Below are 288,358 nucleotides of genomic sequence, written 5' to 3'. Positions count from 1 at the left end.
TGGGTGTTTCGGGTGTGTTAGTAGAGATGGTCACGGTGGGTGTCTCACGTGTGTAGTAGAGATGGTCATGGTGGGTGTCTCGGGTGTGTAGTGGAGATGATCACGATGGGTGTCTCGGGTGTGCAGTAGGGATGGTCACGGTGGGTGTCTCGGGGGTGCAGCAGAGATGGTCACGATGGGTGTCTCGGGTGTGTTGTAGAGATGGTCACTGTGGGTGTCTCGGGTGTGTAGTAGAGATGGTCACGGTGGGTGTTTCGGGTGTGTTAGTAGAGATGGTCACGGTGGGTGTTTCGGGTGTATGGTAGAGATGGTCACTGTGGGTGTCTCGGGTGTGCAGTAGGGATGATCACTGTGGGTGTCTCGGGGGTGCAGCAGAGATGGTCACGATGGGTGTCTCGGGTGTGCAGTCTGGATGGTCACGGGGTGTGTTTCGGGTGTGTAGTAGAGATGGTCATGGTGGGTGTCTCTGGTGTGAAGTGGAGATGGTCACTGTGGGTGTCTTGGGTGTGCAGGAGGGATGGTCACGGTGGGTGTTTCGGGTGTGCAGTAGGGATGGTCACGGTGGGTGTTTCGGGTGTGCAGTAGGGATGGTCACGGTGGGTGTTTCGGGTGTGTAGTGGAGATGATCACGATGGGTGTCTCGGGTGTGCAGTAGGGATGGTCACGGTGGGTGTCTCGGGGGTGCAGCAGAGATGGTCACGATGTGTGTCTCGGGTGTGTAATAGAGATGGTCACTGTGGGTGTCTCGGGTGTGTAGTAGAGATGGTCACGGTGGGTGTTTCGGGTGTGTTAGTAGAGATGGTCACGGTGGGTGTCTCGGGTGTGCTGTAGAGATGGTCACGGTGGGTGTCTCGGGTGTGCAGTAGGGATGGTCACGGTGGGTGTCTCGGGTGTGCTGTCGAGATGGTCATGGTGGGTGTCTCGGGTGTGCAGTAGGGATGGTCACGGTGGGGACTTGGGTGTTCCGTAGGGATGGACACGATGGGTGTCTTGGGTGAGCAGTAGGGATGGTCACGGTGGGTGCCTCGGGTGTGCAGTAGGGATGGTCACTGTGGGTGTCTCGGGTGTGCAGTAGAGATCGTCACGGTGGGTGTCTGGGGTGTGCACTAGGGATGGTCACTGTGGGTGTCTCGGGTGTGCAGTAGGGATGGTCACTGTGGGTGTCTCGGGTGTGCAGTAGGGATGGTCACTGTGGGTGTCTCGGGTGTGCAGTAGAGATCGTCACGGTGGGTGTCTGGGGTGTGCACTAGGGATGGTCACTGTGGGTGTCTCGGGTGTGCAGTAGGGATGGTCACTGTGGGTGTCTCGGGTGTGCAGTAGGGATGGTCACTGTGGGTGTCTCGGGGGTGCTGTAGAGATGGTCACGATGGGTGTCTCGGGTGTGTGTAGTAGAGATGGTCATGGTGGGTGTCTCGGGTGTGCAGTTGGGATGGTCATGGTGGGTGTCTCAGGGGTGCAGCAGAGATGGTCACGATGGGTGTCTCGGGTGTGCAGTAGGGATGGTCGAGGTGGGTGTCTCGGGTGTGCTGTAGAGATGGTCACCATGGGTGTTTCGGGTGTGTTAGTAGAGATGGTCACGGTGGGTGTTTCGGGTGTGTTAGTAGAGATGGTCACGGTGGGTGTCTCACGTGTGTAGTAGAGATGGTCATGGTGGGTGTCTCGGGTGTGTAGTGGAGATGATCACGATGGGTGTCTCGGGTGTGCAGTAGGGATGGTCACGGTGGGTGTCTCGGGGGTGCAGCAGAGATGGTCACGATGGGTGTCTCGGGTGTGTTGTAGAGATGGTCACTGTGGGTGTCTCGGGTGTGTAGTAGAGATGGTCACGGTGGGTGTTTCGGGTGTGTTAGTAGAGATGGTCACGGTGGGTGTCTCGGGTGTGCTGTAGAGATGGTCACGGTGGGTGTTTCGGGTTTGTAGTAGAGATGGTCACGGTGGGTGTCTCGGGTGTGCAGTAGGGATGGTCACGATGGGTGACTTGGGTGTGCAGTAGGGATGGTCACGATGGGTGTCTCGGGGGTGCAGTAGAGATGGTCACGATGGGTGTCTCGGGTGTGCTGTAGAGATGGTCACCATGGGTGTTTCGGGTGTGTTAGTAGAGATGGTCACGGTGGGTGTTTCGGGTGTGTTAGTAGAGATGGTCACGGTGGGTGTCTCATGTGTGTAGTAGAGATGGTCATGGTGGGTGTCTCGGGTGTGTAGTGGAGATGATCACGATGGGTGTCTCGGGTGTGCAGTAGGGATGGTCACGGTGGGTGTCTCGGGGGTGCAGCAGAGATGGTCACGATGGGTGTCTCGGGTGTGTTGTAGAGATGGTCACTGTGGGTGTCTCGGGTGTGTAGTAGAGATGGTCACGGTGGGTGTTTCGGGTGTGTTAGTAGAGATGGTCACGGTGGGTGTCTTGGGTGTGCTGTAGAGATGGTCACGGTGGGTGTTTCGGGTTTGTAGTAGAGATGGTCACGGTGGGTGTCTCGGGTGTGCAGTAGGGATGGTCACGATGGGTGACTTGGGTGTGCAGTAGGGATGGTCACGATGGGTGTCTCGGGGGTGCAGTAGAGATGGTCACGATGGGTGTCTCGGGTGTGCAGTAGAAATGGTCACTGTGGGTGTCTCGGGTGTGCAGTAGGGATGGTCACGATGGGTGTCTTGGGTGTGCAGTAGGGATGGTCACGATGGGTGTCTCGGGGGTGCAGTAGAGATGGTCACGATGGGTGTCTCGGGTGTGCAATAGGGATGGTCACGGTGGGTGTCTCGGGTGTGCAGTAGGGATGGCCACGGTGGGTGTTTCGGGTGTGTAGTAGAGATGGTCACTGTGGTGTCTCGGGTGTGCAGTAGGGATGGTCACTGTGGGTGTCTCGGGTGTGCAGTAGGGATGATCACTGTGGGTGTCTCGGGGGTGCAGCAGAGATGGTCACGATGGGTGTCTCGGGTGTGCAGTCTGGATGGTCACGGTGTGTGTTTCGGGTGTGTAGTAGAGATGGTCATGGTGGGTGTCTCGGGTGTGTAGTGGAGATGATCACGATGAGTGTCTTGGGTGTGCAGTAGGGATGGTCATGGTGGGTGTTTCGGGTGTGCAGTAGGGATGGTCATGGTGGGTGTCTCAGGGGTGCAGCAGAGATGGTCACGATGGGTGTCTCGGGTGTGCAGTAGGGATGGTCACTGTGGGTGTCTCGGGTGTGCAGTAGGGATGGTCACTGTGGGTGTCTCGGGGGTGCAGCAGAGATGGTCACGATGGGTGTCTCGGGTGTGTTGTAGAGATGGTCACTGTGGGTGTCTCGGGTGTGTAGTAGAGATGGTCACGGTGGGTGTCTCGGGTGTGCTGTAGAGATGGTCACGGTGGGTGTTTCGGGTTTGTAGTAGAGATGGTCACGGTGGGTGTCTCGGGTGTGCAGTAGGGATGGTCACGATGGGTGGCTTGGGTGTGCAGTAGGGATGGTCACGATGGGTGTCTTGGGTGTGCAGTAGGGATGGTCACGATGGGTGTCTCGGGGGTGCAGTAGAGATGGTCACGATGGGTGTCTCGGGTGTGCAATAGGGATGGTCACGGTGGGTGTCTCGGGTGTGCAGTAGGGATGGCCACGGTGGGTGTTTCGGGTGTGTAGTAGAGATGGTCACTGTGGGTGTCTCGGGTGTGCAGTAGGGATGGTCACTGTGGGAGTCTCGGGTGTGCAGTAGGGATGATCACTGTGGGTGTCTCGGGGGTGCAGCAGAGATGGTCACGATGGGTGTCTCGGGTGTGCAGTCTGGATGGTCACGGTGTGTGTTTCGGGTGTGTAGTAGAGATGGTCATGGTGGGGGTCTCGGGTGTGTAGTGGAGATGATCACGATGGGTGTCTTGGGTGTGCAGTAGGGATGGTCATGGTGGCTGTTTCGGGTGTGCAGTAGGGATGGTCACGGTGGGTGTTTCGGGTGTGTAGTAGAGATGGTCATGGTGGGTGTCTCGGGTGTGTAGTGGAGATGATCACGATGGGTGTCTCGGGTGTGCAGTAGGGATGGTCACGGTGGGTGTCTCGGGGGTGCAGCAGAGATGGTCACGGTGGGTGTCTCGGTTGTGGAGTCGGGATGATCAAGGTGGGTGTCTCGGGTGTGCAGTAGAAATGGTCACTGTGGGTGTCTCGGGTGTGCAGTAGGGATGGTCACGGTGGGTGTCTCGGGGGTGCAGTAGAGATGGTCACGATGGGTGTCTCGGGTGTGCAGTAGAAATGGTCACTGTGGGTGTCTCGGGTGTGCAGTAGGGATGGTCACGATGGGTATCTTAGGTGTGTAGTCGGGATGATCACTGTGGGTGTCTCGGCTGTGCAGTAGGGATGGTCACGATGGGTGTCTCGGGGGTGCAGTAGAGATGGTCACGATGGGTGTCTTGGGTGTCTAGTAGAGATGGTCACGGTGGGTGTCTCGGTTGTGCAGTCGAGATGGTCACTGTGGGTGTCTTGGGTGTGCAGTAGGGAGAAACATGGTGGGTGACTCGGGTGTGCAGTAGGGATGGTCACTGTGGGTGTCTCGGGGGTGCAGTAGAGATGGTCACGATGGGTGACTCGGGTGTGCAGTAGGGATGGTCACGATGGGTGTTTCGGGTGTGTAGTAGGGATGGTCACGATGGGTGTCTCGGGGGTGCAGTAGAGACGTTCATGGTGGGTGTTTCGGGTGTGTAGTAGGGATGGTCACGATGGGTGTCTCGGGGGTGCAGTAGAGATGGTCATAATGGGTGTCTTGGGTGTCTAGTAGAGATGGTCATGGTGGGAGTCTCGGGTGTGTAGGGGAGATGATCAAGATGGGTGTCTCAGATGTGCAGTAGGGATGGTCATGGTGGGTGTCTCGGGGGTGCAGCAGAGATGGTCACGATGGGTGTCTCGGGTGTGCAGTAGGGATGGTCACGGTGGGTGTTTCGGGTGTGTAGTTGAGATGGTCACGATGGGTGTCTCGGGTGTGCAGTAGGGATGGTCACGGTGGGTGTTTCGGGTGTGTTAGTAGAGATGGTCACGATGGGTGTCTTGGGTGTGCAGAAGGGATGGTCACGGTGGATGTTTCGGGTGTGTTAGTAGAGATGATCACGATGGGTGTTTCGGGTGTGTAGTAGAGATGGTCACGGTGGGTGTTTCGGGTGTGTTATTAGAGATGGTCACGGAGGGTGTCTCGGGTGTGCAGTAGAGATGGTCACGGGGGTGTTTCGGGTGTGCTGTAGAGATGGTCACGGGGGTGTCTCGGGTGTGCTGTAGAGATGGTCACGGTGGGTGTTTCGGGTGTGTTAGTAGAGATGGTCACGGTGGGTGTTTTGGGTGTGCTGTAGAGATGGTCACGGTGGGTGTTTCGGGTGTGTAGTAGAGATGGTCACGGGGGTGTTTCGGGTGTGTCGTAGAGATGGTCACGGTGGGTGTTTCGGGTGTGTTAGTAGACATGGTCACGGTGGGTGTCTCGGGTTTGCTGTAGAGATGGTCACGGTGGGTGTTTCGGGTGTGTAGTAGGGATGGTCACGGTGGGTGTCTCGGGTGTGCAGTAGAGATGGTCACGGGGGTGTTTCGCGTGTGTAGTAGGGACGGTCACGGTGGGTGTCTCGGGTGTGTAGTAGAGATGATCAAGATGGGTGTCTTGGGTGCGCAGTAGGGATGGTCACGATGGGTGTCTCGGGTGTGCAGTAGAGATGGTCACTGTGGGTGTCTCGGTTGTGCAGTAGAGATGGTCACGATGGGTGTCTCGGGTGTGCTGTAGTGATGGTCACTGTGGATGTCTCGGGTGGGTAGTGGAGATGATCACGATGGGTGTCCCGGGTGTGCAGTAGGGATGGTCACGATGGGTGTCTCGGGTGTGCAGTAGGGATGGTCACTGTGGGTGTCTCGGGTGTGCAGTAGGGATGATCACTGTGGCTGTCTCGGGTGTGCAGTAGAGATGGTCACGATGGATGTCTCGGGTGTGCAGTAGAAATGGTCACTGTGGGTGTCTCGGGTATGCAGTAGGGATGGTCACGATGGGTGTCTCGGTTGTTCAGTAGGGATGGTCACGGTGGGTGACTCAGTTGTGCAGTAGAGATGGTCATGGTGGGTGTCTCGGGTGTGTAGTGGAGATGATCAAGATGGGTGTCTTGGGTGTGTAGTAGGGATGGTCACAATGGGTGTCTTGGGTGTGCAGTAGGGATGGTCACGATGGGTGTCTCGGGTGTGCAGTAGGTATGGTCACGATGGGTGTCTTGGGTGTGCAGTAGGGATGGTCATGGTGGGTTTTTCGGGTGTGCAGTAGGGATGGTCATGGTGGGTGTCTCAGGGGTGCAGCAGAGATGGTCACGATGGGTGTCTCGGGTGTGCAGTAGGGATGGTCACTGTGGGTGTCTCGGGGGTGCTGTAGAGATGGTCACGATGGGTGTCTCGGGTGTGTGTAGTAGAGATGGTCATGGTGGGTGTCTCGGGTGTGCAGTAGGGATGGTCATGGTGGGTGTCTCAGGGGTGCAGCAGAGATGGTCACGATGGGTGTCTCGGGTGTGCAGTAGGGATGGTCACGGTGGGTGTCTCGGGTGTGCTGTAGAGATGGTCACCGTGGGTGTTTCGGGTGTGTTAGTAGAGATGGTCACGGTGGGTGTCTCGCGTGTGTAGTAGAGATGGTCATGGTGGGTGTCTCGGGTGCGTAGTGGAGATGATCACGATGGGTGTCTCGGGTGTGCAGTAGGGATGGTCACAGTGGGTGTCTCGGGGGTGCAGCAGAGATGGTCACGATGGGTGTCTCGGGTGTGTTGTAGAGATGGTCACTGTGGGTGTCTCGGTGTGTAGTAGAGATGGTCACGGTGGGTGTTTCGGGTGTGTTAGTAGAGATGGTCACGGTGGGTGTCTCGGGTGTGCAGTAGAGATGGTCACGATGGGTGTCTCGGGTGTGCAATAGGGATGGTCACGGTGGGTGTCTCGGGTGTGCAGTAGGGATGGCCACGGTGGGTGTTTCGGGTGTGTAGTAGAGATGGTCACTGTGGGTGTCTTGGGTGTGCAGTAGGGATGGTCACTGTGGGTGTCTCGGGTGTGCAGTAGGGATGATCACTGTGGGTGTCTCGGGGGTGCAGCAGAGATGGTCACGATGGGTGTCTCGGGTGTGCAGTCTGGATGGTCACGGTATGTGTTTCGGGTGTGTAGTAGAGATGGTCATGGTGGGTGTCTCGGATGTGTAGTGGAGATTATCACGATGGGTGTCTCGGGTGTGCAATAGGGATGGTCACGGTGGGTGTCTCGGGTGTGCAGTCGGGATGGCCACGGTGGGTGTTTCGGGTGTGTAGTAGAGATGGTCACTGTGGGTGTCTCGGGTGTGCAGTAGGGATGGTCACTGTGGGTGTCTCGGGTGTGCAGTAGGGATGATCACTGTGGGTGTCTCGGGGGTGCAGCAGAGATGGTCACGATGGGTGTCTCGGGTGTGCAGTCTGGATGGTCACGGTGTGTGTTTCGGGTGTGTAGTAGAGATGGTCATGGTGGGTGTCTCGGGTGTGTAGTGGAGATGATCACGATGGGTGTCTTGGGTGTGCAGTAGGGATGGTCACGATGTGTGTCTCGGGTGTGCAGTAGGGATGGTCACTGTGGGTGTCTCGGGTGTGCAGTAGGAATAGTCACTGTGGGTGTTTCGGGTGTGTTAGGAGAGATGGTCACAGTGGGTGTTTTGGGTGTGTTAGTAGAGATGGTCACGGTGGGTGTCTCGCGTGTGTAGTAGAAATGGTCATGGTGGGTGTCTCGGGTGTGTAGTGGAGATGATCACGATGGGTGTCTCGGGTGTGCAGTAGGGATGGTCACGGTGGGTGTCTCGGGGGTACACCAGAGATGGTCACGATGGGTGTCTCGGGTGTGTTGTAGAGATGGTCACTGTGGGTGTCTCGGGTGTGTAGTAGAGATGGTCACGGTGGGTGTTTCGGGTGTGTTAGTAGAGATGGTCACGGTGGGTGTCTCGGGTGTGCTGTAGAGATGGTTACGGTGGGTGTTTCGGGTTTGTAGTAGAGATGGTCACGGTGGGTGTCTCGGGTGTGCAGTAGGGATGGTCACGATGGGTGACTTGGGTGTGCAGTAGGGATGGTCACGATGGGTGTCTTGGGTGTGCAGTAGGGATGGTCACGATGGGTGTCTCGGGGTGCAGTAGAGATGGTCACGATGGGTGTCTCGGGTGTGCAATAGGGATGGTCACGGTGGGTGTCTCGGGTGTGCAGTAGGGGTGGCCACGGTGGGTGTTTCGGGTGTGTAGTAGAGATGGTCACGGGGGTGTTTCTGGTGTGCTGTAGAGATGGTCACGGGGGTGTCTCGGGTGTGCTGTAGAGATGGTCACGGTGGGTGTTTCGGGTGTGTTAGTAGAGATGGTCACGGTGGGTGTTTCGGGTGTGCTGTAGAGATGGTCACGGTGGGTGTTTCGGGTGTGTAGTAGAGATGGTCACGGGGGTGTTTCGGGTGTGTAGTAGGGATGGTCACGATGGGTGACTTGGGTGTGCAATAGGGATGGTCACGATGGGTGTCTTGGGTGTGCAGTAGGGATGGTCACGATGGGTGTCTCGGGGTGCAGTAGAGATGGTCACGATGGGTGTCTCGGGTGTGCAATAGGAATGGTCACGGTGGGTGTCTCGGGTGTGCAGTAGGGATGGCCACGGTGGGTGTTTCGGGTGTGTAGTAGAGATGGTCACGGGGATGTTTCGGGTGTGCTGTAGAGATGGTCACGGGGGTGTCTCGGGTGTGCTGTAGAGATGGTCACGGTGGGTGTTTCGGGTGTGTTAGTAGAGATGGTCACGGTGGGTGTTTCGGGTGTGCTGTAGAGATGGTCACGGTGGGTGTTTCGGGTGTGTAGTAGAGATGGTCACGGCGGTGTTTCGGGTGTGTAGTAGAGATGGTCACGGTGGGTGTTTCGGGTGTGTTAGTAGAGATGGTCACGGTGGGTGTCTCGGGTTTGCTGTAGAGATGGTCACGGTGGGTGTCTCGGGTTTGCTGTAGAGATGGTCACGGTGGGTGTTTCGGGTGTGTAGTAGGAATGGTCACGGTGGGTGTCTCGGGTGTGCAGTAGAGATGGTCACGGGGTGTTTCGCGTGTGTAGTAGGGACGGTCACGGTGGGTGTCTCGGGTGTGTAGTAGAGATGATCAAGATGGGTGTCTTGGGTGCGCAGTAGGGATGGTCACGATGGGTGTCTCGGGTGTGCAGTAGAGATGGTCACTGTGGGTGTCTCGGTTGTGCAGTAGAGATGGTCACGATGGGTGTCTCGGGTGTGCTGTAGGGATGGTCACGATGGGTGTCTCGGGTGTGCAGTAGGGATGGTCACTGTGGGTGTCTCGGGTGTGCAGTAGGGATGATCACTGTGGCTGTCTCGGGTGTGCAGTAGAGATGGTCACGATGGATGTCTCGGGTGTGCAGTAGAAATGGTCACTGTGGGTGTCTCGGGTATGCAGTAGGGATGGTCACGATGGGTGTCTCGGTTGTTCAGTAGGGATGGTCACGGTGGGTGACTCAGTTGTGCAGTAGAGATGGTCATGGTGGGTGTCTCGGGTGTGTAGTGGAGATGATCACGATGGGTGTCTTGGGTGTGTAGTAGGGATGGTCACAATGGGTGTCTTGGGTGTGCAGTAGGGATGGTCACGATGGGTGTCTCTGGTGTGCAGTAGGTATGGTCACGATGGGTGTCTCGGGTGTGCAGTAGGGATGGTCACGGTGGGTGTTTCTGGTGTGTAGTAGAGATGGTCATGGTGGGTGTCTCGGGTGTGGAGTGGAGATGATCACGATGGGTGTCTTGGGTGTGCAGTAGGGATGGTCATGGTGGGTTTTTCGGGTGTGCAGTAGGGATGGTCATGGTGGGTGTCTCAGGGGTGCAGCAGAGATGGTCACGATGGGTGTCTCGGGTGTGCAGTAGGGATGGTCACTGTGGGTGTCTCGGGGGTGCTGTAGAGATGGTCACGATGGGTGTCTCGGGTGTGTGTAGTAGAGATGGTCATGGTGGGTGTCTCGGGTGTGCAGTAGGGATGGTCATGGTGGGTGTCTCAGGGGTGCAGCAGAGATGGTCACGATGGGTGTCTCGGGTGTGCAGTAGGGATGGTCATGGTGGGTGTCTCAGGGGTGCAGCAGAGATGGTCACGATGGGTGTCTCGGGTGTGCAGTAGGGATGGTCACGGTGGGTGTTTCTGGTGTGTAGTAGAGATGGTCATGGTGGGTGTCTCGGGTGTGTAGTGGAGATGATCACGATGGGTGTCTTGGGTGTGCAGTAGGGATGGTCATGGTGGGTTTTTCAGGTGTGCAGTAGGGATGGTCATGGTGGGTGTCTCAGGGGTGCAGCAGAGATGGTCACGATGGGTGTCTCGGGTGTGCAGTAGGGATGGTCACGGTGGGTGTCTCGGGTGTGCTGTAGAGATGGTCACCGTGGGTGTTTCGGGTGTGTTAGTAGAGATGGTCACGGTGGGTGTCTCGCGTGTGTAGTAGAGATGGTCATGGTGGGTGTCTCGGGTGTGTAGTGGAGATGATCACGATGGGTGTCTCGGGTGTGCAGTAGGGATGGTCACAGTGGGTGTCTCGGGGGTGCAGCAGAGATGGTCACGATGGGTGTCTCGGGTGTGTTGTAGAGATGGTCACTGTGGGTGTCTCGGGTGTGTAGTAGAGATGGTCACGGTGGGTGTTTCGGGTGTGTTAGTAGAGATGGTCACGGTGGGTGTCTCGGGTGTGCAGTAGAGATGGTCACGATGGGTGTCTCGGGTGTGCAATAGGGATGGTCACGGTGGGTGTCTCGGGTGTGCAGTAGGGATGGCCACGGTGGGTGTTTCGGGTGTGTAGTAGAGATGGTCACTGTGGGTGTCTCGGGTGTGCAGTAGGGATGGTCACTGTGGGTGTCTCGGGTGTGCAGTAGGGATGATCACTGTGGGTGTCTCGGGGGTGCAGCAGAGATGGTCACGATGGGTGTCTCGGGTGTGCAGTCTGGATGGTCACGGTGTGTGTTTCGGGTGTGTAGTAGAGATGGTCATGATGGGTGTCTCGGGTGTGTAGTGGAGATGATCACGATGGGTGTCTTGGGTGTGCAGTAGGGATGGTCATGGTGGGTGTTTCGGGTGTGCAGTAGGGATGGTCATGGTGGGTGTCTCAGGGGTGCAGCAGAGATGGTCACGATGGGTGTCTCGGGTGTGCAGTAGGGATGGTCACTCTGGGTGTCTCGGGTGTGCAGTAGGGATGGTCACTGTGGGTGTTTCGGGTGTGTTAGGAGAGATGGTCACAGTGGGTGTTTTGGGTGTGTTAGTAGAGATGGTCACGGTGGGTGTCTCGCGTGTGTAGTAGAGATGGTCATGGTGGGTGTCTCGGGTGTGTAGTGGAGATGATCACGATGGGTGTCTCGGGTGTGCAGTAGGGATGGTCACGGTGGGTGTCTCGGGGGTACAGCAGAGATGGTCACGATGGGTGTCTCGGGTGTGTTGTAGAGATGGTCACTGTGGGTGTCTCGGGTGTGTAGTAGAGATGGTCACGGTGGGTGTTTCGGGTGTGTTAGTAGAGATGGTCACGGTGGGTGTCTCGGGTGTGCTGTAGAGATGGTCACGGTGGGTGTTTCGGGTTTGTAGTAGAGATGGTCACGGTGGGTGTCTCGGGTGTGCAGTAGGGATGGTCACGATGGGTGACTTGGGTGTGCAGTAGGGATGGTCACGATGGGTGTCTTGGGTGTGCAGTAGGGATGGTCACGATGGGTGTCTCGGGGTGCAGTAGAGATGGTCACGATGGGTGTCTCGGGTGTGCAATAGGGATGGTCACGGTGGGTGTCTCGGGTGTGCAGTAGGGATGGCCACGGTGGGTGTTTCGGGTGTGTAGTAGAGATGGTCACGGGGGTGTATCGGGTGTGCAGTAGAGATGGTCACGGGGGTGTCTCGGGTGTGCTGTAGAGATGGTCACGGTGGGTGTTTCGGGTGTGTTAGTAGAGATGGTCACGGTGGGTGTTTCGGGTGTGCTGTAGGGATGGTCACGTGGGTGTTTCGGTTGTGTAGTAGAGATGGTCACGGGGGTGTTTCGGGTGTGTAGTAGAGATGGTCACGGGGGTGTTTCGGGTGTGTAGTAGAGATGGTCACGGTGGGTGTTTCGGGTGTGTAGTAGAGATGGTCACGGTGGGTGTTTCGGGTGTGTAGTAGAGATGGTCACGGGGGTGTTTCGGGTGTGTAGTAGAGATGGTCACGGTGGGTGTTTCGGGTGTGTTAGTAGAGATGGTCACGGTGGGTGTCTCGGGTTTGCTGTAGAGATGGCCACGGTGGGTGTTTCGGGTGTGTAGTAGGGATGGTCACGGTGGGTGTCTCGGGTGTGCAGTAGAGATGGTCACGGGGGTGTTTCGCGTGTGTAGTAGGGACGGTCACGGTGGGTGTCTCGGGTGTGTAGTAGAGATGATCAAGATGGGTGTCTTGGGTGCGCAGTAGGGATGGTCACGATGGGTGTCTCGGGTGTGCAGTAGAGATGGTCACTGTGGGTGTCTCGGTTGTGCAGTAGAGATGGTCACGATGGGTGTCTCGGGTGTGCTGTAGTGATGGTCACTGTGGATGTCTCGGGTGTGTAGTGGAGATGATCACGATGGGTGTCCCGGGTGTGCAGTAGGGATGGTCACGATGGGTGTCTCGGGTGTGCAGTAGGGATGGTCACTGTGGGTGTCTCGGGTGTGCAGTAGGGATGATCACTGTGGCTGTCTCGGGTGTGCAGTAGAGATGGTCACGATGGATGTCTCGGGTGTGCAGTAGAAATGGTCACTGTGGGTGTCTCGGGTATGCAGTAGGGATGGTCACGATGGGTGTCTCGGTTGTTCAGTAGGGATGGTCACGGTGGGTGACTCAGTTGTGCAGTAGAGATGGTCATGGTGGGTGTCTCGGGTGTGTAGTGGAGATGATCACGATGGGTGTCTTGGGTGTGTAGTAGGGATGGTCACAATGGGTGTCTTGGGTGTGCAGTAGGGATGGTCACGATGGGTGTCTCGGGTGTGCAGTAGGGATGGTCACGATGGGTGTCTCGGGTGTGCAGTAGGGATGGTCACGGTGGGTGTTTCTGGTGTGTAGTAGAGATGGTCATGGTGGGTGTCTCAGGTGTGTAGTGGAGATGATCACGATGGGTGTCTTGGGTGTGCAGTAGGGATGGTCATGGTGGGTTTTTCGGGTGTGCAGTAGGGATGGTCATGGTGGGTGTCTCAGGGGTGCAGCAGAGATGGTCACGATGGGTGTCTCGGGTGTGCAGTAGGGATGGTCACTGTGGGTGTCTCGGGGGTGCTGTAGAGATGGTCACGATGGGTGTCTCGGGTGTGTGTAGTAGAGATGGTCATGGTGGGTGTCTCGGGTGTGCAGTAGGGATGGTCATGGTGGGTGTCTCAGGGGTGCAGCAGAGATGGTCACGATGGGTGTCTCGGGTGTGCATTAGGGATGGTCACGATGGGCGTCTTGGGTGTGCAGTAGGAATGGTCACAATGGGTGTCTCGGGGGTGCAGTAGAGATGGTCACGATGGGTGTCTCGGGTGTGCAATAGGGATGGTCACGGTGGGTGTCTCGGGTGTGCAGTAGGGATGGCCACGGTGGGTGTTTCGGGTGTGTAGTAGAGATGGTCACTGTGGGTGTCTTGGGTGTGCAGTAGGGATGGTCACTGTGGGTGTCTCGGGTGTGCAGTAGGGATGATCACTGTGGGTGTCTCGGGGGTGCAGCAGAGATGGTCACGATGGGTGTCTCGGGTGTGCAGTCTGGATGGTCATGGTGGGTGTCTCGGGTGTGTAGTGGAGATGATCACGATGGGTGTCTCGCGTGTGTAGTAGAGATGGTCATGGTGGGTGTCTCGGGTGTGTAGTGGAGATGATCACGATGGGTGTCTCGGGTGTGCAGTAGGGATGGTCACGGTGGGTGTCTCGGGGGTACAGCAGAGATGGTCACGATGCGTGTCTCGGGTGTGTTGTAGAGATGGTCACTGTGGGTGTCTCGGGTGTGTAGTAGAGATGGTCACGGTGGGTGTTTCGGGTGTGTTAGTAGAGATGGTCACGGTGGGTGTCTCGGGTGTGCTGTAGAGATGGTCACGGTGGGTGTTTCGGGTTTGTAGTAGAGATGGTCACGGTGGGTGTCTCGGGTGTGCAGTAGGGATGGTCACGATGGGTGACTTGGGTGTGCAGTAGGGATGGTCACGATGGGTGTCTTGGGTGTGCAGTAGGGATGGTCACGATGGGTGTCTCGGGGTGCAGTAGAGATGGTCACGATGGGTGTCTCGGGTGTGCAATAGGGATGGTCACGGTGGGTGTCTCGGGTGTGCAGTAGGGATGGCCACGGTGGGTGTTTCGGGTGTGTAGTAGAGATGGTCACGGGGGTGTTTCGGGTGTGTTGTAGAGATGGTCACGGGGGTGTCTCGGGTGTGCTGTAGAGATGGTCACGGTGGGTGTTTCGGGTGTGTTAGTAGAGATGGTCACGGTGGGTGTTTCGGGTGTGCTGTAGAGATGGTCACGGTGGGTGTTTCGGGTGTGTAGTAGAGATGGTCACGGGGGTGTTTCGGGTGTGTAGTAGAGATGGTAACGGTGGGTGTTTCGGGTGTGTTAGTAGAGATGGTCACGGTGGGTGTCTCGGGTTTGCTGTAGAGATGGTCACGCTGGGTGTTTCGGGTGTGTAGTAGGGATGGTCACGGTGGGTGTCTCGGGTGTGCAGTAGAGATGGTCACGGGGGTGATTCGCGTGTGTAGTAGGGATGGTCACGGTGGGTGTCTCGGGTGTGTAGGGGAGATGATCAAGATGGGTGTCTCAGATGTGCAGTAGGGATGGTCATGGTGGGTGTCTCGGGGGTGCAGCAGAGATGGTCACGATGGGTGTCTCGGGTGTGCAGTAGGAATGGTCACGGTGGGTGTTTCGGGTGTGTAGTAGAGATGGTCACGATGGGTGTCTCGGGTGTGCAGGAGGGATGGTCACGGTGGGTGTTTCGGGTGTGTTAGTAGAGATGGTCACGATGGGTGTCTTGGGTGTGCAGAAGGGATGGTCACTGTGGGTGTCTCGGGTGTGCTGTAGAGATGGTCACGGTGGGTGTTTCGGGTGTGTTAGTAGAGATGGTCATGGTGGGTGTCTCGGTTGTGCAGAAGAGATGGTCACGGTGGGTGTTTCGGGTGTGTTAGTAGAGATGGTCACGATGGGTGTCTCGGGTGTGTAGTAGAGATGGTCACGGTGGATGTTTCGGGTGTGTTAGTAGAGATGATCACGATGGGTGTTTCGGGTGTGTAGTAGAGATGGTCACGGTGGGTGTTTCGGGTGTGTTATTAGAGATGGTCACGGTGGGTGTCTCGGGTGTGCAGTAGAGATGGTCACGGGGGTGTTTCGGGTGTGCTGTAGAGATGGTCACGGGGGTGTCTCGGGTGTGCTGTAGAGATGGTCACGGTGGGTGTTTCGGGTGTGTTAGTAGAGATGGTCACGGTGGGTGTTTCGGGTGTGCTGTAGAGATGGTCACGGTGGGTGTTTCGGGTGTGTAGTAGGGATGGTCACGGGGGTGTTTCGGGTGTGTAGTAGAGATGGTCACGGTGGGTGTTTCGGGTGTGTAGTAGAGATGGTCATGGTGGGTGTCTCGGGTGTGTTGTGGAGATGATCACGATGGGTGTCTCGGGTGTGCAGTAGGGATGGTCACGGTGGGTGTCTCGGGGGTACAGCAGAGATGGTCACGATGGGTGTCTCGGGTGTGTTGTAGAGATGGTAACTGTGGGTGTCTCGGGTGTGTAGTAGAGATGGTCACGGTGGGTGTTTCGGGTGTGTTAGTAGAGATGGTCACGGTGGGTGTCTCGGGTGTGCTGTAGAGATGGTCACGGTGGGTGTTTCGGGTTTGTAGTAGAGATGGTCACGGTGGGTGTCTCGGGTGTGCAGTAGGGATGGTCACGATGGGTGACTTGGGTGTGCAGTAGGGATGGTCACGATGGGTGTCTTGGGTGTGCAGTAGGGATGGTCACGATGGGTGTCTCGGGGTGCAGTAGAGATGGTCACGATGGGTGTCTCGGGTGTGCAATAGGGATGGTCACGGTGGGTGTCTCGGGTGTGCAGTAGGGATGGCCACGGTGGGTGTTTCGGGTGTGTAGTAGAGATGGTCACTGAGGGTGTCTCGGGTGTGCAGTAGGGATGGTCACTGTGGGTGTCTCGGGTGTGCTGTAGGGATGATCACTGTGGGTGTCTCGGGGGTGCAGCAGAGATGGTCACGATGGGTGTCTCGGGTGTGCAGTCTGGATGGTCACGGTGTGTGTTTCGGGTGTGTAGTAGAGATGGTCATGGTGGGGGTCTCGGGTGAGTAGTGGAGATGATCACGATGGGTGTCTTGGGTGTGCAGTAGGGATGGTCATGGTGGCTGTTTCGGGTGTGCAGTAGGGATGGTCACGGTGGGTGTTTCGGGTGTGTAGTGGTATTGATCACGATGGGTGTCTCGGGTGTGCAGTAGGGATGGTCACGGTGGGTGTCTCGGGGGTGCAGCAGAGATGGTCACGGTGGGTGTCTCGGTTGTGCAGTCGGGATGATCAAGGTGGGTGTCTCGGGTGTGCAGTAGAGATGGTCACTGTGGGTGTCTCGGGTGTGCAGTAGGGATGGTCACGGTGGGTGTCTCGGGGGTGCAGTAGAGATGGTCACGATGGGTGTCTCGGGTGTGCAGTAGAAATGGTCACTGTGGGTGTCTCGGGTGTGCAGTAGGGATGGTCACGATGGGTATCTTAGGTGTGTAGTCGGGATGATCACTGTGGGTGTCTCGGCTGTGCAGTAGGGATGGTCACGATGGGTGTCTCGGGGGTGCAGTAGAGATGGTCACGATGGGTGTCTTGGGTGTCTAGTAGAGATGGTCACGATGGGTGTCTCGGTTGTGCAGTCGTGATGGGCACTGTGGGTGTCTTGGGTGTGCAGTAGGGAGAAACATGGTGGGTGACTCGGGTGTGCAGTAGGGATGGTCACTGTGGGTGTCTCGGGGGTGCAGTAGAGATGGTCACGATGGGTGACTCGGGTGTGCAGTAGGGATGGTCACGATGGGTGTTTCGGGTGTGTAGTAGAGACGTTGATGGTGGGTGTTTCGGGTGTGTAGTAGGGATGGTCACGATGGGTGTCTCGGGGGTGCAGTAGAGATGGTCATAATGGGTGTCTTGGGTGTCTAGTAGAGATGGTCATGGTGGGTGTCTCGGGTGTGTAGGGGAGATGATCAAGATGGGTATCTCAGATGTGCAGTAGGGATGGTCATGGTGGGTGTCTCGGGGGTGCAGCAGAGATGGTCACGATGGGTGTCTCGGGTGTGAGGTAGGGATGGTCACGGTGGGTGTTTCGGGTGTGTAGTAGAGATGGTCACGATGGGTGTCTCGGGTGTGCAGTAGGGATGGTCACGGTGGGTGTTTCGGGTGTGTTAGTAGAGATGGTCACGATGGGTGTCTTGGGTGTGCAGAAGGGATGGTCACTGTGGGTGTCTCGGTTGTGCAGTAGAGATGGTCACGGTGGGTGTTTCGGGTGTGTTAGTAGAGATGGTCACGATGGGTGTCTCGGGTGTGTAGTAGAGATGGTCACGGTGGATGTTTCGGGTGTGTTAGTAGAGATGATCACGATGGGTGTTTCGGGTGTGTAGTAGAGATGGTCACGGTGGGTGTTTCGGGTGTGTTATTAGAGATGGTCACGGTGGGTGTCTCGGGTGTGCAGTAGAGATGGTCACGGGGGTGTTTCGGGTGTGCTGTAGAGATGGTCACGGGGGTGTCTCGGGTGTGCTGTAGAGATGGTCACGGTGGGTGTTTCGGGTGTGTTAGTAGAGATGGTCACGGGGGTGTTTCGGGTGTGTAGTAGGGATGGTCACGATGGGTGACTTGGGTGTGCAGTAGGGATGGTCACGATGGGTGTCTTGGGTGTGCAGTAGGGATGGTCACGATGGGTGTCTCGGGGTGCAGTAGAGATGGTCACGATGGGTGTCTCGGGTGTGCAATAGGGATGGTCACGGTGGGTGTCTCGGGTGTGCAGTAGGGATGGCCACGGTGGGTGTTTCGGGTGTGTAGTAGAGATGGTCACGGGGGTGTTTCGGGTGTGCTGTAGAGATGGTCACGGGGGTGTCTCGGGTGTGCTGTAGAGATGGTCACGGTGGGTGTTTCGGGTGTGTTAGTAGAGATGGTCACGGTGGGTGTTTCGGGTGTGCTGTAGAGATGGTCACGGTGGGTGTTTCGGGTGTGTAGTAGAGATGGTCACGGCGGTGTTTCGGGTGTGTAGTAGAGATGGTCACGGTGGGTGTTTCGGGTGTGTTAGTAGAGATGGTCACGGTGGGTGTCTCGGGTTTGCTGTAGAGATGGTCACGGTGGGTGTCTCGGGTGTGCTGTAGAGATGGTCACGGTGGGTGTCTCGGGTGTGCAGTAGGGATGGTCACGGTGGGTGTCTCGGGTGTGCTGTCGAGATGGTCATGGTGGGTGTCTCGGGTGTGCAGTAGGGATGGTCACGGTGGGGACTTGGGTGTTCCGTAGGGATGGACACGATGGGTGTCTTGGGTGAGCAGTAGGGATGGTCACGGTGGGTGCCTCGGGTGTGCAGTAGGGATGGTCACTGTGGGTGTCTCGGGTGTGCAGTAGAGATCGTCACGGTGGGTGTCTGGGGTGTGCACTAGGGATGGTCACTGTGGGTGTCTCGGGTGTGCAGTAGGGATGGTCACTGTGGGTGTCTCGGGTGTGCAGTAGGGATGGTCACTGTGGGTGTCTCGGGTGTGCAGTAGAGATCGTCACGGTGGGTGTCTGGGGTGTGCACTAGGGATGGTCACTGTGGGTGTCTCGGGTGTGCAGTAGGGATGGTCACTGTGGGTGTCTCGGGTGTGCAGTAGGGATGGTCACTGTGGGTGTCTCGGGGGTGCTGTAGAGATGGTCACGATGGGTGTCTCGGGTGTGTGTAGTAGAGATGGTCATGGTGGGTGTCTCGGGTGTGCAGTTGGGATGGTCATGGTGGGTGTCTCAGGGGTGCAGCAGAGATGGTCACGATGGGTGTCTCGGGTGTGCAGTAGGGATGGTCGAGGTGGGTGTCTCGGGTGTGCTGTAGAGATGGTCACCATGGGTGTTTCGGGTGTGTTAGTAGAGATGGTCACGGTGGGTGTTTCGGGTGTGTTAGTAGAGATGGTCACGGTGGGTGTCTCACGTGTGTAGTAGAGATGGTCATGGTGGGTGTCTCGGGTGTGTAGTGGAGATGATCACGATGGGTGTCTCGGGTGTGCAGTAGGGATGGTCACGGTGGGTGTCTCGGGGGTGCAGCAGAGATGGTCACGATGGGTGTCTCGGGTGTGTTGTAGAGATGGTCACTGTGGGTGTCTCGGGTGTGTAGTAGAGATGGTCACGGTGGGTGTTTCGGGTGTGTTAGTAGAGATGGTCACGGTGGGTGTCTCGGGTGTGCTGTAGAGATGGTCACGGTGGGTGTTTCGGGTTTGTAGTAGAGATGGTCACGGTGGGTGTCTCGGGTGTGCAGTAGGGATGGTCACGATGGGTGACTTGGGTGTGCAGTAGGGATGGTCACGATGGGTGTCTCGGGGGTGCAGTAGAGATGGTCACGATGGGTGTCTCGGGTGTGCTGTAGAGATGGTCACCATGGGTGTTTCGGGTGTGTTAGTAGAGATGGTCACGGTGGGTGTTTCGGGTGTGTTAGTAGAGATGGTCACGGTGGGTGTCTCATGTGTGTAGTAGAGATGGTCATGGTGGGTGTCTCGGGTGTGTAGTGGAGATGATCACGATGGGTGTCTCGGGTGTGCAGTAGGGATGGTCACGGTGGGTGTCTCGGGGGTGCAGCAGAGATGGTCACGATGGGTGTCTCGGGTGTGTTGTAGAGATGGTCACTGTGGGTGTCTCGGGTGTGTAGTAGAGATGGTCACGGTGGGTGTTTCGGGTGTGTTAGTAGAGATGGTCACGGTGGGTGTCTTGGGTGTGCTGTAGAGATGGTCACGGTGGGTGTTTCGGGTTTGTAGTAGAGATGGTCACGGTGGGTGTCTCGGGTGTGCAGTAGGGATGGTCACGATGGGTGACTTGGGTGTGCAGTAGGGATGGTCACGATGGGTGTCTCGGGGGTGCAGTAGAGATGGTCACGATGGGTGTCTCGGGTGTGCAGTAGAAATGGTCACTGTGGGTGTCTCGGGTGTGCAGTAGGGATGGTCACGATGGGTGTCTTGGGTGTGCAGTAGGGATGGTCACGATGGGTGTCTCGGGGGTGCAGTAGAGATGGTCACGATGGGTGTCTCGGGTGTGCAATAGGGATGGTCACGGTGGGTGTCTCGGGTGTGCAGTAGGGATGGCCACGGTGGGTGTTTCGGGTGTGTAGTAGAGATGGTCACTGTGGTGTCTCGGGTGTGCAGTAGGGATGGTCACTGTGGGTGTCTCGGGTGTGCAGTAGGGATGATCACTGTGGGTGTCTCGGGGGTGCAGCAGAGATGGTCACGATGGGTGTCTCGGGTGTGCAGTCTGGATGGTCACGGTGTGTGTTTCGGGTGTGTAGTAGAGATGGTCATGGTGGGTGTCTCGGGTGTGTAGTGGAGATGATCACGATGAGTGTCTTGGGTGTGCAGTAGGGATGGTCATGGTGGGTGTTTCGGGTGTGCAGTAGGGATGGTCATGGTGGGTGTCTCAGGGGTGCAGCAGAGATGGTCACGATGGGTGTCTCGGGTGTGCAGTAGGGATGGTCACTGTGGGTGTCTCGGGTGTGCAGTAGGGATGGTCACTGTGGGTGTCTCGGGGGTGCAGCAGAGATGGTCACGATGGGTGTCTCGGGTGTGTTGTAGAGATGGTCACTGTGGGTGTCTCGGGTGTGTAGTAGAGATGGTCACGGTGGGTGTCTCGGGTGTGCTGTAGAGATGGTCACGGTGGGTGTTTCGGGTTTGTAGTAGAGATGGTCACGGTGGGTGTCTCGGGTGTGCAGTAGGGATGGTCACGATGGGTGGCTTGGGTGTGCAGTAGGGATGGTCACGATGGGTGTCTTGGGTGTGCAGTAGGGATGGTCACGATGGGTGTCTCGGGGGTGCAGTAGAGATGGTCACGATGGGTGTCTCGGGTGTGCAATAGGGATGGTCACGGTGGGTGTCTCGGGTGTGCAGTAGGGATGGCCACGGTGGGTGTTTCGGGTGTGTAGTAGAGATGGTCACTGTGGGTGTCTCGGGTGTGCAGTAGGGATGGTCACTGTGGGAGTCTCGGGTGTGCAGTAGGGATGATCACTGTGGGTGTCTCGGGGGTGCAGCAGAGATGGTCACGATGGGTGTCTCGGGTGTGCAGTCTGGATGGTCACGGTGTGTGTTTCGGGTGTGTAGTAGAGATGGTCATGGTGGGGGTCTCGGGTGTGTAGTGGAGATGATCACGATGGGTGTCTTGGGTGTGCAGTAGGGATGGTCATGGTGGCTGTTTCGGGTGTGCAGTAGGGATGGTCACGGTGGGTGTTTCGGGTGTGTAGTAGAGATGGTCATGGTGGGTGTCTCGGGTGTGTAGTGGAGATGATCACGATGGGTGTCTCGGGTGTGCAGTAGGGATGGTCACGGTGGGTGTCTCGGGGGTGCAGCAGAGATGGTCACGGTGGGTGTCTCGGTTGTGGAGTCGGGATGATCAAGGTGGGTGTCTCGGGTGTGCAGTAGAAATGGTCACTGTGGGTGTCTCGGGTGTGCAGTAGGGATGGTCACGGTGGGTGTCTCGGGGGTGCAGTAGAGATGGTCACGATGGGTGTCTCGGGTGTGCAGTAGAAATGGTCACTGTGGGTGTCTCGGGTGTGCAGTAGGGATGGTCACGATGGGTATCTTAGGTGTGTAGTCGGGATGATCACTGTGGGTGTCTCGGCTGTGCAGTAGGGATGGTCACGATGGGTGTCTCGGGGGTGCAGTAGAGATGGTCACGATGGGTGTCTTGGGTGTCTAGTAGAGATGGTCACGGTGGGTGTCTCGGTTGTGCAGTCGAGATGGTCACTGTGGGTGTCTTGGGTGTGCAGTAGGGAGAAACATGGTGGGTGACTCGGGTGTGCAGTAGGGATGGTCACTGTGGGTGTCTCGGGGGTGCAGTAGAGATGGTCACGATGGGTGACTCGGGTGTGCAGTCGGGATGGTCACGATGGGTGTTTCGGGTGTGTAGTAGGGATGGTCACGATGGGTGTCTCGGGGGTGCAGTAGGGACGTTCATGGTGGGTGTTTCGGGTGTGTAGTAGGGATGGTCACGATGGGTGTCTCGGGGGTGCAGTAGAGATGGTCATAATGGGTGTCTTGGGTGTCTAGTAGAGATGGTCATGGTGGGAGTCTCGGGTGTGTAGGGGAGATGATCAAGATGGGTGTCTCAGATGTGCAGTAGGGATGGTCATGGTGGGTGTCTCGGGGGTGCAGCAGAGATGGTCACGATGGGTGTCTCGGGTGTGCAGTAGGGATGGTCACGGTGGGTGTTTCGGGTGTGTAGTTGAGATGGTCACGATGGGTGTCTCGGGTGTGCAGTAGGGATGGTCACGGTGGGTGTTTCGGGTGTGTTAGTAGAGATGGTCACGATGGGTGTCTTGGGTGTGCAGAAGGGATGGTCACGGTGGATGTTTCGGGTGTGTTAGTAGAGATGATCACGATGGGTGTTTCGGGTGTGTAGTAGAGATGGTCACGGTGGGTGTTTCGGGTGTGTTATTAGAGATGGTCACGGAGGGTGTCTCGGGTGTGCAGTAGAGATGGTCACGGGGGTGTTTCGGGTGTGCTGTAGAGATGGTCACGGGGGTGTCTCGGGTGTGCTGTAGAGATGGTCACGGTGGGTGTTTCGGGTGTGTTAGTAGAGATGGTCACGGTGGGTGTTTTGGGTGTGCTGTAGAGATGGTCACGGTGGGTGTTTCGGGTGTGTAGTAGAGATGGTCACGGGGGTGTTTCGGGTGTGTCGTAGAGATGGTCACGGTGGGTGTTTCGGGTGTGTTAGTAGACATGGTCACGGTGGGTGTCTCGGGTTTGCTGTAGAGATGGTCACGGTGGGTGTTTCGGGTGTGTAGTAGGGATGGTCACGGTGGGTGTCTCGGGTGTGCAGTAGAGATGGTCACGGGGGTGTTTCGCGTGTGTAGTAGGGACGGTCACGGTGGGTGTCTCGGGTGTGTAGTAGAGATGATCAAGATGGGTGTCTTGGGTGCGCAGTAGGGATGGTCACGATGGGTGTCTCGGGTGTGCAGTAGAGATGGTCACTGTGGGTGTCTCGGTTGTGCAGTAGAGATGGTCACGATGGGTGTCTCGGGTGTGCTGTAGTGATGGTCACTGTGGATGTCTCGGGTGGGTAGTGGAGATGATCACGATGGGTGTCCCGGGTGTGCAGTAGGGATGGTCACGATGGGTGTCTCGGGTGTGCAGTAGGGATGGTCACTGTGGGTGTCTCGGGTGTGCAGTAGGGATGATCACTGTGGCTGTCTCGGGTGTGCAGTAGAGATGGTCACGATGGATGTCTCGGGTGTGCAGTCGAAATGGTCACTGTGGGTGTCTCGGGTATGCAGTAGGGATGGTCACGATGGGTGTCTCGGTTGTTCAGTAGGGATGGTCACGGTGGGTGACTCAGTTGTGCAGTAGAGATGGTCATGGTGGGTGTCTCGGGTGTGTAGTGGAGATGATCAAGATGGGTGTCTTGGGTGTGTAGTAGGGATGGTCACAATGGGTGTCTTGGGTGTGCAGTAGGGATGGTCACGATGGGTGTCTCGGGTGTGCAGTAGGTATGGTCACGATGGGTGTCTTGGGTGTGCAGTAGGGATGGTCATGGTGGGTTTTTCGGGTGTGCAGTAGGGATGGTCATGGTGGGTGTCTCAGGGGTGCAGCAGAGATGGTCACGATGGGTGTCTCGGGTGTGCAGTAGGGATGGTCACTGTGGGTGTCTCGGGGGTGCTGTAGAGATGGTCACGATGGGTGTCTCGGGTGTGTGTAGTAGAGATGGTCATGGTGGGTGTCTCGGGTGTGCAGTAGGGATGGTCATGGTGGGTGTCTCAGGGGTGCAGCAGAGATGGTCACGATGGGTGTCTCGGGTGTGCAGTAGGGATGGTCACTGTGGGTGTCTCGGGGGTGCTGTAGAGATGGTCACGATGGGTGTCTCGGGTGTGTGTAGTAGAGATGGTCATGGTGGGTGTCTCGGGTGTGCAGTAGGGATGGTCATGGTGGGTGTCTCAGGGGTGCAGCAGAGATGGTCACGATGGGTGTCTCGGGTGTGCAGTAGGGATGGTCACGGTGGGTGTCTCGGGTGTGCTGTAGAGATGGTCACCGTGGGTGTTTCGGGTGTGTTAGTAGAGATGGTCACGGTGGGTGTCTCGCGTGTGTAGTAGAGATGGTCATGGTGGGTGTCTCGGGTGCGTAGTGGAGATGATCACGATGGGTGTCTCGGGTGTGCAGTAGGGATGGTCACAGTGGGTGTCTCGGGGGTGCAGCAGAGATGGTCACGATGGGTGTCTCGGGTGTGTTGTAGAGATGGTCACTGTGGGTGTCTCGGTGTGTAGTAGAGATGGTCACGGTGGGTGTTTCGGGTGTGTTAGTAGAGATGGTCACGGTGGGTGTCTCGGGTGTGCAGTAGAGATGGTCACGATGGGTGTCTCGGGTGTGCAATAGGGATGGTCACGGTGGGTGTCTCGGGTGTGCAGTAGGGATGGCCACGGTGGGTGTTTCGGGTGTGTAGTAGAGATGGTCACTGTGGGTGTCTTGGGTGTGCAGTAGGGATGGTCACTGTGGGTGTCTCGGGTGTGCAGTAGGGATGATCACTGTGGGTGTCTCGGGGGTGCAGCAGAGATGGTCACGATGGGTGTCTCGGGTGTGCAGTCTGGATGGTCACGGTATGTGTTTCGGGTGTGTAGTAGAGATGGTCATGGTGGGTGTCTCGGATGTGTAGTGGAGATTATCACGATGGGTGTCTCGGGTGTGCAATAGGGATGGTCACGGTGGGTGTCTCGGGTGTGCAGTCGGGATGGCCACGGTGGGTGTTTCGGGTGTGTAGTAGAGATGGTCACTGTGGGTGTCTCGGGTGTGCAGTAGGGATGGTCACTGTGGGTGTCTCGGGTGTGCAGTAGGGATGATCACTGTGGGTGTCTCGGGGGTGCAGCAGAGATGGTCACGATGGGTGTCTCGGGTGTGCAGTCTGGATGGTCACGGTGTGTGTTTCGGGTGTGTAGTGGTATTGATCACGATGGGTGTCTCGGGTGTGCAGTAGGGATGGTCACGGTGGGTGTCTCGGGGGTGCAGCAGAGATGGTCACGGTGGGTGTCTCGGTTGTGCAGTCGGGATGATCAAGGTGGGTGTCTCGGGTGTGCAGTAGAGATGGTCACTGTGGGTGTCTCGGGTGTGCAGTAGGGATGGTCACGGTGGGTGTCTCGGGGGTGCAGTAGAGATGGTCACGATGGGTGTCTCGGGTGTGCAGTAGAAATGGTCACTGTGGGTGTCTCGGGTGTGCAGTAGGGATGGTCACGATGGGTATCTTAGGTGTGTAGTCGGGATGATCACTGTGGGTGTCTCGGCTGTGCAGTAGGGATGGTCACGATGGGTGTCTCGGGGGTGCAGTAGAGATGGTCACGATGGGTGTCTTGGGTGTCTAGTAGAGATGGTCACGATGGGTGTCTCGGTTGTGCAGTCGTGATGGGCACTGTGGGTGTCTTGGGTGTGCAGTAGGGAGAAACATGGTGGGTGACTCGGGTGTGCAGTAGGGATGGTCACTGTGGGTGTCTCGGGGGTGCAGTAGAGATGGTCACGATGGGTGACTCGGGTGTGCAGTAGGGATGGTCACGATGGGTGTTTCGGGTGTGTAGTAGAGACGTTGATGGTGGGTGTTTCGGGTGTGTAGTAGGGATGGTCACGATGGGTGTCTCGGGGGTGCAGTAGAGATGGTCATAATGGGTGTCTTGGGTGTCTAGTAGAGATGGTCATGGTGGGTGTCTCGGGTGTGTAGGGGAGATGATCAAGATGGGTATCTCAGATGTGCAGTAGGGATGGTCATGGTGGGTGTCTCGGGGGTGCAGCAGAGATGGTCACGATGGGTGTCTCGGGTGTGAGGTAGGGATGGTCACGGTGGGTGTTTCGGGTGTGTAGTAGAGATGGTCACGATGGGTGTCTCGGGTGTGCAGTAGGGATGGTCACGGTGGGTGTTTCGGGTGTGTTAGTAGAGATGGTCACGATGGGTGTCTTGGGTGTGCAGAAGGGATGGTCACTGTGGGTGTCTCGGTTGTGCAGTAGAGATGGTCACGGTGGGTGTTTCGGGTGTGTTAGTAGAGATGGTCACGATGGGTGTCTCGGGTGTGTAGTAGAGATGGTCACGGTGGATGTTTCGGGTGTGTTAGTAGAGATGATCACGATGGGTGTTTCGGGTGTGTAGTAGAGATGGTCACGGTGGGTGTTTCGGGTGTGTTATTAGAGATGGTCACGGTGGGTGTCTCGGGTGTGCAGTAGAGATGGTCACGGGGGTGTTTCGGGTGTGCTGTAGAGATGGTCACGGGGGTGTCTCGGGTGTGCTGTAGAGATGGTCACGGTGGGTGTTTCGGGTGTGTTAGTAGAGATGGTCACGGGGGTGTTTCGGGTGTGTAGTAGGGATGGTCACGATGGGTGACTTGGGTGTGCAGTAGGGATGGTCACGATGGGTGTCTTGGGTGTGCAGTAGGGATGGTCACGATGGGTGTCTCGGGGTGCAGTAGAGATGGTCACGATGGGTGTCTCGGGTGTGCAATAGGGATGGTCACGGTGGGTGTCTCGGGTGTGCAGTAGGGATGGCCACGGTGGGTGTTTCGGGTGTGTAGTAGAGATGGTCACGGGGGTGTTTCGGGTGTGCTGTAGAGATGGTCACGGGGGTGTCTCGGGTGTGCTGTAGAGATGGTCACGGTGGGTGTTTCGGGTGTGTTAGTAGAGATGGTCACGGTGGGTGTTTCGGGTGTGCTGTAGAGATGGTCACGGTGGGTGTTTCGGGTGTGTAGTAGAGATGGTCACGGCGGTGTTTCGGGTGTGTAGTAGAGATGGTCACGGTGGGTGTTTCGGGTGTGTTAGTAGAGATGGTCACGGTGGGTGTCTCGGGTTTGCTGTAGAGATGGTCACGGTGGGTGTCTCGGGTGTGCTGTAGAGATGGTCACGGTGGGTGTCTCGGGTGTGCAGTAGGGATGGTCACGGTGGGTGTCTCGGGTGTGCTGTCGAGATGGTCATGGTGGGTGTCTCGGGTGTGCAGTAGGGATGGTCACGGTGGGGACTTGGGTGTTCCGTAGGGATGGACACGATGGGTGTCTTGGGTGAGCAGTAGGGATGGTCACGGTGGGTGCCTCGGGTGTGCAGTAGGGATGGTCACTGTGGGTGTCTCGGGTGTGCAGTAGAGATCGTCACGGTGGGTGTCTGGGGTGTGCACTAGGGATGGTCACTGTGGGTGTCTCGGGTGTGCAGTAGGGATGGTCACTGTGGGTGTCTCGGGTGTGCAGTAGGGATGGTCACTGTGGGTGTCTCGGGTGTGCAGTAGAGATCGTCACGGTGGGTGTCTGGGGTGTGCACTAGGGATGGTCACTGTGGGTGTCTCGGGTGTGCAGTAGGGATGGTCACTGTGGGTGTCTCGGGTGTGCAGTAGGGATGGTCACTGTGGGTGTCTCGGGGGTGCTGTAGAGATGGTCACGATGGGTGTCTCGGGTGTGTGTAGTAGAGATGGTCATGGTGGGTGTCTCGGGTGTGCAGTTGGGATGGTCATGGTGGGTGTCTCAGGGGTGCAGCAGAGATGGTCACGATGGGTGTCTCGGGTGTGCAGTAGGGATGGTCGAGGTGGGTGTCTCGGGTGTGCTGTAGAGATGGTCACCATGGGTGTTTCGGGTGTGTTAGTAGAGATGGTCACGGTGGGTGTTTCGGGTGTGTTAGTAGAGATGGTCACGGTGGGTGTCTCACGTGTGTAGTAGAGATGGTCATGGTGGGTGTCTCGGGTGTGTAGTGGAGATGATCACGATGGGTGTCTCGGGTGTGCAGTAGGGATGGTCACGGTGGGTGTCTCGGGGGTGCAGCAGAGATGGTCACGATGGGTGTCTCGGGTGTGTTGTAGAGATGGTCACTGTGGGTGTCTCGGGTGTGTAGTAGAGATGGTCACGGTGGGTGTTTCGGGTGTGTTAGTAGAGATGGTCACGGTGGGTGTCTCGGGTGTGCTGTAGAGATGGTCACGGTGGGTGTTTCGGGTTTGTAGTAGAGATGGTCACGGTGGGTGTCTCGGGTGTGCAGTAGGGATGGTCACGATGGGTGACTTGGGTGTGCAGTAGGGATGGTCACGATGGGTGTCTCGGGGGTGCAGTAGAGATGGTCACGATGGGTGTCTCGGGTGTGCTGTAGAGATGGTCACCATGGGTGTTTCGGGTGTGTTAGTAGAGATGGTCACGGTGGGTGTTTCGGGTGTGTTAGTAGAGATGGTCACGGTGGGTGTCTCATGTGTGTAGTAGAGATGGTCATGGTGGGTGTCTCGGGTGTGTAGTGGAGATGATCACGATGGGTGTCTCGGGTGTGCAGTAGGGATGGTCACGGTGGGTGTCTCGGGGGTGCAGCAGAGATGGTCACGATGGGTGTCTCGGGTGTGTTGTAGAGATGGTCACTGTGGGTGTCTCGGGTGTGTAGTAGAGATGGTCACGGTGGGTGTTTCGGGTGTGTTAGTAGAGATGGTCACGGTGGGTGTCTTGGGTGTGCTGTAGAGATGGTCACGGTGGGTGTTTCGGGTTTGTAGTAGAGATGGTCACGGTGGGTGTCTCGGGTGTGCAGTAGGGATGGTCACGATGGGTGACTTGGGTGTGCAGTAGGGATGGTCACGATGGGTGTCTCGGGGGTGCAGTAGAGATGGTCACGATGGGTGTCTCGGGTGTGCAGTAGAAATGGTCACTGTGGGTGTCTCGGGTGTGCAGTAGGGATGGTCACGATGGGTGTCTTGGGTGTGCAGTAGGGATGGTCACGATGGGTGTCTCGGGGGTGCAGTAGAGATGGTCACGATGGGTGTCTCGGGTGTGCAATAGGGATGGTCACGGTGGGTGTCTCGGGTGTGCAGTAGGGATGGCCACGGTGGGTGTTTCGGGTGTGTAGTAGAGATGGTCACTGTGGTGTCTCGGGTGTGCAGTAGGGATGGTCACTGTGGGTGTCTCGGGTGTGCAGTAGGGATGATCACTGTGGGTGTCTCGGGGGTGCAGCAGAGATGGTCACGATGGGTGTCTCGGGTGTGCAGTCTGGATGGTCACGGTGTGTGTTTCGGGTGTGTAGTAGAGATGGTCATGGTGGGTGTCTCGGGTGTGTAGTGGAGATGATCACGATGAGTGTCTTGGGTGTGCAGTAGGGATGGTCATGGTGGGTGTTTCGGGTGTGCAGTAGGGATGGTCATGGTGGGTGTCTCAGGGGTGCAGCAGAGATGGTCACGATGGGTGTCTCGGGTGTGCAGTAGGGATGGTCACTGTGGGTGTCTCGGGTGTGCAGTAGGGATGGTCACTGTGGGTGTCTCGGGGGTGCAGCAGAGATGGTCACGATGGGTGTCTCGGGTGTGTTGTAGAGATGGTCACTGTGGGTGTCTCGGGTGTGTAGTAGAGATGGTCACGGTGGGTGTCTCGGGTGTGCTGTAGAGATGGTCACGGTGGGTGTTTCGGGTTTGTAGTAGAGATGGTCACGGTGGGTGTCTCGGGTGTGCAGTAGGGATGGTCACGATGGGTGGCTTGGGTGTGCAGTAGGGATGGTCACGATGGGTGTCTTGGGTGTGCAGTAGGGATGGTCACGATGGGTGTCTCGGGGGTGCAGTAGAGATGGTCACGATGGGTGTCTCGGGTGTGCAATAGGGATGGTCACGGTGGGTGTCTCGGGTGTGCAGTAGGGATGGCCACGGTGGGTGTTTCGGGTGTGTAGTAGAGATGGTCACTGTGGGTGTCTCGGGTGTGCAGTAGGGATGGTCACTGTGGGAGTCTCGGGTGTGCAGTAGGGATGATCACTGTGGGTGTCTCGGGGGTGCAGCAGAGATGGTCACGATGGGTGTCTCGGGTGTGCAGTCTGGATGGTCACGGTGTGTGTTTCGGGTGTGTAGTAGAGATGGTCATGGTGGGGGTCTCGGGTGTGTAGTGGAGATGATCACGATGGGTGTCTTGGGTGTGCAGTAGGGATGGTCATGGTGGCTGTTTCGGGTGTGCAGTAGGGATGGTCACGGTGGGTGTTTCGGGTGTGTAGTAGAGATGGTCATGGTGGGTGTCTCGGGTGTGTAGTGGAGATGATCACGATGGGTGTCTCGGGTGTGCAGTAGGGATGGTCACGGTGGGTGTCTCGGGGGTGCAGCAGAGATGGTCACGGTGGGTGTCTCGGTTGTGGAGTCGGGATGATCAAGGTGGGTGTCTCGGGTGTGCAGTAGAAATGGTCACTGTGGGTGTCTCGGGTGTGCAGTAGGGATGGTCACGGTGGGTGTCTCGGGGGTGCAGTAGAGATGGTCACGATGGGTGTCTCGGGTGTGCAGTAGAAATGGTCACTGTGGGTGTCTCGGGTGTGCAGTAGGGATGGTCACGATGGGTATCTTAGGTGTGTAGTCGGGATGATCACTGTGGGTGTCTCGGCTGTGCAGTAGGGATGGTCACGATGGGTGTCTCGGGGGTGCAGTAGAGATGGTCACGATGGGTGTCTTGGGTGTCTAGTAGAGATGGTCACGGTGGGTGTCTCGGTTGTGCAGTCGAGATGGTCACTGTGGGTGTCTTGGGTGTGCAGTAGGGAGAAACATGGTGGGTGACTCGGGTGTGCAGTAGGGATGGTCACTGTGGGTGTCTCGGGGGTGCAGTAGAGATGGTCACGATGGGTGACTCGGGTGTGCAGTAGGGATGGTCACGATGGGTGTTTCGGGTGTGTAGTAGGGATGGTCACGATGGGTGTCTCGGGGGTGCAGTAGGGACGTTCATGGTGGGTGTTTCGGGTGTGTAGTAGGGATGGTCACGATGGGTGTCTCGGGGGTGCAGTAGAGATGGTCATAATGGGTGTCTTGGGTGTCTAGTAGAGATGGTCATGGTGGGAGTCTCGGGTGTGTAGGGGAGATGATCAAGATGGGTGTCTCAGATGTGCAGTAGGGATGGTCATGGTGGGTGTCTCGGGGGTGCAGCAGAGATGGTCACGATGGGTGTCTCGGGTGTGCAGTAGGGATGGTCACGGTGGGTGTTTCGGGTGTGTAGTTGAGATGGTCACGATGGGTGTCTCGGGTGTGCAGTAGGGATGGTCACGGTGGGTGTTTCGGGTGTGTTAGTAGAGATGGTCACGATGGGTGTCTTGGGTGTGCAGAAGGGATGGTCACGGTGGATGTTTCGGGTGTGTTAGTAGAGATGATCACGATGGGTGTTTCGGGTGTGTAGTAGAGATGGTCACGGTGGGTGTTTCGGGTGTGTTATTAGAGATGGTCACGGAGGGTGTCTCGGGTGTGCAGTAGAGATGGTCACGGGGGTGTTTCGGGTGTGCTGTAGAGATGGTCACGGGGGTGTCTCGGGTGTGCTGTAGAGATGGTCACGGTGGGTGTTTCGGGTGTGTTAGTAGAGATGGTCACGGTGGGTGTTTTGGGTGTGCTGTAGAGATGGTCACGGTGGGTGTTTCGGGTGTGTAGTAGAGATGGTCACGGGGGTGTTTCGGGTGTGTCGTAGAGATGGTCACGGTGGGTGTTTCGGGTGTGTTAGTAGACATGGTCACGGTGGGTGTCTCGGGTTTGCTGTAGAGATGGTCACGGTGGGTGTTTCGGGTGTGTAGTAGGGATGGTCACGGTGGGTGTCTCGGGTGTGCAGTAGAGATGGTCACGGGGGTGTTTCGCGTGTGTAGTAGGGACGGTCACGGTGGGTGTCTCGGGTGTGTAGTAGAGATGATCAAGATGGGTGTCTTGGGTGCGCAGTAGGGATGGTCACGATGGGTGTCTCGGGTGTGCAGTAGAGATGGTCACTGTGGGTGTCTCGGTTGTGCAGTAGAGATGGTCACGATGGGTGTCTCGGGTGTGCTGTAGTGATGGTCACTGTGGATGTCTCGGGTGGGTAGTGGAGATGATCACGATGGGTGTCCCGGGTGTGCAGTAGGGATGGTCACGATGGGTGTCTCGGGTGTGCAGTAGGGATGGTCACTGTGGGTGTCTCGGGTGTGCAGTAGGGATGATCACTGTGGCTGTCTCGGGTGTGCAGTAGAGATGGTCACGATGGATGTCTCGGGTGTGCAGTAGAAATGGTCACTGTGGGTGTCTCGGGTATGCAGTAGGGATGGTCACGATGGGTGTCTCGGTTGTTCAGTAGGGATGGTCACGGTGGGTGACTCAGTTGTGCAGTAGAGATGGTCATGGTGGGTGTCTCGGGTGTGTAGTGGAGATGATCAAGATGGGTGTCTTGGGTGTGTAGTAGGGATGGTCACAATGGGTGTCTTGGGTGTGCAGTAGGGATGGTCACGATGGGTGTCTCGGGTGTGCAGTAGGTATGGTCACGATGGGTGTCTTGGGTGTGCAGTAGGGATGGTCATGGTGGGTTTTTCGGGTGTGCAGTAGGGATGGTCATGGTGGGTGTCTCAGGGGTGCAGCAGAGATGGTCACGATGGGTGTCTCGGGTGTGCAGTAGGGATGGTCACTGTGGGTGTCTCGGGGGTGCTGTAGAGATGGTCACGATGGGTGTCTCGGGTGTGTGTAGTAGAGATGGTCATGGTGGGTGTCTCGGGTGTGCAGTAGGGATGGTCATGGTGGGTGTCTCAGGGGTGCAGCAGAGATGGTCACGATGGGTGTCTCGGGTGTGCAGTAGGGATGGTCACGGTGGGTGTCTCGGGTGTGCTGTAGAGATGGTCACCGTGGGTGTTTCGGGTGTGTTAGTAGAGATGGTCACGGTGGGTGTCTCGCGTGTGTAGTAGAGATGGTCATGGTGGGTGTCTCGGGTGCGTAGTGGAGATGATCACGATGGGTGTCTCGGGTGTGCAGTAGGGATGGTCACAGTGGGTGTCTCGGGGGTGCAGCAGAGATGGTCACGATGGGTGTCTCGGGTGTGTTGTAGAGATGGTCACTGTGGGTGTCTCGGTGTGTAGTAGAGATGGTCACGGTGGGTGTTTCGGGTGTGTTAGTAGAGATGGTCACGGTGGGTGTCTCGGGTGTGCAGTAGAGATGGTCACGATGGGTGTCTCGGGTGTGCAATAGGGATGGTCACGGTGGGTGTCTCGGGTGTGCAGTAGGGATGGCCACGGTGGGTGTTTCGGGTGTGTAGTAGAGATGGTCACTGTGGGTGTCTTGGGTGTGCAGTAGGGATGGTCACTGTGGGTGTCTCGGGTGTGCAGTAGGGATGATCACTGTGGGTGTCTCGGGGGTGCAGCAGAGATGGTCACGATGGGTGTCTCGGGTGTGCAGTCTGGATGGTCACGGTATGTGTTTCGGGTGTGTAGTAGAGATGGTCATGGTGGGTGTCTCGGATGTGTAGTGGAGATTATCACGATGGGTGTCTCGGGTGTGCAATAGGGATGGTCACGGTGGGTGTCTCGGGTGTGCAGTCGGGATGGCCACGGTGGGTGTTTCGGGTGTGTAGTAGAGATGGTCACTGTGGGTGTCTCGGGTGTGCAGTAGGGATGGTCACTGTGGGTGTCTCGGGTGTGCAGTAGGGATGATCACTGTGGGTGTCTCGGGGGTGCAGCAGAGATGGTCACGATGGGTGTCTCGGGTGTGCAGTCTGGATGGTCACGGTGTGTGTTTCGGGTGTGTAGTAGAGATGGTCATGGTGGGTGTCTCGGGTGTGTAGTGGAGATGATCACGATGGGTGTCTTGGGTGTGCAGTAGGGATGGTCACGATGTGTGTCTCGGGTGTGCAGTAGGGATGGTCACTGTGGGTGTCTCGGGTGTGCAGTAGGAATAGTCACTGTGGGTGTTTCGGGTGTGTTAGGAGAGATGGTCACAGTGGGTGTTTTGGGTGTGTTAGTAGAGATGGTCACGGTGGGTGTCTCGCGTGTGTAGTAGAAATGGTCATGGTGGGTGTCTCGGGTGTGTAGTGGAGATGATCACGATGGGTGTCTCGGGTGTGCAGTAGGGATGGTCACGGTGGGTGTCTCGGGGGTACACCAGAGATGGTCACGATGGGTGTCTCGGGTGTGTTGTAGAGATGGTCACTGTGGGTGTCTCGGGTGTGTAGTAGAGATGGTCACGGTGGGTGTTTCGGGTGTGTTAGTAGAGATGGTCACGGTGGGTGTCTCGGGTGTGCTGTAGAGATGGTTACGGTGGGTGTTTCGGGTTTGTAGTAGAGATGGTCACGGTGGGTGTCTCGGGTGTGCAGTAGGGATGGTCACGATGGGTGACTTGGGTGTGCAGTAGGGATGGTCACGATGGGTGTCTTGGGTGTGCAGTAGGGATGGTCACGATGGGTGTCTCGGGGTGCAGTAGAGATGGTCACGATGGGTGTCTCGGGTGTGCAATAGGGATGGTCACGGTGGGTGTCTCGGGTGTGCAGTAGGGGTGGCCACGGTGGGTGTTTCGGGTGTGTAGTAGAGATGGTCACGGGGGTGTTTCTGGTGTGCTGTAGAGATGGTCACGGGGGTGTCTCGGGTGTGCTGTAGAGATGGTCACGGTGGGTGTTTCGGGTGTGTTAGTAGAGATGGTCACGGTGGGTGTTTCGGGTGTGCTGTAGAGATGGTCACGGTGGGTGTTTCGGGTGTGTAGTAGAGATGGTCACGGGGGTGTTTCGGGTGTGTAGTAGGGATGGTCACGATGGGTGACTTGGGTGTGCAGTAGGGATGGTCACGATGGGTGTCTTGGGTGTGCAGTAGGGATGGTCACGATGGGTGTCTCGGGGTGCAGTAGAGATGGTCACGATGGGTGTCTCGGGTGTGCAATAGGAATGGTCACGGTGGGTGTCTCGGGTGTGCAGTAGGGATGGCCACGGTGGGTGTTTCGGGTGTGTAGTAGAGATGGTCACGGGGATGTTTCGGGTGTGCTGTAGAGATGGTCACGGGGGTGTCTCGGGTGTGCTGTAGAGATGGTCACGGTGGGTGTTTCGGGTGTGTTAGTAGAGATGGTCACGGTGGGTGTTTCGGGTGTGCTGTAGAGATGGTCACGGTGGGTGTTTCGGGTGTGTAGTAGAGATGGTCACGGCGGTGTTTCGGGTGTGTAGTAGAGATGGTCACGGTGGGTGTTTCGGGTGTGTTAGTAGAGATGGTCACGGTGGGTGTCTCGGGTTTGCTGTAGAGATGGTCACGGTGGGTGTCTCGGGTTTGCTGTAGAGATGGTCACGGTGGGTGTTTCGGGTGTGTAGTAGGAATGGTCACGGTGGGTGTCTCGGGTGTGCAGTAGAGATGGTCACGGGGTGTTTCGCGTGTGTAGTAGGGACGGTCACGGTGGGTGTCTCGGGTGTGTAGTAGAGATGATCAAGATGGGTGTCTTGGGTGCGCAGTAGGGATGGTCACGATGGGTGTCTCGGGTGTGCAGTAGAGATGGTCACTGTGGGTGTCTCGGTTGTGCAGTAGAGATGGTCACGATGGGTGTCTCGGGTGTGCTGTAGGGATGGTCACGATGGGTGTCTCGGGTGTGCAGTAGGGATGGTCACTGTGGGTGTCTCGGGTGTGCAGTAGGGATGATCACTGTGGCTGTCTCGGGTGTGCAGTAGAGATGGTCACGATGGATGTCTCGGGTGTGCAGTAGAAATGGTCACTGTGGGTGTCTCGGGTATGCAGTAGGGATGGTCACGATGGGTGTCTCGGTTGTTCAGTAGGGATGGTCACGGTGGGTGACTCAGTTGTGCAGTAGAGATGGTCATGGTGGGTGTCTCGGGTGTGTAGTGGAGATGATCACGATGGGTGTCTTGGGTGTGTAGTAGGGATGGTCACAATGGGTGTCTTGGGTGTGCAGTAGGGATGGTCACGATGGGTGTCTCTGGTGTGCAGTAGGTATGGTCACGATGGGTGTCTCGGGTGTGCAGTAGGGATGGTCACGGTGGGTGTTTCTGGTGTGTAGTAGAGATGGTCATGGTGGGTGTCTCGGGTGTGGAGTGGAGATGATCACGATGGGTGTCTTGGGTGTGCAGTAGGGATGGTCATGGTGGGTTTTTCGGGTGTGCAGTAGGGATGGTCATGGTGGGTGTCTCAGGGGTGCAGCAGAGATGGTCACGATGGGTGTCTCGGGTGTGCAGTAGGGATGGTCACTGTGGGTGTCTCGGGGGTGCTGTAGAGATGGTCACGATGGGTGTCTCGGGTGTGTGTAGTAGAGATGGTCATGGTGGGTGTCTCGGGTGTGCAGTAGGGATGGTCATGGTGGGTGTCTCAGGGGTGCAGCAGAGATGGTCACGATGGGTGTCTCGGGTGTGCAGTAGGGATGGTCATGGTGGGTGTCTCAGGGGTGCAGCAGAGATGGTCACGATGGGTGTCTCGGGTGTGCAGTAGGGATGGTCACGGTGGGTGTTTCTGGTGTGTAGTAGAGATGGTCATGGTGGGTGTCTCGGGTGTGTAGTGGAGATGATCACGATGGGTGTCTTGGGTGTGCAGTAGGGATGGTCATGGTGGGTTTTTCAGGTGTGCAGTAGGGATGGTCATGGTGGGTGTCTCAGGGGTGCAGCAGAGATGGTCACGATGGGTGTCTCGGGTGTGCAGTAGGGATGGTCACGGTGGGTGTCTCGGGTGTGCTGTAGAGATGGTCACCGTGGGTGTTTCGGGTGTGTTAGTAGAGATGGTCACGGTGGGTGTCTCGCGTGTGTAGTAGAGATGGTCATGGTGGGTGTCTCGGGTGTGTAGTGGAGATGATCACGATGGGTGTCTCGGGTGTGCAGTAGGGATGGTCACAGTGGGTGTCTCGGGGGTGCAGCAGAGATGGTCACGATGGGTGTCTCGGGTGTGTTGTAGAGATGGTCACTGTGGGTGTCTCGGGTGTGTAGTAGAGATGGTCACGGTGGGTGTTTCGGGTGTGTTAGTAGAGATGGTCACGGTGGGTGTCTCGGGTGTGCAGTAGAGATGGTCACGATGGGTGTCTCGGGTGTGCAATAGGGATGGTCACGGTGGGTGTCTCGGGTGTGCAGTAGGGATGGCCACGGTGGGTGTTTCGGGTGTGTAGTAGAGATGGTCACTGTGGGTGTCTCGGGTGTGCAGTAGGGATGGTCACTGTGGGTGTCTCGGGTGTGCAGTAGGGATGATCACTGTGGGTGTCTCGGGGGTGCAGCAGAGATGGTCACGATGGGTGTCTCGGGTGTGCAGTCTGGATGGTCACGGTGTGTGTTTCGGGTGTGTAGTAGAGATGGTCATGATGGGTGTCTCGGGTGTGTAGTGGAGATGATCACGATGGGTGTCTTGGGTGTGCAGTAGGGATGGTCATGGTGGGTGTTTCGGGTGTGCAGTAGGGATGGTCATGGTGGGTGTCTCAGGGGTGCAGCAGAGATGGTCACGATGGGTGTCTCGGGTGTGCAGTAGGGATGGTCACTCTGGGTGTCTCGGGTGTGCAGTAGGGATGGTCACTGTGGGTGTTTCGGGTGTGTTAGGAGAGATGGTCACAGTGGGTGTTTTGGGTGTGTTAGTAGAGATGGTCACGGTGGGTGTCTCGCGTGTGTAGTAGAGATGGTCATGGTGGGTGTCTCGGGTGTGTAGTGGAGATGATCACGATGGGTGTCTCGGGTGTGCAGTAGGGATGGTCACGGTGGGTGTCTCGGGGGTACAGCAGAGATGGTCACGATGGGTGTCTCGGGTGTGTTGTAGAGATGGTCACTGTGGGTGTCTCGGGTGTGTAGTAGAGATGGTCACGGTGGGTGTTTCGGGTGTGTTAGTAGAGATGGTCACGGTGGGTGTCTCGGGTGTGCTGTAGAGATGGTCACGGTGGGTGTTTCGGGTTTGTAGTAGAGATGGTCACGGTGGGTGTCTCGGGTGTGCAGTAGGGATGGTCACGATGGGTGACTTGGGTGTGCAGTAGGGATGGTCACGATGGGTGTCTTGGGTGTGCAGTAGGGATGGTCACGATGGGTGTCTCGGGGTGCAGTAGAGATGGTCACGATGGGTGTCTCGGGTGTGCAATAGGGATGGTCACGGTGGGTGTCTCGGGTGTGCAGTAGGGATGGCCACGGTGGGTGTTTCGGGTGTGTAGTAGAGATGGTCACGGGGGTGTATCGGGTGTGCAGTAGAGATGGTCACGGGGGTGTCTCGGGTGTGCTGTAGAGATGGTCACGGTGGGTGTTTCGGGTGTGTTAGTAGAGATGGTCACGGTGGGTGTTTCGGGTGTGCTGTAGGGATGGTCACGGTGGGTGTTTCGGTTGTGTAGTAGAGATGGTCACGGGGGTGTTTCGGGTGTGTAGTAGAGATGGTCACGGGGGTGTTTCGGGTGTGTAGTAGAGATGGTCACGGTGGGTGTTTCGGGTGTGTAGTAGAGATGGTCACGGTGGGTGTTTCGGGTGTGTAGTAGAGATGGTCACGGGGGTGTTTCGGGTGTGTAGTAGAGATGGTCACGGTGGGTGTTTCGGGTGTGTTAGTAGAGATGGTCACGGTGGGTGTCTCGGGTTTGCTGTAGAGATGGCCACGGTGGGTGTTTCGGGTGTGTAGTAGGGATGGTCACGGTGGGTGTCTCGGGTGTGCAGTAGAGATGGTCACTGTGGGTGTCTCGGTTGTGCAGTAGAGATGGTCACGATGGGTGTCTCGGGTGTGCTGTAGTGATGGTCACTGTGGATGTCTCGGGTGTGTAGTGGAGATGATCACGATGGGTGTCCCGGGTGTGCAGTAGGGATGGTCACGATGGGTGTCTCGGGTGTGCAGTAGGGATGGTCACTGTGGGTGTCTCGGGTGTGCAGTAGGGATGATCACTGTGGCTGTCTCGGGTGTGCAGTAGAGATGGTCACGATGGATGTCTCGGGTGTGCAGTAGAAATGGTCACTGTGGGTGTCTCGGGTATGCAGTAGGGATGGTCACGATGGGTGTCTCGGTTGTTCAGTAGGGATGGTCACGGTGGGTGACTCAGTTGTGCAGTAGAGATGGTCATGGTGGGTGTCTCGGGTGTGTAGTGGAGATGATCACGATGGGTGTCTTGGGTGTGTAGTAGGGATGGTCACAATGGGTGTCTTGGGTGTGCAGTAGGGATGGTCACGATGGGTGTCTCGGGTGTGCAGTAGGGATGGTCACGATGGGTGTCTCGGGTGTGCAGTAGGGATGGTCACGGTGGGTGTTTCTGGTGTGTAGTAGAGATGGTCATGGTGGGTGTCTCAGGTGTGTAGTGGAGATGATCACGATGGGTGTCTTGGGTGTGCAGTAGGGATGGTCATGGTGGGTTTTTCGGGTGTGCAGTAGGGATGGTCATGGTGGGTGTCTCAGGGGTGCAGCAGAGATGGTCACGATGGGTGTCTCGGGTGTGCAGTAGGGATGGTCACTGTGGGTGTCTCGGGGGTGCTGTAGAGATGGTCACGATGGGTGTCTCGGGTGTGTGTAGTAGAGATGGTCATGGTGGGTGTCTCGGGTGTGCAGTAGGGATGGTCATGGTGGGTGTCTCAGGGGTGCAGCAGAGATGGTCACGATGGGTGTCTCGGGTGTGCAGTAGGGATGGTCACGATGGGCGTCTTGGGTGTGCAGTAGGAATGGTCACAATGGGTGTCTCGGGGGTGCAGTAGAGATGGTCACGATGGGTGTCTCGGGTGTGCAATAGGGATGGTCACGGTGGGTGTCTCGGGTGTGCAGTAGGGATGGCCACGGTGGGTGTTTCGGGTGTGTAGTAGAGATGGTCACTGTGGGTGTCTTGGGTGTGCAGTAGGGATGGTCACTGTGGGTGTCTCGGGTGTGCAGTAGGGATGATCACTGTGGGTGTCTCGGGGGTGCAGCAGAGATGGTCACGATGGGTGTCTCGGGTGTGCAGTCTGGATGGTCATGGTGGGTGTCTCGGGTGTGTAGTGGAGATGATCACGATGGGTGTCTCGCGTGTGTAGTAGAGATGGTCATGGTGGGTGTCTCGGGTGTGTAGTGGAGATGATCACGATGGGTGTCTCGGGTGTGCAGTAGGGATGGTCACGGTGGGTGTCTCGGGGGTACAGCAGAGATGGTCACGATGCGTGTCTCGGGTGTGTTGTAGAGATGGTCACTGTGGGTGTCTCGGGTGTGTAGTAGAGATGGTCACGGTGGGTGTTTCGGGTGTGTTAGTAGAGATGGTCACGGTGGGTGTCTCGGGTGTGCTGTAGAGATGGTCACGGTGGGTGTTTCGGGTTTGTAGTAGAGATGGTCACGGTGGGTGTCTCGGGTGTGCAGTAGGGATGGTCACGATGGGTGACTTGGGTGTGCAGTAGGGATGGTCACGATGGGTGTCTTGGGTGTGCAGTAGGGATGGTCACGATGGGTGTCTCGGGGTGCAGTAGAGATGGTCACGATGGGTGTCTCGGGTGTGCAATAGGGATGGTCACGGTGGGTGTCTCGGGTGTGCAGTAGGGATGGCCACGGTGGGTGTTTCGGGTGTGTAGTAGAGATGGTCACGGGGGTGTTTCGGGTGTGTTGTAGAGATGGTCACGGGGGTGTCTCGGGTGTGCTGTAGAGATGGTCACGGTGGGTGTTTCGGGTGTGTTAGTAGAGATGGTCACGGTGGGTGTTTCGGGTGTGCTGTAGAGATGGTCACGGTGGGTGTTTCGGGTGTGTAGTAGAGATGGTCACGGGGGTGTTTCGGGTGTGTAGTAGAGATGGTAACGGTGGGTGTTTCGGGTGTGTTAGTAGAGATGGTCACGGTGGGTGTCTCGGGTTTGCTGTAGAGATGGTCACGCTGGGTGTTTCGGGTGTGTAGTAGGGATGGTCACGGTGGGTGTCTCGGGTGTGCAGTAGAGATGGTCACGGGGGTGTTTCGCGTGTGTAGTAGGGATGGTCACGGTGGGTGTCTCGGGTGTGTAGGGGAGATGATCAAGATGGGTGTCTCAGATGTGCAGTAGGGATGGTCATGGTGGGTGTCTCGGGGGTGCAGCAGAGATGGTCACGATGGGTGTCTCGGGTGTGCAGTAGGAATGGTCACGGTGGGTGTTTCGGGTGTGTAGTAGAGATGGTCACGATGGGTGTCTCGGGTGTGCAGGAGGGATGGTCACGGTGGGTGTTTCGGGTGTGTTAGTAGAGATGGTCACGATGGGTGTCTTGGGTGTGCAGAAGGGATGGTCACTGTGGGTGTCTCGGGTGTGCTGTAGAGATGGTCACGGTGGGTGTTTCGGGTGTGTTAGTAGAGATGGTCATGGTGGGTGTCTCGGTTGTGCAGAAGAGATGGTCACGGTGGGTGTTTCGGGTGTGTTAGTAGAGATGGTCACGATGGGTGTCTCGGGTGTGTAGTAGAGATGGTCACGGTGGATGTTTCGGGTGTGTTAGTAGAGATGATCACGATGGGTGTTTCGGGTGTGTAGTAGAGATGGTCACGGTGGGTGTTTCGGGTGTGTTATTAGAGATGGTCACGGTGGGTGTCTCGGGTGTGCAGTAGAGATGGTCACGGGGGTGTTTCGGGTGTGCTGTAGAGATGGTCACGGGGGTGTCTCGGGTGTGCTGTAGAGATGGTCACGGTGGGTGTTTCGGGTGTGTTAGTAGAGATGGTCACGGTGGGTGTTTCGGGTGTGCTGTAGAGATGGTCACGGTGGGTGTTTCGGGTGTGTAGTAGGGATGGTCACGGGGGTGTTTCGGGTGTGTAGTAGAGATGGTCACGGTGGGTGTTTCGGGTGTGTAGTAGAGATGGTCATGGTGGGTGTCTCGGGTGTGTTGTGGAGATGATCACGATGGGTGTCTCGGGTGTGCAGTAGGGATGGTCACGGTGGGTGTCTCGGGGGTACAGCAGAGATGGTCACGATGGGTGTCTCGGGTGTGTTGTAGAGATGGTAACTGTGGGTGTCTCGGGTGTGTAGTAGAGATGGTCACGGTGGGTGTTTCGGGTGTGTTAGTAGAGATGGTCACGGTGGGTGTCTCGGGTGTGCTGTAGAGATGGTCACGGTGGGTGTTTCGGGTTTGTAGTAGAGATGGTCACGGTGGGTGTCTCGGGTGTGCAGTAGGGATGGTCACGATGGGTGACTTGGGTGTGCAGTAGGGATGGTCACGATGGGTGACTTGGGTGTGCAGTAGGGATGGTCACGATGGGTGTCTTGGGTGTGCAGTAGGGATGGTCACGATGGGTGACTTGGGTGTGCAGTAGGGATGGTCACGATGGGTGACTTGGGTGTGCAGTAGGGATGGTCACGATGGGTGTCTTGGGTGTGCAGTAGGGATGGTCACGATGGGTGTCTCGGGGTGCAGTAGAGATGGTCACGATGGGTGTCTCGGGTGTGCAATAGGGATGGTCACGGTGGGTGTCTCGGGTGTGCAGTAGGGATGGCCACGGTGGGTGTTTCGGGTGTGTAGTAGAGATGGTCACTGAGGGTGTCTCGGGTGTGCAGTAGGGATGGTCACTGTGGGTGTCTCGGGTGTGCTGTAGGGATGATCACTGTGGGTGTCTCGGGGGTGCAGCAGAGATGGTCACGATGGGTGTCTCGGGTGTGCAGTCTGGATGGTCACGGTGTGTGTTTCGGGTGTGTAGTAGAGATGGTCATGGTGGGGGTCTCGGGTGAGTAGTGGAGATGATCACGATGGGTGTCTTGGGTGTGCAGTAGGGATGGTCATGGTGGCTGTTTCGGGTGTGCAGTAGGGATGGTCACGGTGGGTGTTTCGGGTGTGTAGTGGTATTGATCACGATGGGTGTCTCGGGTGTGCAGTAGGGATGGTCACGGTGGGTGTCTCGGGGGTGCAGCAGAGATGGTCACGGTGGGTGTCTCGGTTGTGCAGTCGGGATGATCAAGGTGGGTGTCTCGGGTGTGCAGTAGAGATGGTCACTGTGGGTGTCTCGGGTGTGCAGTAGGGATGGTCACGGTGGGTGTCTCGGGGGTGCAGTAGAGATGGTCACGATGGGTGTCTCGGGTGTGCAGTAGAAATGGTCACTGTGGGTGTCTCGGGTGTGCAGTAGGGATGGTCACGATGGGTATCTTAGGTGTGTAGTCGGGATGATCACTGTGGGTGTCTCGGCTGTGCAGTAGGGATGGTCACGATGGGTGTCTCGGGGGTGCAGTAGAGATGGTCACGATGGGTGTCTTGGGTGTCTAGTAGAGATGGTCACGGTGGGTGTCTCGGTTGTGCAGTAGAGATGGGCACTGTGGGTGTCTTGGGTGTGCAGTAGGGAGAAACATGGTGGGTGACTCGGGTGTGCAGTAGGGATGGTCACTGTGGGTGTCTCGGGGGTGCAGTAGAGATGGTCACGATGGGTGACTCGGGTGTGCAGTAGGGATGGTCACGATGGGTGTTTCGGGTGTGTAGTAGAGACGTTGATGGTGGGTGTTTCGGGTGTGTAGTAGGGATGGTCACGATGGGTGTCTCGGGGGTGCAGTAGAGATGGTCATAATGGGTGTCTTGGGTGTCTAGTAGAGATGGTCATGGTGGGTGTCTCGGGTGTGTAGGGGAGATGATCAAGATGGGTATCTCAGATGTGCAGTAGGGATGGTCATGGTGGGTGTCTCGGGGGTGCAGCAGAGATGGTCACGATGGGTGTCTCGGGTGTGAGGTAGGGATGGTCACGGTGGGTGTTTCGGGTGTGTAGTAGAGATGGTCACGATGGGTGTCTCGGGTGTGCAGTAGGGATGGTCACGGTGGGTGTTTCGGGTGTGTTAGTAGAGATGGTCACGATGGGTGTCTTGGGTGTGCAGAAGGGATGGTCACTGTGGGTGTCTCGGTTGTGCAGTAGAGATGGTCACGGTGGGTGTTTCGGGTGTGTTAGTAGAGATGGTCACGATGGGTGTCTCGGGTGTGTAGTAGAGATGGTCACGGTGGATGTTTCGGGTGTGTTAGTAGAGATGATCACGATGGGTGTTTCGGGTGTGTAGTAGAGATGGTCACGGTGGGTGTTTCGGGTGTGTTATTAGAGATGGTCACGGTGGGTGTCTCGGGTGTGCAGTAGAGATGGTCACGGGGGTGTTTCGGGTGTGCTGTAGAGATGGTCACGGGGGTGTCTCGGGTGTGCTGTAGAGATGGTCACGGTGGGTGTTTCGGGTGTGTTAGTAGAGATGGTCACGGTGGGTGTTTCGGGTGTGTAGTAGGGATGGTCACGGTGGGTGTTTCGGGTGTGCTGTAGAGATGGTCACGGTGGGTGTTTCGGGTGTGTAGTAGGGATGGTCACGGGGGTGTTTCGGGTGTGTAGTAGAGATGGTCACGGTGGGTGTTTCGGGTGTGTTAGTAGAGATGGTCACGGTGGGTGTCTCGGGTTTGCTGTAGAGATCGTCACGGTGGGTGTTTCGGGTGTGTAGTAGGGATGGTCACGGTGGGTGTCTCGGGTGTGCAGTAGAGATGGTCACGGGGGTGTTTCGCGTGTGTAGTAGGGATGGTCACGGTGGGTGTCTCGGGTGTGTAGTAGAGATGATCAAGATGGGTGTCTTGGGTGCGCAGTAGGGATGGTCACGATGGGTGTCTCGGGTGTGCAGTAGAGATGGTCACTGTGGGTGTCTCGGTTGTGCAGTAGAGATGGTCACGATGGGTGTCTCGGGTGTGCTGTAGTGATGGTCACGGTGGGTGTCTCGGGTGTGCAGTAGGGATGGCCACGGTGGATGTTTCGGGTGTGTAGTAGAGATGGTCACTGTGGGTGTCTCGGGTGTGCAGTAGGGATGGTCACTGTGGGTGTCTCGGGTGTGCAGTAGGGATGATCACTGTGGGTGTCTCGGGGGTGCAGCAGAGATGGTCACGATGGGTGTCTCGGGTGTGCAGTCTGGATGGTCACGGTGTGTGTTTCGGGTGTGTAGTAGAGATGGTCATGGTGGGGGTCTCGGGTGTGCAGTAGAGATGATCACGATGGGTGTCTTGGGTGTGCAGTAGGGATGGTCATGGTGGCTGTTTCGGGTGTGCTGTAGGGATGGTCACGGTGGGTGTTTCGGGTGTGTAGTAGAGATGGTCATGGTGGGTGTCTCGGGTGTGTAGTGGAGATGATCACGATGGGTGTCTCGGGTGTGCAGTCGGGATGGTCACGGTGGGTGTCTCGGGGGTGCAGCAGAGATGGTCACGGTGGGTGTCTCGGTTGTGCAGTCGGGATGATCAAGGTGGGTGTCTCGGGTGTGCAGTAGAGATGGTCACTGTGGGTGTCTCGGGTGTGCAGTAGGGATGGTCACGGTGGGTGTCTCGGGGGTGCAGTAGAGATGGTCACGATGGGTGTCTCGGGTGTGCAGTAGAAATGGTCACTGTGGGTGTCTCGGGTGTGCAGTAGGGATGGTCACGATGGGTATCTTAGGTGTGTAGTCGGGATGATCACTGTGGGTGTCTCGGCTGTGCAGTAGGGATGGTCACGATGGGTGTCTCGGGGGTGCAGTAGAGATGGTCACGATGGGTGTCTTGGGTGTCTAGTAGAGATGGTCACGGTGGGTGTCTCGGTTGTGCAGTCGAGATGGTCACTGTGGGTGTCTTGGGTGTGCAGTATGGAGAAACATGGTGGGTGACTAGGGTGTGCAGTAGGGATGGTCACTGTGGGTGTCTCGGGTGTGTAGTAGAGACGTTCATGGTGGGTGTTTCGGGTGTGTAGTAGGGATGGTCACGATGGGTGTCTCGGGGGTGCAGTAGAGATGGTCACGATGTGTGACTCGGGTGTGCAGTAGGGATGGTCACGATGGGTGTTTCGGGTGTGTAGTAGAGACGTTCATGGTGGGTGTTTCGGGTGTGTAGTAGGGATGGTCACGATGGGTGTCTCGGGGGTGCAGTAGAGATGGTCATAATGGGTGTCTTGGGTGTCTAGTAGAGATGGTCATGGTGGGTGTCTCGGGTGTGTAGGGGGGATGATCAAGATGGGTGTCTCAGATGTGCAGTAGGGATGGTCATGGTGGGTGTCTCGGGGGTGCAGCAGAGATGGTCACGATGGGTGTCTCGGGTGTGCAGTAGGGATGGTCACGGTGGGTGTTTCTGGTGTGTAGTAGAGATGGTCACGATGGGTGTCTCGGGTGTGCAGTAGGGATGGTCACGGTGGGTGTTTCGGGTGTGTTAGTAGAGATGGTCACGATGGGTGTCTTGGGTGTGCAGAAGGGATGGTCACTGAGGGTGTCTCGGGTGTGCTGTAGAGATGGTCACGGTGGGTGTTTCGGGTGTGTTAGTAGAGATGGTCATGGTGGGTGTCTCGGTTGTGCAGTAGAGATGGTCACGGTGGGTGTTTCGGGTGTGTTAGTAGAGATGGTCACGATGGGTGTCTCGGGTGTGTAGTAGAGATGGTCACGGTGGATGTTTCGGGTGTGTTAGTAGAGATGATCACGATGGGTGTTTCGGGTGTGTAGTAGAGATGGTCACGGTGGGTGTTTCGGGTGTGTTATTAGAGATGGTCACGGTGGGTGTCTCGGGTGTGCAGTAGAGATGGTCACGGGGGTGTTTCGGGTGTGCTGTAGAGATGGTCACGGGGGTGTCTCGGGTGTGCTGTAGAGATGGTCACGGTGGGTGTTTCGGGTGTGTTAGTAGAGATGGTCACGGTGGGTGTTTCGGGTGTGCTGTAGAGATGGTCACGGTGGGTGTTTCGGGTGTGTAGTAGAGATGGTCACGGGGGTGTTTCGGGTGTGTAGTAGAGATGGTCACGGTGGGTGTTTCGGGTGTGTTAGTAGAGATGGTCACGGTGGGTGTCTCGGGTTTGCTGTAGAGATGGTCACGGTGGGTGTTTCGGGTGTGTAGTAGGGATGGTCACGGTGGGTGTCTCGGGTGTGCAGTAGAGATGGTCACGGGGGTGTTTCGCGTGTGTAGTAGGGACGGTCACGGTGGGTGTCTCGGGTGTGTAGTAGAGATGATCAAGATGGGTGTCTTGGGTGCGCAGTAGGGATGGTCACGATGGGTGTCTCGGGTGTGCAGTAGAGATGGTCACTGTGGGTGTCTCGGTTGTGCGGTAGAGATGGTCACGATGGGTGACTCAGTCGTGCAGTAGAGATGGTCATGGTGGGTGTCTCGGGTGTGTAGTGGAGATGATCACGATGGGTGTCTTGGGTGTGTAGTAGGGATGGTCACAATGGGTGTCTTGGGTGTGCAGTCGGGATGGTCACGATGGGTGTCTCGGGTGTGCAGTAGGTATGGTCACGATGGGTGTCTCGGGTGTGCAGTAGGGATGGTCACGGTGGGTGTTTCTGGTGTGTAGTAGAGATGGTCATGGTGGGTGTCTCGGGTGTGTAGTGGAGATGATCACGATGGGTGTCTTGGGTGTGCAGTAGGGATGGTCATGGTGGGTTTTTCGGGTGTGCAGTAGGGATGGTCATGGTGGGTGTCTCAGGGGTGCAGCAGAGATGGTCACGATGGGTGTCTCGGGTGTGCAGTAGGGATGGTCACTGTGGGTGTCTCGGGGGTGCTGTAGAGATGGTCACGATGGGTGTCTCGGGTGTGTGTAGTAGAGATGGTCATGGTGGGTGTCTCGGGTGTGCAGTAGGGATGGTCATGGTGGGTGTCTAAGGGGTGCAGCAGAGATGGTCACGTTGGGTGTCTCGGGTGTGCAGTAGGGATGGTCACGGTGGGTGTCTCGGGTGTGCTGTAGAGATGGTCACCGTGGGTGTTTCGGGTGTGTTAGTAGAGATGGTCACGGTGGGTGTCTCGCGTGTGTAGTAGAGATGGTCATGGTGGGTGTCTCGGGGGTGCAGCAGAGATGATCACGATGGGTGTCTCGGGTGTGTTGTAGAGATGGTCACTGTGGCTGTCTCGGGTGTGTAGTAGAGATGGTCACGGTGGGTGTTTCGGGTGTGTTAGTAGAGATGGTCACGGTGGGTGTTTCGGGTGTGCTGTAGAGATGGTCACGGTGGGTGTTTCGGGTTTGTAGTAGAGATGGTCACGGTGGGTGTCTCGGGTGTGCAGTAGGGATGGTCACGATGGGTGACTTGGGTGTGCAGTAGGGATGGTCACGATGGGTGTCTCGGGGGTGCAGTAGAGATGGTCACGATGGGTGTCTCGGGTGTGCAGTAGAAATGGTCACTGTGGGTGTCTCGGGTGTGCAGTAGGGATGGTCACGATGGGTGTCTTGGGTGTGCAGTAGGAATGGTCACGATGGGTGTCTCGGGGGTGCAGTAGAGATGGTCACGATGGGTGTCTCGGGTGTGCAATAGGGATGGTCACGGTGGGTGTCTCGGGTGTGCAGTAGGGATGGCCACGGTGGGTGTTTCGGGTGTGTAGTAGAGATGGTCACTGTGGGTGTCTTGGGTGTGCAGTAGGGATGGTCACTGTGGGTGTCTCGGGTGTGCAGTAGGGATGATCACTGTGGGTGTCTCGGGGGTGCAGCAGAGATGGTCACGATGGGTGTCTCGGGTGTGCAGTCTGGATGGTCACGGTGTGTGTTTCGGGTGTGTAGTAGAGATGGTCATGGTGGGTGTCTCGGGTGTGTAGTGGAGATGATCACGATGGGTGTCTCGGGTGTGCAATAGGGATGGTCACGGTGGGTGTCTCGGGTGTGCAGTAGGGATGGCCACGGTGGGTGTTTCGGATGTGTAGTAGAGATGGTCATGGTGGGTGTCTCGGGTGTGCAGTAGAGATGGTCACGGGGGTGTTTCGGGTGTGCTGTAGAGATGGTCACGGGGGTGTCTCGTGTGTGTAGTAGAGATGGTCACGGTGGGTGTTTCGGGTGTGTTATTAGAGATGGTCACAGTGGGTGTCTCGGGTGTGCAGTAGAGATGGTCACGGGGGTGTTTCGGGTGTGCTGTAGAGATGGTCACGGGGGTGTCTCGTGTGTGTAGTAGAGATGGTCACGGTGGGTGTTTCGGGTGTGTTATTAGAGATGGTCACGGTGGGTGTCTCGGGTGTGCAGTAGAGATGGTCACGGGGGTGTTTCGGGTGTGCTGTAGAGATGGTCACGGGGGTGTCTCGGGTGTGCTGTAGAGATGGTCACGGTGGGTGTTTCAGGTGTGTTAGTAGAGATGGTCACGGTGGGTGTTTCGGGTGTGCTGTAGAGATGGTCACGGTGGGTGTTTCGGGTGTGTAGTAGAGATGGTCACGGGGGTGTTTCGGGTGTGTAGTAGAGATGGTCACGGTGGGTGTTTCGGGTGTGTTAGTAGAGATGATCACGGTGGGTGTCTCGGGTTTGCTGTAGAGATGGTCACGGTGGGTGTTTCGGGTGTGTAGTAGGGATGGTCACGGTGGGTGTCTCGGGTGTGCAGTCGAGATGGTCACGGTGGGTGTTTCGGGTGTGTAGTAGGGATGGTCACGGTGGGTGTCTCGGGTGTGTAGTAGAGATGGTCACGGGGGTGTTTCGCGTGTGTAGTAGGGACGGTCACGGTGGGTGTCTCGGGTGTGTAGTAGAGATGATCAAGATGGGTGTCTTGGGTGCGCAGTAGGGATGGTCACGATGGGTGTCTCGGGTGTGCAGTAGAGATGGTCACTGTGGGTGTCTCGGTTGTGCAGTAGAGATGGTCACGATGGGTGTCTCGGGTGTGCTGTAGTGATGGTCACTGTGGATGTCTCGGGTGTGTAGTGGAGATGATCACGATGGGTGTCCCGGGTGTGCAGTAGGGATGGTCACGATGGGTGTCTCGGGTGTGCAGTAGGGATGGTCACTGTGGGTGTCTCGGGTGTGCAGTAGGGATGATCACTGTGGCTGTCTCGGGTGTGCAGTAGAGATGGTCACGATGGATGTCTCGGGTGTGCAGTAGAAATGGTCACTGTGGGTGTCTCGGGTATGCAGTAGGGATGGTCACGATGGGTGTCTCGGTTGTTCAGTAGGGATGGTCACGGTGGGTGACTCAGTTGTGCAGTAGAGATGGTCATGGTGGGTGTCTCGGGTGTGTAGTGGAGATGATCACGATGGGTGTCTTGGGTGTGTAGTAGGGATGGTCACAATGGGTGTCTTGGGTGTGCAGTAGGGATGGTCACGATGGGTGTCTCGGGTGTGCAGTAGGTATGGTCACGATGGGTGTCTCGGGTGTGCAGTAGGGATGGTCACGGTGGGTGTTTCTGGTGTGTAGTAGAGATGGTCATGGTGGATGTCTCGGGTGTGTAGTGGAGATGATCACGATGGGTGTCTTGGGTGTGCAGTAGGGATGGTCATGGTGGGTTTTTCGGGTGTGCAGTAGGGATGGTCATGGTGGGTGTCTCAGGGGTGCAGCAGAGATGGTCACGATGGGTGTCTCGGTTGTGCAGTAGGGATGGTCACTGTGGGTGTCTCGGGGGTGCTGTAGAGATGGTCACGATGGGTGTCTCGGGTGTGTGTAGTAGAGATGGTCATGGTGGGTGTCTCGGGTGTGCAGTAGGGATGGTCATGGTGGGTGTCTCAGGGGTGCAGCAGAGATGGTCACGATGGGTGTCTCGGGTGTGCAGTAGGGATGGTCACCCTGGGTGTCTCGGGTGTGCTGTAGAGATGGTCACCGTGGGTGTTTCGGGTGTGTTAGTAGAGATGGTCACGGTGGGTGTCTCGCGTGTGTAGTAGAGATGGTCATGGTGGGTGTCTCGGGTGTGTAGTGGAGATGATCACGATGGGTGTCTCGGGTGTGCAGTAGGGATGGTCACGGTGGGTGTCTCGGGGGTGCAGCAGAGATGGTCACGATGGGTGTCTCTGGTGTGTTGTAGAGATGGTCACTGGGTGTCTCGGGTGTGTAGTAGAGATGGTCACGGTGGGTGTTTCGGGTGTGTTAGTAGAGATGGTCACGGTGGGTGTTTCGGGTGTGCTGTAGAGATGGTCACGGTGGGTGTTTCGGGTTTGTAGTAGAGATGGTCACGGTGGGTGTCTCGGGTGTGCAGTAGGGATGGTCACGATGGGTGACTTGGGTGTGCAGTAGGGATGGTCACGATGGGTGTCTCTGGGGTGCAGTAGAGATGGTCACGATGGGTGTCTCGGGTGTGCAGTAGAAATGGTCACTGTGGGTGTCTCGGGTGTGCAGTAGGGATGGTCACGATGGGTGTCTTGGGTGTGCAGTAGGAATGGTCACGATGGGTGTCTCGGGGGTGCAGTAGAGATGGTCACGATGGGTGTCTCGGGTGTGCAATAGGGATGGTCACGGTGGGTGTCTCGGGTGTGCAGTAGGGATGGCCACGGTGGGTGTTTCGGGTGTGTAGTAGAGATGGTCACTGTGGGTGTCTTGGGTGTGCAGTAGGGATGGTCACTGTGGGTGTCTCGGGTGTGCAGTAGGGATGATCACTGTGGGTGTCTCGGGGGTGCAGCAGAGATGGTCACGATGGGTGTCTCGGGTGTGCAGTCTGGATGGTCACGGTGTGTGTTTCGGGTGTGTAGTAGAGATGGTCATGGTGGGTGTCTCGGGTGTGTAGTGGAGATGATCACGATGGGTGTCTCGGATGTGCAATAGGGATGGTCACGGTGGGTGTCTCGGGTGTGCAGTAGGGATGGCCACGGTGGGTGTTTCGGGTGTGTAGTAGAGATGGTCACTGTGGGTGTCTCGGGTGTGCAGTAGGGATCGTCACTGTGGGTGTCTCGGGTGTGCAGTAGGGATGATCACTGTGGGTGTCTCGGGGGTGCAGCAGAGATGGTCACGATGGGTGTCTCGGGTGTGCAGTCTGGATGGTCACGGTGTGTGTTTCGGGTGTGTAGTAGAGATGGTCATGGTGGGTGTCTCGGGTGTGTAGTGGAGATGATCACGATGGGTGTCTTGGGTGTGCAGTAGGGATGGTCATGGTGGGTGTCTCAGGGGTGCAGCAGAGATGGTCACGATGGGTGTTTCGGGTGTGCAGTAGGGATGGTCATGGTGGGTGTCTCAGGGGTGCAGCAGAGATGGTCACGATGGGTGTCTCGGGTGTGCAGTAGGGATGGTCACTGTGGGTGTCTCGGGTGTGCAGTAGGGATGGTCACTGTGGGTGTTTCGGGTGTGTTAGTCGAGATGGTCACAGTGGGTGTTTCGGGTGTGTTAGTAGAGATGGTCACGGTGGGTGTCTCGCGTGTGTAGTAGAGATGGTCATGGTGGGTGTCTCGGGTGTGTAGTGGAGATGATCACGATGGGTGTCTCGGGTGTGCAGTAGGGATGGTCACGGTGGGTGTCTCGGGGGTACAGCAGAGATGGTCACGATGGGTGTCTCGGGTGTGTTGTAGAGATGGTCACTGTGGGTGTCTCGGGTGTGTAGTAGAGATGGTCACGGTGGGTGTTTCGGGTGTGTTAGTAGAGATGGTCACGGTGGGTGTCTCGGGTGTGCTGTAGAGATGGTCACGGTGGGTGTTTCGGGTTTGTAGTAGAGATGGTCACGGTGGGTGTCTCGGGTGTGCAGTCGGGATGGTCACGATGGGTGACTTCGGTGTGCAGTAGGGATGGTCACGATGGGTGTCTTGGGTGTGCAGTAGGGATGGTCACGATGGGTGTCTCGGGGTGCAGTAGAGATGGTCACGATGGGTATCTCGGGTGTGCAATAGGGATGGTCACGGTGGGTGTCTCGGGTGTGCAGTAGGGATGGTCACTGTGGGTGTCTCAGGGGTGCAGCAGAGATGGTCACGATGGGTGTCTCGGGTGTGCAGTCTGGATGGTCACGGTGTGTGTTTCGGGTGTGTAGTAGAGATGGTCACTGTGGGTGTTTCTGGTGTGTAGTAGAGATGGTCACGGTGGGTGTCTCGCGTGTGTAGTAGAGATGGTCATGGTGGGTGTCTCGGGGGTGCAGCAGAGATGATCACGATGGGTGTCTCGGGTGTGTTGTAGAGATGGTCACTGTGGCTGTCTCGGGTGTGTAGTAGAGATGGTCACGGTGGGTGTTTCGGGTGTGTTAGTAGCGATGGTCACGGTGGGTGTTTCGGGTGTGCTGTAGAGATGGTCACGGTGGGTGTTTCGGGTTTGTAGTAGAGATGGTCACGGTGGGTGTCTCGGGTGTGCAGTAGGGATGGTCACGATGGGTGACTTGGGTGTGCAGTAGGGATGGTCACGATGGGTGTCTCGGGGGTGCAGTAGAGATGGTCACGATGGGTGTCTCGGGTGTGCAGTAGAAATGGTCACTGTGGGTGTCTCGGGTGTGCAGTAGGGATGGTCACGATGGGTGTCTTGGGTGTGCAGTAGGAATGGTCACGATGGGTGTCTCGGGGGTGCAGTAGAGATGGTCACGATGGGTGTCTCGGGTGTGCAATAGGGATGGTCACGGTGGGTGTCTCGGGTGTGCAGTAGGGCTGGCCACGGTGGGTGTTTCGGGTGTGTAGTAGAGATGGTCACTGTGGGTGTCTTGGGTGTGCAGTAGGGATGGTCACTGTGGGTGTCTCGGGTGTGCAGTAGGGATGATCACTGTGGGTGTCTCGGGGGTGCAGCAGAGATGGTCACGATGGGTGTCTCGGGTGTGCAGTCTGGATGGTCACGGTGTGTGTTTCGGGTGTGTAGTAGAGATGGTCATGGTGGGTGTCTCGGGTGTGTAGTGGAGATGATCACGATGGGTGTCTCGGGTGTGCAATAGGGATGGTCACGGTGGGTGTCTCGGGTGTGCAGTAGGGATGGCCACGGTGGGTGTTTCGGGTGTGTAGTAGAGATGGTCATGGTGGGTGTCTCGGGTGTGCAGTAGAGATGGTCACGGGGGTGTTTCGGGTGTGCTGTAGAGATGGTCACGGGGGTGTCTCGTGTGTGTAGTAGAGATGGTCACGGTGGGTGTTTCGGGTGTGTTATTAGAGATGGTCACGGTGGGTGTCTCGGGTGTGCAGTAGAGATGGTCACGGGGGTGTTTCGGGTGTGCTGTAGAGATGGTCACGGGGGTGTCTCGTGTGTGTAGTAGAGATGGTCACGGTGGGTGTTTCGGGTGTGTTATTAGAGATGGTCACGGTGGGTGTCTCGGGTGTGCAGTAGAGATGGTCACGGGGGTGTTTCGGGTGTGCTGTAGAGATGGTCACGGGGGTGTCTCGGGTGTGCTGTAGAGATGGTCACGGTGGGTGTTTCGGGTGTGTTAGTAGAGATGGTCACGGTGGGTGTTTCGGGTGTGCTGTAGAGATGGTCACGGTGGGTGTTTCGGGTGTGTAGTACAGATGGTCACGGGGGTGTTTCGGGTGTGTAGTAGAGATGGTCACGGTGGGTGTTTCGGGTGTGTTAGTAGAGATGATCACGGTGGGTGTCTCGGGTTTGCTGTAGAGATGGTCACGGTGGGTGTTTCGGGTGTGTAGTAGGGATGGTCACGGTCGGTGTCTCGGGTGTGCAGTAGAGATGGTCACGGTGGGTGTTTCGGGTGTGTAGTAGGGATGGTCACGGTGGGTGTCTCGGGTGTGTAGTAGAGATGGTCACGGGGGTGTTTCGCGTGTGTAGTAGGGATGGTCACGATGGGTGTCTCGGGTGTGCAGTAGGGATGATCACTGTGGCTGTCTCGGGTGTGCAGTAGAGATGGTCACGATGGATGTCTCGGGTGTGCAGTAGAAATGGTCACTGTGGGTGTCTCGGGTATGCAGTAGGGATGGTCACGATGGGTGTCTCGGTTGTTCAGTAGGGATGGTCACGGTGGGTGACTCAGTTGTGCAGTAGAGATGGTCATGGTGGGTGTCTCGGGTGTGTAGTGGAGATGATCACGATGGGTGTCTTGGGTGTGTAGTAGGGATGGTCACAATGGGTGTCTTGGGTGTGCAGTAGGGATGGTCACGATGGGTGTCTCGGGTGTGCAGTAGGTATGGTCACGATGGGTGTCTCGGGTGTGCAGTAGGGATGGTCACGGTGGGTGTTTCTGGTGTGTAGTAGAGATGGTCATGGTGGGTGTCTCGGGTGTGTAGTGGAGATGATCACGATGGGTGTCTTGGGTGTGCAGTAGGGATGGTCATGGTGGGTTTTTCGGGTGTGCAGTAGGGATGGTCATGGTGGGTGTCTCAGGGGTGCAGCAGAGATGGTCACGATGGGTGTCTCGGTTGTGCAGTAGGGATGGTCACTGTGGGTGTCTCGGGGGTGCTGTAGAGATGGTCACGATGGGTGTCTCGGGTGTGTGTAGTAGAGATGGTCATGGTGGGTGTCTCGGGTGTGCAGTAGGGATGGTCATGGTGGGTGTCTCAGGGGTGCAGCAGAGATGGTCACGATGGGTGTCTCGGGTGTGCAGTAGGGATGGTCACGGTGGGTGTCTCGGGTGTGCTGTAGAGATGGTCACCGTGGGTGTTTCGGGTGTGTTAGTAGAGATGGTCACGGTGGGTGTCTCGCGTGTGTAGTAGAGATGGTCATGGTGGGTGTCTCGGGTGTGTAGTGGAGATGATCACGATGGGTGTCTCGGGTGTGCAGTAGGGATGGTCACGGTGGGTGTCTCGGGGGTGCAGCAGAGATGGTCACGATGGGTGTCTCTGGTGTGTTGTAGAGATGGTCACTGGGTGTCTCGGGTGTGTAGTAGAGATGGTCACGGTGGGTGTTTCGGGTGTGTTAGTAGAGATGGTCACGGTGGGTGTTTCGGGTGTGCTGTAGAGATGGTCACGGTGGGTGTTTCGGGTTTGTAGTAGAGATGGTCACGGTGGGTGTCTCGGGTGTGCAGTAGGGATGGTCACGATGGGTGTCTCTGGGGTGCAGTAGAGATGGTCACGATGGGTGTCTCGGGTGTGCAGTAGAAATGGTCACTGTGGGTGTCTCGGGTGTGCAGTAGGGATGGTCACGATGGGTGTCTTGGGTGTGCAGTAGGAATGGTCACGATGGGTGTCTCGGGGGTGCAGTAGAGATGGTCACGATGGGTGTCTCGGGTGTGCAATAGGGATGGTCACGGTGGGTGTCTCGGGTGTGCAGTAGGGATGGCCACGGTGGGTGTTTCGGGTGTGTAGTAGAGATGGTCACTGTGGGTGTCTTGGGTGTGCAGTAGGGATGGTCACTGTGGGTGTCTCGGGTGTGCAGTAGGGATGATCACTGTGGGTGTCTCGGGGGTGCAGCAGAGATGGTCACGATGGGTGTCTCGGGTGTGCAGTCTGGATGGTCACGGTGTGTGTTTCGGGTGTGTAGTAGAGATGGTCATGGTGGGTGTCTCGGGTGTGTAGTGGAGATGATCACGATGGGTGTCTCGGGTGTGCAATAGGGATGGTCACGGTGGGTGTCTCGGGTGTGCAGTAGGGATGGCCACGGTGGGTGTTTCGGGTGTGTAGTAGAGATGGTCACTGTGGGTGTCTCGGGTGTGCAGTAGGGATGGTCACTGTGGGTGTCTCGGGTGTGCAGTAGGGATGATCACTGTGGGTGTCTCGGGGGTGCAGCAGAGATGGTCACGATGGGTGTCTCGGGTGTGCAGTCTGGATGGTCACGGTGTGTGTTTCGGGTGTGTAGTAGAGATGGTCATGGTGGGTGTCTCGGGTGTGTAGTGGAGATGATCACGATGGGTGTCTTGGGTGTGCAGTAGGGATGGTCATGGTGGGTGTCTCAGGGGTGCAGCAGAGATGGTCACGATGGGTGTTTCGGGTGTGCAGTAGGGATGGTCATGGTGGGTGTCTCAGGGGTGCAGCAGAGATGGTCACGATGGGTGTCTCGGGTGTGCAGTAGGGATGGTCACTGTGGGTGTCTCGGGTGTGCAGTAGGGATGGTCACTGTGGGTGTTTCGGGTGTGTTAGTCGAGATGGTCACAGTGGGTGTTTCGGGTGTGTTAGTAGAGATGGTCACGGTGGGTGTCTCGCGTGTGTAGTAGAGATGGTCATGGTGGGTGTCTCGGGTGTGTAGTGGAGATGATCACGATGGGTGTCTCGGGTGTGCAGTAGGGATGGTCACGGTGGGTGTCTCGGGGGTACAGCAGAGATGGTCACGATGGGTGTCTCGGGTGTGTTGTAGAGATGGTCACTGTGGGTGTCTCGGGTGTGTAGTAGAGATGGTCACGGTGGGTGTTTCGGGTGTGTTAGTAGAGATGGTCACGGTGGGTGTCTCGGGTGTGCTGTAGAGTTGGTCACGGTGGGTGTTTCGGGTTTGTAGTAGAGATGGTCACGGTGGGTGTCTCGGGTGTGCAGTAGGGATGGTCACGATGGGTGACTTCGGTGTGCAGTAGGGATGGTCACGATGGGTGTCTTGGGTGTGCAGTAGGGATGGTCACGATGGGTGTCTCGGGGTGCAGTAGAGATGGTCACGATGGGTGTCTCGGGTGTGCAATAGGGATGGTCACGGTGGGTGTCTCGGGTGTGCAGTAGGGATGGTCACTGTGGGTGTCTCGGGTGTGCAGTAGGGATGATCACTGTGGGTGTCTCGGGGGTGCAGCAGAGATGGTCACGATGGGTGTCTCGGGTGTGCAGTCTGGATGGTCACGGTGTGTGTTTCGGGTGTGTAGTAGAGATGGTCATGGTGGGGGTCTCGGGTGTGTAGTGGAGATGATCATGATGGGTGTCTTGGGTGTGCAGTAGGGATGGTCATGGTGGGTGTCTCGGGTGTGCAGTAGGGATGGTCACGATGGGTGTCTCGGGTGTGCAGTAGAGATGGTCACTGTGGGTGTCTCGGTTGTGCGGTAGAGATGGTCACGATGGGTGACTCAGTCGTGCAGTAGAGATGGTCATGGTGGGTGTCTCGGGTGTGTAGTGGAGATGATCACGATGGGTGTCTTGGGTGTGTAGTAGGGATGGTCACAATGGGTGTCTTGGGTGTGCAGTCGGGATGGTCACGATGGGTGTCTCGGGTGTGCAGTAGGTATGGTCACGATGGGTGTCTCGGGTGTGCAGTAGGGATGGTCACGGTGGGTGTTTCTGGTGTGTAGTAGAGATGGTCATGGTGGGTGTCTCGGGTGTGTAGTGGAGATGATCACGATGGGTGTCTTGGGTGTGCAGTAGGGATGGTCATGGTGGGTTTTTCGGGTGTGCAGTAGGGATGGTCATGGTGGGTGTCTCAGGGGTGCAGCAGAGATGGTCACGATGGGTGTCTCGGGTGTGCAGTAGGGATGGTCACTGTGGGTGTCTCGGGGGTGCTGTAGAGATGGTCACGATGGGTGTCTCGGGTGTGTGTAGTAGAGATGGTCATGGTGGGTGTCTCGGGTGTGCAGTAGGGATGGTCATGGTGGGTGTCTAAGGGGTGCAGCAGAGATGGTCACGTTGGGTGTCTCGGGTGTGCAGTAGGGATGGTCACGGTGGGTGTCTCGGGTGTGCTGTAGAGATGGTCACCGTGGGTGTTTCGGGTGTGTTAGTAGAGATGGTCACGGTGGGTGTCTCGCGTGTGTAGTAGAGATGGTCATGGTGGGTGTCTCGGGGGTGCAGCAGAGATGATCACGATGGGTGTCTCGGGTGTGTTGTAGAGATGGTCACTGTGGCTGTCTCGGGTGTGTAGTAGAGATGGTCACGGTGGGTGTTTCGGGTGTGTTAGTAGAGATGGTCACGGTGGGTGTTTCGGGTGTGCTGTAGAGATGGTCACGGTGGGTGTTTCGGGTTTGTAGTAGAGATGGTCACGGTGGGTGTCTCGGGTGTGCAGTAGGGATGGTCACGATGGGTGACTTGGGTGTGCAGTAGGGATGGTCACGATGGGTGTCTCGGGGGTGCAGTAGAGATGGTCACGATGGGTGTCTCGGGTGTGCAGTAGAAATGGTCACTGTGGGTGTCTCGGGTGTGCAGTAGGGATGGTCACGATGGGTGTCTTGGGTGTGCAGTAGGAATGGTCACGATGGGTGTCTCGGGGGTGCAGTAGAGATGGTCACGATGGGTGTCTCGGGTGTGCAATAGGGATGGTCACGGTGGGTGTCTCGGGTGTGCAGTAGGGATGGCCACGGTGGGTGTTTCGGGTGTGTAGTAGAGATGGTCACTGTGGGTGTCTTGGGTGTGCAGTAGGGATGGTCACTGTGGGTGTCTCGGGTGTGCAGTAGGGATGATCACTGTGGGTGTCTCGGGGGTGCAGCAGAGATGGTCACGATGGGTGTCTCGGGTGTGCAGTCTGGATGGTCACGGTGTGTGTTTCGGGTGTGTAGTAGAGATGGTCATGGTGGGTGTCTCGGGTGTGTAGTGGAGATGATCACGATGGGTGTCTCGGGTGTGCAATAGGGATGGTCACGGTGGGTGTCTCGGGTGTGCAGTAGGGATGGCCACGGTGGGTGTTTCGGATGTGTAGTAGAGATGGTCATGGTGGGTGTCTCGGGTGTGCAGTAGAGATGGTCACGGGGGTGTTTCGGGTGTGCTGTAGAGATGGTCACGGGGGTGTCTCGTGTGTGTAGTAGAGATGGTCACGGTGGGTGTTTCGGGTGTGTTATTAGAGATGGTCACAGTGGGTGTCTCGGGTGTGCAGTAGAGATGGTCACGGGGGTGTTTCGGGTGTGCTGTAGAGATGGTCACGGGGGTGTCTCGTGTGTGTAGTAGAGATGGTCACGGTGGGTGTTTCGGGTGTGTTATTAGAGATGGTCACGGTGGGTGTCTCGGGTGTGCAGTAGAGATGGTCACGGGGGTGTTTCGGGTGTGCTGTAGAGATGGTCACGGGGGTGTCTCGGGTGTGCTGTAGAGATGGTCACGGTGGGTGTTTCAGGTGTGTTAGTAGAGATGGTCACGGTGGGTGTTTCGGGTGTGCTGTAGAGATGGTCACGGTGGGTGTTTCGGGTGTGTAGTAGAGATGGTCACGGGGGTGTTTCGGGTGTGTAGTAGAGATGGTCACGGTGGGTGTTTCGGGTGTGTTAGTAGAGATGATCACGGTGGGTGTCTCGGGTTTGCTGTAGAGATGGTCACGGTGGGTGTTTCGGGTGTGTAGTAGGGATGGTCACGGTGGGTGTCTCGGGTGTGCAGTCGAGATGGTCACGGTGGGTGTTTCGGGTGTGTAGTAGGGATGGTCACGGTGGGTGTCTCGGGTGTGTAGTAGAGATGGTCACGGGGGTGTTTCGCGTGTGTAGTAGGGACGGTCACGGTGGGTGTCTCGGGTGTGTAGTAGAGATGATCAAGATGGGTGTCTTGGGTGCGCAGTAGGGATGGTCACGATGGGTGTCTCGGGTGTGCAGTAGAGATGGTCACTGTGGGTGTCTCGGTTGTGCAGTAGAGATGGTCACGATGGGTGTCTCGGGTGTGCTGTAGTGATGGTCACTGTGGATGTCTCGGGTGTGTAGTGGAGATGATCACGATGGGTGTCCCGGGTGTGCAGTAGGGATGGTCACGATGGGTGTCTCGGGTGTGCAGTAGGGATGGTCACTGTGGGTGTCTCGGGTGTGCAGTAGGGATGATCACTGTGGCTGTCTCGGGTGTGCAGTAGAGATGGTCACGATGGATGTCTCGGGTGTGCAGTAGAAATGGTCACTGTGGGTGTCTCGGGTATGCAGTAGGGATGGTCACGATGGGTGTCTCGGTTGTTCAGTAGGGATGGTCACGGTGGGTGACTCAGTTGTGCAGTAGAGATGGTCATGGTGGGTGTCTCGGGTGTGTAGTGGAGATGATCACGATGGGTGTCTTGGGTGTGTAGTAGGGATGGTCACAATGGGTGTCTTGGGTGTGCAGTAGGGATGGTCACGATGGGTGTCTCGGGTGTGCAGTAGGTATGGTCACGATGGGTGTCTCGGGTGTGCAGTAGGGATGGTCACGGTGGGTGTTTCTGGTGTGTAGTAGAGATGGTCATGGTGGATGTCTCGGGTGTGTAGTGGAGATGATCACGATGGGTGTCTTGGGTGTGCAGTAGGGATGGTCATGGTGGGTTTTTCGGGTGTGCAGTAGGGATGGTCATGGTGGGTGTCTCAGGGGTGCAGCAGAGATGGTCACGATGGGTGTCTCGGTTGTGCAGTAGGGATGGTCACTGTGGGTGTCTCGGGGGTGCTGTAGAGATGGTCACGATGGGTGTCTCGGGTGTGTGTAGTAGAGATGGTCATGGTGGGTGTCTCGGGTGTGCAGTAGGGATGGTCATGGTGGGTGTCTCAGGGGTGCAGCAGAGATGGTCACGATGGGTGTCTCGGGTGTGCAGTAGGGATGGTCACCCTGGGTGTCTCGGGTGTGCTGTAGAGATGGTCACCGTGGGTGTTTCGGGTGTGTTAGTAGAGATGGTCACGGTGGGTGTCTCGCGTGTGTAGTAGAGATGGTCATGGTGGGTGTCTCGGGTGTGTAGTGGAGATGATCACGATGGGTGTCTCGGGTGTGCAGTAGGGATGGTCACGGTGGGTGTCTCGGGGGTGCAGCAGAGATGGTCACGATGGGTGTCTCTGGTGTGTTGTAGAGATGGTCACTGGGTGTCTCGGGTGTGTAGTAGAGATGGTCACGGTGGGTGTTTCGGGTGTGTTAGTAGAGATGGTCACGGTGGGTGTTTCGGGTGTGCTGTAGAGATGGTCACGGTGGGTGTTTCGGGTTTGTAGTAGAGATGGTCACGGTGGGTGTCTCGGGTGTGCAGTAGGGATGGTCACGATGGGTGACTTGGGTGTGCAGTAGGGATGGTCACGATGGGTGTCTCTGGGGTGCAGTAGAGATGGTCACGATGGGTGTCTCGGGTGTGCAGTAGAAATGGTCACTGTGGGTGTCTCGGGTGTGCAGTAGGGATGGTCACGATGGGTGTCTTGGGTGTGCAGTAGGAATGGTCACGATGGGTGTCTCGGGGGTGCAGTAGAGATGGTCACGATGGGTGTCTCGGGTGTGCAATAGGGATGGTCACGGTGGGTGTCTCGGGTGTGCAGTAGGGATGGCCACGGTGGGTGTTTCGGGTGTGTAGTAGAGATGGTCACTGTGGGTGTCTTGGGTGTGCAGTAGGGATGGTCACTGTGGGTGTCTCGGGTGTGCAGTAGGGATGATCACTGTGGGTGTCTCGGGGGTGCAGCAGAGATGGTCACGATGGGTGTCTCGGGTGTGCAGTCTGGATGGTCACGGTGTGTGTTTCGGGTGTGTAGTAGAGATGGTCATGGTGGGTGTCTCGGGTGTGTAGTGGAGATGATCACGATGGGTGTCTCGGATGTGCAATAGGGATGGTCACGGTGGGTGTCTCGGGTGTGCAGTAGGGATGGCCACGGTGGGTGTTTCGGGTGTGTAGTAGAGATGGTCACTGTGGGTGTCTCGGGTGTGCAGTAGGGATCGTCACTGTGGGTGTCTCGGGTGTGCAGTAGGGATGATCACTGTGGGTGTCTCGGGGGTGCAGCAGAGATGGTCACGATGGGTGTCTCGGGTGTGCAGTCTGGATGGTCACGGTGTGTGTTTCGGGTGTGTAGTAGAGATGGTCATGGTGGGTGTCTCGGGTGTGTAGTGGAGATGATCACGATGGGTGTCTTGGGTGTGCAGTAGGGATGGTCATGGTGGGTGTCTCAGGGGTGCAGCAGAGATGGTCACGATGGGTGTTTCGGGTGTGCAGTAGGGATGGTCATGGTGGGTGTCTCAGGGGTGCAGCAGAGATGGTCACGATGGGTGTCTCGGGTGTGCAGTAGGGATGGTCACTGTGGGTGTCTCGGGTGTGCAGTAGGGATGGTCACTGTGGGTGTTTCGGGTGTGTTAGTCGAGATGGTCACAGTGGGTGTTTCGGGTGTGTTAGTAGAGATGGTCACGGTGGGTGTCTCGCGTGTGTAGTAGAGATGGTCATGGTGGGTGTCTCGGGTGTGTAGTGGAGATGATCACGATGGGTGTCTCGGGTGTGCAGTAGGGATGGTCACGGTGGGTGTCTCGGGGGTACAGCAGAGATGGTCACGATGGGTGTCTCGGGTGTGTTGTAGAGATGGTCACTGTGGGTGTCTCGGGTGTGTAGTAGAGATGGTCACGGTGGGTGTTTCGGGTGTGTTAGTAGAGATGGTCACGGTGGGTGTCTCGGGTGTGCTGTAGAGATGGTCACGGTGGGTGTTTCGGGTTTGTAGTAGAGATGGTCACGGTGGGTGTCTCGGGTGTGCAGTCGGGATGGTCACGATGGGTGACTTCGGTGTGCAGTAGGGATGGTCACGATGGGTGTCTTGGGTGTGCAGTAGGGATGGTCACGATGGGTGTCTCGGGGTGCAGTAGAGATGGTCACGATGGGTATCTCGGGTGTGCAATAGGGATGGTCACGGTGGGTGTCTCGGGTGTGCAGTAGGGATGGTCACTGTGGGTGTCTCAGGGGTGCAGCAGAGATGGTCACGATGGGTGTCTCGGGTGTGCAGTCTGGATGGTCACGGTGTGTGTTTCGGGTGTGTAGTAGAGATGGTCACTGTGGGTGTTTCTGGTGTGTAGTAGAGATGGTCACGGTGGGTGTCTCGCGTGTGTAGTAGAGATGGTCATGGTGGGTGTCTCGGGGGTGCAGCAGAGATGATCACGATGGGTGTCTCGGGTGTGTTGTAGAGATGGTCACTGTGGCTGTCTCGGGTGTGTAGTAGAGATGGTCACGGTGGGTGTTTCGGGTGTGTTAGTAGCGATGGTCACGGTGGGTGTTTCGGGTGTGCTGTAGAGATGGTCACGGTGGGTGTTTCGGGTTTGTAGTAGAGATGGTCACGGTGGGTGTCTCGGGTGTGCAGTAGGGATGGTCACGATGGGTGACTTGGGTGTGCAGTAGGGATGGTCACGATGGGTGTCTCGGGGGTGCAGTAGAGATGGTCACGATGGGTGTCTCGGGTGTGCAGTAGAAATGGTCACTGTGGGTGTCTCGGGTGTGCAGTAGGGATGGTCACGATGGGTGTCTTGGGTGTGCAGTAGGAATGGTCACGATGGGTGTCTCGGGGGTGCAGTAGAGATGGTCACGATGGGTGTCTCGGGTGTGCAATAGGGATGGTCACGGTGGGTGTCTCGGGTGTGCAGTAGGGCTGGCCACGGTGGGTGTTTCGGGTGTGTAGTAGAGATGGTCACTGTGGGTGTCTTGGGTGTGCAGTAGGGATGGTCACTGTGGGTGTCTCGGGTGTGCAGTAGGGATGATCACTGTGGGTGTCTCGGGGGTGCAGCAGAGATGGTCACGATGGGTGTCTCGGGTGTGCAGTCTGGATGGTCACGGTGTGTGTTTCGGGTGTGTAGTAGAGATGGTCATGGTGGGTGTCTCGGGTGTGTAGTGGAGATGATCACGATGGGTGTCTCGGGTGTGCAATAGGGATGGTCACGGTGGGTGTCTCGGGTGTGCAGTAGGGATGGCCACGGTGGGTGTTTCGGGTGTGTAGTAGAGATGGTCATGGTGGGTGTCTCGGGTGTGCAGTAGAGATGGTCACGGGGGTGTTTCGGGTGTGCTGTAGAGATGGTCACGGGGGTGTCTCGTGTGTGTAGTAGAGATGGTCACGGTGGGTGTTTCGGGTGTGTTATTAGAGATGGTCACGGTGGGTGTCTCGGGTGTGCAGTAGAGATGGTCACGGGGGTGTTTCGGGTGTGCTGTAGAGATGGTCACGGGGGTGTCTCGTGTGTGTAGTAGAGATGGTCACGGTGGGTGTTTCGGGTGTGTTATTAGAGATGGTCACGGTGGGTGTCTCGGGTGTGCAGTAGAGATGGTCACGGGGGTGTTTCGGGTGTGCTGTAGAGATGGTCACGGGGGTGTCTCGGGTGTGCTGTAGAGATGGTCACGGTGGGTGTTTCGGGTGTGTTAGTAGAGATGGTCACGGTGGGTGTTTCGGGTGTGCTGTAGAGATGGTCACGGTGGGTGTTTCGGGTGTGTAGTACAGATGGTCATGGGGGTGTTTCGGGTGTGTAGTAGAGATGGTCACGGTGGGTGTTTCGGGTGTGTTAGTAGAGATGATCACGGTGGGTGTCTCGGGTTTGCTGTAGAGATGGTCACGGTGGGTGTTTCGGGTGTGTAGTAGGGATGGTCACGGTCGGTGTCTCGGGTGTGCAGTAGAGATGGTCACGGTGGGTGTTTCGGGTGTGTAGTAGGGATGGTCACGGTGGGTGTCTCGGGTGTGTAGTAGAGATGGTCACGGGGGTGTTTCGCGTGTGTAGTAGGGATGGTCACGATGGGTGTCTCGGGTGTGCAGTAGAGATGGTCACTGTGGGTGTCTCGGTTGTGCAGTAGAGATGGTCACGATGGGTGTCTCGGGTGTGCTGTAGTGATGGTCACTGTGGATGTCTCGGGTGTGTAGTGGAGATGATCACGATGGGTGTCCCGGGTGTGCAGTAGGGATGGTCACGATGGGTGTCTCGGGTGTGCAGTAGGGATGGTCACTGTGGGTGTCTCGGGTGTGCAGTAGGGATGATCACTGTGGCTGTCTCGGGTGTGCAGTAGAGATGGTCACGATGGATGTCTCGGGTGTGCAGTAGAAATGGTCACTGTGGGTGTCTCGGGTATGCAGTAGGGATGGTCACGATGGGTGTCTCGGTTGTTCAGTAGGGATGGTCACGGTGGGTGACTCAGTTGTGCAGTAGAGATGGTCATGGTGGGTGTCTCGGGTGTGTAGTGGAGATGATCACGATGGGTGTCTTGGGTGTGTAGTAGGGATGGTCACAATGGGTGTCTTGGGTGTGCAGTAGGGATGGTCACGATGGGTGTCTCGGGTGTGCAGTAGGTATGGTCACGATGGGTGTCTCGGGTGTGCAGTAGGGATGGTCACGGTGGGTGTTTCTGGTGTGTAGTAGAGATGGTCATGGTGGGTGTCTCGGGTGTGTAGTGGAGATGATCACGATGGGTGTCTTGGGTGTGCAGTAGGGATGGTCATGGTGGGTTTTTCGGGTGTGCAGTAGGGATGGTCATGGTGGGTGTTTCAGGGGTGCAGCAGAGATGGTCACGATGGGTGTCTCGGTTGTGCAGTAGGGATGGTCACTGTGGGTGTCTCGGGGGTGCTGTAGAGATGGTCACGATGGGTGTCTCGGGTGTGTGTAGTAGAGATGGTCATGGTGGGTGTCTCGGGTGTGCAGTAGGGATGGTCATGGTGGGTGTCTCAGGGGTGCAGCAGAGATGGTCACGATGGGTGTCTCGGGTGTGCAGTAGGGATGGTCACGGTGGGTGTCTCGGGTGTGCTGTAGAGATGGTCACCGTGGGTGTTTCGGGTGTGTTAGTAGAGATGGTCACGGTGGGTGTCTCGCGTGTGTAGTAGAGATGGTCATGGTGGGTGTCTCGGGTGTGTAGTGGAGATGATCACGATGGGTGTCTCGGGTGTGCAGTAGGGATGGTCACGGTGGGTGTCTCGGGGGTGCAGCAGAGATGGTCACGATGGGTGTCTCTGGTGTGTTGTAGAGATGGTCACTGGGTGTCTCGGGTGTGTAGTAGAGATGGTCACGGTGGGTGTTTCGGGTGTGTTAGTAGAGATGGTCACGGTGGGTGTTTCGGGTGTGCTGTAGAGATGGTCACGGTGGGTGTTTCGGGTTTGTAGTAGAGATGGTCACGGTGGGTGTCTCGGGTGTGCAGTAGGGATGGTCACGATGGGTGTCTCTGGGGTGCAGTAGAGATGGTCACGATGGGTGTCTCGGGTGTGCAGTAGAAATGGTCACTGTGGGTGTCTCGGGTGTGCAGTAGGGATGGTCACGATGGGTGTCTTGGGTGTGCAGTAGGAATGGTCACGATGGGTGTCTCGGGGGTGCAGTAGAGATGGTCACGATGGGTGTCTCGGGTGTGCAATAGGGATGGTCACGGTGGGTGTCTCGGGTGTGCAGTAGGGATGGCCACGGTGGGTGTTTCGGGTGTGTAGTAGAGATGGTCACTGTGGGTGTCTTGGGTGTGCAGTAGGGATGGTCACTGTGGGTGTCTCGGGTGTGCAGTAGGGATGATCACTGTGGGTGTCTCGGGGGTGCAGCAGAGATGGTCACGATGGGTGTCTCGGGTGTGCAGTCTGGATGGTCACGGTGTGTGTTTCGGGTGTGTAGTAGAGATGGTCATGGTGGGTGTCTCGGGTGTGTAGTGGAGATGATCACGATGGGTGTCTCGGGTGTGCAATAGGGATGGTCACGGTGGGTGTCTCGGGTGTGCAGTAGGGATGGCCACGGTGGGTGTTTCGGGTGTGTAGTAGAGATGGTCACTGTGGGTGTCTCGGGTGTGCAGTAGGGATGGTCACTGTGGGTGTCTCGGGTGTGCAGTAGGGATGATCACTGTGGGTGTCTCGGGGGTGCAGCAGAGATGGTCACGATGGGTGTCTCGGGTGTGCAGTCTGGATGGTCACGGTGTGTGTTTCGGGTGTGTAGTAGAGATGGTCATGGTGGGTGTCTCGGGTGTGTAGTGGAGATGATCACGATGGGTGTCTTGGGTGTGCAGTAGGGATGGTCATGGTGGGTGTCTCAGGGGTGCAGCAGAGATGGTCACGATGGGTGTTTCGGGTGTGCAGTAGGGATGGTCATGGTGGGTGTCTCAGGGGTGCAGCAGAGATGGTCACGATGGGTGTCTCGGGTGTGCAGTAGGGATGGTCACTGTGGGTGTCTCGGGTGTGCAGTAGGGATGGTCACTGTGGGTGTTTCGGGTGTGTTAGTCGAGATGGTCACAGTGGGTGTTTCGGGTGTGTTAGTAGAGATGGTCACGGTGGGTGTCTCGCGTGTGTAGTAGAGATGGTCATGGTGGGTGTCTCGGGTGTGTAGTGGAGATGATCACGATGGGTGTCTCGGGTGTGCAGTAGGGATGGTCACGGTGGGTGTCTCGGGGGTACAGCAGAGATGGTCACGATGGGTGTCTCGGGTGTGTTGTAGAGATGGTCACTGTGGGTGTCTCGGGTGTGTAGTAGAGATGGTCACGGTGGGTGTTTCGGGTGTGTTAGTAGAGATGGTCACGGTGGGTGTCTCGGGTGTGCTGTAGAGTTGGTCACGGTGGGTGTTTCGGGTTTGTAGTAGAGATGGTCACGGTGGGTGTCTCGGGTGTGCAGTAGGGATGGTCACGATGGGTGACTTCGGTGTGCAGTAGGGATGGTCACGATGGGTGTCTTGGGTGTGCAGTAGGGATGGTCACGATGGGTGTCTCGGGGTGCAGTAGAGATGGTCACGATGGGTGTCTCGGGTGTGCAATAGGGATGGTCACGGTGGGTGTCTCGGGTGTGCAGTAGGGATGGTCACTGTGGGTGTCTCGGGTGTGCAGTAGGGATGATCACTGTGGGTGTCTCGGGGGTGCAGCAGAGATGGTCACGATGGGTGTCTCGGGTGTGCAGTCTGGATGGTCACGGTGTGTGTTTCGGGTGTGTAGTAGAGATGGTCATGGTGGGGGTCTCGGGTGTGTAGTGGAGATGATCATGATGGGTGTCTTGGGTGTGCAGTAGGGATGGTCATGGTGGGTGTCTCGGGTGTGCAGTAGGGATGGTCACGGTGGGTATTTCGGGTGTGCAGTCGGGATGGTCACGATGGGTGTCTCGGGGGTGCAGTAGAGATGGTCACGATGGGTGTCTTGGGTGTCGAGTAGAGATGGTCATGGTGGGTGTCTCGGGTGTGCAGTAGGGATGGTCACGATGGGTGTCACGGGGGTGCAGTAGGGATGGTCACGTTGGGTGTTTCGGGTGTGTAGTAGGTATGGTCATGGTGGGTGTCTCGGGTGTGTAGTGGAGATGATCACGATGGGTGTCTTGGGTGTGCAGTAGGGATGGTCACGGTGGGTGTCTCGGGGGTGCAGCAGAGATGGTCACGATGGGTGTCTCGGGTGTGCAGTATGGATGGTCACGGTAGGTGTTTCGGGTGTGCAGTAGGGATGGTCATGGTGGGTGTCTCGGGTGTGTAGTGGAGATGATCACGATGGGTGTCTCGGGTGTGCAGTAGGGATGGTCACGATGGGTGTCTCGGGTGTGTCGTAGAGATGGTCACGGTGGGTGTTTCGGGTGCGTAGTAGAGATGGTCACGGTGGGTGTCTCGGGTGTGCTGTAGAGATGGTCACGGTGGGTGTTTCGGGTGTGTAGTAGAGATGGTCACGGTGGGTGTCTCGGGTGTGCTGTAGAGATGGTCACGGTCGGTCTTTCGGGTGTGTAGTCGAGATGGTCACGGTGGGTGTCTCGGGTGTGCTATAGAGATGGTCACGGTGGGTGTTTCGGGTGTGCAGTAGGGATGGTCACGGTGGGTGTCTCGGGGGTGCAGTAGAGATGGTCACGATGGGTGTCTCGGGTGTGCAGTAGTAATGGTCACTGTGGGTGTCTCGGGTGTGCAGTAGGGATGGTCACGATGGGTATCTTAGGTGTGTAGTCGGGATGATCACTGTGGGTGTCTCGGCTGTGCAGTTGAGATGGTCACTGTGGGTGTCTTGGGTGTGCAGTAGGGAGAAACATGGTGGGTGACTCGGGTGTGCAGTAGGGATGGTCACTGTGGGTGTCTCGGGGGTGCAGTAGAGATGGTCACGATGGGTGACTCGGGTGTGCAGTAGGGATGGTCACGATGGGTGTTTCGGGTGTGTAGTAGACTCATTCATGGTGGGTGTTTCGGGTGTGTGGTAGAGATGGTCACGGTGGGTGACTCGGGTGTGTAGTAGGGATGGTCACGATGGGTGTCTTGGGTGTGCAGTAGGGATGGTCATGGTGGGTGTCTCGGGTGTGCAGTAGGGATGGTCACGGTGGGTATTTCGGGTGTGCAGTCGGGATGGTCACGATGGGTGTCTCGGGGGTGCAGTAGAGATGGTCACGATGGGTGTCTTGGGTGTCGAGTAGAGATGGTCATGGTGGGTGTCTCGGGTGTGCAGTAGGGATGGTCACGATGGGTGTCACGGGGGTGCAGTAGGGATGGTCACGTTGGGTGTTTCGGGTGTGTAGTAGGTATGGTCATGGTGGGTGTCTCGGGTGTGTAGTGGAGATGATCACGATGGGTGTCTTGGGTGTGCAGTAGGGATGGTCACGGTGGGTGTCTCGGGGGTGCAGCAGAGATGGTCACGATGGGTGTCTCGGGTGTGCAGTATGGATGGTCACGGTAGGTGTTTCGGGTGTGCAGTAGGGATGGTCATGGTGGGTGTCTCGGGTGTGTAGTGGAGATGATCACGATGGGTGTCTCGGGTGTGCAGTAGGGATGGTCACGATGGGTGTCTCGGGTGTGTCGTAGAGATGGTCACGGTGGGTGTTTCGGGTGCGTAGTAGAGATGGTCACGGTGGGTGTCTCGGGTGTGCTGTAGAGATGGTCACGGTGGGTGTTTCGGGTGTGTAGTAGAGATGGTCACGGTGGGTGTCTCGGGTGTGCTGTAGAGATGGTCACGGTCGGTCTTTCGGGTGTGTAGTCGAGATGGTCACGGTGGGTGTCTCGGGTGTGCTATAGAGATGGTCACGGTGGGTGTTTCGGGTGTGCAGTAGGGATGGTCACGGTGGGTGTCTCGGGGGTGCAGTAGAGATGGTCACGATGGGTGTCTCGGGTGTGCAGTAGTAATGGTCACTGTGGGTGTCTCGGGTGTGCAGTAGGGATGGTCACGATGGGTATCTTAGGTGTGTAGTCGGGATGATCACTGTGGGTGTCTCGGCTGTGCAGTTGAGATGGTCACTGTGGGTGTCTTGGGTGTGCAGTAGGGAGAAACATGGTGGGTGACTCGGGTGTGCAGTAGGGATGGTCACTGTGGGTGTCTCGGGGGTGCAGTAGAGATGGTCACGATGGGTGACTCGGGTGTGCAGTAGGGATGGTCACGATGGGTGTTTCGGGTGTGTAGTAGACTCATTCATGGTGGGTGTTTCGGGTGTGTGGTAGAGATGGTCACGGTGGGTGACTCGGGTGTGTAGTAGGGATGGTCACGATGGGTATCTCGGGGGTGCAGTAGAGATGGTCATAATGGGTGTCTTGGGTGTCTAGTAGAGATGGTCATGGTGGGTGTCTCGGGTGTGTAGGGGAGATGATCACGATGGGTGTCTCGGGTGTGCAGTAGGGATCGTCATGGTGGGTGTCTCGGGGGTGCAGCAGAGATGGTCACGATGGGTGTTTCGGGTGTGTAGTAGAGATGGTCACGATGGGTGTCTCGGGTGTGCAGTAGGGATGGTCACGGTGGGTGTTTCGGGTGTGTTAGTAGAGATGGTCACGATGGGTGTCTTGGGTGTGCAGAAGGGATGGTCACTGTGGGTGTCTCGGGTGTGCTGTAGAGATGGTCACGGTGGGTGTTTCGGGTGTGTTAGTAGAGATGGTCATGGTGGGTGTCTCTGGTGTGTAGTAGAGATGGTCACGGTGGGTGTTTCAGGTGTGTTAGTAGAGATGGTCACGATGGGTGTTTCGGGTGTGTTAGTAGAGATGATCACGATGGGTGTTTCGGGTGTGTTCGTAGAGATGGTCACGGTGGGTGTCTCAGGTGTGCAGTAGAGATGGTCACGGGGGTGTTTCGGGTGTGCTGTAGAGATGGTCACGGGGGTGTCTCGGGTGTGCTGTAGAGATGGTCACGGTGGGTGTTTCGGGTGTGTTAGTAGAGATGGTCACGGTGGGTGTTTCGGGTGTGTTTGTAGAGATGGTCACGGTGGGTGTCTCGGGTGTGCTGTAGAGATGGTCACGGTGGGTGTTTCGGGTGTGTAGTAGAGATGGTCACGGGGGTGTTTCGCGTGTGTCGTTGGGATGGTCACGGTGGGTGTCTCGGGTGTGTAGTAGAGATGGTCACGGGGGTGTTTCGCGTGTGTCGTTGGGATGGTCACGGTGGGTGTCTCGGGTGTGTAGTAGAGATGATCAAGATGGGTGTCTTGGGTGTGCAGTAGGGATGGTCACGATGGGTGTCTCGGGTGTGCAGTAGAGATGGTCACTGTGGGTGTCTCGGTTGTGCAGTAGGGATGGTCACGATGGGTGTCTCGGGTGTGCTGTAGTGATGGTCACTGTGGATGTCTCGGGTGTGTAGTGGAGATGATCACGATGGGTGTCCCGGGTGTGCAGTAGGGATGGTCACGATGGGTGTCTCGGGTGTGCAGTAGGGATGGTCACTGTGGGTGTCTCGGGTGTGCAGTAGGGATGGTCACTGTGGCTGTCTCGGGTGTGCAGTAGAGATGGTAACGATGGGTGTCTCGGGTGTGCAGTAGAAATTGTCACTGTGGGTGTCTCGGGTATGCAGTAGGGATGGTCACGATGGGTGTCTCGGTTGTGCAGTAGGGATGGTCACGGTGGGTGTCTCGGGTGTGCAGTAGGGATGGTCACAGTGGGTGTCTTAGGTGTGCAGTAGGGATGGTCACGGTTGGTGACTCGGTTGCACAGTAGAGATGGTCACGGTGTGTGGCTCGGTTGCACAATAGTGCGATCACGGTGGGTGTCTCGGGTGTGCAGTAGGGATGGTCATGGTGGATGTCTCGGATGTGCAGAAAGGCGGTCACGGTGGGTGCCTCCGGTGTGCAGTAGGGCAGTCACGGTGGGTGACCCGGGTTGCAGTAGTGCGGTCACGGTTGGTGCCTCGGGTGTGCAGTAGGGAGGTTACCGTGGGTGCCTCGGGTGTGAAGTATGGCGGTCACGGTGGGTGACCCGGGTGTGCAGTATGGCGGTCACAGTGGGTGCCTCCGGTGGGCAGTAGGGCAGTCACAGTGGGTGACCCGGGTTGCAGCAGTGCGGTCACGGTGGGTGCCTCGGGTGTGCAGTATGCCGGTCACGGTGGGTGCCTCGGGTGTGCAGTAGTGCGGTCATGGTGGGCGCCTCGGGTGTGCAGTCTGGCGGTCACGGTGGGTGACTCGGGTGTGCAGTAGGGCGGTCACGGTGGGTGACTCGGGTGTGCAGTAGTGCGGTCACGATGGGAGACTCGGGTGTGCGGTAGCGCGGTCACGGTGTGTGACCCGGGTGTGCAGTCTGGCGGTCACGGTGGGTGACTCGGGTGTGCAGTAGGGCAGTCACGGTGGGAGACTAGGGTGTGCGATAGTGCGGTCACGGTGGGTGACCCGGGTGTGCAGTAGGGATGATCAGGGTGGCTGACTCTCATGTGCAGTAGGTATGATCATGGTGGGTGCCTTTGGTGTGCAGTCGGGATGCGGATATGACAGAGACATGAGAGTGAGGGGTGCAGGGGTGTCTAGTCTTGGTTGGATCGATGGATTGGTGGGGAACGATGGCAGGCAGAAAATATGAAGTCCAACATGGAAGACTAGCACACAGGCACAGAAGGGAGATTGGTCAGATTTGATTTGCAGGAATAGAAGGGGATGAACGTGGACTCTAGAGTAGGGCAGATGGCCGGGGGGGGGGGGGGGGGGGGGGGGGTGTCAGGGTGTCAGAAGAGGGAAGTGTTGCAAAGAGACTTACAAGTGGAGCTGTGGGGGGGAGGCATATACATGAGGGAGGAGTTGCACAGAGACGTATGGAGAGGGGGGAGGGAGACGGTGTTGTGGTCAGTCCTGAAGAAACCATGGAGCTGAGTGACAGACAGTAATAGTCCAGGGACTGAGGTCAAATGATCAGGTTGAGAGATTAAAGACAGTTCTGGGCTTCATGGGCCATACTACAAGACTAAACATGGCATGGACTTCATGGTCCAGGGGAAAAGTTAGTGTCATCAGTGGGGATCAGGCACAGCTTGGTGGGCAGGGTCATTGTCTCACACTCAGTGGTGATGGGGATGCCTACTCGGTACTGGGCTGAAGATGAGATGGTCATGGTCAGCGAAGGCATTTGTAGCCTGTGAAAGGGGAAAAGTTAATGAGGAGGAGTGTCCCCGAAAATCTCTAGGTGTGGGGGGGTGTCACCTGTGTATATCACTGTGCACACAGTCTCATGAAGGCATGAGGACATAAACAGTAAAGGACTCAGCGGGGAGGACAGGAATGTCCACAACATAACTATGGGATTCACGGGTGGCACGGTGGCATAGTGCTTAGCACTGCTACCTCACGGCGCCGAGAACCCGGGTTCGATCCCGGCTCCGGGTCACTGTCTATGTGGAGTTTGCACATTTTCACCGCATTTGCATGGATCTCACCCCTACAACCAAAAAGATGTGCAGGTTAGGTGAATTGCCCACTCTAAATTGCCCCTTAATTGGAAAAAAAAATAAGTGGGTACTTTAAATTAAAACAAAATATAACAAGGGATCCAGGGTTACCCATGGAGACTGGAGGGGGGTGGGGCGTTGAAGCTAGTCTCGAAGTAGAAATGCTGTACCACCAACTTGAGATGCCAAAGTAAGGAGACAGTTCAAAAATGAAACCGGAAGGGCGGCACAGTGGCGCAGCGGTTAGCTCTGCTGCCTCACGGTGCCGAGGACCCGGGTTCGATCCCGGCTCCGGGTCACTGTCTATGTGGAGTTTGCACATTTTCACCGCATTTGCATGGATCTCACCCCTACAACCAAAAAGATGTGCAGGTTAGGTGAATTGCCCACTCTAAATTGCCCCTTAATTGGAAAAAAAAATAAGTGGGTACTTTAAATTAAAACAAAATATAACAAGGGATCCAGGGTTACCCATGGAGACTGGAGGGGGGTGGGGCGTTGAAGCTAGTCTCGAAGTAGAAATGCTGTACCACCAACTTGAGATGCCAAAGTAAGGAGACAGTTCAAAAATGAAACCGGAAGGGCGGCACAGTGGCGCAGCGGTTAGCTCTGCTGCCTCACGGTGCCGAGGACCCGGGTTCAATCCGGGCTCCGGGTTACCGTCCGTGTGGAGTTTGCACATTCTCCCTGTGTCTGCATGGGTCTCACCCCCAACTCAAAAATATGAGCAGAATAGTATAAATTACCGCTAAATTGGCTGTTAATTGGAAAAAAAACAATTGGATACTCTAAATTTATTTTTAAAAATGAAACCGGAAAAATAATCCTCAGAAGGAGCCTGAAGCAGTGTGAGAGGAACCCACTGTTGGACTCAGGGACCCTTGCAGGGGGCACCCACTTCCTTCTTAGATTCCCAATATGGAGTTGAAGTCTTACATGATAAAAGTCATGAACACTTCATTGAGGATGTAGATGGAACGACTGACATATGGTGCACTTTAACATAAGACTGCATGAGCCATTGGAGTCACATTTAAGGGGATTGATGTGATAATGTAAAGAGAGGAATGTGAGAAGAGAAGGTATAGCCAGCTGTTAATGGAACACAGCTGCTGAATGCATGTAAAATGATCACTGAAACCCTGTATACTGCATTGTCCAATTGGCCTGGTTCACAGACCAAAGGGTATCCCACTCATTCTCAAAGTGCAAATTGGCATCATCAGTATACCAAATCAGGCATCATGTGAGTGCTTTAAGTGAGGGTGAGCAGGGCATTGCTGCGCTCAAACCGTACCTACCTCAATGGAATTGAGATGTGTTGTTGCTGGGTGGCTTCTTGTGCATCTAGATCTGTGAGGTTGCATCTCAGCTACAAAGCTGGATACCCCTCTGAGGTGGCCTGGGAGCTGGGACTTATGTTAGATGTTCTGGTCTGTCTGGACCTGCTGCTGGCTGTGAGATAAAAGATAGATTTAGTTCATGAACAGGCCAAACATAACATTGCCTCTCACTCACTGTGAATGTCAGGATGTGATCAACTCATGCAGGGCTCATCCGTACAGGCATACTGGGAGAGGCAGATCTTGCCGACAGCACAGGAGCAATCATCTCTGTCCTCCCCTGCCAACCTGATGGAATCATCCTCCAATTTGGAGTGTTCCTGGATGTTGGCTGTCCTTCCTCCAGTCTGGGATCTCTCCCGCTTGTTGTGGGCATGCTTGGCCTGCATGAAGACAGATGGATGGGATGTGATGAGAAGGGATGGAGCAGAGGTTGGGAAGCATGCATGCCGACTGCGTGCGCTGAGCCTTCCCCAGTAAGAGCTGAAGATGCTGTTTGTGCAGGATGACAGATGAGATGCTGGTAATTAGGCTTTCTGTGTTGATACCTCCCCCACTAATATGTGTGAGATACCTGAACTGTGTGACACTTTGAATGTGTAATGCCATCAGGAGAGTGTGACTTTGGAGTGAGCTGAAATTTGACTTACCCTGGCGGTGCGAATGACATAATTCATCCTCCCTGCACTGGATGGCTCAACTCTGGTGGTTGCCCACAGAGTTGACCTCCTTCTCCACCACCTCCCAAGTAGGTGGACCTCCTGGATCCATCCCTGGGAAAAATAACCTCTTGGGTGCTGGCGTACACCTCGAATTAAAGTCCCCAGGTGCCATGACTAAACATTGGCATGCTCTTCTTGTTCCTTGAGGCCATTTTTGGAACTTCCAACCACACAGCTGGGCTGCAGAGTGTAATGAGCGTGTTTGGTGGTGTTTAAATATGGTGCCAGGAACCACAACCCCATGAGGGGATAAATGTCATGAACACTTCAATGAGGATGTAGATGGCACGACTGACATATGGTGCACTTTAACGTAAGACTGCATGAGTCATTGGAGTCACATTTAAGGGGATTGATGTGAGAATGTAAAGAGAGGAATGTGAGAAGAGAAGGCAGGCAGAGGAATCAATGTGGGATTTGGCGTACCGGCCTCCCCGAACAGGCGCCGGAATGTGGCGACTAGGGGCTTTTCACAGTAACTCATTGAAGTCTACTTGTGACAATAAGCGATTATTATTATGAGTATTATTAGTGAGCGGCAAGTCTATGCATAATTAGTGAGGTTTCAAGGGGAAGATCGGATGTGGGAACCAGACCCACCGATCAGCAGGAAACTTATCATCAATTCCACTCATTATCATGCTTCACTCTCAGAGTGAAAAATTCCACCCTTAATCTCCAAACATAAATTGAGTGTACAATTGCTTGGCATAATATCAAAAAGGCAGGCAAATTTTCCTTCCAAAACTAAAAATCAATATATACACTGTGCTCCCCTCGACCCTCTGGGCGGAATTCTCCGTCAGCAAGATCCTCCAGTCTGCTGGCAGCGCACTCATGCCCGCGGGTTTCCCTATGGTGTGGGGTGGCCACAATGGAAAAACCCATTGGCCGGCTGCTGGAACGGAAGATCCCGCTGCCAGCGAGGGTGTGCTGCGCTGGAAAATGCAAGAATCCCGCCCTCAATATATAAAGTAACTCACAATAACACCCGATCTGCACAATACTCCACTATATCATTCAATATGCAGAGTACCCCACAATAACACTCATAACACACAATATCCCACAATAATACTCAAAATACACAATACCCCACAATAACACTCAAAGTACAAATATATGAATTAGGAATAGGAATAGGCCACTTGGCCTCTTGAACCTGCTCTGCCATTCAATAAGATCGTGGATGATCTGATTGTATCCTCAACTCCATATTCCCGCCTACCCCCTGTAACCTTTCACCCCCCTTCTTATCATGAATCTATCGAGTTCTGCCTTTAAAAATATTCAAAGACTCTGCTTCCACCATCTTTTGAGAAAAAGAGTTCCAATGATTCATGACCCTCTGAAAGAAAACATTCTCCTCATCTCTGTCTTAAATGTGCCACCCCTTATTTGTAAACAATGACACCTTGTTCTCGATTCTCCCACAAGAGGAAACATCCTATTCACCCTGCCAAGACCACTCAGGATCTTAAAGATTTCAATCAAGTCACCTGTTATTCTTCTAATCACCAGTAGATACAAGCATTTCCTCATAAGATAATCCACCTGGCGGGCATCCTCTGGGGGCTCTGGGACTGGAGGGCCCTGGCACACATGTCGGTGGCTCATGCACAGCCGTACCGCACTGTCCCATGTCCTGACTGTGAGACGTGGCCTCATCAGAGGGGTGGAACTTTGGGGAGCTGGTAGCCACTGTCGCCTCTCCATTGGACGGGTCCAGGTTGGCACCAAGAGCCCCCTCCTCCTGGTCGCTGCCCATAGGTTCACCTAAGGATGGAGGGGCAGCTGGTTCGAGCCTCAGCTGCCCCTGTATCATCTGGCTCTGCCAGCCCTGGTGGCTCCCTGATCCCTGCACCATCATTTCAATGCCCTCACCGATTCTCCTGTGACCGGGCCATGCTCTGCAGCACCTGGGCAATGCCCACCCGTGACTGGGTCAAGCCCCGCTCTGCCTTGGCCATTCCTATCTGAAAGCGGGACATATTCCACAGCACCTCATCAAGGTCAGCCTGGTACTGGGCAACATCCCCCAGCGAGTTGGACATTCTGCCAAGACCCTTAGCCATGGCCTTCACTGACTGTGCAACGCTTTGTACACCTCCACTAGTGGTGCTGACATTGGGCACCAGGCTCTCCACTGCAGTCACCCTCTAGCAGTGTTGGCCTCGGTGCCACGCATTAAAAAAAAAAAAATCTTTATTGTCACAAGTAGGCTTAAATTAACACTGCAATGAAGTTACTGTGAAAAGCCCCTAATCGCCACATTCCGGCGCCTGTTCGGGCACACAGAGGGAGAATTCAGAATTCTCAGCTGGTACAGGAATTCAACCCAAGCTGCTGGCCTTGTTCCGCATCACAAACCAGCTGTCTGGCCCACTGATTTCCGGCAACATCTCCATAGTGTCTGGGACGCCTCCAAGCGGCTATGCACCTGCTGAAGTGTTGCTGACAACTCCCTCTGAATGTTCCGTCGCATCCAAATGTCTCTATCAGCTCCGGGTAATCCTGTACCAGAGGCTCAGCATCAGGCTGGGACCCAGTTGGGTGCTGGGATCCAGCAGACCTCCAACTGCTGTCTTGCCTGGGGGTTCCTGCCTTCTCTTCATGTACATTAGAGCTGTGTGGTGCTCACCAGATTGTGCCCCAGAAGCCTGACCATTAACGTTCCCCACCAAGGTGTGTGCAGCTGCGCTGGTGGAGGGTGGGGATGACAGCTGTGATGCCTCGAACGTGTCTTCCTCAGAGTACCACTCCGAGGTGGTCTCCTGGATGGGCCGGCGCTGTTGGCTGGAGGATCTGTGGGAGAATGGACATGTGGTCAGTGGGAGGGATGGGTCAGTCAATAAGACAATAACAATTCACATTTGACAGGTCCTCCGGGTGGGGCCCAGTGTTCTTCACCTGTGTGGCTTCCGTCAACCTCTGCGTGGGTGACCGCCCTGTTATCGACCACCCCCGGGGTCACCTCCAGGGCCCGCTCCACGAAGGAGGTGAGTATTCTTATGTCCGGCACACCTCCGCCAGTCCCGTCCCGATGGTTGTGGGAGAGCTTTTCCTGAGGACACACAGAGAGAGCATCATTAGTTACACCCATATTTCAGTAGTGGAGGGGGGTGAGGGAAGGGTTTGGGGGGTTGAAGAGGGGGGGGGGGTTGAAGGGGGGATGGTAGGATTGGGGTCCATATGGAGATTTGGGGAGGTGGATGCTCGTATCGGTGTGCAAAGGTCTCGGTGGGGGGTGGGGGGGGCATCGGTGTCTGCCCACTCGTGCTGCCTGGTGTATGATGTTGACCTCTTTTCGGCACTGGAGGCCAGTCCCCCTGATCACACTCCCCGAGTTTCCAGCCGCCGCCACTTCATCCCAGACAGCACTGGCTGCTCTGTGGCTCACCCTCCGGGATTCTTGGGGGAACAGGACATCTCTCCTGGCCGCCACTGTGTCTAGGTACCTCCCCAGGTCTGCATCACCGAATCTTGGGGCTGGTCTCCTCGGCGCCATTGTTGTGAGCTGACTGGGGTTGGCTGAGCAAGTGCCTTTTACGTGCTGCTTGACCTTGTTAGCGGGGGGCTGGCGAGCCTTCATTTGAGGTGAAAAGCCCGTGGGGACTCGTTAAGTGGACCAATTAATGTTGAATAGTGTTGCAGGCCTCATTGGGCCGAATGTCGGGAAGCTCGCAGCAGTTCCTGCTTGCTAACACACTGAGAAATCTTTCTGGAGAATCTCGTCCTTTATCATTTGTTCTTCCTGCCCCTTTCCTCCTTTAAAGCACTTACATTTCTATCTTTCTTCAGTTCTAATCGAGGTCATGTCAACCTGAAATGTTAACTGTTTCTCTCCATGGCTGCTGCCTGATCTGCTGAATACTTCCAGCATATTGTTTTTATATATTATTGTGATAACCCTCATTGTTGTTTGTAATAACCCTCGTTGTTGTTTGTAATAAACATATGTTTAATAAGTATAACAAGTTTATAATTAAGTTTAATTAATTTTTTTTAAAAATCCAATTAAGGGGCAATTTAGCGTGGCCGTGGACCTACCGTGCACATCCTTTTGGGTTGTGGAGGTGAAACATGGGGAAGAATGTACAAACTCCACATGGACAGTGACCCAGGGTCGGCCTTAATCAGTGGCTAAATGGTGTACTTTGAGCCCACCTCCAAGTTAGGAGGTCTTGTGGCACAATGGTAATGTCACTGGACCAGAAGCTCCGGGTTCGAGTCCATTGGCAGTAACTTGTTGGCCACAGAAGGAGCGTTCAATGGGGTTCAGCGGGAATCCTTTCACCACTTCCTCCCACTATTCCTTCCACTATAAGGCAAAAAATGGCATGGATGCGAAGATACGCTAAAAAAAAAACCTTGATTTTTAGTCAGCAGATATTCCAGCAGTTATTGTTTGGATTGCACCACAGCTGCAGCCTGGATGGTCAGTGTGACCTGACTAATGTTGAGTGCCTACATAATGGCTCTGGTCAGTCTGGAAATGGTTTTAAAGGGTTCAAGGTCACCCTGGGTGATCATATTGGGTGGAGGAGCAGAGCGGTCTGCAATGAGATCATGGCTTCTGGTGAATGGTTTCTCAGGCCAAACATCCTCAACTGTTATTCCTTGGAATGGTTAGTTTAACCATATAGGGTGGTACGAGGGAAGGTGTACTGCTAGCGGGTTGAGGAGGTCATTAAGGGCAGGCTTGGATTGGAGTTAAAAACAGAAAATACTGGATAAACTCAGCAGGCCTGGCAACATCATACTATAAGACCATAAGACATAGGAGCGGAAGTAAGGCCATTCGGCCCATCGAGTCCACTCCGCCATTCAATCATGGCTGATTTCAACTCCATTTACCCGCTCTCTCTCCAAAGCCCTTAATTCCTCGAGAAATCAAGAATTTATCAACTTCTGTCTTAAAGACACTCAACGTCCCGGCCTCCACCGCCCTCTGTGGCAATGAATTCCACAGACCCACCACTCTCTGGCTGAAGAAATTTCTCCTCATCTCTGTTCTAAAGTGACTCCCTTTTATTCTAAGGCTGTGCCCCCGGGTCCTAGTCTCCCCTGCTAATGGAAACAACTTCCCTACATCCACCCTATCTAAGCCATTCATTATCTTGTAAGTTTCTATTAGATCTCCCCTCAACCTCCTAAACTCCAATGAATATAATCCCAGGATTCTCAGACGTTCATCATATGTTAGGCCTAGCATTCCTGGGATCATCCGTGTGAATCTCCGCTGGACCCGCTCCAGTGCCAGTATGTCATTCCTGAGGTGTGGGGCCCAAAATTGCTCACAGTATTCTAAATGGGGCCTAACTAATGCTTTATAAAGCTTCAGAAGTACATCCCTGCTTTTATATTCCAAGCCTCTTGAGATGAATGACAACATTGTATTTGCTTTCTTAATTACGGACTCAACCTGCAAGTTTACCTTTAGAGAATCCTGGACTAGGACTCCCAAGTCCCTTTGCACTTCAGCATTATGAATTTTGTCACCGTTTAGAAAATAGTCCATGCCTCTATTCTTTTTTCCAAAGTGCAAGACCTCGCACTTGCCCACGTTGAATTTCATCAGCCATTTCTTGGACCACTCTCCTAAACTGTCTCAATCTTTCTGCAGCCTCCCCACCTCCTCCATACTACCTGCCCCTCCACCTATCTTTGTATCATCGGCAAACGTAGCCAGAATGCCCCCAGTCCCGTCATCTAGATTGTTAATATATAAAGAGAACAGCTGTGGCCCCAACACTGAACCCTGCGGGACACCACTCGTCACCGGTTGCCATTCCGAAAAAGAACCTTTTATCCCAACTCTCTGCCTTCTGCCTGACAGCCAATCGTCAATCCATGTTAGTACCTTGCCTCGAATACCATGGGCCCTTATTTTACTCAGCAGTCTCCCGTGAGGCACCTTATCAAAGGCCTTTTGGAAGTCAAGATAGATAACATCCATTGGCTCTCCTTGGTCTAACCTATTTGTTATCTCTTCAAAGAACTCTAACAGGTTTGTCAGGCACGACCTCCCCTTACTAAATTCATGCTGACTTGTCCTAATCTGACCCTGCACTTCCAAGAATTTAGAAATCTCATCCTTAACAATGGATTCTAGAATCTTGCCAACAACCGAGGTTAGGCTAATTGGCCTATAATTTTCCATCTTTTTCCTTGTTCCCTTCTTGAACAGGGGAGTTACAACAGCGATTTTCCAATCCTCTGGGACCTTCCCGGACTCCAGTGACTTTTGAAAGATCATAACTAACGCCTCCACTATTTCTTCAGCTATCTCCTTTAGAACTCTAGGATGTAGTCCATCTGGGCCCGGAGATTTATCAATTTTTAGACCTCTTAGTTTCTCTAGCACTTTCTCCTTTGTGATGGCTACCATATTCAACTCTGCCCCCTGACTCTCCGGAATTGTTGGGATATTACTCATGTCTTCTACTGTGAAGACTGACGCAAAGTACTTATTTAGTTCCTCAGCTATTTCCTTGTCTCCCATCACAAAATTACCAGCGTCATTTTGGAGCGGCCCAATGTCAACTTTTGCCTCCAGTTTGTTTTTAATGTATTTAAAGAAACTTTTACTATCATTCCTAATGTTACTGGCTAGCCTACCTTCATATTTGATCCTCTCTTTCCTTATTTCTCTCTTTGTTATCCTCTGTTTGTTTTTGTAGCCTTCCCAATCTTCTGACTTCCCACTACTCTTTGCCACATTATAGGCTTTCTCTTTTGCTTTGGTGCATTCCCTAACTTCCTTTGTCAGCCATGGCTGCCTAATCCTCCCTCTGATAACCTTTCTTTTCTTTGGGATGAACCTCTGCACTGTGTCCTCAATTACTCCCAGAAACTCCTGCCATTGCTGTTCTACTGTCTTTCCCACTAGGCTCTGCTCCCAGCCGATTTTCGTCAGTTCCTCCCTCATGCCCCTGTAGTTACCTTTACTTAACTGTAACATTTTACATCTGATTCTACCTTCTTTCTTTCAAATTGGAGATTGAATTCTACCATATTATGATCACTGCCTCCTAAGTGCTCCCTTACTTTAAGATCTTTAATCAAGTCTGGCTCATTACATAACACTAAGTCCAGAATGGCCTGTTCCCTCGTGGGCTCCATCACAAGCTGTTCCAAAAAGCCGTCCTGTAAACATTCAATGAATTCCCTTTCCTTGGGTCCACTGGCAGCATTGTTTACCCAGTCCACCTGCATATTGAAGTCCCCCATGATCACTGTGACCTTGCCTTTCTGACATGCACTTTCTATTTCGTGGTGCATTTTGTGCCCCCGGTCCTGACCATTGTTAGGAGGCCTGTACATAACTCCCATTATGTTTTTTTTGCCTTTGTGGTTCCTCAACTCTACCCACACAGACTCCACATCATCTGTCCCTATGTCATTTAGTGCTATTGATTTAATTTCATTCCTAATTAACAAGGCAACCCCGCCCCCTCTGCCCACCTCCCTGTCTTTTCGATAGGTTGTGAATCCCTGGATGTTTAAATGCCAGTCCTGAACCACCTGCAACCATGTCTCTGTGATGCCTACCACATCATACCTGCCAGTCACAATCTGGGCCACAAGCTCATCTACCTTGTTCCGTACACTGCGCGCATTTAAATATAGCACCTTTAATTCTCTATTGACCGTCCCTTTTTGTTTTGCTTAGTGTGGTGGACCTTGGTTTACTGAGCCTTTCCATACACTGTGTCATATTTTGTGGGATGGGGACTGAGTTTTGTCTTTTCGTGCTTTTTTGTATTCCTAAGCAGCTACGCTTCCCACTGATTACTTCACCTCTTGGTTCCCTGACTTTCCCTTCCCCCCCAATCTTTAGTTTAAAGTCCTATTGACCACCCTATTTATTCTTTTCGCCAGAACACTGGTCCCAGCTCGGTTCAGGTGGAGACCATCCCAACGGTATAGGTCCCCCCTGTCCCAAAACTGATGCCAGTGTCCCATGAAAAGGAACCCCTCTTTCCCACACCACTCTTTCAGCCACGTGTTAACTTCCCTTATTCTTGCCTCCCTATGCCAATTTGCACGTGGCTCGGGCAGTAATCCGGAGATTATGACCCTTGAGGACCTGTTTTTTAATTTGAGCAGCAATTGGATGCACTTAGGAGCATGCAGGTGGCGGAAAGCGTCATAGATCGCAGTTATGTAAGTGTGGTCACACCCAAGGTGCAGGCAGAGAAATGGGTGACCACCAGAAAGGGCAGGCAGTCAGTGCAGGAATCCCCTGTGGTTGTCCCCCTCTCGAACAGATATACCCCTTTGGATACTGTCGGGGGGGATAGCCTATCAGGGGAAAACAGCAGCAGCCAGAGCAGTGGCACCACGGCTGGCTCTGATGTTCAGAAGGGAGGGTCAAAGCGCAGAAGAGTAATAGTTATAGGGGACTCTATAGTCAGGGGAACAGATAGGCGCTTCTGTGGACGTGAAAGAGACTCCAGGATGGTATGTTGCCTCCCTGGTGCCAGGGTCCAGGATGTCTCCGAACGGGTAGAGGGAATCCTGAAGGGGGAGGGCAAACAGGTAGAGGTCGTTGTACATATTGGTACTAACGACATAGGCAGGAAGAGGCATGAGGTCCTGCAGCAGGAGTTCAGGGAGCTAGGCAGAAAGTTAAAAGACAGGACCTCGAGGGTTGTAATCTCGGGATTACTCCCTGTGCCACGTGCCAGTGAGGCTAGAAATAGGAAGATAGAGCAGACAAACACGTGGCTAAACAGCTGGTGTAGGAGGGAGGGTTTCGGTTATCTGGACCACTGGGAGCTCTTCCGGGGCAGGTGTGACCTGTATAAGATGGACGGGTTGCATCTAAACCGGAGAGGCATAAATATCCTGGCCGCGAGATTTGCTAGTGTCACACGGGAGGGTTTAAACTAGTATGGCAGGGGGGTGGGCACGGGAGCAATAGGTCAGAAGGTGAGAGCGTTGAGGGAGAACTAGGGAATATGGACAGTGTGGCTCTGAGGCAGAGCAGACGGGGAGAAGTTGCTGAACACAGCGGGTCTGGTGGCCTGAAGTGCATATGTTTTAATGCAAGGAGCATTACGGGTAAGGCAGATGAACTTAGAGCTTGGATTACTACTTGGAACTATGATGTTGTTGCCATTACAGAGACCTGGTTGAGGGAAGGGCAGGATTGGCAGCTAAACGTTCCAGGTTTTAGATGTTTCAGGCGGGATAGAGGGGGATGTAAAAGGGGAGGCGGAGTTGCGCTACTTGTTCAGGAGAGTATCACAGCTATACAGCGAGAGGACACCTCAGAGGGCAGTGAGGCTATATGGGTAGAGATCAGGAATAAGAAGGGTGCAGTCACAATGTTGGGGGTATACTACAGGCCTCCCAACAGCCAGCGGGAGATAGAGGAGCAGATAGGTAGACAGATTTTGGAAAAGAGTAAAAACAACAGGGTTGTGGTGATGGGAGACTTCAACTTCCCCAATATTGACTGGGACTCACTTAGTGCCAGGGGCTTAGACGGGGCAGAGTTTGTAAGGAGCATCCAGGAGGGCTTCTTAAAACAATATGTAAACAGTCCAACTAGGGAAGAGGCGGTACTGGACCTGGTATTGGGGAATGAGCCCGGCCAGGTGGTAGATGTTTCAGTAGGGGAGCATTTCGGTAACAGTGACCACAATTCAGTAAGTTTTAAAGTACTGGTGGACAAGGATAAGAGTGGTCCGAGGATGAATGTGCTAAATTGGGGGAAGGCTAATTATAACAATATTAGGCGGGAACTGAAGAGCATAGATTGGGGGCGGATGTTTGAGGGCAAATCAACATCTGACATGTGGGAGGCTTTCAAGTGTCAGTTGATAGGAATACAGGACAGGCATGTTCCTGTGAGGAAGAAAGACAAATACGGCAATTTTCGGGAACCTTGGATGACGAATGATATTGTAGGCCTCGTCAAAAAGAAAAAGGAGGCATTTGTCAGGGCTAAAAGGCTGGGAACAGACGAAGCCTGTGTGGCATATAAGGAAAGTAGGAAGGAACTTAAGCAGGGAGTCAGGAGGGCTAGAAGGGGTCATGAAAAGTCATTGGCAAATAGGGTTAAGGAAAATCCCAAGGCTTTTTACACTTACATAAAAAGCAAGAGGGTAGCCAGGGAAAGGGTTGGCCCACTGAAGGATAGGCAAGGGAATCTATGTGTGGAGCCAGAGGAAATGGGCGAGGTACTAAATGAATACTTTGCATCAGTATTCACCAAAGAGAAGGAATTGGTAGATGTTGAGTCTGGAGAAGGGGGTGTAGATAGCCTGGGTCACATTGTGATCCAAAAAGACGAGGTGTTGGGTGTCTTAAAAAATATTAAGGTAGATAAGTCCCCAGGGCCGGATGGGATCTACCCCAGAATACTGAAGGAGGCTGGAGAGGAAATTGCTGAGGCCTTGACAGAAATCTTTGGATCCTCGCTGTCTTCAGGGGATGTCCCGGAGGACTGGAGAATAGCCAATGTTGTTCCTCTGTTTAAGAAGGGTGGCAGGGATAATCCCGGGAACTACAGGCCGGTGAGCCTTACTTCAGTGGTAGGGAAATTACTGGAGAGAATTCTTCGAGACAGGATCTACTCCCATTTGGAAGCAAATGGACGTATTAGTGAGAGGCAGCACGGTTTTGTGAAGGGGAGGTCGTGTCTCACTAACTTGATAGAGTTTTTCGAGGAGGTCACTAAGATGATTGATGCAGGTAGGGCAGTAGATGTTGTCTATATGGACTTCAGTAAGGCCTTTGACAAGGTCCCTCATGGTAGACTAGTACAAAAGGTGAAGTCACACGGGATCAGGGGTGAACTGGCAAGGTGGATACAGAACTGGCTAGGCCATAGAAGGCAGAGGGTAGCAATGGAGGGATGCTTTTCTAATTGGAGGGCTGTGACCAGTGGTGTTCCACAGGGATCAGTGCTGGGACCTTTGCTCTTTGTAGTATATATAAATGATTTGGAGGAAAATGTAACTGGTCTGATTAGTAAGTTTGCAGACGACACAAAGGTTGGTGGAATTGCGGATAGCGATGAGGACTGTCTGAGGATACAGCAGGATTTAGATTGTCTGGAGACTTGGGCGGAGAGATGGCAGATGGAGTTTAACCTGGACAAATGTGAGGTAATGCATTTTGGAAGGGCTAATGCAGGTAGGGAATATACAGTGAATGGTAGAACCCTCAAGAGTATTGAAAGTCAAAGAGATCTAGGAGTACAGGTCCACAGATCACTGAAAGGGGCTACACAGGTGGAGAAGGTAGTCAAGAAGGCATACGGCATGCTTGCCTTCATTGGCCGGGGCATTGAGTATAAGAATTGGCAAGTCATGTTGCAGCTGTATAGAACCTTAGTTAGGCCACACTTGGAGTATAGTGTTCAATTCTGGTCGCCACACTACCAGAAGGATGTGGAGGCTTTAGAGAGGGTGCAGAAGAGATTTACCAGAATGTTGCCTGGTATGGAGGGCATAAGCTATGAGGAGCGATTGAATAAACTCGGTTTGTTCTCACTGGAACGAAGGAGGTTGAGGGGCGACCTGATAGAGGTATACAAAATTATGAGGGGCATAGACAGAGTGGATAGTCAGAGGCTTTTCCCCAGGGTAGAGGGGTCAATTACTAGGGGGCATAGGTTTAAGGTGAGAGGGGCAAAGTTTAGAGTAGATGTACGAGGCAAGTTTTTTACGCAGAGGGTAGTGGGTGCCTGGAACTCACTACCGGAGGAGGTAGTGGAGGCAGGGACGATAGGGACATTTAAGGGGCATCTTGACAAATATATGAATAGGATGGGAATAGAAGGATACGGACCCAGGAAGTGTAGAAGATTGTAGTTTAGTCGGGCAGTATGGTCGGCACGGGCTTGGAGGGCCGAAGGGCCTGTTCCTGTGCTGTACATTTCTTTGTTCTTTGTTCTTTGTTGAATCCTAGCTCTTTATAATCTCTAAACAGGTCCTCTTTCCTAGACTTGCCTATGTTGTTGGTACCGACATGGACCACAACAACTGGATCCTCCCCCTCCCTCTCCAGTATCCTTTCAAGCCGGTCAGAGATGTCCCACACCCTAGCACCGGGCAGGCAACATACCATGCGGGACTCTTTATCCTGCTCACAAAGGATACTATCTATCCCCCCGATAATAGAATCCCCTACAACTACAACTTGCCTATTTACTCCCTCCCCTTGAATGGCCTGCTGAACCATGGTGCCTTGGTCAGCTGACTCATCCTTCCTGCAGCCCTGTTCGCCATCCACACAGGGAGCAAGTGCCTCATACCTGTTGGACAGAGTCAAGGGCTGAGGCTCCTGAGTTCCTGACTGCTGGTTCCCTTTACCTGCCTGACTTGCAGTCACACCCTGCTGTCCCTGGCCACTGGCAGGATTTAAACTACTTACTCTGACAGGTGTGACTGCCTCCTGAAACACAGTGTCCAGGTAAGTCTCCCCCTCCCGGATGGGCCTCAGTGTTTGAAGCTCAGACTCCAGCTCATCAACTCTGAGCCGGAGCTCTTCGAGCAGCCAACACTTACTGCAGATGTGGTCGCTGCAGCTCGCAATGGGATCTGCCAGCTCCCACATCAAGCAGGTCAAGCACATCACCTGACCAGCCATCACTAATTAATTAATTAGTTTAATTTAAGTTTATGAGTTTAGCTGTGTTTTTTTTTAAATTTGGGGCAGATTTGCTATCAACCACTCAGATCACAGCTTCCCTCTGACGTCACTTTTGGGAAAAAAACTGGAAAACAGGAAGTTTCCGTTAGGTTTTTATACTCACAGAAACTGCTCCTCCTCCTCCGAACGGCTCCCGAAATTAGGCCCGAAGAAAGAGAGAGAACAAAACAGTAGGGAAAAAGCACCTTCTCCCACTCTTCACCGAATTACCTCACTGCACCAAATTACCAAATTCTCACTTGGTCTGTATCTCTTTCACTCAGGCTGTGTGTCCTTGACCTGTGCAATGCAATTGCCTCACGGCGCTGAGGTCCCGGGTTCGATCCCGGCTCTGGGTCACTGTCCGTGTGGAGTTTGCGCATTCTCCCCGTGTATGCATGGTTTTCGCACCCACAACCCAAAAATGTGCAGGGTAGGTGGATTGGCCACGCTAAGTTATCCCTTAATTGGAAAAAATGAATTGGGTACTCTAAATTTATTTTAAAAAGAAAAAAAAAGGCCTGACAGCCTTTGTGAGAAACAGAGTTAACGGCCGTGATTTAACGGCCTAGTTGCGCGCGCGAGGATCTGTGTGGGTCGGTAAACCGCGGGAGAGGTCCGAATTGGGAACTGTGCCTGGCGCTGACCGGTTTGTAATCTGACCATCCCGCTTCCGTTGGTGGGTCTGGATCCTGGCGCATAGCTCATTGAGGCCAATTAAGGACAATTTCCGAACCCCAATCTAAATGCCTCCCACGATCTTAATGACTCTCCAGTGAGAGGTCACGCAGGTCTGTACGTTCTCTCCGTGTGTGCGTGGGTTTCCCGCCACAGTCCAAAGATGTGCAGGTTAGGTAGATTGGCCATGCTAAATTGCCCTTACTGTTCAAAACAAAGGTTGGGTGTGGTTACTGGGTTACGGGGATAGGGTGGAGGTGTGGGCTTGGGTAGGGTGCTCTTTCCAAGGGCCGGTACAGACACGATGGGCTGAATGGCCTCCTTCTGCACTGTAAATTCTATGATTCTGTGATACCTGGTCCACGTTTGTGTAGACCAGTAACTGATCAGCACCCGAGAGTCTCCCAGGCCATTGGAGACCCTTGGTTGTCAGGGACAAGGCATTCTGGCACCCTGGCTCTCCCTCTGGCACCTTGGTACTGCCACCCTGGCACTATCAAGGCGCCCAGATGGCAGTCAGGATGCCTGGATGGGAGTGCCATGATGCACGGATGCCAGGTTGGCACTGCCAAGGGCTGGGGCCTGAGGGGAGCCATGCCCATGAAAGAATAGATGAGGGCTGTATGACAGGTGAGGGGCGGGGGTGAAAATGGATATTTAAAAAAATAAATTTAGAGCATCAAATTCTTTTTTTTCCAATTAAGGGCCAATTTAGAATGGCCAACCCACCTCCCCTGTACATCTTTGGGTTGTGGGGGTGAAACCCATGCAAACAGGAGTATGTGCAAATTCCAAACGGACAGTGGTCCGGGGCCGGGATCAAACTCAGGTCCTCAGTGCCGTGAGGCAGCAGTGCTAACCACTGAGCCGCCTGAAAGGCGGATATGAAGAGGCCTTCAGAAGGTTGGGGGCTGAAGGATGGGGGCCCTGAAAGAGGGGGCCTGAAAGGGAGTGTGGGAAGACTTGAAAAGGGGGGCCCTCAGTATCCCCATAGTAGGGTGTCCCACTTGGGGAGGAGGGGGTTAATCCCCGTGTGTGTGTGTGTGTGTGGGGGGGAGGTGTTCATGGATTCATGGGCGGGGAACCTTCACTCACTTAGAGATCTGAGCATCCTTTCAAAATGGTAGCCTGGGGCAAAATTCTACGGTATCGGGGCGATGTCCGCCGACCAGCGCCCAAAACGGCGTTAATCAGTCGGGCATCGCATCTTGGGGGGCCGAGCCCCAACCTTAAGGGGCTAGGCCCACGCCGGACTGATTTCCGCTCCGCCAGCTGGCGGAAGTGCTGGCGCGGAAATGACATCTCCGGGCGGCGCATGCGCGGGAACGGCCGCTCACGGCATCCCCGCGCATGCGCTGTGGAGGGAGTCTCTTCCGCCTCCGCCATGGTGGAGACCGTGGCGATGGCGGAAGGAAAAGAGTGCCCCCACGGCACAGGCCCGCCTGCGGATCGGTGGGCACCGATCGTGGGCCAGGCCACCATGGCGGCACCCCGCAGGGCCAGATCGCCCCGCACCCCCCCCCAGGACCCCGGCCGCGTCTTGTCCCACCGGTAAGGTAGGTGGTTTAATCTACGCCGGCGGGACAGGCATTCTAGCAGCGGGACTTCGGCCCATACGGGCCAGAGAATCGCGGAGGGGTGCCCACCAACCAGCGCGGCGCGATTCCCGCCCCCGCCGAATATCCAGTGCCAGAGAATTCGGCAACCGGCAGGGGCAGGATTCACGCCAGCCCCCGGCGATTCTCCAACCCGGCGGGGGGGTCGGAGAATCTCACCCCTGATCTCTGAGAAACTGGTCTGGTCAGCGAGTTCAGCTCCACAGTGATGAAAAGAATTCTCAGTGTGGGCTATCCTGGAGGGAAAGTCCCAAGGGCCCGAAAAGTGACTAAGTATAGTTAGATAGCAGTGGGGAACTCGCCGACAGAACCGGGAAGAAACTCCCAGCCATCCTGCCTGAAATGGCACTGAGAAAATGTTCCTTTCGAGCGTGCCCAAATGTTTTGAGTCCAAGATGACTTCATATGGAACTGTTGGGTTGGAGAAGATCTTGTCCAGTAGTTTCTCCAGCAGTTTCAATTCCCTTCCAGATGTGGAGGTGAGGATTATCGTCAACTAATAGTTATTTTGTTCCCCATGTTTTATTTTCAGTGACTGACCTCGTGTTTCTTTTCCAGTTACACGCTTCAAGAATATTTTTTGGGGAAACAATAACATGGTCAGGAGCACAGTAAGAAGTCTAACAACACTGCGCCTTCCTCACCTGAGGAAGGTGCAGTGCTCCGAAAGCTAGTGTTTGAAACAAACCTGTTGGACTTTAACCTGGTGTAAGACTTCTTACTGCGCTCACCCCAGTCCAACGCCGGCAGCTCCACATCATGGTAAGGAGCGGGCAACGCATTCTACGCATGCGCAGGAGACGGAGTTTGTTTGGTTCCAATTCACTTATATCCCTCCCCCACCTGTTTGCCCCGCCCTGCGCCCCGTCTCCCAGCTGTCAATCAGACGTCTTCCTGCCCCCTTACCCCTGGCCTTCGATCAACCCTGTCCTTCCCCTCATATTTCCCTGTCAATCAAGCAGTCTGCCCCTCCTCTCTTACACGCCCCTTCCTTGTCAGACAAACGGACCGGCGCCCCATTGTCCGCCCCTATTCATGTCAATCAAACATTCACGCCCTCTCCATTGGTCACCTTTGCCCTGCCAATCAAAATGTCCATTCCCTTCCATTGGTTGTCTCTGCCCCTGTGAATCAAATGCTTAGTTCCTCCCGTTGGCCGCCCCTCTTGCTGTTAATCAAACGGTCCGCCCCGCCCATTGGCCGCCCTTTTTCCTGCCAATCAAGCTCACCGTCCCCTCCCCCCGCGGCTCCCTCCCCTTTCCTGCCAATCAAGCACCCCGTCCCCTCCCCTTTTCCTTGTCAATCAGGCGGAGCGCTCGGTTTGTAGCGCTGGTTGGAAAGCGAGGTATTGGATCCTGAGCGGAACCGCCGACATCTGGAGCTGCTGCTGGTGTTTCTTTAGTAGCCGTGGCGCAGGTATTTCTGCACTTTTTCTGCCTTCAAATTTAGGTGATAAAACGGCTTATAGGAGTGAGAAATGTATTTCTCGGTTCACGTCCTCAATTCCTGTGCTGGTTGTGCATTGGAGATGGGGAATGTGTTTTTTGTGTGTGCGCGCCTCACGCAGGATGCAATAATGGCGGACTCGAGAGCGAAAAAAAAACTGAGGGAACAAAAAAATCCGCGAGGTGTGCTCCGGTCGAGTCGAGAGAGAGAAAAAAAATCATTTAAAAATCCGAAAACGTGGGATCCCATCCAAACTGATTTCTTTTTAAAAAATCTGCTGTGGTGCAACAAATGGCTCCGGTTTGGGAGTGAAACATCCCCCTCTCACAGCATCTGGTGGATTTTCCATGGGGTCTGGGTAGTTTTCCTACGCCGTTGGTTTGTTAGATGGGCAGTTGTATAAAAATAAAACAAAAACCCACCCTCCTGGATAGTCAAGGGCATTGGGCGCGTGGATATCTTTTCTAAACGGTCTATTTCAATTAGATCCTTCCAAGCCGTTGCATTGCAACCACTTAATTTATTTGCCCCCCACCTCCAAAAAAATAAATAAATTGTTGTCTTATAGGTAGGGCGACTTTGTTTTTTTCGGGGGGTGGGGGCGAGGTGATTAAATGTGAGGCGATGGTAGCGGTTCGAAACGTCTCGCCCAGTCAGACGAGAGGAGGGGTGGGGGGCTGGTGGTGGGGGGTGTTGAGCTCGTGTTGATGGAGGTGAGGGAGGAGGGTTGGGTATTGGGAAGGTTCAGACGATCCGTTCCAGGAGATGGAGAAATCCGGTCCGGGATTGTGGAACGCCAGTGCCCTGAACACATACATTCCAGCCGGCAGCACCAATTACAGCAATGAATCTGAAGGCTATCTGCTCGAAGCGTGGGGGGCGCCTGCTAGTTGCTGCTGCTCCTGCTGCAGTTCAGGCAAGAGGGAGGATGTGCATGGAACTGCACAGCCCAAGGAAGCAAATGCTGCAAGGAAGGGGTTTGCGTTGTTGACCATTTAAAAAAAAAAAACGAATGTTCGCTTCATTCTTTTTTTAAGTTGTCTCCTGACCCTTTTATTTGGACTGTATGTTCCACGGGTGCTGGCTGCACTCTTGCTACTTTACGTTTGTTGATCTTTATGCAAATGTGGGTATGCTGTTAGGCGAGGGGAATTGTGGAGGAGAACTCGCCTGACATCCAGCACGGCAGCGGGCGGGCAATCGATTGTTGTGTGGAGTTTCCTTTGCTGACTATTTAATGGCAAAATAAAACCTGGACACATTGCAACTATTTGTGGGGAGAGTGCAAGCCGAGGTCAATACAGACGAGGGAGCAGAGCTTGGATCTTTCTGCTCAACATGGGTTGGTACTGCTACACTGGGGTGGTATATCCACCCACAGCTCACTGGGAAAAAAATATGTCTCCAATTTCTTTAGAAACTAGTACATTACACTTCTCATCTCCTTACTACAGTCACATTTATTTGGGTCAGATGAAAAGTTATTTGAACCATGTTGTGGAAAGTATATTTCGTTCAACCTAGGTTCAAGATCTTGGTCTTGGAGGGCATGCAAACAAAGTGCTACCGTTCAGTGCTCTGTCTTCTATTGGCTGGTAAATGCATGGAAGTTGCAGTTGATCAAAAAATGATGCAGTGGAGCAGTAGAAGAAATACAGATAGAGAAAATAGTTGATGTCTCAGATCCATCGAGGATGGTGTCTTAATTGTTTTCAGTGTCATTGGTATAGAACCTTGCTTAATATGCCTTGGAAGTTTGAGAAATATTTATCTTTACACCAAAATTTAAATATTTTGTTGCTGCTAAGGTACCTGTGCTACAATGGAGTACTGTGCGTTTTTTGTCAGAATCTGGGTATATTTCTTTTCCATTTTATTTAGTTGAGAAATGTTGACAGTTTCCCATTTCAATCACCTAGAGTTATCATGTGCTTGGAAAAGATGGCTGTGGGCTTTGAAAAACTCATCACACGAGTGGTATTTTCACACTAACTATCCTATTACATGTTTAGTTGTTACTTGAACAATTTAATGATGTGGGGTTGTGCCCAGTATGAATTGAAGTGAGACTGTTCAAACCCACTGCACATAATCTGCTCAATGGGTGACTTGTTACATTTCCCTTGTCGGTATTGGTTGGATTCAGATCACCATCAAAGAATTAAAAGGCCAGTATACTGACCCATAATGTCCTCTTAAGTATTTATTCTTATTTTTTTTAGAGTACCCAATTCTTTTTTTCTTATTAAGGAGCAATTTAGGGTGGCCATTCCACCACCTGAACAGGCGGTGGAATGTGGCGACTAAGGGTTTTTCACAGTTACTTCATTGCAGTGTTAATGTAAGCCTACATGTGACAATAAAGATTATTCTGTTACCATGCACATCTTTCTGGGTTGTGGGGGGTGAGACCCACACAGATATGGGAAGAATGTGGAAACTCCATGCAGACTGTGATCCGGGGCCAGGATCGAATCCAGGTCCTCGGTGCTGTGAGGCAGCAGTGCTAACCACTGTGCCACCATGCTGCCCCTAAGTCTTTCTTTTTAAATCTCTCCCATAATCGATTGCTGAATTACATTGTTTTGAAGGCACAAACAGTTCTGTCTGCTAATTTTGTTCTTGGAGATCGAACTTTAGTTGTATTACTGAAAAATTGTTATGAAAGAGTAGCCCCAGCTGCTGGAGGTGAATATTAAAAATGTTTTCAAAATATAGATATTGTTCAGGGAGCTATAAGTGACTTTTGAAATTTGGATTTGAAGCTGATTTCACTGTAATAAACAATACTTTGCCCCAGTAAAAGCAAAATGGAGGTACTGGAAATCAAGTTGAAACAGAAAATGCTGGAAAAAAATCAACAGATCTGACAGCATCCCAGTGAACATGAGCGGGGGAGGGATAGAGCTGGGAGGCCTACCATTCAAACTAGCCCGAAGCGAATGTTTTGAGTCCATTACTCTTTGACAGAACTAAAGAGGGATAGAAATGTAATGAACCACATAGTGGTGGTGGGGGGAGGGGGGAGGGGGCGTGGAGGAAGTGAGGCCGAATTTGACTCGTGCCCATGACATCTTTGTTAATCTCTCCTTGGCTCCAACCTATCCCTGACCTCTCCTTTCCAACTACATAATTCTATCCCTTTTCAGTTCTGTAGAAGAGTAATGGACTCAAATGTTGACTCTGTTTCTATCTCCAGATACTCTCAGAACAGCTGAGTTTATCCCCATATTGTATCGTTTGAAATGTTCACATTAAGCCGATTCATGTTTGAGTCAAAGAACTTTGAATGGTGACTGAAGTCATAGTAGATTTGAAATTTGGTTATTTAGTTACTCCTGCTTTCTATAGCATTGATCAAATGGTTTGAGAATGAATTGACATTAACATGTCACTTTACAGTCACTTTCATGCTTGTGGTTCCTGGTGATGAGAAAATAATCCCATGCCGTTTAGAGACTTATTGTGAAATAAGTGTTTGTCTGGTTTCAGTCTAGTTCTCAGTGGCCTTCTTGGTGTAGAGCAAAGAGAATGTTGTCCACTGTTATGCTATTTTGTATCATGCTTGGGAGTGCATGTTGCTGATATTTTAGGGGAGTAATGTTTGAAGTGGGGATAATCAATTTTCCCAGCACTCTCATTCCTCACTTGGAAAGAAAAATGTTAGTGGTTTTAAATTGTGGTTGCATTGTTAAAATGTTATTTTGTTGAAACAGGCTGAACTAGCATTAGTTTTCTGAAAGCTGCATCATTTTCAGGTCAGTACCAAGGAGACCAAGCTCACTGAAGTTGTGCACTTTATTTGTACACCACTGAGTTATCGCACGAGTAGTTGGGGATGGACAAACTCTTGTACTTCCCTGATATTGAGTTTCTGATACGATCTGCTTCAATTCTTGCAGGCTAAATAAAGATTGGGAGTTTCCCCAGAGGGAGGGAAAATGAAAGGTCAGGTTAAAGGTTTTCATGCTGTGTACAGCTAATAACATCTATAAAAGGTAGAGGTATTAGATGTTTGTATGTGATGAACTGTTTGAATGCAACCACATAAAACTTGTTTGTTTGACTTTCCCTCAAAGATGTTATTTACTATGTTTGAAAAATAATATCTAGAGTGCAGTGTGTCGCTGGGGGCACAGGGTTTTTCAAACTGCAGGTTGCGACCCATGAGTGGGTTGTGGGCGGGTGTCGGGAGAGACCTGGAGCGATCAGTCGCACTGTTCCCGCAGTGGTCCCGATCGCATGAGGAGCGCCCAGCGGCCACTACCAGCATTTCCATCGAGAATAGCGGTAGCTGCCACCTTTTAAATGAAAATAAATAGGGCTGTGTGGGGCTTCTAGCCAGAGAGCAGGCCATGTGCCCTGCGCACATACTTGACATCAAGTGCCCTCCAGGTTTTGACACCAAATGGAGCAGAGTTGTTTTCATTTTCCAGCTGTTGGCAAGTGAACTGTGAAGATGAATAGTTAGTAAGAGATGGCCAGAGACCATCGTGACAGATTCTGCTGGGGAACGTTGTTCAGGAGAGTCCATGGCAGGATAGAGCAGGGCTAGTGTTAGCTCTGTACAGAGCTCCAAGGCCTACAAAGAAGAAACCAATCTCTGGAACAAAGTAGTATACAGTTAATTTCTTGAGGTATGGTTTTGTCAATTGTGCCAATACAAAGAAGAATGCAAAGCCCATGTGTGTTATATGCAGGAAAGTACTGGAAAACGAGAGGAAATGTTTCAGATTTTGAACGAGGAGAAGTGGGTGAAAAATTCCTTTCGAGGTTGAGACCCCAGAATCGGTTATTAACTTAGGGCTGACTCCAGTTTAAAAGACTACGCCGTTGTAGCTGACCTGTAATACCACATTACAAACACACCAAAAGCCCATGAGGCTGTCAGCATTCTGATTCAGCATCTCCCAGGAATATTCAGTGCTGAGTAAAGCAGGCATTTTGTCGCTATTGCTCTTCACGACGACCTACATGTGCGAGGTTGAATTTTCCGTTTTTATAAAGATGAAGACTGCACAAAGGAACTGGCTGCAGTCTGCACCTGATATGCGCATTGCTCTCTAACCTGATTCAAGCGAGACCGTTAGGACCAAGCAGGCTCGCCGTTGGGCATTAAAGGTAAGCGAACGTGGCGAGGGTCAAAAGTGGGTCCTGGGGGGGAAAAGTTTGAAAAACACTGATTTGATATATTGACATCATTTCAAGCTGATCTTGCTGTACTAAACAATAGTTTGCCCCATATTGCAGCACGGTAGCATTGTGGATAGCACAATTGCTTCACAGCTCCAGGGTCCCAGGTTCGATTCCGGCTTGGGTCACTGTCTGTGCGGAGTCTGCATGTCCTCCCCGTGTCTGCGTGGGTTTCCTCCGGGTGCTCCGGTTTCCTCCCACAATCCAAAGATGTGCAGGTTAGGTGGATTGGCCATGCTAAATTGCCCTTAGTGTCCAAAATTGCCCTTAGTGTTGGGTGGGGTTACTGGGTTATGGGGATAGGGTGGAGGTGTTGACCTTGGGTAGGGTGCTCTTTCCAAGAGCCGGTGCAGACTCGATGGGCCGAATGGCCCCTTCTGCACTGTAAATTCTATGATAATCTATGATTGTACGACTTGAAATGTTCACATCAAGCGCAGTTAACAAACTTTGCAAAGTAGATAAAGTCTTAGTAGATTTGGTTACTTTTGTTTTCTATAGCATTTTTAAGTGAGTTGAGAATTAACCCTGTTTATGACTTGGTTCAGTCCAGTTAATATGTAGTTGCTCTCGTCAAATTCAGGCTGGTGGTTCCTAGTTATCTGGTTAATGTGTTCTGAGGTTTATCAAGTGGTCTGTAAAAAGTAGCACAATCATGGTTTGGACTCTGAAATTTACAATATGTTGCCAGATTTATCATGGGAAAATAGTATTACTATTGCATGTCAGAAGTCGATGATATTGTAGTTAATATTCAAATTTTAAAAAATTTAGAGTATCCAATTATTTTTTTCCCCAATTAAGGGGCAATTTAGCGTGGCCAATCCATCTACCCTGCACATCTTTGGGCTGTGGGAATGGGACCCACGTAGACACGGGGAGCATGTGCAAACTCCACACGGACAGTGACCCAGGGCCGGGATCGAACCCGGATCCTCAGTGCCATGAGGCAGCAGTGCTAACCACCGTGCCGCCCTGTTCATATCAGAATTTGAACAGATTGTGCAGCAGTACAAAATGCTGGAAGAACAAACACTTTTTGGGCATTTTTCAAAGGACATAGTAGGAAATTTTTTTACACCAATTATGTTTTAGTGAAATCTTGGAATACAATGGAATTTGCTGAAAAATATTCTACATTTGTGGTCTGCTGATTCTGAAAGTCAATGGATTTGCCATCCTGGTGGATTTGACTAACAAATTTATTTTTATTTTTAATGTTTTAAAGCTAGGTGGGAGTGAGCGCAAGATGGGAGTAATGGAGGCAGCCTCTTGAGCCTGGGAAATCCACATTATAGCTTCAGGTGAATGAAGCATATGTTTTCAAGTGTATTAAAGTTTAAACAAAGCTGCATCCTGTCCACCTGAGCGTGCTTGGGGAGATGGGCCAAGTGCTGTGCAATCCCTGGTCCATATTGCTGTATTTAAGGACAGTTACTGAAGACTGTAAAGAAGGAGACAAATGTACTCCATCCAAAAGCGACGTAACATCCTGGTAATACAGGTCCATTAGTTTGACATTGGTCATTGGCAAAGTGCAAGAGGAATTATCAGGGAAACAATATTTGACTTTGATAGAGGTACGTGCTAGGGTCACCCAATGTGCTTTCTAAAAAGGTTGCCCTTTCAAATTTATTTTTTAAAGTCACCAAGGTAGTGGATGACAGAAGCCCAGTAGACATAGAACCACAATTACAGCACAGAAATAAGCCATTCAACCCATCATATCTGTGCTGACCGGAAAAGCTAGTCACCCATTCTTTTTCTTTAAATTTAGTCCAATTCTTTTTTTTCCAATTAAGGGACAATTTAAGGCGGCCAATCCACCTACCCTGCACACTTTTGGGGTTGTGGGGGTGAAACCCGTGCAAACTCCTCACGGACAGTGACCCAGAGCCAGAATCGAACCTGGGATCTCGGTGCCGTGAAGCAGCAGTGATATCCACTGCGCCACTGTGCTGCCCCAACACCCATTCTAATCCCACTTTTCCGTAGTCTTGTCGGTTATGCACTTCAGGTGCAGATCACGTTAATGAGATGAGGGTTTCTGCCTCAACTGCCAATCCAGGAAGCAAATTCCAGACACCCTGTGGATGAAAAAGCCCTTACTAATATCACCTCTAATTCTGCCACCAATAACCTGTCTCGTAATTGACCCCTTGCTTAGGATAAACAAATCTTTCCTGTCTTCTCAATCTAGACCCCTAATAATTTTGTACACCTGAATCAAGTCACTCGTCAGCTGCCAATTTTCCAGCCTTGTCAGCATTCTTATGACTCCTGTACTCGCTCCAGAGCTATCACGTGACCAGAAGACCAAACCCACAGCTATGGCCGAACCAGTGTTTTATACAGTTTTGTTTTTGGATTCTATACCTCGTGCAATAAAGGAAAACATTCCATATGTCGTGTTTACCATCATATTTACCTATCCAGTCACCTTCAGGGACCTGTGGACATGCATTCAAAGGTCTCTCACTTCCTCTACCCCTCTCATTATACTCCCATTTTTAATTTCTTTGTGCCATCCCAAAATGTATACCCGAGCACTTCACTGAATTGAATTCCATTTATCACTTTTCTGTCCACTCAACCAGGCCATTGATATTATGGAGTTCGCAGCTAACCTCTTCACTATTAACTCTACAACTTATTTTTTCGTCATCTGCAAATTTTCCATTTAGACCTCTCATATTTAAGCCACAAACAGCAATGGACCCAACACTGTCCCTTGTGGGATGCCACTAGAAACTACTTGCCATTTACTAAAAATCTATTGATCTTTCCTGACACTGAGCCAACTTTGGATCCAACCTGCCACATTCCCGTGTCCCAGGGACTTTTTATCTTCTAACCAGTTTGCAATGTGGCATCTTATCGAATGCATTACGAAAACCCATGTAGGCCACATATACTGCAGTACCCTCATCAATCCTCCTTGTTACTTCCTCAAATAATTTGCAACTTTCCGTTAAAGCCATGCTGATTATCTCTAATTTTAAAAATATAGAAATTTAGAGTACCCAATTCATTTTTTCCAATTAAGGGGCAATTTAGCGCGGCCAGTTCACCTGACCTGCACATTTTTGGGTTGTGGGGATGAGACCCATGCAAACACGGGGAGAATGTGCAAACTCTAGACAGACAGTGACCCAGAGCTGGGATCGGACCCGGGACCTTGGGTGCCGTGAGGCAGCAGTGCTTACCACTGCACCACCGTGTTGCCCCTTAATGATCTCTAATTAACCCATGTGACAATGAACATAAGTGACAATTTAGCCTGGTGTTCTCAATTGATTCAAGCAATTTGCCCACCACCAAAGTCAGACTGACTGGTCTATAATTATTTGGCATATCCCTCACACCCTTTTTAAACAATGGTACAGTATTTCCAGATCTTCAATCCTCTCGCACCGTGCCTGTAACTAGTGAAGATTGAAAAATGCTCCTCGGGGCATCCGCTATTTCCTCCCTGGCTTCCTGTAACAGCCTGGGTTAAAACATGGTCCCGCCTTGGTGATTTATCCACCTTCAAGGTGTCAGTCCCTCCAACACTTCTGCCCTCATTATGCTTATTGTATCTAATATTTCGCACATCTTTAACTAGAATGTCTGCATCATCCCTTCTTTGTAAAGACAAAGTACTCATTAAGAATCCTGTTCTACCTTCTGCATCAATACTTACGTTACCATGTACATCTCTGAAGCCTATCATTTCCTTAGTTATTCTCTTGCTATTAATGTACTGATAAAACACCTTTGGGTTTTCTGTCATTTTACCTGGCTATTCTTTCATATCCTCTCTTTGCTTTCCTGATTTCCTTTTTTACTTCCTTTTATATACTCCCTTTCTGATATATTGATTTTTTTAATGGTTTAACTTGTCCTGTATGCTTCTAGATAACCAAGGGGCTCTAGATTAGACAGAACCATCCTTTTTCTTTATGGTAACATGTCTGCATGGTGCTTGTAGAATCTCACTTTTGAATGCTGACACTGGCCTGTTGCTGATTTCCCTTGTAGCCAGTCCACTTTCGCCAAATCACCTCTCAGACTCGTAAAATTTGTCTTGAATCTAGGACCTCAGCGCCACAAGGCAGCTGTGCTAACCACTGCGTTACTGTGGTGCCCCTTTTCTTTTTAAGTTTTTTTTTTTAGAAGTGGCCAATTCATTTTTTTTCCAATTAAGGGGCAATTTAGTGTGGCCAATCCACCTACGCTGCACATCTTTGGGTTGTGGGGCATCTTGTTAGGTAAATTAATATGAGCAGGGCAAGTGCTCAATATTTGCCAATCCTTCAGGGAAAAACACACCAGGTTGGGACAGAAAGAGATCTGATCATCATGGTACATGTATCTATGAAAGTTTATGAGTAAAGAAATGGCTACAATGCAGAAGGAGGCCATTCGGCCCATCGAGTCTGCACCGACCCACTTAATCCACCCGATCCCCGTAACCCAATCACCCCTCCTAACCTTTTTGATCACTAAGGGCAATTTATCATGGCCAATCCACCTAACCTGCACTTCTTTGGACTGTGGAAGAAAACCGGAGCACCCGGAGGAAACCCACGCAGACACGGGGAGAAAATGCAGACTCTGCACAGACAGTGACCCAGCGAGGAATCGAACCTGGGATCCTGCCGCTGTGTAGCCACAGTGCTACACTTGTGCTGCCCAAGTGAATAAGTTGTTGTGGAGTATTCTTAAGATAATGGAGTATAAGGCTAGGCATCCAATTTTTTGTACAAGACCTTGGTCAGGCTTCACTTAGAATATCAAATGTGCCTGGGTGTCTAACTTTTTTACTGCCTCTTCCTGGAGATCAATTGGCTTTTGGAGAGCGTGGGATGTGTTACAATTGTGTGGGACAGGGTAGATGGACCAGAGGGAGGTCTTCAGTATATGTTTATCATTTGTGTAATTTCAATAATATAGAATTTGAGAGTACAGTAAAAAGCAAATCCTGCAGATGCTGGAAATACTCAGGCAACATATGTGGGCAGAAACAGAATTAACATTTCATGCTCCTGGCCTTTCATCAGAATAGAAACTGGCTATTTGGCACAACTGATCCATGCTGGTGTTTATGCTCCACCTGTGTCTCTTCCCATCCAACTTCAGCTCACCATATCCACATAAATTTCCAATCCTTTCTCCCTCGTACTCTTGGCTCTCTTAAATTCATCAATTCTTTTTGTCTGAAATGCCCTATAGCAATTGCCACTTTCTAAGTGAACAAGTTTCTTATGAATTCCTCATTGGATTAATCAGTGACCATCTTATCTATGACCACTAGTTTTGGATTTAACTGCTCAGCTGAATGATTTTTTTTGTTAAAAAATTAAAAGCAATGAATGACAATCCAAAATTACCACATTTATCAACATGTCCTTTACTCACTGAAGATACTGTGACCATTCGAGCAAATTCATCATGACTAGGGATTGATCCTTTGGCCATATTGTGGAATAACAATTAACCCACAGACTTGTCAGAATTCCTCATAGCAAATTTAGTTTTTGTCTGTATAACATGTGTTATGTCTCTATTTTGTTGCTGTGTGGTCTGCTCCAGGGAATGGCTTTACCAGATTTAGCATATTAGGCACCATAGGATATCATTGTCCTTCACCAAAAGAACCTATCGTTGCAGGATCATACTGGCATACAATTGCCCCCTTTTCTTCTCCACTAATGGTCATTGTCTTTAATCATTCTGCTCAATCCCCTGTAAGAAGTGCAGTGGTTTTGCAGATAATCTTTATTGTCACAAGTAGGCTTACATTAACACTGCAATGAAGTTATCGTGAGAAGCCCCTCGTTATCTTGGCTGCTAAGACTTAGACCATCCATTCAGCTGTCTCTGCTCATAGTCATTACAGCACAGAAGGGGACCAGTCCATGACTGCTGTCTGCAGAGAAATTCTATCAGTCTCATTCTTCCACACTATCTCTGTCGCCATGCAAGTTTATTTCCCTTGTGTCTGTCCAGTTTCCTTTTGAAGTGATTGATTGTTTCTGCTTCCACCATCCTCTGTTTTCTTCCCCACCCCCCCCCCCCCATTTCCTCCTGCCTGCTATGCCAAAACACCCACTGCCCTCATTCCGAATGTGCTTCTCTCCCATCTTCTTTCATATAATGGGCAGCACGGTAGCATTGTGATTAGCACAATTGCTTCACAGCTCCAGGGACCCAGGTTTGATTCCCGGCTTGGGTCACTGTCTATGCGGAGTCTGCACGTTCTCCCCGTGTGTGCGTGGGTTTCCTCCGGGTGCTCCGGTTTCCTCCCACAGTCCAAAGATGTGCAGGTTAGGTGGATTGGCCATGCTAAATTGCCCATAGTGTCCAAAATTGCCTTCAATGTTGGGTGGGGTTACTGGGTCATGGGGATAGGGTGGAGGTGTGGACCTTGGGTAGGGTGCTCTTTCCAAGAGCCGGTGCAGACTTGATGGGCCAAATGGCCTCCTTCTGCACTGTAAATTCTATGATTCTATGATATCCTCTCCTGAGTTCACGACTGTGCCTGGAATGTGTTGCTCCTCCTTCACTTCTCTGTAGCTTTGGACACTTATGTACTACACCATCCTTTACTGGTACCATGTCAAGGTGTTAGTACCACACTTTTCCCTCTGAATCGCACAGTTATGGATTCAGGTTCAATTCTGGGGTTTGATCGCAAATAAGTCGAGGCTGCAACTCTAGTGCAGTACTGAGGGAGCACTGCACTCTGTGAGGTGCCATTTTTTAAAAAAGAGCTGTTAAACCAAGGTCCCCATCTTCTGTTCAGATGGATGTAAAAGATTCTCCAGCACTACCTCGGAGATTAGGGGAGCTAACCTCAAAGTCCTGGCCAATATTTTATCCCGCAATTAACATCACAAAAAAAGAGACTCTGGTCATTATCAACTATGTGGGAGTCTGCCGAGTACAAATTAGCTGCTGTTTCTCCCACATTACAACAGTGACTGATTCAATAAGCACTTCATTGGCTGTAAAGTGCTTTGAGACATCTGGTGGTTGTGAAAAGTGCTATATAAATACAAATCTGTCTTTTCTTTAACCATGTCCAACCAACTGTACCCAGAGCATCTCTAGCAATGGCTTTCTTTCTGCCCCTCACCGTTACATAGTGTGCTTGCAGGATCTGTACTGAGCCCTTTCCCCTTCCTCCGCTAAATTCTATCCTTAGCATCGACAGCAGGTTAATTGTGAGCATGTACACTGACTATACCAGACCCACTGAGCTACCTTTGTTGTCACATGGCTTGTTCAATGTCCAACTTTGGATAAGCTGTCGTTTCCTCCAGTTTAGCCCTGTGTCAAATTTTCTGCACCACTGATTCCAGACGCCTGTCTTCAGATGAACTAGTCTGTTAGCCATTTTGGTGTCCTAAACCCCCCCCTCCCATTCGCATTTCCACTCGTGTCTGTCAGTCTCTCCTCTCTCTCTCTCTCTCTCTCGTATTAAAATTGTTTTGCATTAAAACAATTCGATTTAACCGTAAGAACCCCCTTCCCCACTCCGCCTTCCCTTACAACAGTAAAACCGAATTATGAAGTCGTCGTCCCCCCCCCCCCCCAATCCAACAGCGACCAACAGTACAATAGAAACAGTCAGCATCGACGTTAAAACCTTCAACTTCACTCTCTCAGTAAACTCCCATCACGTCACCCAGCCATGCTGAGGTGCTTGGCGGTGTAGTCGACTTCCAGTTCACGAGGATCCACCTTCTTGCCACCAGTGAGGCAAAGGCTAGGGTGTCAACACCCGTCTGGAGTTTGCCACCAATGGGCAAGGCTCCAACCCAATATTCAGGATTGCTGACATAGTCTCAAAAAAGGACCTCCAGAAGTCTGCCAGTTTTGAGCATGGCCGGAACATGATGGGCCATGCCACCCAAACACCGATCACATCTATCATCCACCCCTTCAAAAAATGGACTCATTCGAGCCTCCTTGAAGTGTGCCCGGAACACTACTTTCAGCTGGATGAGACTCAACCTCGCACAGGACGAGGTCGAGTTCACTCTCCTCAGTGCCTCACTCCAAATGTAGTCCTCCAAGATCGGTCCAAGCTCATCTGACCACTTTGCCTTCAAGACCTTAGCAGAGCATGTCTCCTCGCACATCATCCCCTGATATATACCCAATGTGTTGGCCACCTCCGAGCCAGAGCAGGATAAGATCCTCTCGAGCAAGGTAGAAGGCTGCTTCATTGGAAAAGCCGGAAAGTACTTTATAAAAAAAAAAAAAATTATTAAAGTTTTTTAACACAATTTTTCTCCCTTACAAACAATAACCCCCCCCCCCCCTCGTAATATTTACACAGCTTTGTACACTGGCCCTCACCCGTAATTGCCAGTTTCCCCAACCCTTCATGTTATCTCTTGCTCATCCACCCTCCCAGGACGTCCCCTCCGCCCCCCCCCTCCCAAGGTTTCTGCTGCTGCTGACCGCCTGTAGAACCCCTGCGCAGACCCTCTCAAGGCGAACTTAATCCTCTCCAACTTTATGAACCCAGCCATATCATTTATCCAGGCTGGGGGGCTTCGCCTCCTTCCACATTAGCAAGATCCTTCGCCGGGCTACTAGGGACGCAAAGGCCAGAATGCCGGCCTCTTTCGCCTCCTGCACTCCCGGTTCGTCCACTACTCCAAATATTGCTAGCCCCCAGCTTGGCTTGACCCGGACTTTCACCACCTGAGATATTGCTCCCGCCACTCCTCTCCAGAATCCCTCCAGTGCCGGGCGTGACCAAAACATATGGACATGGTTCGCCGGGCTCCCTGAGCACCTTCCACATCTGTCCTCTACCCCAAAGAACCTACTCAACCTCACCCCCGTCAAGTGCGCACTGTGGACCACCTTAAATTGTATCAGGCTGAGCCTGGCACACGAGGAGGAGGAATTAACCCTACCTAGGGCATCAGCCCACAGACCTTCCTCAATCTCCTCTCCCAGCTCCTCCTCCCATTTACCCTTCAACTCTTCTACCAGCGCTTCCCCCTCTTCTTTCAACTCCAGGTGTATTTCCGACACCTTGCCCTCCCCGACCCATACACCCGAGATCACTCTATCTTGAACTTCTTGTGCCGGGAGCAACGGGAATTCCCTCACCTGTCGCCTCACAAAAGCCCTCACCTGCATATATCTGAAGGCATTTCCCGGGGGTAACTCGAACTTCTCCTCCAGTGCCCCATGGCTCGCAGACGTCTCGTCCCCGCCCGATGCCAGCTCTGGAACCCCCCCGTCCATCTTCCCCGGGACAAACCGGTGGTTACCCCTGATCGGGGACCACACCGATGCTCCCATTGCACCCCGGTGCCGTCTCCACTGGCCCCAGATGCTTAGCGTTGCCGCCACCACCGGGCTCGTGGTATACTTTGTCGGCGAGAGCGGCAGCAGTGCCGTCACCAACGCCCCCAGGCTCGTTCCTTTACAGGACGCCATCTCCATCCTCTTCCATGCCGTCCCCTCTCCCTCCATAACCCACTTGCGGATCATCGCCACATTTGCTGCCCAGTAGTAGCTCCCCAGGTTTGGCAGCGCCAACCCTCCTCGGTCCCTACTGCGTTCCAGGAACCCTCTCCTTACTCTCGGGGTCTTATTCGCCCACACAAACCCCATAATACTCCTGCCTACTCTCTTAAAAAAGGCCTTAGTTATCACGATGGGAAGGCACTGAAACAGAAACAGAAACCTCGGAAGGACCACCATTTTGACCGACTGCACTCTACCCGCCAGCGAGAGCGGTAACATGTCCCATCTTTTGAAATCCTCCTCCATTTGCTCCACCAACCTCGTCAGATTCAGTTTATGTAGGGTCCCCCAACTCCTGGCTATCTGGATCCCCAGATACCGAAAGCTCCCCTCCGCCCTCCTCAGCGGTAGGTCCCCTATCTCTCTTTCTTGGTCCCCCGCCTGTAATACAAAGAGCTCACTCTTCCCTACATTGAGCTTATAGCCCGAAAACTCCCCAAACTCCCTTAGAGTCTGCATGACCTCCCCATCCCCTTCATTGGATCCGCCACGTACAGCAACAGGTCATCCGCATATATCGACACCCGATGCTCTTCTCCCCCTCGGACCACCCCCCTCCATTTATTAGACTCCCTCAATGACATGGCCAATGGTTCGATCGCCAATGCGAACAACAGGGGGGACAGGGGGGCACCCCTGCCTCGTCCCTCGGTACAGTCAAAAGTACTCCAACCTCCGCCGGTTCGTCACTACACTCTCCATCGGGGCTCTGTAAAGGAGCTTAACCCAATTGATAAACCCTACCCCGAACCCAAACCTACGCAGCACCTCCCAGAGGTATTCCCACTCTACTCGGTCAAAGGCCTTCTCCGCGTCCATAGCTGCCACTATCTCCGCCTCTCCCTCCTCCGATGGCATCATTATCACGTTTAAGAGCCGCCGCACATTGGTGTTTAGTTGCCTGCCCTTTACAAATCCCGTCTGGTCCTCGTGGATTACCCCCGGGACGCAGTCCTCGATCCTCGTGGCCAGCACTTTTGCCAGCAACTTTGCATCCACATTGAGGAGCGAGATCGGCCTGTACGATCCACATTGCAGTGGGTCCTTGTCCCGCTTTAGGATCAAAGAAATTGTCGCTTCCGACATTGTCGGGGGCAGGGTCCCCTCCTCTCTTGCCCCATTTAAAAAATATATATATTTTATTCAAGATTTTTTGGCCAAACATAACAGTACGTAGTGTTTCTTTTAAACAACAATAAAGCAATATAAATAACAGTGGCCAGTTTAAAACAAATAAATAAATAATATATGAACAGAAACAAAAACCAAACTAAATGGCAACTGCCTGGCCAAGAATAAATACTCTCCAAAGATACAATCCAACAGTCCAATATACATTACCTAAAACAAGTGCCTATACATATACAATAACATCCCTGAGAGTCCGTCCGTTCCAAATCCCCCATCCATTCTCCCCGGAGCAAACCTATGGTTATTTCTTATCGGGGACCACACCGAGGCTCCCGTCTTTCCCCTATGCCGTCCCTACTGCCCCCAAATTTTCAGAGTAGCCACCACCACTGGGCTTGTGGTGTATTTCTTCGGTGAGAACGGCAGCGGCACCGTCACCATAGCTTGTAGGCTAGTCCCACTGCAGGACGCCCTCTCCTATCTCTTCCATGCCGCTCCCTCCTCTTCTCCCATCCACTTACACACCATTGAAATATTGACGGCCCAGTAGTACTCACTTAGGCTCGGTAGTGCCATCCTCCCCCGTCCCTACTACGCTGCAAAAATCCCCTCCTCACTCTCGGGGTCTTCCCGGCCCACACAAAACTCATAATACTCTTCTCGATTCTTTTGAAAAAAGCCTTCGTGACCACCACCGGGAGGCACTGAAACACAAAAAGGAATCTCGGGAGGACCACCATTTTAACCGCCTGCACCCTCCCTGCCAGTGACGGACACCATGTCCCATCTCTTAAAGTCCTCCTCCATCTGTTCCACCAACCGCGTTAAATTAAGCCTATGTAATGTACCCCAATTCTTGGCTATCTGGTTCCCCAAATACCGAAAGTCCCTTGTTAACTTCCTCAACGGTAAATCCTCTATTTCTCTGCTCTGCTCCCCTGGATGCACCACAAACCACTCACTTTTCCCCATGTTCTATTTATACCCTGAAAAATCCCCAAACTCCCCAGGTATCCGCATTATCTCTAGCATCCCCTCCGCCGGGTCCGCCACATATAGCAACAAATCATCCGCATACAGAGATACCCGGTGTTCATCTCCTCCCCTGAGTACTCCCCTCCACTTCCTGGAACCCCTCAATGCTATGGCCAGGGGCTCAATCGCCAGTGCAAACAATAACGGGGACAGAGGACATCCCTGCCTCGTCCCTCTATGGAGCCGAAAATAATCAGACCCCTGTCCATTCGTGACCACGCTCGCCATCGGGGCCCTATACAGCAACTGTACCCATCTGATATACCCATCTCCAAAGCCAAATCTCCTCAGCACCTCCCACAAATACTCCCACTCCACTCTATCAAATGCTTTCTCGGCATCCATCGCCACCACTATCTCCGCTTCCCCCTCTGGTGGGGGCATCATCATTACCCCTAGCAGCCTCCGTATATTTGTATTCAGCTGTCTCCCCATCACAAACCCAGTTTGGTCCTCATGAACCACCCCCGGGACACAATCCTCTATCCTCGTTGCCATTACCTTGGCCAGAATCTTAGCGTCCACATTCAGGAGGGAAATAGGCCTATAGGACCCGCATTGCAGCGGGTCTTTTTCCTTCTTTAGGAGGAGCGATATCGTTGCCTCTGACATAGTCGGGGGCAGCTGTCCCCTTTCCCTCGCCTCATTAAAGGTTCTCATCAATAGCGGGGCCAGCAAGTCCATATATTTCCTATAGAATTCAACTGGGAATCCGTCTGGTCCCGGGGCCTTCCCCGCCTGCATGCTCCCAATCCCTTTCACTACTTCCTCCGTCTCAATTTGTGCTCCCAGTCCCGCCCTCTCCTGCTCCTCCACCTTAGGAAATTCTAGCTGATCCAGAAAGCACATCATTCTCTCCTTCCCATCCAGGGGCTGAGCTTCATATAATCTTTCATAAAATGCCTTGAACACTCCATTCACTTTCTCTGCTCCCCGCTCCATCTCTCCCTCCTCATCTCTCAACCCCCCTATCTCCCTCGCTGCTCCCCTTTTCCTCAATTGGTGGGCCAGCAACCTGCTTGCCTTCTCCCCATATTCGTACTGTACACCCTGTGCCTTCCTCCATTGTGCCTCTGCATTACCCGTAGTCAACAAGTCAAATTCTACATGTAGCCTTTGCCTTTCCCTCCTCCGGTGCCTCCGCATATTGTCTGTCCACCCTCAGAAGTTCTTTCAACAACCGCTCCCTTTCCCTACCCTCCTGCTTTCCTTTATGTGCCCTAATAGATATCAGCTCCCCCTAACCACTGCCTTCAGCGCCTCCCAGACCACTCCCACCTGAACCTCCCCATTATTATTAAGTTCCAAGTACCTTTCAATACACCCCCTCACCCTTAAACACACCCCCTCATCTGCCAATAATCCCATGTCCATTCTCCAGGGTGGACGCTGTTCTTTTTCCTCCCCTATCTCCAGGTCCACCCAATGTGGAGCGTGATCCGAAATAGCTATAGCCGTGTACTCTGTCCCCGTCACCTTCGGGATCAGTGCCCTTCCCAAAACAAAAGTCTATCCGTGAATAAACTTTGTGGACATAGGAGAAAAACGAAAACTCCTTACTCCTAGGTCTACTAAATATCCCCACTAGATCCCTCACTAGCGTAATTGCACCCCCCATGTTGCTCCCAGAAGTCAGCAAACTCTGGCCGACCTCGGCTCCCACTGTGCGAGGCCCCCTCCTTCCTGCTTCCCTGTTCCCGCCATGATTACCATAGCGCGGGAACAAAGCCCGCGCTTCCCATTTGGCCCCGCCCCCAATGGCCAGCGCCCCCAGCTGCTCATCCTCCCCCCCCCCCCCCTCCCCCACGACATGGGGAAGAGAGAAAAGTTACAGGGTCGCAGGATTGACAACTTGGGAAATCATCTCTTCCCCCTTTTCCCCCTCTTCACCCCACATATTCGCCCCACCACTTTGTCCCAAACGTTCTTTTTCTAGCCCGCTTATTCCAGTTTCTCCTCGACAATAAATGTCCACGCCTCTTCTGCCATTTCAAGTTGTGATGTTTCCCTTGATGTGTGACCCACAGTCTTGCCGGCTGCAGCATTCCAGATTTAACCTTCCTTTTGTGCAGCACCGCCTTGGCCCGATTAAAGCTTGCTCTCCTTCTCGCCACCTCCGCACTCCAATCTTGATATATGCGGATCACCGCGTTCTCCCACCTACTGCTCCGAGTTTTCTTTGCCCATCTGAGGACTATCTCTCTGTCCTTGTATCGGTGAAATCTCACCACTATGGCTCGAGGAATTTCCCCAGCCCTCGGTCTTCGCGCCATAACTCGATAGGCTCCCTTCACCTCCAACGGGCCCGTCGGGGCCTCCGATCCCATTAACGAGTGCAGCATCGTGCTCACATATGCCCCGACATCCGCCCCTTCTGCACCTTCGGGAAGACCAAGAATCCTTAAATTCTTCCTCCTCGCATTATTCTCCAGCACCTCCAGCCTTTCCACACACCTTTTGTGTTGTGCCTCGTGCATCTCTGTCTTCACCACCAGGCCCTGTATGTCGCCCTCATTCTCAGCAGCCTTTGCCTTCACGACCCGAAGCTCCTGCTCCTGGGTCTTTTGCTCCTCCTTTAGCCCTTCAATTGCCTGTAATATCGGGGCCAGCAGCTCCTCCTTCATCTCCTTTTTAAGTTCTTCCACGCAACGCCGCAGGAACTCTTGTTGGTCAGGGCCCCATATTAAACTGCCTCCTTCCGACGCCATCTTGCTTTGTGCCTGCCTTCCTGGCTGCTGCTCTAGAGGATCCACCGCAATCCGGCCACTTTCCTCTCCTTTTTCCATCCGTGTCCAGGGGGGATTCCCTTCTGGTTTACCGCACAGTGTTTTTAGCCGTTAAAATTGCCGTTGGGGCTCCTATTAAGAGCCCAAAAGTCCTTTCCACCGGGAGCTGCCGAAACGTGCGACTTAGCTGGTCATCGCCGCACCCGGAAGTCCTCTCTTGTCCCATTAAAGGTCCTCACCAGTAGCGGGGCCAACAGGTCTGCGTACCTCCTGTAGAACTCCACCGGGAATCCGTCCGGTCCCGGGCCTTCCACGCCTGCATGCTCCCCAAACCCTTGCTCAGCTCCTCCAACCTAATTGGTGCCCCCAAACCAGCCACCTCTTGCTCCTCCACCCTCTGGAATCTCAGCTGATCTAGGAATCGTCTCATCCCCGCTGGGGGCTGGGATCTGTACAGCTCTTCATAAAAGGCCTTGAATACCTCGTTTATTTTCGTCGCACTCCGAACCGTGGCTCCCCTTCCATCTTTGACTCCCCCTATTTCCCTCGCTGCCATCCTCTTACGGAGCTGGTGTACCAGCATCCGACTAGCCTTTTCCCCATACTCGTAGGTCGCCCCCTGCACTTTCCTCCACTGTGCCTCCGCCTTCCCTGTGGTCAACAGGTCAAACTCCGCCTGGAGCCGTCGTCTTTCCCCAAGTAATCTTTCCTCCGGGGCCTCTGCATATCTCCTGTCCACTCTCAAAATCTCCCCCACTAACCTCTCCCTTTCCATACCCTCTGTCTTCTCCCTATGAGCCCGAATGGAAATTAGCTCTCCTCTGATCACCGCCTTCAACGCCTCCCATACCACCCCCACCCGCATCTCCCCGTTGTCGTTGGCCTCCAAGTACCTTTTGATACACCCCCTCATCTTCCCACACACCACCTCGTCCGCCAGCAGTCCCACATCCAGCCGCCACAACGGGCGTTGGTCCCTCTCCTCTCCCAGCTCCAGTTCCACCCAGTGCGGGGCATGGTCCGAAACGGCGATAGCCAAATACTCTGTCCCCTCCACCCTCGGGATGAGCGCCCTACCCAGAACAAAGAAATCAATCCGGGAGTAGGCTTTGTGTACATGGGCGAAGAAAGAAAATTCCCTGGCCTGCGGCCTTGCAAACCGCCATGGGTCCACTTCCCCCCCCCCCATCTGATCCATAAACCCCCTAAGTACCTTGGCCGCCGCCGGCCTCTTTCCAGTCCTTGATTTGGAGCGGTCCAGTGCTGGTTCCAACACTGTATTGAAGTCCCCTCCCATTATCAGGCCTCCTATCTCCAGGTCCGGAATGCGCCCCAACATGCGCTTCATGAATCCTGCATCATCCCAGTTCGGGGCGTATACGTTTACCAACACCACCCACGTCCCTTGCAGCCTACTGCTCACCATTACATATCGCCCTCCATTGTCCGCTACAATAGTCTTGGCCTCAAATGACCCCCGCTTTCACACCAATATTGCCACCCCTCTATTCTTCGCGTCCAGTCCCGAGTGGAATACCTGTCCTACCCATCCCTTTCTTAGCCTGACCTGGTCCGCCATCTTCAGGTGTGTCTCTTGGAGCATGGCCACGTCCGCCTTCAGCCCCTTTTAGTACACGAACACTCAAGCCCTCTTCACCAGCCCATTCAGGCCCCTCACATTCCACGTTATCAACCGGATTGGAGGGGCTCTCACCCCCCACGCCCCGCCGACTAGCCATCTGGGCCAGTCCCGTGTCCACGCCTCCCTCACCCTCCAGTCCCCCAGAGGGGGGACCCCCGTCCCGACCACCTCTTCTGTGTCCCATTCCCTTTCGGCCAGTGCAGCAGCAACCCTTTCGGAAAGTACTTTTTGACACAGCTGCAGACCTGGAGATACCTGAACCCATCAGTGCCTGTAAGCCCATATTTTCTTTTAGTTCCCCATGACTATTGAACTGACTATCTAAAAATAGGTCTTCCACTTTCGCTAAACCTTCCATTCCCTAAATTTCACATTCAACCTAGGAGGTTTGAATTACTGGTTCGCACAGATGGACGTCAGCCATGGGGCAACCCTCAAATTGAAGTGGTGGTGAAGTTACCTCCAAATTTTTAATGTGGCCACGACTAACAAGGTGAGACGATTGTTTTTCGTTACCATTGGTAACTGAGCTGATACCAGTGCCACTAGGCTTACTCCCCTCACAATTCTCCTTCCACCTGGACCTAAAGTTTAGTGAATCTCCGAACCACTAGCACGGTTTCAGAATTAGCTGCCCAATGATATTATGGAAAGCTTGGCAAGGCCAAGCCCCCTAATTATCTCTCCCTCTGGAGCAACTTCCTCCTGATCCTCGGGCTCTTACCTACCCAAATAAACCCAGTCACCAGACGGTCAATCTCTCTGGGGAAAAAAACCCTTGGGCAAGAATATCAGAAGGCACCGGAATAAAAATAAAAACCTCGGCAAGATATTCACCTTAACTGATGTACTCTGCCGAACAGGGATAATGGGAGACTGTCCTATCTTTGAAAGTCCGCTTTGACCTTTGCCACCAGATTTATATAATTCAACCTTTGGAGTTTCCACCAGTCTCTTGCTATCTGGACACCCAATTACAGAAAATGACTTCCAGCTAGCCGGAACGGCACTTCCATCAGCCCTCTGCCTCGGCACCCCAACCACAACGTATTCACTCTTTCCTATATTTATCTTGTAGCCAGAGAAGCCCCCAAAATGCTGTAATTTCCCCATAATGTTACCTATTGACGCCTCCGGATTCCTTATATAATAGTAACTTGTCGGCATACAGCACGACTGCATTCCACCCCTCCTCTGACCATTCTGCCCATGTATTCGAGGACCTCGGGGGCCCCTGGCCAGTGGCTCTGTTGCTCGTGCAAACAGCAAACTGGACATCCCTGCGTCGTATGGCGGGGGGGGGGGGGGGGGGGGGGGTCAGGTTGTTAGCGCAAACACTGACAAATGGGGCTGTATATAACAGCCGCACCCATGCTATAAACCCGCCCCAAATCCAAATTTGTTTAATACTGCACATATATTCCTACTCTACCCAGTCGAATGCCTCCCTGGTCGAAAGCTTTCTCCGCATCAAGCGAGGTTATGATCTCTGGGACCCAATCATTCCCTGGAGCAAGCTCCACATTCGTGTTCGCTGTCAACCTCCGTCCCTATACGAAACTTGGTTGATCTTTCCCCACCACCTCTGCGAGACAAGGTTGCAGGCTCAATGGCAGTGCCTTAGCTAACGGCTTCACGTCTACATTTAGCAGGGAGATTGGTCTATACGACCCACAATCCAAAGGGTCTTTCTCTCTTTTCAAGAGCAGGGAAATTGAAACCTACCTTGGTGTCTGTGGCAAAGCACCTCTCTCCAAGGAGCCCCTGAACATCCCTAACAATAGAGAGGCTATGAATATGTATTCGAGGACCTCGGGGGCCCCTGGCCAGTGGCTCTGTTGCTCGTGCAAACAGCAAACTGGACATCCCTGCCTCGTATTGCGGTTGAGGGGGCGTGGGGGGGGGGAGGGGGGGGGGGGGGTCAGGTTGTTAGCGCAAACATAGCTAAGGGGTCTATGAATTTTTAATAGAATTCCACCGAAAACCCGTCAGGCCCCGAGGCCTTCCCTGACTGCTTCAATTTCAGCACCTGCTTGATCTCATCTGACTCCATCTCTCGTAATTCCTCCACCTTGGGAAAACTACAACTCACCCAGGAGGGAAAAGCTTCCCTGCAAAATCACGAATCTGCAGGTACTGAATCCCTCGCCCTGCGCCAACCCGTACTTTTCTCCTAACTCCTCCAAGCTCACAAATCGTCCCCCAAGAATCACATCCCTTGTGACAATCCTTAGCTGAGAGACCCTAAAGTGCTCGCCTAGGTTCAATTTAGACCCCGAGAACGACCCAAATCTGTGGAGCAGCCCCATTATACTCCCCAGCAATGAGCTTGGTTTCAAAATATGCAGAAGCAGATCATCAGCATATAAGGATACTCTATCCCCTTCCACAACCCTGAGCTCCTTAGCGTGATGGCCAAAGGCTCTGTAGCCAGTGCAAACAACAGGGGGGAGATAGGACACCCAACCTCAGATACTCCAACCCATCCAGGAACTTCCTCATCTCTTGCTCGTCTCCCAGTGGCTCCTGCAACTTCTTAAAGTACTCTTAAAATACTTTATTCTCTTGCTCCAGGGCCACCACCAGCTTTCCCATATTATCCCGCACCTGAACTATCTCCCTCTGGAGCTGGCCGGCCAATTTCCACCCTGACTTCTCCCCATGTTCATCGACCACTCCCTCAACCGCCTCAATTGGCACACCGCTTTCCTCGTGGACGACTGGTCGAACCTTGCCTGAAGCTCCCTCCTGCCCAGAAGGGCCGAGGCTGGGCCCCCCGCGTACGTCCTATCCATGTTCAGCATTTTCTCTGTCAATTTTTGGCGCTCCTCTCTCTCCTCCTTGTCCACCTTCGCCTTAAATGAAATCACCTCCCCCTTTGCAACTGCCTTCAAAGCCTCCCAAACCATCAACTGCGAAACTTCCCCTGTGCAATTAAACCCCCCATGTTCCTCAATCACCAACCTAATCTTCTCGCAGAGATTCTGGTCTTCTAGCAGCCCCTCGTCCATTCTCCACCCCGGCCTCTGAGCCACCCCCTTCTCCACCACATCCACCCAATGCGGAGTGTGGTCCGAAATCAATGTCGCTGAATGCTCTGACTCTTCACAAATCCCACATAATCCCAGTTGGGGCCCTTTACGCTCACCAGTGCCACCAACCTCCTTAACGCCCCAGTCACAATGACATACCTACCCCCAGTCCGCCGCCACATTCTCCAACTGAAACCACCCCCTCTTGCCCAACAATACCTCTACCCCCTTGAGCCCTGCTATCAAACACTGAGTGGAAAACCTGGCCCAACCCTTCCTGAGCCTCACCTGATCTTTCACCCTCAGATAGGTCTCCTGCAGCATCAGCATATTGGCCTTTAGACTCTTTAAATGTGCAAATACCCTCTTGCTTCTTCATCAGTCCCCTGAGCCCCCTCACACTCCAAGTTACTATGCTGACCGGTGGTGTTTCTCCACCCCCGCTCCTCCTATTCGCCACCATTGTATCCCTGGCTCCTGCCTACTGGGCCTGACCCATCCTGTCCCTTTGCCGTTTAATCACCCCCTCCCAGAATCCCCCCATCCACTTCCTCTTGAAAACACCTCTCTCAGTATCAATCACATTCCCCCCACCCACCTTTCACACCTCCCAGGTCCATTGAAATCTGTTCGACCAGGTTCTGATAATCACGGCCTCTCCCGCCAGCCTACTTCTGTTCACGAGCCAACCTTTGCTTGTGCTTGTTAGTGTGGAGGCCCCTACCGAATCTCTCCCCCCCCCCCCCCCCCCCCTCCTCCCAGTCCCCTCCCCATGACCCAATCCCTAGAAAACCAAGACACTCTAACATAACCAGTGCGCAAAATCCATGCTTTAGAAAAAAATGCCATTGCCCTGAAGCCCAATATTCTTTAAAAAAAAAATTTAGAGTACCCAATTCTTTTTTTCCAATTAAGGGGCAATTAGTATGGCCAATTCACCTACCCTGCACAACTTTTGGGTTGTGGGGGCGAAACCCATGCAAACACGGGAAGAGTGTGCAAACTCCACACGGGCAGTGACCCAGAGCTGGGATCGAACCTGGGACCTCAGCGCCGTGAGGCAACAGGGCTAACCCACTGCGCCACCGTGCAGCCCCAAAGCCCAATATTCTCACTGTTACCCTTCCCCTTCAACCGCCCCAAAAAACAAATCCAAGCTGTTCACCCCACAAATAAAAACGAATAAACATCCTAAAATAAGAAACAAGAGATAATGCTGTACACAGCATTTCAACCCCCTTCTTTCGGTCCAGAACCAAACCCCAGTCTCATTTCTCATTTTAACCCCAGTCCTTCAATCTTCACGAGTGCCTTCACCATATCAAAGTAGAAGTCCCTCAAGTTATAGGTCACCCTCTGCTTCATCGGGTGGTAGACCATGCCGAACCTCACACCATTGCTGAATAGTGCCGCCTTCACCCGACCAAGCCGTCCACCTTTTTGCCACTCCACGGTTAAGTCCTGGTATATACAAATACCAGCACCTTCCCACTTCACCTTGTGCCTTTGTTTTTCCCAACTAAGGACCTTCTCCTTGACATGGAATTTGTGGAAACAAATTATGACAGCCCTTGGCGGCTCATTTGCCTTCGGCTTGGGCCTGAGCGACCCATGAACCCTGTCCAGTTCGTACCGGAAGGGTTCTTCCCCCTCCCCCAACAATTCTGCTAACATCTTGGCGGAGTATTCAGTTGGCCTCGGGCCCTCCACACCTCAGGCAAGCCCACAATTCTCTAATTCTGCCGCATCAACCTGTTCTCCATGTCCTTGTTTCGGGGCTGGTTTAGCACAGTGGGCTAAATAGCTGGCTTGTAAAGCAGAACAAGGCAGCAGCGCAGGTTCAATTCCAGTCTCCCCGAACAGGCGCCGGAATGTGGCGACTAGGGGCTTTTCACAGTAACTTCATTGAAGCCTACTTGTGACAAGCTATTATTAGGTCCTCCACCTTTGCTGCAAGTCCTTTGTTGGCCTCCACCACCCTCCGCAGCCCCTCACCCATCGAGTTTCCTCACCCCCTTCAGCTTTCCTCCTTGCTCCTGTACCTCGGCCGATATCTTCAGTATCACCCGCTGCCTTCACTGGCGCCATCGCCTCTTTCACCAGCTCCTTCATTGTCACCATCCTCTCATTCATTTGTTTGGCGAACTGCCTCTCAAACTCCACCCATCATCTCGGTCAAAGTCTCGAAGGTGAAGTGCGCGGCCCAACCCAGCCTCGGTCATCATTTCTGCTGTCCGGCTGACCCGTTCGCATGACTGCGAACTTTCACCAGTCCCCTTCTTTCTGGCGTTTTTTTTCCTTTTTAACATTTCCCCCCCCCCCTTCCCCATGTCTTCCTGCACCAGCTTATTCAAAAACCGCCACTGGAACCGGGCATTAAATTCCAAAAAACAGGACTTCAAGCAGGAGCTACCCAACGTTGCACTTCCACCTACATGCCGCCACCAGAAGTCTGGAATTAAAAGTCTAATGATAACCATGAAACAATTGTCGTTAGAACCCACCTGGTTCACTAATGTCCTTTAGGGAAGGAAATCTACCACCTTTGCCTGATCTGGCCTACATGTGACTCCAGATCCACAGCAATGTGGTTGACTCTTAAATGGCCTAGCAAACCTCTCCGTTGTATTCTACTGCTATGAAAATGCAAAAAAAGGAATGAAACCGGATGGACCATCCGGCATCGAACCGACAATGGCAACCCCAGCCCTGCAATGTCCTTACTAACATCTAGGGGCTTGTGCCAAAGTTGGGAGAGCTGTCTCGCAACCTAGTTTTTTTTTTTTAAATTTAGAGTACCCAATTCATTTTTTCCAATTAGGGGGCAATTTAGGGAGCCTGCATATCTTTGGGTTGTGGGGGCGAAACCCACGCAAACACAGGGTGAATGTGCAAACTCCACACGGTCAATGACCCAGGGCCGGGATCAAACCTGGGACTTCGGTGCCTTGAGGCAGCAATGCTAACCACTTTGCCACCGTGCTGCTCTCTTGCAATCTAGTTAAGCAACAGCCTATCATCGTCTGAGGTATGATTCGTGAGTATGATTTGTCCTGAACACCACTATCACCATTCCTGGGTATGTCCTGTCTCACCGGCAGAACAGACCCAGCAGAGGAGGCGGCACAGTGGTATACAGTCAGGAGGGAGTTGCCCTGGAGTCCTCAACATCAACTCTGGACCCCATGATGTTTCAGGCTTCGGGTTAAACATGGCAAAGAAACCTGCTGAATCAGTACTCCTCCATGTTGAACGCCACTTGGAGGAAGCACTGAGGTGGCGAGGGCACAGAATATGCTCTGGGTGTGGGACTTTATATGTCCATCATCAAGAGTGACTCGGTAGTACCACCACAGACCGAGCTAGCCGGGTCCTGAAGGACGTAATTGCTGGACTGGGACTGCTGCAGGTCGTGAGGGAACCAACGACGAAAAAACATACTTGATCTCAGCCTTACCAATCTGCCTGCTGCAGGTGCATCTTTCCATGACAGTATTGGTAGAAGTGACCACCACACAGTCCTTGTGGATACAAAGTCCTGCTGATAGCCTCCATCGTGTTGCGCGGCACTACCACTGTGCTAGTTGGGAGAGACTTTGAACAGATTTAGCAACTCAAGACAGGCTATCCATGAGGCACTGTGGAGCAGCAGCAGAATTGTATTCAACCTCATGGCCCCGCATATCCCCCACTCTTCCATTACCACCAAGACAGGCTCAACCCTGGTTCAATGAAGAGTGCAGGAGAGCATGCCACGAGCAACATCAAGCATACCGAAAAATTAGATGTCAACCTGGTGAAGCTACAACACAGGGCTACTTTGTACCAAACAGCATAAGCAGCAACAAACGCATCAGATCGAAGCTCTGCAGCCTTGCCACATCTCCGCTGTTTGGAGTCAAAGGTCAAAGTAAGATGGCTGTGGTGGTTGGAAGTCAATCATCTCCACTCCCAGGACGTCAATGCAAGAGTTACTCGGGGTAGTGTCCTAGGCCCAACCATCTTCAGCTGCTTCCAGCAAGACCTGGACAATATCCAGGTTGGGCTGACCTGTGGCAAGTTATATTCATGCCACACAAGTGTCAGGCAATGACCATCTCCTGCAAGAGAGGATCTAACCATCGCCCGACTTCAGTCTCATTATTCTTCCTAGTAATACTATTCATTTTAAATTCCTCCCTCCCTTTTGTTCCTTGATTTTCTACTAGTCTTTAAAATTCTTTAAAAAAAATATATATATATTTTTTAACAGTACCCAAATCATTTTTTCCAATTAAGGGGCAATTTAGCGTGTTCAATCCACCTACCTTGCACATCTTTGGGTTGTGGGGGTGAAACCCATGCAAACACGGGGAGAATGTGCAAACTCCACACGGCCAGTGACCCAGAGCCGGGATCGAACCTGGGACCTCGGCGCCGTGAGACTGCAGTGTTACCACTGCGCCACCGTGCTGCCCCTCCCATAATAAGTTGATGGGTGTTACACTTCCTCAGGAAACTAAGAAAATTCGGCATGTCCACATTGACTCTTAGCTATTTTTACAGATGCACAATAGAAAGCATCCTGTCTGGCTGCATCACAACCTGGTTTTGCAACTGCTCAGCACAGGACCGTCAGAAACTACAGAGAGTCGTGAACACAGCCCAGTCTGTCACACAAAACCTCCTCCCACCCATTGACTCTGTCTACACTTCTCACTGCTTTGGGAAAGCGGACGGCATACTCAAATACCCCTCCCACCCAGATTATTATCTCTTCCATCGGGCAGGAGATAGAAAAGTCTGAGAATAGCGCAAAAAGGTTCAAAAACAGCTCCGCAGTTGACAGACTCCTGAATGACCCTCATGGACTGAACTGATCTCTTCACGCATCTTCTGTACTGAGCAGTACTACACTCTGCATGCTTCCCCTGATGCCTGTGCCTATGTATTTACATTGTATATTTATGTATGCCCTATTTTTTTTCATGTATGGAACGATCTGTCTAGATTGTACGCAGAACAATACGTTTCACTGTACCTCGGTACATGTGACGATAAATCAAATTCAAATCTGGTATCCTTGCCCGCAGCTGTTTCATGAACATTGTATCATCCGAATTCGGAGTGTACATCTTCATCAACACCCCCGTTACTAGAACATACCTGCCTCCCGCATCATCTAATACCATCTCCAAAACGAAACGTGACCCTCTTGTTAATAAGTATCGCCACCCCCCAAGGCTCTGCGATCAAATCCCGAGTGGAGAAACGTGACTCACCCAAGCCTTCCGAAGACGCGCCTGATCTCGCTCGCATATGTGGGTCTCCTGGAGAAATGGCACATCGACTCCCAACTCCACCATTAACTCAACTCTTAACATGAACAATAAAGCAGTAAAGTAGTGCACCCCAACCACCCGCCCACATCCCTCAAGCCGTGTCCATACCACGATCTCTGAAAAAGTTCTCAGCCTGCTCAAAAGTTTTGAAATAGATATTTTTTGAGTCAAACGTGACCCGTAGCTTCGCTGGGTATGCAACTCCAAATTCCACTCCTATGTGGAACAGGACAGACTTCACTTTATTTAAGGCTGTCTGTCATTTCGCCAGTTCTGTGCTAATGTCCTTGTAAATCCTTCCCATGTTACTGTCCCAGTTGATGTTTCGGGTTTTCTCGGTCCATTCCAGGACCCGCTCCATTCTCCGAAACCATGAAACCGAATGATCACCGCTCAGTGGCTCATTCGGTCGCAGTTATATGTAGCTTACTCTTTGTGGAATGCTCACAGTCCTGCAGAACATGTATGATGTTTAAATGTAAAAATGTGATGGTCATCAAACATATGAAGTTGTTAGTTTTTTTTGTTTGTTCGCCATTTGCTTCCTGTTGGTACCAACGCCACCTGTCACATTTCCTCCTGCCTCTCCCTCTCTCCCTCTCCCTCTCTCGCTCTCGCTCTCTCTCTCTCTCTCTCTCTCTCTCTCTCTCTCTCTCTCTCTCTCTCTCTCTCTCTTTCTCTTTCCCCCCCCTGTTTAAAAGTCCCATTGACAATAACAGACGAGGGAGATGGTAAGTGGCTGGGATTTGGCAGGTGTGGGGTGGAGAGGGGTACAGACATTGGTGGGGAAGGGGACGGCCATTGGGGAGTGGTGGGGGAAGGTGCTGGAATGGGGTAACCATTGTGGGGCAGGGGACAGGCTCTGGGATGGGACAGCTATTTGAGGGGGGAGGGGATGGAATGAAGACAGGACAGCCATTGTAGGGGAGGATGTGGGGGTGGAAGAGGCAGGCGGCAGGTATTGTGGGGGACGAAGAGGTGGGCGTCGGGCAATTTAGTGTGCCGAATCCATCTACCCTGTGCATCTTTGGGTTGTGGGGGTGAGACCCATGCAGACAAGGGGAGCATGTGTAAACTCCGCACAGACAGTGGACCTGGTGCCGTGATTGAACCCGGGTCCTCAGTGCCGTGAGGCAGCAGTGCTAACCACTGCGCCACCGTGCCGCCCTACTTCTGCCCATTTTTCTATGAAACATGCAAATAAGTAGCATTTCTTGTCATGCAGAAAGTGAATTTCTGTACCCTTGCAGATTTCATTCTTACAAAACGGATTGTCATTGATCTGTCGTATGAACCTAATGTTGACTCGTTGACTGAGAAAATGCATACGCTGTGCTACAATCCTGTTGGACAATAAGACATGGGAGCAGAATTAGGCCTCTCGGCCCATCGGGCCTGCTCCACCATTCAATCATGGCTGATAATTTTCTCATCTCCATTCTCCTGACTTCTCCCCATAACCCTTGATCCCCTTATTAATCAAGAACCTATCTATCTCTGTCTTAAAGACACTGACTGATTTGGCATCCACAGCCTTTTGCGGCAAAGAGTTCCACAGATTCACCACCCTCGGGCTGAAGAAATTCCTCCTCATCTCTGTTTTAAAGGATCGTCCCTTTAGTATGAGATTGTACCCTCTGGTTCTAGATTTACCTACTTGTGGAATCCTCTCCCATGTGCAGTGTTAATATAGCATATCTGATCCATAATACCATTGATCGCTGGAAACCTTGTTGTGGTTGACGCAGAGCACATTGGAAGAAATCGCTGAGAAAATGTTTTCAATATATTCTCTTGAGGTGCTGCCAACATCTGCACGATTTGCTTGTCTCCCAGTACAGATCCTGTGGAACAGCACTTGAAATATTCTGCAAGTCAGGGAACAAACCCTCCACTTGCTGCCTGCTGCTGACCAACCAATGTTGCAGGATACCTCCAAATCTGTGTACACAAATTTCTGCGAGCATGCCTGTGTTTGTAAATTTGATTTTTTAACCCCAGCATTGTTGAGTGCTGCCCAAAGTTAGAAACACAAACTGTGGTTGACACTTTCTGTTAAAATTCTGTTGCAATCCCATTTGACACCATCTTGATCTGTTTCTTCCTGGTCTTAAAACTCTCCTACCTCAGCAAGCAGAGATAAACTATGATTGCAAACTATGATGGCTAAAGAGGTGCTGAATTTGATCCGAGGTGGTTAGCCGTTTAGCTGCTGTTGTATAAAGAGTCAAAAGTTCTGCTTCTCACAAACACCTTTATTTTCCTTTAACACAACTCTGTACAAAAACTCGATCATCACATCACATGTCCCAAAGGCCACCTGAAGCTTCTTTACATATCACTGTCAATTATTGGATACTTAACATAAATGAGACATTTACTTGGAATGTCTCTTAACCCATTCCTTAACAGAGGTTGTTTTCCAAGTACATTATTTGGCCTCATGCCTGACTTTGAACAGGTGTTATCTCTGAGAAGTTTAGCTTTTGTACCTGTAATTGTATGTTCTTCCCAAGGAGTGAAATCCATCCCTTCAATCCTTGTGTTTCTGGGACCATGCTGAAATGCAAAATGTCCAATTATTGTGTTAAATTACTTTGATGCATTTACCCCAAACATTTTATGGTTGGAATGCACGTAAGCCTATATACGAACAATGAACTAATGAGAAAAGCTCTGTCAGTAACATTTATTCACTTTGAGCACAAACAAAATGAGTGAAGTCTTCTTACATTTTTATTTGATAGTGGGATGGGGGAAGAGACTTTGAGTTTGTTCAGTGTGCTGACTGATGGACAACGCAACTTCAAATTGTTGGTGCAAAGATTCTGCTGAAAGATTCACAGATCCATCCTGCTCTGTTTATTGGGAAAGAATTTGAAGTTTATGAGCAATTGTGACTTTTCCGTTTTCCCGATGTGTAAATGGGGTATTACTGACATGCATTGGACCAGGAATCTCGGAGTAATCTGATTTCATTTTGTTCTGGATGCTTAATTGGCATTGATGGCCTTTGATTTAGCCCAGGATTCCTGCTGTTGATGAGCGTCCAGAAATGTTTGCTGGTAAGTGCATGCCTTTGGGTGTTGAATGAGAACGGTATCTTGTTTGGTGGTGATTTCTCTACAGTTGTGCAATTTTCCCTCAATAAGAATCCTCACTTGGGTGAGGTATCGACACTGGCTGTGTAGCAGTATTATGGCCTGTCAGCACAAGTTAGTACATCCAGAAAAAAATGAGAATGAATTAATTTGGCAGTTTCATCTGTTTTGCATGATTGGTGAAAAACTGTCATTCGCCACTCGGCTGCAGAGTTGTCATCACTGTGTCAATTTAGGTATAAAGACTGCATTCTGCAACTTTTTAAATTTGTTTTTGCAAAGAGCTTGCTGCTAACCAGCTGTTTCTTTCTGCATTTTCCTTTATAGTCGATGTGCTCTGTCTGAACATGGATGTTGGCAATGATGCAGAATCTACAAATTGTCTTCCTAAGCAAAATGTCCCAAATAACAGGAGTGATCTGACTGCTTCTGTGAGTATGGATATTTCACTTGATGCATCAGAGCCTTGTTCAGAAAGAGAACAGAATTCCACTACCGATGAAGCAGGTTCCCTTAAGACGCCGCCGGTTAATGAGCAAGTCACAGTAAAGCTGAATACTGATGGAGGCAATGAGGTGTGGATTAAACCAAAAAGTTTCAGTGAAGGAAATTGTGAAAGAAGAGAATTAGAGGCATTTTATAATGACTCCCCTTCAGGGGAAGGACACACAGGTCCTTCGGTCTACAGACTGAATGATCCTTGCAGAGCAGATGATGAGGTTGGTACCATGGACTATATGCTACAGTCAGTGGATCCTATATCCAACAAAGAGGCAGGTGATATGAAAGGGATTCCTGAAAATAACCTTGTCTTGGATTCTCCTGAGAACCAACCCAAACATGTGGATACAAAGCATAAAACAGAAATCACAGAATCAGCACTCCAAACTGACAGACCTGCAGATATTGGAACCCAAGAAGGAAATTTGCAGATGGAGCCCAGTGTGCAAGAGACTGATGTTAAGGCAGACAACTGTTCGCAGCAACCCTCGGATGGTAAAGGCGGAAGATCAGTTCCAGTTGAGGAAGAGGTACAGGTGGTTTGTAATGTCAAAACTGTGGAGGATCCTGAGGACACAGAACTGATCCAAGAAGAAGGTAATGCACGAGGTGATGAACTGGAGGGAAAAGAAAGCGACACATCTGAGACTCTCCCAAAAATAACTTCCACTGTGGGAACGTCAACAGAAACTATTAAAGGTGAGCACCTTTCATTTTCTAAATGGCTAAATTGGCATACATAGCTTCTTGTGATCGGTCAATGAGTGAATATATTATCCAGTGTAAGGTTTTGGTGTACGCCTGTCTGCCCCTCAAAAGTTTAATTGTGCCACTTCATGTTGAACGCCACAAATCGTGGAATCATTTGGGTGAAATACTTGTTTTGATGTTGCAGTTCACAGAACCTGAAAATGGGCATTTAGGTCCACCTAAGTTCAGAAGGCTACCTATACGTCAAATCATTATCTGGCCTTGCCTTCATTCTGTGGTTAACTCTTGTAAAGTTATGCCTCCTTTCAAGTCTGCTTTCCATCCATGAATATGAAAATATGAGCAAAGACCTGCAAAACATTTGTGAAGAAATTAGTCTCTTAATTAGCAACTGTAGATTATCCCCATTTCATGCAAATCTATCTTTCTCATGCCATACCCATCCCATTCATCTCTGTCAAATTTCCATTTTATCAAACTGCATTAATTTTGATTTTGGACTCCCCTGATCTTCCTCAGTTTTTTTAAAATATAAGCAAGTGTTTCGACAGCTGTTTACCTTGATGGCTACTGTTAACTCACTCTCTCACTGAGTAGTCACTATGCACATGGAAGTTGTGCTTCAGCAGCTGCTGGTGCAAAGACCTCATCAGCAGCTGATCAGCATCTTCGTGATCTTTTGTTTCCATCAACAGCCAGCCACATCTTACCAGCTCTCGCATGGAAATGTGGTCCCAATTCTGGGTGCAGGAGATGGGTGAGTGTAGATGCCCAGGCACATTCCTGAAGGGAAATTGTTGACTTAAGTTATTTTCACTGTTATTTTTTAATTTGAACCTGATGTCTGTCATCACTGATTTTAGGAAAATATTTTTGCTTATGTGGTTACAATGACAGCTCTGGAAGCAAGTAAAATTAAAACGTGTAATGCGGCATAATTGAAAAATATGCATGCATAAACTTGTGACAATGAAACTGGAAGTGAAACATCTTTTGTGGGTGGTGTCAAAATATGAATCAAAAGAAACATTTGTCAAAGTACATTGGATGCAGCAAAAGGTCTGCCTTTACTTCTCCGCAGTATGTAAAGAACGTGGTGATATGTGATTCAGAGACATCATAATCTTTATTGTCACAAGTAGGCTTACATTAATTAACACTGCAATGAAGTTACTGTGAAAATCCCCTAGTTGCCACACCCCGGCGCCTGTTCAGGTACACAGAGGGAGAATTAAGAATGCCCAATTCACCTAACAAGCACGTCTTTCGGGACTTGTGGGAGGAAACGGGAGCACCCAGAGGAAACCCATCCAGACACGGGGAGAACGTGCAGACTCCGCACAGACAGTGACCCAAGCCGGGTATCTAACCTGGGACCCTGGCATTGTGAAGCAACGGTGCTAACCACTGTGCTGCCGTGCCGCCTTTCTCTTGCTGAGAACAGTTTAATTTTGCCAACGCAATATTCCCACAGTGGCTGCAAAATTGCTCTGGCAGTCCTGTATAAATTCTATTCTAATTATGGTATCACAGTAACTGTAACTTTACATTTAAATATTAAATATTCCTGTCAATTTCACTCTTGATTACTATTCCCCTCCCAAGTCACTCACCATCCTGACTTAGAAATATATCGCTGTTCCTTCACTGTTGCTAGGGCAAAATCCTGGACCTTCTCCCTAACAGCACTGATGTACCTATACCTCAGAGACTGCAGTGGTTGAAGAATGCAGTTCACCACCAAGAGCAACTAGGGATGAGCAATAAGTGCTGGCCTAACCAGCGATATCCGAGTCCCATAAATGAATTTATGCATCTGATAAATCTGGGAACCAGACATAGTCCAGTTGTACCTTAGCTTGAAAAGGGAAAATCCCATTCCCAAACCTCGCTGATGAAAAATAAATTTATACTCCAATAGTATTCTCTAATATAAATTTGACTTTTGTGTTAGCCTGGACTCTTTGATTAGGAGCCGTTTGGCTGCTGCCAAGAGGGCTCATGCCTGTATATCCGGGCTCAACAGAGATGTTCTTCATTTGGTGCTGGGGGCTGTTGACGTGCATTCAACAGCTTACTGAGAAGTTGAGTTAGCAGCAGAAACAACAATTGGGGCGGCCACCTGATCTGTGTTGTTGCATCCTCTTCAAAATACACATGATGTATCCCAAAATCAGCAAACCCAGGACTGACATGTTGCAAGGTTTTGGGCCGGATGGCTCAGGCCATGGGAGGTTTGGATCAAGGGTCGCTTGGAGCACAGGAATGGATTGGTGTGAAAGAGATGAAGTGGACAATTAGTCCAGAGCTACACCATACCATTGTAGTCCACAGCTGAGTTGTCCAGGTAAAGTAATATTACTCAAATTAAATTGATTCACAGCAAGTTGTGAAAATGTCCGGTTTTCAAGCAACTCTAATTTCTGGACAGCTAGATTTGAGACACTGTTGTACACTTTTGATTGTACAACCCCTCCACGTTGTTACTTCTGAAGAGCATCATCAATACTTGTCCCCACCATGTGTCTCAATTTTACCAATCTAATCCTAAATCAACTATTATCCTGGTCACTATTTATCATGTTGCCAAATTTAGTATCATTTGCAAATGTCAAAAATGTAATTTCTTTATCCAGGCCCAAGTTATAAATTACATTTACGTACTCTATTAGTTCATTCAAAGAACTTAATCAAGTTAGTCAGATGCAAGTTACCAAATAATAAGCTATCCCTTATTATCCTCTGCTTCTCCAAGTGATAAGTAACATTGTTTTTGTCATAGGTCGCTAATGGGTTTCCCACAGTTGCTGTCAACTTGATTTCTCATAGTAATTAGGTTCATTCCCTTTTTTGAACAGGCTTGTAACATTTGCAAACCTCCAGTCCTGCTGTTGTATCCAAGGAGGATTGAAAGATTGTGGCCAAAGCTTTTACTGCCTCTACGGCAATTATGGGGGATTTTAATCTACATGTCGATTGGTCAAACCAGGTCGGCCTTATAGGAGGAGCAAGCTATTCTAGCTTATAGAATGTATCTGCGATCGTTTCCTTGAACAGTATGTAATGGAACCTACAGAGGAGCAAGCTATTCTAGATCTGGTCCTGTGTAATGAGACGGATATTTAATGATCTCATAGTTAGGGATCCTCTCGGAAGGAGCGATCACAGTATGGTTGAATTTAAGATACAGATGGAGGGTGAGAAGGTAAAATCCAATACCAGTGTCTTGTGCTTTAACAAAGGAGACTACAATGGGATAAGGGAGGAGTTGGTTTAGCACAGGGCTAAATAGCTGGCTTTTAAAGCAGACCATGGCAGGCCAGCAGCACGGGTTCAATTCCCCTACCAGCCTCCCCGAACAGGCGCCGGAATGTGGCGACTAGGGGCTTTTCAGTAACTTCATTTGAAGCCTACTTGTGACAATAAGCAAATTTAATTTCATTTCGAGTTGGTTATGTTAGACTGGGAACAAAGACTTTATGGTTGGACTAAGTGAGGAACAGTGAAGGACTTTCAAAGTGATTTTTCACTGCTCAGCAAAAGTATATACCAGTGTAAAGGAAGGACTGTTGGAAAAGGGATAATCAGTCATGGATATTGAAGGAAATAAAGGAGGGTAATGTATAAAAGTCAACAGAGAGCTACGAAAAAAGCTATAAAGAAAAGTAAGATAGATTATGAGACTAAACTAGCTCAGAATATAAAAACAGATAGCAAACATTTCTACAAATATATAAAGTAAAAAAGAGTGGCTAAGGTCAACATTGGTCCTTTGGAGGATGAGAAGAGGGATTTAATAATGGGAAATAACCGAGCCATTGAACAGGTATTTTGTGTCTGTCTTCACAATGAAAGACACCAGGATCATGAGGCTATGGCAGGTGAAAACCTAGAAACGATCATTATCACGAAGGACATAGTGTTTGGCAAGCTAATGGGGCTAAAGGTAGACCAGTCTCCTGGACCTGATGGAATACATCCCAGGGTACTAAAAGAGATGGCAGGCAAAATAGCAACAACTTTTGGACTCTGGGGCGTTTCGGGCAGATTGGAAAACAGCAAATGTGATTTCACTGTTTAAAAAAAGGAGGTTGAAGAAAGGCCTGTTAGCTTAACTTCTGTAGTGGAGAAAATGCTTGAATCTATCATCAAGGAAGAAATAAGGAAACATCTGGATAGAGATTGTTCCATTGAGCAGACGCAGCATGGGTTCATGAAAGGCAGGTCATGTTTAATTAATTTCCTGGAATACTTTTGAGTACGGTGGACCATGGAGAACTGATGGATATGGTGTATCAGGATTTCAAGAAGGCATTCAATCGACATGGTGCTGCACAAAAGGCTGCTGCATAAGATAAAGGTGCAGGGCAATACGGGTAATGCATAAGCATGTATTGGTTAACTAACAGAAAGCAAAGAGCGGGGATAAATGGGGTATTTTTTTGGTTGGCTATCAGTGGCTAGTCGTGTGCCTCTGATCAATATTGGGACCACAATTATTTACAATTTACTTAGATGATTTGGAGTTGGGGTCCAAGTGTGATGTGTCAAAGTTTGCAGATGACACTAAGATGAGTGGTAGAGCAAAGTCTGCAGAGGGATATAGATGGTTTAAGTGAGTGGGAAACGGTCCGGCTGTTGGTAAATATGACATCATCCATTTTGGTAGGAGCAACAGCAAAATGGCCTATTACTGAAATGGTGAAAAATTGCAGCATGCTGCTGTGCAGAAGAGTTGGGTGTCTTTGTGCATGAATCGTAAAAGTTGGTTTGCAGGTGCAGCAGATAATTAAGAAGGCAAATGGAATTTTGTCCTTCATTGCTAAAGGGATGGAGTTTAAAAAAGGGGAGATTATGTTACAGCTGTATAGGGTGCTGGTGAGGCCACATCAGTTTTGGTCTCCCTATTTGAGAAAGGATATACTGGCTGGCACTGGAGGAGGTGAAGAGGAGATTCACTAGGTTGATCCCGGATTATGAGGAGAGACTGGAACTATACTCATTAGAATTTAGAAGAATATAAACATATAAGAATATAGAAACATATAAAATTATGAAGGGACTAGATGAGGTAGAAACTGGGAGGTTTTTCTACCAGCGGGTGAAACTAGAGGCCAGATTTAGGACTGAGTTGAGGAGGAACTTCTTCACACAACAGGTTGTGAATCTGTGGAATTCCCTGCCCAGTGAAGCATTTGAGGCTGCTTCATTGAATGTTTTTAATGCAAAGATATAAATTTTTGAACAGTCAAGGAATTGGCGGTTATGGTGAGTGGGCGGGTTTGTGGAGCTTAGTCCACAAAAAAAATCAGACATGATCTTACTGAATGGCGGAACAGGCTCGAGGGGCCAGATTGTTCCATTGAGCAGAAGCAGCATGGGTTCATGAAAGGCAGGTCATGCCTGCTCCTAGTTCTTATGTTCTACACAAGCTTCTGTTAGCAACCAAAGATGCATCCTTTCTGGGTTGGGCAGCTTATTAACTTTGAGTGATATCCAACCTATTTAAGCACCTTGCTCCCAACTGTTTAAATCCTATCCAGTATTTCTACTCTACTCCTCCTCTATTGCAACAATAACTTCAGCCCCTTTTGTAAAGTACCCATTCAGTACCTGTCATGCAGGGTCCCTGCCTCCACAGGATGATTTCCTTGACTGTCCCTATTCAACCCCATCATTCCTTTAACTATCCTTTTACTTTTCATAGTTTGATTATAGATATTCTAGTTCTCTTTTATGTTGTAGCCTTTTCTCATTGTCTCTCTGCTAAGATCAGCAGATAACCTTTTTTCAATTTGCACTCTGCATTCTGTCTGGTATTCAACTGTCTGGCATTTTTTACCCTTTTCTTTTTTCTTTTGACCTCTATCTCTTCAGTCATCCAAATAGAGTTTACCTGGTTTTGAATGTCCCATCTTTCCTCCATGTTGGAATATGCATAGATTGTACATTGTTCATTTACTGTTTTCCTGACCAAACTTTGTATCCAGTCTTCCACATTGTCCAAACTGACTGACCTTCAATTGAGTATTTTCATTGATTTTTCTTTGCTCCTTTCTATTGCTACTTTGAATCTAATTATATTTGGATCACTATTACCTGGATGTCTCACTGCAACACGCTTCATTAAAAAAAATAGAGTACCCAATTATTTTTTTTCCCCAATTAAGGGGCAATTTAGTGTGGCCTGCCCTGCACATCTTTGGGTTGTGGGGGTGAGACCCACGCAAACAATGGGAGACTGTGCAAACTCCACACGGACAGTGACCCAGGGCCGGGATCCTAGTCCTCAGTGCTGTGAGGCAGCAGTGCTGGCCACAGTGCCGCCCCGCTCTCCTTTATTCGTGTGAACTAGATCTGTTATATCCAGTTTTTTGGAGGGTCTGGAGGAACAATATGCATTTAAAACAAAGTTAATACTGGATGCTCCATCAATGCCACGAGTCTGCCAAGTCAGTAATTAGATTTCTTTTCAGGAGTAGTTGTTTGGCACAGAATCTGGTGAAAGTAAATAGAGTAAAGGCTCATAGCCTCCCACCTCTGACAGTTTGGCATACTCGAACTACAGTCAAATCCTTCAAATTTACCTGATTCTCCTCAATTTTCTGGTACTGTGCAACCAGTTAAAAAAAAATTTTGAAATATTAATTTAGAGTGCCTAATTCATTTTTTCCAATTAAGAGGCAATTTAGTGTGGCCAATCCACCTACCAAGCACATCTTTGGGTTGTGGGGGCTAAACCCACGCAAACACGGGGAGAATGTGCAAACTCCCCACAGACAGTGACCCAGAGCCGGGATCGAACCTGGGTCCTCGGTGCGTGAGGCAGGAGTGCTATCCACTGCGCCACCATGCTGCCCTGTACTGTGCAACCAGTTGACCTTTATTGACGATTGTGATGGATGGATCAGTTATGTCATTCATGTCAAAAGCAGCTACTTGAAAGGAGCTTGCACTTCATGCATGCGATTACATCTTTGTGCGAAAAATGCCACTGCAAGGGTGGCATGGTAGCACAGTGGTTAGCATTGCTGCCTCACAGCACCTGGGTTCAATTCCGGCCTTGGGTGACTAGAGTTTGCATGTTGTGGGGATGAGTCCCACGCAGATGCGGGGAGAATGTTCAAACTTCGCACTAACTGGGATCAAACCCGGGTCTTCGGCGCGGTGAGGCAGCAGTGTTAACGACTGCACCGCCTTGCCGCCCAAGGCCAGTCCGTTTAACATCCCATGTCCCGTCCATACTATTTTTACTGTCTTTATCTGACTCTAGCCCTTGATTTCTCTGCCTAGCACTTTTCTTACTCTCCTATTCTCCTTGCAGTCTTTTTCTCGTGGTTCTTGACTTTCCCTGCTTTGAATCTTTACATAGATCCCACCACCTGCCTATTTGTTTAAACTCTTCCCAACCGCTCTGGCATGTAGCCCCCCCCGAAGGGCATCAATCCCAGTCCTGCACAGGTGTAGCATGTACAACTTTTACTGGTCCCACCTCTCCCAGAACTGATCCCAATGCCACAGGAAACTGAAATCCGCCCACTCGCATAATCTTTTCAGCTGCGTATTAATCCTATATATCCTGCTGTTTCTTGCACGTGGCAATGGTAGTAATCCTGAGATAACTACAGTTGAGGTCCTACTTTTGAAATTGTTTCCTAGCTCCCTGTAATCTCCTTTTCAGACCTCATCCTTTTTTTAAACTTATGTCGTTTGGGTCAATGTGTACCACAACCACTGGCTGTTCACTTTCCCCCTTCAGAATGTCCTGTAACCGCTCCAAGACATCCCCCCCCCCCCCCCCCCCCCCCCCCCCCCCCCCCCCCCCCCCCCGAGGAAAACTGCAAGTCGGCATTGCAAGAGCAGCAAGCAATTATGAAGGCAACTGGCGGGTGGCACGGCGATGCAGTGGTTAGCACTGCTGCTTCATGAAATTGAAGGATGTGGGGAGCGGGTGGGAAAACTGAAGCCCAAGATCAGTATTGAGCGTGTCAAATGGTGAAGCAGACTTCATGGGCTGTGTAGTCTACTCTGTCCTGAAAGTAATCCCTGATTTTAATCTGCCCAAAATTGTAGATTTTAAATGGACATTGTGACTCAGACCCACAGCAATGTGATTAACTCTGAAATGGCCGAGCAAGTCACTGAGTTAAAGGGTAGATGGGGATGAGCAACAAATGCTGGCCAATCCAGCGATCTTAAAAAAAAAACGAATAAAAGACCCCAGCTGGAAGATTCTGTCAATTCTGGATGACACAATTTAGTAAAATTGTAAAGACTTTGGAGAGGGTGCAGAGGAGGTTACTATAATGGTGCCATGGATTTGAAATGTCGTGAATCTGGAATTATTATGCTTAAAGCAGAGAAATTTAATTGAAGTTTACAAAATCTTGAAGTTAAATAAATAAAGGAGAAACTGTTCATAGATCATAGAATTTACAGTGCAGAAGGCATGTTTCCAGTGGCATTAGTGTTGATAATCAGAGCAGATAGTTAATCGGCAAAAGAACAAATGGGGAGATGGGAATTCTTTTACTTGCGAGTTATTATGAGTATGGGATGCACTGCGTGAATGGCTGGTGGAAGCAGATTTAATTGTCACTTCTAGTAACAACAGATTATTTGTTTGCACCTTTTAATGTAATTAAATGTCCCTTGGCAGTTAACAGGAGCATTATAAACAAAACATGACAAAAGGCCACATAAGGAGCTATTAAGTGAGATAACCAGAAGGGAAAGTTTGTTCAAGGTTTTAAGGGCTGTCTTAAAGGAGGGAAGCAGGATAGAAACATGTCGGAAGTGATTTTTTGAGGTTGGGACCAAAGCGACTGAAGGCTCAATGGTGGATTGAATTAAAACCAAAATTGGATTGGTACAGATACCCCAGAGGGTTGTGGGCTAGATGTTAAATTGTCCTTAATTGGAAAAAATGAATTGGGTACTCTAAATATATGTTAAAAAAAGATTGCAAAGAGGGAGATGTGAAGGATTTGGCGAATTAGAAATATATTCTGAGGGGGAAATAAATGTGGAACTAAGAGCCAGTACAAGCACATTGGGCCAAATAGCTTCCTAAGCTGCACCATTCTCTGATTCTACATCTGGATACCTTGAAAGTTTGGGTATAGTGTGACCCAAGGAAATGAGCAGGAGGTGAAAGAACATCAAAATAACTGGGAAACCAATCTAGAAAGCTTGGTAACATCAACATTTGATGTCTGACAAGATTTTGGCTGCTGACTCTGATTGAAGAGGAAATGTTATAACATTTCACATAATGAAAGTGGATGAAAGGAGACAGGCACATGCAGAGCGTAGTGTTGTAATGCTTCCTGGAGACAGATTTGAAAGACACCAGAGAAATCTGGTACTGAGCCAACTATTCAACCAAACAAAAACACACTTTCAATTTCTGCTCCCCATAAGAATTTGAAAACAACCAGCAATCTAATCCAATTGTGAGATGTCTATACTTCAGTTGAATAACGTGCAAGATTTGGTGGAAGGCAAATATAATCAATGGCCAACAATCTCCCAAGTTTTCCTGTTCTTTTATGGTCAATCTTTAAGTTATTTTCTCCCCTTCTTTCCTGTATATCATGCATTGTGTAGTGGAATAGTTTTGAGTGCATGTGGTGGTGTCGCTCTCTTGACTCCATTATTGCTGTGTGACTGACAGCTTGTAAGTTTGTGTTAAGGTGGCCTGGGGACTATTTCTGTTCCTTCGGAGTAAATCATGCATTGATTCAGATTTTGTTTTAATAAATTTAGAGTTCCCAATTTTTTTTTCCAATTAAGGGGTAATTTAGCAGGCCACCTACCCTGTCCATCTTCGGGTTGTGGGGGTGAAACCCACGCAGACATGGGGAGAATGTGCAAACTCCACATGGACAGTAACCCAGGGCCGGGATTCGAACCCGGGTCCTCAGAGCCGTCGGCAGCCGTGCTAATCACTGTGCCACCATGCTGCCCATATTGATTCAGATGATGTAGGGAGAAGAGTTGGCTATTCAAACCCTCCTCTAGCCTTTACTGCCATTAATTGAGATTAATCTGTGACTTATAAGGAACTGTGGCTGTGAATTTACAGTATTTCACAACTTTGCAAACTGAAATATATTCTTAAAAGCACAAGACTTTTACTGCATGCCCATGGGGAAGTTCTGAAACTGAGACTACCCCGCAGGTCAGAGGCTGGCTTTCCTTCAGAAGATTAAAGAGAAATGGGTATAGAGTCCTACCTGGACCAGGCTGCTAATAATATAAAATAGGTGTTTCCACACACTTGCAAATAGGCTTGCTATGAAGAAGTGCAGCTAACATAAATCCCAAGGTTTATTCGCGTATCTGAATGGTAAGGCTGAGGTGAGAGAGGAGGTAATTGATACACTAGAAGAAATTACAATTGAGATGGAAGAGGAGTTAGAAGGTGCTTTTACTTAAATTGATAAGGTACAGGATGGGATGAGATGCATCCAAGGGTACCAAGGAAAGTGAATGGAAATTGCAGAGGCACGGATAATAATCTTACAGCCTTCCTAAGACACGGGTAGTGCCAGAGGACTGGAGAATTGTGCAGGAGGTAATAAGGAAGATGGATGAGGGTAATGTTAATCTGGTTTATATGAATTTTCAAAAGACATGATACAGTGCCACACAAGACTTGTGGGCAAAATTCTAGCTCATGGAATAAAAGGGGAAGTAAGCACTTGGATAAGAAATTGACTGAGTAACAGTAAACAGTAGTGATGAATGTATTTTTAGATCGGGGGAAGGTATGTAGTGGAGTTCCCCAGGGATCAGTTTTGGGACTCTCTGACCTAGACTGTGGTGTCAGGGCATTATTTCAAAATTTGCAGATGATACCAAGATTGGAACTGTGATGAGGGTAGTGTTAAACTACAGAAGCATGTAGTTGTGGTGGATTGGGAACAGGCAGCAGATGAAGTTCAACACAGAAATGTGAAGTGATTCATTCTGGAAGGAAGAATGGAGAGACAGTACAAGTAAAAGGAGAAACTCTAGACGAGGAACAGGGACCTTGGCTTATGTACATAAGCCACAGACAATAGGACATTTTGAGAAAGCAGCACGTAAAACATAAGCATTTGAGCTTTATTAATAGGGGCATAGAGTAAGGAGATTATGTTGAACTTGTATGAGACAGTAGCTAGGCCTCATCTATGATACTGCACCCAGTTCTCGCTATACTCTCCCCCCCCCCCCCCCCCCCCCCCCCACCCCCTTCCACAAACATTCAATCCCTCCAGCACCGATGAACAGTGTCTGCTGTACATACGATCTACAGCAGTGTTTTTCAAATTGTTTTTCGGTGACCCATTTTCACCATGCTGGCCGACCTTCGTGACTTACGCCAGCGGACTTTCGCGACCCGCCATTTTCTCTTACCTAATGCGAGAGGAGAGCTTGCTTGGTCCTCACGACCTCACTCCAATCAGGTTCACAGGAGGAAAGGGCTATGCACGTATCGGGTGCAGTTTCAGCCGGTTCCTTTGTGCCGTCTTTGTGAGGATGGGAAATCCAACCTCGCACATGGAGGTCATTGTGAAGGACAAAAGCAACAAAATGCTTGTTTTACTCTGGTCCGCATACTCATCAGAGATGCTACTCCATAATGCTGACAGCATCGTGAGGAGCAATGCTAACCACTGCGCCACCCTGCAGCAGTGCTAACATACAAGTAATTCTGAACCATGAGGTCACTGACCGTACCACAGGCATAATCAGTCTTACCATATCGTCCAGATAGTAATCCATGTATAAGCGTTGATGAACTATGGCAGGCCCTTTTGACCACGGAGACTAGTACAGCAAAGCCTGAACCGTATTTGATTTTCCCTGACAGGATAATAGCAAATATACTGGAGAAAAGGGCAGCATGGTGGCGCAGTGTGTTAGCCCTGCAGCCTCACGGCGCCGAGGTCCCAGGTTCGATCCCGGCTCTGGGCCACTGTCCGTGTGGAGTTTGCACATTCTCCCTGTGTTTGCGTGGGTTTCGCCCCCACAACCCAAAGATGTGCAGGGTAGGTGGATTGACTACGCTAAATTGCCCCTTAATTGGAAAAAATTTAATTGGGTACTCTAAATTTTTTTTAAAAATATACTGGAGAAAAAAAGGAGGAATTTATACAATCATGCTGTCTTAATTAGTCCTTTTATTCGCTGTTCTTAACCCCATCTTTCTGCCACCTTGCTATATCCTTCAATTCCCTTTTCAGGAAGCATAACTCGAGTCTGTTTAATGAATTTGTACTGTGCGCTTCAATGACTTTCTCTGATTTCAGCTATTATGTGTTGGAAGTTAAAATGAAATTAATAGTTTATCGCCTACCATGGTTTGTTTGGCATATTTCGTAGTCTCTGAACACATCATCAAATTCATCAAATTAAGTGAGTGGAATCTGAGTCCAAACTCTGCCCTCACAGTTGAATTGAGTTGAAGGTTTACTACGACACCATGGAGTAATCATGAGAAAGTCTGTCCCTGGTTCTAAGTTGAAAATTGTACGCCTAATGTTGTTGTTTCTGCTTCATTAGTTAAAGTGGACAAATCCTCTCCCTGTCGAACCAATGCAGCTAATGAAGGTGCTGAAAAAAATGATAAATATACAGTAAGTTTTATTTTCTTCCTTGCTCACCCTCACTTTACAGTTTAAATATCTAGTAACCAAAATATATTTAGTAGCATCATGGGTAATATTAATGAAGGATACTGTGACTGTTGCAGGAAAATAAGGAAACAATCCAGAAGTCCTCAAAGAGAGAAAATTGTTCAAGCTCGAACAAAATAAATGGTAAGAGAAACAACTTGCTTTCATGCATTGCTACACCTGTAAAGAATGTGTCCAAGAATTTTATGAATAGGAAACAAACGTGAATGAATTGCTCCCCCCACCCCAAAAAGGAATGGATGACTGCCATCTCCAGTAGAACCCCTCAACCAACCCCCTAACAATGTACTTGACTTTCTGCCCATGTCCACCAAAAAGGCCCAACTCGACCTGTCCAGTCCTCCCTGGGTCAGACCTACCTGGGCCCTGGTCTCGCCACGTCTTGGCTTGCCTCGGCCTGGTACCCTTATCACACTCACCAATGCCGGTGTTGCTGCTCCTCTAATCAGACAATGCTTCCTATGAGTAGTGCTGCTCATAGGTCAATCGTCTGCCTGTCAAAAGGGCAGCACGGTAGCATAGTGGTTAGCACAATTGCTTCACAGAGCCAGGGTCCCAGGTTCGATTCTGGCTTGGGTCACTGTCTGTGCGGAGTCTGCACATCCTCCCCGTGTGTGCGTGGGTTTCCTCCAGGTGCTCCGGTTTCCTCCCACAGTCCAAAGATGTGCAGGTTAGGTGGATTCGCCATGATAAATTGCCCTTAGTGTCCAAAATTGCCCTTAGTGTTGGGTGGGGTTACTGGGTTATGGGGATAGGGTGGAGGTGTTGACCTTGGGTAGGTAGGGTGCTCTTTCCAAGAGCCGGTGCAGACTCGATGGGCCGAATGGCCCCTTCTGCACTGTAAATTCTATGGAAAAAAAAATGAAAAAAAAAAGCAAAGGGGGAAGCAAAATGGCCCGGAATGGAGGAGCAGAACTTAATTGATTCTTCCATGAAACATAGAATAATAGAAGCAGGGGAGGCCATTCGACCCTTCGAGACTGCTCGACCATTCATTATGATCATGGCTCATCAAGTGCGATGCCCTGATTTCTACTCTTTCCCTTCCCATATCCCTTGATCCCTTTAGCACAAGAGCTTTATCTAATTCCTTCTTGAAATTACACAACATTTTGGCCTCAACTATTTTCTGTTGTAATGAATTTTGTGAACAGATTCACCACTCTCTGGGTGAAGAAATTTCTCCTCCCCTCAATCCTACAAGGTTTATTCTCAAATTATGACCCCTAGTTCTGGATTAATAAACATACCATTTGCCGCCGATACTGCCTGCTGTACCTGTATGCTTACTTTCAGTGACTGATGAACGAGGATACTAAGGTCTCGATGAGTATCCACCTCTCTCAATTTACTCCCGTTCAAATAATTTGTCTTCCTATTTTTGCTACCGAAGCGGATGACATCACTTTTATCCACATTATACTGCATCAGCCATGTATGTGCTCACTCACTCATTATGTCCAAATCCTGCTGAGGCATCTCTGCATCCTCCTCACAGCTCACCCTCCCACCCAACTTTGTATCATCTGCAAATTTGGAGGTAATACATTTAGTTCCCTTGTCCAAATCATTAATATATAATGTGAACAGTTGGGGTCTGAGCACAGATCCCTGCGATACCCCACTAGTCACTGCTTGCCAATCGGAAAAGGACCCATTTATTCCAACGCTTTGCTCTCTGTCTGCTAACCAGCTTTTTATCCATCTCCCGACGTGACCCGTAATCCCATGCACTTTAACGTTACATATTAATCTGCTATGTGTGAATTTGCCGAAAACCTTCTGAAAGTCGAAATAAATCACATCCATCGGTTCTCCCTGATGAACCCTATAAGAATTTTAGTAGACTTATCAAGCATGATTTTCCTTTTGGAAAGCACGGTAGCATAGTGGTTAGCACCGTGGCTTCACAGTGCCAGGGTCCAAGGTTTGATTCCCGGCTTGGGTCACTGTCTGTGCGGAATCTGTAATTTCTTCTCTTGTCCGGGTGCTCCGGTTTCCTCCCACAGTCCAAAGATATGCAGGTTAGGTGGATTGGCCATGCTAAATTGCTCTTAGTTAGATGGGGTTGCTGGGTTACAGGGATAGGCTGCCGTTGTGGACTTATGTAGGGTGCTCGTTCCAAGAGCCGGTGCAGACTCAGTGAGCCGAATGGCCTCCTTCTGCACTGTAAATTCTATGATATCTATGAAATCCATGCTGACTTTGTCTGATTACACCACTGCTTTTCAAATGCTGTGCTATGAAATCCTTGATGATGGACTCTCGTAACTTCCCTACCACCGATGTTAGGCGCACTGGTTTTCCTGTTTTCTCTCTACCTCTTTTGAATAGCGGGGTTACATTCATTATCTTTAATTATCTTTAATTAACTCCGATCTGTAGGAACCATTCAAGAGTCCAAAGAATTTTGGAAACTGACCACCTATGGATCTACTATTTCTAGGGCCATTTCCTTAAGTACTCTGGGTTGAAGATTATCAGGCTCTGGAGATTTATTTGCCTTCAATCCCATTAATTTCCCAAAACCATTTATTTTATAATACTAATTCCCTTCAGTTCCTCACTAAAAATTATGTTTCTCAGAACTTCCGGTACATTATTCATGAAGCAAAGTACGAATTTAGCTCCTCAACCATTTCTTTGTTCCCTGTTATGAATTCCCTCGTTTCTGACTGTAAGGGACCTATATGGACGATAAGGGAATAGTGTAGATGGGCTTTAGAGTGGTTTCACAGGTCGGCGCATCATTGAGGGTCAAAGGGCCTGTACTGCGCTGTAATGTTCTATGTTCTACATTAGTTTTTATCAGTCTTGTTCTCTTTGCATACCGATGGAAATGTTTTCAGTCAGTTTTTATGTTCCCCGCTAGTTTTCTTTCAAATTGTATTTCCCCCTTCTTAATCAATCCCTTTGGCTGCCTTTGCTGAATTTTAAACTATTCCCAATCCTCAGGTCTATTGCTTTTTCTTGCTAATTTGTATGCCTCGTCTTTGAATCTAATACTAGCTCTAATTTCCCTTGTAAGCCATAGTTTGGCCACAGTTCCCTTTCTACTCTTGCGCTAAATAGAAGTAAACAACTTTTGGAGTTCACCTATTCGTTCCTTGAATGCTTGCCATTGCCTGTCCGCTGTCCTCACTTTCAGTAATGTTTCCCAGCCTGGCATAGCCAGCTCATGCCTCATACCACATAGTTGCCATTTCAGGACCGTGGTGTCTGAAGCAACTATCTCATTATTCACTTTGATAAAGAATTTTACCATATTATGGTCACTCACCCCCAAGGATCTCTCTCAACTAGATTGCTAACTAATCCTTTTTTTTTTTTATTGGACAGCACCCAGTCCAAGATGGCCTGTTCCCTTATTGGTTCCTCAACATACTGGTCCAGAAAAACATCCTGTTTTCTATTGTACTGTGACTAATTTGAGTCACCCAATCTATGTACAGATTGAAGTTCCCCATAATCACAGGTGTTCCCTGATCACATGCATCTCTGATTTCCTGTTTAATACTATTCCCAACATTACCACTGCAATTTGGTGGTCTGTATGCCATCCCAATTAATGTTTTTTGCCCCATGATGTTTCTTAACCTGTTCCAGACAGATTCCACATTGTCTGTACTAATATCTTTCCTCAATATTGTGCCAATATCTTTAATTAACAGTTCAACTCCACCATCTTTTCCTTTCTGTCTGACCTTCCTAAAAACTGAATAGCCTTCAATGTTTAGTTCCCATCCTTGGTCAACTTGGAGCCATGTCTCCGTAATCCCAACTGTATTGTGTCCCTTTACATCTATCTGCGCAACTAATTCATCCATTTTATTTTGAATGCTCTGCGTGTTCAGGTACAAAACTTTAAGGCTAGTCTGTTTAACGTTCCTTGTCTCGTTCCTACTATTTTTTTCAGTGTCATTATCTGATTTCTCTGTGTATCACTTTTCTTCAGCCCATTTGTGTCTTTTTCTCTTGCTCTTGATTCCCCCTGCTCTGAATCCTTACAAAGGTTCCCAGCCTTGTCTCTTTGACCAGGAGTTTGAAAACTGGTGCTGGGGGCTGCATAGAGGGGTTTCACGGGCCATACTTTGGACAAGCCGGGTCCAGCCCCACTGCTCTGCAGACTGTGCCATTAATTAAAAAACTTAATTTTCTCACCAAAATGACCAATTGTGTTACATCACTACTGGTACTTATAATAAAAGATGCTTTAACCAAGCTTCTTTCAATAAACAGCAAATCAAGTTGCAAGTATTGGTTAACACAATTTTACTCTGGAAGTATAACTATCTATTTCATCTTAAAACTCCCACGTACCTGCACACGTGCGTAAAACAAACAAGGAAAGCATGAATAGATAGGGTCTCTGCAGAGATTGGCTTTAGAGAATTAGTGTTATAAAATAAAGAATAAAGTTTGCAGAGTCTCAACGCTGTCAATCTGGAGTTCCCTCATGTGGGACTCGTCAGTCCTCACATGTTCTCAGCAATACATTTGCACTCAGATGAGGATTCTCTGGCTATAGGTTGATAACCATGTACAATTTCAGGAAAGGCAGAGAGAGTGGGAGTCTGGCAGCCTTCCTTTCTCAGCTCATTCCGCAGCAAGACTGACTTTGAAACAGCAGGTTCAAAACTTAAAGGTTGGCTGTGTCATGTGATTTCCCGTAAGTGACTAACTTTTCCACTTTAGTTTTCCCTATCAATTAAAACAATTACTTTTTAAAAATTAAAATTTGGAGTAGCCAATTTTTTTTTCCAATTAAGGGGCAATTTAGCGAGGCCAATCCACCTAACCAGCACATCTTTGGATTGTGGAGGCAAAACCCATGCAGACATGGGGAGAATGCAAACTCCACACGGACAGTGACCCAGGGCTGGGATTCGAACCCGGGTACCCAGCGCCACAGTCCCAGTGCTAACCACTGCGCCATATGCCGCCCAGTTAAAACAATTACAGTTGAAAACAAACAGATCTTCCACAAGTACCACACAGGTCAGGTGATTTATTGGATGCTCCTATCTCGAAGTGAACTTAGGAACTTAAACTCCAGGTCAGCATCCAAGTGCTCAGATAAAACCATGTCTTTCCCTATTAAAAATCAGTACTGTTTTTCCCCAACAAGGGATTTTGTTGCAGAGAGGAGGATGGCTTAATACTTATTCTTTGAATTACTGTTTTGGGATTTTTATTATGTGATTCATGAATACCATAGTTGCATTTAAAGAAAACCAGAAAAACAGATGAGAGAGAGAGAGGAACCTAAGGAGACTTTGAATTTCAATGAAGTAGGGTGAAAGGAGATTTGTGTGGTTCGTTAACCTCAGCAAGAGTCAGTTGAGCTGCGTAGCCTGTTTCTGTGCTGTGCATTCTATATCTGTGCAGCTTTTTTTTTATTATAAAATATTTTATTGAAAATTTTTGGTCAACCAACACAGTACATTGTGCATCCTTTACACAATATTATAACAATGACCTATTTTATAAACAGAAAATGAATAAATAATAAATAACAAAAATGAAAACTACCCCTAATTGGCAACTGCCTTATCACAAGTAACACTCTCCAAAAATATAATTTAACAGTCCAATATATAATTATCTGTAGCAACGACCTATACATATTATACAGTATATATTAACAACCCTGAGAGTCCTTCTGGTTCCTCCTCCTTCCCACCCCCCCCCCGATCCTGGGCTGCTGCTGCCTACTTTTTTCCATTCCATCTATCTTTCCGCGAGGTATTCGACGAACGGTTGCCACCGCCTGGTGAACCCTTGAGCCGACCCCCTTAGGACGAACTTAATCCGCTCTAGCTTTATAAATCCTGCCATGTCATTTATCCAGGTCTCCACCCCCGGGGGCTTGGCTTCTTTCCACATTAGCAATATCCTACGCCGGGCTACTAGGGACGCAAAGGCCAAAACATCGGCCTCTCTCGCCTCCTGCACTCCCGGCTCTTGTGCAACCCCAAATATAGCCAACCCCCAGCTTGGTTCGACCCAGACCCCCACTACTTTTGAAAGCACCTTTGTCACCCCCATCCAAAACCCCTGTAGTGCCGGGCATGACCAAAACATATGGGTATGATTCGCTGGGCTTCTCAAGCACCTCGCTCACCTATCCTCCACCCCAAAAAATTTACTGAGCCGTGCTCCAGTCATATGCGCCCTGTGTAATACCTTAAACTGAATCAGGCTTAGCCTGGCACACCAGGGCGACGTGTTTACCCTGCTTAGGGCATCTGCCCACAGCCCCTCCTCGATCTCCTCCCCCAGCTCTTCTTCCCATTTCCCTTTTAGTTCATCGACCATAGTCTCCCCTTCGTCCTTTATTTCCCTATATATATATCTGACACCTTACCATCCCCCATCCATGTCTTTGAGATCACTTTGTCCTGCACCTCTTGTGTCGGGAGCTGTGGGAATTCCCTCACCTGTTGCCTCGCAAAAGCCCTCAGTTGCATATCCCGGAATGCATTCCCTTGGGGCAACCCATATTTCTCGGTCAGCGCTCCCAGACCCGCGAACTTCCCATCCACAAACAGATCTTTCAGTTGCGTTATTCCTGCTCTTTGCCACATTCCATATCCCCCATCCATTCCCCCCGGGGCAAACCTATGGTTGTTTCTTATCGGGGACCCCCCCAAGGCTCCAGTCTTTCCCCTATGCCGTCTCCACTGTCCCCAAATCTTCAGTGTAGCCACCACCACCGGGCTTGTGGTGTAGTTCCTCGGTGAGAACGGCAATGGGGCTGTCACCATAGCCTGTAGGCTAGTCCCCCTACAGGATGCCCTCTCTAATCTCTTCCACGCCGCTCCCTCCTCCTCTCCCATCCACTTACTCACCATTGAAATATTAGCGGCCCAATAATACTCACTTAGGCTCGGTAGTGCCAGCCCCCCCCCCCCCCCCCCCCCACCCCCTTATCCCTGCTACGCTGTAAGAATCCCTTCCTCACTCTCGGGGTCTTCCCGGCCCACACAAAACCCATGATGCTCTTTTCGATCCTTTTAAAAAAAGCCTTCGTGATCACCACCGGGAGGCACTGAAACACAAAGAGGAATCTCGGGAGGACCACCATCTTAACCTGCACCCTCCCTGCCAGTGACGGGGATACCATATCCCATCTCTTGGAATCCTCCTCCATTTGTTCCACCAACCACGTTAAATTTAACCTATGCAATGTGCCCCAATTCTTGGCTATCTGGACCCCCAGGTAACGAAAGTCCCTTGTTACCTTCCTCAACGGTAGGTCCTCTATTTCTCTACTCTGCTCCCCTGGATGCACCACAAACAACTCACTTTTCCCCATGTTCAATTTATACCCTGAAAAATCCCCAAACTCCCCAAGTAGCCGCATTATTTCTGGCATCCCCTCCGCCGGGTCTGCCACATATAGTAACAAATCGTCCGCATACAAAGATACCCGGTGTTCTTCTCCTCCTCTAAGTACTCCCCTCCACTTCTTGGAACCCCTCAACGCTATCGCCAGGGGCTCAATCGCCAGTGCAAACAATAATGGGGGCAGAGGGCATCCCTGCCTTGTAACTCTGTGGAGCAGAAAATATGCAGATCCCCGTCCATTCGTGACCACGCTCGCCATCGGGGCCCTATACAACAGCTGCACCCATCTAACATACCCCTCTCCAAAACCAAATCTCCTCAACACCTCCCACAAATAATCCCACTCCACTCTATCAAATGCTTTCTCGGCATCCATCGCCACTACTATCTCCGTTTCCCCCTCTGGTGGGGGCATCATCATTACCCCTAACAGCCTCCGTATATTCGTGTTCAGCTGTCTCCCCTTCACAAACCCAGTTTGGTCCTCGTGGACCACCCCCGGGACACATTCCTCTATTCTCATTGCCATTACCTTGGCCAGGATCTTGGCATCTACATTTAGGAGGGAAATAGGTCTATAGGACCCGCATTGTAGCGGGTCCTTTTCCTTCTTTAAGAGAAGCGATATCGTTGCTTCAGACATAGTCGGGGGCAGTTGTCCCCTTTCCTTTGCCTCATTAAAGGTCCTCGTCAATACTGGGGCGAGCAAGTCCACATATTTTCTATAGAATTCGACTGGGAATCCATCCGGTCCCGGGGCCTTTCCTGCCTGCATGCTCCTAATTCCTTTCACCACTTCTTCTACCTCGATCTGTGCTCCCAGTCCCACCCTTTCCTGCTCTTCCACCGTGGGAAATTCCAGCCGATCCAAAAAGCCCATCATTCTCTCCCTCCCATCCGGGGGTTGAGCTTCATATAATTTTTTATAAAATGTCTTGAACACTCCATTCACTCTCTCCACTCCCCGCTCCATCTCTCCTTCCTCATCCCTCACTCCCCCTATTTCCCTCGCTGCTCCCCTTTTCCTCAATTGGTGTGCCAGCAACCTGCTCACCTTCTCCCCATATTCGTACTGTACACCCTGTGCCTTCCTCCATTGTGCCTCTGCAGTGCCCGTAGTCAGCAAGTCAAATTCTACATGTAGCCTTTGCCTTTCCCTGTACAGTCCCTCCTCCGGTGCTTCCGCATATTGTCTGTCCACCCTCAAAAGTTCTTGCAGCAACCGCTCCCGTTCCTTACTCTCCTGCTTTCCTTTATGTGCCCTTATTGATATCAGCTCCCCTCTAACCACTGCCTTCAGCGCCTCCCAGACCACTCCCACCTGGACCTCCCCATTATCATTGAGTTCCAAGTACTTTTCAATGCACCCCCTCACCCTTAGATACACCCCCTCATCTGCCATTAGTCCCATGTCCATTCTCCAGGGTGGGCGCCCTCCTGTTTCCTCCCCTATCTCCAAGTCTACCCAGTGTGGAGCGTGATCCGAAATGGCTATAGCCGTATACTCCGTTCCCCTCACCTTCGGGATCAACGCCCTTCCCAGCACAAAAAAGTCTTTTTGCGAGTAGACTTTATGGACATAGGAGAAAAACGAGAACTCCTTACTCCTAGGTCTGCTAAATCTCCACGGGTCTACACCTCCCATCTGCTCCATAAAATCTTTAAGTACCTTGGCTGCTGCCGGCCTCCTTCCAGTCCTGGACTTCGACCTATCCAGCCCTGGTTCCAACACCGTATTAAAATCTCCCCCCATTATCAGCTTTCCCATCTCTAGGTCCGGAATGCGTCCTAGCATCCGCCTCATAAAATTGGCATCATCCCAGTTCGGGGCATATACGTTTACCAAAACCACCGTCTCCCCCTGTAGTTTGCCACTCACCATCACGTATCTGCCCCTGTTATCCGCCACTATAGTCTTTGCCTCGAACATTACCCGCTTCCCCACTAATATAGCCACCCCCCTGTTTTTCGCATCTAGCCCCGAATGGAACACCTGCCCCACCCATCCTTTGCGTAGCCTAACATAGAACATAGAACATTACAGCGCAGTACAGGCCCTTCGGCCCTCGATGTTGCGCCGGCCTGTGAAACCACTCTAAAGCCCATCTACACTATTCCCTTATCGTCCATCTGTCTATCCAATGACCATTTGAATGCCCTTAGTGTTGGCGAGTCCACTACTGTTGCACGCAGGGCATTCCACGCCCTTACTACCTGGTCTATCAGTTTCAGGTGCGTTTCCTGTAACATAACCACATCTGCCTTAAGTTTCTTAAGGTGTGCGAGTACCCGTGCCCTCTTTATCGGCCCGTTCAGCCCTCTCACGTTCCACGTGATCAGCCGGGTTGGGGGGCTTCCTACCCCCCCCCTGTTGATTAGCCATCCCTTTTTTTCCAGCTCCTCACCCGGTTCCCACGCAGCTGTATCTCCCCCAGGCGGTGCCCCCCCCGCCCATCCTCTCCCATACCAGCTCCCCCCTCTCTCCAGTAGCAGCAACCCAGTAATTCCCCCCCCCCCCCCGCTAGATCCCCCGCTAGCGTAATTTATCTGTGCAGCTTCATTAGCCATGAAGCACACTGATGGGCTGAGATGAAGAGTAAAGCCCTTTTACTCCGTTTGAATAATGCTCATTAACTCAGTGTATCTCGCCTTGATCTCTTAAATGAAATTGCTCGCTAGTTTGGTGTTGTGTTGTGGATTGATCTGTTAGAAAATGAAGTTCCCTCATTTCAGGAAACCCTTGGGGGCAGTTGACTGAGAAAGTTTTCATCTTCTCTGGCTGGCGAGATTTGAAATGACAACATAAGAATGCACCACCCAATCCTGCTGCATGGGGTTCAGTTGCTAATTGAGGAAGTATTAATAGGAACTACTTTGTGCGATGGTATTTTTATTTGTTCTTTTGTTTTCTTTCCTGTCTTCCTTCAGCAAAGGATAATTCCACCACAGCAATCAATATTCAGGAGGAAGATTATGTTTCACGGCGGCCAAGGCGTACCACCAGGTTGTCTCTGCAAGCAGCTCAGGCTCAGGCTCAAGCTCAAGCTGAAGCTCAAATCCAATCTCCTCGTCCACAAAGGCCTTCACGATCCTTGGCAAAAGTCACATGTGCTAATTGTAAAAAGCCCCTGCAAAAGGGGCAAACTGCATATCAGAGAAAAGGGGCACCTCAGCTCTTCTGCTCTTCCACATGCCTCACAACCTATTCTCAGAAGCCATCATCCAGCAAGATATGCACGTTCTGCAACAAGTAATTATTTTCTCTTCTGCTTATATGTTGTCCTGGGCGCGCACCGGTCAGATAGACTTTCCATTAAGTTGTGATATCACCTTTATGCTGATACAAACTTCCATCTCTGGGCACATAAGTAAACAGTCAGGAATGAGAAACCCAGACTGATTTCACCTCCTAGAATTCATGGATAACTTAACAACTGAAGTTAGCAAATTTAGCGCAAATGTATCAGGAGATCTCGTGTGGCACAGCACCAGATAGAAATCGAAAGGTGCATTGGATAATTAAAATATTTTATGTGGCTACTTACATTAGATTGTAACCTTATCCTAAAATGTATTATGCTTGGTGGGAAGTGTACCCAACTTTCAGCTTGTTCTGGGAGAAGGAAAGGAATCCAGGTACTGTACGGTCCTGCTTTATAGTGCTGTAAATGCAGATGTGTTTTTTCTCGACAGTTGATCATTCTTGTGAATAAAGGAAGTATTTTAAATGTAACACCATGCTGCACAAGGGTGTAGATACTACTCAATTAGACCACCATTCTTTTGAAAATGTGACTGGTCAGGTGGAGGTTGGAAAATCTTGATAGCCCACCCAGACTTCCATAAACCCTCAAGACCCACGTGAAAGGCTTTTACACAAGCTTGAGGCATTCGGCAACTTAAACACTGGAGGTAGATAATGATTTGGCTGAGCGAGAGGAAACTGCATGGATTCCTCGGGGATTGGTGTGATCCCCAAATTATCTGGATTCAGAAACTGAATGCCAAATTCACAGGTGATACAAATTGGGGTGAATGGGAGCAGCTGTCAAAGAATAACAGGAGGAACTGGGCAATGTTCGAAATATTCAGAACTATATGACAGATTGAATTCAATTAATTAAGTCCCAAGTTCCTGAACTTTGGAAGATGATAATCAGAAATATGATAAATTGTGTTTGAAAGAGATATGAAGATAATAGTTGATTCTACACTGATCATGTCTAGTCACTGTAGAGTAACAGCTAACAAAGCAAACAAAATGTTGAACCATCTGGCCACTGGGATTTAATTTTTAAGTCCACTGTGATGAGGTTCTGTGCAGTACTTTGACCAGGATGTACCTTGGCTTCAGCTTTGGTCACTGAGGGAGGAAACCTTTCAAACCGTATGGCTAGTGTAGAAATGGACAATGAGATTGATTCTCTGTGCCCGGACTAGCTTATGAGGCTTTTCAGCCTGGAAATGATCGTCTTTAATATTGTTAGTCTTGACTTTTTAATTTTTGGTCGAGGTTCGATCTCTTTATTTCTGGAATTCTTTTTCTTTGTACTCTACTTTTGTATTTAATTTGAAGTCCATCAGTTGCCAATTTGAAGATTTTCCAACTTGGATGTGTCGAATTTGCTACCTCAGCCCAGTTAAATTGAACCAGATTCCTCCTCTTAAACTTTGCTTTTCTCAGTCCTGTGCCTTATAATTTTGTCTTTTTTTTCCTTTTCTGGTCTTGAGTTGAACCTAATTTCAGTCTCTTTTTTTTTTTTTTTGCCCAATCATTAATCCGAACTAAGTTGTCCATTTCCTATTAGATGTGAACATATTGATCTACGAAGTAGTCCCAAATGCAACCGAATAATCATTACATACTTTAACTGTGTGCATACCTTTATTCCAGTTCATTATGATAGCTAAAATCATTCCTCATTATTGCCCTGTTGTACTTGCGCACCTCTAAACTGTCAGCAGTTCCCTCCATCCAAATCATAGTGGCTTGTATCTTAAATTTAGCTTAGCTTAATTATGCTTTAATATAACACTTCCCCACTGCCTGACATTCTTGCCCAGTCTTCGGATGTGACAGAATTCTCTACAAGTACTGCCACTTTGCCCCTTCTCTTACCTATTTTGGAAATATAACTAGGAATATTAATCCCCTTTTCAAATCAATGCCTACTCCATTATAGCTAGTTTATTATAACTCTCCATGGCCATTCATAGTCAGAATTCTCCAGTTTTGTTGACTATGCAGAAACATCGTTCCATTTTGATATTTCTAATATTGATCCTTTTTTTTCATAGTTTCTTCACTGGTATCTGCCTTATACAGCTTTTTATCTCTTTAGCTAATAGCTTTTCCTCTTCATTCTAATATTTCTCAGCTTGTTTCAGTTTTGGCTTCTATTCTAACAGCTTCATTAATCATGTTGTCCCTCCTGTCTCAAGCCTCGACCTGCCTTGCAGAATGCCAACATTGAACTCGTATTGCACCCTGATCTAATGTCATTTCTTTGCAGTCCTGGTCAATTAATTATGTTCTTCCTCCTTGCAAAAAAAAGAATGACTTCCTGAGAATGCCCTGTTCTGCTTTTTTCTCCCCCCCCCCCCCCCCCCCAGGGATATTTTGAATGCAAAAGAATTGGTTGTAGCGCAGGCTGGTTCAAGTCAGTCCTTCCAGGAATTCTGCAATGCTACTTGTCTATCACTGTATGAAGCCAAGCTGCTTAAACCAGCTTCATCATCAGATGAGTCCTCAAGATGCAGTATCTGCAATAAGAAAGGAAAGGTGAGGATGTCCAGGTGGAAAATGCGCTTATGTTTTTTTTTTAAATCGAAAAAATCTGATGGTTGACATCAGAGCACAAGAACAGACTCTATTTAATAAAAAAGACTGTGTTCCTTTTTTATTATCTTGCCTTTAAGTTACAGATCCTAATCCCCAGTAAAAGTGGAGAAAAACTCTTCAGAAGACAATACTGTTGCTTATAGATGCTTTTAAATTTTTCAGGCATGTATGTCAATATTTTTGCACACTGCATATGTAGTTGGACTTTGAACAGTGGCTTAGCCGAGAAAATATTACTTTAAAATCTTTATACCTACTTTTCCTGCTGGTATATTGCATATAAACCCCAGGAATCCTATGTTGCTAGAATGCTATAATTGGCGTGACACTTTTGGTAGAGGAATATCTAGGGTTCCCTTTTCTTGATGGTTATCCACTAGCAATTCAACCCAAGATCTTTGAATGCATATAGCTTTATACTAGAAGTTTTATTTATTATTGGGCTGTTGTGAATTTAACTTGTCATCCAATAGCCTGCAAACATTTGCTGTTTTGGCTAATATGACCACTGGAGTAAAGGATATAAAACTACTGGTACCAGTACATTACTATCCCAACAAAAGAGAATATTTTTGGAGGCAGAATATAATGTGCAGCTGGGGCAGTATTGCTGCCTCATGGCGCCGAGGACCTGGGTTCGATCCCAGCCCTGGATCACTGTCCACGTGGAGTTGGCACGTTCTCCCAGTGTCTGTGGATCTCACCCCCACAACCCAAAAATGTGCAGGGTAGGCGGATTGGCAATGCTAAATTGCCCCTTAATTGGAAAAAAAAATTGAATTGGGTGCTTGAAAATTTGTATTAAAAAAGAGAATATAATGTGCAGCTGCCTGTAATATTCCACCAACAGGAGTAGTTCTTAATTTTGAAATCTTTGCTTCATGCCCACAGTAGTTGCAAAGTTTTCTGTACATGTTATTTGACAACGATACTTAGCTGGCTGGGATGGAACCAACCCCCCAATCCTTCATCTACTTCTGTTAACCCAGGCTACAGAATGTATGCTTAATGTTACTGCTTATGTTGACTTAACGTAACACAGCAGAAGCTATTGTACATTATTACTGTCCTCCAATCCCAAATGGTTACTCCGCTACCTGTCTAATATTACAATTAGTGATGAAGAGACTCTGGATTGAATAAAATAACATTGCACCTCTGCTTAGTGGACTGTATCATGTACTACCACTTGATTCTGTTCTCTTAAGTTGGCAGAATGAATATACTTGCGTGTTTGGCCCATAAACCTTGATGTATTTTAATAATAATAATCGCTTATTGTCACAAGTAGGCTTCAATGAAGTTACTGTGAAAAGCCCCTAGTCGCCACATTCTGGTGCCTGTTTCGAGAGGCCAGTACGGGAATTGAACCCGCGCTGCTGGCCTTGTTCTGCATTACAAGCCAGCTATTTAGCCCACTGTACTAAACCAGCCCCTATTAATAACATAAAGGGTAAATTAACATCATTCACTGAATGATTATATTTACAGAAATATGCAGACTTTAAACAGTATGATGGGTTCTTTAGAGGCCACCCGATGGGTCCTTTGGTTTGACAGGAGTTAAGCTTCTAACTCATTAATTGACTGTTGTGTGTGTGTGTGGTTGTGTGTGTGTGTGTGTGTTTTCTATCACTAGATCTTTGTCATAAAAGCAACTATTGCTTGTGGAATGTTAAAATATCTTTGAACCATTATGGATTTGCTATTTGATTTCCCCCACCCATCCCCAGCCTATCTATAGTCTGTCAATCACAACTAGCTTCGTGATTTTCCCCCCATTGCTGGTAACACTGATGTGGAGATGCTGGTGTTGGACTGGGGTGAGCACAGTAAGAAGTCTTACAACACCAGGTTAAAGTCCAACAGGTTTGTTTCGAATCACTACCTTTTGGAGCACTGCTCCTTCCTCGGGTGAATGAAGAGGTAGGTTCCAGATAGACAAAGTCAAAGATGCAATAAGATACTTTGAATCAATACCTGCAAAGACTTGCATTCAAAGTATCGTATTGCATCTTTGACTTTGTCTATCTGGAACCTACCTCTTCATTCACCTGAGGAAGGAGCAGTGCTCCAAAAGGTAGTGATTTGAAACAAACCTGTTGGTCTTTAACCTAGTGTTGTAAGACTTCTTACTGACAACACTGGTAGGGTGTGGGTGTTTTATCAGTGCACTCTGTGATTTTGAGGTCTTCAGCACTGCCAGTGTTTGACTTTCAAAGTAAAAATTCTCTCTGAAAATCCTGACTGAGTGCCAAAGTAGCCCTGGTTGAATCAGAAATGCAGAGGCTTTGAGGCTTGTCAAGTGCTGCTAGAGACTGCAGGTAATATGGAGATAAGATACAAATGCTTTCCTCCCTTAAATTGAATTACATAATCACATAATGTTGCATAAAACTATTATACTATTCCCTCTAGATTCTACATGAAGTCAGTAATGGCAATGTGGTGCATCGGCTGTGTAGCAACGCCTGTTTCAGCAAGTTCAGAGCAAGTAATGGCCTGAAAACCAATTGTTGTGATAACTGCGGGGTTTATTTTTACAACCGAGGGTTTATGCTTCAGTACCTGTATCATGAAGGGCAACAAAGAAGGTTCTGCAACACAGGCTGTTTGAATATGTATAAGAAGGTAAACATATTAATAATAGATTTTCTCCACTTTGCACATCCCTCTTTTAATTTATTTAATAAATTATTTTCCCATGTGTTTCTCAGTGCCACATTCTTTTTCTCACTAGGGCAGCAGGCAGGCAAGTGACTAATTCCAGTGGAAGTCAGTGACAAAAAACCTTGCATTGCAAAAATAAATTCATTTATGTAGTATCTTTCATAGTTGTGGGATACAAAACATTTCATACAGTGTCTTTTTGATGTGAGCAAAGTCTTAAAAATGGCAATGAATTAAATTCCCAGTTGATCTGGTGGTATGAATTGAGATGGGAAAATTAGCCAAAATATCATGAAATTCTTCAAATACTACAGTGTAAACTTGAATGATAGCTGGCATCTCAGTTTAAGATCTCAACCAAAGCACTCTGAGTCAACACCATTGTTGCTGTACTGTTGTAGTAGCCTAGAATATACAATAAAGTCTCTGGATTTCAACCTGCAATATTGTGACCCAGACTCACTCTTGAATATTGAATATGATTTGCTCAGATTTATTTTGTTTGTCTCCCACTCTTCCCTTACTGAGCGAATGTAACTGTTAGAAGTGCCCCAATATTTCAGAAAAAAGGCCAGTTAGTAGAAAGGCTTTAATTGTGATTATATGGCTTTTGAAAAGATTAATATTGGGCATAGCAGCCAAGTTTTAAAATAGAGTAGACCGCGCCCGAGTAATTTATTCAAACCAGGACCAATTGGCAGCAATTCCACGGACTGCTGGCTGGTGGTGCTGTTGTATGTTAAATTGTTGGAACATTTGTTTGCCACTGTTTTAAATGCATGCAGCTAGCTTTTTGCTCTCAGCATCACTTCATGATTTCTTTTTATTCGTGATGTTTTGAGAGAAAGCAAAGGCAGCAAAAAAAGCGAGACCGAGCTGAAGTGTGTATTATTCCTACAGGGTAAAGTCCGTTTCATATTCATACTAATTTAGCCAGTGTTGTAGATATGGCAGATTTTCACTCACTCCCCTCCATGGACGAAAAACGGACGTTTTCAAAAACCTGTCAGAGTACATCAGGTGATGTGCAAACCTGGTGACGCGATATCCTTAAGCCTAATAAACTATGCGTTATTTCCCACTTGTTAAACTTCTGACAGCCAGTTGATGAAGCAAATGATCAGAAGTCAATCTTCAATCAGATTAGGATTTATTCACAAATGAAGCAATACAGCTTCTAATTCTACAGCCATCAGCATTGTCAGTAAATGTCACCTTATATACGATCAAATAATTATCTAATGAATGCCCCCCACCTGTGAACACAAGTAACACTTTTATCTTTTCACTTGGTTGCGTATTAATATGATTAGGTTACACTATTTTGCTTTGTCACTTTGTAACACTTAACATAAGTGGCATCAACATCCCAGGGGGATATCGTTGACCAGAAACTGAACTGGAGCAGCCATATAAATACAAGAGCAGGTTAGATGCTCGGAATTCTGTGTTGTGTAATTCGCCTGACTCCCCAAAGCCTGTCTGTCATCAACAAGACCGAAATCAGGAGTGTGCTGGAACACTCTCCACTTTCCTGGATGAGTGAAACTGCAACAACACTCGAAGCTCGGTGCCATCCAGAATGCCTGCCTGTTTGATTGGCACCCCATCCACCATCTTAAATGTTCACTCCCACCACCACCAGCATACAGTGGCAGCATTACAAGATGAACTGCAATAACTTGCCAAGGAGCCTTCGATAGCACCCTCCAAACCCAGGACCTCTACCATTTAGAAGATCAAAGACAAGGGCAGCAGATACATGGGAAAACCATTTGCAAGTTCACATCCTGACCTGGAATTATATCAGCATCCCTTCACTGTCACTGGGTCAAAATATGTAACTTCCTAATAGAACTGCGGTATACCTAAACAATATGGACTGCAGCGGATCGGGAAGGTGGCTAGCCATCACCTTCTCGAGGGCAAATAGGGATGAGCAATAAAGGCTGGCCTAGCTATTGACTACACATCCTGTGAACAAATAAAAAAATCCTCTCTGTTTAAAATGATCATATCCCCCTCCACTCTACTTTGTCATTGTTCCAAGCTTGAATCTAACTTGAATAAATGTAAGGCTTGCCCCTCTGCTTTCTGTGGCATTTTTCTGAATGGCCCATTGAGAATGCTATACAAGCAGCAATGTCATTACCTCCTGCTCTTCCCTTTATAGTCCATCTGCTCAATGTAGTTGCTGATGCCCAACCGTCTGACTGCCTCCATTAACTCATAACAGTTGGCAACAATACCAGAGACAGCACATCCGGTTCCACTTGTACGATGGCAGCACCCAGCTGCACCTCACAACCATTGTTACTTGTATCTGGTATTGGATTGCTTGTCCAAACATCTGTTTTGGATGAGCTGTAATTTTGTTCCATTATGCATTAGGAAGACCAAAGCCATTGTCTCTTCAGCCCCTATCACAAAAGTTCCCTTGCTGTTGAATCAAATACCTCCCTGGCTGTTGCTTTATGCAAAACTAGATTATTGAAACTGGTCTCCTATTCATCCTTGATGTGAGCTGATAAGAAAGCCCTTTACTAATTTCTTTCTAAAATAAATTTAGAGTATACAATTCTTTTTTTCCAATTAAGGAGCAATTTAACGTGGCCAATTCACCTACCCTGCGCATCTTTGGGTTGTGGGAGTGAGACCCACACAGACACTGGGAAATTGTGCAAACTCCACACGGGGCCGGGATTAAACCCGGGTCCGTGACGCCGTGAGACAACAGTGCTAACCACTGTGCTGCCCTGTCCTTTACTAATTCCACCATAATTTTTCTCATCTTCCAACTTGCATTTTTTTAATAGAATATTGGTATTGTTTACATGGTCTACATTTATTGGCAATCCATAATTCACCCTCAAGAAGATGGTAGTGAGCTGCCTTCTTGATTACATGAGTTGCTTGGTAGGTCACTTCAGGAGTCTGCTACGTTGCTGAGAGTCTGGAGTCACCAGGCCAGACTGGATAGTGACTGCAGATTTCCGACTTTGAAGGACACAGTGAACCGTATGGATTTTGATAACAATCTAGTGGGATGATGGTCACTGATTATTTCAAACTTTTTATTCCAGATTTATTCACCAAATTGAATTTAAATTCCCTCAGCTGCTGTGGTGTATTGAGTTTGTGTCTCTGAGTCATTAATGCACACCACTGGAGTACTTGCCGAATATGATGCTGTGTCTCCAACCTCTTGGTCACAAATAGCCTTATTCTTCCAGATACACCTAATTTGCTCTGATGATTGGTATTCTATCCTCCATCATACAGAACGATTCTGCCTATATCCCAACTCTCACCAAGCCTAGTTCGCCCATTCCTCCTGTGCTCGCTATCCTATGCTGAGTCTTAGTCCACAAAAACCTTGTTTTCAACCTTCTCGTCCTTGTGTTTAAATCCTGCCAAGGCTATGCCCCTATCCCTATCTCTTTAACCATCTACAGTCCAACAGCTGCTCTCCCGCCCACACCAAAAGCAACACACTTATTTCCATGGTCTCCTCATTGTGCATCAACCTCCCCCTCTTCGTCCGATGATGTTTCGCCATGCCTTCAGTCACCTAGGCTCTATGCTATAGAATTTTCTCCCAAAATGTCACGCCTCAACTTACAGATCTTCCTTAAAAGCTACTTCTCTGACCAATGTTTTGGTCATCCTTCCTGCTATTTACTCCTTTGACGAGGTGTTCACTTTTTACCTTGTCTCTCTATGGAGCACCTTGAAATGTTAATGTTCAATTTGCTATAGAAAAGCATGATTTTCATCATTTTTGTTGTTTATTCTGTGTCTATTGAAGCTTCGCGTTCTTTCCAATCGCGTTTTCATTTCAATAAGAAAAAACTATCCAGATGTTTGCTTCAGAAATAGCAAATAGAAGGATATGATTATGGGCACACCAATATTATTTTAGTATATAATTGGTTAAGATTATGTCTTCAGTCCATATCCTCCAAACAGAAAAAAATCTGTCTGTCTATTTTTCATTTGAGAAGCTAATTTAGGGTGGCTGAGAAAGTAAATCATAAATCACAAAAGAAACACTTAATTGTGCCAGATATTTGAGTGAACTATTCAAACAGTCGCCCTCTCCTGCCCATTTCCCCAAAGCCCTGCATATTTTCATCTTCCAAGTAGTTACCCAGTTCCCTTCTGAAAATTATTAGAGTCTGCTTCAATTCCTACCCTATTATGCTCCGCATCAGTGTTTTCCTATAACTGTCATGGCCGAGTAATACTCAGTCCTGGTTTTAGTATCAGGCTAAACACAGCATTTAAATGAACCATTGGAGGACCAGCATGTTTATTTATGCAGCTGCAAACAATGTCTTTTGACATGTATTCCAATTCAATTATTTGCAATAACCAATTACTGGACATGATTTTTTTTTTTTCTCTCTCTCTCTCTCTCTCTCAGAAAAACACAAAAGTGCTTCCTTGTGCTTGGTGCAAAACTTTGGGCAAGAACTTCGATATGATAGCAAATGTGGATACCACTGGAAAGATGGGCTTTTTCTGTTCACTGTGCTGCATCACTTCATATAAAGTAAAACAGTCTGGAACAATAGGTATACAACTTTTTCAAATATCCAGCATCTGCAGTATTTATCTTTTATTTTCTTTCCTCTGCCTTGGGCATTCTGAATGTTGATTTGAGGAAAGAGATTTGATTCAAAAAAAGTGCTTCATTCAACAATGTTGTAATGATGTATTTGAAAAGGACATCGCTCATTTTAGTGAGAGGCAAAGGCTGACTAGACCACTATGATAAAAGAACGGTAGTTAAGTTGCTAAGTATCCTTTTTGGCAGCGGGGGGTTCTGGATCAGTTTGAGAGCGAAAGGAGTGAACTGATCAGAATCCCTTTTATTTTGGAGGAAGGCCAGGTCAAAAATCCCTATCCTCGTGTTTGGAAGAGATGGGTCAAAAATGTGTTGAGGAAGTGATCAGCTATTGACAGCCAAAGGGTTAATAGTGTTACCCAGTTAATGGGTGCTGAAGGATTGACCTGGTTTAGGTTAGCTTGTTACATTGGGTTCTCGGCCATTGCCCCTTGTGGAAAACTACTCATTCTGGTAAATATGCACACTGAGTTTAATTTGTGGGGGGAGCGCATGAAATGGCAGAAGGCAGGGTGACTAGCTAATATTTTAGGTGGTGTGTTTTTTTAGAGTACCCAATTAATTTTATCCAATTAAGGGGCAATTTAGTGTGGTCAATCCTCCTAGCCTGAACATCTTTGGGTTGTAGGGGTGAAACCCACGCAAACACATGGAGAAACTCCACACGGACAGTGACCCAGAGCCGGGATTGAACCTGGGACCTCGGCGCCGTGAGGCAGCAGGGCTAACCCACTGTGCCACCGTGCTGCAGGTGGTGTACTGTTAAACAATTTTGAATGACCTCAGTGGTATTGTTTTTCAGTACCTAAAGAAGATGGTGATTGAATGTGTTTATTACAGGACCTAAATCGAAGTGCAAATTTTGTAAAAAGAATCTTTCAGAGCGGGTTTATTACAACATGACAGACCGAGTTGTGCATCAGTTCTGCAGCCCCAACTGCTGGACTAATTTTCAGGTAAATTAAAGCTTTGTTTAAACACATTTTCCGTGTAATTTTCTTTTAGTGTGGGAGGGAAGAAAGTAGTGGATTAAAATCCTGAAACCTTAAAGTGGCATATGTGTGAAGTAGCCCCTGGTAATTTTAATTGCTAGTGTTTTTTGAATTTTCCATTGAAACAACAACTGAATAACTCATTCCAGTTCAGTCTGTCGCATTTATTAGTATTTATACATTACTCACACAGAGAAAATGTCAGAAGCCATAAGCTGCCAGAGGTAAAGACCGGGCAATTTGGTGAATGTTACAAACACAGTTGAATGGAAGGGTTTTAACAACTTAAAGAAATGCTATTATAGGAAATGGGGAAATTAAAATAGAAAATGCCAGAAACACTCGGCAGGCCAGACAGCATCTGTGAAGCGAACAGATTAGTTGGGTGTGGCTCTGAGTGGCAAGATCAACACTGGTCCAGAATATGGAGTGTAAATTACTGAAAAAAGGCTTCTGCTGATGTAGTTTGCAACTGTTACATTAAACAATATGAGCCAGAACTGGAGAATTGCAAAAAGACAAACCAAAGATAATGGACTCTACATTTCTCCCACTGCCTTGTTTGAAGGCAGGAAGTGGGGGAAAGGGGAAGAAAGGAGAGCATTAGGGCCCACCCTTTGCAATAGACCCTGCAGTGGTCAATTAATTGCCACTCGAGTGTCGCATCCCACCCCACCACTATTTTGCACGTGACTCTGGGAGATCCACACTTTGCAGGTAACCTAGTAGCTTTTAATGGTTGGGCTCCTGTCCAGTAGAGGTACCCCAGCCAATATCATAATCCCCTTGAAATCTCCCCCTGGCCCCTCAAACCCAGCTCCCACACACCTCACCCAGTACTTCAACATTGGACTCATCCAGGCCCCACTGATACCCAAGACTTCAGCCCAACTTCCACAACCTTGTTTTCTGTGGGTTCTGGCTGTGGTCCCTGCATTGGCCACCCCATGAACCTGGAGCTGCTGGGATCACAGAGCTGCAGGCTAGTTGCATTACCTGGCAGCACTCTCAGGCGGGTCTTTGGGGAAGTAGACTTGCCCTGAGCCAATAAATGCCCCACTGAGTGCGAAATGGCTGGAGCAGCTATTGTTTTTGTGGGTGGGTTCCTGGCTTACTCTATCAAGTAGGGGTGGGGAACATGACACTTTTAAAATCCAGGCCCACGTCTCAAGTACATTTAAACTGCAAATCAGTCACGGGTATGTGTCTTAGCTGGGTATTAACAAATGAAGAATTAAGTATAATGCACATGAACTATCTCCTGACGATTCTTTTCCTCTTTCCTATCATGGCTTGTTCCGTTTAATGCAGCAACCTTGAACTTTACACAAGCGCAGGGACCAAATTCAGAGGCATCTGTTCTTTTTCAAACAGAATGCTGTTCTGCGCAGCTAGAGGTCATATTGGTAACGTGGACACACTGGTATAGTGATGTCATGTGCGAGTACCTTTAAGAAATGGGTGTTTACTACTGCAGTGATGTCAGAGTGGGTGGAGCTGGGCTGGCTGTCAGCTTTTTACTTTTGTTTTTGAGCAGGCTTGCAGGGTGTGTTTTAGTTTCGTTTTCAGAGTTGGATAGCTGCAGTCACAACCAGAAGGTCTATGAATCTCTCTGTAATCTAAAGACTGTAAATCGATTCTGGTGATTTAAAACTAAGAACAGTAATGACTTTAACCTGATGTGCTTCTGGTAAAAGGTGTTTTAAGTCTTGTGGATGTTAAAAGGAAAGCTTAAAGGATTACTTAGTGTTGTATTCTTTGGGGGTTGTATTTGAATTAATGGTTGCTAAGATGTTCGTGGTATGTTTTAAAAAGGTTAACTTGAGTTCATAGAATAAACAGAGTTTTGCTTTAAAAAAATACTTTTCCATTTCTGCTGTACCACACCTGTAGACTGGGCCGTGTGCTCCCCATACCACAATCTAGTAAAAGTTGTGGGTCAGGTGAACTCCATGACACACTTTGGGGTTCTCTAAACCATGGCCCATAACAAATTGGGGGCTCAAGGGGAATAAAAGTCCTATCTATTGGATTGGCTTTGTGAACTTAAAGACAGTGAGGGGTGAGCATATTGTGGGTGCTTTTCAGGTGTGGTATTTTAGTTGAAGTAGGGAGTGTGTTGTGGGCAATGGCTCTTTCAGAGGCTCTGAAGTTTTTGGGGGTGGAGACGGTCACATGCAATACCTTACGGACAGAGACTAAAAGCAGACTTAGATTTGGCAAAAACATTGCAGTTAACCTTATCTGATAAAATGCGAAAAGGTGAGGTAATTACGGCGGTGGCTAAGCATTTAAAGTTGCCTGAGATAGAGTTTGACTCATTGGAAATGGCAAAAATTCAGTTGCAAATTAAACAAATGGACATCAGAAAGAATTAAAGCGGCTGGAATACGAGAGTGAGAGAGAGGAAAAAGAAAGAGAGAGGAAAAAGAAAAGGAGAGAAAAGGAAGGTGAAAAGAAAGAATAGCCCTAACAGAACAAAAAGATAAAGAGAGGGAGTTTGAACTTCAGAAAATGGCCATGGCAAAAATTCAGTTGCAAATTAAACAAATGGAACATAAGAAAGAATTAAAGCGGCTGGAATACGAGAATGAGAGAGAGGAAAAAGAGAGAGAGAGAGAGAGGAAAAAGAAAAGGGGAGAAAAGAAAGAATAGCCCTAGCAGAACAAAAAGATAAAGAGAGGGAGTTTGAACTTCAGAAAATGGCCATGGCAAAAATTCAGTTGCAAATTAAACAAATGGAACATAAGAAAGAATTAAAGCGGCTGGAATACGAGAGTGAGAGAGAGGAAAGAGAGAGAGGAAAAAGAAAAGGGGAGAAAAGAAAGAATAGCCCTAGCAGAACAAAAAGATAGAGAGGGAGTTTGAACTTCAGAAAATGGCCATGAAATATGACAATCAGTTAAAATTGGCAGACGTAAAGGGAAAGGCACAGTTGGATGATAGTGATGAGGATAGTGAGAAAGAGCGTCATAGTTGAAGGCTTGATGGGAATCTATTTAAATATGTCCAAGCATTGCCACGGTTGGACGAGAAGGAAGTGGAAACCTTTTTCATTTCATTTGAGAAGGTGGCTAAACAAATGAAATGGCCACAGGACATGTGGGTATTACTGATTCAAACAAAGCTGATAGGTAGGGCTAGTGAAGTGTTTGCATCACTACCGGAGGAGGTATCTGGGACGTATGAGGAGGTGAAGAAATCCATCTTAGGTGCATATGAGCTAGTGCCTGAAGCTTACAGACTAAGATTTTGAAATTTAAGGAAAGAATTTGGTCAAACATACATGGAGTTTGAAAGGCTCAAACAGAGTAATTTTGATAGGTGGATAAGGGCTTTGAAAATAGATCAAACGTATGAAGCTCTCAGATAAATTATAATTTTGGAGGAGTTTAAAAATTCAATTCCTGATGTAGTGAGCACTCTAGTGGAAGAACAGAGGGTTAAAACTGCGAGAGTAGCAGCAGAAATGGCAGATGATTATGAATTAGTTCATAAATCAAAGCTTGGTTTCCGACATCAGTTTCAGCCTGTGAGGGATAGAAACTGGGGACATGAGAAATATTAAAGTGGTAAAGGTAAAGGTGATCTGATGGGAGATGATAAGTAGAGTGTATTTCAGATTAAAAAATAAATCCAGGCGGGTGGAAAAGAAATGAAACATTTCAAATGTTTTCACTGTAATAAACTAGGCCATGTAAAGTCACAGTGTTGGTGGCTAAAGAAAAGCACTGGGAAGGCTGATGTGGTAAAACAGGATAAGACAGTGGGGTTTGCTAAAGTGGTAAAGGAAAGCCCAAGTGAAGCAAAGGAGGTGCGAAAGACCGTAAAGCCTGATCAAGAGGTGATTGATAAGAAGGTGCCAGATTTCTTTAAAGCATTTACTTGTGTGGGTAAAGTTTACTCGTTTATCAGGAGGAGTAGGTCAAGAAGTCATAATTTTAAGAGATACGGGAGCGAGTCAATTTTAATGGTAAGAGATGAGGAGTTATGTAGTTTGGGAAGAATTCCCAGAAAAGGTGGTAATATGTGGAATTCAGGGTGAGAGGAGTAGTGTTCAATTATATAAGGTACGGTTGGAAAGTCCAGTGAAGAGTGGTGAAGTGGTATTAGGGGTAATAGAGAAAGTATCTTGTCCAGGAATACAGTTTATCTTGGGTAATGATATAGCTGGTTCGAAAGTAGGAATGATGCCCACTGTGGTTGATAAGCCAGTTGAAAATCAGACAACTGAAGTGTTGAAGGACGAATATCCTGGGATTTTCCGGATTGTGTAGTAACAAGGTCGCAAAGTCACTGGTTAAGACAAGCGGAGAAATCAGAGAGTGAAGATGAAGTTGAAATGCAATTATCAGAAACTATTTTTGATCAGATGATTGAAAAAGAACAAGAACAGGTGGAGGATGAGGTGGATATTTTTAGTTCAGGAAAATTGGCGGAGTTACAACAAAAAGATCTAGAAATAAAACGTATGTATCAGAAAGCAGGCACGGAAGAGGAATCTGAATGTATACCAGAGTGTTATTACCGTAAAAGTCATGTCTTGATGAGAAAATGGAGACCTGTGCATATGCAGGCGGATGAAAAGTGGGCAGAAGTTCATCAAGTAGCATTGCCGGTCGGGTACAGAATGGAGGTGTTGCGAGTGGCACATGAGGTACCAGTGGGAGGTCATTTGGGAATAAGGAAAACTCAGGCTAAAATCCAAAAACATTTTTATTGGCCTGGACTTCATAAAGATGTAGTTACATTTTGTCAATCATGTCACACATGTCAAGTGATAGGGAATGTAGCCACCTCCCGATTTACAATGGCGAACGGCAAAGGCTGATGGGAAAGTCAGCCAACAAGACAAAAACCAGCAGCTGCAGGTTTGATGTGTATTTACATCGATACCAGCGACCATCAGCATAACAAAGTGAACAGCCATCTGCATACTGATGAGCAATCCCCGGGAACAATAAGAAACATTTTGACACACAAAGCAAAGCCAGGCTCCTCGGCGCCAGCCCGGGCCAAAACAAAGGAGGTGAACGAGCACCTCAAGACCGCCCATCGATCAGGGAACCGCTCCAGTATTGGAGAAAATTGAACCAAGCGATTGGGACAAAGTCCAATCATTTGGGACCAGGTACAGGGTCCGCCCCGAAAGGCGGGAAGCCCCTGGAGACTATAAGAGTTGAGCCCCAAGTTCAAATCGCTCTCTTCTTAATTCGTCACCTCTCTTCACCGCTCTCTTCTTCCTGCCCGGGTCACCCAGCAGAAGGAACCAACATTGACCGTGACCGGCGCAGTGACTCCAGTGATCATCGAAATCAGTAAGTCTTAATTCAACGCTCGCTATGAGATAGGCGCACCTAGCTACCAATCCGTACCAACTTCGAATCCCGCAGACTCAGAACCCGAACGAAAGGCCATTTGTTCCCCTGACCTGGTGGGCCAGTTCAAAGTTAAGTATAGGCCTGTTAGTTGTAGAAGTAGCTTAGACGTAGAATTTGTGCATGAGTAGCGATTACTGTGTATAATAAATGTGCTTTGATTTAAATCTTGCTAATCGGTGTATTGGATTATTGATCAGTACTCGGACTTGAACCTCGTGGCGGTATAAAGATACCTGGCGACTCGAGAGCAAAGGTAATGAAACCGAGCAAGTGAATCAAGGAGAAAATCAGCAACAGGAAACCTCAAGAAGTGACAAAGCCAGCGCCCTTCATACCCATTCCAGCATGAGGAACCTATTACAAGGGTCCTAATTGATTGCGTTGGACAACTTCCTAAAACAAAAAGTTGGAATCAATATCTTTTGACTATAATAGATGTGTCTACTATGTTTCCAGAGGCCATTCCAGTACGTAATATTACAGCTAAAAAGATTGTGGAGGAGTTACTTAAATTCTTTACTGGATATGGACTACCCACAGAAATACAATCGGTTCAAGGATTGAATTTTACCTCCAGGTTATTTAAAGAAGTTATGGATAGCTTAGGAATAACATAATTTAAATCAACTGCATACCATCCAGAATCGCAGGGAGCGTTAGAAAGGTGGCATCAGACATTGAAGACAATGTTGAGGGCTTATTGTCAAGATTATCCAGAGGATTGGGATGAAGGAATTTCATTTGTTCTGTTTGCAATTAGGGATGCTCCTAATAAGTCAACCAAATTTAGTCCTTTTGAACTACTTTTTGGTCGTGAGGTAAAAGGACCACTTAAATTGATTAAAGAAAAATTGGTGAGTGAGAAATCGGAAATTACATTACTGGATTAAGTGTCAAATTTTAGGGAACGATTAAATAGAGCATGTGAATTGGCTAGACAACATTTAAAAGTTGCACAATATGTGATGAAACGGGTAGCTGACGAGAAATCCAAAGTTTGTAGTTTTGCCAGTGGGGATAAAGTTTGTGTTGTTAACCAGTGGTAGGTGAACCTTTAAAAGCAAGGTTTTGTGGACCATATCAGATAGAAAGGAAATTAAGTGAGGTGAATTATGTGGTAAAAACACCAGATAGAAGGAAGACTCACCGAGTGTGTCATGTGAATATGCTTAAAAGGTACTTTGAAAGGGAAGGAGAGAAAAAGGAGGTTTTAATGATTCTAACTGAGTGACGAACCAAATCCAGATGACTGTGAATTTGACATACCTCAAATTAAATTGGAAAATGAGGATGTTCTTAAAAATTGGGACAAATTGTTGAGTTATCTTCCAGAGGAAAAACAAACTGACCTGAAAGAGTTATTGATATCACATCGGCAAGTTTGTGGAGATAAATTGGGAAGTACTAAAATGGCTACACATGGTGTGGATGTGGGAAATGCTGTTCCGATCAAACAACATCCATATAGACTTATCCTTTAAAATTGGCACAGGTTAACAAAGAGATTGAGAGTATGCTTAAAAATGGCATAATTGGAGTGGGTTGCAGCCAATGGAGCTCACCCATATTGATGGTGCCTAAACCAGACGGTACCCAACGGTTGTGTGTGGACTATAGAAAAGTTAATGCAGTTACAAGAACAGACTCTTATCCTATCCCGTGTTTGGAGGATTGCATTGAGAAAGTGGAACAATCAGTTTTTATTTCCAAACTGGATTTACTTAAATATTACTGGTAGGTAACTTTATCCGAAAGGGCGAAGGAGATTTCTGCTTTTGTGACTCCAGATGGTATATACCAATTGGAAGTTATGCCATTTGGCATGAAGAACACAGCAGCCACATTTCAACGGTTAACTAACAAAGCTGTTTCAGGATTACCCAATTGTGCGGTATGCATTGACAATCTGGTAATCTTCAGCCAGACATGGAAAGACCATTTAAATCATCTGATGGAGTTATTTGATCGACTTCAGGAGGCGGGTTTGGTAATAAACCTAGCCAAAAGTGAATTTGGAAAAGCCCAAGTCACTTTCCTTGGCCATACAATCGGACAGGGTTGAATGGTCTCACGGGATGTGAAAACGAAAGTTATTGGTGAGTTTCCGATACCCTCGACACAACGGTAAATAATGCGATTTCTTGGTATGAGTGGATTTTACCGGAAATTTGTACCCAATTTTAGCAGTGTGGTCGCTCCACTGACTGACTTGCTCAAGAAGCGTAACAAATTCTATTGGAGAGCAGAGTCAACAGGCTTTTGACGGCCTGAAGGTGGTGTTAACCACTGCTCCTGTGTTAGCCATCCCAAATTACACCAAACCATTCAAAGTGGTGGTTGATGTGGGTGTATCTGCGGTGCTTCTGCAGGATGACGACGAAGGGCTAGTGCGGCCTATTGATTATTTTTCAAAGAAATTGAATTTTAACCAGAAAAAGTATTCTACGATTGAGAAGGAGACTTTGAGTTTTGTGCTGGCTTTGCAACATTTTCACATTTATGTAACCAGCAATCCGTTTCACACCGTTATACATACTGATCATAATCCGTTGACATTTTTGGAGCGATTCCGGAATAACAATGCAAGGCTGGAGTTTACAGTACAGCCATTTCATTTAAAAATAGTACATGTGGCAGGATGAGAAAACGTGATAGCTGATGCTTTGTCACGAATGTGATGAACGGAAGCAATTTTCATTGGAGGAAGAAGGACGAAAATGGATTATATTATTACACCTGTTTGCGTGTGTTGTTTTTTTTTTTTTTTTTTTGAAACAAAGTATATTTACTGTGTGCATTTCTTAAAGGATGGTGAAAAGGTGAAAAATGAAACCATCTTGAAGTTGATGGTTTTTTTTTTTTTCTTGTGGGGGAGGTGTCATGAGAGTACCCTTTAAGAAATGGGTGTTTAAGAAATGTATCTTTTGGAAATGGAGCTGCTCATGTTACTGCAGTGATGCCAGTGTGTGGGTGGAGCTGAGCTCTACTCTGCTTTTTGGGTTTCAGTTTGAGAAAAGCTTGAGTGTGACTGTGAGCTGCACTCCTATTGATCTCTGCCATCCAAAAACTATCTATGGATCATTTGGTGAATTCAGAAGAAGTATAAATATTTTCAGTCTTGAATGTAAACCCTGATGTGCTCCTGTTTGGAAGTTTGTTAAGTCTTTTGGATGTTAAAAGGAAAGCATACAGATTGCTTAGTGTTGTATTCTTTGGGGGGTGTATTTGATTTACTGATTGCTAAGATATTTACTGTTTGTTTTAAAAAGATTAACTTGAGTTCATAGAATAAACATTGTTTTCTTTTAAAAACCACTGGTCCATTTTCTGCTATACCATACCTGTAGAGTAAGCCGAGTGCTCCCCATACCACAATCTATTGAAAGTTGTGGGTCAGATGAACTCCATGCTACTCTTTGGGATTCTCTAAACCCTGACCCATAACACTATCTATCTCTGTCTTAGACACTCAGTGATTTGGCCTCCACAGCCTTCTGCAGTCAAGAGTTCCACAGATTCACTGGCTGAAGAAATTCCTCCTCATCTCTGTTATAAAGGATCGTCCCTTTAGTCTGAGATGGTGACCTCTGGTTCTAATTTTTCTTACAAGTGGAAACATCCTCTCCACGTCCACTCTATCCAGGCCTCGCAGTATCCTGTAAGTTTCAATAAGATCCCCCCCTCATCCCTCTAAACTCTGAGTACAGATCCAGAGTCCTCAACCGTTCCTCATACAACAAGTTCTTCATTCCAGGGATCATCTTTGTGAATCTCCTCTGGACCCTTTCCAAGGCTAGCACATCCTTCCTCAGATACGGGGCCCCAAACTGCTCACAATACTCCAGATGGGGTCTGACCAGAGCCTAACACAAGTACATCCCTGCCCTTGAATTCTAGCCCTCTCTACATGAATGCTCACATTCCTTTTTTTTTAATAAACATTTTATTGAGGTATTTTTTTTTGACATTGTAACAGCAGCAATATAAACAATGTACATGAAAATATAAACATAGTGCAAATACCACCTCCCTCCCCAACAGGTCACACCATTAATTGTGAATGCTCACATTCCTAACTGTAACAGGTCTTCCTAACTGCCGACTGAACCTGCACGTTAACCTTGAGAATCTTGAACTAGGACTCCCAAGTCCCTTTGTGCTTCATATTTCCCAAGTCTTTTCCCATTAAGAAAATAGTCTGCTTCCATTCTTCCCACCACAGTGCATAACATCACACTTTTTCACATTGTATTCCATCTTCTACTTCTTTGCCCACTCTCTACTGCTTCCCCTTATTTCCTCAATACTACCTGTCCCTCTGCATATCTTTGAATCATCCGCAAACGTAGCAACAGTTCCCTCAGTTCCTTATTCCAGATCATTAAGGTATATTATAAAAAGTTGTGGTCCCAGCACCAACCCCGAGGCACACCACTAGTCACTGGCTGCCATCCTGAAGAAGACCCCTTTATCCCGACTCCCTGCCTTCTGCCAGTCAGCCAATCCTCTATCCATGCCTGTATCTTACCCGTAACACCATGGGCTCTTAACTTATTTGCAACCTCCTATACGGCACCTTGTCAAAGACCTTCTGGAAATCTAAATGTATCTCCTTTGTCTTACTTCCTTGTTACCTCGTCAAAGAATTCAAACAGATTTGTCAGACATGACAAATAATTAGACTTGTGAATCAAAAATAATGTTCCTCCAAGCATGTGTGTAATTTTTTGTCATTTTATATTTCTGTTAATTTTGAAAACCTGTCCTTGCAGCAATCCAGCCCTGAAGGCAGCATTCAACTGAACTGCACGTACTGCCACAATATCTTCAATGGAAAGCCAGAAATACTGGATTGGCAGGTGAGGGCATTGATCATATGTTTGTGCACCCTTGCTGCGTAATGTTGGGGAATAAATAAGTTTGAGTTAAAAATGGTGATATCACGCACCCTTCTGCGTTTATTATCCTTTTATTTGGTGGTTGTATTCTAATCGGCCAAGTTTAGCTTGGACATGGGAGCTTCATGTGTCTAGTGATGCAGGTAACCTATAAAGAACATGTTATGTCTGTTTTTGTCGCTAATTTTTCCTGGCACAGATCGCCAGTCTGTCACCAGAAGCTATAGCTGGAGGGACGACACTGCATCAAGCATGGCTGAGCAGGGGTGTCTCCTGTCTTTTTGCCTGCAATAGAGTTTTGGAAGGATTTGTAGGTACCTGTTTTGCCACGTTGTGAATGCACCTTTTGTGGCCATGAATTCCTGCAGTGGGATTCAATATTGAAGCTTCTAGCTGGAAGGAAGGGATGCTACCAACTGCACCACAGGACCTCCTCACTGGCCAAGTTTAATCTTGCCAAGTCTTCACTCGTCATGGTGGAAAGACTTTCATTTTTGCAAGAAGAGAAAGACTGAAACATGTTCTTATGAAGCTAGTAAATCATGAAAAGGAAACCAGAATAGTAAGTATTGGCTTTCGAGAGAGTGACCATCAAAATATTTCATTTAGGTATGCTGAGGCATTATGTTTTAATTAGAAAAATGGAATCCTCCAATGTTCTCGCAATGCGATGGCACTGTATCTAGGTTTACACTCGCACTTGTGAAATCACCAGTGACTACTCGTCTGTGATATTCTCAAATCCCTATATTAAAGCAGAGAGAAAGTTCATCAGTTTCTGGCTACCCTTGGATTATTTTTAGAGAACTTAAATAGAAGGTCTATTTAAATTCACAACAGTTTTAAAAAAATAAAGAACATTTAGCTTTATTCCTCAGTGGCGGGAGGTGGCCCTGTCCCATCGCTGTCAATAGGGTTTCCCGGCAGCAGGCATGAACAGCCAGAAGATCTTGCCCTGTGTGACTCCTGCTGGCCAGCAAAAAACAAAGACAAATGATCGAGAGGACCTGGCAGTACGTTCCCTTGTAGATAAAGCATAGCCAGGGAAGCCTCAAGGTGAATGAAAAGGAACTTGTATTTGTGTGTAAAAAGCCTTTTGTAGCCTCAAGTTGTTTAGATTGCTCCGCTGTTTCTGGTTCTTTTTTCTGGAATTTTACTGTGGCTTTGTAGGTAAGTGTAGCTATATTTCTTTTATAAATTTAGAGTACCCAATTGTTTTTCAAATTAAGGGGTAATTTAGCATGACCAATTCACCTACTCTGCAAATCTTTGGGTTGTGGGGTGCAGACATGGGAAAAATGTGCAATTTCCACATGGACAGTGACCCGGAGCCGGATCGAACCTGGGTCCTCGGTGCAGTGAGGCAGCAGTGCTAACCATTGCACCGCCCGCAAGTGTAACTATTTTTTAAACACTGAAGACCCACAGTGGCAGATGAAGAACCAAATAATCTGCTTTGAAATGTTGGTTGAGGATTGAATGTTGGGCAGAATAGCAGATTGTTTTTCCTAATTATGCACTGTGATGAAATATTGTCTTAGTTTCGCATTTATCTGGAAAAACAAACCTCTGAAATGACAGCATTCACTCAGGACTGAAATTGTGTGTCAGCCCTGGCTATCTGTGGAATTCCTGATTTGAAACATAAACTTCCAGCTTGGGCAGGAACTTACCATTGAGCCAAACTGGATCAAAACTGTGTTTTTGGGGAGGAAAATTAATCTTTTGCTCGATACAGGATGCTTTATTTTTATATTTTACAAAACAGCAATGGACTGTGCTCTGGTCCTCTTGTCGCAGCAATTGAGTTTCCGAACAGCCAATATGTCTGGCTGGATTTTTCCACGTTTGGCTAAATAGAAATAGATTTGAATGTTTTGTTCTCGTTTATATAAAAAAAAAATTTTTTTTTTAAATATTCTCACTGAAAACAGAAATTGCATTTTTAATTAGTGGGACAAGATGATAATTTCGCTCTTCGAGATGGGACGTTTACCTTTTTACTTTATCTTTTTTAGGGCAGCGTTCGGCAGTTCTGTTGCAAAGTATGCTGTGAAGATTATAAAAGGCTGCATGGTGTTGTGTCCATCTGTGAATATTGCAAACAGGAGAAAATACTACATGAGAAGATTAAATTTTCAGGAGTAGAAAAGAATTTTTGCAGTGAAGGTATGATATCAAACGAATTGAGGAGTCATATGCAGAAAAATAATTGATAAATAAATGTCCTAAAACAATGGTGTGAAGGTCCCCATACCAAAGATAACAGTTCCTTTACATGATCTAATTGCACACTCCCTCATTCCTTCATTATCCTCATTCTCACCAAATCTCTCTCCCACCCCATCTTTCCACTGGATCATATTTGCTTTATGAAGCCAGTTCCCTCATCAGGCACACATATAGTGCCTTGTTCTTGTCACCCAGAAAACCAAATTCTTCTCTGAGGACCAGGACAACCCAAGACATTAATCTTCTGCAGCACTTCAAACTCATACCTCCAATACAAAATGTAACGGTTTCTTGATATTTTTTTTAAAAAAAAATTATTTTCAAGTTTGAGAGCATCTATGCTGGTGCCTCTGCCTCGAATTTCTCTTACATGCTCACCCTATGGTTCTGACCTTCTGTCAACTGCCTAATATTCTATATATAGTTTCTATTCAAACCTCTGAGACTCATCTGTGCCCTTGACACCCTCCAGTGCTGGGAAGTGGGATAAGTATTGATTAGATGTAGGTGCAGGCTTGGTGGGCCGAAGGGCCTCTTCTGTGCTGTATGATTCTATGTTAGTAAGGAGGACGTTGCAGGGTCACAGGACTGGACTTGTCGTTTCCAGTGCCAAGGTCGATGCTGTATGTTCCGTCTGGTTTCTTTCGCTTGAGACTTTGTTGCGGTTTCGATACAACTGAGTGGCTTGGTCGGCCATTTCATTCAGCGGGCATTTATGAGTGGATTGCTTTGGATCTGGAGTCATATGAGGCCAGACTTGGTGAGGAATGCATATTTCCTTCCCTGAAGGACATTAATGCTCCACTTTCTCACCAACTGAGTGTCTCTCGATTTAAAATGGGTGTCATCAGTCGCCTCCATCCAAAATCTCAACATCCGATTTGGATTTGTTTATTGTCACGTGTACCGAGGTACAGTGAAAACTATTTTTCTGCGAGCAGCTCAACAGATCATTAAGTACATGGGAAGAAAAGGGAATAAAAGAAAATACATAATAGGGCAACACAAGATATACAATGTAACTACATAAGCACTGGCATCGGATGAAGCATACAGGGTGTAGTGTTAATGAGGTCAGTCCATAAGAGGGTCATTTAGGAGTCTGGTGACAGTGGGGAAGAAGCTGTTTTTGAGCCTGTTCGTGCGTGTTCTCAGATTTCTGTATCTCCTGTCCGATGGAAGAAGTTGGAAGAGTGAGTAAGCCGGGTGGGAGGGATCTTTGATTATGTTGCCCGCTTTCCCCAGGCAGCGGGAGGTGTAGATGGAGTCAATGGATGGGAGGCAGGTTCGTGTGATGGACTGGGCGGTGTTCACGACTCTCTGAAGTTTCTTGCGGTCCTGGGCCGAGCAGTTGCCGTACCAGGCTGTGATGCAGCTCGATAGGATGCTTTCTATGGTGCATCTGTAAAAGTTGGTAAGGGTTAATGTGGACATTATTTCCTTAGTTTCCTGAGGCAGTATAGGCGCTGTTGTGCTTTCTTGGTGGTAGCGTCGACGTGGGTGGACCAGGACAGATTTTTGGAGCGGTGGACCCCATGGAATTTGAAACTGCTAACCATCTCCACTTCGGCCCTGTTGATGCTGACAGGGGTGTGTACAGTACTTTGCTTCCTGAAGTCAATGACCAGCTCTTTAGTTTTGCTGGCATTGAGGGAGAGGTTGTTGTCGCTACACCACTCCACTAGGTTCTCTATCTCCCTCCTGTATTCTGACTCGTCGTTATTCGAGATCCAGCCCACTATGGTCGTATCGTCAGCAAACTTGTAGATGGAGTTGGAACCAAATTTTGCCACGCAGTCGTGTGTGTATCTGGAGTAGATGATGCGACCATCAATTCACACGAGACGATTAGTAGAAGTGAACAGTGGTTTAATAAGTTAGATCTGTGCCTGCCTTCGACTGCTCTGTATTGAGTCGTATCGTCAGCAAATTTGTAGATTGAGTTGGAACCAAGTTTTGCCACGCAGTCGTGTGTGTACAGGGAGTAGAGTAGGGGGCTAAGTACGCAGCCGCAGCCTTACGGGACCCCGGTATTGAGGACTATTGTGGAGGAGGTGTTGTTCACTCTTACTGATTGTGGTCTGTAGGTCATAAAATCGAGGATTCAGTTGCAGAGTGGAGAGCCAAGTCCTATGTTTTGGAGCTTTGATATGACCTTGTTTGGGATTATGGTGTTGAAGGCGGAGCTGTAGTTAGTCTGTCAATCCATTATCAATCCACCTGTGATCTCTTCTCCAAGATTCACAATTGTGACATTGCCTCCCATTTCTGTCCCTCTCTCTGGTACTTGTCACACTATTTTCATTGATCCCACTATTTCCTCCAATGGTCAGCTCCAGCAAACTGCTTTTGCTTGACTCTACACCTACTAGTCCAAAGGCAGCAATTTTTGTTTTCTGCACTGTAACTCACTGACTCGAAAAATGTCAGGTATGATTGCACACGCATTCTGCCTTCATTACGGCTACTGGACCACGTGCAACTGCTCCTTAGGCCTTTCTGTACAACAGCTGGATTTGGATCCTGTTTAAAATATTCCGAACGATACTGCAATAGACTTACTGTATGCATCCAGTTTGCACCTCACTGACTTGAAATCCTTGCTGTAGGTCCCACTGACCTACCTGGATAGACTTTGAAATGGAGGTTATAGCCCCCCCTTGGGCAAGACCTAGTGTGTTGAGGCTTTGTGCAGGGAGTTTCTACACAGGTTAGGTAGCTCAATTGGTATATTATGGGACTCTTATCCCAGGGTTATCATTTTGCATCCCACATTTGTGAAGATATTTTTGTTGAAATAATTTAAACTAAACCTCAGTCCTGCACATGGGACTGAAATTTCCTGATTTTATGTCTTTGTTTACTGAATTGTCAGAAGCATGTTTTACAGAGGGGTGGTTGTTAAATGAATAGTGGATACAATAGATACAAAAACATAAAAATGGTTCAGTGCCACAAAGACTTAAACATTGATAATTTATAAAATAAATACCCAATTTAATTTATTTCCAATCAAGGGGCAATTTAGCGTGCCCAGTTCACCTGCCCTGCACATCTTTGGGTCGTGGGGGTGAGACCCACACAGGAAGAATGTGCAAACTCCACACGGACAGTGACCCGGGAAAAAAGGATAACTTAAGTTTTATTGTTCGTCTGTATTGAACACATTTTTGTTTAAATGCTGTCATCTGACACTGCAGCTGAGCGTGTGCACCACCCCCTAGAGGTGTGGCACAAATTAACAGCTTTTATTTTACATTCCTGCACTTTCATATCTGGCTTCTTTCAAGAAACTATGCTTGGGTTCACTTGCATGGGTGATTGGTGTCAGCACTTTGCAACTGAGCATCAAATAGACTAAACTGCTGTTTGCAGTCCCTCCTGCAAGCTGTTCCCTTGTTGCTCACCGGCTCCATCCACCATCCTGGCCACTCATTCTGACTGTGTCATACCATTCAGCTCCTTGGGTTCCAACTTAATCCTGAACTCGACTTAAAATCCCATGCCCTAGCCTGTATAAACAGTGAATTTTTCTGTCCCTAACATTGCTCACACCTTGGAATCACGAGAGGGATGCAACATGAGGCAATTGGCCCATCATACCTCGGCTAGCTCTTTGAGATTATTCTCTTGTTCTTTCCCCATAGCTCTGCAAATCTTGCCCCTTCAAATAATCTAATTGCCTATTGAAAGTTGTTATTGAATCTTTGACCACCCTTTCAGGCAATGCACTGAAGATCATTACTACTTACTCACTGCCCTTATTAAAAAGAAAAATTCTTAATACAGCCATTCATCACTGAAACCTTCAGCCATCCTTTTGTCATCTGTAAAGATCATTTTATTGAGCTCTTTCCACTGCCTTCCCATTCTCCATCTCGTTCAAAGCTCAATTGTCTTACATCTTGTTTCATACTGTTCAATTCACCCGTCACTCCTATCCTTGCAGACTTAGTCCGCCTTCCAATTGTCATCCTTGCCATCAGCCCTGTTTGTGACCTTATTGCACCTATCTTTAATTTTGTTCCCCAACCTTTTCAGTCCTCTGACTCTAGCCTTTTGAGCATCATCTCCTCCAAGCTTCATTCCGCGATTGTTGACAAAGCCTTGGTTGTAAAAATTCAGCCAACTGTGTTGCATACAGATTTGATAGTGCTACAGTTGGATAACTTATTTAGCTGCAGAGAAAAAGAACTGCAGTAAGAAATTTTCTTTAATGTCGTCTGGTATTCTGAACTAATTGCTACAGGTGGTGCATTGGACATATCCAGCTGGGAATGATTATTTCCCTGTGTTCATTGGTGCTGCAAGCTCCCCCACTATGGGCGGGTAGCTTATTAGCGCTGATATAAAAATTCAGCAAGTGTGGGGCTGACGAGGAGCGAGGACCTGGTGAGGTGTATTGGACCTTGTGTCGGTAATATTGTTTGCTGAATAAAAAGATTTTAAAGAAACTCGTCAGACTCCCTCGCTTCACTAAAGTATACGTCATTCGCAACCCTTGGGATTGAGTGGTTCTCAGATTTCAGCTAATTTTTGGTTTCTGGATATCACATTTGGGCCTAAACATTACAATGGCCGTAGCCTAGGATAGCTGTAGTCCAAAAAAATAAAATGGTTAGAAAAGTAAGATGTGCCACTGAATAATAAATACAAGGTTGCTATAATAAGTTCCCATCTATGGTACCTTCTGTGATTCTGCTTGTATGAGCGAGTTCGCAAATTAAACAGTGCAGGTAGAAATTGCAAGGTGAACAATGCAGGCAAGCAACTAGACTTTTCGCGCAAAAAGTCAGGTGCAGTTTACAAGGTTCGTGTCAGTTTGGGTCATGTTGGCTCGGGTCACACACTTCTTGCATCAAAAGTCGATGAGGCTCAAAAGAATTAGTGTTTGGATGTGTTCTGTTTTTGAATTTATGGAGAAAGGCTACTCTATCTATACTGAGCTAAAGCATCCTGATTCAGAAGAGATCTTAATGGCTGAGTATGTATTTTCTATCTAGCCATTTTTTTCCAGGTTGCACAGCTCCCAGGCCACTTTTTGAAGTTCAGTCAAACTTTGTTAAGTGTAATGTTTTGTTGAACACTAACCCCTCCATTTTCTACCCCACCACATTTATTTTTTTTAAATGCATAAATTGGAGTTCTGTTCTCTATTGGTGAGTAACTGTTTGCCAATTATTCAGCTGTGTTTGAGGAGCACAAGTATTGCTAATCTTTCAGTTGTCTGTAGGGATTCACAACTCCGCCTGATCCTTTGCTCATTCAATGCCTGCGCATGATCCTACCAATCATGAGCTGACTTTAGGATCAGGAAGCTTTGCTGATTGCTTTCACTCATCTCACTTCCATAATCCCAGAGTGGAAGCTAATTTTTGCATCTCTGTTGCTCATGAATTTGGGGAAGAAGTCACACTGGACTTAAATGCTGCAAAAAAAAAAAAAAGGTTAAAATTGGTTAAAATGGAGCGTGTTTAGAATTTTATTTTTGCCTGAGCTAAAGGGGCATTATTTCAAAATTAAATGTAGATGGACGACTTTGGTTAGCATGAATCTTTCTTCTCATAGTCTTGTAGTTAGCAGAGCCATGTGCAGTAATCGTTAAGTGGAACACAGAAATAAGGCAATTGCATTGCTTGACATGAAATTATTTCACCGTGAACTGTTAAATGGTGTATTGTGCCTTTGTCTAAAGCAGATTGCAGAGATTTAAGTTGTCTCATTCATTCATGAACAGCCTCCACATCCACAGTATAACTATTTCTCTGAAATGTGGGGAAACTGATGTGCTACAATTCTTTTTGGAAGTGTTATGATATTTTATGTAGGCAGTGCTGCACACTGTTTATGTGCCATTTTGTGCGACCAAAATTAGATCATGTGTGGCACTGACTGCTAGTGTCAACATGTGCAAATATGAATGGTCATTGTCTGGTTGTAACAAAGTATTTTGCTAGACTACACTCGTGTTCTATGTGGTAAATACTTATCAATTTACCAAATGAGAGGTATGCATACAAAGTAGACAGGATCTGTCTTTGCTCATATAAATGGAGGCACTTCTCATCCCAACCACCCTATTTTCTTGTTTGCAGACTACTGTGGCAATGCCACTGATATGAAAGAGCGTACCACGTGTTCTGGAGCTGTTTTGTTGGTGAGGGAGTGGGCATGCTGTTTTGCTGTTCATCTTTTGTGACCCAACTTGTATTTGTTTTATTGTCATGTGTACCAAAATACAGTGAAAAGTATTGTTCTGCGTATCGTCCAGACAGATCATTCCATACATGGAAAAAAAAACATAGGGCATACATAATACACAATGTAAATACATAGGCACAGGCATCGGGTGAAGCATACGGAGTGTAGTACTACTCAGTGGAGAAGTTGTGGAAGAGATCAGATCAGTCCATAAGATGGTCATTCAGGAGTCTGGTAACAGCGGGGAAGAAGATGTTTTTGAATCTGTGAGTGCGTGTTCTCAGACTTTTGTATCTCCTGCCCTATGGAAGATGTTGGAAGAGTGAATAACCCAGATGGGAGGAGTCTTTGATGATGCTGCCCGCTTTCCCAAGGCAGCGGGAGGTGTAGATAGAGTCAATGGATGGGAAGGCAGGTTTGTGAGATGGACTGGGCTGTGTTCACGACTCTCTGAAGTTTCTTATGGTCTTGGGGCCCAGCAGTTGCCATACCAGGCCGTGATGCAGCCACACAGGATGCTTTCTATGGTGCATCTGTAAATATTGGTCAGAGTCAATGTGGACATAACGAATTTCCTTAGTTTCCTGAGAAGTATAGGTGCTGTTGTGCTTTCTTGGTTGTAGCATCGACATGTTCGATGGGTTCACTTCATGCTTTCGCAATACTATATTTTCGTCTTGTTCGCATCTTAATTGTCAGTTCTGTGGAGTGCTGTTGGAGGCTTGGGAACAGGCTACCTACCTTCAATGCAAAGATGATGGAATTTCCAAGGAGAATCCAGAGAGGAAAAGATAACATTGCAAAAGTGTGTTTTCCCTATAAAAATTGGGAGATTGGTTTCATCAGTGCCTTTGGGTGTAATTGATTTGCTGCATTATTCTTGACCTGCGTTAATATTATTTCTTCGTGTGCATTGTCTGCAGGTTGTGTACTTCTTTATAAGCAGGACTTTACCAAAAACCTGGGCTTGTGCTGCATCACGTGTGCTTACTGTTCCCAGACCTGTCAGAGGGCAGTGACCAAAGAGCTGGATGGAAATACATGGGATTTCTGTGGGGAGGAATGCAAAAGCAAATACCTATTGTGGTACTTCAAGGTCAGTAGGAAGTTGCGTATCATTAGTTTACTGGCTCTTGCATTCACCCTCATCTTTTTTCTCCTCCTCTTTCACCTGTGAGCTGAAGAACTTCAGGGCTTTAAACCTGTAGACTAGAAGCCTGTAATCAACAATTCAGTTTGTGGGCGATGTTTTATTTCCACCTACCTGGGTGAAAAGGTGTCACGTGCAAATGTAGTACCCATAACTGACCTGAAAAATATCAGCCAACTTACTTCGGACTGTAGGTTGAATGTGTCACCTTCATCATTTGTGTGGCTCGCACCACACCAGGCAGCATTGGCTGCTGAGTCTTCAGAGGGATCGATAAGGTATGAAGTTTGAAAAATGAACAGCCTACCAAGAACTTTGAATAAAAATAATTCTAATGCAGCAGGTTTGAAATTAAAATGTCTACATTGTTCTAACCTTGTGTTACCTCTACCTTTTGATAAATGAAAAGTTGTTTTATCTGTTCAAGCATTCAAAATACTGCAGCTCTTGTTTCTGTGTTTCACTGTAGAGTGAAGTGTTGAGAGATTTTCATAGACTTTCTCTTTCCCCTATAATTCTTGTGATATAAGTATATTTTTATACCTTGTAATTTCCGTTTTCCACCCCAACCTCCTTGGCATACACTGATAAGGAGAACAAACAGTTTAAAAAGAAAAGTAACGACTTTTAAAACTACGTTTCAACAACATAGAAAGGAATGAGCCCAGATAAATTGGTGGGAAAATTAGGTGTTGGATCATGGGGAAATTCTGCAATGGGTGGTTTTTGGGCATAATCTAAATGCAATACCTGAAGTAATAGAGGAATTGGAGAAAAGGCTAACATTTCTTTGATGAATAGAAAAATAAAAGTTGCAGATGTAGAATTACAACATGAAACATAGTTTAGGAAATATAAAACGTAAAGAAAAGTATTCGGCTGGCAGCAACAGTTTTATAAACGTGAATTCATGTAATAGTCACAAAATAGTGACTAAATTAAAGACTAAATTAGTCCTTTGGCTTTCAGAGCGTGTCATGGGGGGTATGAGTAGAGTAGTTAGAGCCATTAGATTGGGTAAATATAGATCTTGCTGTCTTGAATCCTAGATTGCTGAGAAAAGTCTGAGAGGAAGCAGCAGCTCTGGCCAGTGTTTGTCGGGTCTTGAGTGTTGAAGTTATGCCAGATAGATATGTTGATAAAACCAAGGTTCATAGTGTTAAAGAAAATGTGTAGTGGTCTTGTACTATTTATTTATAATATTTGAGATGTGAATGCAAGTATAGGAACCACAATATCAAAATATGGAAAAGTTACAAAATTAGATAAGATTAATTTGTATGGAAGTCGCCACAATATGCCAATGGAACCGAGTCATGGAGTTTACAGCACAGAAGGAATTCCTTCGCACCATTGGCAGATAACTGTCTGATGACATTTTATGCAATTATGAGATTACTTTGTCTGGGAAGGACAAGAAAAAACATGCATTTGCAGATTTGGCAATACAGATAGACAAAGTTGATTTGACCTTTTTTAAAACAAAAGGCAATCAAAATCCTAGCTTTTTGTGTAAAATTCCAATAATCATTGGTTATGTTGCAATTGGAATAATGTGCCCAGTGTTGGGTACTGTATTTGAGGATGGATGCCAAATCCCTGGCGGGGTATTCAGAAATGGTACACTAAGAATTCTAGTTTGGAGAGTGGACTAAAAAAACAGGAAAATGTTATAATAATCAGACTTTGCTATGGTCCTTTTCTTTAGACAAAAGGTTAAGATGGTTGTTTTTAAAAAGTAAGTGCTTGAAAGTTATGAAAAGAAAAACTAAACGATGTGGTAGGGCAGGGAATTAGGACTAATTAATTTATTTCAGAAAGTCTGCCAGCGAACTTGGGGGAGGGGGGAAATGGCTGCCTGTGCTGTCAAATATTTTGATGAAGTAGTTGAGCCAGTGAGTTCTTCCCAAGTCACTTCTACTGCCAGTACATCAGTGAAGATGCAAGTGACCTGGAAGATTGCTCTGGGAGATTCTGCTTGACTGATGAACCAAAGACCAAACTTATGGCTAGCTAACTTCGAAAGGTATTATTGCACCAGGTGATGAGACCATGATGCGATGCCTATTTTGAAAATGTTTTACGACTGTGTAAAAGAAAAATTGAAAGAAAGTAAAAGTACTCATTGTTCATAGTCAAAATCTGTTGTGATATTACATGTCCTTACATTAGTTACCTTGGCGGTTTATAAAAAAAATATATCTTCCGCTGTTTTTCCACAGGCACATTGTGAACCTGGATTATGCAGCCAGCCTTAAACAGAGGCACGGATATTTTCTTACAGATGATGTTGTATTTAGGACATTGAATTTCACCATCTTGTCATTCAGACTTGGCGACAAATCTTACTTTTGTCCCCCCTTCCTCACAGAGCAATGGATCTGTGGAACAGACTCCTGGCAAAAGCAGTTAATGGTGTCGACCTCCATCAAAAAAAAAAAAAAAGGCTGGATAAGTATCTGGCTAGGAATGCGATGTAAGATTATAGAAATAGGTCCAGACACAGATCATCGAATGCTCCATGGAACACGATGGTTCCTGTGCTGCTGGGACCAGAAAATGTCAACTGCGGAGAGAAACCGGCCAGGTTTGAGTGACTCTGGATAGATATTGTGGAGGCATGTTCAACCTTCTTGGGAGTAGGGAGAAATTTTGCAGAACTTTCCCTCAGCTCATTAAATAAACCATGCTTGAGCCCACGATAGGGCAGATTGTACACTGTCTGTGGAAGGAACAAGCTTGATGGATTGAATGGCCTTTTTCTCGTTCCAATCTGTGTGTTAACAGCTGTGACCTGCCTTGTGCAACTGTTTGTTTGGATGCGGAAGGTGACTGCTTCCTAATTGTTCACTGTGTCCTTCAGGTAGCCAGATGCCATGCCTGCAAACGTCAGGGCAAGCTTCTGGAAACGGTACACTGGCGCGGGGAAATTAAACACTTCTGCAACCAGCAGTGCCTCTTGCGCTTCTACAGTCAGCAAAACCAGCCCAATCTAGCGACGCAGAAGGGACCCGAAAGTCTACTCAACAGTAAGTGGGTAGAGAAAGCCGCATGTTGTAGGCAGTGGACGTGATATAGTAGTACAGCAAATTGCACCAAGATATCAAATGGTGCCTTTGTTATAGTTATTGATCTGTTAGCCATTTCATAGCAACCATTGGGGCGTGGCCACTTCACTATTCTTAGCTGGTGTTTGCGAGCTCTAATCTTCGATTTATCAGCTGATGTCTGTGCATCTCTGTAAACTTGCAGTAATTTTATTATTGTAGGCAATTCTTCATTCACTTGCATCATTTCATATCAGTTATCTACAGTATTGCAGTCCGATATTCTTGCTATTGGATACTGGATGAAACAGAATAGGATTGTGAGATTAATCTTTGTATAGGTTATAAATATACATTTGTTTTGAGTAATAGATAGATGCAAGAATGATTTCATCCAGTAATACAACTTTCCTTTCAAATAGTCATTTGGTAGTGCAGAACTTGAACATTGCTAGAAAAACAATTTTTTTTGGCTTGCACTCGTCAGGACGATTTACAAGATATCAATGTAAAGGAGACATCAGTTTGTACTAGATGAGAAGAGAGTGCTAATTGGTTGACAAGTGGACTGTGGTAGAGGTGTTGCCATGAAGATTGCATCGGTTTCTGGTGACAGTTAAGTGCCAATCGTTGTTTGGAAATTTGAACCAGGTTGAGGTATGGCACTGAGGAATGAACCAGTCATTCACTGTGGGTGGAAAAATAAACTTGTAAGTATGCAGGCATTTCAGGACCGTAGGATTTTACACATTGTCTCGGAATTACTTCTTTGAAGTGTCGTTTATTATTCTCTAGCAAGCAATTTGACCGTAGCCAGGCACCACAAAGAACAATGAGACATTTGATTGGTTATTTTTCTTTTGGTGGTGCTGATTTGTGGCTAAATATTGGCCTGCCCAGTTGGAAAATTAATATTACCATGGGATTTATTGCATGAGCAGGCAGAGCCAGCAAACCTTGGTTTAATGTTTCATCCAAACATAGTGCTTCCAATAATGTAGCATTACTTCATTGGAGATGTCAACGTTGATTATGTGCTGAGAAGTTGAAGAAGTGGAATTTGAATTTGAGATTTTCCAACACGAGATGAGAATGCTGCCATTCATTTGAAGTAAGGTGATGCTTTTTGTATATTGTGTGTTTGCAAAGTCCTTCAGAACATTTTGTGACCTTTGCTGAGGAGTGAGATGTTTTGTGCATTTTCATTGTCACACCATAGTTTAATTTCAAGGCCTTGGGGGTTTTAATGTTTCATCCAGAAGTTGAAGTCCTTTATTTAATGTTATTTCTGATTAGAGCTTTCCATTATGTGTGCGCATGCTGGTTCAACGCCCTGCGTAGAAGTCATAACATTAGCACAAGTGGAGAGCTTTTGAGGCGGTATGCAGCTCTTAGGAGCCTAAAGAAAACTCCAAATGCCAGACATTATTTGGTTCAAGGTAAATCAGCGTTTCAGATATAAACCCTCGATCAGAATTTCAGGTATAAACCCTCCATCAGGATCTTTCTAACGAAAGATTCCCAAAAGGTTTGCATATATTTCTCGATGTGGATCAGCATGCTGTCTAACACAGCATTTTATGTTTTATGCTTCGTTATATTCCTATAATATATAGAAGTATGAATAATTGGAGATGAGCACAAAATCTGCCGTTATTCCAGCGTTTGGATGACCACTTATCTTGGAACAAATGACAGCTTCAACGCAACTTTGAAAATAAATAAAAATTGAAGTTGTAGATTTTAAATGACATTGAATTAAGACCAAGATTGATGTCCGTCCAGCAGAGCAATGCAGTCTGAATCAAAATCACTGAATTATTTCAACGTTATTATATAGAACATATAGAACATGCAGTGCAGAAGGAGGCCATTCGGCCCATCGAGTCTGCACTGACCCACTTAAGCCCTCACTTCCACCCTATCCCCGTAACCCAATAACCCCTCCTAACCTTTTTGGTCACGAAGGGCAATTTTATCATGGCCAATCCACCTAACCTGCACGTCTTTGCACTGTGGGAGGAAACCGGAGCACCTGGAGGAAACCCACGCAGACATGGGGAGAACGTCCAGACTCCGCACAGACAGTGACCCAGCGGGGAATCGAACCTGGGTCCCTGACGCTGTGAAGCCACAGTGCTATCCACTTGTGCTACCGTGCTGCCCACATTGTGTATGTTAGTCTTACTAACTGGGATTTCAGTTATGTGTATCATGGGGCATGTGAGTTTTCGTATAATATCCACTTGTGGAAAAATAACCAGAACTATCTTGGATTTTATCCTTCCAGAGTTGGGTGATGTTGGGGGGAGAATGTTTTGAGTTGTAGAGCTCTCGGGTGAGGTACTGATGGCTACAAGTGTGACACTGGTGGTCGTTATGGAATATTGAAGTGTAATTTTCTTCTGTCCTGGCATATTAGGATCAACATACTAATTGAGTGTAGTAATAACTAATTACATCCATGATATATCCTCTCAATCTAGATGCACTGGATTAGTGAAGTTTGTGACGTAAAATACTTTTTGTTCCATTGTAGAACTAAGTTATGGAGAAGTGAAATGTTAAGTGGAACATACTAAGTGTGTAGATATTTGCATTGCTATGTTTAAGATTATGTGGCAATTCAGAGATGGTTTCTCAGTGAAGGGTTCTGTCCTTTGGACTGCTTGCTTCTGGGAAATGATAAATTTGTGGAGCAATGCATTAACGCTACATTTGGACAGCAGTCAATAATTTGGTTGTGGTGATGAGATGTGATATTTTCTAAAATTATTTCATGAAATTAGTCTCGCTGGCAAGGCCAGCATTTGTTGCCTATTCATAAATACTCTTGAAGGAATTGAGTCATTTTATTTGGTCCTTTGCAGTCCATATTTTATAGGTATAGCTATAGCTCTTAAGGATTGAGTTCCAGGATTTTGATCCAGTGACAGTGAAGGAAGGGTGATGTATTACAGTTGTGTGGTTTGGAGGCGACCTTGCAGGTGATGGGTCCATACATCTGCTGTCCTTGTCCTTTTTGGGGTAGAGGTCATGGGTTTGGATGATGCTGTTCAAAGAGTCTTGGTGAGTTGCTGCAATGTGTCTTGTATATGGCATACACTGTTGCCGCAGAATGTGATAATTTAAAAAATAAGTAAATTTAGAGGACCCAATTCTTTTCCAATTGGGGGGCAAATTTAGCGTGGCTAATCCACGTACACTGCACATCTTTTTGGGCTGTGGGGGCGAGACCCACGCAGGCACGGGGAGAATGTGCAAACTCCACACAGACAGTGACACAGGGCCGGGATTGAACCTGGATTCTTGGCACCGTGAGGCAGCAGAGCTAACCACTGCACCACCTTCGAGAAAGTGATAATGAAGAGAGTGAATAATTAAGGTGATGGAAGGGGTGCTGATCAACCAGGCAAGTATTCAAGCACATTCCTGACGGTGGATAGGCTTTGGAGAATTAGGAAGTGAGTTTGTGAGGAGGTGAGCTACTTCACCAGAAATTCCAAAGCCTCTGACCTGTTATAGCCACAGCATTAATATGTCTATTTAAGTTAAATTTCTCATCAGTGGGTACTGACAAAATGTACATATTATAAATTATACCATTTACAGCATCTATATTTAAAAGTCTTCAGTCAATTCTGCATCCTGTCCAAGATTTTAATGTAAATGAAAGAATATGCTTCGATGGAGTTAAATCGATTAATACTAAGCTGACTGATCAAATGAATGACTTCTATAAATGCTGGTATAACTGGCATTTCCCTAATCTTCGTGACCTGAACATAATTTAAATGCAAAAACACTATTTTCCTGTAACGGGCAGTAAAATAAAACCCAATGTAACTTCAGTTTTTAAGCCAAATGGCTTGAATGCGGAAGCAGATTTAATCGGTCATATGAAGCACTGGCATCAGGAACCAGCACCACCTCTCACCTAATTTGTGCATATTTGTGAATAATGCCAAATTGGAGTTGGATCAATGGTATAATTTAACTGTGTTATGGTGCTATTTTAATTTTTTAATGCATCACTTCCATGATTTTGAGTACCATTTGACATTCCTGCCTTCTGTGCTACTCATGATTAAATGAAATACTAATGATGTACTGTGCAGCAATGTAAGATCATTATCTGATTTGTCGTGCAAGGTTCATGACTCGTCTGGAAAGGTGAAAGAATGGGAGATAAGCAGAGAGAATTATTTTTCTGCATAACCAGGCAAATAGTGATCTGAAAAGATGCTTCTCTTGCCCTCCATATGTTGTGCATCTCCTGATTTAATTAGTCTTTCATTCGTATCAGTTGCTATTGACATGATTTTGCAAACAAAACTCTTTGGATTTGTTTATTGGATTAGATTTGTTTATTGTCACGAGTACCGAGTTACAGTGGGGGAAAAAAAGTATTTTACTCCGAGCAGCTCAAACAGATCATTTAGTACATGAAAATAAAATAAAAAGAAAATGCATAATAGGACAACACAAGGTAAATACAGAGACACTGGCATGGGGTGAAGCATACAGGAGTGTGGTATTGATCAGATCAGTCCATAAGAGGGTCGTTTTAGGAGCTTGGGTAACAGCGGGGAAGAAGCTGTTTTTGAATCTTTGTGCGTGGTCTCATACTTTTGTATCTCCTGCCCGATGGAAGAAGTTGGAACAGGTGGGAGGGGTCTTTGATTATGCTGCCCGCTTTCCCAAGGCAGCGAGAGGCGTAGATAGAGTCAATGGATGGGAAGGCAGATTCATGTGATGGACTGGGCTCTGTTCACGACTCTCTGAAGTTTCTTGCGGTTTTGGGATGAGCACTTGCCATTCCGGGCTGTGATGCAGCCAGATGGGATGCTTTCTATGGTGCAATTGTAAAAGTTGGTAAGAATCAGTGTTCACATGCTGAAGCTGCTCCTCATCGTTTCTTTGCTTGGAGAATTAGGCAGGAGCATTTGATGTATGCATGCATTGTCTGGAGTCTGGAATCAGGGCAAGTAACTGAAAATCATACTTTAAGACACTAGACATGCAAGTATTTTGTAGATTGGATAGGGAAGAAAAGCCTTCAAATTACCTTGTGACTATTAGCTTTTATTGGGTAACATCTTTCAAAATATGATCAAGAAATATGTTAATACGATTGGTTGTTTTGAGTGGGCTATTCATGAATTTCTAAAATAGTAACGAGACACAAAATAACCTTTTCACCAAATTGTGCCTCTTTTTTTTTTTTTAGTTACAACTATTTTCAGATCTTGGTCAATTGTCATCAGCAAAACAAACCCCACTGCCCCATTCTTGGACTCCCAATTTTGGACATGTCCATTGTGATGACTTTTAGCCATGTACAAGTTTGAAATGGATGAAATATTTTAGTTAAATGTCTTTACTGATTTTAGCGTTTCCAGTCTGCATAAGTGGTAAAATTGTTTATTCTGTAATGTTCATCAGATGAAGGATGGCAGTAAAGGAGTGAATGCAATCTCCAAGGTGTTTGTATGGCAATAGTTAGTTCCAATTAAAATCACATTCCTCTCTGCCCCAATTAAATTTCAGTGTATAGCTACATTGTTAGACTGTGGGTTTATTCAGTGAGCTAATGTCTGGCAGGTATTTGGTTGGACTGTACCAGACGTGTTTTAGGTGGCTCAAGGATGTGACCTTTAAATCCTGTTGATCTGAGCTGTCTTCAAATCCACACCCCAGAGATCAGTGTGCGCCCCACAGTCCTTTTTAAATTGTTCATTCAACTACCAACATTTCAAAAATACTTTACTCTGCATTTAGCAATGCTTAAAACATGTAATGAGCACGTATGTATTTTGAAAATGAGATAATTGGCATATGTGTTTTATCCCAGAAACTGTGATTGGTAGTATGCCGTGCAAATGTTGCACGCCTTGCGCAAACTAGTGCAAGTACAGAGATGTGCAGTAGTGACCTCAAATGACTTCCACATTATGTGGATGAGTTTTGAAAAAAAAACAACGTTCTGAGGTTTTGTAAACATGCACACCCACAAATGTGCACACTCTCAAACGTGCACAGTCACAAACATCGGCTCAGTTTGTTTCAAACAATCTGTGTCTTTTGTTTGCAGATGAGGCGCAGGAGTCTAAGAATGCGACGTCTCCGACTCCCTCTCCGACTCCCTCTCCCACGCAATTTGAAGTAAGTAAAGTTTTTTGTTTTGAATGATCTTCCACCTACCACAGGAGTGGATTGAAGTGTTTTTTTTTTTAACCATTTTAACTCCACATTCAGTGTGCTTCCTCCCATGCTCCGGGTGCTAGCTGAACAGTTGAGAGTTTGAACTCTTGAATGTCTGAGGTAAGTGCATCCATATTCCATTCATAACTTTTAAAGAAAAAGTTCCTGAATTAGCGAAAATTTGCCATGGAAATTGGATGCACTTTGTACACTTCAGGCATATTGAACATGTCATCAAAGGTCAGCAAATTGCAATTTTATCATTTTTAAATCACCTATGTCGTAATCCTTTATTTTTCTTTTTGCTTTGTGTTACTCTGCAGACTGTGAAATTTTGTTTCTGGTTTTGTGTAAGAATACATAATCATGTGGATACAAACAAATGTAAGAAAGCAATGAACAGGAAAAGGCTTTATGGCTTATCAAGCTCACTTCCTCCACAGACTGTGTACAATCTGTCCTGTGATGGATTGTAATGAGGGAAAGTTCTGCAAAATATTGTATGGTCTCCAATGATAGTTGAACAAAACTCCACACTTTCTACCTGGTATTTGTATTACTCGTTCATAAATAGCCAGCCGCCCTCCACAATCCTGCCACTGCAAGAAACTCTCTGTTCCATGGAGCATTTGATTTATCTTTGTGCTTATCCTACCTTCAAACCCATTATTAACCATTTATTTTATATAACTTTTATTTATTAAGGAGTTAATCAGCAAAGCATTGGTAAAAAGCAGTGTGAATGCTGAATATCTGAAATAAAAACAAAAAAAATGCTGGAAACGTACAGCAGGCCATTCAACATCTGAAAGAGAAAAATAGGTAAAGTTTCAGATTTGACTCTTCATCAGAACTGTGTATTTAAGCATATTTTGTTCGTATTTCAGCTTGTAAAGCATTAACTGCTTTTATTGGGAGTCTCTTGCACATAAGCATGATCCTAGGACGGGAAAGGTGAAATTGAACTGAAAATCTTAGACTCTGTGTATTTATACCCAGAAATATTATTTTATATGAAGTGGAAGGTAATTTTGTGAGTATATACAAATATTCACAGGTACTTAATCACAGAGTACCTTCCTTCGTTTGCGGTTTTCATTTTGAGTCCTTTTTCAAAAATGATATCCCTTCAAACATTTGTTTTGCTGGCCTCTTGTGGAAGTAGAAAACTGGAGTGATAACAGACGGGGGAGGGGGTTTCTGGTCCTCTTCTGTCTACTGTGTCAAATGGGATCATAGCTCATTGGTCTTGGGAAAGGATTGAAACTGAATTTTGAGTTTGAGGTCCTTCCCATTAAGGAGATAAAAATCAAAGAGCGGAGAAGCGCAGGAGCAAATTACATTTCACACATATAGCTGTAGGATGACTATCGAAAAAATAGGTGTATGGTTCAGTTATGAAATTGGGCCACCAGGATCAATTATAAAATAATCATTTTTATTTAGCCCTGAAAGAGGAGCAGTATTTTGGTTGGCTGGGCAGGAAATCAGATGCAGTACGTTACTCATTGAAGAATTGTGAAATTGTGGGTCACTGTGTTCAAAGAAGAACCCAAGTAGAAGAAAAATTCTAGAATGGGGATTCAGAATGTTGAATATGTTGCTTTCAATCATTGCCTTGTGATTTGTTAATATAATTTCTTGTAACATTTCATGTATTCTTTGAAAAATACTTTTCATCATCTAATGTACTTTTCCCCCCTCTTAGCCCCATTTTATTCCTGCTAAATTCATCCTGGAGTTCATTCATGTGATTGTCCAGTGATCATTGTTCATATGCAAACCTGGACAATTGTTGGGAGGGTGGTGCAGCAGCACAGCCCCTACTTCCGTCAACTCTTGCGATGACCTTGCAGCTACTCTTCAGGATGGATAGTAATTCAAACAGAACCATGTGCGTGCGTGTGTGGCCCCACTCCTTCGTAGCTGAGATTGACTGTCTCTGACATACAAGAACTCAACTTAGAAACTTGGTTGTCTGCATGATGCCATTTCACATGCATTAATCCACCTGGGCTAAAATAGTTTGTTCAAGATTCATTCTTCCAGTAACGTGATAACTGCCCTGTATGTTTCTAATTTTAAAATGTTCCTTATTAGGCATCAGTACAGACTCGGTCATCAAAACAACCACCACCTCCACCGCCACCACCACCTTCGCCGCCATCTCCACCTCCTGTGACACTGAAGAATAAGGCTATACTGTGTAAACCCTTGACTCAGAATAAGGGCATCTCGTGTAAACCTGAAATGAAGTCCAAAGGATGTCAAACAGGTAAATGATTAGGATGAAGAGAACCACAGCTAGCGGTACATAACCTGTGCATTTCTTGTTTTTAATTGTCAAAAGCATTTAAAAGGCTGCCGAAAATCAAACGGCCTTTAATCAACACTTAAGTTGCTTGTCGTACTGAAGATATTTGGATTATGTAATTGTTATTGTTGGCTTCCCGATCTCCTTTGCTATGTGCTGTGACAATAGCCAGTGACGATGGATGTGAAGAAATGTTATAGATGCATCCAAGGTATTAAGTGGAATTAAGATACCTTTGCTGTGTGCTACTGCTATAGCCAGTGAACATAGATGTTAAGGAACATTACAGATGTTTCCAAGATACCAAGCGGTGTTAATATGCCTAATGTTGAGCACATGATAAAGTATCGATTAAGAAGTGATGAATACCTGGAACATGTAAATTCTTCTCGGTCGTTCATTTTGGTGTGATCTGTGTCTTTGCTCTTGAGAAATACAACCTGGAATTAAAAGTCTTAATGATCATGAAACCATTGTCGATTGTTGTTAAAAACCCATCTGGTTCTCTAATGTTGTTTGGGGAAGGACATCTGCCGTCCTTACCTGGTCTGGTCTCCATGTGGTTGACTCTTAACTGCCCCCTCGAGGGCAATTAGGGACGGGCAATAAATGCTGGCTCAGCCCATGAACAAATTTTTTATAACATTTCTGCCATACACCTAGCTTAACCATCCATCACCAAATCTGGCAGGGCCACATCAGGGTACGGAAGTATATTGGTGAAGTTGTCAGACAAGTAATCCAGAGTTCAAATCCAGCTGTGACAACTTTAGAATAAGTTCAGTTTAAAAATAAATCTTTAAATAGTAAACTGGAATCAATAAAAGTCATCATGAAACTGTTGATTGTCTGTGATGTCATTTAAAGAAGGAAACCTGCCATCCTCATTTTGTGTTAGCTATTTTTGACTCCACTCCAACATTGTGGTTAATGTTGAACGTCCTATGAAATGGCCTCGTAATTCATTTATAAGGATGCTTGTAGAAAGATGAGTGCTTGTAGGTAATACTTCATCCAAGGTCTTGCTGTATCAGACGAAGGCGCCACCTGTCATTAAAGTCCTTATTTGGAGTTGATTGATTTACTGAGGAAATAGTTTGTAATATAAGATTTTTAAAAATCAGTTAAAACGTTTCAGCAGTAAGAAAAAGTTGTGAACTGTTTTCTAAATCTGCAAGCAAAAACAATGCTTAAATTGTTTTTGTTAAATATGCTAATTTTGTGTTTCAGAGGAGGAATGGAAACCACAACTGATTATGGTGCCCATCCCTGTGCCAGTCTTCATACCAGTGCCTTTGCATATGTATTGTCAAAACACACCAGTGCCTTTCTCTATGCCAATCCCGGTAAGTTTCGCCGTTTTCGTAACTTGTACTTCACAAGAAACTTTTGAGTCAAATATTTCAGTTTGCAAGGTTAATATTAGTAATGAAAGTATTGATTTCTTTTAATGTGTGTTTTTTTTTAGAGCTGCACTTCTAAGCTTACAAATGTGGCATGGAAGACATGCACATGATCAGACTATCCAATTTCTATTGGTTCAAATTAATTCTGATAGCTTTGATTTAATTTTGCAAGTTTTTTTTATTAGTTGGAAGTTATTTTTCAGCTCTGAATTTGTAAAAGTTGGGGAGAGAGAAGGAAGTGGAAACACTGCAATCGATGGGGTGCAGGTGTTCACTTCCAATTTACTCCCCTTCATTCATCGCTTGAAATCATTGGCTGTTCTCTTATAATCTTGTCAACAAGTGTGATGTTTCATGAAGTGCTGACAGAATAGGAGTGGATGAAAGGAAAGGGACTATGGGTTCCTGCCCAGAAACCCATCCATGGATCCCTATTGTAAATTATGCATGTGTAGACTTGCTTATGATACTTCCTCTGGTGGAATTACCTGTTGATGCTCAAGTCATCTGTGGTTCTGTTGCATTGTTATAATTGACAGTTCTGCCACATTTCAGAACAATTCATATTTTAACTTATCAACAGAAAATTATAGTCAAAGAGTTAAATACTGCAGCGAATCTCATCAGTAGAGAGATCCCATAGAATCCCGACAGTGCAGAAGGAGGCCATTTGGCCTACTGAGTCTCCCTACCTAGGCCCAATACCCTATCTTCTCTTCATAACCCTACCTAACCTGCACATCTTTGGACTGTGGGAGGAAACCCATGCAGACACAAGAAAAATATGCAAACTCCACACAAGCAGTCACCCAAGGCCGGAATTGAACTCGGGTCCCTGAGAGGGCATGTCCATATGAATTTGAGAAGGAGAATGATTGGACCAATTACTTAAGTAGGTTTTGATAGAGGGGGTTGATAGAGCACAGAGGTGTTTTTGAGGGGGATGTGGGAAGTATGAGGCCTTAAGGTTTCAGATGAAGGGGGGGGATGAGGTTTCAGATGAAGGGGGGGAATGGGGGATAGTTGCATGTCGCAGAACTTCTGGGGAACAGAATCTAGAGACCTCCCATGAAGCTGAACGTGGAGAAATAAAGCATTTGGGATACAGCTTCTAACTGTTGGGAGGAGGATTGGGAGACCTGAAGTAAAGCTATAGTTTGTAGGAAAAAGAGAATTGTAGGTTGGTAGGTGTGGAAATCTGGTTCCATTTTGAGATGTGAAGGATTATTTGAAGTGGGTGGATGTGTTCTGCAACGTTCAAGAGTGAAGAAAGGCAAAACATATATTTTCAAGTTCCTCGCATGTACAGAAATGTTGGTAAGTGAGAATTTAAATGAAGCACTTTCCATTGTAACAAGCTGCCATGTGATTTGCAAAATAGGTTCCCATTCCGATGTTCCTTCCTACCACTTTAGACAGTGCTGATAAGATAGTAGAGACAATAGAGGAACTGAAGGTCAAAATTCCTTCAAACCCGTTTGAAGCTGACATACTCGCTATGGCAGAGATGATAGCAGAGGCTGAGGAAATGGAGAAAGCTTCATCAGATCTTTGTGGCAAGTTACATTTTTATTCTGTTCATTTTTCATTCAGTAGTGTTTTAAATCACATTAAACCATATTATTCAAAATATTAACCATAATGCACTAACCATATTGTAGTTTTTCCCAATATGACTTTGATATAAATGTACACTTGCTCTGTACCTGATCATCATTTTTTTGGTGGCTTCAAAAGATATATTCCAAAGCTTGTCCTGGATCAGAAACCCATTTATCAGATTTAGATGTCTTCTGTTCTTCTCTGAACCTTTGCGATGGTCTGAGGTTCTTGGTTTAATAGACTTTTACAGCTTGATGTATGTTGATCATGGTTCTAGTTCAGGAAATAATTGGAAAAGCAAAGCAGAAAGGAGGAGGATTACACGTTTTGTTTTCTTAATTCACTTGCCTGTAGCGTTGCATTTGTCGTTGCCTTCTGATGAACAGTAGAAAGCCCTGCTGCTCTTTAAAATTAATGCCATGGGATCAATAGCTTCCATCTCTGACATTGAAAATATAGTACTTCCAGCAATGTAGTCATGTCTCATTACAGCAGTGAAGTGTCAGTTTATATTGTTCACTCCCTTGAAGTGTAGCTTAAATTTTTTTTCCAAAAGGCCAGGCAGTGAGAATAGCACTGGAGTCAATCTTACAAACTCTTATTTACTTAGGTGCACCTCTCAAATAATGCACCTCCTCACCTCACATTCCCTGTTTCAGAAGTGTTTCCCCAGTAACATCCCACTGTCTGCGTACAATTAAACATAATATAGAATTAGTAACTTGAATCCAAGCCGCATTACTCCGAGGTGAATGTGCTGACAACTAAGCAAAGCGGACACTTAACACCACATTTTTTTAAAGTCAGTGCACATTTACTAGCCAAATGTGTTATCCATGTTTTCTTCTTTTTTCTGCCCCAACACCTTGCTTCCCCCTACCCCCACCGACCTTTTAAAATTATTCATTCGTTACGTTTCAGTATGCAATAAGAGCTAGTTATATCTTCCTTGCCTGAACAGATCTTGCTAGCAATCAGAGTGCTGATGGGCTTCTGGAAGACTGTGACTTATTTGGACCCGCCAGAGATGATGTTTTGGCCATGGCAGTTAAGATGGCTAATGTCTTGGATGAACCAGGACAGGATCTGGAAGCTGATTTCCCCAAAAGTAAGTATAAGTGGCTGTTGACCTATTCCTGCTGCTTTGAAGTTTTTTAGGTAAGACATTGCAAATTGCAGAATGTTGCAACTTGCTTAACTTTTTTCATTTCTGATCTTGAATCTGTGTTTTCCAAATGCAAATTTGAAAACAATGCTAATTTGACATTTAAAATTGAGCAGAATTGGAGTCCAGGGAGCAAATGTACAGTTTACTCTTTTTATGTATTATAAAATAATATTTGACGGGCCTCACTGACTTACAAGTCCTACAGTTGTGAAATGTTGCATTTATTCTTTATTGTGTAGACAATGGAAGAAAAGTAGAATATGATATTTTCATCTGTCTTCTATATAAAGTAATACAGCGTTCATCCAACAGAATTTATTCTCTTTACTGTTCTCGATGATTATGACTCTTAAGGTAGATGAGAAGGGACAAAGTTAAACAGTGGAAGCCACATGAGTGCAAATTCAATGATTAGCTGAGGCTTAGCTATTCCACAAACATGATTCTATGATTCTCTGTGGCAGTTAATTCACTGAGAAACTGTTTTCCATGGAGGTGGCATGATTAAATAGCTTCTACTATGATGCAGCAGTTCCTGCAATCTAAATATTTATCTTCTCATCAGGATTCCTGATCATTTTCATCACTTCTCACTTGGAGAATTTTCGGGATTTTTTGTACATGTTTTAAAATTGCATTAAATTTTATTTTGCAGCCCCATTGGAGCTTAACTCGGGTGTTGACTTCCTGTTTGACTGTGGGCTTGTGACAACAGATGAAGAACAAGCAGAATCTGAAATACCTCGAGCTGTCAGAAGGGTACAATTGCTGTTTATATAGGCCTGTATTCACTGGAGTTTAGAAGAAGGAGAGGGGATCCAATGAGGGGCAGCACGGTAGCATAGTGGTTAGCACTTTTGCTTCATAGCTCCAGGGTTCCAGGTTCGATTCCCGGCTTGGGTCACTGTCAGCGTGGACTCTGCATGTTCTCCCTGTGCCTGCGTGGGTTTCCTTCGGGTGCTCCGGTTTCCTCCCACAGTCCAAAGATGTGTGGGAAAGGTGGATTGGCTGTGCTAAATTGCCCTTGGTGTCAACAAAGGTTAAGTGGGGATTACTGGGTTATGGGGATAGGGTAGAGACGTGGGCTTGAGTAGGGTGCTCTTCCTGAGGGCCGGTGCAGACTCGATGGGCTGAATGGCATTCTTCTGCACTGTAAATTCTATAAAAAATGAATGGGATCAAAGGCTATGGGGAGAAAGTAGGATTAGGCTGTTGAGTTGGATGATCAGTCATGATCGTGATGAATGGCGGAGCAGGCTCGAAGGGCCAAAAGGCCTCCTTCTGCTCCTGTCTTCTATGTATCTATGTATCCCATTGTAATGTATAATATTCTCACAGGGCTGGACAGACTGGATGCAGGGGAGGTGCCAGAGGATTGGAGGACAGCTAATGTGGTTCTACATTTCAAGAAGGATGGTAGAGATAAATCAGGGAATTACAGACCAGTGAGTCTCACATCAGTCGTAGGGAAACTATTAAAGAAAATTCTGAAGTAGAGAAGTAATCTTCACTTGGAGAGGCGTTGGTTTGATCAAGGATAGGCAGCATGGCTTGTCAGAGGGAGGTCATGCCTAACGAATTTGATTGAATTTTTCAGGGTGTGTAGATGAGGGTAGCCCAGTTGATGTAGTTTATATGGATTTCAGCAAAGCCTTCAACAAGGTCTCACATGGGAGACTGATAAAGAAGATAAAAGCACATGTGATCCAGGGTAACTTGGGATGTTGGATCCAAAATTGGCTTAGTGATTGGAGACGGGGTGGTTGCAGAAGGCTGTTTGTGTGACTGGAGGCTGGTGTCCTGTGACGTACCACAGGGATCAATGCTAGGTCCCTTATTGTTCATGATATATATAAATGATGACGGCTAATTAAGGTCTTAGGGGGACTTCCAGTGGTGGCATGTAGGAGGAAGTCGCTCGTTGGGTGGCTCCTGCTCGAGGCTCTGGTTTTTGGAGTTTAATGCCCAGTTTCAGGGACAGTTTTTGGATAAGCTGGTGTAGGAAGACAGAAAGGAGGGGAATTTCGAAGACTAAGAACAAAACCTCTGGGAAGAAGGGGGCGTGCGAAAATTCGCCGTCAAGTGAACAGGTCATCCCGGCAGCAGGAAACATGGCAGCTGCTGGGTCACTGGGTGGAGAGGCAGTTCGCCAAACACATGGAGCCAATCCGTAAGGAGATGGTGGCAGCGATTTAAGGAGCTGGTTGAGGAGGTGATGGTCCCGCTGAAGGTGGCGGAAGTGTTGAAGACATTGACCGAGGTGCAGGAGCAAGGAGAGAGGCTGAAAGGGTGGGAAGCTCTTTCGCAACATAGTGACCAGTTCAGTCGATGGGTGAGGAGCTGCGGAGGGTGGTGGAGGCCAACAAATGACTTGCAGCGAACGTGGAGGACCTGGAGAGCAGGCCGAGGTGGCAGAATTTGAGAATTGTGGGCTTGCCGGAGTGGGTGGAGGGCCCGAAGCCGACTGAGTACATTGCAAAAATGTTCGTGGAGATGTTGGGGGAGGGGGAAGAACCCTCCTGATATGAACTGGACAGGGCTCATCGGTCACTCAGGCCCAAGCTGAAGGCAAACGAGCCGCCAAGGGCGGTCATAATTTTTTCCCACAAATTCCATGTCATGGAGAAGGTCCTGAGTTGGGTAAAACAAAGGTGCGAGGTGAAGTGGGAAGGAGCTGGTGTTCATGTATACCTGGGCTTAACTGTGGAGCTGCCATGAAGGCGGGGCGGCCTTTGGTCGGTAGAAGATTCTTCAGCCATGATGTGTTGTTCGGCGTAGTCTACCCAGCAAAGTTGAGTGTGACCTCTAATTCGAGGGACTTCTAATTTGAGGCGGCGGAGGCGTTCATGATGGCTGAAGGACTGGAGTTTTAATGAGAGATGGGGCTGGGGTTTGGTTCTGGACTGAAGGAAAGATGGTGGAATGCTGTGTACAGCCTTATCTCGTTTCATATTTCAGGATGTTTATTTGTTTTTGTGGGGGGAACAGTTGGGGTTTTGTTTTGGATTAGCTGATTGGGAAGCGTATAAGTCACTGGGTGTGATAATACCGGGCTTCGGGGTCATGGCTTTTCTGAGGCGCAGTTTTTGCGCACTGGTTATGTTTGAGTGTCTTTGTTTTCAAGGGACCAAGTCACGGGTGAGGGGACTGGGAGGAGAGGGGCCCAGGCAGGGACCTCCACACTAACAACCAAAGATTGGTGTGGTAGGGTGAGGAGCCGCAGTCATGAGGACTGGTCAAGAGGTCAAGGATATTTGCACATTTAAATAGACTGAAGGCCAATGTGGTGATGCTGCAGGAGACCCATGTGAGGGTGAAAGATCGGGTGAAGTTCAGGAAGGGTTTAGGTGAGCCAGGTTTTCCACTCTGGGTTCGATGGGGCTCGGGGGTTAGCAGTATTGGTGGGCCAGAGGGCGAGGTTTCAGATGCAGAATGTGGTAGCAGACCAGGGGAGGTTGGGTACAAGATTGTGACGGGAGCGTTAGAAGGGGCGTTGGTGGCACTGGCGAGCGTATATGGTCCCAACTGGGACGATGCAGGGTTTGTGAAGAGGGTGCTGGGGCCATCCCGGATTTGGATACCTACAAGTTAATAGTGGGGGAGGGGGATACTGGATTATGGTGCAAAAGTGGAAAGGACTCAACCGTGCTCGCTGGTCCAGTCTGGGGAGGGGGCTGCTGGCTGGGATCATGAGAGTGGTGGGAAGAGTGGACCTGTGGCAGTTTCTGCACCCGAGGGAAGGGAGTATTTGTTTTTCTCCCTGGTGCATTATAGTGTACTCGCGAATAGACCTTTTTAATGGTGGGGAGGCATTATTGCCCAGGGTCAAATGGTCGGAGTATTCAACGATTTTGATTTCGGACCATGAGCCGCATTGGGTGGATGTGGTTAAGCGGGGAGTGCGGTTCTCAGGTTGCAGGAGGGTATTAGTGCATTGGTCAGATGGGCAGATCATTGGCAGATGAACTTTAACCCTGAAAAGTGAGAGATGATGTAACAAAAGAGTACCCAAATGAATGCCAGGGCACTAGGAAGTTCAAAGGGACCTTGGGGGGTTTTGTTTACAGACCCCTGAAGGTGTCAGGAAAGGTTAATAGGGTAGCTAAGAAGGCATACGGGACACAACCTTATCAGTCATGGCATAGATTATAAGAGCAGGGAGGTTATTTTGGAGGTGTACAAAATTTTGGCTATGCTACAGCTGGAGTGCTGTGTGCAGTTCTGGTCACCTTGTTGAGGTATGGACAGGTTGGATTGGAAGCAGCTGTTACCCTCAGTTGAAGGGTCAATAATGAGGGGGCATAATTTTATGGTGAGGGGCAGAAGTTTAGAGGGGATTTGAGGAAATTTATTTTAACCCAGAGGATGGTTGGTGTCTGGAATGCACTACACTGCGGGAAACCTCTACTACCTTCGATCCCGGCCCCGGGTCACTGTCTGTATGGAGTTTACACATTCTCCCTGAGTCTGTGGGTTTCACCCCCACAACCCAAAGATGTGCAGATTAGGTGGATTATCCACACTAAATTGCCCCTTAATTAGGGAAATAAAATAATCGCGAATGAGCACTTGATGTGCCACAATATTCAATGCTGTGGGCGAAGTGGTGGAATGAGGGATTGGTGTAGATGTAGTGTAGTTTTGTCGGTACAGACTTGATCGGCTGAAGGGCGCCTTCTACACTGTAGGTCTCTATTATGTTTCCTGTGGCTGGAGGGTCTAGATAAAGGGGTCAATAAATAGGTTTCTAGACTCTGAAAGAATCAAGGGGGATGGGGGAGCATGGGATTATGGTGTTGAGTATCAGCCATGATATTACATTGCTCAAAGGGTCGAATAACCTACTTCAGATCCTATTTTCTATGTTTCAATAAAGCCACTCACTGTTACAATAGTCAGTGGGTTCAAATTTGGGTCAAATTAAAAGCTAATACAAAATAGTTTCGTTAACTGGACACTCTTGCCACCAATCACATGGATTTATAAAAAGAGCCAACTTACCACCAGAACTTGTTTTATAAAAATTTAAAAAATTTAAATTTAGAGTACAGTACCCAATTCATTTTTACCAATTGAGGGGCAATTTAGCGTGGCCAATCCACCTAGCTTGCACATTTTTGGTTTGTGGGGGCGAAACCCACGCAAACACTGGGAGAATGTGCAAACTCCACACAGACAGTGACCCAGAGCCGGGATCGAACCTGGGACCTCGGTGCTGTGAGGCCACAGTGCTAACCCACTGCGCCACCGTGCTGCCCAGCAGAACTTGTTAATCAAATGCCAACATGGGACTCAAACAGAAATTCGGAATGTTTGATCTCATCTATTGAGAGTGAATTGTTCAGTTGCATTGGTAATGTGATTATAAATACTTGAGTTAGGGAAAGAGAAAATGCATGAATGTGGCTGCTTCTGACTTTTAGACCTTGTCCCCTACTTCGCAAGTGACCACATTGTGAAAACAGAATTAAATTTGAGTTGGGCATCCTTTATTCAAAAAATAGATCAATGCCACTCTCTTCATCCGTGAAGCAAAGCAGTATGACCACTTGGATAAGGTGCTGAAGGGGGCAGGAAGTAGCAAAATTGTACCAACAAGTGGTTCTAATTTAAAAATAAAAGGAAGCTTAGATTCTGTTAATTTAATGCAAAGAAATGGGACAATCACGAGATTTTCAGGGGAATGTGGCAAAAGTCTCTTCACTTCGCATAACGAAAAACTGAACTTTGGCATTGACTTTATTTTAATTTTATGTCTTACAGGGCCAGAAGCGGCTAATGATTTCAGAAAGTTGTTCGCGTGATTCCCTTGCTAGCCAGCAGTGCTGTACTGGATTAAATTACTCATATGGAGTCAATGCCTGGAAGTCCTGGCTCCAGGCTAAATATGCTAGTGGTGATACCAGTAAAAGTGAAGAGCTCAGATTTGGACGTAAGTGTAGGCTGTTTTCTCCTTCTTTAATAGTCTGAGCATAAAACCACATCTCTGTCGGTTCTGTACTGCATGAAAAGTAGTCTTGGACTAACTACCACTACATTTTTTAAATGATTATATGATCTGTTCCAAAGTGAATGTTGGTCACAGTGTAAAACTGTTCCCTGTTGTGACGTTAGCTACCATTGAATTGAAAATCTCAATCAGGGTACCACAGGCCATCTTGTATGGTAAATGGAATAATGTCATAAGTAGAGTGAAGAATAATTCCCTGAGGTCACTTTTACAGTGCTTATGCTTGCTTCCAAAAATGAGGAGAGCAGCATCTATTACTTTGACAAGATTTTTAAAAAATCAACAATTTTAAAAAACATTTTTAATACATTACTTGGGAAAAATTCTCTGTTAAACTGTGTTGAGCTTTACGTTTTTAAGAAATGAACTAACAACTATTTAAAGAACGTTCAACTTTGAGGCTATAGTACCCTATATAGTTGAATAGTTTGTGGACATTCCCTGTCTTGCTTCACAAATTAAGACTGGAGACTTGAGGTAGCAGCAGGCTTCCATCGCCTGTGATACCTTGTCATGGCTTTGTGTATATATTTTTCGCACTCAGTGGTGATAGTCACTCCTTTAACCCATCTAGTATCCCAATGATGAATGAAGTTAACACAAGATGAGTATTGGTTTGAATTGTAAACTATTTTATTCAACAACAGGTAATACCCACAGAACAATGAAATTTGAGAGTTGCTTGATACAACTGGTATAACAGGATGAGATTTGATTGAAATGCTCCATGCCAGGCACTTTGAGGCTTTTGTGGAGAACCGTTGCATTATTCTCACTTGAAAAAGTTGACTTTTCCTTGTGTAATTTGGGGATTTTAACTTTTGTTTTGGGTTATGTGAGCAGGGGGGTGGAGGGATTTGCAGTGGTTTAAATCCTGCAAACCCATGCATTGTTCTGTGAAAACCATGTATCTGTGAGTCTTTTGAATTCGTAGTCCAGCAGGGATTCAAAACTTTCTTTCATGGGGAGAGTGGGGCATGTGCAGGGAGCACATACTCAGATGTTATCTTTTATCACCCTAACCTTGTGGAACCTACTTCTTTGCTCCATTTAATATAAAAAATATTTTGTTCCACCCCATCAGCTAAACCAATGAGGATTAAAGAGGATATTTTATCCTGCACTGCTGCAGAACTAAACTACGGGCTGGCCCAATTTGTTAAAGAAGTACAGAGGCCTAACGGGGAACGCTATGAACCGGATAGTGTTTACTACTTGTGTCTCGGAATTCAACAGGTTTGTTTATAAATTCAGATTTGTATAAGCTGAGTTGGCATGTTATTTTTGTTGTACAGTATATCTAGGAATGGCAGAATGCTTGCTTTTTGCCCACTTATGCTTTTGGAGGGGGGGGGGGTAGCAGTGTCGGGAAGGCCACAAAAGGGCTTCAGATTCACTGTCGACTGTGAAGGAGTGAGTTACTGGAGGAGTAGAGTGCATGCCTGTCCCTGACAGTAAAAGTGTGGGTGGAATAGGGTGGTCAAGAGAGCGTTTGGGATACATTCCTTTATTGACCTAAGTCAAAGTATATAAGAGCGGAATAAAAAGTCCAGAAGTATGGCATTCAGCCCTTTGAGTCTGCTCCACCATTTAGTAAGATCACGGTGATCGAACACTCCGTACCCCTTTTCCCCTACTGATTAAAACCTTTCGATATCCGCCTTGAGAATGTTCAAGGACCCTGCCTCCTGCGATAATAAATTCCAGATTCACCACTCTTTGAGAAAAGAAATGCTTCCCCAAATTCTTCTTAAATGTGCGCCGCTTATTCTGCGACTGTCTCCTGGTTTTGCACTCTCCCATGAGTGAAAACATACTCCCAATGTTTAAACTTTTAACTCGCTAAGAATCTTGTATATTTCAATCGTATAACCTCATTCTTCTGAACTCCAAGGAGTACAGACCCAATCTGTTTAATCTTCCCCATTTTTCCCCGTGTTTGCGTGGGTTTCGCCCCCACAACCCAAAGATGTGCAAGGTAGGTGGATTGGCCACGCTAAATTGGCCTTAATTGGAAAAAATGATTTGGGTACTCTAAATTTTTTTTAAAAATCCTTCTCCATATGGCAGTCCCTCCATACCCAGGATCATCCTCTTAAATCTCTACTATCTCTTGTGATATATTTTTCCTTAAATAAGGGGACCAAAACTGTACATCGTATTCTAAATGTGACCACCAGTAACTTATACAGTTGCAGCAACATCTTTACTGACCTCCTACTTGACTCCCTTCGCTACTCGTTGCTTCCTGTTAGAACAGGGAGGTTATGTTCGAACTTATAAAACATAGATCCTTGATGGAGCACTGCATTAAAGATTTGATCACAGGACAGATGTCACCATATTAGAGGGCACAAATGGTTTATGAGGCTGTTGCCAGTTATGAGGAAAGATTGGATGGCTGGGATTCATTTCTTTGGAACATGGAGACCAAGAGGAAATTTAATTAGGTGTATAAAATTGAGCACCCATGATAAGTGGATTGGAAGGACCGATTTCTGTTGCCAGGGAGGGGGGCAGTAACGCAGGGAGTATAGATTTAAAGTAATTGGTCGACGGATTAGAGGGGAGTTGAGTAATTCTTTCACCCAGAAGATGGTGGAGTCCTGGAACTCTGTCTGAAAGTGTGGCAGAGGCAGAAACACTTATTTGTATTCAAAAGTCGCGAGGATATGCACTTTAGGTGATGTAACATACAGAGCTATGGAACTAGACCTAAAAGGTGGGTTTAGGCTGGGCAATCCATTGTCTTGGACACGATAGGCCAAATGACCACCACCTGTGCTGTGAATCAGTTTCTTTGATTAATTATCTTATACATTGCTTATACATCATATGCGGTCAAAATCAGAAAAACTTTGGTTGTAAAAGACATGCTGAAGCTTTTTGTCATGCATTCATCAGGACATTTGGAAGAATATAATGGGAACAACAATATATGCTTCATGAGAATAGTGTGGTGATTGTTTGACAAGTGGGCTATGGTTGGGGTGTTGCCATGGAGAAATTTCCAGTTAACAGATGACCGACCGTTAACTGCCAGGCTTTTGTTCAAATTGAAACCAGGCAGATTGACTCTGAAACATGTGCAATGTGGTGCACATGTTGTTTCTGTCCATAAGGAACAGGGCTCTGTGTATTAATACATGTAGAATCTAGCATGCATAAGTGTGCCACACACAGCTAGACTAATTGGTTCTTCGTGTAATTTTTAGAACATTTGCCATTTGCTAAACAATATGATCGGAGAATCAGATCTGATCGGAGAATCAAATGTTTGGGGGGGGTGGCTGCTGCGGCATGGTGGCTCAATGGTTAGCACTGATGCCTGATGCCGCTGAGGACCTGGGTTCGATCCCAGCCCTGGGTCACTGACCATGTGTAGTTTGTACATTCTCCCCTTGTCTGTGTGGTGCTCACACCCACAACCCAAAGACGTGGAGAGTAGGTGAATTGGCCATGCTAAATTGCCCCTTAATTGGAAAAAAAGAATTGGATACTCTTAAAAAATTTTTAAAAAATAATTAAATGTTGGACATTGTTTGAATTTTGCAAGTAGAGTCAATACCGTTCAATTAGAAAACTCATTGCCTGTTGCAAACAGCTAAAAGGGCATGTTCTTTGATGTGATCTGTCTGTTGTACTGTTGTGATGCTGGGTATGTAGGCCATATTCTCCATGACAGCATCTCTACCAATCAGAATCTACTTGCCAACCAATCAGTGCTCTTCTTATGAAGTATAAATTGTTCCTTTTACAATTTGTGTTCTTGGGAAATGTCCTGGTGAGTGCAAAACGAAAATGGAATTTAACCATTAAAAATGTGAGGTCATGCATTTTGGGAGGACGAACAAGGCAAGGGGAATATACAATGAATGGTCGGACCCTAGGAAGTACAGAGGATCAAAGGGACCTTGGTGTGCATGTTCAAATGATCTCTGAAGACTGGGCAGTTTGGTAAGGTGGTTAAGAAGACCGATAGGATTTTTGCCATTTATTTAGCGTGGCATTGAATATAAGAGCAGGGAGGTTTTGCTGAAGCTGTATAAAACACTGGTTAGCCCCAGCTGGAGTACTGTGCAGTTCTGGTCACCATACTATAGAAAAGGAGTGATTGCACTGGAAAGGGTGCAGAGGAGATGCACTAGCATGTTGCCTGGGCTGGATCTTTTTAGCCATCAAGAGAGGCTGACTTTGTTTTCTTTGGAGCAAATCAGGCTGGGGGGGGTTGCTGATTGAGGTATATAGAATTGAGGGACAGAAGGTGCCTTTTCGCTTAGTGGAGGGGTCAGTAAAAAGGGGCATAGATTTAAGGTAATGCGCAGGCGGTTTAGAGGAGATGGGAGGGAAAACTTTTTCCGCCAGAGGGTAGTTGAAATTTGGTACTTGCTGCCTGAAAGGGTGTAGAAGCGGGAACCCTCACAACATTTAAGTATTCACTTGAAATACCATTGCATATGAGGCTACGAAGCAAGTGCTGGAAAATGGGATTGGAACCGGAAGGTGCTCGATGGTTGGCACTGACACGATGGACCAAAGGTGCTCTTTCTGTGCTGTAAATCTCTTTATGACTCAAAACGCAACATGTCTCTCCCTTTCTCAAGTTCTATACTACGAAACGCCTATATGGTTGAAGTGCTAATACCACTCTGGTGTTAACTGAGTTTTCTAATTGAACTGATCACATGTTGGCTTCAGACAAGGTGGCATTCCATGTCATCCTATTATAATACAGATCCTGTAGGCTTTTTAAAAATTCATTTACGGGATGTGGGTGTCGCTGGCTCGGCCAGCATTTATTGCCCTTTCCTAGTTGCACTCAAGGTTGTGGTGAGTTGCCTTCTTGATCCGCTGCAGTTCTTGAGGTGCAGGTGTACCCACCATGCTGTTGATTGTGGGGGATTCAGCGCTGGTAATGCCATTGAATGTCAAGGGGCTGTGGTTAGATCCTCTTTTGTCGGAGGTGGTCATTGCCTGGCACTTGTGTGGTGCGAATGTAACTTGCCACTTGTCTGCCCAAGCCTGGATATTGGTCCTTGTCTTGCTGCATTTGGGCATGGACTGCTTCATTATCTGAGGAGTCACAATTGGTGCTGAACATTGTGCAGTCATCTGCAAGCATCCCCACTTCTGACCTTATGGAAGGGAGGTCATTGATGAAGCTGTTGAAGGTAGTTGGACCGAGGACATTACCCTGAGAATCTCCTGCAGTGATGTCCTGGAGCTGAGGTGATTGACCTCCAACCACCACAACCATCATACTTTGTGCCAGGTATAATTCAACCAGAGAGTTTCCCCCCTGATTTCCATTGACTCCAGTTCAGCTAGGGCTCCTTGATGCCATACTCTGTCAAATGCTGCGTTGATGTCAAGGGCAGTCACTCTCACAAAGAACAAAGAACAAAGAAATGTACAGCACAGGAACAGGCCCTTCGGCCCTCCAAGCCCGTGCCGACCATACTGCCCGACTAAACTACAATCTTCTACACTTCCTGGGTCCGTATCCTTCTATTCCCATCCTATTCATATATTTGTCAAGATGCCCCTTAAATGTCCCTATCGTCCCTGCCTCCACTACCTCCTCCGGTAGTGAGTTCCAGGCACCCACTACCCTCTGCGTAAAAAACTTGCCTCGTACATCTACTCTAAACTTTGCCCCTCTCACCTTAAACCTATGCCCCCTAGTAATTGACCCCTCTACCCTGGGGAAAAGCCTCTGACTATCCACTCTGTCTATGCCCCTCATAATTTTGTATACCTCTATCAGGTCGCCCCTCAACCTCCTTCGTTCCAGTGAGAACAAACCGAGTTTATTCAATCGCTCCTCATAGCTTATGCCCTCCATACCAGGCAACATTCTGGTAAATCTCTTCTGCACCCTCTCTAAAGCCTCCACATCCTTCTGGTAGTGTGGCGACCAGAATTGAACACTATACTCCAAGTGTGGCCTAACTAAGGTTCTATACAGCTGCAACATGACTTGCCAATTCTTATACTCAATGCCCCGGCCAATGAAGGCAAGCATGCCGTATGCCTTCTTGACCACCTTCTCCACCTGTGAAGCCCCTTTCAGTGATCTGTGGACCTGTACTCCTAGATCTCTTTGACTTTCAATACTCTTGAGGGTTCTACCATTCACTGTATATTCCCTACCTGCATTAGCCCTTCCAAAATGCATTACCTCACATTTGTCCAGGTTAAACTCCATCTGCCATCTCTCCGCCCAAGTCTCCAGACAATCTAAATCCTGCTGTATCCTCAGACAGTCCTCATCGCTATCCGCAATTCCACCAACCTTTGTGTCGTCTGCAAACTTACTAATCAGACCAGTTACATTTTCCTCCAAATCATTTATATATACTACAAAGAGCAAAGGTCCCAGCACTGATCCCTGTGGAACACCACTGGTCACAGCCCTCCAATTAGAAAAGCATCCCTCCATTGCTACCCTCTGCCTTCTATGGCCTAGCCAGTTCTGTATCCACCTTGCCAGTTCACCCCTGATCCCGTGTGACTTCACCTTTTGTACTAGTCTACCATGAGGGACCTTGTCAAAGGCCTTACTGAAGTCCATATAGACAACATCTACTGCCCTACCTGCATCAATCATCTTAGTGACCTCCTCGAAAAACTCTATCAAGTTAGTGAGACACGACCTCCCCTTCACAAAACCGTGCTGCCTCTCACTAATACGTCCATTTGCTTCCAAATGGGAGTAGATCCTGTCTCGAAGAATTCTCTCCAGTAATTTCCCTACCACTGAAGTAAGGCTCACCGGCCTGTAGTTCCCGGGATTATCCCTGCCACCCTTCTTAAACAGAGGAACAACATTGGCTATTCTCCAGTCCTCCGGGACATCCCCTGAAGACAGCGAGGATCCAAAGATTTCTGTCAAGGCCTCAGCAATTTCCTCTCCAGCCTCCTTCAGTATTCTGGGGTAGATCCCATCCGGCCCTGGGGACTTATCTACCTTAATATTTTTTAAGACACCCAACACCTCGTCTTTTTGGATCACAATGTGACCCAGGCTATCTACACCCCCTTCTCCAGACTCAACATCTACCAATTCCTTCTCTTTGGTGAATACTGATGCAAAGTATTCATTTAGTACCTCGCCCATTTCCTCTGGCTCCACACATAGATTCCCTTGCCTATCCTTCAGTGGGCCAACCCTTTCCCTGGCTACCCTCTTGCTTTTTATGTAAGTGTAAAAAGCCTTGGGATTTTCCTTAACCCTATTTGCCAATGACTTTTCATGACCCCTTCTAGCCCTCCTGACTCCTTGCTTAAGTTCCTTCCTACTTTCCTTATATGCCACACAGGCTTCGTCTGTTCCCAGCCTTTTAGCCCTGACAAATGCCTCCTTTTTCTTTTTGACGAGGCCTACAATATCACTCGTCATCCAAGGTTCCCGAAAATTGCCGTATTTATCTTTCTTCCTCACAGGAACATGCCTGTCCTGTATTCCTTTCAACTGACACTTGAAAGCCTCCCACATGTCAGATGTTGATTTGCCCTCAAACATCCGCCCCCAATCTATGTTCTTCAGTTCCCGCCTAATATTGTTATAATTAGCCTTCCCCCAATTTAGCACATTCATCCTCGGACCACTCTTATCCTTGTCCACCAGTACTTTAAAACTTACTGAATTGTGGTCACTGTTACCGAAATGCTCCCCTACTGAAACATCTACCACCTGGCCGGGCTCATTCCCCAATACCAGGTCCAGTACCGCCCCTTCCCTAGTTGGACTGTTTACATATTGTTTTAAGAAGCCCTCCTGGATGCTCCTTACAAACTCTGCCCCGTCTAAGCCCCTGGCACTAAGTGAGTCCCAGTCAATATTGGGGAAGTTGAAGTCTCCCATCACCACAACCCTGTTGTTTTTACTCTTTTCCAAAATCTGTCTACCTATCTGCTCCTCTATTTCCCGCTGGCTGTTGGGAGGCCTGTAGTATACCCCCAACATTGTGACTGCACCCTTCTTATTCCTGATCTCTACCCATATAGCCTCACTGCCCTCTGAGGTGTCCTCTCGCTGTATAGCTGTGATACTCTCCTGAACAAGTAGCGCAACTCCGCCTCCCCTTTTACATCCCCCTCTATCCCGCCTGAAACATCTAAATCCTGGAACGTTTAGCTGCCAATCCTGCCCTTCCCTCAACCAGGTCTCTGTAATGGCAACAACATCATAGTTCCAAGTAGTAATCCAAGCTCTAAGTTCATCTGCCTTACCCGTAATGCTCCTTGCATTAAAACATATGCACTTCAGGCCACCAGACCCGCTGTGTTCAGCAACTTCTCCCCGTCTGCGCTGCCTCAGAGCCACACTGTCCCTATTCCCTAGTTCTCCCTCAATGCTCTCACCTTCTGACCTATTGCTCCCGTGCCCACCCCCCTGCCATACTGGTTTAAACCCTCCCGTGTGACACTAGCAAACCTCGCGGCCAGGATATTTATGCCTCTCCGGTTTAGATGCAACCCGTCCATCTTATACAGGTCACACCTGCCCCGGAAGAGCTCCCAGTGGTCCAGATAACAGAAACCCTCCCTCCTACACCAGCTGTTTAGCCACGTGTTTGTCTGCTCTATCTTCCTATTTCTAGCCTCACTGGCACGTGGCACAGGGAGTAATCCCGAGATTACAACCCTCGAGGTCCTGTCTTTTAACTTTCTGCCTAGCTCCCTGAACTCCTGCTGCAGGACCTCATGCCCCTTCCTGCCTATGTCGTTAGTACCAATATGTACAACGACCTCTGCCTGTTTGCCCTCCCCCTTCAGGATTCCCTCTACCCGTTCGGAGACATCCTGGACCCTGGCACCAGGGAGGCAACATACCATCCTGGAGTCTCTTTCACCTTACTTTGCATTACAGCATTTAGCTTTTTCTTAAGAGAATAACGTTACGGCTGTGATCACTCACGGGATGTCAAGTTTGCTACTGCAACTGGTTGTTCAGGCAGATGTTAGGCAGATGTTTTGACTGCATTATAAAAAAAGACGAAGCACCGTTCAAATGCCTGACACCAATTTTTATGCAATCATTGAGGTTAAGAGATGAGATCATAACATCAGTTCAAAGTGTTCTAAAAGTAAACAAAATGACCATCAGTCCTTGTGTAATCTTTTGTCCTGAAAGACTATCCTGCATCTTTGTTTCAGTTAGTCCTGAGTGATATTATTGGAAAACGCATGCATAGTTCTTTATTTCCTTGTTGCTTGAGAATGAAAATAATCAGTGTATATTGGGAAAAAAGTAAGTGTATGTTACACAAACTTTCAATAAAGGAATATTAGTTGGCGATTGGAGGCTGGAGAGAGGGAGATAGTTCAGTGGTACAACATTTGACTGCAAAAGAAATATTCTCTGATTCAAATCTGTTTGCCTCAAACTTTCTTTTTTTAAATTAATTATTCATTTCCTTTATCTTTCAATGATTTCAATATTTTCATCTAGAAAATGAAGAGTGTATTCTTCATTGTGGTGCTCCTCCACTAGAGGGAGCAGTGGTCTGTTTGCTGGTATAGGCATAATCTAATGTAATTTAAAATTGTGAACCATCACCAGTTTTATGACTCGAGCAGTTTTCGCAGAGTCGGGAGGTTAATTTAACTTGTGGACTCTAAAAATGTGAGCATTTGTTTCATTGTTTCAATTTTACAAAATAGCAGTGTTTTTTGTAATTTACTGTTTCTTTCACTGGAACATGAATAGGTGTTACTGCAACATTTTCTTACATTGCAAGAGCATCTATTAAATGTTACTCGAGGGACAGCGTGGTGGCACAGTGGTTAGTGCTGCTGCCTCACGTCGCCGAGGTCCCAGGTTCGATCCAGGCTCTGGGTCACTGTCCGTGTGGAGTTTGCATATTCTCCCGTGTTTGCATGGGTTTCGCCCCCACAACCCTAAAGATGTGTAGTGTAGGTGAATGGCCACACTAGATTGCCCCTTAATTTGAAAAAATGAATTGGGTGCTCTAAATTTATATTTTTTTAAAAATGTTACTCAAGTACTTCACACAAGAGCACGAAATAGAAGCAGGTATGGGCCACAAGGCCCAAAAGCCTGCCCCGCCATTCAATACAATCATGGCTGATCTATGCTGGCTTCCACTCCTTTTATGTGCTATTTTCCCATCGTCCTCTATTCCTTGATCTATCAAATATTATTCTACCTCCACTTTAAGAACGTCTAATCATCCAGCCTCCACAACCCTCCGGGGCAGAGAATTCCAGAGATTCACCACCCTCTGCGAGAAGAAATTTCTACACACCTCAGTTTAAATGTAGCTGTGTCCCCTTGTTCGAGACTTGTCCCACTAGTGAAAACATCTCGCCATCTACCCTATCAAGCCTCCTTAGGATCTTGTATGTTTGAATAAGGTCACCCCGCACTCTTCTAAACGCCAAGGAAGAAATACAGACCCAGACTATTTAGTCTTTCTTGATAGACCATCCCTCTCATCCAAGGTTTAAACTCTGGTTACCCAGTAACCCAATCTATCTCCAACCCGTTGCAGAATCACAATATCCTCATCACAACATGCCCCTCCAACTATTTTCGTATCATTTGAAAATTTGAAAACATTGCACTCTATTCCTCCTTCCAAGTCATTAATGTAAGTAGTGAACAATTATAAGCCATGAGCTGATCCCTGCCATACTCCACTAATTATATATTTCCACTCTGAAAGGACCCATTTATTTCAATTGTTTTCTTTGCCAACCAAGTTCCAATCCATGCTAACACACTTCCTCCAATTCCATGGGCTTTTACTTTATGTACCAACTTCTCTTATGCAGCACCATGTCAAATGCCTTTTGGAAATCTAAATACTACTACATCTCTATCTACTCTCTCTGTTACACCCTCAAAGAATTCGAGCAAATTTGTCAAACGTGATTTATCTTTCATAAAACCATGTTGACTAGGTTTGATTGTATTCCGCTTTCCTAAATGATTAGCCATTTCTTCTTTGATTGATTATTGGCTCCAGCATATTGCCAATAATTGATGTTAAACCAACTAACCTATAACTCTCTTTTTGAACATTCAAGGCTATGGGCCAAGTGCTGGCAAATGGGATGAGGTAGACAGGTCAGATGTCTTTCATGTGTTGGTGGGGGCTTGATGGGCCGAAGACCTCTTCTATATATTATCCTGTGATTCTGAGTCACATTGGCTGTTTCCAGTCTTCTGGTACCCTCCTGGAATTTAGCAAGTTGTGAAAGATTTCAGCCAATGGGTCCACTATCTCTGCAGCCACTTCCACTAAAACCCAGTTCATCAGGTCTTGGCAACTTGGCTGTCTTTAGCCCCTTGTTTCTCTAATACTCTATCCCTTGTGATTGGGATTTTTGTAAGTTCTACCATGTTATTTAAAATCAGCCCATCTGATAGTTTGGGGATATTTGCAATGTCTTGGCAACGAAGACTGATGCAAAAAATGTTTTTAGTGTATCCACCATTTCTTTGTTTGCTGTTATTAATTCACCATCCTTGTTCAGTACAGGTCCCACATTTACCTTCGCCGCCTGCTTCCTATTTATATATCCATAGAAACTCGTACTGTTTACTTTTATACTGCATGCAGGTTTTCCCTCAAAATTCATTTTCTCCCTTGAGCTTTTTAGTCTTTTGCTTTCCTTAAACACATCCCAGTCCTCTAGTCTACCACTATCCCTGACCACTTTGTATATCTAGCTTTCCAATTTGACATTATCTTTGACCTTTTCCAACCATGGATTTCGCTTCTTTCTCGTGGAATCCTTTTTTGATTGGGCTAAATTCCTGTGGAGCATTATGGACCAGCTGTTTGACTGACTGCCACCACTCATCGACTGACCTGTATCTTAGCTTGTTTACCCAGTTCACCTTCGACAACTCTTGCCTCAGAACATTATAATTGTCCTTATTTAAGTTGAAGACGCTGGTTATGGACCTATGGCGTTCACTCTCAAACTGTATCTGAAATTCTATCACTACCCTCTAGGGGATACTTAACCACGAGATCCCTTTTTTAAAAATTAAATTTTTTCAATTAAGGAGCAATTTAGCATGGCCAATCCACCTACCCTGCACATCTTTGGGTTGTGTGGGGTGAGACCCACGCAGTCACTGGGAAAATGTGCAGACATCACACGGACAGTGACCTGGGGTTGGGATCGAAGCTGGGGCTTCGGCGCCGTGAGGTAGGAGCGCTAACTACTGTGCCACCCCACAGGATCCTTTATTAATCCTTCATTACACAAAACCAAATCTAAAATAGCCCATTCATGGGTAGATTCCACAATGTATATTCTAAAAAGCAATCCATGATGAATCATAAAATCCCTAGAGTGCAGAAGGAGGCCATTTAGTCCATCAAGTCTGCACCGACCCTGCGAAGGAACACCCCACCCTATCCCTGTAACCCCACCTAATCTTTTGTCTCAGACACGAAAGGGTAATTTAGGATGGCCAATCCACCTAAACTGCGCATTTTTGGACTGTGGGAGGAAACCGGAATACCCAGAGGAAATGCACGCAGACACTGGGGGAGCATACAAACTCCACACAGACAGTGACCCAAAGTTGGAATTGAACCCAGGACCCTGGTGCTGTGAGGCAGCAGTGCTAATCACTGTGCCACCGTGCTATTACCGCATCTATCTTGGTGCAAATTCTTTGTGCATTCCGATTAAGAACATTTCGCTTTGATTTTTTTAATTTTTATGTTTCCTGTCCTGGTCTGTCACACTGATAGTCAAGTTACCCCTCGCTATCCTATGCCACTGCACTCATACCCCAGATTTTTTTTTAAACCTTCCGTTCGTAGACCCCTCCCCTCTCCTAGTTGGAACTCTTGTAAGAGTCCTTGGTGCAATATAATGTTCATATGATCTGCCCCTACCTGTTGTTTTCTGTTGACACTCTGACTGATCACTAACCCGCACTCCTACCTTTAAATTTGACATCCTAATTTTCCAAGCAAATGAACCTTCACCCCCGCTCTTGATTAAAGTCCTCTCTACTTCCCTAGTTGTACGGTCCTTAAGAACACTGGTCCTAGCATGTTTCAGATGTAGGCCGTCCCAACAGTACAGCCCCACTTACCCCAGTACTGATTCAATGTCCCATGAACCAATACTTACTGAGCCACAAATTCACAATTTTACATACGGTTGCCAATTTGCACATGGCTCTGGTAATAATCCAGAGATTATAACCTTGGAGGTTCTATTCTTTAATTAACTCCTCAAACTACTTACTGACATGGACCACGACCACTAGATCGTCCTCTCCCACCGCAAGTTCCTCTCCAGCCCAGCGCAGATGTCCTGAACACTGGCACCGGGCAGGCAACACTGCCTTTGAAACTCTTGATCCTGGCTACAGAGAACAATGTCTATTTCCCCCGCCCACTTGAATGGCTCCCTGAACCACAGTGCTGTGGTCAGTTTGCTCCTCCTCCCTATAGTCCCTCCTCTCGTCCAACAAGGAGCAAGTATCCTTTAGGGACCAAAAACGTTTTGTTTAAAATAAATAAACAGTTGAAATTCAAGACACCTGCTTTTGGAATAGAACCACAAGATTCCATGGGTTTTGAACAGACAAAAGCAACTTTACTATACAAGTTCAGAAAGATGAATCAATTTACAGTGTATATTCTACTTTAACGTTCAGGGTAAATGTGAGGTACATGTGAATTAACAGACAACTGTGGCTGAACACACCACGCTTTTGAGTAAATGACAGATGCAACCAAAATATATTGAATTGATTTCTCAACAAATCACCCAATAAGTCAGCCAATCTTGCTGAAACAACTTCTTTCTCAGGAGGGTTTCCAGTCTCTACCTTTGAGGAAGCCTGCTGTGACATTCTCTCCAAAGTCACTCCCACTCAGGTGGCTTTACCAATGGATCACCTCAGAGTTTCAATCTCACCTTCCAAGATTCCTTCTCCCTGGATTCCCGGGTACTCTCAAACACTGGCTTACAAGCAAACTTTCAGATCTACGGCCATGCTAAGTGGAACACCCACCCAAAGGGATACATTTGCCCCAATGGCCCTCTTTAACTAAAATCTGCTCCCTGCAGCTTTTTCTTCAACTTAATTGGGACCTGTATCTATGCCTTGTACCTTTTTAAACAATTGTTGTTTGACAGACTGCCTCAAACTGTATCAAGAAGGCATTCTTCACGGACCCTTTAAACTGTTCTGGGGACCTATCAGAACACATCCAGGAAGCCCCTGCCCTTGTTACTAGGCAGCAACCAATGTAACAAACATTGGAATGCCCTGTATCTTAAATGTTACAATCTCCACAAACTTTTAATTTAGCCCCCAATCAATGGATTTCGTTACACATTTTTATATAACTTTAGACCGTAAGAGTTGAGGGTTTTTTCACCATTTCTGTCAGGCAGATAGGAAGCCCATTTAAAACCAACAAACGCTGTAGGTTTTAGTTGCACCTTTCCTCATTGCCTTCAGACGTCTTGATTTTGCACTCATTACCATATGTTTCCTCCCATTACTAAATTTTCATTACCAATTATACTATCATGTGTTGTAATATGTGGTTTTCTCCCATTACTAAATTTTTCATTACCAATTATTCTATCGTGTGATGTAATAATGTGTCTAATTCTGGGTATCAGACTTTTGGTAGGATGTCCAGACCTTTGCGAAAATGCAAAGAAAATTTACCAGAATATTATCAGGAATGAGGGTCTGCATCCTGTGGAGACTGGAGAAGATGGAATTGTTCTCCTTGGTGGGCAGGGGTGTTTTTCTTTCAATCAAGATGTTCAAAATTGAGTGGTTTTGATGAGTGGATAGGGAGAAACATTTTACCGGCAGAGGGTCAGTAACCAGAGATAACAGATTTAAGATAATGGGTGAAATAACTATGGGGGAATTGAGGACTTCTTTAAATGCAGCAAGTTATAATCTGAAATGCAATACCTTAAACTGTGGCGGAAATAGAAAATCCTGAATTGAATTGAAATCAAGTGGTCTTAATCACCAGCTTGCAAGTTATTGCCACCAACACTTTTAGACCAAACATTGTGGTTCTCAAGTGCCACTAAGAAAACTGCAAGTATTGCACATGCATCCTCTGTTGAAATATCCATATTGCATCCTCCTACTCTGACCTTTCCCCAGCGCCAATAATCGTGACAGTTAATCAGATTTCAATCGGAAAATCTGTGTTTTACCTGTATTATAGTAATATTCATGAATTAATATTGAAGTTTATTATATTGGAAAATCGTGTACATATATCTTGTATCCTTTCGAATTGATTCAGTATGTAGAATTCCTACTGTACAGAAGGAGGCCATTCGGCCAATACTCATTTACTGGGATATGCTCCAAAGCCAGTGAAGCAACTGAGTGATTTTAAAAATGGCATTATGAGCAGCGATATTTTAAGACGGGTGAGTGACCCATTAGGACACTTGAGGCATTTGTTCCAAGCATCGACTACCAGCATTCCATTGGATAGAATTTCTAATCCAAGCATATTTAATTAATGAATCTTGATTTAAACGCAGTGTACTTGGATATGCTTGCTCAATGCAGTTTTTAAGTGCTAGATTAACAAAAAAAAATTCTTAACCCTTTTTTGGGGGAAGGGGGAACGAGGGCTCAGCTCCAGGTCCAGTGATTAAAGAACAAAGCTTTGCACCACTTTCTCAGCATAAGTGGTGAACAAATGCATGTCAAAAATTGTAGAAATCTATTGAATCAGTGGGTTGTTGTGTAAAACATTTGCTAACCAGCCGATTGTTATTTGCGGAATGGTAAATTTTATGGTATGACCCAAGACTATTAATACAAATACTAGGATATTAATATGATACAAAGTGGTTATGATGTGATATGCTTGTGATGTGAACTATTATTGGAGATTTACCAAACGTTTTTTGATTGTGTGCAAATAAACTGGGCTTTGAAAGCTTAGAAATTAAGAAATTATAGGAAAAAGACTGAGGCAGTGGAGGAAAGAATGAGTCTAACCAGAAATAATAACTTTGTGGTTCCCCAGGGTCGCATTTAGTGGGTACCCCAATAATATGTTGGAGAATCCTTCGAGGAAGTTTCCACTTAAGGGTTTGCCGAGCATTTGCCCTCTGTTCCCCGGGACAGATATGCTGGGCTGGGAACCGTCCGACAGAAGCGATTTAATTCACCAACTTCATGTGGTTCTGCCAGTTTTACCCTGATAGTTACTCTGAAAGAGTTACAGGAAGAAAATTGCTTCGAACTGCAATAAAAATGGGAGCTGTTTCCTATATATTTGCATCTCAGTTACTCCACGCTGATGCAGCCCCGGGGGGTGCTTGACTGCTTCTGTCTCACCCAGTTAGAGTGAGGAAGGTCGGATGAGATGGGGGATTTGCAATGACGGCGCGGGTAAATCCGTCGAGAGTGGCAATCTCCTGGAGATTGCCACTATGAGGAAGTTACGGGCCAGTGTCAAGTCTCTAGCGGGAGGTGTGTGCGCAACATTGCCAGTGCTCTTAACTGTACTCTAAATAGGGTGAGCACAGTACGAAGTCTTACAACACCAGGTTAAAGTCCAACAGGTTTGTTTCGATGTCAACCGTCGATGTCAGTTTCGATGTCGACATCGAAACAAACCTGTTGGACTTTAACCTGGTGTTGTAAGACTTCGTACTGTGCTCACCCCAGTCCAACGCCGGCATCTCCACATCTAAATAGGGTGGCACAGTGGTTAGCACTGCTGCCTCCAGGGACCCGCGTTCAATTCCTGTGTGGCGTTTGCACTCCCCATGGCTACATGGGTTTCCTCCGGGTGCTCCAGTTTCCTCCCACAGTCAAACGATGTGCAGGTTAGGTGGATTGGCCATGCTAACTTACTCCTTAGTGTCCAAAAGGTTATGTGGTGTTACTGGGTTACGGGGTAAAGTGGAGGTGTGGACTTATGTAGAGTGCTCTGGTGCAGACCCGATAGTCCGAATGGCCTCCTGCACTGTAAATTCTATGATTCTGTAATGCATAATACCCATTTTGGAAGCAGCACTGCACTAGCAGAGTTCTGAAAATTATCTTCCAAGCATTTTCTTGAGCTTCAGAGTGGGAGAGGGGTGAGGTCTGGGAAAAATGTGAAGAGACTGTTCTAATGCAAGGCCTGTAGAGATTTCCAAGAGCAAATGCTGAAAATACTGTAGCTTGCGTCTATGTAACTGGCACAACAGAGGTAGAAAATAGAAATGCAAATGTTAGAAATTCGCAGTCCGAATCCCCAGCATCTATAGACGGTCTTTTTCATTTTTTGGATGCCTGAGAATCTGCAGTTTATTTTTCCTGCATTTTTTTTTTTTTTAAATCATCTCTATCGGAAACTAGGCAATGCATGTAGTATGCTTTTTCCCTGGTTTGAAGAATGCTCAGTGCTGTTAAAGTATGCAGAACACATTACTGCATCTGCCTTCAGGTCATCTGTCTTGTGAGAAGCAGTTTCTGATTCTCACCAGAAGGAAACATCGGCAGCTCTTGGGTCAGGTTTGGTCAAGCACTGGAGTATAAATGTTTTCCTCTTAATGCAGCTGTTATTTTGGAATTGGAAGCAAGTTTTTAACCAGTTGTTTAGATGGATGCATACGTGCACCTTCAGTTTGTTCATTCTTATAAAATCTAACGGTGCTGCTCTCACCTAATGCCCATTACCACAATAAGTACGTGCTTTCATCTTCACCCACACCAACTCATCTCTAAATCTAATAACCGGTTTATCACTGGGCGGAGATAATGGTGAAGTGGTATTGTCACTGATCGAGTAATCAGGCGGCTCAGGCTAATGCTGTGGAAACGTGGGTTCCAATCCCACTTTGGCAGTTGGTCGACTTTAAGTTCAGTTGGAATTCACTTTTTAAAAAAAATATATTTTATTAAAGTTTTCAAACACAGTTTTTTCCCCTTACAAATCAAAGAAATAGAAATAAAAGTAACATGATAACTGCAATATAACATTGTGTAACTAACATGGTAAACTAACCAAATAACATGAAGTAATACTCCCCCCGCCCCTTCTCCCCCTCCAAAAACCCAAACAATTTACCCCCCCTCCCCTGGGTTGCTGCTGCTGGCCGCCTATCTTCCCTCTAACGTTCCGCTAGGTAGTCGAGGAACGATTGCCACCGTCTGGTGAACCCTTGAGCCGATCCTCTCAGCGGAAACTTCATCTGCTCTAGTTTTATGAACCCCGCCATATCGTTTATCCAGGCCTCCAGTCTGGGGGGGTTTCGCCTCCCTCCACATGAGTAAAATCCTACGCCGGGCTACTAGGGACGCAAAGGCCACGACATCGGCCTCTTTCGCCTCCTGCACTCCCGGCTCATCCGCTACTCCAAATATGGCTAACCCCCAGCCTGGCTTGACCCGGACCTTCACCACCTTCGAGATCACTCCCGTCACTCCCCTCCAATACCCCTCCAGGGCCGGACACAACCAAAACATATGTGTGTGGTTCGCCGGGCTTCCCCCGCACCCCCCACACTTGTCCTCCACTCCGAAGAACCTGCTCAACCTTGCTCCCGTTATGTGTGCTCTATGCAGCACCTTAAATTGGATCAGGCTAAGCCTGGCACACGAGGAAGAGGAATTTACCCTGCTTAGGGTATCAGCCCACACACCCTCCTCAATCTCCTCCCCGAGCTCCTCTTCCCGTTTTCCCTTCAGTTCGCCCACCAACTCCTCCCCCTCTTCTCTCATCTCCCGGTATATCTCTGACACTTTGCCCTCCCTGACCCACCCCCCCGAAAGCACCCTGTCCTGGATCCCTTGTGTCGGGAGCAGCGGAAATTCCCTCGCCAGTTGTTTCGTGAACGCTCTCACCTGCATATATCTAAAGAAATTTCCCCGGGGTAGCTCATACTTTTCCTCAAGCGCTCCCAAGCTCGCAAACGTCCTGTCTATAAGTAAATCTCCCACTCTCCTGATTCCTACCCGGTGCCAGCTCTGGAATCCTCCGTCCAGCCTCCCTGGGGCAAACCTATGGTTGTTCCTGATCGGGGACCACACCGAGGCTCCCAGCACACCCCTCTGTCGCCTCCATTGCCCCCAGATATTTAATGTTGCCGCCACCACTGGGTTCGTGGGAAATATTTTTGGGGAGAGCGGTAGTGGCGCCGTCACCAGCGCTTTTAAACTCGTCCCTTTGCAGGACTTCATCTCCAACCTTTTCCACGCCGCTCCCTCTCCCTCTATCATCCATTTACAAATCATCGCCACATTGGCGGCCCAGTAGTAGTCGCCCAAATTCGGCAACGCCAGTCCCCCTCTGTCTCTGCTACGTTGTAGGAACCCCCTCCTTAGCCTCGGGGCCTTCCCTGCCCACACGAAGCTCGTGATGCTCCTATCTATTTTTTTAAAGAAGGCCTTAGTGATCAGTATAGGGAGACATTGGAACACAAATAGGAACCTCGGGAGGACCATCATCTTAATTGCCTGCACTCTGCCTGCCAGTGACAGCGGCTGCATGTCCCACCTTTTGAAATCCTCTTCCATTTGTACCACCAGTCATGTCAGATTGAGTCTGTGTAAGGTTCCCCAGCTCCTGGCTATCTGAATCCCCAGGTATCGGAAGTTTCTTTCCACTCTCCTTAGCGGTAGGCCATCTATCCCTCTACTCTGGTCCCCAGGGTTATCACAAAAAGCTCACTCTTTCCCATGTTAAGCCTATATCCCGAGAAATCTCCAAACTCCCTCAATATCTGCATTACCTCTGTCATCCCCCCCACTGGGTCCGTCACATACAGCAGTAGGTCATCTGCGTAGAGTGACACTCTATGTTCCTCTCCCCCTCTAATCACCCCTCTCCATTTTCTGGAGTCTCTCAGCGCTATGGCCAGTGGTTCAATTGCCAACGGGAACAGTAATGGGGACAACGGGCATCCCTGCCTTGTTCCCCTGTGTAGTCGAAAATACTCCGACCTTTGCCGACCTGTGACCACACTTGCCGTTGGGGCCCCATATAGGAGTTTAACCCAGCTGACAAACCCGAACCTCCTCAGGACCTCCCATAGATACTCCCACTCCACCCTATCAAATGCCTTCTCTCAATCCATTGCCGCCACTATCTCTGCCTCCCCCTCTGCTGGGGGCATCATTAGCACCCCTAATAGCCGTCGCACGTTAACATTTAGTTGTCTCCCCTTTACGAACCCTGTCTGGTCTTCGTGCACCACCCCCGGGACACAATCCTCTATCCTCGTTGCCAGAACCTTTGCTAGCAACTTGGCGTCCACATTTAGCAGTGAGATAGGCCTAGAGGACCCGCACTGCAGCGGATCTTTATCCCGCTTCAAGATTAGCGATATCGTCGCCTCCGACATTGTCGTGGGTAGGGTCCCCCCTTCTCTGGCCTCGTTAAAGGTCCTTACCAGCAGCGGGGCCAACAAGTCCACATATTTTCTATAGAATTCCACCGGGAACCCATCTGGTCCCGGGCCTTCCCTGCCTGCATGTTCCCTGGCCCCTTGGTAACCTTGTCCACCCCAATCGGCGCCCCCAGGCCTTCCACCTCCTGCTCCTCCACCCTCGGGAACCTTAATTCGTCCAAAAACTGCCGCATCTCCTCTTTTCCCTCCGGGGGTTGGGACATATATAGTCTCTCGTAAAAGGTCTTAAACACCTCGTATATCTTCCCTGCTCTCCGCACCGTAGCTCCCTTTTCATCCCTAATTCCCCCTATCTCCCTCGCCGCTGTCCCCTTTCGCAGCTGATGGGCCAACAGGCGACTCGCCTTTTCCCCATATTCATATCTCATCCCCTGTGCCTTCCTCCACTGTGCCTCCGCCCTCCTTGTGGTCAACAGGTCGAACTCCGTCTGGAGTCGTCGCCTCTCCCTGTATAGTCCTTCCTCCGGGGCCTCCGCGTATTCTTTATCTACCCTCAAAATCTCCCCCAGTAGTCTTTCCCTTTCCTTGGCCTCTATTTTCCCCTTGTGGGACCTGATGGAGATCAGCTCTCCTCTGACCACCGCCTTTAGTGCTTCCCATACTACTCCCACTCGGACCTCCCCGTCGTCATTGGCCTCCAGGTACCATTCGATATATCCCCGCACCCTTCCGCAGACTCCCTCATCCGCCAGTAATCCCACATCCAGTTGCTAGAGTGAACGCTGCTCCCTCTCCTCTCCTAGTTCCAGGTCCACCCAGTGTGGGGCATGATCTGAAACAGCTATGGCTGAGTACTCCGTTCCTTCCACCCTCGAGATCAGTGACCTTCCCAAAACAAAGAAATCTATCCGGGAGTACACCTTGTGAACATGGGAGAAGAAGGAGAACTCTTTGGCCATCGGCCTAACAAATCGCCACGGATCCACTCCCCCCATTTGGTCCATAAACCCCCTAAGCACCTTGGCCGCTGCCGGCCTTCTTCCGGTCCTAGATCTAGATCTATCTAACCCTGGGTCCAACACGGTATTGAAGTCCCCCACCCCATTATCAGGTTTCCTACCTCCATGTCCGGGATACGTCCCAGCATCCGCTTCATAAATCCCGCATCATCCCAATTCGGGGCATATACGTTAACCAATACGACCTCCATTCCCTCCAGTCTGCCACTCACCATCACATATCTGCCTCCGCTGTCTGCTACAATGTTCCTAGCTTCGAATGACACCCGTTTCCCCACCAGTATGGCCACCCCTCTGTTCTTTGCATCCAACCCTGAGTGGAACACCTGTCCCACCCATCCTTTCCTTAACCTAACTTGGTCCGCCACCTTCAACAGCGTCTCCTGAAGCATGGCCATGTCTGCCCTCAGTCCTTTCAAGTGCGCGAACACTCGGGCCCTTTTAATCGGCCCATTTACGCCTCTCACGTTCCACGTGATCAGCCGTACTGGGGGGCTGCCTGCCCCTCTCCCCTGTCGACTAGCCATCACCCTCTCTAGGCCAGTCCCACGTCCCGGTTCCGCGCACCCACCCGTTCCCCAGGCGGCGCATTCCCGCCCCGACCACTTTTTCTTTTACCAGTTCCTCTTCGATCTCTGCAGCAGCAACCCAGTTATTCCCCCCCCCCCCCCCCCCCGCTAGATCCCCATCTAGCATGATTACTCCCCCCATATTGCTTCCGAAAGTCAGCTGACTTCAACTGACCCCGGCTTCTCCCGCTCTCCCCTTGACCCCCCCCCCCCCCGTGGGGAACTCCCATCTACCTTGCGCCTATCTTCCCGCCATCATCTTTCTGACGCGGGAACAAGAACAATAAGCCCCGTGTTCTCTAGAGCCGTCCCGCCCCTTGTGGCGCAGCTCCCTCTGCCGCCCCACTCCCATTCCCCATCCCCCGTCTATGTCTCTTCTTCCCCCCCCCCCCCCCCCCCCCCCCACCGGCGCCCACATTTCTTAGTGTCCCCCCTCCCCAACTTACATCTCTATATACATCAGCATTGTCGTTTCCCCTCCAACATCAGTCCCTCAGTTCTGATCCAGTTTCTCGTTTTTAATGAAGGTCCATGCTTCTTCCGCCGTTTCGAAGTAGTGATGCCTCTCCTGGTGCGTGACCCACAGTCACGCCGGCTGCAACATCCCGAACTTCACCTTGTGTAGCACCTCCTTGGCTCGATTAAAACTCGCCCTCCTTCTCGCCACCTCCGCACTCCAATCCTGGTACACCCGTACCACCGCATTCTCCCATCTACTACTTCGTACCTTTTTGGCCCATCTCAGAACCACCTCTCTGTCATTGAAGCGATGAAATTGCATGATCGTCGCCCTAGGTGGTTCTCCCGCCTTTGGTCTCCTCGCAGGGACCCGATGGGCCCCTTCCACTTCCAAGGGGCCCGAGGGGGCCTCAGCTCCCATTAGCGAGCGTAACATCGTGCTCACTTAAGCCCCGCCGTCCGCTCCTTCCACTCCCTCGGGGAGACCCAGTATCCGAAGGTTCTTTCTCCGTGATCTGTTTTCTAGGACTTCAATCCTTTCAGTGCACTTTTCGTGGAGCGCCTCGTGCGTCTGCGTTTTGACCGCCAGGCCCAGGATCTCGTCTTCATTATCCGTCACCTTCTGCTCCACCACGCGGAGCTCCATCTCCTGGGTCTTTTGTGCCTCCTTAAGCCCCTCAATTGCTTGTAGCATCGGGGCCAGCACCTCCTTCTTAAGCAGCTCCACGCACCGTCTCAAAAATTCTTCTTGGTCCGGCCCCTATGTCGCCTGGGCTCTCTCCGCCGCCATCTTGCTCCTTTTTCCTTCTGCCCCTGTCCTCGAGGATTCTTCGCGATCTGGCCGCCGCCGCCGATATTTTTCTTTTTCGTTGGGGGGGTCTCCCTGTTGTCTCAACCCACACCGGGTTTCGTCCCGAAAAAATTCCCCATTGGGGCTCTTAAAAGAGCCCGAAGGTCCGTTCGCGCTGGAGCCGCCGAAACGTGCGGCTTAGCTGGTCATCGCCGCAACCGGAAGTCGAAATTCACTTTCAAATGACTTCTGGTGGTGGCCATGGTGCGAGTGGCCACTACCAGCAGCTCCTGCTTGAAGTGTAGAAAAGAGCTCTTTTTACCCAAAATCGGGTGTAACTTCGGAAAAATATAACTGAAGATCGGAGAAATCTCTCCCTCCCCACCCCCCAAGCAGCTAGTGGAAAGATGGCAGAGGGTGATGGGTCAGTGTAAGTTAGAAAGCCCCAAATGGAACTGTTGATGACCTTCATCAAGGAAGAATTCCGCCAGCAGAGGAAGGAGCAGCAGGAGGATCGATCCAAAGCCATCAAAGGGGCAGTAGCATCCCTGAAGGGCTCGATGGTGAGAGTGGAAAAATGTCTGGAGGCTCAGCGGGTGCAGATCCGAGAGATCGAAAGTGCGAACAGTGATAGTGGTGGCAATGGAGAATACAGGTAGAGTGGGGGTTGGTGGGAGGGTTTTGTCTTTTCTGTTGGGTTGACAAATGGTAGCGGGGCTGAATAGTTTGTAAGGGGGCAGCAGTTTTTATTTTTGTTTGTTTTTGGGGAAGGTGACCTGTGGTTCGCGATGAGTCTTTGTTTGGGAGGGGGAGGTCAGCGGGGAACTTTCTTCATAGAACAAAGGGGTGGGGGGTCAGCAGGAGGACCCTTTGGACAGGAGTTGCCACGCTGGCAGGTAATGCTGGTGAACGGAAGTGAGATGGGGAGAACGCCAAGAGAGGTGGAGGGGGATGGTCTTTGCCCACCCGAGGAGTTTAAAAGCGGAGGTGGTCTATCTGCAAGAGATGTACCTCCTCGTGAAGGACCAGGTTCAGCTAAGAAAGGGATGGGTGGGACAGGTTTTCCACTCGGGGGTTTGATTCAAAGTCGCGGGAGGTTGCCATTTTGATGAGCAAGAAATTGGGGGTTTGTGAGAGCGAAGCAAGTGAGGGACCCAGATGGGAGAAATGTGAGTGGGGTATTCGAGGGGACACGGTGATACTGGTGAATGTATATGCACCGAATATTGGGGCAATGGAGGTTTTTGAGGGGGTTGCTGGCAGCAATTCTGCACTTGGCCACGCACCAGTTGATTATGGGAGATTTTACTTGTGTCCTAGAGCCGAGGGTAGAGAGATTGAGCCCTGGTCAATGGGTAGGATAAGAATGGCTGAGGAGCTGGCCGGTTTATGGAAAAGGTGGGTATGGTGGACCTGTGGCACTTCAAGAACCCAGGGGGAAGGGAGTATTTCTTTTTCTCACATATTTATAGGGTGTATTCAAGAATCTACATTTTTGCGGTGAGGGGAGAGATTTTGGTTGGGGTGAAGGGGGCAGAATATACGGGGATAGTAATCTTGGACCAAGCACCCTATTGGCTGGAGTTTCGGCTTGGATCGGGACAAGAGCAGCGGCCGGGGTGGAGGCTCGATTTGGGGTGGTTGGCAGATAAACGGTTTTGCAATAAAGTGCGGGGTGTGATTAAAGATTATGTAGAATTGAACCAAAAGGGAGAGGTGTCGGCGGCCAATTTTGAGAAGCATAAACGCGGTGGTCCGGGGTGAAATTATCACGTCGAAGGCATATGTGGATAGGGAAAGGAGGGAGGAATATGAAAGAGATAGTTGAGACAGATGGGGAGTACTCGTGGGCACCCACCACGGAGGGATTGACGAGGAGGAAAAAACTGCAGGAGCAATTTGATAGGTTGACAACAGGAAGAGCAGTAGGTTAGCTGTGTAGGGCAAGGTGGGTGCAGTATGAATACGGGAGAAGGCGAGTCGCATGTTAGCGCATCAGCTACGAAGGCAGGCCGCATCCAGGGAAATATTGAAGATACAGACTGGGGTACGGGCTAAACGAAGCGTTTAGCAATTATTATAAGAATCTGTAAAGGGCGGACCCCGGGGGGGTGAAGAGGGGGACATGGGACAGTTTTTAGACAAACTGGAGTTTCCACAACTGGAGGAAGAGAAGAGGCAGGCGCTAGAGGAGCCCTTGGGGCTGAGGGAGATTTTGGACAGTATAAGGGATATGAAGTCGGGTAAGGCCCTGAGGCCCGATGGTTACCCGGCAGAATTCTAGAAGGAGTTTACGACGGACCTGCCGTGACATCTCTTGGGGGCGTTTAATGAGGCGTTGAAGGGGTGCTGCCAGAGATGATCACATTTAATACCACAGAGGGGGAAAGACACATTGGAATGTGGGTCGTATAGGCCCACATTGCTGTTAAATATGGATGTGAAAGTGCTGGCTAAGTTGGTGACAGGATGGATGTGTCCCAGAAGTGGTTGCAGAGGACCAGATAGGTTTCGCAAAGGGCTAGCAGTTTAGGAGGCTGTTAATTGTGATTGAGCCAGTCGAGAGCCCAGGTACCGGAGGTAGTGGTATCCATGGACGCAGAGAAGGCATTGGAGTGGGTGGAGTGGCGGTACGTGTTTGAGGTCCTGGGAAGGTTCGGATTTGGGCTGAAGTTTGTGGCATGGCTGCGCCTGAAATACATGGCACCGAAGGAGAGTGTGCGGACCAACGACATGGACTCACAAAACATTGAATTGCACTGGGGAACAAGGCACGGGTGTCCGCTGTCGTTTATGCTAGCGATAGAGCCTCTGCCAATGGCTCTTAGGAGGTCGGCAGAGTCGCAATGGATTACAAGGAGACAAAGGGAGCACCGGGTGGGTGTCACTATACGCAGACGACCTATTATTGTATGTTTCGGACCCACCGGAGAGCTTAGAGAGGATCATGGGCCTGTTGGGGAGGTCGGATACAAGCTAAATGTAGGGAGGAGTGAGGTGTTCCCGGTGAACTAATTGGGTCGGCGAGCCAATCTACAGGGGTTGCCATTCAATGTGGCCAGAGACAGATTTAGATACCTGGTGATTCAGTCGGCAAGGGAATGGGCGATGCTTCATGAATGGAATCTAACAAAGCTGGTGGAGGAGGTTCAGGAGGATTTGAAGAGCTGGGACGCATTGCACTTGACTCTGGCATCGAGGTGAAGATGAACATTCTGCTGAGGTTCCTGTTCATATTCCAGACACTTGCGATCTTTGTACAGAAGGCCTTCGTTCAAATACTGGATATGATTATGTCAATACTTTTTATGGGCAGCGAAGGTGCCACGAGTTAAGAGGACCCTGTTACAGAGACCGAGGTAGAAGGGAAGGTTGGCATTGCTGAACCTGCTCCACTATTACTGTGCGGCGAATGTGGAGAAGGTGAGGCAGTGGTGGGAAGGAGAGAGGCAGAATGGTTTAGGATGGGGGAAGAATTCCATAGGGGGTCCAGCTTGAAGGCTATTGTGATGGCAGCATAACCAATGACACGAAGGAAATACGCGGAGAGTCTGGTGATGCAATCCACAGTAAAGGATGGAATCAGCGGAGGAGGCATTTTGAGGATAGAAGGGATGCTGGTGCCGCTGTGCAAAAACCACGCTTTTGAGCCAGGGGGAATAGATGGGTATGTATAGGAAGTGTGGCTTGTTAAGGTGAGGGGCCTGTATCTGGAAGCTGGGTTTGCCAGTATAGTGGAACTGAAGGAAAGGATAGAGCTCCCGAGAGAGAGTTCAGGTACCTGCAGGTAAGGGACTTTGTGTGGAACGTTTGGAAAGAGTTCCCCAGGTTGCCGAGGTACACAGTGTTGGAGCGACTGCTACTTCCTGATGTGGAAGGGATGGGCAAGAGCGGAGACATGTACAGGTGGCTGGGAAGCAAGGAGGTGAGCAGGTGGTGAAGATTAAGGAGAAGAGGGAGCTGGAAGGGGTGATAAACTTGGGAGTATGGGGTGAGGCACTACAAAGTGTAAATGCGAGTTTGTGCGCAAGGATGACCTCGTACAGTTCAAGTTGGTACACGGTGCATAAAACTCTGACAAGAATGAGTGGGTACTTCCAGGGAGTGCAGCCGAGTGTAAGACGTGTGGGCGGGATGAGCGAATCACACATGTTCTGGGGCTGCGGAAAGCTGGAGAAATTCTGGGCAGGAGTGGACGCGGCTCTAACAAGGATAATGGGGGAAAGAGGTTGAGCCGGACCCTTTGCCGATATTTGGGATATCTGAGAAGCCGGAGATGCACGGGTAGCATTGTGGATAGCACAATTGCTTCACAGCTGCAGGGTCCCAGGTTCAATTCCGGCTTGGGTCACTGTCTGTGCGGAGTCTGCACATCCTCTCTGTGTGTGTGTGGGTTTCCTCCGGGTGCTCCGGTTTCCTCCCACAATCCAAAGATGTGCAGGTTCGGTGGATTGGTCATGATAAATTGCCCTTCGTGTCCAAAATTGCCCTTCGTGTTGGGTGGGGTTGCTGGGTTATGGGGAGAGGGTGGAGGTGTTGACCTTGGGTCGGGTGCTCTTTCCAAGAGCCGAATGACCTGCACTGTAGATTCTATGATGATGGAGGGGAGGAAGGCCGAAGTTGTGGCCTTCGCCTCTCTGATTGCCCGGCGAAGAATTTTGTTGCAGTAGCGGTCAGCAACGCCATCGGGGGTGGTGGCCTGGCTGAGGGACTTGTATATGGCTTTCTTTGGCTGGAAAAGGTCAAATACAAATTAAGAGGGCAGCATGGTGGCGCAGTGGGTAGCACTGCAGCCTCGCGGTGTGAGGTGCCAGGTTCGATCCCGGCTCTGGGTCACTGTCCGAGTGGAGTTTGCACATTCTCCCCGTGTTTGCGTGGGTTTCGCCCCCACAACCCAAAGATGTGCAGGGTAGGTGGATTGGCCATGCTGAATTGCCCCTTAATTGGAAAAATGAATTGCGTACTCTAAATTTTTTATTTTTTTTATAAGTACAAATTGAAGGGTTCAGCGGAGGGCTTCGAGGCAATGTTTGTGGCCATGTTTGAGGAGCCGTTTGTCGCAGGAAGGGGTGGAGGAGCGGAAGAAGGGGGTGAAAAAGGAAAACAATTATACAAACTGTACAGTTGTGTGTTCGGGAGTTTGCTCCCCGAACGGTTTTTATGTTTTGTAACCTTTTATTTAAATTTGGAATAAAATACATTTTTTAAACCAGGAATTCACTTTCAATCTGGAATTGAAATCTAATCTCGGTAACTGTCCATGTAATTGTAATTGATTTTCATAAAAACCCATCTGGTTCACTAATGTCTTTTTGGAGAAGACATCTGCCATCCTTTTATGGACTGGTCTATGTATGACTCCAGACTGACGCTTACAACAAATGCTGACCTTGCCAGTGACGCCCACATCACATGAAAGAAGAAACAAATGCTCACCTGTCTGGAGAGTCATCAGTTCTAGTTTAGATTTGTCCTTAATTGAAATTTAAAAGAAAAAGACTTAAAATAAGGGCGGCAGGGTGGCACAATGGTTAGCACTGCTGCCTCATAGCGCTGAGGACCCGGGTTTGATCTGCGTGGGTCTCACCATGACCACCCAAAAGATATGCAAGGTTGGTGGATTGGCTACACTAATTGGAATTTTTTTCAAAAAGACTTTGAATGTTTGGATAACGAAGATTGCCACACGAGAATAACTTTGGATCTCCAATTTTTGAAGACAGCCATCTTGAAGCCAGTTTAATGTTCTAGGCCGCTATCTCGCTCTTCCTTTCTCCATCACCTTGCTCCCCATCCCAAGAAGTAGATTTTGTGCCCAAAGCAAAGAAAGGATAAAATCGAGAGTTTGAATTTTAAAATGTGTGCAGCCTGAGATACTATTTTCGTACACGGATACAAGTCAACTGCCTTTCTGTTTTTATGATTCATAGTTCTTGAATATATATTTTTAAAATGGAAATATATGCAGGGCTATTGGAATGGAACAGGAGAATGGGACGTGTTGGATAGCTCTTGCGAAAGAACTGGCGCAGGCATGATGGGCTAAATAGCCTCCTTCTGCGCTGTCTGATTTTATGAAAGTGGGGGCCATAATATAACACATTTGCCCATTACCATGCCCTCTAGGAATGAGCGACAATCATTTATTTCCCCTGTCACTAACTTCAGCAGAATAACAGGCTTTTTACTTGGTGCTTCCCTCACAGCAGTGGAGACTGCCCAATGAGGGAATTTAATGTTTTCATAGAATCATAGAATTTGCAGTTTAAAAGAAGGCCATTCAGCCCATCGAGTCTGCACCGGCCCTTGGAAAGAGCACTCTAGTCAAGCCCACGCCTCCACCCTATCCCCGTAACCCCCAGTTAACCTTTTTTTTTTTGGACACGAAGGACAATTTAGCATGACCAATCCACCTAACCTGCACATCTTTGCACTGGGAGGAAATCGGAGCACCCGGAGGAAACCCACGCAGACACGGGGAGAACGTGCAGACACTCTGCACAGACAGTGACCCAAGCCGGGAATCGAACCTGGGACCCTGGAGCTGTGAAGCAACAGTGTTAACCACATGCTGTGCCTCACTGATCCTCTGTACCTTGCTATCGAAGCTATTCACTCACTATTGTCCAGTAATGGGAATGAACAAAATTAGATGTCTAGCTAAAATGGAAGTAAATACAGGATTGGAAAAGTAAATAGATTTAAATTGCAATGTATTTAATCAGCACCCCCACGGGAAAAGTTAGTTTAAATATTTTTTTAATCAAGTGTGGACCATTAGTGTTTGCTCCGTATTACGTTTTGCTATTTCTCATCTGCTTTATTATAGTTCTTGCTTGAGAACAACCGAATGGTCAACATATTCACTGATCTCTATTACCTGACATTTGTCCAAGAGTTGAATAAAATGTTACAAGGCTGGCAACCAAGTTTGCTTCCAAATGGTAAGTTGTTGAGATTTCCTACCATTTTTAAACATTGCATGTGTCCACCCATATGCATTCATACCCATGTTGGAGGAGAATAACCAATTTGAGGGTGCCCGTAGTACATTAATCTCTGGTGGAAATTGGAAGTACATCGTTCCTGATGAGCCCTAGCCAAAATATGCCCGTGGTCTCTTATTCGAGCACGGGCATGTTTTTTAAAAAAATGTGTGCAGGAGTAGGCCATTTGGCCCCATTAACCTTCACTGCCATTCAATAAGATCATGGCTGATCTGACTGTGGTCTTAATGCCACTCTCCTGCCTACCGCCCATGATTCCCTTGTAGATCAAAAACCTGTCCAACTTAACCTGGAATAGATTCCGTGATCCAGCATACATTACTCTGAGTGTTGGGCATCCCAAAGATGAATTTTGGATACTTATTGACCTGCTATTTCCTGGCTTTGTTAGATTTCTAGCATCTGAAACACATTCCTTCATTAGGAATAATGTTCTGATTAACTGTCACAGACCTGTTCTCTGCAGATGCTGACCTTATGAATATTTCCAATATTTTGTGTTTTTATTTCATATGTGAATAATGTTCTAGTCTCTGTTCCTGGGTATTTGTTATTGGTGTTTGTAGTTTCCTCCTATTTCCCTTTTGGTTGGATTATTAAATACAATGTATTCTTTTGTTTTGCACAATGCAAGGACTGATCAGTCCATGGCGATGGAGAGGGAGTAGTAAGCTAATGACTTTTGTCTGTGTCCCCATGATATAGTTTGTATCATTTCTGGGGGGCACGGTGGTGCAGTGGTTAACACTGCGTCCTACGGCACTGATGACCTGGGTTCGATCCCGGCCCGGGTCACTATTTGTGTGGAGTTTGCGCGTTCTCCCCGTGTCTGCGTGTGTTTCACCCCCACATACCAAAGATTAGTTGGATTGATTGGCCACACTAAATTGGCACTTAATTGAAAAAAATAATAATTGGGCACTTTTTATTAAAAAAAGGTTTGTATCATTTCTGTATTTGTGTCCTCCTCTCTCATCCCCCTCCCATATATAGACTTTCATGAGAATAGCAGTTGTTTATTATGTGTATTTTTAAAAATCCCTTACAAATTGTAGTCCTGCAGTTGTCCAAATTATTACTTTTATTAGTTCGGAAACAAGTCTTGGCAGCCTTCATGACCAGGGGTTCACTGTAACTGACCCTGACCCTTTTCCTCACCCGTTGTCTATGCACATTGACGAGTGAGAATAGAATTCCTACAGTGCAGAAGGAGGCCATTCAGCCCATCGAGTCTGCACCGACTCTGTGAAAGAACACCCTACCTAGGCCCACTATCCCACCCTATCCCCATAACCCCACCCAACCTGAACATCTTTTGGATACTAGGGGGCAATTTTATCATGACCAATCCACCTAACCTGCACATCTTTGGATTGTGGGAGGAAACCGGCGCACCCGGAGGAAACCCACGCAGACGGGGAAGAAAATGCAAACTCCACACAGACTGTGACCCATGGCCGGAATTGGACCCGGGTCCCCTGGCACTGTGAGAACTCGGGTTGATTTTCATCTCCACCATGCGTTATCCCATAGAGTGCTGAAGGCAATTCTACCATGGTACTTTGAATAGTTTCAAATAAAAGTACAGTGGGGCAAATTAAAAAGCTTCATAAAATGCTTGGGGGGGGGATTTGATGAGTATGATCATTAACATTGTGACATTGTTTCCTCTTAGGTTTAATATTCTCCCGGGTCGAGGAAGAGCATCTCTGGGAATGTAAGCAACTGGGAGTATACTCGCCCTTCGTTCTACTGAACACACTCATGTTCTTTAACACAAAGTATTTTGGACTGAAGTGTGTAGAAGAGCACATGCGACTGTCCTTCATTAATGTTGTTCGACAGTCCAGAAAGTGCACAACACCCAGAGGAACCACAAAGCTTGTCAGCATTCGATATTACATGCCTGCTAATTACAAAAAGGGAAGGGATCAAAGTGAGTATTGTCGAGACTGATGCATTTGACAGGGTAAATGAAAAGAAAAAGAAACCAAAGAATAATCAGAAATTTGGGTCCTTTGCATTCTGCAAGGGCATGTAAAGTTATACAGTAATGCAAGTAACACCAGTCTAGCACCCAGTAATCTCTAGACTATTTTTTAAATTTGGGTTTGCTCCTTGTGGCCCGCATATAGCGACTGGCACTCATAAATGCTCAGACCTGAAGAATGATGACCAGAACAAGTGTGATTGCTCTCTGTTGAAATGTACTGGAGTCAAAGCTTGTGGAAAGGAATGAGACAGAATTTCTGTACATTCGAGTTGTCCATGTATTCCCTTGCTCTCGATGAATTCCCTTGCTGTTGTTGAATATGACAGGAAATCCGAATTGTCAACTCTGGTTGATTGTATTCCCAAAGGTTTCATTTCATGGCCTTCCGTCTCAAATTACCCCAACCCCCACACTCCAATCATTAGTTCATCCTCCAGGTGCAGTGCCATACCATGCCAATTGGAAAGGGAACAATTTTTTTGATGTCTAATTGGATTAAGCTTGACTGTTATTCGCACAACAATTTCCCCAATCTGACAATCTTTTGGTTAATAAGTGAAAGTTTGTGAAGAAAATTAAAAAGCAAAAAAAAGTATGCAATTTTTATGGACTTATGATTTTTCCACTGGGTTTTTAAACTTGCAATAATGACCTGAAGATTAAACTTTAATTCCTGCTGACTCTAAGGTAGTCCTGGAGGATTCGCAACCCTACTCAGAACCTGTACCTATAAGTGAGTCTGTTCAGGCGGCATGGTGGCTCAGTGGTTAGCACTACTGCCTCATGGCACTGAGGACCTGGGTGCGATCTCGGCCCCAGGTCACTGTCCGTATGGAGTTTGCATATTCTCACCATGTCTGAGTGGGTCTCACTCCCACAACCCAAAGATTGCAGGATAGGTGAATTGACCACGCTAATTGTCCGTTGATTGGGGGGGGGGGGGGGGGGGGGGGGAATAATTGGGTACTCTAAATTTAATAAAAATAAGTGAGTCGGTTCATTTTTTTCCCAACCAGATACTAGGATAAACAGCACAGACTTTATTTCTGATCATGATCCATATTAGCAAATCTGGGATAATTTGGAGTAATTATCTGTTTATTGGTTAGGTCCTCTTATTTTCCTGTGCAACTTTTCCTCTTCCCTTAAGGGAAAACTGCTAACCCCTGCACCAGTTTCAAATAAAACATTTCCCCATCCCCCACGCTGCTGTGCTCCTATTTTTAAATCTTTCTCTTCTATTTATAACCCGAGTGCAGCAGAATAAACAAGTCATGATTGCGAGTGACCCTTTACTCGAAGTAGTTCCTGTTTTGGATTTAAAAGATGACTCACTTCCCTCAGTTCCCCAGCCGGCCATCCCCTTCCAAATTGCTATTCGATATGCATTAATTGGTGCACTGTGATGTAAGCCGAGAAGGTCCCAAGTTTGATTCCTGGACTGTACTTGGTTAACTGTCCTTCGCATGCTAGTAATTGGAATGCTAAAGAAGATTTCTGCTTCCTTCGGTCATTAAGGGAGATTCCTACTTGTGATCCCAAGGCAGTTACCTATGTCGGCATTGGGTCTGCCAGGACAGTATTTTGGGTGCACGAGTAGGCCATTTTTGCTATACAGTAAGATCATAGCTGATCTGTAACTTATTCTGTGTACCTTATCCCAAGTTTCTGAGCAGAAATGTTCATCAACATTAGATATGAAATTTACAATTTACTGAGCATCAATTGCCATTTGTGGAGAAAGTTCTAAACTTCTAACACCTTTTGTGTATCGAAGAGTTTTCTAATTTCACCCTTGAAAGGTCTGGCTTTAATTTTAAGACTATGCACCTGGTGCGAGATGACCAAACAGGCAGAAATATCTACCGTATCTGCTCCCACCTTAGTATCGTGAAAACTTTGATCAAAGCATTCCTCAAATTTCTAAATACCAGGGAATATAACGGGTTGATTTAATCTCTGCACATAATTTAACCTTTGGGGCACAAGTGTCATTCTGGTAAATTGATACTGACCTCCCTCACTCCAAGGCCAGTATATCTTGCCTAAGGTGTGCTAACCTAAACTTCTCACGGTATTCCAGGTGTGGTCTAACTGGGTTTTGTATAGCCGTAGCATGACTTCCAAGCCCTTGTTTTCTGGTGATCTAGATCAGTGTTGTCCAACACGCTTGCCACATGTGGCAAATCAACACAGGCATGATGAATTCATGCTCTAATTTACTTGTGTTTTTTCCCACATTTCAAACATGGGTGAGTTTGTTATCCGAAACAATAATGTAAACCTGAGACTGATGATCAAAAGGCCGACATTTCAGTGAAAGTAAATTCCACGTGAATGAGAGTTGGAATTTGAGGTTGTAAAAAAGAATGATACATCACTGTGCATGATATTTGAAACAAGATTGTCAGTTTGAAAAATAATTTCCAAAGTGCGCACAATGAATTTGATGGGACGTTTCCTCTTGTGGCCAAAATAGAGTCACCAAAATTGCTAATCTGAAGTCTAATTTCAAACAGTAACAGAATTTGAAACAATTACTTCATCTGAACTGGTTACAAAGCAGCATGGATTCTGGCTTGGTCAAAAAAACCAACCATATTTAAATGGAGATTTGGTGAACATCATCAGCCTGTCCAATTATGGAAATGTGGCTCAAACATTATGGTAAAAAAACATGACATCATGCAAAAGGTTTAAAATGTGCTGCTGAGTCACCAGATAGTTCATCAGTTGAGATTTGATGCAAAATCCTGTCGCCCAACCATTTCCTCAGAATTGTGTGTTGCTTTTGGTGGCATTGGATGAGTCATCCGAGATGCCATGTAGCCTTGTTTTCTGGATTCATTTTAAGTCCAAAGATTCTCATTGACAAAGAAATCCTGGCAATTTGTGGGCCTAAAGGTTGCACTCAGTGCTTTGCTGTTCTTGGTGCTTTCAAAGACGTTGTGGAAACGTTGAAGAAGTTAGCTCTAGTTATGATATATGGCGCATCTGCAGTGAATTGAGCAAGTCTGGATCTTGGCTGCGAATGGTCCCAATGGAGATGATTTGGTCATGTTTCACTGCATTTTGTACCCAGAAAATCTCTTGTGCTCAAAATGATAGGGAAGGCATGCAGAAAGATTTAATGAATGCGGTTGATAAAATGGTTTTGTTCGCAACAGCACTCTAAACCAACAACAGTTTGTGGAGTTGTTGGAAGAAGTGGAGTCCGATTTCACAAAAATCTTCTATTTTGAGAATGTACAGTGGCTGAGCCATGGAAGATCTTGCAATTATTTAATGCGTTAGTCACTCCAATGCAAAACTTTCTTGCTGAGAATGAAAAGTTGGCAATTTGCTGATTGCAGATGAAGCATAACCACCCACTTGAATGAACTGAGCCTGAAACTTCAAGGAAAGGGCAGACAGATGTTTGACTTGGCACAGTATGCGCAAGAGTTTCAGTCAAAATTATGGGTGGCACAGTGGTTAGCATTGCTGCCTCACAATATCAGGGACCCAGGTTCAATTCTAGCCTTTGGTGGAGCTTGTACGTGGGTTTTGTCCAGGTGTTCTGGTTTCCTCCTCATGTCCAGGGATGTGCTGGTTGGGTGGATTGGCCATGCTAAAATTGCCCCATATTCAAAAGGATAGGTTGGGTTACGGGAATAGGGTGGGGACATGGGCCAAGGTAGGGTGTCCTTTCAGAGCGTCGGTGCAGACTCAATGGGCCAAATGGCTGCCTCCTGTACTGTAGGGATTCTATGAAAATTTTAACATTTGCAGCACACATGGGGAGTGAGGATTTCACATACTTTTCCTGCAGCGGGGAAGATGCTTGTTTTTGATCGGCCAGGTTATCTGAACTGGTTGGAGAATTAACGCTTCTCTGATCATTGAAAGTTTTGGCCTTGCCTTTCGGTTAATTTCATTTTAACGTCTACATTTCTTGACTATCTCGAGGGCTCACAAGTGTGCCCTTCCCCTGCCAGCTGCAACTTTGAAGTGCATTTGCTTTCGCTCCAAAGACAAATCAATCATCAGCCAAAAGATGAAACTATCTCGATGCTGTGGTGTTGGAGTTTGTGGTTCTTTACTCCGGCATTGCAAAGCTATTTTCAATGTCCACTTTAATTTGTCTCTAAGAGTCCACTTTTCTTGTAGGAGCTTCCATGAAGCTGAAGCTTCAACTGCAGATACTAGATGTAAATCTGGCGGCCAAGTTGGATTGCTCAGTTTATTAAAGGTTTCTGCCCAATTTCAGGACCTTGGTGAAAGGAAAAGATTGTAAAGTGTTACACTGAACATTTACATTTGCAGTAATAAATTTGGTATTGAGCTATTATGCTACAGCTACTTTGTTGATGCATACTGCTGCTGATGCTTTTTGAGACAATAATAATTACCATATTTTCCTGTGTATTGATCTTGATTTCTGTCAGTTTAAAACCTCTAATTTCAAAGGATCGCGCATTTGTTTTTATTCATGTTCTGCACCTTGGCTAAAATGGTGACCTGATCAACAAAAGTTGGGCAAGCATTAAAATCTTATTGGATCCAGAGCTCTTCTGTTCCAGATACAACGGCCAACTTCCCATTAGGCTCTTTGATTTTCTGTACCTGTTCATGACATGTGGGCAACAAACTGTTTTTTGGATCTCCATGACAATTTATACATATTAGAGGAGCGTGCTTATTGGTTGGCAAGTGGACTATGATTGATGGAGGTGTTGCCATGAAGAATGCACCAGGGAATAGTTAATTGCCAAGCTTTGTTTAAATTCAAACCAGGCAGGTCAACGCTAATTGATCAAGGCATTGTTATGGCGAATAAACCAGGGAATGCATATCCCTCAAACTTTTGTTTAGTTGAAAAAGGCACGGTGTGTGGACATGCTCTTTCTGTCAGTGAAGGACAGGGCCATGTGTGTGAATATGTGTAGCTTCCAGCACACTTAAGTGAGCCAAATTGGTTGTCAGTGTAATTTTTAGCGCAATCAGGATTATGTAGTGAGTGCTGTGCAATCACAGAATTACATCTAATGTTGGACACTTTTTGCATTTTTGCCAACGCAGGCTTGGGTAACTGTTGCAAGCAACTGAAGGGATGTGCTGTTTGATCTGATCCACCAACCGTTGATTGACGAGGGAAAAACTAGAGTATGAGAGAAAGCTAGTTAGTAATATAAAGACCAAGGAAGAGTTTCTACAGATTATTTAATAAGAAAAGAGTTAAGTGAGTGTTGGTTCTATCGAAAGTGTGTCTGGGGAATTGATTTTTTTTTAAATTTAGAGTACGCAATTCATTTTTCCAATTAAGGGGCAATTTAACGTGGCCAATCCACCTAGCCTGCATATCTTTGGGTTGTGGGGGTGAAACCCACACACACACGGGGAGAATGTGCAAACTCCACACGGGCAGTGACCCAGATCGAACCTGGGACCTCGGCGCCGTGAGGCAGCAGGACTAACCCACTGTACCACCATGCTGCCCTGTCTGGGGAATTGATAACGGAAAGCAGGGCTATGGCACACGCAAGATCCCTGAAATAGCAGTAAATCAGGAAATGGAAATGAAAGGAACTCAGGAAAATTACAATCACCAGGGAAGTGATATTGTGCAAATTATTTAGTCAGTGGGCTGACAAATCCCTGGGTCCAGATGGACTTCACCCATGGGTCTTGAAACAAGTGACTAATGAGGTGGTAGATACATTGGTTTTAATTTTCCTAAATTCGGGGGAAATTCCATTAGATTGGAAGATAGCAAAAAGGGAGACCAGAAGCAAGAAACTATAGGCCAATTAGCTTAATATCTGTCATAGGGAAAATGTTAGAAGCCATTATCAAATATGTTACAGAAGGGCACTTGGAAAAATTCAAGGCAATCAAGCAGAGTCAGCATGGTTTTGTGAAAGTGAAATGTTTCACCTATTGAAGTTCTTTGAAGGAGTTACATGTGCTGTGGATAAAAGGGAACTGGTATATGTACCATATATGGATTTCCAGAAGGCATTTTATAAGGTGCCACATTAAAAGGTATTGTGGAAAATAAAAGCTCATGGTGTAGGGGAAAATATTTTGGGGTAGATTGAAGATTGGCTAGCTAATAGGAAGCAGAGTTGGCACAGATGGGTCTTTTTCTGGTTGGCAGGATATGATTACTGGTGAGCAAAAGGGATGAGAGCTTGGACCTCAATTCTTGACGATTTATATAAGTTTCTTGGATGAAGGTACGGTCGCTGAATTTGCTGATAAAACAAAGATTGGTAGAAAAGTAAATTGTGAAGAGGGTATAAGGAGTTGATTTTGATTTGATTTATTTATTGTCACGTACCGAAGTACAGCGAAAAGTATTTTTCTGCGGCCAAGGAAACGCACAGTATGTACACAGTGGTCACCAAAAATAGTAGATAGTTACAGTGAACGTGGAAAAAGTACATGGTACATCAACACTAAGTAATTAGTTACAATATGGAACAGGGCAAAATAGCAATGCAAATACGCCATAAACAAGAGCAGCATAGAGTGTTGTGAATAGTGTCTTATAGGGAACAGATCAGTCTGAGGGAGAGTCGTTGAGGAGTCTGGTAACTGTGGGGAAGAAGCTGTTCCCAAGTCTGGATGTTCGGATCTTCAGACTTCTGTATCTTCTGTCTGATAGAAGGGTCTGGAAGAGGGTAAAGCCTGGATGTGAGGGGTCACTGATAAATGCTGTCTGCCTTCCTGAGACAGCGGGAGGTGTAGACAGAATCAATGGGAGGGTGGCAAACTTGTGTAATCCGTTGGGCTGAGTTCACCACACTCTGCGATCGTGGGTCGAGCAGTTGCCAAACCAAGCTGTGTTGCAGCCTGATAGGATGCTCTCTATGGCACATCTGTAGAAGATTGAGAGAGTCGATGCAGACATGCCAAATTTCTTTAGCTTCCATAGGAAGTAGAGACGTTGTTGGGCTTTCTTAACTGTTGCATCAACGTGAGTACACCAGGACAGTCTGTTTGTGATGGTGACCCCCAGGAACCTAAAGCTATCGAACATTTCCACTTCGGAGCCATTGATGTAGACGGGCGTGAGTCATAGTACGTTTCCTGAAGTCCATTATCAGTTCCTTGATTTTGCTGACATTGAGAGGGAGGTTGTTTTCGGTACACTATGCAACCAAGTGATCCATCTCCCTTCTGTAGTCTGACTCGTCATTATTTGATTACGACCCACCGCAGTCGTATCATCTGCAAACTTATAGATAGAATTGGAGTCAAATATTGCCACACGGTCGTGTGTGTGTACAGGGAGTACAGTAGAGGACTGAGCGCCCAACCTTGTGGGGTCCTAATGTTGAGGACTATTGTGGAGGAGGTGCTGTTAACCTATCCTGGCAGATTGCGGTCTGTTGGTGAGGAAGTCAAGTTGGTGTGGAAGGGAGGCGTCAAGTCCAAAATTGCAGAGTTTGGTTATTAGTTTTATCAGGATAAAGGTGGAGCTGTAATCGATGAATAATTGTAGGTGTCCTTGTTGCTGAGGTTTTTGAGTGTTGAATGTAGGGCCAGGGAGATAGCATTTTCTGTGGACCGGTTGCAACAATAGGCTACAAAGGGACATTTAGGTTAAGTAAGTGGGCAAAGAATTGGCAAATAGAGTCTAATGAGTCTAATCTAGGGGTTGGTTTAGCACAGGGCTAAATCGCTGGCTTTGAAAGCAGACCCAGGCAGGGCAGCAGCATGGTTCAATTCCCGTACCAGCCTCCCCGAACAGGCACCGGAATGTGGCGACTAGGGGCTTTTCACAGTAACTTCATTTGAAGCCTACTTGTGACAATAAGCATTTTTCATTTTTTTCATTTCATAATGTGGGCAAGTGTTATTTGTCGATTTTTTGACAGCAAGAATAAAAAAGCTTATCAAAATGGTGAGAGACTGCACAACTCTGGTGCAGATGAATGTGGGTGTCCTAGTGCATGAATTATAAAGGCTAGCATACAGGTACAACAAGTAATGAGGAAAACTGTAATCGTTTATTGTGAGGGAAATTAATTACAGAAGTAGGAAGGTTATGCTTCAGCTATACAGGGAATTGATGAGACCACATAATGAGTATTGTGTGCAATGTTGGTCACCTTATTTAAGGAAAGATGTAATCGTGTTGGAAACATTTCAGAAAAGGTTTACTGGACTAATACCAGAAATGGGTGGGTTGTCTTTTGAGGTAAGGTTAGACAGACTGGGCTTGTATCCACTGAAGTTTAGAAGAGTAAGAGGCGACTTGATTGAAACATACCAGACCCTGAGGGGTCTTGACAGGGTGGATGTGGAGAGGATGTTTCCTCTTGTTGCAGAATCTAGAAGTAGGGGTCACTTATTTAAGATGGAGATGAGAATTTAGAGTTGTGAGTCTCTGGAACTTTTCCTCAGAAGCTAATGGAAACAGAACTTTGGAATATTTTTAAGACAAAACTAGATAGATTCTTGATTAATGGGGTGAAAGGTTATTGGGGGCTAAGCAGGAATGTGGGGTGAAGTTACAATCATATCGTCCTTGATCTTGAATGGCGGAGCAGACTTGAGGGACCAAGTAGCCTGCTCCTGATTCATATGTACTTGATGCCTCAAGCTTGAATAAGCCACGACAAGTGCAGGAGGCAAGTAGCAGCACCTCCTTCACCCTTCTGCACTCACCAACCATTCTATTTACGCTGCTCTCCATTTGATGTTGTTTACTTCTACAGCTATTTTGAGCCATGCCAAATTATAAGTGTGTTCTCAATTTCCTGCTCACAATAATTAGCACCTATTCAAGCAATTTCTTTCAGCTGATTAACATTTAATTGCCATTGGTTTTGGCACCTTTGGCTGCTAGAACAACAGGGAGAAATTGGCCACATTCACTAATTCAGTGTACCATCCAGTGATTCCTGCTGGAAAGTCAGGACTGAGCTCAGCTGAAAGACTCCCAGGAAGGAATAGCGCGACTGTTCATTGTCTTGATTCAAATCTGAAGAGTGTTCATTTGGGAGCACTCATTTAGGAATGTTGATTGCTCCTGGTCTGTGAAATTGGAATTGAGGATGAGAAGGGACAAAAAGAAGTTTATTTTTTCCACATTTAATTTGTAAAAATGAGTTTATTTGCTAAAAGTTTCACACACCTTGCAGCATGAAGGTTAAAATGATTGCGCTTTTGATTTTTTAATTATTATGGTGTCCAATTACTTAAAGTTACTCCGAGCACTAATTAACAAATATTGTTCAGGAAAATCTGAACTGAAATTTTATAAAGATCATTTAAATTTCTGTACATGGCTCAGTTTTGTTCTCTGCTTTTTTGTTTCTAGGCAGCACGATGGGAAAGAGGAAACGTGAAGAGGAAGTTGCTGTTTTGGAGCAAAGAGAAAACCGAATGAATCCATTAAGATGCCCGGTGAAATTTTATGAGTTCTACCTCTCGAAATGGTGAGGCCATCAGTTCTTTCCTTCTCGTATTTTGAAACTTGCATTTTGGGGTAGATTTTTGTAATCATGGGCAACACGGTGGTGCAGTGGTTAGCACTGCTGTTTCACGGCGCCAAGGACCCGGATTCGATCCCAGCCCCGGGTCACTGACCGTGTGCGTTTGAACATTCTCCCCATGTCTGCATAGGTCTTGCCCCACAAACCAAAGATGTGCAGGTGGATTGGCTATGCTAAATTGCCACTTAATTGGAAATTGATTCTGAAAACTTTGCATTTGCAGCATTCAATATTTGGATCATTCAGTCAGTGACCAGGTATAACTTATTTTCATGCAGAATAGAAAGATTTCTCTATTTAATTCTGATCTGTTAAATGGTATTCAAAATGTTTTAATTAAAATTTTAAAAAATAATTTTGTAAACTCTGTTCTTGATGCTGTGGGGTGATGGTATGGGAATTCTCAAAGTGCGCTGTCTTGTCATCAAAATGGTGTTAGAAATATTGGACTACTTTTAAGGGAGATGGTGGCCTGGAATTAGACGGAGATTGGAAGATCTGAGATGGGGATCAGTGGAGATTGGAGGCCAGACAGGAGATCGGAAGGTTGCTTGTTGAGTCACTTGGCTCCTGGATTCTGCCATCCTCTCCCTTTTTTAACTGGGTTCCTGAGGCCTAAAAAAAACATCTGGCCAGGGTTAAGACATCAGTGGTGGTTCTGTATGTGAGGCATATAACCTTGTTATATAGTTGAATTGCCAAAATGTCTCCAAGGAGCAAATTGGTTGCTGCTATCCTTCACAACCTCCCTCATTCCAACTCCCTTAAAAATGAAATTGGCGCAGCAAGGTGGCACAGTGGTTAGCACTGCTCCCTCACGGCGCCAAGTACCCAGGTTCGATCCTGGCCTCGGGTCACTGTCTGTGTGGAGTTTGCACATTCTCCCCTTGTCTGCGTGGCTCTCATCCCCACAGCCAGGTGCAGGATAGGTGGATTGGCCACGCTAACTTGCCCCTTTAATTGGAAAAATTTTATAATTAATTTTTTGGAAGCGAAACTGAGGAAGTTGGGGTTAAGATTGAGATTTTTAATATCCCGTCCTACCCCTCATAGTTTTTGGAGGATAACATTTCCTCTCATTGATTCCACTTGCACTAATGCTAAACTGATTATTGTGCTTAATACAACTAATGCTTGTACCTTGGCATTTGTCTAATGCTATTTTAGTCTCCTATATTGTTTTTAGAAGAGAGAACAAAGACTTGCCCTGTTTTTATACGCCTTAAAAAAAGAACATGTCACTCTTTGATCTGCAAGTAAAACGGTACTCTGGAAACGTTGAGGAGAATTAAGAATGTCGCACACCCTGCTGATTGGCAGGGTTGTGAAGGACAAAGAATGAGCTCTGCTGATTTTGCCAGATAATGTAGAAGGAAGTATGTTATTGTGTCAGTTTCTGCTGCCTGAGAGTTGGGTATTAAGAAGCTACTGTTCACTTTATGGGATACCTTGCAAAACATTTAATTTTAAATCTCCATTTAAACCATTTCAATGTATATTCATAAGACTCCGAGCAGGCCATGGAATCACTGCAGTGCAGAAGGAGGCTATTCGGCCCATCGAGTCCACACCAACCCTCTAAAAGAGCACCAAGCCTAGACCTACTACCTGCGTTGTTTGGTAACCCCATAACTCCACCTAAACCCAGGGGCAATTCACTTAGCCCCAAAATCTTTCCACTGTGGGTGGAAACCAAAGCACCCGGAGGAAACAGACGCAGACACGGGCAGAGCATGCAAACTCCACACAGTCACCCGAGGTTGGAATCGAACCTGGGTCCCTGGCGCTCTGAGGCAGCAGTGCTCGCCACCAAGTAAAGCAAAGCTTTGAGCTTTAGAAATCTTGCATTTTGAGTGACCGTGTCCTTGAGCCGCACGGCGATGGGTTACTGGGACGCGGCGGATGGCGAGGAATGTCCCAGCAAAACCTGGGCGACCACACGGATCGGGGCCGGCATCGGCCTCGTTGGCTCAGCCTATCATATTGTTGCATTTCAACCTGCTAATGTTGTGGATGCCGTGCAGAGAGCAGCCAGTGGCACCTTCACTATGGCTGCACTTGGTGCAATCTTTGGAGTGACCACTTGCCTAACTGCGCAAATCCGAGGTACTGAAGATGATCCTTTAAATTATTTCATTGGAGTTTGTGCTTCAGGAATCATTCTCTGGGTGAGAGCTCACAGCTACATGACTGGTACCTCAGCCTGCCTTGGTCTTAGCGTAATTGCAGCTCTCACAAAGATGGGCAAGATGGAAGGTTGGCACATATCAGGACCTCCAAAACTTTGAAAAAAGCTCAAGCAGCACAACTGTAATATAGTGTATTCTGTCCAATAAAACAAATATAATTCGGGGGGAAGAAAAAGATATCTTGCATTTTATAATATTCCCTCAAATAGGAAAAGCAGCTTTGCGTACACATGACCTGGCACCAAAAAGGCTGCTAAACCTACTTTTTCACCATAATGGTTACTATCAAATAGGATTGACCTCCTTTTACTTCATATATTAGAGTAGAAATACATGGGTTGAATTTTAAAAAAAATGATATATTTAAAGTACCCAATTCATTTTTTGTTTCCGATTAAGGGGCAATTTAGCGTGACCAATTCACCTATCCCGCACATTTTTGAGTTGTGGGGGGTGAGACCCACACGGACATGGGGAGAATGTGCTATACACTGACCCGGGGCCGGGATCGAACCCAGGTCCTCGGTGCCATGAGGCAGCAGAGCTAACCACTTTACCATTGTGCAGCCAATGGGCTTAATTTTTAAATGACATTTTTATTCGCTATTAAAGGTCATATTATCTTAAGTTAAAGTCTTTGCCAAACATTTTCATCATATGGTGATGACTATAAAGCAACAAGCTGCATGAAGATGACGTTATTATAAAAATAATGCACCTCTCTGTGGTCCTGTGCCCTTTTTAGTCCCTGTGCCACCACAAAGATTAAAATGAATTGTTTTCTTGAAGACGATCCCCCTTTAAAGGAACCATGTTCTGCACTGAACGAACTGATTTATGTTGGTGTGGTTCCATTGTATCTCAATAAATGCCAATCTTGATTGAATGTGTGTGACTACAATCTGACCAGAGGAGACATCAAGTCCAATCTGATAACGGAATGTCTATGGATAGAGCTGGCAAATCAGTTGCTCACTGTTGACCACAGTTGCCTATGGGGCAGGACATCTAGATAATAAGCATATTTTATAGAAGTTATGGCAAAGTTTAGTTACACAGCAAATAATGTAATTTTCAAAATCTATTAGAAAAGATAATGTGCAAGCTGGTGACTACCACAGGTTCTCCCAAAAAAGATGAGTGATTTTTCGAGCAAAACGCACTAAATGGAGGAGAGCTCTGTACAAGTTGTGTAAAACCAATCGTAGTCTTACAGCATTGTTATCTTCAGGAAATTACTTAACCCCATAATGACCAGGAATAGAAATGTCAGTATATTCAGTCATATGTTTACATGCAAACATTTCCATCAGTGACGCAAAGCCTAATTGCAGTGACCTAATTGCAATGCAACAACAGTGAACTAACATGGGAATTAACTTTGCAGTGGTGATGCTTTTCTATGACTTAGTTACCACATAAGGAAACCCACCCTAAATGTGTCATCTGAAGTAAGGGATGAAGAGCTAAAAGCAAGGTGTTCCTAGCTGCTTCAAGAAGTGATAGAAAAAGAATTCTCACCGTGTTTGATAGCGGTATGGAACTCTGCGGAGGAGGTGAAAGCAGCATTTTCTGAACGATACTCTTCCATATTAATTCTTTTTGGTTTTGTTTTGTTCCAGTCCTGAGAGTATGAAGAACAGGAATGATGTTTTCTACTTGCAACCTGAGCGTTCCTGTGTGGCAGAGAGCCCCTTGTGGTACTCCGTTATTCCCATGGATCGGAGTATGTTGGAGAGCATGCTGAACAGAATTATGGCTGTGAAGGAAATCTATGACGACTATTCAAAGGATTCACTAGAAGATGATGACGTTGAAGGATGATGTGTAGTAGATGTTGTACAGAGTTCTGTTCTTTTATTAGAAAAACAATGGGTCATTATAGGCTGGCCCACTTGGTGCTGCGGGGGAAAAATTACTACACACCTACTTGCAGAGTCATGTGGCCCATTTGTGAGAGCAGAGACGGTTAGACTGTCACCATTGTTTTAGAGACAGTATCCCTTTTAGCTTGCGTACACTTGCTGACAATTGGGTGTACGTAACATTCTCTAGAGACCAAAAAAACATACTTTGAACCTAAAACTCCTGAAGTCAATAAGCAGTCAACTTTGTCTTTGCTCTGAATGGAACAGCTGAGATGAATAGCAGTATGCATGCTGATGCAATGGGAGAGACCTTAATTTAATTGCAGTGTTTGCTTTTAGAGTTGCTTAAGTGAACATCAATGTGGAATGGCAGATGCTGCCTTCCAGAACATTCCACCCGTTGCTCTCATTTGAGAAAAAGGAAAATGGTATTTGTGGGATTGGGGGTGGAGTGTGGGGTCACACCTTTTCTCTGTTGAGGCTACATGTCCCAAGAAATTGTTGCCATGCAGCCTTGTCCTAAGTTACTGCATTGCTCACAGATGATCAGGAAGATAATTTGAAGGCATGTGGTGGAGTCCTACCACTGAGACACATTTGGAATATGAACTCTGAAATATCCTTGCATTCAGTTATTACATTACAGATTTATTCTCAGCTGTCCCTGATGATGTTTGGAGGAGGAATGAGCAAGGAGGAATGTTTCCAAAGTGCATGGATAGCATTCAAAAAGTATATTTTTTTATAATTGATTTGGACGGTGAATACCACCTGTGAGGTACCTGTTTGTCTGAAGGGTGTTTTCTGCTCAATCTGCTGGGTCTTAATCGGGTTTGAGAGCTTGAGATGTTTGAGAAAACAATTTCTGAATAGCAGAGAAGAAACAAAAGAGCTTGAGCACCATAAATTGGCCCTTCTCCATAGTCCTTGTCTGCCCCTCTGCATGTTTGTTAATATCTGAATCTGCAAAAAGATTTTATTGTATTTTGTGTTTTTTTTATTACAAACTAAAAGGCTGTGAACATTTATAGGTGCTAGTTGATGTCCAGAATTGCCAGTGCAGAGGACCTTGAAATAGAGGGTGGGGGGTTGGGGGGGAAGACGGTTATCTGAAGAGTAATAATTTCTTGATCTGAATTTAAATTTAATTTTCAATAGAAATAACCCTTTGCCATTCCCTCACCTCATCCCGCAGTGCTGCTAATACTCTCAACTTGACCTGGAGAACTTTGTGACCAGCTAAATCCTCTTTCTTTAAGACCACAACAGGTGGATTAGAATTCAAAGCGAAGCTTAAAAGAAAAATCTCCGCAGCTCATGCAGATAACTAATGCACTGAAATGTTTTTGCGATTAAGGATTGATGGGGAGGGTTAAGGCGGGCAAAGATGTTGCTCCGTTATTGTGCACATGCTGTATCTTGGTACTGCCAGGTGGTTCAACTGAACTGTTGAGAAATTCAGTATTTGTAGAAACCAGGGAGAGAAGGGGATCAAAAAGGGGATACTGTCTCTTGTGTGTATTTCTCTAGTATATATGAATTTGTTTCAGTGAGCTAGATCAGTGTAAAACCAATCTGTTTTAAAATGGTAAATATCTGCACAGTATTCAGTTGGTAACCTGATGGTTTGCCAAGTTCTCTCACAGTTTAATTTTTTAAAGAAAATTTTAAAAGGTGCTTTTGCAAACTGGATGGACCTTACGTTGCAAGGGATTTACAAACTGCTGTATCACAATCACCAATAGTTAAAACTCCTATCAGAAGAAAGCAGTTGCGTGTCACTCAAATCATTTCAGAAAGTGTACTTTTTTTAATGTGATGTAACATTTAGGGGAAAAGGTATTTACATGTCCACAGTGAAGCATTTTTAGGGTATTTAGTGTAGGGACACTATAATGACCCTTTTTATATCTTCCTTATGTTGAACTGTAATCTGTGAAGAGCTATGTCTTCTCCGCTTAACGTGAAAGAATTCTTGGGAGATGGGTAATTTGAAACAATAAGGATCTTGAGATCTCATTACATAGAATGCTGTAATGCTTCCAAAGTGCTGTCTTTTGCCTTGGAAAAGGGATTAGAAGAGAGATGGTGGCCTAACTGTTCCAAATGGACCCTGTTAAATGGTATCTGCTTGTGGAAATGCAATTGTGTATTTATTAGATTCTTTCTAATAAGTAATATCCATAATAGCTGCATTGAACTGAGACTGAGTTTGGGTGTGCCCCATCCATCCATTAATGGGCATTGGTAGTCTTACTGTTCCCAAAATTAACCACACAGGTATCTGTCATTGTATAAATTGTTGACCAAAGCTGAACCATGATGTCATCTTATTTTATTGGAAAAAATTGTAGAAAAGTGGCTGAAAACATAAAGATAATTGTGTTCTCCCAGTTAATTTTTTGTCTATTGTGCATTCATTAGTTCTTTCTAGTCCGAGTTGTTTAGAATTCCAAAACTTGATGCTTGAATTTTTTTGTGATGAAAATGATTTTCTAAAAAAAAGATGTATTTTTGGGTTTGTAGCTGAAGGCATCAACGCAATGAGGGAATGTCTATAAAACTGCTTTTTCATATTTTCTGATTCTTCACCTCAATGTTCATGGGAGTATTGTTGAGCCATTGCAAGGAAGGGAAATTGCCCAAATCTTTTGTATGCTGCTTTTTTCCTACTCCCCATCTACACTGATAAACCAATTCGTTATACCAACTGTTTGAGATGGTTTGTTTCGGAAAGAATAACCGTGATCGTGGATAGTTTACATTTGTGTTGAAATAACTGTAGATGGCCAGTTTAGGCAGGTCCTGCAGAGATGAACAACAAAGTCTTTTGTTTACAGGGTGACTGATTACCTCTCTTGCAATATTTTAAAAGCATCTCGCCTCCTCTGCAGTGGAAAATCAAAAAAGTAACATTGCAGTCCTGTTGAATCTCAAACACGGCCACGAACATCCCCCACCTTGCCTCGAAGCCCTCCGCTGAACCCTTTCATTCGTATTTGATCTTTTCCAGCCGAAGAAAGTCATACAAGTCCTCCAGCCAGGCCGCCACCCCTTGTAGCGTTGCTGACCGCCACTCAATAGAATTCTTCACCGAGCAATCAAGAGAGACTATAGCCACAACATCAGCCTCCATCAGCTCCGGCTTCTGCTATATCCCAAATATCGCCACCAAAAGCTCCGGCTCAACATCCTCCCCCACTATCCTTGTTAGCACCACGGACACTCCCATCCAGAATCTCGCCAACTTTTCGCAGCGCCAGAACATGTGTATGATTCGCTGGTCCCCACCCACACTTCTCTCACTCGTCTCCCACCCCTTAAAAGAATCCACTCATTCTTCCCTGAGTCATATGTACCCTGTACACCACCTTGAACTGTATCAGGCTCATCCTTGTGCACAAGGTGGTCACATTTGCCCTTCGTAGCACCTCACTCCATAATCTCCAATTTATCTCCCCTCCCACTTCTTAATCTTCACCACCTGCTCACCTCCCTGCTCTCCCAGCCACCTGTATATGTCCCCGATCCTGCCCTCCCCTTTCACATTCAGAAGTTGCAATCACTCCCAATAGGGTGTACCTCGGCAACCTAGGGAACGCTTTCCAAACCTTCCGCATGAAGTCCCTTACCTGCAGGTACCTAAACTCATTTTCTCTTTGGAGCTCTACACTCTCCTTCAGCTCCTCTATACTGGCAAAACCTCTCTGCCAGGTACAGATACCTAACGTTAACCAGCCCCACGTCTCTCCACTTCCTACACATAGCGTCTCTCTCCTTTCTCTCTCACACCGACATCCCTTTTATCCTGAAATGCCTCTTCAGTTGGTTTCACATCTCTACTGTGGTCTGCACCAGCGAACTCTTCTTGTATTTCCTTGCCGCCATTCGCGATGCTGCTGTCAACATAGCCCTCAAGCTGGGCACCTTACATGCTTCTTCGTCTATCCTAATCCATTCTGCCCCCTCCTTTCCACCACCGCCTCACCTTCTCCACATTCACTGCCCAGTAATAATGTTGCAGGTTCGGCAATGCTAACCCTCCCTTCAGCTTGTCTCTGTCTGTAGCAGGGCGGTCTTAACCCTTGACACCTTCCCTGCCCATACAAAGTCTGAGATTGTATCCAGTTTTCGAAAGAAGGCCGTTGGTACAAAGATCAAAAGTTTCTGGAATATGAACAGGAACCTCGGCAGAATGTTCATCTTCACCACTTGGACCCTCCCTGCCAGAGTCAAATGCAAAGTGCCCCACCACTTCAGATCCTCCCTGATCTCCACCAGTTTTGTTAGATTCCATTTATGTAGCATCGCCCATTCCTTCACTACCTGAATCCCCAAGTATCTAAACCTATCTCTGGCCACCTTGAATGGCAACCTCCCGAGATTGGCTCGCCGACCCAACTCGTTCACCGGGAACACTTCATTTTTCCCTCCATTTAGCTTATATCCCGAGAACGCCCCGATCTTCCCCAACAGGCCCGTGATCCTCTCCATGCTCTCCAGTGGGTCTGATACATACAATAGTAGGTCCTCCGTAGATAGCGATACCCAATGCTCCATTTGTCCCCTCGTAATTCCTGTCACCCCCTTGAGAGCCATTGCCAGAGTCTCTATCGCTACTGCAAACGACAACAGCGATTAACGGGCAGCCCTGCCTTGTTCCCTTGTGCAGTTAAAAGTTTTGTGAGCCCATATCGTTGGTCAATACACTATCTTTGGTGCACGTATAACAGACTCCACAAACTTCAGCCTGAACCTTCCCAGGACCTCAACCAGGTACCGCACTCCACCTGGTCAAATGCCTTCTCTGCATCCATGGACACCACTACCTCTGGTACTTAACAGTCTCCTTATATTACTAGAAAGCTGCCCTTTACAAAACCGGTTTGGTCCTCCGCAACTACCCCGGAACACAACCTTCCATCCTTCCCAATACCAACTTAGCCAGCACTTTCACATCTGTATTTAACAGCGATATGGGTCTATACGACTCACATTTTGTCCTTCCCCCTTCTTTGGTATCAATGTGATCGTTGCCTGCATCATCGTTCCCGGCAGCTCTCCCTTCTCCAGAGCCTCATTAAAATGCCCCCAAAGAGATGTGCTTGATCCGTCGCAAACTCCTGAGTTCTGCCGGGTACCCATCGGGCCCCCGGGCTTTCCCCAACTTCATACCCCTTATACTGTCCAATACCTCCTTCATCCCCAAGGGCTCCTCCAGCGCCTGCCTCTTCTCTTCCTCCAACTGTGGAAATTCCAGTCCATCTAAAAATCGTCCCAGGTCCCCTTGTGACATTAAAGATTATTTAAAAAGGGTGTGCTGAGGAAGATGTTGGCAGGTGTGCAAGTGAATGTCCCGTGAACAGAATGAGCTTTTATATATATATATATATATATATCTATATATATTTATATAATATATATAAATACTTATATGAATATATTTATTTGTGTGTGTATAACGGTGACCTTTTCACTTGGAGTAATATTTTATTGCAAGTAACTGTCAAACTTGGTGGCATCTTGTTACAAAGAAGAGTTAGCAATCCCGTCATTCAGTTGATTCAAGATTAAGGTTGCCGTTAAGTTTCTGTTGATGGGCTGGATTTTGCACTTGCTGCTGACTTCAAAGAAAGATGCCCACAAAGATCCAGCAATCTGTGGTGCAGATTTCCCCTTTCCTGACAGTTTGAATTTGGCACCACGTTAAGGGGATCTCCTGGTGTCATGAAACAGATAGCACCTGCATTCTCACAGCAAACCAGGAAGTAAAAACCACTGAATCCTGTCACTTTTAATTTTATACTTTACAGATAGCGAAATAAATGATCGAGATGTAGGTAGAAGCTCACCTATGCTAAACTTTTTTTAAAAAGCAAAATTTATTATAATGCAAAAATGACATGGAACAAAATTATTCCTTCAGGGCCAGAGGCTGCTTATAAGTAATTACGAGCTTAGTATGCCTTTAAAAATCCAGGTACAGCTCATTCAACATGGTGTAACATTTTGCCATCAGCTTTTGGATTTCCCCATTTGACTGCATGTGTGGACTTGATGTTGCTGCCAGTTTAAGATGAGAAATAACAGCGAAGGCTGATGGTGTTGCCATCATACTGTTGCAAAACCTGGGATATAATTAATTTTGTTGCACTGGTACATTATTTACTGAAGGTCATAATATAGGTAACAAATTAGAAAGGTTAGTTAATGCAGCTTAGCTCATCCATCCAGAAATTCAAATCTCTTCCCACTCCCAGCCCCCTTAAGCAATGCTGGGGCTATGTGCAGGTATGAAAATAATTAGCATGCTAAATGCTGTGACTATTGTGTTGGATAACGTTGTATGTTGTGCAGATAGTTTTACAGAGGGCACTCACAGAATTTGGTTTCATCCCATGGAGCAGTATCTCAGAACTTTACAGGATAAATGAACCCAGTGGTGTTCCACAAACATCTTTGGAAGTCAAAGAAAAACAATCGCCTATGTGAGATGAAACACAATCTCCTAATTCCAGAGCAATAAATGCATCCAGGCATTTGATAACGAGGGATGATGAGGGTTTTGTATTATTGAGTAATTACAGATGTAACTCTGGACCGATTGCATGTCTGCACTTACTGTTCACTATGCATACCATAAAAAGAAAACTTGAAATGTTGAAAATCTAGAGAAGTACAGTCTTTTCAGCATGTGTTAAGAGTTGCGGTAAGTTGATGTTTGGGTGTCAACGTGTCATTAGAATAAAAAACTAAAATCTCAATCATATTGACAATTTGGGGGTGACAGAGGAAAATTAGAGGGTGACCGGAACCATATATATTCCCAATCAGTTAAATGCCCCCTTTCATATAGGATGCCAATTTATGTGCATCATCAACTCCAGCCTAGTATACTTCAATTAATTTTGTTGCACAGGTAGATTACTGTAGGTAACAAATAGGTAACAAATTAGAGAGGTTAGTTAATGCAGCTTAGCTCATCCATCCAGAAATTAAAATCTCTTCCCACTCCCGGCCCTCTTAAGCAATGTGCAAATATGAAGGTAATTAGCATGATAAAATTGCTGTGACTGTAGTGTTGAATAACCTATTATGCTGTGCAGATAGTGGCACAGTGGTTAGCACTGGTGCCTCACAGCTCCGGGTTCAAATCCGGCCTCGGGTCACTGTATGGAGTTTGCACTTTCTCCCTGTGTCTGCGTGGGTTTCCACCGGGTGTTCCGGTTTCCTCCCACAGTCCAAAGATGTGCCGGTTAGCTGGACTGGCCATGCTAAATTGCCCCTTAGTGTCCAAAAATGGTTAGGTGGTGTTACTGGGACAAGGTGGAAATGTGGGCGTAAGTAGGGTGCTCCGAGTCCGGACAAGACTCGATGGGCCTCGTTCTGCACTTAAATTCTATGAATTGCCACACCCTGATGTCACCTGTATTTTGGGGCCAGGTTTAAACCGGATCACTGCATTGCTCTTCCAACTAAATTGAGTGTTCTTGCCTAATCACCCTAATATTGAGGTGCCCTTCCTTTACACACTTAACTGCATGCTTGTCCTCCTATTCTGTTGCAGTCAAGCTCAATGCAAGCCTCAGGAATAATTTACTTCTTGTAAGCATTGTACAGTTTTCTGTACTAAACATCAGACTGTATTCTCCATTTTCTTTGCAACCATGGTGAGGTGGACATCTTGGTGTCCAGTGAGATGGGTTGAGATATATCCTTTCAGAACATAATGTGATGAAGGGTAGTGCTTTTGGGACTGGTAGCAAAATTTGTTACCAGCAATTTCTTTTTCAATTCAGATACCTTGCATTTGCTTTTTCTTTCTTGAGGGAGTGTTTGGCAATCTACTTGTTTTGGGGAGAGAAAAGAGCTATCTGCCACGTTCATCTTTTGGAAGTAATGGAGATCGAAAACTTGAGAAGACCTTTTAGCCTGAACTCTGCAAGTGACAATTCAAATCGATACAAACCCAACCCCAAACATATTTACATGTGTATTTTCAAGTTCTGAGATTTTGTTCGTCATCTTTTCACTTCCCCTTTTCTATTTTCCTTTCCCTTCTACCCAGACCCCATCTTGCCCTGGATATCCATATTCAACCATTGCTGCAAATGTCAATTTCCACAGGCAAGTCTGAGTTTTCTGCAAACTGCAACTTGGGGACAAAATATCTGGGACAAGTTATTCGGTCAACATAGTGGTATACCATTATTACCTACATTAGAAATAATATAAGTTTGGACTGCCAACAGCTGATCTTCCACATCAGAGAAAACATCATACTGACAGTTATATGTGGTTCAGACTAAACCGATTCAACATTTTCCAAGTAACATCCAGAAGGCATTCTAAGCTGGCACAGTGGTTAGCACTGTTGACTCACAGCACCAGGGACCCAGGTCCAATTCTGGCCTCGGGTGACTGGAGTTTGCACATTTGCCCAGTGTCTGTGTGGGTTTTCTCCAGTGGTCCTGTTTCCTCCATGGTCCAAAGATGCTCAGGTGGATTGGCCATGCTAAATTGTCCCTTAGTGTCCAGGGATGTATGGGTTGAAGGTTGCAGAGATAGGGCAGGTGAGTCTGGTTAAGGTGCTCTTTCAGCGGATCGGTGCAGACTCGACTGGCTGAATGACCTGCACTGTAAGGATTCTATTATTCTAAGCACATAGATAGTATATAATCTTTTGACATGCTTTGAGTCTTTCTAGCACCATACACTATTCAGACATGTAATTGAAATGTCAATGACAGTCCCAAACCAGTTAAAGGTTTCTCAGTTAATCCTAAACTCAGACAGCTCCTGGTTACAGAATTACCAGTTATGATCAGCAGATGTACTTGGTGGAGCAGAATAATTTAATGAGCAAAATTATCCATCATCTGTAGTATCAAGCAATACAACACTGACACAATAAGCATTTTTTTAAAATTTGTTCGTGGGATGTGGGTGTCGCTGATGGGTCAGTGTTTATTGCCCATCCCTGAGGGGATAGAATTTACAGTGGAAGGAGGCCATTTGGCCCATAGATGCTGCACCGGCCCTTTGAAAGAGCACCCAACCCAAGACCACACCTCTGCCCTATCCCAGTAACCCCACCTAACCTTTTTGGACACTTCAGGGCAATTTAGCATGCCCAATCCACCTAACCTGCACATCTTTGGACTGTGGGAGGAAACCGGAGCACTTGGAGGACACCCATGCAGACATGGGGAGAAAGTGCAGACTCCGCACAGGCAGTGACCCAAGCCGAAAATCGAACCTGGGACTCTGGAGCTGTGAAGCAACTGTGCTAACCACTGTGTCACCGTGCTGCCCCCTTAAGAGTCAACCACATTGCTGTGGGTCTGGAGTTACTTGTAGGTCAGACCAGGTAAGGATGGCAGATTTCCTTCCCTGAAGGACATTAGTGAACCAGGTGTATTTTCACAACAATCGGCAATGGTTTTCTGGTCATCATTAGACTTTTAATTCCAGATTTTTATTGAATTCAAATTCTAACATCTGCCCTGGTGGAATGACCCATTTATGACCCCCAGAGCATTATCCTGGTTCTCTGGATTACTGGTCCAGTGACAATACCACTACGTCACTGTCCTACAAATATGGTAGCTGGTTACCAGGTCAAATAGTGGTCCGTTTTCTTGAAAACTCTGGTCATGTTTTAACTAGTGGTATGGAAAAAAATAAATAGCTTTCATTTTACATTAGCCAGTGTTAAAATAGAATCTACTGAAGGGAGAATTAAATTTTAACATTCCAAAAAGAATGGACCATTTACAGTCCTAAAGGTCTACAGCACACTCCAGGCCCTTCGGCCCATCGCTATTGCGCTGGCCAAATATAACCACCTAACTATTCTGATCCAATTTCCCAGCACTTGGGCCATAGCCTTGTATGCAAGTGCACATCTAAATACTTAAAACACAGGATCATTGCCTCCACCACCCACTGGATGAAAACGTTTTTTCCTCGTATCCCCTTCACCTTAAATCTATGCCCCCTCTGGTCATTGATCCCTCCACCAAGGGGAAATGTTTCTTCCTGTCTATTCTATGCCCCTCATAATTTTATACAGCTCAATCATGTCCCCCTCAGTCTCCTCTGCTCCAAGGAAATCAACCCTAGCCTATCCAATCTCTCTTCATAGCTAAAACTCTCCAGAGCAGGCAGCATCCTGGTAAATCCCCTCTGCGCCCCTTCAAGTGCTGTCACATTCTTCCGATAATGTGGATTCCTGAACTACACACAAGACTAGCGGTGGCAAGGGCAGCACGGTGGTGCAGTGATTAACACTGCTGCCTCACAGCGCAGAGGACTTGGGTCACTGTCCGCGTGGCGTTTGCATATTCTCCCCGTGTCTGCAAGGATCTCACCCACGCAACCCAGTAAGATGTGTCGGGTAGGTGAATTGGCCACACTAAATTGCCCCTTAATTGGAGAACAAAATAATTGGGCACTCTAAATTTATTTACAAATAGACTAGCTGTGGCCTAGCTAATGTTTCATACAGTTCCAGTATAACCTCCTCGCTCTTAAACTCTGCCTCAGCTGATAACGGCAATTATAACCATATGACTTCTTAACCACTGTATCCACCTGCTCTGCTACCTTTTTAAAAAATATATTTTTATTCCCCTTCACATTTTCTCCCGCATTTACACCCATCAACAATAACCAGCAAGATTTGTCAATCCCCATAACAATAACAACGATCCCATCCGACCACCCCAAACACCAGCCCGCATGTTTACATAAACAAATGACAAAAAGAAATCCAGGATTACCCATAGTCACCCTTAATCTACACAGCCCCCCTCCCACCCACCCCCCAACTAATGTTCGATGTTATCCAGTTCTTGAAAGTGCATAATAAATAGTGCCCATGACTTGTAGAACTCCTCCGAGCTTCCCCTCAGTTCGAACTTAACCTTCTCAAGCGTCAAGTATTCCAACAGGTCCCCCCGCCACGCCAGGGCACTGGGTGGAGAGACTGCTCTCCATCCCAGCAGGATCCGCCTTCGGGCGATCAATGAGGTGAAGGCTATGATATCTGCCTCCGCACCCGTTTCCAACCCTGGCTGGCCGACACCCCGAATATGGCCTCTCGGGGACCTGACTCCAATTTCACACGCACCACCTTGGAAATTCCTTAAACACTTCCTTCCAGTACTCCTCCCCTAGCTTTGGACAGGACCAAAACATATGAACGTGATTAGCACCCCCCCCCCGCAACGCGCTCACACATCCTCTACTCCTTCAAAAAATCGGCTCATCCTCGCCCTTGTGACGTGCGTTCTATATACTACCTTCAGCTGTATGAGCCCCAACCTCGCACATGAGGTGGAGGCATTTGATCTGCTATCTTAAGGGACTATTGTAAATACACACCAAGACCCCTCTGATCTTTAGTGCTTCCTGGGTCCTTCTGTTTAGCATGTATTCTTTGCTTTGTTTATCCTGCCTAAGTGCATCACTCACACTTATCCGTATTGAATTCCATTTGCCACTGATCAGCCCTTGTATCCTGTAATCTAAGGCTATCCTCATCAATTTTTGCAACATCCGCGAGCTTACTGGATCAACACGCCTATATTCATATCTAAATCATTTATATAAACCACAAACAGCAACGGCCCCTACGGGACCCCACTGGATGCAGATTTCCAGTCAGAAAAGCCGCCCTCGACCATCACCCTCTGCATTTGGCCACTTAGCCAATTCTGGATCCAATTTGCCAAATTTCCTTAGAACTGATGGGCTCTTACTTCGCTGTCAGTCTCCCATGTGGGCCCTTATCAAAAGTCTTACTGAAGTCCAGTTAGACTCTATCAAATACATTGCTCTAATCTACATAGCTGTTCATCTCTTCAAAAAAAGTTGGACAGACATTACCTCTCCTTAATGAAACCATGTTGACTTCTTGATTAATCCCTACCTTTCCAAATGCAGATAAAATTCAGTCTCCGAATTGCTTCCAATAGTTTCCCCACCAGTGAGATTAGACTGGCTGGCTTCTCGTTTCCAGGTTTATCCCTTCCTCCCTTGAATACTGTTACCACATTGGCTATCCTCCAGCACCTCTCCTGTGACCAGAGAAGAAGAATTGAAAATTGTCAGTGCCCCTGCTATTTCCTCCCACCTAGGATACATTTTGGGCAAGATTCTCAAACCCTGGGACACTCAGAATGCGTTCCCAGATGGGACAGAGAATTGGGCGTTGAGGCAAAATTGGGATCGGCACCAGGCTCCCACCTGAACACCATGCTCTGACTCCCCCCTGGCTGCATGAACGAGCTCAATGCTGCATGCTACCGGGGGCATGTAAATAAAAGCAAATGGGCTGTAGTAACCAATTTGCATTTATTTAGCGGGCCCAGCGCCCTATGCTCTGTCCTGTGATTACCTGGTCCCTGCGCCCAGGAATCACGTAGGCACGGTTCACTTGTGGTCTCTACCATTGTGGCTCTGGCGGTCCACCACGCCAGGACCACAATGGTGGAGCCCACTTGAGGCCCAAACCCCCAGATTGCCTAGGTGCCCTCCATCCCAAAGTACAGGGGTGACCCACCGCCCACAGGGACCCCCTGCGATAGGGAGACACACCACCCCCCACAGCACCCTTCCCTGTGACAGGGAGACCGCACCCCCCATGACCCCTCCTGTGATAGGGGTTTGTGATTGGGTGACTCCCTGGGACCTGTTGATTAAATGGAAACCCATCCCCGAAAAGGGACCTATCTGGAAGCTAGGGAGCAGCCCAGATGGACAGTGGGCAGCATTGTAGCTGTAATACCTTGCAGCTCCATGTGTCCATTCCTTGAAGGAGAGTGGCTGTGCTTGCAAATGATTCCCACAGAGAGTCCAGATCTGTGATTGACAGCTTGTAAAAACCATTCATACTCTTTCACGCTTCAATGGCCTAAGTAGAGAAACCACAGTGTTTGTAAACATTGACCACATCAAAAAAAGGTAAGTGCATTCCAATCACTGGAGCGTATGATTTCACTGCACTTACCTTTCCCAAACCGAGAATCCAGCCCTTCATCTACCCCTGGAGATTTGTCTTACTTTTTAGCATACCGAACAACTCGCAACTTCCTCTCTGATGTTGTCTTTAATTTTTATCACAATCCTTCCTGATTTCTCTATCCAAACCATCCCCTTCATGAGTGAACACCGACACTTGGAATCCTACTAACATTCCCGGCTCCACACACAAATTACATCTCTGATCCTTAATGGGCCCAACTCTTTCCCTAGTTATCCTTTTACCCTTAATGTACTTGGATTTTCCTTTATTTTACCTGCCAGTATCCCTTCATGGCCCTTTTCGCTCTCCTTTATTGCTTTTTAAGTTCCCTTTTGCACATTCTATACGCCACTAGGGCTTCTGCTGTTTTGAGCCCTCGATATCTGCCACAGGCCTCCCTTTTTCTCCTTATCCAATGCTGTATATCCCTCTATATCCAGGGTTCACTCGATTTGTTGGCCACACCCTTTTCCTTGATTGAAACATGTTGGCCCTGTACTCTCCCCATTACCTTCTTGAATGTGTCCCACTGTTCTGCCGCAGATTTACCTAAAAGTGTCTGCTCCCAGTCCACTCTAGCCAAACCATATCTAATCTTATTAAAAGCGGCCTTCCCTTTGATCCACCCATGTCCTTTTCCTGACAATCTCAAGATCACTTTCTGCAAAATGCTCCCCCACTGATATGTTCTAAAAATAAATTTAGAGTACCCAATTATTTTTTTTCCAATTAAGGGGCAATTTAACATGGCCAATTCACCTACCTTGCACATCTTTGGGTTGTGAGGGTGAAACCCACGCAGACACGGAGGAACTGTGCAAACTCCAGACGGACAGTGACCCAGGGCCAGGATTGAACCCGGGTCCTCCGCGCTCTAGGCAGCAGTGCTAATCACTTCCACCGTGCCGCCCTGGCCCCCACTGATACTTAAACCACTTGCCCGGCTTTGTTACCTAAAATTAAGTCCAGGGCCACCCCCTTTCTTGCAGGGGCATTCTCCTTACTGGCTTAAAACATTCTGGATGTATTTTAAGAATTCCACTCCCTCTAAACCGTTCATATTATGGCTGAATAGTCGATATTCAGAAAGTTGAATTCCCCATGACTACTACCCTATTACTTTTAACACTTCTCTGAAATTTGCCCACATATCTGCTCTTCTATTGCTCTCTGACTGTTAGGGAGTCTATAGAACACTCCCAGCAATGTGATTGCTCTTTTTTGCTTTTTAAGTTCTACCCATATGACTTCAGTTGGAGAGCCTTCTAAGATGGCGTACTTCCTTACTGCTCAAATTGATCCCCTGATCAAAATTGTGATACCCCCCTCCTCTTTTACCTCTTTTCCTTATGTCTTTCCCTATCCTGGAATATTGAGATCCCAATCCTGCCCCCCCCCCCCCCCCCCCCCCCCCCCGCACCCCCCTCTCAACCACATCTCAGTGACAGCTATGGCATAGCCCCATGTTTTAATTTGTGCCCTCAATTCATTTACCTTGTTCATCAGACTCCTTGCATTAAAATATATCCCATCCAATCTTGCCAAACTGCCTTGTGACTTAACTGGTTTAGATATTCTATGCCTTCCTGACTCACTTGATGTCTCCTCAAATTTTGGCTGTGCATCTATCCCTGCTGGATCTTCTCAGGATCCCAGGCCCCTGCCAAGATAGTTTAAACCCTCCCCAACAGCACTAGCAAACCTCCCTGCAAGGACATTTGTCCCATTTCAGTTCAGGTGCAAATCATCCACCTGGTATAGGACCCACCATCCTCAAAAACTGTCCCAATGTCCCAGAAATCTAAAGCCCTCCTGCACCATTTCTCCAGCCACGCATTAACCTGGACTAGCCTTCCATTTCTATACTCACTAGCATTTGGCACCGGAAGTAATCCAGAGCTTACTACTTTCTGGGTCCTGTTTTTTAATCAATTTCCTAGCTCTCTAAATTCTTCTTGCAGGACCTCATCCCTTTTTTCTGCCCGTATCGTTGGTACCAATGTGTACCATGGTTCCTGTCTGTTTGGCCTGTCTCTTCAGTGTGCCCTGCAGCCGTTCAGTCACATTCCTGACCCTGGCACCAGGGAGGCAACATACCACCTTGGAGTCTCTTTTGCGGCCACAAAATCCCCGGTCTGTTGCCTTTACCGTTGAATCCCCCACCACTGCAGACTTGACGTACTTCCTCCTCCCCTCTTGTACAGTAGTCCCAAGCATGGTGCCATGAAGTTGGCTGTCACTGCTTTTCCCCTACACAGTCATCTCCCCCAACAGTATCCAAAATGGTATATTTGTTAGGAAGGGAATGGCCACATGGAGACTCCTGCACTACCTACCTTCCTCTACTCTGCTTGTTGGTCACCCATACCCGTTCAAACCTCACTGAACAACTTGCTCAGCATCACTGATGATCCAGTCAATCCACTCTCCACTCCAGTGCCGAAATGCAGTTAGTCAATAGCAGAAGCTGGACACCCTTCCTACACACCTGGCCACCAGGGATAACTGAAGATTCCATGATTTGCCACACAGCACAGGAGGCGCAAATCATGGGTGCAAGCTCTCCTGCCATGACTATCCTTAAGCCCCTTATTTACTCCCTTTTTAACAAAACATTATGCTATGTAAGAATACTATTTACTTACCTCCCTTAGCTAACTTATATTATTTTATTATAATAACACCTGACTTTACTTATTAATAATTTTTTTTTTCTTGAGTACCCAATTCATTTTTTCCAATTAAGGGGCAATTTATTGTGGCCAATCCACCTACCCTGCACATCTTTCGGTTGTGGGGGTGAAACTCACGTAAACACGGGGAGAATGTGCAAACTCCACATGGACAGTGACCAGGGGCCGGGATCGAACCTGGGACCTCGGTGCCGTGAGGCAGCAATGCTAACCACTGCGCCATTGTGCTGCCCTTGCTTATTAATAATAATAACAATCTTTAGTGTCACAAGTAGGCTGACATTAACATTGCAATTAAGTTATTGTGAAAAACCCCTTGTGCTACTTCTCAGTTAATCCCTTCCTTTTAAACTCATTTCTGCTTCACTGTGACGCTGACTGCGAAGTCAATGAGAACGTGAATCCGACCGCCGCTCCTGCCCGGATTGAGACTGAATTGCGCACTCCGTCTTTCTCACTGCACCCTCCGTGCGGACAAGAAGCACCGTGTGGCTCCCCTTTTTTTATAGGCCTCAAAACCAATGCTTTGGAAACTGGATTAAACCAGTTTCAGTAATCTCAGTAATTTGATAGGTAGGCTGTTGGCTTCTTTAGGTCCTGTTGGGGGGGTCAAAATTATTTTTCATGATTTTTAAAAAGATGTTTTCATGGGAACCTTTAAATTTTCAGGGGCTACTTTTTACTTTTCAGGAACCGCTTATTCATTTTCACTAACTCCTTTATTAGTTGTCATGTGACATTACCTTGTTGGTGTTTTTTTTTTAGATAGCACAAGTAAACAAACGCAAGGCAAATGGGCAGTTGATCTATTTTGGTTGTATTGTTTGAGGTATAAACTTTGGCCAGGACATTGAGAGAATTTCTTTATTCTCTTTTATGAAAGCGGCCATGGCATTATTTAGTTCCTTTTGAACAAGATGATGGGGTTTTGGTTCAACGAGCATCTGAAAACTATTCCAGGACTGCTGAACTCCCTCACTATTGCATTGCATTGTCAGGCTTGAATTATGTACTCCAGTCTCAAGTGACCTCCTTCCTTACAAAGAACAATACAGCACAGGAACAGGCCCTTCGGCTCTCCAAGCCTGTAACGGTCATGATACGAGTCTTGGCCAAAACCTTCAGCACTTCCTTGAGCCGTTTCCCTCTATACCTATCCTATCCATGTATTTGTTAAGATGTCTTTTAAACACCGTTAATGTATCTGTTTCCACAACCTCCCCGGCATCGCACTCCAGGCACTCGCTATCCTCTGTAGCCATGTAAAATGGCTGCGTTCCGATTAATCTGGCCAAAACCCAGTTTAAAACGGCTAACCCGAAAGTCTGCTGGGAAAAGCAGCCAAGAAGACACAAGCAGGCAGCTGCAGACAGTTTTGCATATTCAGCTCTGGGAACGTAGCCCAGATCGATACTCAGGGCTATCAACAGCCCATCAATCCGCAGTTGCATTCAGGACTGTTTACACCTAATCTACTCAGACATCCACAGTTAAATTGGCTATCCCCGGGAACAATTGCAACATATTAGCAATTGAATACCGGGCCAAACCTGTCGGCGCCTGCAGTGGCCGAAACAAAGACAGGTGAGCGACCACCCCCCGATCGAGGAATCGCCTCACCATTGGACACATCGACCCCAGAGATTAGGGACAGAATCCAATCACTTGGGACTCCGGGTCAAGGGCCGCCCCGGGAGGCGGGAAGCCCCTGGGCCCTATAAAAGTGAAGGTCCAAGTTCAGATCGCTCTCTCTCTCATCTTCGCCTGCTCGAGACCTTCGCAAGACCAGCCACCATGTATAGTAAGTTTGAATCCAGCGATCGCTATCTGGTAGAGACACCTAGCCACCGACCTGTAGCAGCCTTTTGAATCCCACGGGCCAGATTTGATTGGACAAGCCATTTGTTTCCCTGACCTGGTGGGCTCTTCCTCAGTTAAGTATTGGCCAATAGTGATAGGTTCATTATATAGAAAGTAGTATTAGGGTATTAATATTGTATATTTGTATTATATACAAATATATTTATTTGTATATAATAAATGACCGTTGGTTTAATCCTTACTAAGCGGTGTGCTGTGTTATTAATCATAACCTGAACTTGAACCACGTGGCGGTATCATAAAGATACCTGGTGACTCATGAGCAAAGGTGATGTAAACAGAGCAAATAGACGAAGGCTAAAAAGAGCAACACCTCTATGGAAAAAATCCTGTCCCGCACATCTCTAAACTTTGCCCCACGGACCTTAAACCTATGCTCCCTGGTGACTGACCCCTCCACCCTGGGAAAGAGTGACTGCCCATCCACTCTATCCATACCCACATAATCTTGGAATATTGTGCACAATTCTGGTTGCCACACTACCAGAAGGATGTGGAGGCTTTGAAGAGGGTGCAGAGGAGGTTTACCAGGATGTTGCCTGGTCTGGAGAGTGTTAGCTATGTGGAGAGGCTGAATAGACTCTGACTGTTTTCATTAGAAAGACGGAGGTTGAGGGGTGACCTGATAGAGATCTACAAGATTATGTGGGTGCGGCCTTACCAGGGCTCTATACAACTGTAGCATGACTTGCCAGTTTTTATACTCGATAAACCATCCAAGCAAGCATTCTGTGTGCTTTCTTGACTATCTTGTCCACTGATCTTTGAGACCCACGGCAGCTGACCTTTACGCCACGTGCCGCATTCACTTTCATCATAGATTATCATAGAATTTACAGTGCAGAAGGAGGCCATTCGGCCCATCGAGTCTGCACCGGCTCTTGGAAAGAGCACCCTACCCAAGGTCAACGCCTCCTCCCTATCCCCATAACCCAGTACCCCCACCCAACACTAAGGGCAATTTTGGACACTAAGGGCAATTTATCATGGCCAATCCACCTAACCTGCACATCTTTGGACTGTGGGAGGAAACCGGAGCACCCGGAGGAAACCCACACACACACGGGAAGGATGTGCAGATTCCGCACAGACAGTGACCCAAGCCAGAATCGAACCTGGGACCCTGGAGCTGTGAAGCAATTGTGCTATCCACAATGCTACCGTGCTACCCTTTAATGTGAAAGGCGAGCCTGCTTAGTCCTCATGACCTCCCTCCAATCAGGTTCACAGGAGGAGAGGGCAATGCACATATCAGGAGTAGAATTCAGCCAGTTCCTTTGTGCTGTCTTTCTCTGTGAGATTGCAAAAGCAGAATCCCACCCCACACATGTCGGTCATCGTGAAGGACAATAGCAACAAAATGCTTATTTTACTCAGCACTGGATACTCCTGGGAGATGTTACTCCAGAATGCTGACAGCCTCATGAGCTTTTGGGGTATTTTTAATGTGCTGTCACAGACCAGATACAGCAGCATAGTCTTTTCATTTTGAGTCAGCTGCAAGTTAATAACTGACTCTGCGGTCTCGACCACAAAAGGAATTTTTTACCCGCCACTTCTCTTTCAAAATCTAAAAGTTCTCCTCTCACTTGCCAGTACTTCTCTACAGATAACACACATGGGCTTTGCATCCTTATTGTATTGGCACATTGGCATAACCATACCTTAAGAAATCATCTTTATACTGCTTTGTTCCCAAGTTAAGTTTCTTCTTTGTCGGCTGTTAACTAAGGCTGGAACTCTGTACTAACATTAGCATTGCCTTGGACCTTCCTGACCAGTTCTATCCAGCAGATTCAGATGTGAGATCCTGGCCAACAGGCACACTGTCTATTTGTGTCTCTGGCTGTGTCTTCACAGTCCTTGTGCCTTGCTTACCAGCAGCTAGAAAATGGAAGAAACTCTCCTTCATGATTTGGTGCCAAAAGCAAATACAAATAGGGCACTTGACATCAAGTATATGGGCAGGGCACATGACCGGCTCACTGCCGCATCTGCGGCAGCAATTCTCAAAACTGCCAGCGGCCTTTGGGTTCTTCTCCCACGACCCGGACTGCTGCAGGAGTGCCGCCACCTCGCGCTCTGTGACCCTCCCGACACTCATCCACAACCCACCCATGGAGTGCGACCAGCACTTTGAAAAACCCTGACTTACAGGATACAGTAACTCCTGACCAGTATTTTACAGTACAGCACTGAGTCAGTGCCAAACAGGGAAAGTCACAGGAAAATGATGACACTTGTAACACACAAAGTCAGAAGCTTAAAGTGAAAAATGGTGCAAGTGCTACCATGTTGGCCAGGGAATGCAGCGTCAGTGAATCTGCAATCAGGTACATTAGGCAGTCTGAAGCAGACGTAAGGGTTATTGTTTCTCATAGTCATACTGCCAGATTAATTTATGTAAGTAAAAGAGATCCACACTTGGGAAGAAATGGCAAAGTTACTAAATATGTGGATAGAGCATCATCAAATGAGGACCTCAGTTACATGGAAACATATAAAATAGGAGCAAGAGGAGGCCATTCAGCCCACCAATCAATACTGATTGAACTAAACAACAAATTTGAAACATATTTTCTATATACAAATAGAAAAATTGTATTCCATTAAGACTTGTACAGTCTTAGTCTGTACCTCCGATATAAAGACACATTGACTCTCGTACAGCAGACTACCGATTAACAAGGTTCACATGACCACAGGTAGACAATGGATTGAGATAACACCAAGTAAGCAGTAAGATTTAATACCTTTTTCAACCAGAGGTACAAGGATTCTGGGATGCAGGTGCTTGGTGGTGTTCCATAGCCTTCAAATATTTCTGTTCAATATAGATTGCCATGAAGAATCTTCTTTACAACTGTAGCTTGGGGGGGGGGGGTCTACAAGCAATTGCCCCAATCTAACACCAGATGACCAAATTAGACCAAATTTTAGAAATTGCCACTGACTGAGCCAAATGAGCGTGTTGCCCAATTCTTACTCCAGAGTTTCTGGTCAGAAATCAATGCTTGTCCCTCATGCTGGCTTACAGTGTAAATGCAGCACACAGTATGGTACAATATCATACAAGGCAATCTTGCGCTCAGTCACTTTGAGATAGAGTGAAAAGCCAAGGTCCCAGTTTCCACGCTTTTTGTGTCATGTCCTTGCAGGAAAACATGGAGGACGTATTAAGTGAAGATACATTTGGATTAAGTGTGGCATCTCTGTTTTAAAAGAGATTTTAGATATTCACCATCACGGCTCATCCATGAAAAAGACTGAGCTGGGCATGGGATTGGCTTCCAAGGGTCTCAACCACAGCATTAATCACTACCTTCAGGAAAGAAAGAAAGGAATAAAAATCATTTAATTGGATGAAGTACAGAAAGCTCCATAGAATTACCTATCTTTTTGTCACCATCCAAGGAAACATGAATGTTAACAAAGATAGGAATAAACTGTGAAGCGAGCCATTTTCAAAAAATTAGGTTCACAATTAGGTACGGGCAACACGGTAATACAGTGGCTAGCACAGTTGCTTCACAACTCCAGGGTCCCAGGTTCGATTCCTGCTTGGGTCACTGTCTGTGTGGAGTCTGCACGTTCTCCCCGTGTCTGCGTGGGTTTCCTCCGCGTACTCCGGTTTCCTCCCACAGTCCAAAGATGTGCAGGATAGGTGGCTTGGCCATGCTCAATTGCCCTTAGTGTCCAAAAAGGATTAGGTGGGGTTACAGGGATAGGGTGGAGGTGTGGGGATAGGGTGGAAGAATAAGCATAGGTACGGTGCTCTTTCCAAGGGCCGGTGCAGACTCGATGGGCCAAATGACCTCTTTCTGCACTGTAAATTCTATGATTCTATAATCCCGTTTGCTCTGGGAATTGAACCCCTAGCGATCGTGCTGCGAGACCCAAAAGGCTGGAAGGGTATCCGAAGAGGAGGCAGAGAGCACAAAGTCTCACTCTATGCGAATGACCTACTCCTCTACATTTCGGACCCGCAGAACAGCTTGAAGGAAATCATGAGGCTTCTGGAAGAGTTTGGGGCCTTCTCGGGCTACAAACTCAACCTGGGCAAGAGCAATGCATTCCCGGTGAACCCGAATGGGGGAGGGACGGAGCTGGAGGGACTACCATTCAAACTAGCCCAAAACAAATTCTGCTACCTTGGTATCCGGATAGCCCATGACTGGACACGGATCCACAAATGAAATCTGACCAGTCTGGCGGAGGAAATTAAAAAGGACCTACAGAGATGGGATGCACACTGGCTCTCCCTGTCAGGGAAATGAAATGAAAATCGCTTATTGTCACAAGTAGGTTTCAAATGAAGTTACTGTGAAAAGCCCCTAGTCGCCACATTCCGGCACCTGTTTGGGGAGGGTGCAGATGATCAAGAATGAATGTACTGCCAAGGTTCCTCTTCCTGTTTAGATCCGTACCCAAGGCCTTTTTCCAAGGAATAGACAAAATGATCATGGCATTTGTGTGTGTGTGCGCGGGGAGGCGGGGGGGCGGGGGGGGGGGGGGGGGCAGGGGGGACAGGGAGAAGGAATCCAAGACCCCTCAAAACTATACTGCAGAGGTGATGAAACATAGGCGACCTGGATGTCCCGAACCTGCACTGCTAGCACTGGGCAGCCACAGACCGGGGGGGGGGTGTGTAAGGGAGCCAATCAAGGAATGGGTAAGGATGGAGGAGTTCTCTTGTACAGGAACGACCCTCCGTGTCCTAGCCATGACAGTGCTGCCATCCCCTCCGGCAAAGTACACACCCAGCCCTGTGGTGGTAGCTACATTAAGAACTTGGAACCAGATGAGACAGCACTTCTGCTTAACTGAGGAGTCCACCATGGTCCCCAACTGCGATAACCACAAGTTCCCACCAGCCATGCTAGACACCACTTTTAAGAAGTGGAGGCAGGACGGGGGGATGCTAGCGATTAGGGACTTCTACATGGGAACCAGACCTGCAATCTTGGACGAGCTGACGGAAAGACTGGTGGCAACGAACGGACAGGAGCTCAGCCATGTACAAATCAAAACTTTCTCTGCAAGGACATGACGAGGTACCATAAGGCCCCGAGGGACACAGCTGAAGGAACTACTGGAGGTGGACAGTATGGAGAAGGGGAACTGCGGGGACATGTACGGGTGGCTATTGGAAAGGACGAGGACACAATTAGACAGAGCAAGACAGAAATGGGAGGACAAACTAGGGACGGAGGTAGGATGGGGACCCTGGAGTGAAGCACTGTGAAGGGCCAACTCCACCACCTCCTGCGCGAGACAAAGCCTCATGCAGTTTAAGGTGGTGCACAGAGCCCACCTAACCAGAACCCAAATGAACAGGTTCTTCCCGGAAGTGGAGGACAAGTGTGAACGGTGCCAGGGAGGCCCGGCCAACCACGCCCACATGTTCTGGGCCTGTCCAAGACTTGTTGGGTTCTGGACAGCCTTCTTTGAGGCAATGTCCAAGGATGTGGGGATGAGGGTGGAGCCGTACCCGAGAGAGGCCTTCTTCAGGTTTCCAACCAGCCAGAACTTCATAGAGGGAAGAGGGCAAACGCCCTGGCTTTTGCAACCCTAATTGCATGCCAGAGAATCCTGCTCGGCTGGCGATCAGCACGATAGCATTGTAGATAGCACAATTGCTTCACAGCTCCAGGGTCCCAGGTTCGATTCCCGGCTTGGGTCACTGTCTGTGTGGAGTCTGCACATTCTCCCCGTGTGTGCGTTTCCTCCGGATGCTCCAGTTTCCTCCCACAGTCCAAAGATGTGCAGGTTAGGTGGATTGGCCATGCTAAATTGCCCTTAGTGTCAAAAATTGCCCTTAGTGTTGGGTGGGGTTACTGGGATAGGGTGGAGGTGTGGACCTTGGGTAGGGTGCTCTTTCCAAGAGCTGGTGCAGACTCGATGAAGAATGGCCTCCTTCTGCACTGTAAATTCTATGATAACACCCAGAGCTGCGGACTGGCTGGCAGACCTGTCGAAATGTCTTCATCTGGAGAAGATCAAATACACAGTCTGAGGGTCGGACAAGGACTTCCACAAAGCTTGGGGGCTATTCATCAGTTTGTTCCAAGATCTGTTCGAGGCCAATAGTGGATAGGATTAAGTGGGGGGGGGGGGCAGTGAGGGCATATAGGACCACACAGAGCAGATAGGAACAAGGGAGGGAGGGGACAGCAAGGGAGGAACCCAGGAAAACATCAGGAGAGACACAGGAAAAGATCGAGGAGGGGGCCAGAGGGCCCCCCTCCCCAACAAAGCCATAGGGGCAACAGGAACAAAATTGGACATATGAACCATCTTGCTCAACTATTGTACAGTGTATAGATGTAAAAATTCAACAAAAATATTTTAACATAAAGTAGAAAGGACAAGGGGAGGTTAAGGGGGTAGGGTCTTAAGCGTTATCTCCAATGTTTGGATTTTGGTAAATTGTATCTGGTCGACACAGACTTGTTAATTTTGTATTGCATAAAATGAAAAACTTGAATAAAAACATTTTCAAAAAAAAAAGGTCAGGCTACTGCCCTTTGCAACTTTAAAGCTAGGAGCTGTCCTTTATTTTTGGATATTTAAGTCCCATTTACAGGTTACAAGCCATTCTGGAGGGGGAGGGTGAACAGCCATTGGTCGTGGTGCACTTTGGTACAAATGACATAGGCTAATAAAAAAGGATGAGGTCCTGAAAGCTGAATATAGGGAGTTAGGAAGAAAGTTGCGAAGTCGGACCTCAAAGGTAGTGATCTGAGAATTATTACTACCAGTGCCACATATTAGTCAGAGGACAAATAACAGGTGAATACGTGGCTGAAGAGATGGTGTGATGGGGGAATAAGAAATGTGATCGGCAGCGAAACCAAGGGTCCGATTCAAACGGGGCCACAGTGAACAAGAGTGAGAGACGGACAAGTAACGATAAAAAGGCACGCATTAAGGCTTTGCGTGGAGCATTCACAATAAAGTAGGTGAATTAATCTGCAAATAGATATAAACAGGTATGCTTTAATCAGGCTATGGAGACATGGCTGCTGAGTGGCCAGGGACGGGAACTGAACATCCAGGAGTATTCAGTATTTAGGAAAGACAGGAAAAAGGAAAAGGTGTTGGCGATGCATTGCTGGGTAAAGAGGGGATTAACACGAGAGAGGAAAGGTACTCTCCAACAATGTGGAATCTGTCTTGGCAGAGCTGAGAAGCACCAAGGGACAAAAATCTTAGTGGGGGTTGTACATAGACCCCCAAACTAGTGGTGATGTTGGGAAGGGCATTAAACAGGAAATTAGAGATGCATGCAATAAACGAACATCTGTAATTATGAGGGGTTAAATCTACATATAGATTGGACAAATCAAATTAGTCATAATACTGTAGAGGAGGAATTCATGGAAGGTGTACAGGATGTTTTCTGGGTCAATACCTTGAGGAACAATTGAGAGAACAGGTCATCCTAGACTGGGTATTGTGTAATGAGAAAGGAATCATTGGCAATCTAGTTGTGCGAGACCCCTTGGGGATGAGCGACCATAATATGATAGAATTTTTCAACAAGGTGGAGAGCGACGTAGTTGATTCTGAAACTAGGCTCCTGAATCCATGATATGAGAGGCGAGATGGCTATGATGGATTGGCGATCGTTACTTAAAGGGATGTCAAGTGGATAGGCAATGGCAAACATTCAAGGAGCGCATGGGGAACTGCAACAATTGTTTATTTCTCTCAAGCACAAAAGTAAAAAGGGAAAGGTGACCAATCCAAGGCTTTCAAGAGAAATTAGAGCTAACATTAGATCCATATAAGCAGCATACAAATTGGCCAAGAAAAGCAACAGGTCTGAAGATTGGGAGCAGTTTAGACTTCAGCAAGGGAAGACCAAGGGATTGATTATAAAAGAGAGTATGAGATTAATCTTGGGGGAATGTAACAACTGACTAGAATCCATTATCAAGGATTTTATTAAAGCTCACTTGGAAAACAATGACAGGATTAGACAGAGTCAGCACGGGTGAAATCAAGCTTGACAAATCTACTGGAATTCTTTGAGGATGTTACTAGTAGAGTTGATAAGGGGAGCCAGAGGATGTGGTTTATTTGGACTTTCAGAGGACTTTTGACAAAGTCCCACATAAGAGATTAGCATGTAAAATTAAAGCGCATGAGACTAGGGGTAGTTTGTATTGGTATGTGAGGAGAAAAAAGATTGGTGAAGACAAATGTAGGTCCATAACAGTCAAACAGGGAAATTTATAATGAGGAACAAAGAAATAGCTGATCAACTAATTGTGGATAGCACAATCGCTTCACAGCTCCAGGGTCTCAGGTTCGATTCCGGCTTGGGTCACTGTCTGTGTGGAGTCTGCACATCCTCCCCGTGTGTGCGTGGGTTTCCTCCGGGTGCTCCGGTTTCCTCCCACAGTCCAAAGATGTGCAGGTTAGGTGGATTGGCCATGATAAATTGCCCCTAGTGTCCAAAATTGTCCTTAGTGTTGGGTGGGGTTTCTGGGTTATGGGGATAGGGTGGAGGTGTTGACCCTGGGTAGGGTGCTCTTTCCAAGAGCCGGTGCAGACTCGATGGGCTGAATGGCCTCCTTCTGCACTGTAAATTCTATGATAATCTATGATAATGTGGTTCTGTCTTCACAAATGAGAACACAAATCAGAGACCAAGAATGTTGGGGAGCACAGGGTTCAGTGAGTGAGAGGAACAGAAGAAAATCAGTATTAGTAGAGAAATCGTCTCGGGGAAATTGATGGGATTGAAGGCTGATAAATCCCCAGGGCCTGATAATCTACATCCCAGAGTACTTAAGGAAGCGACCGGGGATCCTCTAGAAATAGTGGATGCAAATAGTGGATGCATTACTGGTCATCTTCCAGGATTCTATAGACTCTGGAACATTTCCTACAGATTGGAGGATAGCTAATGTAGCCCCACTATTTAAAAAGGGAGGTAAATCTGGGGGAGAAATTTGGGATCCCGCAATGGGAGGGTTTCAGGTACATGCAGGTGTGGGATTTAGCAAAAATGATTTTTCTGAGTTTTCTGGTGACACCGCCTTCCTTGTTGCTGGAGGGGCTGTTTTCAGCGATGGGGTTGGAGGGGGGGGGGGGGTCATCGCGTTGGTATATGGGAGGATTTTGGAGGAGGATATGGTGTCTCTGGACAGGGTTAAGGCCAAGTGGGAGGAGGAGCTAGGGTTGGCGCTGGAAGAGGGACTGTGGTGTAGGGTGTGCGGAGCGTGAATGCCTTAACCTTGTGTTTGAGGCTGGGGTTGATGCAGCTAAAGGTAGTATACTGAGTGCACCTGAAGAAGTCGAAGATGAGTTGTTTGTTTCAGGGCGTGGAGGATATTTGTGAGCGGTATGGGAAGGGCCCAGCCAATCACCTACATGCGTTCTGCCCAAAGTTGGAGAAATTTTGGAAGTTGTTCTTCAGCACCATGTATGTATGTAGATCTTGCATGTAGATTTACATGCACCAATCTTGCATGCAGATTTAGAGCCTAGTCCCCTGAGGGCCATATTCAGGGTGTCGGACTTGCTGGAGATGCAGACAGAAGTGTAATTCTCTTTGTGTTGCTAAATTCAGGATGGTTGGCGTAGTGTTCATAAAGACCACAAAATAGCTTGAACTTGAACAAAGCTGTACATTTATTAACACTAATAATTTGGATTCAATACGGACTCCTAAATAATACACAATTGATTATTAACATATAAACTGCACTCATCTATAACTAATCTTTATACTGATATAAACTATGATCTGCTCTTACTCACACTATCTATACTTATATCTGTCTCTAGCTAACTCCTGCACTACTCTCTCCCACAAGGCTTAGCATCAATGCCTTATATAGTTGTAACTGGCTCTCTCTTGTGGCTACTTTAGATATTTCATTAACCCTTGCAGTTCTTCCAGTTGTGATAATGGCACAGGGAGTGGTGACGGGCTTTTAGCCTTCGCTTCACCTTGTTGACTACAGGTCTTCTTGGGGTGGAGGTCAGTTTCTCCACCCTGTGCCTCGAAGTGGTTGGGGAATTTAATGGAGTTCTTTGCCCTGAGGGGGCGAGTGTGGGGTTCCATAGAGATGGGGTTTGTTTTTACTACATTTCAAGGAGCTGGTTACCGTTAACTGCTGGTGGGGAGGGGGCAAGGTGGGGAGATTGGTTAGGGAGGGGGGCGGGTTTGGGGTTTTGTGTTGGTTTTACTTTGTAATGTTATGTGTTTTAAATGTTAAAATGTTAAAGATATAAATAAAAATACTTTTAAAAAATTAAAAGGGAGGTAAAAAGAAAAAAGAATTACGGACCAGTCAGCCTGACATCAGCAGTGGGGAAAATTCTAGAATCCACTATCAAAGATTTTATAACAATGCACTTAGAAACCAATGGCAGGATCAGACAGAGCCAGCACGTATTTATGAAGGGGAAATCATACTCGACAAATCTACTCAAATTCTTTGAGGATATAACTAATCGAGTTAATGAAGGGGAGCCAGTCGATTTGGTTTATTTGGACTTTCAAAGGACTTTCGACCAAGTCCTACATAAGAGATTAGTGTGTAAAATTGTAGCTCATGCGATTGGAGGTAGTGTATTGAGATGGATAGAAAACTGGTTGGTAGACAGGAAACAATGTGGGAATAAATATATATTTTTCCAAATGGCAGACAGTGACTAGAAGGTGCTGAGATCGATGCTCGGACCCCAGCTGTTCACAATATATATTAGTGATTTAGATGAGGGAAGAAAATGTAATAGCTCCAAATTTTCAGATGACACAAAGCTGAGTGGAAGGGTGAGCGTGAGGAGGTTGCAGAGATCCTTCAGTGTGATTTGGACAAGTTGAGTGAGTGGGCAAATGCATGGCAGATGCAGTATAATTTGGATAAATGCGAGGTTATTCACTTTGGTAGCAAAACCTTGAAGGCAGATTATTACCTGAATGGTCATAAATTAGGAGAGGGGAATGTGCAACGAGGCCTGAGTGCTCTCATACACCAGTCACTGAAAGTAAGCATAGAACATAGAACAGTACAGCACAGAACAGGCCCTTCGGCCCTTGATGTTGGGCCGAGCATTATCCGAAACCCCAAGATCAAGCTATCCCACTCCCTGTCATTCTGGTGTGCTCCATGTCCCTATCCAATAACCGCTTGAAAGTTCCTAAAGTGTCCGACTCCACGATCACAGCAGGCAGTCCATTCCACACCCTAACCACTCTCTGAGTAAAGAACCGACTTCGGACATCCCTCCTATATCTCCCACCCTGAACCTTATAGTTATGCCCCCTTGTAACAGCTACATCCACCCGAGGAAATAGTCTCTGAACGTCCACTCTATCTATCCCCCTCATCATCTTATAAACCTCTATTAAGTCACCTCTCATACAGGTGCAGCAGGCGATAAAGATGGTAAATAGCTCTTTGCCATAAACCAAGTTAAATTAAATTTAAAGGAATGTGTTGGTCTTCATAGCGAGAGGATTGGAGTACAGAAGAAGGGATGTCTTGCTGCAATTATACAGGGCCTTGGTGAGGCCACACCTGGAATATTGTGCACTTTTGGTCTCCTTATCTGAGGAAGAATGTTCATGCTCTCGAGGGAGTGCAGAGAAGGTTTACCAGACTGATTCCTGGATGGCAGGACTGTCATATGAGGAGAGATTGAGTCAGTTAGGATTGTATTTGCTACACTTCAGAAGAATGAGGGGGAGGATATCATAGAAATCTTTAAAATTTTAACATGATTGGATAGGGTAGATGGAAGAAGGATGTCGCCATTGATGCATGTGTCCAGAACCAAAGTCTGAGGACATGGGGGAGACCATTTAGGACAGAGCTGAGGAGAAGTTTCTTCACCCAGAGAGTGGTTGGCCTGTGAAATTTGCTCCCACAGAAAGCAATTGAGGCCAAAACATTGTATGTTTTCAAGAAGCAGTTAGATATAGCACTTGGGGCGAAGGGTTCAAAGGATATGGAGGAATGGAGGGATCAGGCTATTGGGTTGGATGATCAGTCAACAATTTGTAATTTTAATTTTTCATCTGGTAAACATTTGAATCTTTTTCTTAATTTTTTTGCTAAAATCCTCCAGTTGCAATCATCTGATTTCAACCTTCGTTTTGGGAATTTATGTTGCTGGCATATAACCACCAATTGTTTTTTTCATAGATGTAAACTTAAACTTTTTTGGGGGGGTTATTAGGGAGGCACAACATAAATTCATCCCAAGGAGGAGAAAACATGCTAAGGGGAGGACAAGGCATCCATGGCTGACGAGGGATGTCAAGGACAGCATAAAAGCTAAAGGAAAGGCATACAAAGTGCCGAGGATTAGTGGGAAGCCAGAGGATTGGGAAGCCTTTAAAAGCAAGCAGAGGACAACTAAAAAAGCAATAAGGGGGGAGAAGATGAAGTATGAGTGCAAGCAAGCTAGTAATATAAAGGAAGAGTTTTTTTCAATATATAAAAGGTAAGAGAGAGGCAAAAATAGACATTGGATCACTGGAAAATATGGCTCGAGAAGTAATAATAGGAAACAAAGGAATGGTAGATGAACTGAATAGTTACTTAGCATCAGTTTTCACGGTGGAAGACACCAGTGGGATGCCAGAGCTCCAGGAGAACCAGGGGGCAGAGGTGAATGCAGTGACCATTACTAAGGAGAACGTTCTGGGGAAACTGAAAGGTCTGAAGGTGGATAAGTCACCTGGACCAGATGGACTACACCCCAGGGTCCTAAAAGAGATAGCTGAGAAAATTGTGGAGGCATTGGTGATGATCTTTCAGGAATCACTGGAGGCAGTAAGGGTCCCAGACGACTGGAAAGTGGCTAATGTAACACCACTGTTTAAGAAGGGAGGGAGGCAGAAGAAGGGAAATTATAGGCCAGTTAGGCTGACTTCGGTCATTGGTAAGATTTTAGAGTCTGTTATTAAAGATGAGATCGCAAAGTACTTGGAAGTGCATGGTAAAATAGGACTGAGTCAGCACAGCTTTGTCAAAGGGAGGTCATAGAATCATAGAATCATAGAAGTTTACAGCATGGAAACAGGCCCTTTGGCCCAACCAGTCCATGCCGCCCAGTTTTTACCATTAAGCTAGTGCCAGTTGCCCGCACTTGGCCCATAACCCTCTATACCCACCTTACCCATGTAACTATCTAAATGCTTTTTAAAAGACACAATTGTACCCGCCTCTACTACTACCTCTGGCAGCACATTCCAGACACTCACTACCCTCTGAGTGAAGAAATTGCCCCTCTGGGCCCTTCTGAATCTCTCCCCTCTCACCTTAAACCTATGCCCTCTAGTTTTAGACTCCCCTACCTTTGGGAAAAGATGTTGACTATCTACCTTATCTATGCCCCTCATTATTTTATAGACCTCTATAAGATCACCCCTAAGCCTCCTACGCTCCAGGGAAAGAAGTCCCAGTCTATCCAGCCTCTCCTTATAACTCAAACCATCAAGTCCCGGCAACATCCTAGTAAATCTTTTCTGCACTCTTTCTAGTTTAATAATATCCTTTCTATAATAGGGTGACCAGAACTGCACACAGTATTCCAAGTGTGGCCATACCAATGTCTTGTACAACTTCAACAAGACGTCCCAACTCCTGTATTCAATGTTCTGACCAATGAAACCAAGCATGCCGAATGCCTTCTTCACCACCCTGTCCACCTGCGACTTCACCTTCAAGGAGCTATGAACCTGTACTCCTAGATCTCTTTGTTCTATAACTCTCCCCAACTCCATACCATTAACTGAGTAGGTCCTGGCCTGATTCGATCTGCCAAAATGCATCACCTCACATTTATCTAAATTAAACTCCATCTGCCATTCGTCGGCCCACTGGCCTAATTGATCAAGATCCCATTGCAATCCTGAGTGCTGAATTTGGTGCTTTTTGAGTGTGATAGTGAGAGTTTGGTGACCGAGGGAGTATAAGGCTTCATTTTTATCTAAAGTTTAGTCTTTCTTTTATTTAGTTAATTAACTTAAAAGTTGCTGTTTGGTTTAGAAGAAGGTGAATTTTCAATCAGCTTTAAACAGGCTTCTACTTCTCGGCACTTGCAGCTGGAGCTTGTTAATTAGTTAATTGGATTAGGCCAGTTTTTCAGAGGCTAGATTCACAGTATAAAAGTGATCCCCTACAGTGCAGACTTTGTTTGCACTGAGTGCTGAATTTGGTGCTTTTTGAGTGCGATAGTGAGAGTTTGGTGACCGAGGGAGTGCTGAATTTGGTGCTTTTTGAGTGCGATAGTGAGAGTTTGGTGACCGAGGGAGTGCTGAATTTGGTGCTTTTTGAGTGCGATAGTGAGAGTTTGGTGACCGAGGGAGTTAGGTGAGGAGGGAGTAAGGTGCTCCTTTCATTTTGTTTCCGACATTTCCGCAAAGAGTGCGAAGAGAGCCAGGAGTTTACAGGAAGTGTAGCTGACTGGGAGCCGAGTCGGAGGGCGGAGATCTAGTTAGTCCACACAGCAGCTATATTCTGTAAGGTAAGAGGGGATGGAGGCTAGGCCAGTTACATGCTCCTCCTGTAGGATGTGGGTGGTGAGGGATACCACCGGTGTCCCCACTGACTATACCTGCGGGAAGTGCACCCAACTTCAGCTCCTCAAAGACCGTGTTAGGGAACTGGAGCTGAAGCTGGATGAACTTCGGATCATCCGGGAGGCAGAGGGGGTGATTGAGAAGAGTTACAGGGAGGTAACCACACCCAAGGTACAGGACAAGTATAGCTGGGTTACAGTCAGGGGGAAAAAAACAAACAGGCAGACAGTGCAGGGATCCCTCGTGGCCGTTCCCCTTCAAAACAAGTATACCATTTTGGATGCTGTTGGGGGGGATGACCTACCGGGGGAAGGCCCTAGCGGTCAGGTCTCTGGCACGGAGTCTGGCTCTGGGGCTCAGAAGGGAAGGGGGGAGAATAGAAAAGCAATAGTTGTAGGAGATTCAATGGTTAGGGGAATAGATAGGAGATTCTGTGGTCGCGGGCGAGACTCCCGGAAGGTATGTTGCCTCCCGGGTGCCAGGGCCAGGGATATCTCGGATCGTGTCTTCAGGATCCTTAAGGGGGAGGGTGAGCAGCCAGAAGTCGTGGTGCACATTGGTACCAACGACATAGGTAGGAAAAGGGGTGTGGAGGTAATAAACAAGTTTAGGGAGTTAGGCTGGAAGTTGAAAGCCAGGACAGACAGAGTTGTCATCTCTGGTTTGTTGCCGGTGCCACGTGATAGCGAGGCTAGGAATAGGGAGAGAGTGCAGTTGAACACGTGGCTGCAGGAATGGTGTAGGAGGGAGGGCTTCAGGTATTTGGATAATTGGAGCGCATTCTGGGGAAGGTGGGACCTGTACAAGCAGGACGGGTTGCATCTGAACCAGAGGGGCACCAATATCCTGGGAGGGAGGTTTTCTAGTACTCTTCGGGAGGGTTTAAACTAATTTGGCTGGGGAATGGGAACCGGATTTGTAGTCCAGCAACTAAGGTAGCCGATATTCAGGACGCCAAAGCGTGTAATGAGGCAGTGGGGAAGGGAACACTGACAAAGGAGAGTATTTGCAGGCACGGAGATGGGTTGAAGTGTGTATACTTCAACGCAAGAAACATCAGGAATAAGGTGGGTGAACTTCAGGCATGGATCGGTACTTGGGACTACGATGTGGTGGCCATCACGGAAACTTGGATAGAAGAGGGGCAGAAATGGTTGTTGGAGGTCCCTGGTTATAGATGTTTCAATAAGATTAGGGAGGGTGGTAAAAGAGGTGGGGGGGGGTGGCATTATTAATTAGAGATAGTATAACAGCTGCAGAAAGGCAGTTCGAGGAGTATCACCCTATTGAGGTAGTATGGGTTGAAGTCAGAAATAGGAAAGGAGCAGTCACCTTGTTAGGAGTTTTCTATAGGCCCCCCAATAGTAGCAGAGATGTGGAGGAACAGATTGGGAAACAGATTTTGGAAAGGTGCAGAAGTCACAGGGTAGTAGTCATGGGTGACTTTAACTTCCCAAATATTGAGTGGAAACTCTTTAGATCAAATAGTTTGGATGGGGTGGTGTTTGTGCAGTGTGTCCAGGAAGCTTTTCTAACACAGTATGTAGATTGTCCGACCAGAGGAGGGGCAATATTGGATTTAGTACTTGGTAATGAACCAGGGCAAGTGATAGATTTGTTAGTGGGGGAGCATTTTGGAGATAGTGACCACAATTCTGTGACTTTCACTTTAGTAATGGAGAGGGATAGGTACGTGCAACAGGGCAAGGTTTACAATTGGGGGAAGGGTAAATACGATGTTGTCAGACAAGAATTGAAGTGCATAAGTTGGGAACATAGGCTGGCAGGGAAGGACACAAGTGAAATGTGGAACTTGTTCAAGGAACAGGTGCTACGTGTCCTTGATATGTATGTCCCTGTCAGGCAGGGAAGAGATGGTCAAGTGAGGGAACCATGGTTGACAAGAGAGGTTGAATGTCTTGTTAAGAGGAAAAAGGTGACTTATGTAAGGCTGAGGAAACAAGGTTCAGACAGGGCATTGGAGGGATACAAGATAGCCAGGAGGGAACTGAAGAAAGGGATTAGGAGAGCTAAGAGAGGGCATGAACAATCTTTGGCGGGTAGGATCAAGGAAAACCTTTTACACATATGTGAGAAATATGAGAATGACTAGAGCGAGGGTAGGTCCAATCAAGGACAGTAGCGGGAGATTGTGTATTGAGTCTGAAGAGATAGGAGAGGTCTTGAATGAGTACTTTTCTTCTGTATTTACAAATGAGAGGGGCGATATTGTTGGAGAGGACAGTGTGAAACAGATTGGTAAGCTCGAGGAAATACTTGTTAGGAAGGAAGATGTGTTGGGCATTTTGAAAAACTTGAGGATAGACAAGTCCCCCGGGCCTGACGGGATATATCCAAGGATTCTATGGGAAGCAAGAGATGAAATTGCAGAGCCGTTGGCAATTATCTTTTCATCCTCACTGTCAACAGGGGTGGTACCAGGGGATTGGAGAATGGCGAATGTCGTGCCCCTGTTCAAAAAAGGAACTAGGGATAACCCTGGGAATTACAGGCCAGTTAGTCTTACTTCGGTGGTAGGCAAAGTAATGGAAAGGGTACTGAAGGATAGGATTTCTGAGCATCTGGAAAGACACTGCTTGATTAGGGAGAGTCAGGGGGAAAGTAATGGAAAGGGTACTGAAGGATGTGGTGGTAGGTCTTGCCGAACAAATCTTATTGAATTCTTTGAGGAGGTGACCAAGCATGTGGATGAAGGTAAAGCAGTGGATGTAGTGTACATGGATTTTAGTAAGGCATTTGATAAAGTTCCCCATGGTAGACTTATGCAGAAAGTAAGGAGGCATGGGATAGTGGGAAATTTGGCCAGTTGGATAACAAACTGGCTAACCGATAGAAGTCAGAGAGTGGTGGTGGATGGCAAATATTCAGCCTGGATCCCAGTTACCAGTGGCGTACCGCAGGGATCAGTTCTGGGTCCTCTGCTGTTTGTGATTTTCATTAATGACTTGGATGAGGGAGTTGAAGGGTGGGTCAGTAAATTTGCAGACGATACAAAGATTGGTGGAGTTGTGGATAGTAAGGCGGGCTGTTGTCGGCTGCAAAGAGACATAGATAGGATGCAGAGCTGGGCTGAGAAGTGGCAGATGGAGTTTAACCCTGAAAAGTGTGAGGTTGTCCATTTTGGAAGGACAAATATGAATGCGGAATACAGGGTTAACGGTAGAGTTCTTGGCAATGTGGCGGAGCAGAGAGATCTTGGGGTCTATGTTCATACATCTTTGAAAGTTGCCACTCAAGTGGATGGAGCTGTGAAGAAGGCCTATGGTGTGCTCGCGTTCATTAACAGGGATTGAATTTAAGAGCCGTGAGGTGATGATGCAGCTGTACAAAACTTTGGTAAGGCCACATTTGGAGTACTGTGTACAGTTCTGGTCGCCTCATTTTAGGAAGGATGTGGAAGCTCTGGAAAAGGTGCAAAGGAGATTTACCAGGATGTTGCCTGGAATGGAGAGTAGGTCTTACGAGGAAAGGTTGAGGGTGCTAGGCCTTTTCTCATTAGAGCGGAGAAGGATGAGGGGCGACTTGATAGAGGTTTATAAGATGATCAGGGGAATAGATAGAGTAGACAGTCAGAGACTTTTTCCCCGGGTGGAACACCATTACAAGGGGACATAAATTTAAGGTGAAAGGTGGAAGATATAGGAGGGATATCAGAGGTAGGTTCTTTACCCAGAGAGTAGTGGGGGCATGGAATGCACTGCCTGTGGAAGTAGTTGAGTCGGAAACATTAGGGACCTTCAAGCAGCTATTGGATAGGTACATGGATTACGGTAAAATGATATAGTGTAGATTTATTTGTTCTTAAGGGCAGCACGGTAGCATTGTGGATAGCACAATTGCTTCACAGCTCCATGGTCCCAGGTTCGATTCCGGCTTGGGTCATTGTCTGTGCGGAGTCTGCACGTCCTCCCCGTGTCTGCGTGGGTTTCCTCCGGGTGCTCCGGTTTCCTCCCACAGTCCAAAGATGTGCGGGTTAGGTGAATTGGCCAATGATAAATTGCCCTTAATGTCCAAATTGCCCTTGGTGTTGGGTGGAGGTGTTGAGTTTGGGTAGGGTGCTCTTTCCAAGAGCCGGTGCAGACTCAAAGGGCCGAATGGCCTCCTTCTGCACTGTAAAATCAATGACAATCTATGATTAATCTAGGACAAAGGTTCGGCACAACATCGTGGGCCGAAGGGCCTGTTCTGTGCTGTATTTTCTATGTTTTCTATGTATAACCTTCTTCACTATCCACTGTGCCACCAATCTTGGTGTCATCTGCAAACTTACTAACCATGCCTCCTAAATTCTCTTCCAAATCATTAATATAAATCACAAATAACAGTGGACCCAGCACCGATCCCTGAGGCACACCACTGGTCACAGGCCTCCAGTTTGAAAAACAACCCTCTACAACCACCCTCTGCCTTCTGTCGTCCAGCCAATTTTGAATCCAATTGGCAACCTCACCCTGGATCCCGTGAGCTTTAACCTTGTCTGACAAATCTGTTAGAGTTCTTTGAGGAGGTAACAAGGAAGTTAGACAAAGGAGAACCAGTGGATGTGATTTATTTAGATTTCCAGAAGGCCTTTGACAAGGTGCCGCATAGGAGGTTGTTAAATAAGTTAAAAGCCCATGTGTTAAGGGTAAGATCCTGGCATGGATAGAAGATTGGCTGAGTGGCAGAAGGCAGACAGTGGGGCTAAAGGGGTCTTTTTCAGGAAGGCAGCCGGTGACTAGTGGTGTGCCTCAGGGGTCTGTGCTGGGACCACAACTTTTCACAATATACATAAATGATCTGGAGGAAGGAACTGAAGGCACTGTTGTTAAGTTTGCAGACGATACAAAGATCTGTAGAGGGGCAGGTAGTATTGAGGAAGCAAGAGGACTACAGAAGGATCTGAACAAGCTAGGAGAGTGGGCAATGAAGTAGCAAATGAAATACAACGTGGAAAAGTGTGAGGTAATGCACTTTGGAAGGAGGAATTTAGGCACAGACTATTTTCTAAATGGGGAAATGCTTAAAAAATCAGAAGCACAAAGGGATTTGGGAGTCCTTGTTCACGATTCTCTTAAGGTTAATGTGCAGGTTCAGTCAGTAGTTAAAAAGGCAAATGCAATATTAGCATTCATGTCAAGAGGGCTAGAATACAAGACCAGGGATGTACTTCTAAGGCTGTATAAGGCTCTGGTCAGACCCCATTTGGAGTATTGTGAGCAGTTTTGGGCCCTGTATCTAAGGAAGGATGTGCTGGCCTTGGAAAGGGTCCATAGGAGGTTCACAAGAATGATCCCTGGAATGAAGAACTTGTTGTATGAAGAACGGTTGAGGACTCTGGGTGTGTACTCGTTGGAGTTTAGAAGGATGAGGGGAGATCTTATTGAAAAGTTACAGGATACAGCGAGGCCAATTTAGTGTAGCCAACCCACCTACCCTGCACATCTTTGGGTCAGGTAATCCAGAAGGTGGAGGAGCTGGTGGGGGAACATGAGGAGCAGTTCGCCTTGATGGCAGCGGAGATGGGGTTGATGCAGGATCAGCAGAGGTGGCTGTCGTGATCTCTGTATGTGCATGTTCATAAGGGGTTAATGTGTAATCAGAAGCACCAGATGATCGCTAGAGGGCCGGACCAACAGGGGTATGCAAGAAACCACATTGGGTCTCTCTCTCTCTCTCTTTTGGATGGACTGTGACCAGGACAGGAGTATCAGATTAGCTCAGATGGTTAGTAGAGTCAAGCATGGTTACTGTAGTTAGATCTTGTTAACCTTATCACTAGTATCAATGTTAAAGTAAAGAACTCGCGCAATTATTGTTATAGTTACTCAATAAACCTTTTGTTACTACTGGACGAGTTTGAGTCTTCTTCATCGAGATCCAGAAGATCTCATTAGTAACCAAGGTTTGAGTAACACATATTACACTCCGTAGTATTCAAAACACACAGAGGAGCGTAATAAAAGATGGTACCAGGAGTGTTGGCTTTAAAAGATTAGTTAGATTAGGTTAGACAAAAAAGAAGAAAATGCCGATCGGATATTCGACTGTGGAAGACTTCACAGCAGATGGATCCTCGATGACTAAATGATTCGATGGACCACGTTCAAGTATCAATGCAGCTGAAAACTGATGGTAACTTAAGTAATAACTGGAAAATGTTTATACAAAAGTTCCAAGTATATATGGCAGCTAATGATTTAAACACGGTCTCTGAAAAAAGGAAAACAGCACTCCTACTCGGAATAGCAAGACATGAAGCTATAGAGACCTATAACTCCTTTAATTTATTGGAAGGTGAAGACAAAACTAAAGTGATTATCGCGAAATTTGAAGAACACTGTAAAAGTCAGTCTGGTGAGATGCTGGAAAGAGTTAACTTTCATCATAGGTGCCAGAGAAACGGAGAGCCCATCACTGATTTTATTACAGACCTCAAGTTAATAGCACAAGGCTGCAATTATGCTGATTTCAGAGATGCTATGATAATGGATCAATTAATTTATGGACTATCTGATAAAAATTTGAGGGAAGAACTTTCACAAAAAAAGTATTTAACATTAGAAATCGCTATACAAAAATGCCTTGCTTATGCACAAAAGCAAAATCAATACTTTGAGTCTCTACAAACACAGAATCATTATCTCGAAAACAAAATCCGTAAAAATGGCGCAAAAACTTACCACGAGGTGAAGGCAGTATCTCACTCGATGCAACAGCACATTTTGAATGGCAGCCATCTTGAGCGAGAGCCTTTGACAAAGAGTCATCGGACTCGAAACGTTAGCTCTTTTCTCTCCCTACAGATGCTGCCAGACCTGCTGAGATTTTCCAGCATTTTCGCTTTCGTTTCAGATTCCAGCATCCGCAGTAATTTGCTTTTATTGAGCGAGAGCGTTCCGGCCAGTACGCACATGTAGACTTCTCAAAAAGAAGAAAGACGGCAAAATACACGTACGAGCATGCGCAAAAAGCCACGCATGCACAGTTGCGAAATGAGCACAGTAAAGGAAACGCAAATTGCGCATGCGCAATCGATTCCTATGCATGATGTCACGAGCGTCATGACATCAGAAGACCCGGACCACGCCCACTTAAAGGGGAAATGACCGAAATTTTTTTTTTTAATGTTTAAAAGCTACATAACCCAATTTTTTTACCTCGAAAGACAGAACAATGCCTGAACTTCGACCAGCAGTTGTAAATAACCTCCGCAGCACCCTGGAACAAGCAGTTTGCACCACCCAAAGTGAAGAGCACAATGACAAATCCGAAACTAAAGAAGATGATTTGTTCATTGAACATGAAGAGCACAATAACGAATCCGAAACAAAAAGAGATTATTTGTTTATTGAAGAATAATACTCAGACATGGCTGAGTTCTTCAGATATGATTATCATAGCACCAGCAACATGGTTGAAAAGCTCAATATGAATCTCCTCACGGTAGATGAATCCAATACCATGATTCAATGGCAGAACGTTGAAATATTGGATGTCAGCAACCTGTCAATCAGTCAAGAAGAAAACGATGCCACAAAGAGAGCACAGAACGACTCCGTTGAGAGAGCACAGATCAACTCCAAAGAGAGAACACTGCATAACTCCACACAGAGAGCAATAAAAGACTCCACAGAGAGAGCGACGCAAGCCTCCACAGAGAGTTCATTGAGAGCATTTAAAAGTTTATTGGGTAAACATATGGATGATAATGGCATAGTGTAGGTTAGATGGCTTTTGTTTCGGTGCAACATCGTGGGCCGAAGGGCCTGTACTGCGCTGTATTGTTCTATGTTCTATTGACAGACTCCAGAATGGAAGCAATTGAAGACTCCAGCGCGCCAACCATGCATGAAGAAGACTATGAAGGTCTATCCACCTTATCTGAGCAACCAGAAGCAGACTATGAAAGTCTACCAAGCTCACGTGAACAACAAAAAGACTATGAAAGTCTATCCAGCACACATGAACAACGAGAAGACAATGAATGTCTACCCACTGTATGTGAGAATAGTGACACAGTGATCACAATCGACATACAAGATGTGCACGATCACAGCGAGACTGACAGATCTCAGCTCGTATGTACAGAAGCACTCAACAATCAAAGTGAAACTACTCTTGAGTCTAGTGAGTCAATTAATACCTCATCTACTCTAAACTACCCACAAGAAAATGAAATCTTGAAGATTTTGACTCCAGAAGAGGAGCACCAAGAAACCAAAGATGATTCAAATGAACCTGAAGTGACTCCAGAAGAGGAGCACCAAGAAATCAAAGTGGAATCACATCAACCACAAATGACTGATGTCACCAAGATCAATGCAACATCAGATCAGTCTCACAATCCTCAAGACAAAACGCTCAATGAAACATCAGGTAACACAAAGGACACTGACACACATAACTTTGAGAATGACTCGAATTATCCACACGGAACAGCCTTTGAGCGCAACAAGAACAACAAAAACCGCAAGAAGCACAACAGAAACAAGAACAACAACAGCAACAACAAAAACAACAAGAAGCACAACAAGAACAACAAAAACTACAAGCACAACAACAAAAACTACAACAAGAAGCATAACAAAGACAACAGCAACAAAAAGCACGACAAAAACAACAGCAAGAACAACAACAGAAACAACAAAGACAAAAACAACAACAATGAAACAACTTGTACGACATGGTACAACTCTGCACATGAAGGACAATGTAACAGCACAGTTCAAAACAATGGCAAAAGTACAAACATACCATGGCATGACAACGAATCTCACAAATTCACATTTGCTCCACAACAAACAAGCAAACCAGCTTTCAAGGCAGATGACATACAGAATCAATACCACAAACACAGGGAAAAGTCCAGGTCAGACAACAAAGATGACATACAGAATCAATACCACACGCACAGGAAAAAGTTCAGGTCAGACAACAAAGATGTAACACAGAATCGCTACCACAAGCATAGAAAAAAAAAGTCTAAATCAGACAAAGAAGTGATTCGACCATTCGAACACCTCATGATGACTTCTTGGTCACTTAAAGACAAGAACACTGACGATGTTCACAAAGAAATAACGACATCAACATCACCACTTCAACAACAGAAGGAGAAAGCAACTCAACCGGACAAATTCATAAAGTTTGGACTCATAAACTTTTTTATTATGATTGGACTCATAAATATTAATT

General features: G+C 47.8%; 1 protein-coding gene across 2 annotated transcripts; it reads left to right on the top strand.

Annotated features, from left to right (window-relative positions):
- The first annotated feature begins 91,402 nt into the window (after positions 1–91,402).
- Positions 91,403–249,400, top strand: LOC140421185 (zinc finger MYM-type protein 3-like). Of its 2 annotated transcripts, XM_072505688.1 has the most exons (26): positions 91,406–91,510; positions 97,962–98,037; positions 124,592–125,464; positions 138,032–138,105; positions 138,222–138,288; positions 148,444–148,765; positions 151,129–151,297; positions 153,776–153,988; positions 158,454–158,604; positions 159,498–159,613; positions 169,803–169,889; positions 171,947–172,097; positions 179,285–179,457; positions 182,375–182,540; positions 188,653–188,723; positions 190,863–191,037; positions 192,307–192,422; positions 193,864–194,038; positions 195,046–195,192; positions 195,908–196,011; positions 201,016–201,184; positions 202,347–202,498; positions 231,287–231,401; positions 233,140–233,400; positions 242,771–242,888; positions 246,757–249,400. In XM_072505688.1, the coding sequence occupies exons 3-26, from the start codon at positions 124,612–124,614 to the stop codon at positions 246,956–246,958; spliced, it is 4,347 nt and encodes a 1,448-aa protein (XP_072361789.1). In that variant the 5' UTR covers positions 91,406–91,510; positions 97,962–98,037; positions 124,592–124,611; the 3' UTR covers positions 246,959–249,400. The 2 variants fall into 2 exon arrangements, with proteins under 2 accessions (XP_072361788.1, XP_072361789.1); XM_072505687.1 differs by lacking the exon at positions 97,962–98,037 and having other exon boundaries at positions 91,403–91,510.
- Positions 249,401–288,358: the final 38,958 nt, after the last annotated feature.

This window comes from Scyliorhinus torazame, chromosome 5 (genome assembly GCF_047496885.1).
Source record: "Scyliorhinus torazame isolate Kashiwa2021f chromosome 5, sScyTor2.1, whole genome shotgun sequence".
Classification (NCBI taxonomy): domain Eukaryota; kingdom Metazoa; phylum Chordata; class Chondrichthyes; order Carcharhiniformes; family Scyliorhinidae; genus Scyliorhinus; species Scyliorhinus torazame.
The sequence above is the reverse complement of the archived record's forward strand: the minus strand, read 5'-3'. Positions and strand labels throughout refer to the sequence as shown.

Excerpts from the sequence above, each read along its gene's own strand:
- LOC140421185 (XM_072505687.1), top strand. The coding sequence starts at position 124,612 with ATGGATGTTGGCAATGATGCAGAATCTACAAATTGTCTTCCTAAGCAA. Across the intron at positions 125,465-138,031 it reads GTCAACAGAAACTATTAAAG|TTAAAGTGGACAAATCCTCT; the intron begins GTGAGCACCTTT and ends CTGCTTCATTAG. Across the intron at positions 191,038-192,306 it reads GTCCAAAGGATGTCAAACAG|AGGAGGAATGGAAACCACAA; the intron begins GTAAATGATTAG and ends TTTGTGTTTCAG.